The sequence below is a fragment of the Ixodes scapularis genome, unplaced genomic scaffold (assembly GCF_016920785.2).
Source record: "Ixodes scapularis isolate PalLabHiFi unplaced genomic scaffold, ASM1692078v2 PGA_scaffold2__306_contigs__length_199485367, whole genome shotgun sequence".
NCBI classification, from domain to species: domain Eukaryota; kingdom Metazoa; phylum Arthropoda; class Arachnida; order Ixodida; family Ixodidae; genus Ixodes; species Ixodes scapularis.
Genome location: NW_024609857.1, coordinates 3502417 through 3783727, shown reverse-complemented (window position 1 = coordinate 3783727; position 281311 = coordinate 3502417). Strand labels below are relative to the sequence as shown.

At 50.1% G+C, this 281311-nt stretch overlaps 1 protein-coding gene and 1 pseudogene across 1 annotated transcript; both read left to right on the top strand.

Annotated features, from left to right (window-relative positions):
- The first annotated feature begins 44017 nt into the window (after positions 1-44017).
- LOC8052077 (endothelial transcription factor GATA-2) lies at positions 44018-146736 on the top strand. Its single transcript, XM_029974020.3, has 6 exons — positions 44018-44365; positions 73407-73698; positions 100003-100524; positions 115637-115782; positions 123631-123756; positions 146038-146736. Exons 2-6 carry the CDS (start codon positions 73518-73520, stop codon positions 146395-146397), a joined length of 1335 nt encoding a protein of 444 aa, XP_029829880.2. The 5' UTR covers positions 44018-44365; positions 73407-73517; the 3' UTR covers positions 146398-146736.
- A 57381-nt stretch (positions 146737-204117) lies between these two features.
- Positions 204118-206795, top strand: LOC8052078 (annotated as a pseudogene).
- Positions 206796-281311: the final 74516 nt, after the last annotated feature.

Below are 281311 nucleotides of genomic sequence, written 5' to 3'. Positions count from 1 at the left end.
AAAGAAACACAACATTTAATGCCGGTCATCTCCACTTTTAAAAAGTATCTCAACGTGAGATTAATTTGACATTTCGTAGTAAGGGTGATGAATTCCAGACAGGGTGACACAAACCGTTTTGATAAAAACGTAAAAAACGAAATGTAACTACTCCATACAGGTGCCTAATACCTAGTTTACCTAGTTTGATGATTAGGAAACAACACGGAGGACTAGAGAAATGCGATGAATATAAACGAATAAAGCTGGTCATAAATTGAAGCATACTTAGGTATGTGAGCCACACAACTTGCAGCTGCCATCTCAAGAAAAACAAACAAAACCTTTAATGATTTCGAAAATCGGAACAATCCTGGCAGGAGTTTCACAGACTGGCGATTGCACTATGTGATCAGCAATCAGGCTACACTGGCCATAGCTGTGAGTAGATTAGAATAAGACAAAGCCTCTCAAGAAGGCAGCTCGTATTGTACGTCTTCTGGCCATGGGCGAAGCCGAAAAGCCAGTAGGCCGCCATTCGAAAAGCCAAATGGTTCCCTCCTGCATATAAAAGCAGAATTGATTCAGTCAGAGAATAATAAAGGCCCGCACTGATGAGTATGATTTTAAGCATGAAATGCTTTTAGCTCCCGGCCACCAAACTGATGACATATCTTTTTGGGAACTAATGCCAAAAATCACTTCAAAACATCTCAGGTTTCGAAGTTGACTTTTGCGTTGGTTTTCTTATTTGAAACCGGCTTTGAAACCTACTGGGTCTCGAAGTCAGTTTTGGATCAGAAAGGTGTGCACTAGCAGGGTTCAAAATTTGCTGTCAAAATTTTGTTTCCTTGAGACAAGGAAACAAAAAGGAACATACACACCACCGTCTCAAAACCAGCACAGCATACAGCTGTCATTTATTTCCACAAGTCTTCTTCCTTGTCATCCCACACGCTACACATGCTATGGAACCTATTCCTATACACACTGAAACCTATTAATTCCGAACTACAGCTTTAAAAAAATTATCCAACATTCAAATTACTTTTTTGTATGACATCTCACTACCGAATTCTAAACCAAGAGCGCATCATTCGTTTAAACCGTTTGAAGCAATCGCCTGACGAGGAGCCCGTTGTCGTCACGCTTTGACGGCGCACTTTAGTTCACCTTTCTGCCGCCGTCTTGGGGGGGGGTCTCAGGCATCGTCCCTGCGCGAATATTACCACAACTGTTTAATTGATTGGTGCGGCACACAAACTTCTGTTCGGGCTGGAACTTGGTCAACAGTGTCCGAGATGAGCCCGACGCCCATTTCAGACGTCAAATAAACTTTCGAAATTGCTTTTATAATCTCTTTAAGAGTTTGAATGCAGGCGTCTATAATTCGCAAAATTTAGTGGCCGCGATTATGTCCTCTGTGACCGATTTCCAAAAATAAATGGTTTTACAGTAATGATTCAGATTGTGATTTATTGGGAATTAACCAGTGCTGTTAATAACATGCTCTGTATTGTCCGCTCTGCTGGTGTTTTTTCTGCCGTCATTGCATCCACGCAGCTTGAAAGTGCACTGCTTTATGCGACAGGTGGCACGCACACACCGTGGCACTCCACTTCATAGCGTGGCATATGGTGGCAGCAAAAGCCTCTGCCAAAAACATGCTAAGCACAGCATTTGTGGCGGCAGAAAAGATACAAGGCTATTATCTTGTTCCCGAGAGTATAGTATGTTGCAGGTTAAGACGGTACGGTGAGGGGAAGAAGCTCCGTCTACACTCTTTCCACTTTAGCAGAAAGGATGCTATAAAGAAAAGAAGGAAACCGCCAATCGTGGCAAGCAAAGGCAGTGTAAAAAAAGGGGAAGGGGGGGGGGGGGGGGGACTGCAAACGTGTTTACCAAGAATAAAAAGGGGGGAAGAGTGAAAAGAGGTATTCTTCTGTAGATTCCTTTTTCTCCCGGAGCTGTGAATGTGCCATGGCCGGACTGGGCTCAACTCAATGCCCCAAATCATATTTAAAAAAAAAAAATATTGCCGGCAGAGTTTTGCGGACTCCTAAAATGCCTTTACGGAGAGGTTCCACAAACCCTCTTTCCAGAACCGTTGGCCTAGATTGCGGGGCATGGGCATCTGCAGTACGTTTTGCGGGAAAAGGAGGGGGAGGGGGGGCAAACCTTGTTTTCTTTCAAAGTTATAGGTTTGAAAGCTACACCCCTTCAGAATAATCCCCCCTCCCCCCCCCCCCCCCCCCCTTTTCCGCCACTTTGCTGACGCCCATGATTGTGGGCACCTCATCACTTACAAAATGTTTCCTAGGACCCATGTGTAGAAAGTAGGAGCCACCATTCAAGCCCCTGTCATGATTACAGTGCAGACATATCACAATAGCAGGGAAGAACAATAAATAATAATGGACAGTCTGACCGGAAACAATATTGGTACAGTTTCAGACTCGCCGCTCAGCTTGCCAGCTGAGCCAGGCTAGAAAAACGAAATTGGCAAAGTGAATGAGTTGCGAGTATAAAGATGCAACAACAAAACCCTACTGGCATTCTTAAAAAATGTTGGGGCCTTCTTGTCAATGGAAAAGGCACTCAGTAATTAAATCCAATACTCTTTCGGATAGTGAGATTGATATCGTGGTAAGGTGGGTGCTTGTCCCAAGCTCTTGTTTTAGCACCAGTGGGCGTCAAGTTACACACAGCCAGAAAACAAATCAGCATAGCCAAACGAAGCACAGGACAATTGCATCCGTAAAATAGCCGATGTTCCATATTTCAATTAGTTTTTGATCTCACTCTGCGCAGCACACAATTCATAGCAGACGATTGTCCCTTTTTGGCTCTGTTCGCAGATGACTTGCCAGTCTGTTCGTCGTTTTGTTTCTGTCAGAGAATGATACCTACCTAGTAGCAAACAAACTCATTATTATTCCCTCATGTTAGCAGACGATGCGTCTGGTAGCGGTATTTTATAGCGAGTTCGTTTCACACGCACTGGCACCGTTCGAGTTCTCTCCCAGAATGCATCGCACTCGCAGAGTGTTGCACTGAGAACTGGACTCAAACGAATTCGCCAAATGCACCAAGTGCAGAAGACTGATGCTGCCGCCATCTATGTTGTAGAAAGAATACCGACCTCAAACCGAAACTGGCGCCTTGCTGTTCGGAGTGATGGGTGGGAATGCGAGAGTACAGTCGCTACCAACGTTTATCTACAAACGTTGGTCGCTGCAGCCTTTAGTTTATAGTTGCGATGACTTCAAGCAACACGGCTGTCATAGGGATAGTTACAGACGGCGTAAATTTCCACAACCAGCTGTCTACAAAGCAGCTGGTTGCGATCTTTCAATTCTCATAACCGTTTACACTGAAGAAAATGGATGATGCTGTCTGAGCAGAAGCTTGATCCATTTCAGCATGGCATTATGCATGGACCACTGAAAGGATACGCCTTAAAACTAGTCTGCTGGAATACCCAGCAAAACTTTTCAATTTCGATTGTCATTACAGGTGGATCAGATATTAGCTTTGGTGAGGGCGTCGAGAACGAGAGCTTTCTCGAACAAAATATGACGGTGCAAGTTAGCTGAAGTAGGTAAATGTTCAACATGATGATGTTGCCCAAGCCTCGGGTAAAATCACTAAATTTAGCTTTCTTTGATGCTTATTGGGCAGTCAAAGTTTCTGCTGGGGCAGTTTTGTCGACAAATGTTCAATTTTTCACCCGCACACGTTGGTGATAAACATCTCGGGGGCCGCTGATGCATTTGTTCTGAGCATTTCTTTACACACTGGTATATTTCAGCGTTTTTATGACAACAGAGCGACTTAAAACCTCCAAATAAAGCACAGTTTGTCAACTGCTTCCTTCATGAAATAGGATACGCTCACAGTTCAAGCTCGCGTTTGATTCCGTTGCCCGCGGGACGCAATTTCTATCAGAAAATCTACTTTTTTTCCTTTCAGTTCTGCGACACATCGTAGCAGACAAAACTTTCGTCATCTGCTCCAGCACCTTGCCGGCCTAGCCGGAGCGAGGCACGACGGGATTGCATTTTGGCGCAATCTCGATTTCCTCAGTGCAGCGAGTGCATGCACGCGTGGGGTGTCAGCAATGAAACGAACTCGGAGAGTGCAACCACTTGTGGAGTGCCGGCTGAAACGAACCCGCTCCACGCTGCGAGTGGACACGCGTGGGCACGAGTGCCGTGAAACAAACTCGCTAATACTTCTTCAGTGCAAGCCGGTTGAGACCTCAATGACCAAAATCGGGCTCTCGGTGAGATGGAATGGCAAACTGAGAATGATTTCATGACCAGGGGCCAAACAAATAACAGGTGCATTGTATGGTGAGAGTATTAGCACCGAGAAGTTTGGGTGGCGACCTTTTACAGCGAGCCGGGATGACGTCCTGCTGAGGACAAAATTTGACCCCTCACTCGCCCTACAAAGGCCGAGACGGCGTTAGCAATCGGCATATTACATTCGTTTTTTTTTTTTTTTTTTTTTTTTGCGCATTTTACGTAGGAAATGTGAATTATTATATGCGGCCTTATTGAGGTATGGTCTGTAGCTGCAGGCGAAACTTCAACCAACATTCCGAGCATGGTTTCCAGGGCAGACAGTGCATGAATCACAGATGGTATATGAAAAGGAAGAAATGCCACCACACTTGCAGGAGCATTGCAATATATTTACATCCCGCACAATCAACGCTGCTGATGATTTGAATAAATTAAGAGGTTCACTCTGCTCGAGCAACATGTTAAATATATTCTGGGCCATGGGGAGAAAATTACAAGTGAGACCGCCCAAAGGCCTTTGACTTAAATGCCATTTGTATGCCCGCAAAGCGGGGTCTGATGTTCTCCTAAAGCGCGAGACAAATGGACGGCAGAATCGTCCGATCCGACAGTCCGAACGCTGCTCCGAATTGAGACACACGCACACACTTTCGATCTTGCAAGCGACACAACGATCCGTTCGGCTCCGCCCAGGAGATCCAACTTCCAAGCACTCCAGCGGAGGTCCGCGTTCATAGATCTCTGGTCCCAGATTGATGGTTTAGCTCGCACGAGCGAAGCTAGGAGCTCGTTCTTGTTAGCGCGTGCATTCTTTGCCGGGGCCATCTTTCTCGAATGGATCAGCGGGATCCACGCGTCCGGCTTCCCGTCGCCCGTCCCGTTTTCTTATTCGTCCCGACAGACCAAGTATGTCATCATGACGTTCGCGCTAGCTGTGCTGTCATTGGCTGGACGCATCCGACAATCCGTCCGCCGTGCAAAACTATCTGGCGCGTTTGACGCATGTCGGATCGCCGATCTGACACCTGAAGCGACCAAATTTTTCGGATCAGGCAGTCGTACTGTCGGATCGGACGTCGGATCGGATGGATTTTTCGCACATGTGTCTCGTGCTTAACTCATGAATCTGCAAAGAACAGAATTTCAGTGTCTGAAACACTTACACCGCCGCTTCCACAACCCCCTTGCACAACCGCCTTATATCGTGTGGAGGGGGCGGGGGGGGGTTCATCGACGGAGTTGCCTCCACCGATAGCTTTCCATACTTATAAACCAATTATAAGGGTAAACGTGACAAACACGGTTGGAAAAGCTATGAAAATTCTGTCGGCATAAGTCTCACCCAGCGCCTTTTACACTGGGTAAACGAAGCCCCGCTTCTCAACGTGCTTACAGCTCACAACGGCCGATGTTGACGGTGCCATTCCCATCCTTAGTCTGACTGTCCATGCTCTTTTTAATCTCGAAGTTTTCGGGTGGTAGAATATGATACCAGCTTCTTTTTTGGAAATTGCATTGCAGCGCTGAACAGTAGGTCAGCATGATCACAAACCTCCGATCGTGAGGAAACGGGCGCAGGGAAGCCAGCCAGATGCCAGAACGCGAAGCGGAGTCCGTCACCAGACGTCGCGGTACACCTGACCCAATCAAGACGTGGCGACCGCAGCGACACTTGTGTTTGCTCTGAAGACTAATAGTACGCCGTGCAAGCAATACCATTGATCTCCACGACAATTTGCTGGATCGCGTGTCTCCGCTTGGTCGTTGCAGCTCAGGTGCGGCCACCGGATGGCCACCTTGGGACAAAGATTATCAGTCAACCTTTTGGAGCGTTGCGGAGGCTGGGCGGCAGTAAGCTGAAGACGTGTTTTCTGCTCGTTCGTTGTCATTTACCGAAGAAGTTTGTTAAAACCCCGAACGGTGAGAATTGCGTTTGAGAACACGTGGAAATTTTTACGAAAGCTCAGCACCGCAAGAAAAAGGGGCAACTCGTCTAACGCAAGTCTTACTGTTCTGGCGGCATGATAAAAGCTTCCTTGGCATGCCAAACTGCTGCATCTTTGTCTTCGCACGCTTGAATACCGATCAAGAATTAACGCCGTGTGGATTTGTTTCGTGAGTGCAAAGAGCATGAAGATGCATGTGCCTCTGGAGCAGCATTTTACTTTACTCTTACGACTGTATTTGTAACTTGCGGCACTTGCAGTCCAGAAGCGGGCATGATCCAGTGGCGACAAAGGAGGGGTAGGAGGCTATGGCGACGACGACAGATTGCACACAACCATATGGACGGGCCACGTTTGAAAAACTTCAGATATCGCCGCTTCATACTTTTGCCTTCGAAAACCTACCTTCTTCCACGGCATTGCTCTATTTGTGCTGTCATGTGATCCATTTGAGTAGATTTGGAACATAGCCATGGTTAATCCATAATAGCAACCACCGATTTCGTTTCCTATTGATAGCAACTCGCTGGAACAGCTGGGTGATAGAGAAGACGCCTATGTGCGACATACCTTCAAAGCTCTGCCATGGCATCGATTCTTGACAAGTATCCAAGCGTGAAAAGGCACAGAGACGCAGCAGTTTGGCAGGCCAAGGAAGCTTTGATCACGCCGCAAGACCGGCGAGACTCGACGTTCGACAAGTTGTGCCTTTTTCTTGCGGTGCCGCGCTGTTGCAAAAAATTTTATGTGATTTCAAAGGAAATTCTTATTGTTTACACATTGCGAGCGTTTGGCGCTCCTTTCACTGAACAGAGGGGAGCGCCGCCGGAGACTGACACTCGAGCGTGCTCTTCGTGCGCCGAGCATTCCTTGGAGCACAAGTGACTTCTTTGTGCTCCGTGATGTCACGTCCACAAACAAGATGGCTGTGCCATTGTTGAGATTGTTGAAACAAAAGGCGTAGCCGGACAGCTGCTCCTTTTCAGTCCATTAGTGGTTAATCCAGCAGGTAAAAACAATTTGATTTGAAAGCCAAGACAGCAATTGGCATTCCGGAAAAGGTTTGTTCATGTGCCTTGCCTGAGAACAAAGTGATCTATCGAACGAGTGTGCTGATAGCTCGGCGACAGAAAAGTTGCCGAGAAGACAGTGGGACGGCTGCCCTTTTTAAACTGCTTAGTCCAGCTGCACCGAATAAAGATACTTAGATTGGAAAGCCGGAGCATCAGTTAGCATTGCGGGAAAGGTTTGTTCGTGCATCTCGCCTGAAAACGAATTCATCTATTGAACGGAAGGTTGCCGACAGCACAGCGACAGAAAAGTTGTTGAGATGAGAAGACAGTCGGAGCGCTGCCCTTTCTAGGATGCTTTGCCCAGAGAATCAAGATACTTCGAATGGAAAGCCGAAACATCATGTTCATGTCTCGCCTGAAACGAATTGACGTGCTATCTATTGAACGACAGTGTTCCGGTATCGGCATAGCACATCAACAGCTTCCATCGCATTCCGTCTCGCTGCAATACGGAACCACGAAATATCTGGCAAGTGTGAGGGTTTCGTGCGTCGACAAACGGGTTCAAGAATGTTGTCTTTAATTCAAATATAAACAGCTTGCACGGTCAATAAATAGATCAGCCAAGGTGCCTTTCCCCGCACGTGCTCGAAGCGAGTCTCCAAACCTCTCAGAAATACTTAAACGTTCGTAGAAACTTCATAACGTCGCCGTGTCTTTAACTTTGTACCCTGCCGCTCTACACTGGCTTTAATTAATTTACCACCAAAATAATTTTGGCTTCTCCCACCCGTATCCACGGGATGCCAGGTTCGTCATAACCGTGCGGTGGTAAGGAGCTTGTGCGGCTTGTCAATAGATTCGGTGTGTCGCGCTCCTGTACGCCATGCGCCGTTTAGTTGCTGTGCCTGGAGTATGAAACTCGGAGCGTCAGAGTAGGAGTAAAGGAGTGTGGACTTAAAGGGGAGCTGCAATCATACTTAAGCGTCTACCTCTTTTGCGGTTTCCACGTCTCTTTGGGTTCGGGTAAGCCAGCGGGCACGGAGAGAATAACTAAATATCAGTGAGTCATATTTTAACCGGACGGCGCGGAAACCTCCTCCACCTACGAGGGCGACCCGCATTGCCGAAAGCGCGCAAAATGTGACGTCTTTGGTCCTGGGCTTACTACTGGTCAGAGCCGCTAAAAGCTTTTTAGTCGAGATACAAAATATAAGTGTCGCGAACCGTTTCAATTATGTATGAAAGTAGTTTTTGTTCAGTATTTTAGATCAGAAAAGAAACAAATGCAGTTTAGAAAGTACGGAAACAAGAAAAGACCCTTCGACATACCCGCCACCAAGCGGTGAAAAAAACGGCGCATACAGTAAAACCTCGTTATAACAAAGTTGAAGGAGCGGTCATAATTATTTCGTTATAACCATTAGTTTGTTATAGCCAATGTTCATTTCTTCCCACTATTAGCAAGCAAGGGGAATTATGATTGCTTTGTTATATCCATTAGTTTGTTATATCCCGTTTTGTTATAACGAGGTTTTACTGTACTAGAAAGGCGTAGTGGGATGAGGCTCCGACGAACAATGGGCTTAGAAAGGTCCCGGATGTACGCGGTGGCGCTGCGGTCGTATACCGGCTCGAGGATCCGACCAGTTCCGAGCGTTCCCAAGGCTTTCGGCGCGGGCTTGGCTGGCGATTTGACCCTTTGGCGGTATGGCAGCGAGGTGGCTCCCGTTCTGAACTGATCTTTACCCCGTGTTTACCGTCGTTTGTGGCCAATGAAGTGTTATGCCGAATTAGTCTTTAATCGCGCGGCAAATGCAATGCGAGCTGCCCTGGCCGCCCACTTCATACAGCCTAGTCAACACGTGCTTTAGTGGCACCCTCTCGAGCCGTCGACACTGAGTGCGGCAGCCGTGAGCGCTCGATGAGCTCACTACTTCACGGCCACTCGAACCAGGACCTACGACGTCATGAAGGATGTTATTTTTTGCTTGTTTTTGTAAGTCTAATTTGCCTATAACTTTTAAAATAAAGCGAAATTTGAGAAAAGTTTCTTTAAATTACTACGTTCAGTGCGCTCAGGTTCGGTCCAAATTAAAAACCAGTCAAAAAGTTATTGCAGGGCCACTTTAACGCTCCCAATGACGACAAACAAGCAAAAAACATGTCTGCAGCACGCTGCCGGCCAGCCTCTGCAACTCTCCAAAAGGTTAATTTTCCGTGTCCCAAGATGGTCGTCCGGCAGCCGCAATCACGGAGCGGGGAAGCGCAATTTAGCAATTGTTGTAGAGATCAGTAAAAAAATATGAAATGCATACCCTCCTAGCATCCATCAGGTAGGGATAAGCATTCTGTGCAGTCTATATGCCCATCAATATCAACGCATGTAGCCATTTGCAGGCAGTCGCATCCATTCGAAGATCAATCTGGCCTTCGTCAGGCACCAGCTTTCGCTCTCAGCACACAGCCACTGTTGGTGGGCTTCGAGGCTGCTCGCATCTTCACCCTCCACAGGCGGGGCAGCCCCGGTCTGTAAATGTAGAATATGAATATGGCAGGTATTATTTGATAACACGTTATGTTTTGGCCGTGTAAAGAAAATCTGCATTCCATTTTCTAACATATCTGTTATGAAATAACAAGGTCAGGTGGAACGGCTCGAGTTCGCTGACTGAAAGGCAGAGGGCTTAGCCTGAACCAATATCCTAGCAGCCTTCGATATTGGTGTGGGGGGAGAGAAGGCTGAACCTCTAAAGATGTCTTCAAATGATTCTCTAATTGCTTAACTCCAAAGTTTCAGGCTGCTGCACTTCAACGTTCTGAACTTTTTCCAACATATATTTGCGCTGTCGCTAACCATGTTCCATTTGCCAATTTTTTACACGCCCCTTCTCCTCCAATCAGAACAGCACGAGAGTCCGCCGTGAACAGACTTGGCATCATCGTGTGTCATATATCCCCGATGATTGCCTTCCCCACTAAGATGCATTAAAGCCAAGGCTCGAGCACAAGCTCATAGCATCGCTAGATGGTCGCACTGCACGAACCCTCGTGCAGCCTGAGTATCTACTAGTACTGGTAAAAGCGAGCGAGTTGAAAATGAATACTTAAAATCGAAAGAATAAAGCGCGAGGGACAAGCCCAGGACAACCACGTAAAGCCTGGTTCAAACAGTTGCGTTTGACCGCGTTGCGGCTGCGAGAAACCAGGACATCCCTGCTGCTTATATCGCGTGCCAAGATGATTCTTTGAATTGGAATCCACGCTTCATACGAAGCACAGATGTGCCGGTGACTTGTTTTCGGTTCTAAACGCCACGCAGACAAACACACTCAAACGCAAGTGTCGGAACCGACCTTTACGGTACAGGCTCACAGTAAAGCTGTGAGCCCGAACCGTCTCGCACGTCTAGCCTTCGCTTTAGTACATCTCAGGATGAGACGGAATGTATCATAATAGAACCGATGTGGTCTCACCATTCTGAGCAGAAGTGCGTGAGTAACCGATGCTATTTTCGTGGTCGCTTGCACGTAAACAACCAAGGAGCTTGTACACAACGCCGGCATTCATCTGGCTTGAAAACAACTTGAGCGTTGGCTTGGCTTGGACGTCAGCTGCCCATTGTGCTTACTTGAACTTCACGAAATCCTCTAAATTGAGCAGGCTGCTTCTTGACTTCTGCTGTCGGCGCGTATGTCTGCAATTCGGCGGTTTCCGAGTTCGACGATTCGGAAATCATGGGTGTACCACCGCAACACCCTCTTAACACGATTTCGGTAGCCGTAGGGTGTAAAAAGGATGTACGAAGGGTGTAGGCCTTTCCGTACACCCTTGAATATTCAAAAATCATGTAAAAATGGTGTAGGAAGGGTGTGAGCTCGGAAAAACACCCTTTTAACACGAACATGGGTGTTGAAATTTTTAGTGTGCACTCAAGGTTGAAAGATGGCGACTGGACATTTGGCAGAATGGCGCTAGAATTTTTCTGTTCTTGGTCCGCAACTTGTGTTTCCATCGTTATGAGGACGTTGCCGTGCACCGCTCTCTGCTGGCCTCTTTTAGATGGGCTTTGAAGGCATACTTTACATCGAGAGTGACAATTTCTGGAAACAGCTGTCGCAAGCGACGAACGGAACTTGGTAGTGTCGGTTATACCCCTGTTACACGGGCACTATTGACCGCAGTTAACTCACCTTTACCTGCTGTTACGCGGCACCACAGCTACCGCACCATACTCTCGGACAGCCATTTCAGAAGACGCGGAGGGCGCGCCTGCACAGTTTTGGTGGGTGGGTGCTCGAGCGCACGTCCGCCCACAGCTTTGACGGTAGCCGCAAAATGTGGTCCGCAGGTATTGCGTGCCAACTGTGGCTTAGTGTAACTGCAGTTAAGTGTGCCCGTGTAACGGGGGTATTAGAGAGTGAAGATGTTGTAAGGGGACCGTTTCAACGCACGATGACTTTCAACGCTCGAGATTATGTGAGCTCGGAAGCAAGCGGTTGTAGCATGTTGCAGCGCAATATCAGCACCGGACGCTCTCCCTCAGGCACACGCTCTTCTACTTCCGACCTGTTTGTCTTGGCGTGTGTCCAAGTGTTTTTGAAGAAGCTCGCCTCGGAAGTGGAGCACCAACTGCCGATCTTACCGTATTTTCTCGTGTAATTGCCGCACTTGTTACGAACAAGGGCCTCGCGTCTGCTTTCCTGCAGAACAGACGGACAGCCAATCATCGCACAATGCACACAAAAACGCAGCGAATAACGAGATCCAGAACACTATTCCCCGTAAAAATGCGATCCGAGCAGATAGCATTTTCGCTCGAAGACTCTTTCCCGTGAATCGATTCCATTCTTGCGCCGATCGGGGTGATTGACTATCCTCGTGCTGAGCGGGAAAGCAGACCCGCGGGCTTTGTTCATAAACAGGGCGGCTTTTACACGAGCACAGTTGCAACTCAAAGTGACCAAGTAGCGACGGAACACAGTTTTAACTCCCCGCGAGCAGCCCTAAATCAGCAGCTCGCACAGGCTGTTACAGCAGCCACAATACCAAGGAACTCGGTTCGGCATGAGACCTTATGTGGTGCAATACGCAGCTCGATCGGCGGCGGAGCGTGGCCAAAGACCACCGCACGGCAAAGTCCTGTGGTCGATCTATCAAGCCGCCGAGTCGGCTTTGGAAGGTTGTATTTCTGAGCCGCGGTAGTGGCGAGCCAGCCGTTCCTGACGCCGTCGGAGGCGCATGGGCGCGGGTGCGGCGGCAGTCGCTGCATGCCCAACGAGCCGCAGGTGGCGGGCCCGAAAAGGCGCGGCGGCCGCTCGCCCGGCGCGCGACTGACCCACTGCCTCGGGCAGGGGCGGTCCGGCCGTCCTTGCGCTCGCTCTTTCGCTTCACAACTGGACGCACTCCTTTCGGGAGCAGGGGAAAGCGGCTGCCGTCCGGCCACCTTTCTCGGCCACTGCGTGTCGCGGCTCCCGCGCGCTCAAGCGGTCTCAGCGGCGATCATTGCCGCGCAGGCAATCTTGGTCCTAGTCGCTTTGATATGAAATTCCATCGTTTACTAATCTACAGCCCAGCCTGCCATCTGCACAGCCAACCACGCGCCTGATCGATCGCTTCAGGAATCATGAAAATCACGCGCCAAATGCACGAACGCCGAAAATGGCACCGGCTATACTCTGTTTCACCTTGTGTTGTACCGCAGGAAAGGCTACAAGCGCGAGCTCCTTGCTGTAGGGCACATCCCGGCGGCACGAGCTCCCGTGCACTAAGGGCAGCTGCCAACGCCATGAGCTCGCGCTTCTAGCCTTCGCTGCGGTACAACATAAGGTGAAACGGAGTGTAGAAGACCTTTTTTTTAAGGTCTCTACGGCTAGAGATTGGGGGAGGGAATGGGAGCGCGCAAGGACGTCGGAACCCCGAGCTCTGGTTGGAAGGATGAAGACGCAGAGCCTTCTTCTGAACTCGCTGGTTTGAGCAGACGAAGGTGAAGGCAGTCTACCGACTCATCTTTCCAACCAGAGCTCGGCGCTCCGACGTCCCGCGCAGTCTCGTGTCCTCCTCTCCGCCAGTGCCGCTTAGTCACTACTTAGTCACTCACAAGATGACAAAAGCAGAGCACCATTTGAAATGCTCCAGCACGCGCTCGCCGCATTCTGCCGGGTCTTACTCTTTGCTTTTTTTTTTTTTTTCTACGTTTCATACGGACATTTGTGCTGCCTCGTACGTATGGTGCGAGGGAGTGTAAAAACCGCGATCGGACTCCGGCCTCTCAGTTCTAAGCCGCCAGCGTGGTGTGAGAAAACACGCCGCGACACAGAACGAAAATCAGATTCGATCACGAAACACGCAGTGCAGGCTACCGAATCCCCGCTTCAACGATAACTTAAGTTTAGTTGTCGAATAAAGAGATCGTGTGAAACCAAACGCAAAAGCGAGATCGAAGGTGGGAAGCTCGAGACTGGACAACTCCTCCCGGCCACTCTGACGTTCTCAGTGACCTAGACGCTGGTTGTTCGACTCGCCCGTTCGTGGAAGCCGGAAAATGTTGCGCCGGCTGCTTCGAACCTCAACAATGACACTTCGCTCGCTGAGGTGTACGGTGGGAACGCGTCGCACATGCAAAACGACGCTGCCTGCTTTTTCACGGATGGGAGAACGGGCTTCGGAGGCTTCATTCTCGTGCGGGGAAACCGCACATTGAGCATGGGAATGTAGCATGACGCGCACTCAATCTATCGTAGAAACATTCCACGAATGCGCCGAGCACGCGCTTTACCCATGGAAGAAAAGCGACGCACTTTCTCGGGCAACGAGTCGTGCCGAAAGCGTTAATGTCTTCATCAATGGCGTCACCGCCACGTCTCACCACATTCCCCCGGCGGAGTGACGAAGCTCAATCGAGAGGCGGGTGGTCACGCGACGCGGAAGTGTGACCCTGACAGAGCGCCACGACGCGGCTGGACCGAGCGCGAAATGAGCTTGGAATTCGAATTTCTTCGCGATACTTTTCTGCCCCGAAACTCCTACCAGCTCAGGACGCCTTCCTGTTTAGCGTCGTTTGAATCAACTCTCTGTTCATGTTGCGCTGACCGCACCGGCGAATACGTTGGTTTTTGCTGGCGGATAAATGAGACTCTCCACAGCTGGTTGTAGTTCTCCCAGACGTCGATTTGAGGGCGGCATACTCGGCGGCCCGTCGAAGATCCGCTCGAAAAGTGGATCAAAAGCCCGGCACACCCCGCTCTCGGCGGCCTCCCTCGCTAAAGGCCCCGCGATCGCTGCCGGTGCGGGGTCCATCCATCGACGCCACGAGGACCGGTTCCCGGGCGCCGATTACGGGAGGCGGACACGGCGGGCCTAATGAGCCGCGCTCCGGAGACGACGCCGCGCCGGTCGCGGTCGGGCCGGTCTCGTGTCGCGGCCACAGTGCGAGGAACGCGTCTCGCACTGGGTTGTGTAGCGTCCTATCCCGTCCATACATCAAAAGTGGTCTTGACTCCTTGTGCGGGAACTGCTTTGGGTTTCATTAATAGAGACTCGTGGTCGTCAGATTTATTTCTTCGGTTGCAACATGAACGCGGGAACGCCGTCAAGTTTCCCGGACCGTCAGCATGGCCACGTCCCATGCGTCTTCTCGTTCAGACGGCCGTGTGATCGTTGAAACTGTTGTCTGCTCTTTGAAAGTCGTCCACTTTTTCAAAATGTCGTCTGCACGTTCAAACGAAAATGGGCCGTAGACCGCATGTTGACGCGATAATTCCGATAAAAAGTAAGGACAGACCTCGAAAGACTTAAGTTTCGAGGTTTGGGGTAAGTTGGCTCGGTGTAAACACAGAATAAAAGGGAATGTTTATCATTGTTAGCGGTGGCCATCATCGACTCGTTTTGCCTGATTCACATGGTCCGATTTTCCTTTCAACTTTCAGTATGGTCGTTGAGCATCGCAGCTACCGTCCACGCTTCTTTTGTGGCCCGAGCGACGTCGCGACGGAAAATAGCGAGCAGCATCTCATCATGCCAATCAGAGTACACCCTGCGGAGTCCACGCGGAAAGAAACGACATATGTCACATTATTCACGCGAAGATTTTGCGGTGTAACGAGCCGCGTTGATTCCCCTGAGGCCGCTGAAGTATAGTCGGACATTGCCGGGAGGACGTAGAGTCAACAATTCCCACTCGAAAAAGAGCAAGGGGGCTCTCACCGACGGCGACAACATCGCATTTCAATGTTTTGTTTATGGGCGACGGCGAGCTTCTCGCGCACGCGCGGCGCCGGTGGCGTCCGATAGGGGCGCTCCAGTTTGTTTTATAAACATTAGTTGGTAAGTCTTAGCCTAACTAAACCTAACAGCACTGCAACAAAAAAAGAAGAAACGCGAGTGAACCCATTGCGAAGCATTTAAGACCGCTAGACCAGAAAACGTTTATATTTAAACAAAAATCTACGAACAGAAATGATATCTCGTTTATTCTGGCTCTAATTGCAGTTTGAGCTGAATTGAGCTGGCCGCGCAGAAAGCTTCGATCGAGCGAGAACAGGGCAGCACTTGTAGCGAGCCCGTGAGGCGGCAGGGAACCGGCCGCTTTCGTCTTCGGCGTGGAGCACCCGAGGCGACGTCGTCTTTTTTCCTCGGTAGCCGGGGCGAGGTAGCCGCGGATCTGGCGACGTTTTTCCAGACCCGCGTAGCGGCCACCTTGGCGGCAGCGATCGCGCGATCTCATCGCGACGAGACGGCCGCGATACGCGCGCCGCAGATGGCCAGCGCCGATTAGCAACCAGAGCCGGGCTATTTGCGTGCGCGCCGCAACGCAGGAAGCCCCCTGGGCCGTCAACGCGATCGACTCGGGGAAGCGCGAGGGCTCACACTGCAGCCCCAGTGTCCTGGTGCACGCCGGAGTGCGCTGACTTTGGCAGGGCCCTTCCAGGCAGTCGGGGAATGATTCCGGCAACCGGAGACTCGATGCGCAACTACCTGCGCAAAAGCTCCTCGGTTTTGCGCGGGTCGGCAAGCACTTTTTGTCTTCTTGCTTTGCGATTACGTTGTAGTCATAAATCAGAAAGAGAAAGCAGAGCGAATCGCCTGTTGTTCTCCCTCCGTTATTTCGGCGTTTTCGCTTATCGGCACTGACGAGGCAGTCGAACGAATTGCGCAGCTGGCACTGACGCCGGTCTAAAGACGCTTAACGGGTCCTGCAGGAAGAAGAAACAAAATGAAAGGCGGTTTCCCATTAACTCCTTAGCAACGCTGACGACGTTGGTAGAGTGACCACATTGACGTCCGAATACAGGACTGGCTGAGAAGTGGGGCGTGACTCCTGCGATGCCATTGGGCTCGTGATTAGCGCTCACATCTTCGTCCGACGCATCACTGAATTAGCCGTGCGTCCAAATATTCGTGGGAGCATCCAAATTAACGTCGGTGCTGACCGCACGCCCTTGTTATTTCGGGTCTGTCCTCGCCTCTCGCAACTGCGTCATACAGAAAGATGTTCTATATAATGAGGCCAGTTAAATTAAATAACGACATTTCTACGGTGTAATGCGGGTTAAAAATAGTTAGAAACGCATTGCGGGATCCCTTTAAGACCTCTTCTGGCGGAGTTTGAAGCAAGTGGCCCAGCTGAGGATAAAAAGCTCGATCGCGGAAGGCCGTTTCCCTCCGAGGTCCGGAGAGGAAAGAAACAGGAAGCGGGCGTCGAGCAACCCCGGGCCGACGGGGCGCAGCGTGCCCGCGCCGACGACGAGCGCTGCCCCGCCCTCGGGTCCTCACCTCGACCGACTTCGCCCTCGTTTTTTTCCGGCTTCTGAACACGGCCTTTGCCACTAGCCTCAAGAAAACACTGGCCTCAAGAAAACGAAACAACCTGTCCACTGCGCAGCGAGGAAAACATGGTAATAAAACCCCAGACTCAGGAACACAGCCATTCACATGCCCTAGGCGCCACAGACTCGATAAGAACGTCCACGACTCTGACACACCTAGGGCATGTGGATGGCTGTGTGTGCGAGAAGGGCTGCTGACGTGGACTGGACGGGAGGAAGCGGCTTGACCTTCGGGACTGTGGATGTCGGGTGGGGGCATCGGGGAGGCTCGCCTTTTTAAACGAGTGTCTGAAAAATAAACGTTCAGCTGTGTTTGAGACGTTGTGTTGTGTTCGTCCCCTTCTGTGTTCCTGAGTCTCCGGTTTTCTTACCATGAATCATCACCAGCTCGCTTATTTTTTAAGTATTATTAGAGGAAAACATTCTGCCACAGTCACACGCATCGCTCACACATATCGTACAAGAGGCTCCAGACGTGAATACAGACTTATCTGGGCACATTCCACGCATGTTTGCTTTGTACCTGCTTCCACATGTCCGCAGAAAATATCTTTTTGGATGACCAATGGGAAAATCAGACATCGAAAGAGGCAGTAGTTGAAATTTTTTTAAGGGCATCTTAGAATAAGCATAGTAATAGATAACCACTTTCTCGAAGCTGTCCTATAGGCGAAGCCATACCTTCTTGCATCTCCGTATACCTGTGGCCGTTTCAAAGACTGGATCCGTCTCAAGATTATACGAGAACTGCCTTCGAACGATCGCTTTATGCATTTATACCGTCGCCGTCGGTCAAATCGTTCCCTCGCAATTCGACGCACCCGGAAACTTGTGTATGCGCCCGCTAGGTGGAGATAAAAGCTCCCGCTAGACGCCGAGATTCATAGAGGATACGCTCCACCCGTGCTTTTCTTCGGGAGTGTTCTCAGCTGGAATGGGCGAGCTGCTTCCTACAGAAAAGGCAGTGGAGGGAGGCGGTGGCGACGACAGTTGCCGTTGTCCCATCCCGCCGGGTGCCAAGTGCCGCGAGGCGCGTCCTCGTCCGCGGTTTGTTCTCACGCCAAGTGCGCCAGCGCGGACGTCACCAGAGCCCGTTCTTTCCGGAAACTCCTTGGGGCATCCACGATGTCCTTGGTCCACGAGGTACGCGGACAGAGCGCGGCCGGGAGTCCCTCTCCGAGCAAGTCCCGGCAGAAGGGGCCGACAAATGGCACTCGTGTGCGCAGCAATCCCTCTGCTGGGACTTCGTAGATCCGCGTTCGTTGTCGCCCATCGCTCTGCTCTCCCCGTCGCCGATTTTCGGCCCGGCCTCGCCAATGCTCTTCCAGGGCTCTCTCAAATGAACACGAGGCTCGTCTCCTTTCCCGCACAGACCTCCGCGGAACTCCAAAAATGCTTGCGGTCTACGCAAGTTCTTTGTGCGTGTTTTCCGTGAATATTTTTGAGGTGCCAGATCGATAACATTTATTGGCGAGCTGCTACTTCAGACATATTAACGCAGAATCTGTTATATGGCTGGTACCTAACGATATCAGGTTAGGTGCTTAAATGTGCGTTAGAGTGGTCACATTCTGGAGCATCGTCTCCCTTTAACACCTCATAGAAACGTTCTCAATGTTTCGTCACTCTTCAATCCACTCAGAAAACATCTGATGGCGTGTAATTTGTTGCGCGCGTTATTGCCCATTGAAGTTACCACTTTGCTCGAATGAAATGCTTCAGGAAGCTGTGGCTATAACTGTGGTCGTCTTTGTACGGTATTATGTGTATATCTACTTCTCTTTCCTTATCGGAACTTGCGGCACACCGCTACATTTTCCGGGATGTCAACCTGCACCTATAGAATCGGTGACCGAGCGTTATAGCTCACGGCAGCTCCGAGCGGAGTGAAAACTCGCTCTGCAGAACCCAGCGACCCCTGTTTCCTTCGATTTCCATTAGCGTCGTACCGGCGTGCGGTCGTATATCCCTATACTGCCTGATGCACGTTAAAGACCCCAAGCTCGCAGTGGTATTCCGCTGGCGAGATTTCTCATGTGCAGTGTAAACCAATATCGCCACACCTCAAAGGCAGACCGACCTTTCGCAGTATAAACACGAACGTGTTTATAATGTGAAGTCTTTGAGCGGGGAAGCGTTCCTTTGGCTATGTATATAACAGCCAGCCTGTACAGAAGTACAGCCGACATCGACTTCAAAGCTCCGAACATTTTCGCCTCGTGACTTTATTCGGAACATCATCGCACTATACGTATACTAGTCAGTGTAAGATGACAATGAAAGTGGCCGTACTCCTGTATGGGACCCCATATGCTAGGCGACGCGGGACTGGATGACGTGGGGCTGTGGTCCCTGGAAGCTTTCCTCGAATGGTAGATTTTGTTTCTGCCTACTTATTGTGTATTCGTATTCTTTGTGTATATGTCAATTTCAGGTGACTTTTACAATTTTATTTTCTAGTAAAGTGTTTATATTAAGTATTCATGAATGGGCCATATAATATTTTGATGAAATCATCAAATAAAAAAAAACAATTATAAAAATCTATTTCTTTGATTTAATTCCAAATAATTTTATTTAGATTACTACAGGGTGTCACAAAAGAAAATTTACACGGTCTTTTTTGACGCAAAAATAAGCTAGGCATCGCCGAACGCTCATTCTCCGCCCAAAGGTAGCGCTAGAGGTCACAACCAGATGCCAAAGTTTCAGCTCGATCTGATAACTTAATCGAAAGTTATAAGTGATTTTCTGAAACTTTCAATGGGAAAATGTAAATTTTCTTTTGTGACACCCTGTATATCCAGAAAATAGTGACTCCTGATCATTAGACGTATTTTTAAACATGACCAGATTTCTTGACAAATCCTTCCCATCCCTGAAAACAATGGAAGAGTTTCTGCAACTTAAAGTACAGTTTAATTAGCAACCTTTCATTGATATAAACCCAGCCATACTAAAACATAGTTTGATCATAGAGCGGGTTAGTAATGATTTGTTGTTGCTCTTTTGCTTTTTATTTTGCGTTCTGATTTGCTTGCATCAGGCTGTTACGTAACTGACGAAGCGTAAGGGAGCAAGAATGCTGAACACTCTGATCTGCTGAGGAAAGCACTGCTCGTGTTCAGCCTGATATAAATCAGCCTCGCTCGGTGCTTCTTTTATTTGAATACAAAACAAATGCGCGTAGAAAGCACCACGTGACGGGCAAACGCTAAATCAAAATATATTTGCGGGGATTATTTTTGAGGAAAAGCCTCGGTTTAAATCGTCGTAGTAAAACTGGCCGCATTTAAATCACGATTTAAATGATCTTGATTTTTATTATTCAGCCTGGCCGGACGTGCTTTTTTTCTGTGTCTATCTTACTTTTTTTTGTTTTTTTTGTTTTTTGTAACTGTGTGCATTTACAGCGAACTGTGGGCGTTAGAGGCCTCGGTCCGGCAGAGATGTCTTTGGTCTCTTCCCTACCGGACATGGCCCGAGAAAATCCAACTCAACTTCAATTCAGTGCTACTAAGTTACATTGTTTTGCACCACACAGGGCACAACGGTAAATAAAACACTTATTATTATTATTGAGGTTGTGTGTTCGTTGGTTGTGTGTTCGTCGTCGCCGTGCCAGTGATACTTTTGTCAATTAAACTGCTGGGTCTGATCCTACAAGCCCCTGATGGCTTTGATCGGACCCGAAACTGAACTTGGTACTGGGCAATTTGAGAATAAAGATTTATTATTATTATTATTATTATTATTATTATTATTATTATTATTATTATTATTATTATTATTATTATTATTTTTACTATTATTATTATTATTATTAATGTTGAATAGGTGACGTATTCAAATTCGTGGTCAACTTTTCACAGTTACAGTCTACTGTTCAGCGAGAGAATTGAGTTTCCGTTTCCGTTGGCGGTGGGGGTCATGTTTCACGAAGGAAGGAAATTCGGAAAACAGTCGCCGAGTGTTTTCCGAATCTCTGCCACAAAGAAAGCGGGTTCAATAGTTTCATATAAGAAATAAAAAAGAAGAAGAAGTCGCCGGGCTTCGGCGTTCCTTTTGATAGCTCCCAAATATTAACTTTTATTCTAACTATTTCGTCGACTTAAGACCTCTGGCGAAGTCCTACCATCTGGACAAGAAAAGGAGCCTCTATGGGACCGTCGATCGACGTCCTACCATCTACGTAAAGCGGGCAATTCGTCTGAGGCGATCGCTGAACCGCCTGCACGATCGCCGCCATGTCTTCGACGTCCTGCTTGCCCCAGTACCACTGAGGTCCCTTGCGTGCCCGGCATCGGAGTGTTGAATATCGCTCCAAGCCAGCGCTCCACGCCGACTCCGCTGTTGCGCCAAGTGAGGGCCCTTTTCATTCGCCTACTCCTTCAGACCTTATGATCACAGGACACACTGCTTTCACGGTGGGAATCGTGCGCTCATTACGCGCACAGATCTCACGGTGTGCTGTCTTGGTACCGAGTGTTTCACCTTCGCTTCTCAAGTCTCAATAACGGCAATCTAGAAACCAGACGCTGTCTCTACTAAGCAAAGTGAGCGCGTGTGTTAGGATACTTTCTGGTTGGGCTGGTAGACCTATTTGTCGGTATTCACAGCGCCTTTATCTGAAGCTTGTTTCACTCACGTTTGACTTGTGTCATCCGACCATGTCTTCAACAGGATGCTTTAAGTGTCACGAGCCGGTACCGTTGGATGGCAGATATATGACATGCACGAGCTGTTCAAACAGCTTTCACCTTGGAAAGTCTTGTGCTGGTGTTTCTGCCAGTACATTTAATGCAATGAGCTCCGTGAAGCGCGAGCAATGGTGCTGTCACCTCTGCCGCCCGTCTGCAAACAAGTCGAATGCAGGAAGCGCGGGAGCAAATTCGCAGAGTGAATCTGCGTCTTTTTCCTCGCAGTTAGCAGAGGTTAACAACAAATTAGACCTGCTTCTTTCTCTCAAGAGCAGTGTCGACACGCTACTTCAGCTTCCTGCAAAAGTCGAGGAGCTCCTGGCCGTCAAATCCGCTGTAGACACCATGGAAAGGTCCATAGCTGAGGTTTTGGAATCCATTGCTTTTCACTCAGCTCAGTATGACTCTCTTTTAAAGAAAGTGTCTGAGAATGAGGCCACTGTGGCTGAGCTGCAAACGGAGGTTGGGTCTTTAAAATCCACTTTGTCGGCCCAGTCACAGGAGGTTCAGCTCCTTCGTGCTGAGCTCAATAACTCCGAGCAATTTAGTCGGCAGTCTAATTTAGAGATTCATGGGTTTCCATGCAGCCCTAAAGAAGACCTTCCATCCATATTAGGTGGCATAGCCCAGAAGATCGGCATACAAGATTTTCAGATCTCGGAAATTGATACCGTCCATCGCCTGCCCACTACTCGAGGAGCCACCGCGGTTATTCTGGTGAGGTTTCGGGCAGTGCAGACCAGAGAACGCTGGTTAAGCTCTCGTCGTTTACTGGGTCCTCTTGCACGTGAGAAAGAACTGCCAAGACTATTCTTTAACGAGAACCTCACCCATGCGAACAGGGAGCTTTTCTGGAGGGCAAGGTCGAGGGGAAACGAAAAGCAATATAAATACGTCTGGGTGAAAAATGCAAAGATTTATGCAAAAAAGACTCAAAGTTCTACAGTCATTCGCATTAATTCTGTGGGTGATTTGGAACTGATTGTCTAGCGGATATGACCTCATCGTTTTCTAATTTCCAAGACTTTAACTCGCTTCTTGCGGATTTCGACTTGTCTTCAGTTAATGCACTTACCCTTGTTCACATTAATATTCGAAGTGCTCGGAAATACTGGGACCAGTTTTGTGTTACTGTGAATTTTTTGAAATCCCTAGTGGATGTTTGGGTCTTAACGGAGACAAATTTACCAAAAGATTTAATTAGTCAATTTTCACTGACTGGTTACAGAGAATTTATTTTCGTCCGTCCTTGCAGGACAGGAGGTGGTATTTCAATATTCGTCAAAGATTCGTGGGAAGCTTTGAAACTGAATTTTACATTTAATCATGCGGAATGTTTAGCCCTGAATATTTTTAACTCAAGATATTCCTTAACGATGGTCGCCTGCTACCGTCCCCTATCTGAACGCGTCTCCTTATTCCTGGAAGAATTGAGAGCATGTCTGACTGGCTTGCAGGCCACGGAACATATATGTCTGCTTGGAGACTTTAATATTGACACTCTAAATCCTACAAAGGCTGTTGTGTGCGACTATCTCAATATACTTGCTGAATTTGGCCTTGTAAATTCTATCCAAGCCCCTACCAGGGAGGAACATTTCAATGGTAGCTTTGTCACTTCCTGTCTAGATCACATTAATGTACGTGCCCACGGCGTTTCAGTTAAATCTGCGGTTGTCTCACAAAAGCTCGCGGACCACTACTTCACGGCTTGTCAACTGCTCTCAAAGGATTTTGTCAAAACCACCTGTTCTAAAAAGAGACAAGTAAAAATTTTTGATCGCAAAGCGTTTGACAAATTAATCGCATCATATGACTGGGACAATTTCTTGCGGTATTTTAGTCAACAGGAGATTTATTCAAAGTTCATTCAGTTATGGAGAACTTTTACTGACTGCAGTACAAAAGTAATTATCGTTAAAAAGCGTCGACCTGAACTCGCGTGGCTGAATGATGACATTATTGCCGCAATCAAATATAAAGAACTTTTGTGGACGCGCAGTCGACAGTCACCGAAGAACGAGGAATTGCGAATTAAATTTAAAATTGAACGCAATAGAGTAACCGCAATGATTAAATCAGCTAAGCGTATCTATGTCAAAGCAAAGTTGGTTGAATCCCGCTTTGACACCCGGGTAACTTGGTCTCTTGTCAACGAACTCCGTGATGGTCCCCGTGCTAGACGTTCAGTTGACGAAACCGTGGAAAAGTATTTCCCGTGTAGTCCTCTCTCTGCAGCCAATGTTTTCAACACCTATTTCGGAAAAACCTCAACCATATCGCGCGATAATGAAGTAGATCTTTCGCTCTCAATCATTCCAAATGTATCGTCCGCTTTCCTTCCTGAAATAACTGAGCAAGCGCTACAAACTATGTTGCTCAGCTTTAAACCTCGTTTGTCTTCTGGAATTGATGGTGTACGAATGTCCGATCTGTGTAGAAATTACAACTCACTAAAAGATATACTTCTACGGATGTTGAACGGTTTTATAGCTTCAGGCATAATTCCAGACGACCTTAAAATAGCCATTGTAAAGCCTTTATTTAAAAGTGGAGATCACGGTAAGGTCGAATGCTATCGCCCTATCTCGATCTTGCCTTCAATAGCGAAGATTTTGGAGAAACATATTTTTATAACAATGACTGATTTTATGGATAAATTTAATCTTTTTTCCCCACAGCAGTATGGTTTCGTTATTGGAAAAGGCACACAACCTCTTCTTGAGGACTTCTCGGATCTGTTGAACACTGCCTTCGAAAATAATCTTGTTACGTGTGCGCTTTTCTTAGATGTTTCAAAAGCTTTCGACTCTGTGTCACACAAATTTCTTTTGAAAAAACTCCTTAGCTTAGGATTCAGGGGTCCATTTTATTCCCTGCTTAAAAACCTTCTGTCAAACCGAACACAACTAGTTTCGATATCTGGACAATACAGTGCTAAAATATCTTTGAAATCTGGCGTACCTCAGGGGTCTGTGCTCTCGCCTCTTCTTTTTAATATTTATGTCAACGACCTTTCACAGGTAGTGAAATACAGTAAGATATTTCAATATGCAGACGATACCGTTCTAGTATCAAGTCATTTACATTATAGTAAGGCAGTAGAATTACTGCAGTTTGATTCAATTAAGATCATGGATTGGTTTTCGAGAAATGTCATTAGCGTCAACACAAAAAAAAAACGCAACTAATGTGCTTTTCTAGTCCGCTTAAAAGAGTCATTTTAAACAAGCCAATACTTCTGCACGCTTCAGACTGTGCTTCTTGTGAATGTGTGCCAGTAGATTACGTGAGCACTACAAAATAATTAGGAATTTATTTTGACTCTGATTTATCGTGGAACTCCCATCTTTTCTACATCATGAAGAAGCTGCGAGCGGCATCCTGCACCCTCTACAATATAAGAACATTTATCCCCATGTCAACCCGAAGACTCATTGTGCACGCACTCGTTTATAGTGTGCTTCGATATGGAATTACCTTGTTCGGGCAATGCACAAGCCTATTAGAAACTAAAGTAAATTCTCTCCTAAAGGGCATCTTGCGTAGCGTGGCATATGGCTCCAATATTGAAACATCCGACAACATCTTTGATGATCTCTCTTTACCATCCTTTCGAGCCCTATTTCTGCATACCGTTATACTCCGACATTACTGGGATAATACCTTTAAGGTTCCCAACGTGGTTTGTCGTGACCTTCGGAAAGTGGCACCATATGCCACGCCGCGAATTAGTACTCATTTTGGGACATGCATTCGGAATTATTATGTTCCAAACACCTTCAACAAACTCCCACCTGTGCTGAGTGGCATTACTTCTCGTGGAAACTTAAAAAGAAAACTGAAGACTATGTGTTCGCCCATAGGAAAATAGCGTCAACCTTCAAGACTTTTTGTAATGAGTTTGTTCTGTGCAATTCGTCTTTAACGATATTTACCTTGTCGCGTCTCTGAATCTCTGTAACTTCTTTGTTCTGTGTTTTTTTGTTTTCTTTGTGTGTGTGTGTGTGTGTGGTTTTTTTTTTCATTGTTATGCGTGCTTTTGTTGATATTTTGTTGGGATCAGTCCTACAAGTCTTTAGGACTTTGACGGTCCCGAAATTATACTCTGAAGACGTTTAAGCACCTGCAATAAATTTATTATTATTATTATTATTATTATTATTATTATTATTATTATTATTATTATTATTATTATTTTTACTATTATTATTATTATTATTAATGTTGAATAGGTGACGTATTCAAATTCGTGGTCAACTTTTCACAGTTACAGTCTGCTGTTCAGCGAGAGAATTGAGTTTCCGTTTCCGTTGGCGGTGGGGGTCATGTTTCACGAAGGAAGGAAATTCGGAAAACAGTCGCCGAGTGTTTTCCGAATCTCTGCCACAAAGAAAGCGGGTTCAATAGTTTCATATAAGAAATAAAAAAAAACATAAAACATAATAAAAATGCTTTTTTTTTTTTCTTTTACGATTTCTTTTAAGGGTTTTTGGCCTGTGTTTCCGTGGAATCATTCAGGTACGGGGAGCTCGAACTGCTTATAAGCGCGTCTTGAACGGTATTCGCTCTGACCATTCCTTGGTATTCCATGGTGCCAGTTAAAAAATTAAATAAAAACAACAAAACTCTAAATATGAAAAAAGAAAAAAACTTAATTTGAGCACGAGCAAACCAGGTAAGTCCATATCCGGAGGTGAACGGGGCGGTATCGTTGTGTCGTGAGGTTCGTATATTTTCAATCTCGCCAATTAAATCTACGAGTATAAATGACCGCAAAATCCTTTTTTTTATTTTTTTTTTTTATTTTTATTTATTTTTTTTTTTTTTTACCATTTTAGCTGCTTGAGAACCACCCGGAAAGGTATTAGAAGTAAATAAGCTCATTCCCAAGGAGACCAACTGCCGAGGAAACGGTCGAAAAATGAGCGCGCGAGTGGCATTTTTACGTAAATCATTTCGATGTGGAATACTTCTCGCTATTTACCCCACATTTCAAGCCGAGCATTTTTATGCATTCGATTAAATAAACGGGACTTTCGTCTTTAATCGAGTCACGAAGACATTTCTATAAAATACGCTCGTCCGGACAAAAACGTTCCGCAGATCGTTAATTTACAGCCGTGGTACGAATGCACCAGAAAAGCTCGATCTCGTCGCTTCCCTATAGATAGGCGGATTAAGCGACCCATTGATGCGAAACTTTCCAGCTCGAAAGCCAGATGCTCGAGAAAATATTCCTTTCATCTTTCGCGATACTCCGAGGCTTCTTGTCTTCCTTCGTCGAGATGCCACGGAATAGAAAATTGAAGGAATATCTCGAGCTAAGAATAAGGGAGCGCTGGCCTCTTATAGATACTGAAGCGAAAATTGGGTGGCATTCCAATGGCCAACCCACAGAGGGCATCTGGCACGCCACAAGAAGGTCAGGAATCCACTCGGTTTTCAGCCCAGACGCAGCTGAGGCTAGGAACTCACCGGGCCGATCAGGCAGCGTCAAAGGCGCAACTCAGCGGGCATTTTCTTTTTTGTTTCATTTGTTTAAAGACGCGAAGAAACATGGCGAACAGCAGAATGGCGCGCTTTTGACGGAGTCATTATCGTTGCCATCAGCTCATAACATCGGCCCTGTCTGGAGTTCTCGACTTCCATGTGGATCTTTCGGCGTGGAATCCAAATCGCATCGTGACGCCCTCTACATATACGATAGGATTCCGATCATATTGCAGGCGCCGGGAGTTTTCAGCCGCCAGCGGAGGATCGGCGTGGATCGGGGAGCCGCGCAGCCGCCCACATGGGCACGCAATGACGTGGAAACGATCCAGTTTGTGGCTCCAAGACGCTCGCCCCTTCCGATGCCTTATTTTATGTTCCGGCCGGGCGATGTTTGGAGAAGTGGGCCGAGCCGTCCGTAACCCGAGCGGTGTCGCCGTATTTCACGGCTTTGCGGGAGCCACTTCCGCGTCCGATAGCGTCCCCTCTCCGATATTTCTCTCCTCTTGGCGGCTTCTTTTTCGCTGGATGTTGTCGGTTCCGCTCGGAGACTGCCGGGGGGACAGCGTCGGGAGTCGGCCAGTCGATAAAGAAGGGGCTCCGGTGAGCGGCGGATTCCGGCCCGGACATCCCGCCGGCGCGATGCGTGCCTCGCGTGCGTGCCGCGTCTTCTGCCGCGCGACCAGGCCGACCGGGCGGCGCCGCCTGTTGCCAACTCATCCCGCCGTCCCCTGCGCAGCGCATTGTTGGGGGACGATATTCTCATCGTTCGCCTTTTCCCACCGCTATGGCTTTGCGCCTGTTGCGCAAGTTTGGTGCCTCCCCGGGCTTCCCACGGGGTTCGAGTCATTTCGTGGTTTTAGCTGACGCTCAGAAAGTTTCTCATTGGAAAGATATGTTCATTTTCACTCGTTAAGAGATCAACTAAGGAACTTTCGTTGATTGTCCGACTTATCTTGAGGATTAGCCTATTACAGTATGTTCACCTGGCCACGGCCACTCGATTAGGACTCCCCAACAGGGGGGATCGAGTGGCCGTGGCCTGACCGTATAACTCACCAAACCGCGTTAAGGCCGTCTCCAACGTGCAGTAGAGCGCTACGTGCGCGATTGAAAGCGTCGCTGTGGGTCGGCCCTCTACGATTGGCCGAATGCTGACTATGACGTCAGCAAAGGATTTATAATGGACGGAAATAAGAGGAATGTAAGAACTTTAATTTTGACGGTGTTGGCAGTGTTTCTTTGAGAGCACAATGATCTCAAGCTTCCACCATGCTATTTACAAACACCATCGAACTTGTCCCCGAAGTAATGACGTCACGAAAAGGAAAGCATAGGAGGGCGCCACCAAAACTTCTCGCCGCTAATAGGGAGTATTCACTGGGCGCCATATTTGTGGGTGCTGGTTAGAGCGCACGCTCAGAACGAGCTCACATCAATAGGCTGCTAAGACCGGCAGTCTTGACGGTGCGGAATGCACGTTGCAAAAGAACTGTGGAAGCTCGCCATCAGCACGCGCTCAGCATTCGCGAACACAGCTATGGCCGCCAGTGAATACTCCCTAGGGGGGATCGGTGGCCGAGTGGTCTAGCGCACACCAGCTCGGAGCACGTGGACCGAAAGCTCGCGCTGCAGAACCCAGGGATCCTGGGTTCGAGCCCCACCCCTGCCCGTTTCGATCTGGATGAGCATCGTACCGGCGTGCGGTCGTGTGTCACTACTGCGTGATGCACGTTAAAGACCCCAGGCTAGCGGCTGTACCGCACTGGCTAAATTTCTCATCTACAGCTGAGAGACTCGTCGCCCCTGTGAGGCAGACCAAGTTCTAGGCTGTATAAACACACACACAACCCAATTTTTTTTTTTTTTTGAATACTCCCTATAGCGTTGTTCATGTGTCATCAGCTACTTATCGTCCGCCATGAGCACCAGTTTTGACGTTGCGATACAAATCGCGTGAACAATCCCGTCAGTACGCGCTTAGCGAAAAGTCAGCGCTGTGCTTGTATACCACTCCGCTGTATGTGTGAACAGGTCTTTAGTGTACCTTTCGCGGATTGTTTGGAAAAATAATTTGGAACGAATTAAAATTAAATACCCCGTCAATACAGGGGGGTCAGCTTAAACATTAGTCAATCACAAACAGATATGAAACGAACATACAACGGGGTGTATGTTCTCTCTGTGTTTGTTTCAGGTTCAAGCTCGCCTCCCTGTATCGACATGTACCAACCAGCTGAACTTAAGCCTGCTATTCGAACGCCCTTTGCGTAACGTGTCGTCGGAAAGCTGACTCTCGGTGAACGGCCGTGGCGACAATGATGCATCAGGTCGTTCGCAGTAGTCAACCGTGGCGACGGTACTCTTTTTATACACGGGTAGCCCAGGCCCTTTGAAAGAAACACCTGATGGAACAGACACGTTCACCCCAATATACGGGGTATTAAGGTAGCCATTTGGGCCAGTTGGTTCATGATCACTTAAAGAAGCGGAGAAATGCAAGGACGAGGAAGTAAACAGACAAGAGCGCACTCGCAACTGTTGTTTATTTGTGAAAACGATCATATATATAGCTTTGAACTAACGCAAACTCCCTCCTGAGTTCTGTTTAACCCCGTAACAAAAATGAATTTTTGTTTACTTCCTCGTTTTTGTATTTTTATGTGCTTTCTAAGTGCGCGTTCAGGGCTCGTGTCACAGAAAAGCCGGCGTCGGCGTCGGTGGCGTTGTGACGGAAAAATCCTGAATGGTCGATAGCGTCATGACGTCGCATCCACAGGACCTCCGCGCGGGAATTTCAAACAAACCGCAACTCTCCGGAAAACCTGACGTCACGCGTGGAATGAATATGATTAAAAATTTGCGGTGTAATGAGAATTAAGGTTTCTGCACGTCTCAAATTATTTCAGTCTATGAAATAAATCATTTACCCTTAAGGAATTTTAGGCGGGAATCGAACCCACGACCGTTCGGACACGCTACTGACTTGGCCGCGCAAGGCACGCTTCCACGGCTCGAGAACGGGCGGGAGTTTATATGTTTATGTGTTTTGCTATCGCGTTCCACTCTGAAAAGCGAAGCTGAAGCGTCCTCCTGTAATTTTTCAAACTTTACTAATTTGTAAAAAAAAAAAAAAAAATCTACGTTAATGTCGTCTGATTAGAGGAGTTGCAGCCTGGGAAACATATTATTAATTATCCTCACGAATCATCACGATCATTGAACTATTTAACTAAAAATCTGTTATTTTTTTAATATTGCAGTTAAATATTTCGTTTGAATTAGTCACTTTCTGAGCGTTAATGAAACACGCGGATGACGGAAAAAAACCTCGGCGCGAGCACGTTGCGCCTCTCGCTTCAACCCACCGCTGGGCTTTCCACGCGCCCCATAGTTTTCTCCAAATTATTTGGTGGTTTTCGATGACGCTCAGCAGGTTTCGAATTGGAACCATATGTTTCTTTTCACTAATTAAAAAGGCAATCAAGAATTTGCAGTTAGTTATCCGATGTATAGTGACGATGGCCGCATAACTCACACGCACAAACCGCATTAATGTAGCTTTAATTATTTTTTTTTTACCAAATTTGTCGAGCCAATATAAAGAACATTCAGCCTTTCCACTCCGGTGAAGGAGGAAGAGCAGCGGAGCTGTACTTTGTGCCGTCATCTGCGAGCGACGGCGACAACCAGACAACCGGAAATACGATTGTCTAGTTGCCGCCGTCATTCATAGATGGCGGTAGCTGTCCAGAAGGTTGTGTCGAGATTTAATTGTCCACGGACACGGAACTGGGGAAACTAGTCCTTCACTGTAAGAAGACACCCTTTTGAGAAGTGTGAGCCTGGATCAATGTAGCGCAGAAGCGTCTCCGGCGGCGATGGGCCCGCTCTGGCCGCGCCGGGACTCGCGCGAGCAGCCAGAGGCAAAGAACGCGGACTCGAGGGAAGCGGCGAGGCCGTTCCGCGCGCCGGCCTGCGAGAAGCCCGCTGCAACGCGCGGCAGAGAGCGTCGGCCGGGACGACGCGCGCTGATCCATCAGCTTGTCGCGGGCCCGCGCTGCCGGGGCCGGCCGATCCATCCCGCTGCCGGCCTCGGGCTTTGGCGCGACCTTCCCACAAGGCCGGTCCCGTCGACCGCTCCCGCCCCGCCGCCGCAACACGTCCCGCAGAACCAGCGTTGCAAGTCACGCGCTTCGAGTGACGACGCTACCTGGCGACGCGGTACCTCTTTCTAAGGTACTCAAGTACTGGGTAGCTTCCCAAATCACTAAGGAGTAAAGTTATTTCGTACTGGGTAGCTTCCCAAATCACTAAGGAGTAAAGTTATTTCGTTAATATGTTACTTTATCTTCCATCAAATTAGGCTATCTATGCTCGTTACTTCTGACTTATATTATTAACGTTTTCCGTCGCTTCGAAGAGGGTGACCGCCCTGCATTGAACAAATTACATAAATGGAGGATACAAAATTGTAAAATACCTCCGTGAACGCTTAATTTCAATCAAAGTTCGTAACTGCGACTCGTGGCTGTCAAATACGGAAATAACGTTCATTCGTTTTTGTAAGCAACGGGAACCGTATTTGGTTCCTTCGCAGGGCGGTAACAAATCGAAGTAACCCGTCAATCGTTTGACGATCGAACGAGTACCGCTGCTTCGTTACTAATTTTCCGATAGGGGCACAAGACTGCCCAGAATAGAAGAGTGGTATTCGTCTCTCGCTAGTAGCACGCCGAGTATACGTCGCTCGCTTACACTAGTTTGCGGCAAAGATTTTCCACCCGACTATCGACTAGTTTCGCCGAAAAACGAACTTAAAACAGCGTTGCTCACGAGAAGTGGCGTTCCCGACCCATAGTCGTGTCGTTGTGGCGAGACCCAGCGCCGGTGGCGAAACAGCTGTCCGAGGTAATCTGGCGGCCGGCTCACGGGACGTCTCTGTCTTCATCGGCGGCACTCCTTGATCGATGTTATCGCGCTCCAAAGCGCGCGTTACGGTTATTCCCCTCCCGAGCGCTCTCTCGTCGTCCGGGGCGAGAGTCGATGGATCGCCGCGAAGCAACACGCCATGGGAACACACTGCGCTCGGACATTGGGCCCCGTTATCGGGCGGCATATATCCGTCATGCGTCTCAGTTACCGCTGGCACGCGCGAAACTTGTCCTTGCAGAGGGAGCCAGGCATCACGCTTATTCTCTCCGCTGTTTTCCTTCTTCGTATTAAAAATCGTGAGCCCAAATGAACTTCACCGATTGGATTCCTCGGCGTTCGAGCTGCCGACGTGCGGTCCTTTCCTCCCCGCCTTCACCGACACCGCAGCCAGACATGCACGTAACGCGGGACTATAGAAACGAGTTGCTTCTACGTAGTTACTTTTTTGGGTAACGAGTAACGTATTGAGTTACTTTTTAGAAAAGGAAAGAGTTACGTACTTAGTTACTTATTTAAGGCCAGGTAACGAGTAACGGTATCTCGTTACTTTTCAGGGGTAACGTGGACAACACCGCTTAAACGGCCTCGTTTTATTTCCAACGTGAGTATGCGCCTACTGCGGCAAAGGCAGATTGGCAACCGGACAAACAACTCAACAGTATGACAGTATAGCGACGTTTATCACTCACGCCGGTCGAACTCTACAGCTGGGAATGTCCTTCCCCCAGAGAACGCAATAAGGTTCGGTGGTTGAACTTTCTACAATCGGGTGCAGAGCGAATGCAAACCCGGCGGTTGCCAACACCAGAAGGCGCAGACCCCATTGTCAACTTGGAACTTTAGGGAAGAGAGAACAAAAGGAAGAGGGGAATCCCAAAGTCATTAGCTCTTGCAGGCACAACTCTGCCGTTCCTTCGAGCGCGTCAGTCTCTTCAGCGTCGCCGGAGATCTATTCTCAAGGAAGCGGGGAAACATAGCTGATGAAAACTTCGAGAGGCACCTCGTGCTTAAGTGTGCACGATTACTAAAAAGAAAACTATAAACCAAAGCAGTTGTGTAGTTGGTCGTCAAAGTAACGCGAAAAGTAACTATACTTTTAAGGTAAAGTAAAGCGTCTTTTTTGAGAATCGGTAACGAGTAACGTGTTTGGTTACTATTGAGCGAATAACGAGTAACGGTATTTAGTTACTTCTTTGGGGGTAACCTGTGCGTGTCTGAGCGCAGCTTGCAAGTTCAGGGAAGAACACGAAAGCACACGGGAGGAGTCCGGGTAGGAGAACAGAGAGCAGCCAAACGACGCGCAGTACATCGAAAAAGCCGGGAGGCCCGCGTGCCGCCTCGGAGAGTCGCGTTTTCGGGGAATCCTGGAATAAACGCGACGTCTCGAATTTTCTCTATTTGCGAGTACACGAGCGGCTAATGCCCCTTTCAACCCGTCTGCTATAACCCGCTCTTCCAGTAGGTGTCAGCCACCCGCTTTCGGGTGTCGTGGGCTGGCGACAGATCCCCTCGAAGAAGCATTTTCCCCATTGGGGATTCTCCCGGAACGCAAGGTTCACGCCGCGTGTCAGATATTCCGGGCACACGTGGGGAATCATATTTCGCGACTTCGAACAGAACCGCTGTCTAGAGTATCGCGGGTTGAGTGCCGGGTTCGGCGGTTCCGATGTTCGTCGCCTTGCCCCAGTCGGCGAAGGACCGCCGGTTCCAAGGCCGCTGCGGCATGTCCAGCCCCATTTGCATCGGGGGCGCGGCGTTGGGGACGCGCTGTCCGCGGCGGGCGACGCCGTGCGTGGACGCGAGTCCCGCGGTGCCGAGCGACGCCCACGGCTCAATGACACGGCGGGACGCAGGTCGCGCACGCGGCGAGGACGCACGAGATAAGCGGAAGCGTCCGCCCAGCCGGGACCCATAAAACCGACAGCCGGCTGCGGGGCGCCTTTTATCGTGGCCGAAGAGAGCATAAAATAAGAGCGACGATCGAACGAGGACGTCGAATCGAGGACGACCGAGCTGGTGTCCCCGAGCGGGCCGCTGTCGCGCACGTTCCTCGGTGCCCGCGGCGGGCCCCCGAGCCCCGCCGCCTCCCCCCGCGAATAGAGACGCGAAAAGTAGCACGGACCTCGCTCTGGAAACAACAGGAAGAAGTTGCGCCGCTCCATCTCGCGCCTTCTGCCAAACGGGTTCGCCGGGCCTGCCTCGACGGTCGCTCCCTTCGACGTCGCCTTTCGTGTCCGGGACTGCGCCCCAGGCAGCGGGCGCAAAGCGCGGCCAAGTCGGACTGCTCAATGCGCTCCCGCTTATTGCCCAGACAAACAAAAAGAACGACCTTGCTGGGGAAACGGTGCAGGGTCGCTGTTAGCACTGCCGTGCAAAGGCGCCTGCGTGTAAAAATACCGCCTGGTTTGCACTTGTGCGTCCGCGCTTGCGCCCTGCCAAGAGCAGCGCAGAGGCGTGAAGTCAGCAGCGCCGTGTCGCTATATGCGATTGGAATAACACGACAAAGTTGATACAGTTACCAGGGTAGAAAATTAGAAGCGACAACTGATTTTGTTTACAAGACGACCGCTGTGGGCGCTATAGTCGCGTCTGCTCAGTCTCAATGAAGGCTGGTTCACACGCCCGCCTTTTCTTAGGTTACGTTACGAAAGGTTACGCACGAGTGTGCGTCCTATGAGGCGTGGCTGCCAGTTCAGGGAGATAGCCTCTCACGCGACATTCGAGACACCGATGTTTCGGTCACTTAAGAAACAAAACCAACCTTCCTGAAACAGCCTGAGGCAACCTCGCGCCACTTAAGCCAAGGTCACAGTGCTTATACGTTGTTGTAAAGGACAGCCTCCATACAGATTCGAACGCGAGTTAACGCGAGATCCGTGCTTCGAATGCCGCATGGCAATGAGTTCAGGGAGGAAACTTGGCACGCCGCATTCGAGCCACGCGGATATTGCGCTGACTCGTGTTTGCAGAATGTCTTTTGTATGATGCGTGAGCCAAGACACGTAACCAGGGGGGGGCATGGGGCACGCCCCCCCCCCCCCCTCGAAATCTTCCATTTTGCTGCTCCCCCCCCCCCCCCCCCTTCCCGAATCAAAATCCTGGCTACGTGCCTGGTATGAATGAGCCTTGTGGCCCCGGCTTTAGAGGCTGAATTTTGTCTCGTGTAGATTATTGCGATACAATGGAGTTTTAGTAGACCATTCCGATACCCCGATAAAGATCCCCAATAACGATACGATGCACGCTCGAAGGCGTCGGCGGGCAATTGGCGTCCTTATCGGAGTTATCGAAACGATCTACTAAAGCTGCTTATTCACTGGATGCCATATTTGAGGGCGATATTTAAAGCGCATGCTCAGAAGGAGCTTACATTACTAGGCTGTTTGGAGCGGCAATCTTGACGGCGTGGAATAAACGTCGTAAAATAACTGTGGAAGCTTGCCGTCAGTGAGCTCAACAGTCGCGCACACAGCTATGGCCGACAGTGAAAACTTCCTATAGGGTGAATTAACGGGACGCCAATTTGCTGGACGTTGTTCACAAAAAAAAAAAAAAAAAAAAAAGCACAAAAAATGGGTGTAGCCCTTACACCCCTGTCACATATATGACCCCCCCTACACTTCGGTTGGACGTATACAACGCACGGACGTTCAACCGACGCTACCAACTTTTCCGAGCGGCTTGATAACCGAGTTGCGCAACTTAATATAGCTGAAGTGCAAAAGACTGTAAAAAAGTAATCGGTGTTTTCTTGGCTCTACTGCAAAACCTCAGTGTTTTTTTCCCCTTTCTGTACTCCTTGATGCGTACTGTGGCCTCTTAATATCCTATATCGCACCGCCATCAAGCCTCTGGTAAAAGTTGGGCCGCCAGGTTGATGTCAGTGCGCTGTACGGCGACCTGAATTTCTGGGATGTTGTATATGTGACAAGGGGTGTAAGGGTTACAGCCTTCCTTATAGAGTGAGCGCATGCTTAAAACATGCCCGAAGACAACTTTCTCCGGCGTTTCAGAAGGAGCGAGCACCGCGCGAGCGCAGCTTTGATCGGCGCTCAAGGTCTGCAGCCAGCGCGCGGTATACCCGTAGCTTTCTTTTCACTGACTCTATACGAGGAATGCAAGATGATGCGCGTACAACATCCATTTTACACAACCAGAATCGTTGCTCTTGGAAGACGAGAAACGGGTCCTGAGCGTGTGCTACCAGCAACGTCCAACAATAGGGAGTGTTCACTGGACGCCATATTTGTGGGTGCTGTTTAGAGCGCATGCTCAGAACGAGCTCACATTAATAGGCTGATAAGACCGGCAATCTTGATTGTGCGGAATGCACGTTCGAGAAGAACTGCAGAAGCTCGCCGCGAGCACGCGCTCAGCAGTCGCGCACACAAGTATGGCCGCCAGTGAATACTCCCTATAGGGAGTTTTAATAGACCGTGTTTTCCCCTCCGCTAACCCCCCGCTACGAAGAAACCGCCACTGCGCCTGCCCGCCGATGGCCTTGACTGTAGAGTTCCGGGTAGCGGAGGGGCTTAGCGGAGGGAGAAACACGGTCTACTAAAACTCGCTATTATGGTGTCCCGTGAATACGAAAACTTGATGGGCTGTTGTCATACTAGTACCGTGGCCTGGAGAGTTGTAGCTGGGCTCACGAAATGGCTCGGCCCGACGCGTTTCATGCGGACACAGCGGTGGCGCTGTGAGCGTTTCCTCCTGAAACATTCCAGCGCGCATTGGCCAGACCAGGTCGGCTCGGCGGTTCTTTCCAATCGCGGGCAGCGAGCGGGAGAAGTTCCACAAGAAATCTACTGCTGCGCCTCCCGCGTTTTCGACATCGGCCGCTTCAGCGCAATACACGGGGGAGATAGGGCGGTGTGCCCACTACCCAACTTCTAAGGCACTGTAATCCTGGCTGCCAGCATGCCGACACCTACGGGTCTAATGGCGTTCCTTTATTCATCATTATACGTAAAAAAGAACAATTGCGAAAAATAAAAGAGGGCGTACAATTCTTTAACGGCAAACGGCCTGCCACGCATCGATCATTGTCGAAACGCACCTGCCTCTCCGTGAGAGTTACGAGAAAAGGTGCACACAGGAGACCGATACAGCAGTGCCCATAGGATTTCATTAGGCTGTCGTGGTGGCAATAAAACGTGCGCGAATTCGGAGGCCCGCGTTCCCGCCTATGGCGCCTTCCTTCGGGGAAGCTCTTGCCGACTCCCGTGGCTGCCCTCGCTCCCGTCCGACAGCCCAGCCGGTCCCGTGTTGTCTGAGGACGGGCACAGTTGATATACGTCCCGCTTATTTGGAGCACCTGCCAGTCATTAAAGGGGTTAGGACGCGAAAATTAAACGGCTAGATTATTCTTACAATGAAATGCTCCTAGGTTATACTTACAGCATATCCAGCAAGTTTCACAATTTTTAGAAATAGGAGGTGGCTGGGGTGGGAGGAGGTTGGGGGGTGAGGCGGCTACGCAATGAAACCCAAGTGCGAGACGTGAGCAGGAAGTTTTTGCTCTTAGGTAGGCTGTAACTGTTCTCTTCAGTTATAAAATTGAAAGATGTTGCATTCGCATGCAACTTTCAAATCTACCCTTTCCCAGGAGCGCGTGACATTGAATATAATTCCCACCGGTGACGATGCATTTCGGCTACCGATGCCCTGCTCTCTGCATGCCGTCGTAGATGATTGAGGGCGGCGGTTGGCAGCACTAACGGCGCGCTGCATCGGTAACCTCGTCGTCGGACGCCAACCGTGTACCCTTAAGCTGTTCCTTCGTCTCGGAAAATAGCCGATACTCTGATGACCCGATGCCCGGGCTGCAAGGTCAATCAGACGAAACATCTCGAAAGTGCCGCTCTTCCAGCGCGGCGTTGGTCTCGAATGAACAGCCGCCCTTAATCATCTAAGGCGGCATGCGGAGAGGAGTCCACCAACAGCGGGAATCCATCGCCTCCGGTTGGGACTATATTTAAAGACGATGTGCTCCCGAGAAGAAAGCCATTCCAAACTTTTCTTTCGAATGTAACATCTTTCAATTCCATCGCCTAATACAAACGTGACAGCCTAGGAGACAAAACGTATTGATCGCCACTCATATAACGCTAAGCTGTAGGGACAGCCCGGCTTTCTGCATTCTTCGATAGAACAGGACCGCTGTGCAGCCTTTGTCGGTTTTGGAAATATCTCTTTGGACGAGGGTATACAAAGTTGGGCAAGTTGGTGATTCATAATGATTAAAAAGCGCGGCAGGGCAACGGACTTTTATTTCCGCTGCAGCTCGGTATATATTACCGGCAACAACACAAACGAGTTAGGAAGACATACAATACACATCGTAAAAGTCTTAAAAAACAACATAAAAGGCTAAAATTCCTGCATCACTCATCGGCACCCACCCGAAACTAGTCATGCTTGGTCAAGAAACTGCGATTCTTTTTCAGAGAACGATAAAGAGGGTGCGCTGACACATGACAGCCCTAATCTAGCAATTTTTCGAGCCTCGAGTATTTCCCTTGTGGTTTTGTTTCTGTTTTTGCATAGTACTGTACAATCTGTGAAAATCTGAATACAACCACAATCGCGGCAACGAGGTGTCCTGATATGACGGCATCAACGTTGTAACGGCGTTCTCTCAGTCTTTCATTTTGGCAGCGACCAGTCTAATGACGCCCGCACGATAATGGCACGAACCTCTTCTGTACACTCAACAAAGCAAGTTTTGTGCTTTTTCGTGCAGCCGGGTTTGCTTATGATGTTCGAGGTGGAATTTACCTTTTTACATAAACTAGCCAACTCCACAGGTGCTGAAGAAACAACGTTAACCCCCCGTGCAAGCCCACTCTTTTCAGGTAATGGGACACTTTATAGGTATGGTATGCCCACTGGTTTTTCTTTTTTCTTTCTCTGTACTTCCGTTCTCTCCCTATTTTTATTCTTTAACGTCTTGAGAGTGTTCTCTGCTACGGCTGATAGAAGGGAGACTGGATACCCCGCGGTCTTGAGTCTTGACACCTGAGTTTTAAAACTTTCGTTGATCTTGTGAGTGCACGACTTCTTTAGAGCGTTACCTAAGCAGAGATTGATTATCCCCCTTTTCACGAGCTTTGAGTGCGGCGACGCGAATGGCAGGATTGGCTTGTTCCCCCTTGGTTCATGAATCCAACAACTCTTTGGAGCCGACGTCATGCGGCAAAGCCCCAATAACGAAGAAACGCTAGCTCAATTTGAGGGAACGTTTGTCGTCTTTTTTCTCTTTCGAAGATGACGTCACTCATTGTTTTGCCATCACAAGTTAGTTCATGTCATTGAAAATAGTTAAGGAGAGATTAAAATAAATAAAAGGTGAAAGGTGGAGTTCTTAATACATTGACACGCAATCTTTTTTTTTTTTTTTTCAGATTTAGAGAAATTAGTTGCGTTCCTGTATTAATAACTCAACTACAGTAATGGCGAAGCATATTTTTTATGTATTCGTAAAATGCATTTAAACATGCTCATTCTGTTATAATTTGCACCATTTTATCCGAAGTAGCCGGTAAATAATGTGTATCTGTATATAAAACGTACGTGTTTAGTTGACGTGTTTCGTGGCTTTTTTATATATAAAAATATTTAATTATAATTGTAATTTTTGTAAACGTTGCAACCTTTCATAAAATAACCGAAAAAATATTTCTACTTGTCCGCTTCGGTGTGAAATTGACGTGCAAAGTACCGTACTGTGCAAAGTACCATGTCGAAACCTCGGCACTCTCCACGCCTCCAGCTTCGAAATTTTAAATCTCCGGAAACAAAATTAGCTGCGGCGTTCGAATATAGCTCCTCTCAAGAACGTGGCTTTCACGCGTATTTTTTACATACATTTATAAATAAATGAGTCGGACCATCATTGTGCAATCGGATGTGGAAACACCCTATGTTTAAAATATATATAGCGATACATGGTTACGATTTCGTAGAAACAGTGACATAAATCAAATTAGTCTAGTTTAAATAAAATAAAGGCAGTTTAAATAAAATAAATCTGATTCGCGTACCTTTCTGTCATTGAAATGGCGAACTCGCGCACTGTGACGGCATGCCCGCACGTCAGAGACGAGCAAGCGACGAGTCTGTTACGGCGGAAACGCTCTTCATGACGGCTTTTCTTTTTTTTTTTTTTTTTTATAAAGAAGTTCGTTGAACATCCGCGATATTTCGACTCTGTGTCTAGACAGTGCGGATCAATAGCCAGACTCGCCGACTACGCCTACAATTCCTACTTTCAGTCACCTATAAAACGTCTCCGAGTCTTTTACGTACTATTTAAGAAGGGCGCAAGCACACGCACGCATACACGCACAGGCACATTCTCTAACAGTTATTTTTGTAATGTACACGTTGGCAGTCCTGCACCGCCAGGGTGCCAACACGTCAAACTTCCTAAGTGTCGTTGTAAAGGCATACTCTAATCGTTCTACAATATATTGTTTCCTCAAATGTATAGTTTGCGGCACTCGGAGGAGCGAGTGGGACACAACGTAGGCGGGTAACACAATAAGAGGAGCGCCACGCTCTCCGAGCACTCGATCGGACCGAACCCGCAGCGAGGACGAAAGCTCCAGTTAGGGTGCCTCAAATGTCCTTCTGTTTAGGGTGATGCCACCCTTTGAAGTACCCGATGCCGACAGCACGCGCTCACGGGGAAAATACAAAGAAATCGACGAAAACAAAATGTCGCCATGGCGCAGTCAATACTACAAACGCGTGCAGGGACACGCTCTTTCACGCGCTTCTAAACAAAACAGAATAATAAAAGTGTGGGACAAAATGGCCAGGTGTCTCCACCCTAAGCAAAGCGCACATGAAGGAACCCTAGCTCCAGTATTCCGCCAAGGAATGATAGAGAAGACTTATGGGCGCCCGGGAGAAAAGGGGCTTCACTCGCAAGCGCGTGGCCGATGGAGGTGGGGATTTTAGTGCTTCCAAGGAGAGCACCGTATATACTGCTCAATGACATCACTCGGAAATTCATGTGTGCAGCCAAGGGGATCGAACCCAATTTAAAGAAATCTCACGAATCAGATTCGCAAGCTCCAACGCGGTCACTTGTCAAAAAACGCCTGGCTAGATTGAAGCATTCATTTCGGTCAAATACTCGAGTAGAAACCTACCTCAATCGACAGTTGCACATAAACGCCAAAGCGCGTCTTTAGTTCGGTACAAAGTTAAACCATTTTAGCTTTAAAAAAAAAAAAGTACTTGCGAGCATTTGGAGCTTATCTTTGCAAAAACAAAACAGGGATAGAGAGCGAAGCTAGTAATATTTTCTTCAATCCTTTTGTTTTTATTAAATGCAACGTCCCAAGTATTGCGATCGCGTCTCACGTCGATCACTGCGATTGGGGTGGTCTTGTTGCTGAGCAATTTGTCGTTCTTATCAGCAACAAGTAGGAATGACCACCAGCCGTCACGAATAGACGATGACAGTGAGACATTGAGGAAAATGGACTACATTTTCCACTTTCCCAAGTAGACAAACCACAGGTAGGACACTCACGAGCTCTCGGCAGCGAAAGAGGCGAACGATCACGAAGCACGCCTCGCCTCTCATGCCGCGACAAACGCGTAAGAAAAGCACGGCTACCGAGCTTCCTCGCGGCGCCACCAGATGGCGCCACGGGTCGAGGGAGTGCGTGGGGCCGATGGCTGCCCCTTTTGTGACGGCCGCGGCGGTGTGGGAGCAAAAGAGGCGAGAGACATCGAGGAAAGCGACCACTCGAGGGAGAGGGGAGAAGGCTCCGTTGCGACACTGTGTTGGTTCACCTGGCCCACTCTCTAGGAAGTTCCAGCGCCGGTAATAATAGCAGCATGCGGACAGGAAGTATTGGATAATCCGCTCGAGGAAAATCGACGTCCTGCATGCGATAGTCGGGACTTTTTTCGTCCTGCGAGGCAACGCTCGCCACAAGCGAATTACGCGCTTGTTCCGCGACATGCTTATCGACTTTCCACCGACGGACTTCCACTGGGAGAGTTCGGCCCGCTTCCTTTCCATTCATTCCGAGCAGAGCGCTGCCTCCGCCGAATAAAAATAAATAAATAAATAACAACAACACGATTTCGATCTTTGTGGTATCTGTTGCTCGGAATACGAACAGGAATGATCGCTTACTTCGAGACAGTTCGCGTGGGGCTTTCTGCGGTACTTGGCGAGGGATCGACCGCAGCTAGCAGAACTAACATGTTTACCGTTTTTCGGGAAACAAATCCTAACTTACAGGATATCCGAGTCGCTTCAAAACAGAAAGGCGAAAAGGCGAGAGCTCTCGAAAGAGCGGCGGAGGCCTTATAGTGATGCCCTGCAGCTCCTGTTTGGCGCTGAACACACGTAGGCTGTGGCACCGAGTGGACAGTTTGTTTTGTTTCCTGCCATCAAAACACTCAGAGGTGCGCAGAGTGGACGTCGGGTGACCCAGAGAGCCCAAGTGCTTCCTGGGCACTTTGGAAGATTTCATTATCAAACATAGACACGCGAGGCTTCCCCTCTTCACTCAATAGAAGTCATGCACCTGGGGCGAGTCGGGGACCCACTATTGATGACGTCATGCGCAGGACTTGTCTTCTAGGTGGAAAAGCTCCATTTCACTAGGCGGGGCGATTCTCGGGAATATCGAATGGCACTTTTCAGCGCCGAGGCACAAAAGATGCGCAAGCGTAGCCGTCGCACGTACGTTAGCGTACAGCACTTCTCTGTGTCCGGGGAAGCTGCTTTGGTGCGAGTTATCGTTCTTCTCCTCAGACTTTCTATCGAGTATGACAATGAGGCCGGACTCTGCTCACGATTAACTCTCTGCGGTCCGGAGGCTCAGTGTCGGGGGGATAGGAGGTCGGATGGCTGGACGCTGTTCGAATGTTTCAGGGGACCCTGACTGCTGTTTTTCTTCCTATGGCAAAGGCACCGTCACGAGAATTTAACTCTGAAGAAAGGGCCGTTTTGCACGAGCGCTCGGGATGGAGAGACCCTTTGGAAAACTGCGCCCTCGCCTCGGACGTTCGTCAGTGCCGAAGAGGACTCACGAGACAGAGTTACGAGAGCTTTTGGGAGACGTCCTTTTCCCTCGCCCACAATTTGAGAGGGGCACTTTGATCAGGGCCCGCGTGGCAGCGCTCGGTCGAGAGCCGGACGAGGCTTCCGACGTCCCGCTGGTTCGAGAACACGGGGGAAGAAGACCGCCCCGAGTTGGCTTTTCCTCGGCGCACTGCTGCGCTGCGGAGAAGCATCCCGTTTCGGGGCTGCGTCTTGGGGGGAGGCTGCGGAGCGCGCCATCTTTGTCAGCGAATGTTGTGACTGCTCCGTCGACGGCATTCTGTGGGGCGCGAATGCCGCGAGTGCCCCCTCCGAAGATGGCTGACAGGCAGCAGCGGCCCACAAAGGGCCCCGTCCATTTGTCTGACAGCCGCGAGCCCAATTCATTTGGCGGCCGGCTCTCGAGCGCCATCAAAAAGGCTTCCCTCGCACTCGAGGAACAGAACGAGTCGTCTCTTCCTCCGGCATCCGTCAATCAAACCCTCGCCCTCCCGCTTTTGTTAAAGGCCCGCGGCCAATGGGAACACCTGGACGTCAACGGGTTTCCGAGTGGTCGGAAGCTCGCAGCCAAGGGACGAATCCGCGCTCGACGCACGCTTCGTTTTGCACGCTGTTTTCTTTCGCCGCTGGCGGGCTGCGAGCGGCACGGGGGCGGGCAGCACCCGGCGGCCCGCCCCGTTCCGTGACGTGCTCGCTCGGAAGGCCGGACTTGGAGGGTCGGCGGCGGGCGCAGCCTCAGTGCGGGCGCCGACGCTGTGAGACGAGGAGGCCTGCATGCGGCCCGTGCGAGTGCTCTTCGGAGGTTTGTCCTGGCGTCGTGCCCGTGGTGACCCGTTGCCCGAGTGTCCGTGCCGTCCCGTCCGAACCGAGCGTCCCTCCGTGCTCTTCGAAGGCTCGTCCGTGGTGCGGTGTTGGGTTTGGTGCGTGAGGGCGTGCCAGTCCGATTCGCGAGCACGGCGTGTTCCGTGGGCGGCGGCGGGAGCGCGCCGTCGTCGCTCGCTCGCAGCAACCTGCCCGCATGGCTGGCGCCCCCGCACGAACGTTTCTGCTATGAGGATAACCTCGGCTGCGCCCTCAAGCACCAGGTACGAACCCTTGCTCCCTTGGAACCCGTCTCTTGCCTACGCCGGCGAGCGCCCGAGAGACCGCGCTTGCCTCTCGGGCGGGAAACGCACGACACGCAATCTTCCGAAACAGTCCGAAGCACTACGCGTAATGGTGGATCCGGCCGAGGTACCCAATGGCATTTTGGACGCCGTTCTTTCTGGCTCTTGGCGGTCTAATGCGGTGCCGATGACACCATCGAGCTCCCTAGTGCGGATTCGGGCCGCAGATCTTTGGTGGAACCCTTACGGCCCCCAGCATGCACAGAGCGCGACATGTTTAGCCGAACGCGAGATCCTCGGCCTCTCTCCGAACGAAAGGTTGCCGTCAGAACTGCTTGTGCGGCGAGGATCGCGGCGCACCCACCTGGACAGGTGTAGCTCGGTCGATCCTCTAGTGGAAAAACACCATATTCGCTCTAACCGTGTCGCCCACTGTAACTTCGCTCCGCGAACCGGTGAAAGAGGGCCCTTGGTCTTACCTGTCACACTCATAGAGCACGACGGAAAGCGCCCTCAGCGACCATGCGCTTATTTAGCGTGCGTTGCGCTTTGTATTGTACGGTTGCATCGTCACATCCTGCTGTCAGCGATAGGAAACCGGTTCGACGTTAGAGTTTGGTCTGATCTACCGAAGGAAGCGCGTTTGTAACAAAATCTAATTGCCGTTGAAGACGGGAACGACGCTGATTGCATTCGCATTTGGCTTTCCCTGCGTTTGAGCAAAACGTCCGTCACCCTTCGCTCGGGGGAGACGAGACGCACGCAGTATAAGCAATTGCTTATATTTAATATACGGCCGTCACCCAACGCGCTTTCTGACGCCCTCGGACATGGAGCTCGCTCCGGCAAAAACTTGACGAGTCTCCTTCGTGCCTCGCGGCCGATGTTCTCCTGTCACTCGACACGAAGCACCCAAAACATAAAATTGTTCGACGTGGAAGGACGAAGAGCGGCGTTCGAAGCTCTTTGCACGAGCACAGCTTTCCCGCATACGCGACGCCGTGGCTTTGGCTCGGCTCGGGACGTGCCGTGTGCGAGGAGGCCCTCGGTTGCCGGCCGTCTGCGTTCTATTCGAACAGCCAATGGCGTCTGTACACCCCAGAACTATATCTTACTTTTTTTTCCCACGTCCCACCTGGAAACTCTCGAGCAGGGTTTGACGCAACTCGATAAGAGAGCGATTTGCCGTTCTATCTTTAGATATTGATACGCGGTAAAAAAATTACACCCGCGCTACTTTATTGCGAGAAAGTGAGAGAGGCGGGAAAATACGTAAAAGCACGAGCTAAGAAAAACATCGTCAGCGAGCAACGTACATTGCACTTTGCGATGCTACCGAGGTCGCATGTTTGCGCCGTATTCCAAGCACGTATGCGACGAGAAAATCCCGTTCCAAAGGAAAACACTAGGGCGTGTCGGTATTTTTCACTCGCTCGAGTTGTTGACAAGGAAAAGGACCAAAGAACGTCGGGCGTATAGTTCGGACCGCCCTTTTCACCTGGCCAGGTAGGATATTATTATCTCTCTTCAAATGGTTTCAAGTCCCAAGACATAACTTGTTTTTCTTTGACGGTGTTACGAGAATAAATTGACTTGAACCCGAACATCAATTTGTTCTACCTTCTCCAGCTTGGGAAGTTCTCCGAAATCGCGTACAGTCTCGTCTTAGAACTTCCCGCAGCGTGTACGGACTCATGCCCGAGACTCGTTCTATTGAGATGAGAGCCAGCGGTAATCCTTGCGGGGTCCCGCTCCCCTCTGCGACGAGACGAATCGTTGCGCATAAAGAAAGGTCACTAAGATTAGTTTAGAAGCCTCGGCGCAAAAGAAACATCCTGCAATATACTGTTCAGAAGCATCGGTTTGCGATACGTGGTACTTGCAGCCTTGTCATTTTGTGCAAAGACTTTGGATTCACTTTGGGTGTTACTAAACTTGCTCTCATCTTCACGCGGACGAACCGCATACGAGTGCGAGCCGGTAGAACTTTGATCGGCCCTCCGCTGGTTGGTCCGTATTAAGGGGACCAAATGCATTACCGGACTGAATTGTGCTGCGCGCGCGCAGAGAGTTAAGGAGGCCGAAAGCTTATCGAGCTTGGCTCCCACGGCAAGGACCCAGGTTCGATGCCTGGGAGCGGACGAATCTTTTCCTTATGACTCTAAATGTCGCATTCTGGTGTATTCGAGAATTATGTCGCTTATTCTCGAGGTCCGAATGTTCTACGCGTCGAACCTTTTACGCCGATGGTTCCAGAAACCCAGGCGTGTACGGAGCTCCGCGTGGTAAAGCAGGATCAGTCTTTCGCCTGCGTTCGATCCTGCCATGAAGCAGGGAACGCGAGAGCGAAGAAAACGGGCGCCGCGCGATAATCCTCGTAGCAACAGCCCAGGACGCTTTGACTTGGAGCCTAGGCCAAGTCGTTACGTCACCGCGTCCGCGCAAGTTGCTATGCAAACTGGCGCGCGGTGGCAGTTTTTGTCGCTCATGTCGCTTTATGCGCCGTCATCGACGCCTGTTATTCGCCACTCATTCCTACTTTGTTTTGGCACAAGTTTGCCACATTAAACGTTTAGTTTCTATAGTTATTCGCCGACTCATCATTTGTCATTCGTGACAATAGCAACATTGGTTTTTGCTGACGGTCCTTTCGAGGAGAGACTTCTTGACTTGACCCGGGCAAAAAAATTAAACGGTCGTTGCAAAGTTCTTTTTATGGTACGTCTCCTTCGAATGACACGTCGATTATAGAATCAGGTGTGTTCGATGGAGATTCTTTTGTAGCCAGTCCAAAATCAGCGTAGCTTGTAATGATGCGAAATAATGACGACCCACTGCGTTCATCGGGAGCGATCAGATGCTTGTTTGAATAACGCAATTCCTCATTCCATTTCGAGCTGGCGTCGCCAACGAAGTGGTGCGTTCGTCCTTTCGGCTGTCCCTCTGCGATGAAAATTTGACAGCCGAAGGCACTCTGCAGTTCCAACAGCGTGTACGAGGTGGCGGCGACGAAAACCAGTTTTAGGAAATAAAACTCGCTACAAGCTGACGAGAGCGCGACCGCACGAACGACAGTTTCTCCGGTTTTATCTTTCGCTCAAGAATGATTGACTTTCATAAAAAGTGATATTATAGCGCGATATAATGTACGGAGCGCACACTCTGAGGAGTAGATCTGAAGATACAACGGGGGGAAGCCCCGGTGTCATTTTCGCACCAATTCTGTCGTGCAATGCGCGTAATTCTATTATATTGGATTGTCAAGATGCCTCAGCTTCATTAATTTTATTAATTTGCTTAAATCTGCGGTCCTATTCCTAATAGAAAACACAGTCCGCGGCCTCAGGTTTATACCCCAACTGTCTGCAGACGTGTTGGAAGCAAATATAATATGCTTCGAATGTCCGCTGATCCTTCTCTCACCACTTTCGCAGGCGTGTCTTTTCTACGGTGTATGAGCGTGAGTGGGGCTTTAAGCCCGCCAAATGAGGCTAATACCGCGACAGCCGAAATCGGGGAAACGCGGAAAGCGGTTCCAGCAGTGTCATATACACAATGGAGGCGTGCGTCTACGGTGTCCATCGGACTGCGAACAAAGCAGCCGCGGCCACTGCAAAGCGGGAAGGCGCTCCGACCGCCCTCTCCGCTTCGGGACACGATTCGTGGGCGCAGCCGGCTTTTGTCGGGCGCAATGTTCGGCAGAGACGGGCTGCCGTCCAGTTCGTGATCTCTGGGCGCCGCCGCCTCATGTCCGCAGCTCTGTTTACGGCCGAAGAAACAAGCGCATTTCGTGACGCATCCCAAGGAAGTTCCTTGGCCGTCTTCGCGCTTCCAACCTGTCCTTCTGCTCAGTATTCTCTTAATCTCGCGCCTGAGTTCTTTGAGGCTCGGTAAACGAGACCGACGAAGCAAAATCAGCCTTTCGCTGGCCAACCTTCCGCCGTACTTGATGATCGCAAACGCCTTCTTGTGGGCAGTTCGGGACTGCCGAGCGTCAAACGAACGCAGTTGCTGATGCTGAGTATTTGACGCGTCGGCCAGCATCGCTCGTCGTCCCGGTGGTGCGAAGCCTCGAGCCCTCGGCCATACCGTCCTCTTGTTCGCGCTGGATCAGCAGCCCCCGTCCGCACGATTTCTGTTCTTCGAAGGGTCGCGCCTGCGTTGAGTTCGACCGAGTGCGAGGGTTGCTACGGCAACAGCTGCGTCGGTTCCAAAGAAACCGATTTTTACCACGTTTTGTTGGAGTCGACGCAGCTGTTGCCATAGCAACCCTCGCACTCGACGCAAGTGCGTAAATCGCCCTTTAGCTTGTTTCTGACCGTGACAGAGCGATAGTAGGGTTTGCTATGTATGCTTCCGCTAGTGATTCCAGAGGGCACATAGGAGCCTGGCGCAATCTGAGAAAGAGCGTGCTGTTCGCTTTCCATGTTCACGCTGCGGTTGAGGAGGCAAGCTTCGTCCGGGGCTGAAAGGCCTGAATGGAATGGCGCGAGAAAATGCGATCTGAAGCTGCGCTTTCGTCCTAACTTTAGCGTGACTTGACTGAGCTGCTCAGGGCGGCGGCCGTTTCAGCCAGGTGGTAACCACAGAAGTTACTATTGGGATACTTGGGAAGAGATATGACTTGCTTTTGAATTACCTCACATACAGAAATCAAGTCGTACGATTAGGCTCTAAACACAGCGAAGCCTTTGAAGTTCAACTACCTCAAGGTCTCGGACCACTGCTCTTCAATTTATACGTAATGTATACATTGTTTCAATTTGCAGATGAAACGGTAACTGCATATGCACAGAACAATACTGAATTAGCCGTAACTGCTATACAGGAAGACATTTACAAAATTTTGCGTTGCTACTGAAATAATGAAATAATTATAAACGTTCCGATAACGCAAATAATACGCTTTATAGATCAGAAAAGAGAAGAAAAAATAACTCGCTGAACTACCGGGTAAATGCCCGAAGCAAATTCCAACAACAGCCAATGTGCGACATTAGAATGCGTAGATAGCGTCAAATACCTACAGGAATGCAAATTAACAACCATCTGAGATATAATATTCATATCGAGTAAATTCGTAAGAAACTAAGAATAGTATTGGAAACTATGTATCACGTTCAAGACCTTAATTATTCTATATTCAGTAGTTAGAATGATCTATGTATGACTCAATAGGAAGGATCAACGATACAATATGGTATGACAGTTTATGGACACTACACCAAAAAAAGCCCGTGCGTCTACTTTCCCGCTCAACACTCGGAGAGCCAATCAGCGCAGCTTACGAAGGCAGCTCAGCGAATCACGATACCGAAACATATGTTTAGACCGAAAAACGCAGTCTGAGTTGTGACATTAAGCAATGCAAAACGTCACGCTTGCATTGCTTAATGTCACAACTGAGACTGCGTTTTTTGGTCTACACACATGTTTCGGTATCGTTATTCGCTGAGCTTCCTCCGTAAAATGTGGTGATTGGCTCTCCGAGTGTTGTGCGGGAAAGTAGACGCACGGGCTATTTAGAGAGTGTATGCCCGATATCTATAACAGCAAAAATTAGAATCCGTTCGGAAAAGCAATATAAGAAATATTCGCTACAAGTATGGACAGAGTGGTATTGCAGAATATAGCGACAAAGAACTTGGAATGCTTCTGTTTAGAAATCAAACAAAACATGGCATAATTTTACGCAATGTTTTAAAACGACCATAAAACTGAAATTATCGAGGCAAGAGGGATAAGACCAAATACAAAGTATAGGGCCCTCTATAAACCCAAAGTAGGAGGAGGCGACAAAAATATACTACGTGCCAAAGATATTCAGTAGGTTACCCGAAGAGATTATTCAAAGGAAATCTCCTAAAAGCCTCGAAATGTTCACGAAAATATTTATAATAAAAAAGGAGGAAAAAAACTGCAGAGAAAAAATTTTTTAAAGGAAACTTTTCTAAACTGTATCGCTTAGTGGATGAAAGCCAGTATCGATTCAAGCCGATATGGTTCCAACAAAACCTCAGTATGCTCAGGTGGAGGCAACTCTCGTTTCCAGGCTTTGAAAGTATATGTAAAACATACTACCATTGTGCGTTTTCCTTCTCCTTACTTGTCTCCCTGGATCGCTACTACCGTGTCACGCACAAGCCTCCTTGCTTATGTAAGAATTAAATGGTAAAACTTACAAAAACGCAACAAAAATGTATTGCCAAAAAAAAAAAGAAACGAAAGGAAGAAAACAATTTCTGCTTTCATTGACGCGGTCGTTACCGTTTACCCTATGTATTGTGCTTTTTCTGCAGAGTATTGGTCAGTCAATCCTTGTGATGTAGGCAAGGACGTGAACGAGGCCGCTGAAACTCTCGACCGAAAAGAAATAAAAGCCGCGGGGTGACACTTAGCCCGATGTTTTCACACGGCACGCCCTACTGAGAACAGCCATCGCACATTTAAGGCCCCTGCGCACAGTTGCGTTGATGAGCGTTTGACTGTGTTGCGTCGAGAAACGAAAGCGAGTCACCGGCACATCTGCGCTTCGTACGAAGCATGGAATCCAATTCAAGGAACAGCTTGGCACGCGATTTAAAAGCAGGGATGTCAAGGTTACTCGCAGCCGCAACGCAGTCAAACGCACTCTAACCGCTCATTCACACTGGAAGCGGATCCGCGTTCGCAAAGCGGTTGCGAACGCGGTGGTATTAGCCCCGTGCGCGACCGAAAGCGTCGCTGTGGTCGGCCTTCCACGATTGGCCGAACGCTGACTATGACGTAGGAAAGGGGATTTATCATCGACGGAAATAAGAGGAATGAAAGAACTTTAATTTTGACGGTGTTGGCAGTGTTGCTTTAAGAGCTCAATGATTTCAAGCTTCCACCATGCTATTTAAAAACACCATCGAACTTGTTGTTTGCAAGGTAATGACGTCACAAAGGGGAACCATAGGAGGGCGTCACCAAAACATCTCGCCGCTATATTAAGATCCAGTACAATTGCGCGCGCACTTGATGTCATCGAGTGCGCGTGAAATCGTAATGGATCTTTATACAACCGCGTTCGCGACCGCTTTGCGAACGCGGATCCGCTTCCAGTGTGAATGAGCGGTTAAGCCTAGGTGGTTCAGACAGTTGCGTTTGACCGCGTTTGACTGCTTTGCGGCTACGAGAAACCAGGAGATCCCCGCTGCTTATATCGCGTGCCAAGATGATTCCTTGAATTGGATTCCACGCTTCATACGAAACAGAGATGTGCCGGTGACTCGCTTTCGGTTCTCGACGCAACGCAGTCAAACGCACTCAAACGCAAGTGTCTGAACCGGTCTAAACGCTCTCAAACGCAACTGTGCGTAGGGGCTTGCGGGGGTTATCCTGTTTATTCATCATACAAAATACAGTCTGCATGCAGATTGGAACGCGAGTCACCGCGAGATTCGTGCTTCAAATGCCGCATGGCAATGAGTTCAAGGAAAACACTTGGCACGCGGCATTCGAACCACGGATATTGCGTTGACTTATGTTTGCTAATTGTATTTTGTGCGATGTATGAGCAATAATCCCGGCTTATGATCGAAGCGTTCTTCTTTAGGCCTCTTTCAATTAAAGAGCTCTTTGCGTATAATCTCGCAGTGATCGCCTCTGTAACTGCTCTAGTGGACAACAGGATGCCACGTATTTTTAATGTGCATTTATTTTCCCGGCTGGACGTGAATTTCACCGATCCACACATCCTCCGTGTCCAAGGCGAGTCGCCTCTGTGAGTCATGCATGAAAAAAAAAAAGAGTCACTGCAGTATTGGCTCAGTTAAGTTTCTGCAAGATACACAGGTCCTTGCGTTAGCTCAGTGTAATCGGCGAATAGCGCTGATCAAAACTGTCTTCGTATATCACGTTTCATAAACTTTATTTCGGGAAACTAAAAGGCAATTAGGTTTGAAGCGCTAAAACAGCTAATTTTGTAGGCAGAAAAACCATGGACGTCTGTCGCTCTTGTGGCACCCGAATGATAATCAGCCAGGCGGCGTTCATTGCTGTAAGGTGCCTGTTTTAACAATGCGTGGGAACCGAATGCAAAGCTCACGATGTGTTGCAGACATCTCCGTCCCTTGAACCATGTCGCGCCAGCGGGCGCATCGCCATTAGAGACATTCGAACGCCATTTTTGAGGGTCGCCGTTCAACTTATACGGGAGATGGAAAGCCCACGAACGACGGGCTGGCAAACTGCCCGAGCGTTGGCAGACGACGTTGGTCAGCTCGCCGGAGGAACAAATAGCCCTTGGCGATCGATTTCACAGGAGACGCTTTTGGCGAAGCACAGAACAAAGTATCTTGCGTTTGAATACCTTCGTATCGACAACACGACGGACACCGTGCAAAACAGTTTTGATGCAAAGCCGATGGCGGCGCTTTACCCCATTCTATCTCAGATGGGTCATTGGTGAACACCAACGCTTCCTTCATTACATTGATGGTCCGGATGTGCACTTACCGTTTTAATTACAGCGTTTCACTCGTGGTAGAAAATGCGTTTGTAAAGAGTCGTTCGTTCGTGCTTAAAACGATGGATGGTCCTCAGGTTTGCGTCCGTTTGTGGAGTGGGGGCTGCCGTCGACGCAAGACGTGGTTTCCGCAGGCTGACGAACGACGGCGCGTTTATTGACGCCATAAAACAAACAGCGACTGGCACTGACGGCGTTGTTCCGCGCTGATCGATCATAATCCCAACGCCTCGCTTTGTAATCAGTGATGGCGATCGAGACAATCGGGAGATGGACGAGGCGATCCGGAACGGGGCTCGCTTCCCGGGACGGGATCGCCAACAGTCGTACGCTGTTTGCGCAGAGGCGTGGCCGTTCCTGAAGCGCTCGGCGTCAGCGACAGCCAGGCCTCGCGAGGGAAGCCGCGGGGCCATCCTTTGGACGTTCTACGCAAAGCCAGAAAGGCGAGGACGCGCGGTCGCCGATCCATGGAGAGAGGTCCGCGATCGGCGCCTCTTTCCCCCAGCTGGCAGGGATCCCGGTGGCGAATTCCGGAGCCGGCGCGTCTAATGATTGGCCTGCGTGTATGCGAGGCAGCTTTTCTTTTTCCCGCGAGACAACGATCGGGCGGGTCCATTAATCTCGCCGAAAACGATTAGCTCTTCATCGTCGGCTCACGATGACGGCGCGCTCTTCCAGCCGCCTCGGACCCGCAGAAAGGCCTGCCGCTTGATCGGCGCCTCGCTCCTGGCCCCACTCCGCCGGGCGAGCCAAGTCCTCTCTGTTCCGGCGATAAAAAACGACTCGTAAACGCCCCGACCGCGCTTATCGTTACAACGCAGAAATCCCCGAGTGTGTTTTGCTGCCGACAATCGGTGTCATGAGGGCGGTGCAGAACGGCGTCCGAGTCAGATTGACTGGAGGCAGCGTATTTTGCGACCGAAAGAGCGCCCCAAACCAGACGGACAAGATGGACTATGCGGGGAAACATTGAGAGAGAGAGAGGAGGCGACGAGGGCGCGACGGGATATTACAACACCGATCTCTGGTTGAAATGATTAGTGGGTGTTGATAATCTTTGTGAAAATATTTTCTGGAATGCGCTTCTCTGCTCCTCGAATACGGCCACCGGAAGTTCCCAGTCGGCCACCTTGGGCACGTGTAAATCTGCCGGGCAAAGCGTTGCACAGACTGGGCGGCTGCGTGCTGAAAGGCGCGTTTTCTGCCCATCCGCCGTCATTCGCCGAACACATTTTACCTTCTCGCCGAATGTCTTCGTCATTCGCCGAAGACATTTTTTCTCCTACCTGTGCACATATACACGTAGATATATATTTGCTTTCTTTCTTTAACGAAAACCCAGCATTACTGGAAGTTGGCACTATTCGTCTAACGCAAGTCTCGTGGTCAGGCAGAGTGATCAAATGACATGCCGTGGCCCGTCGAAGTGCCGCGTCTTTGTGTCTTCGCGTACTTGGATTCCGATCAAGAATCAACATCGTACGTTGAACCTCTGGGAAAGCTTTGAGGCTGTGTCGCGGTGTCCTGGTTGCAGCTGGTACACTGCAAACAGTTACCAAAGCGGACTGCAGCGACTCTGTGCTAGCCCGTCGACTCCAGCGCCGCGCTTGTTGTCTACACGAGCAGCCTCATAAGTTCCCATCGTCGAGTCGCGCCGGTCCAAACACAACTCGGTATTCTATAGTACACTGTATTTGAACCCCAATGAGTATAGTACACATACTATTAACTCCGAAATACTTGTTGTTGCCTTTAGAGCATATCTTTGCTCTTCTTTGTTCCCAAATATTGGTTTGACAAATATAGACCGTTTAGAAAGGTCTTAAAGGACAGGAATCTCGGAAGCCTCGGACATAAATGTCAGTCAAAATTCCCGTGTCACCGGGTATAACACTAATGATATGAAGTGTGCATCTTATTGGCTAAGCTGACCCAAGTGATACCATTGATTGGTGTTTCGTATGCGTGGCGGGGAAACAGACATTCAGGCACCTCTGCCTTTGGAGCGCTTTCGCCGAGCGGCAAGCAGCGTGGGAGATCCGCCGTCTCCGCATGCAGCAGCACGGGTCGTTGGTGTCGAGGCCCTCACTCATTGGCACAAATCTGAGGATCCATTTGTACATAAGAAATCGAGACTTCTTATGTACATCAGCGTTCTTATTTGCAGCTAATGACAATTCGGAAATGGGATGTACAGAACAGGATGAGGTTAACAACCCGTGGACGTTTCGTCGCATTTGGTGTACTTTGTGCGGGGGAATTAAATAAGGGAATTCAAAGAAGAAGCAGAGGACAAAGAAATCCTTGAGCGGTACAAGTACGGCATCTGTTCGCGGACGCCGAGATTTCCACCCTGCTAGCAGAGACGTCTTTTTTTTAGAAGAGAGGAAAATGTATTTGCAGCCTCCACTCCTTTCTGCCACTTGTCTCGGGCACGAGCACCAGAAGCCTTCATTAGGTAGGCGTGCCAGCGCTACTTTCAGCCCTTCCTGTTGTCGTAGATGACACCTCTCACCAGACCGGATCGTTTCAATGGTGTCACAATCTTGGCACGCTTGAGTTGCAGTTGGTCCAATCAGGTGAACGAATTTGGGTGTACGCCATACATGGATTCTATGTATGACAGTTTCCATCAGTTATAAAACGCCGCATGGGAGATTTAATGAAACATGCAGTGTGATACAATATATATATATATATATATATATATATATATATATATATATATATATATATATATATATATATATATATATATATATATATATATAAAACTGAGAAGAAAAAAACCCTTAGTGAAAACAGCAACAACGGACGATTTAATCTTCGACGTTTCGGCCGGAGTCCGGCCTTCGTCAAGTTTTATATATATATATATAAACCTTTATATGGACGTCACGATTGATGAAATAACGCATGTCGTTCCTACACTACGGCGCCCGTTCCCAGGTATAGAACAATAGGGACGTTTTGCAAACCGCTACCGTGTTGCGCGTACCACACTATCGGGGCCTTTGAAGCATGCTTTGAAGCGTGCGCCCGGCTGATACCGTGACCACTGGGCGCGCGCTAAAAAGCATGCTTCAAAGGCTCCGGCTCGTAGTGCAGTACGCGGAACAGGGTAACGGTTTGCTAAAAGTCCCTAGCGCATGAAACGATCAAATTGATGGGTGGGCACCAGGCCATACGTCGTGGTCGTGCACGAAGTGTCGCTCAATTTACCTGACAAGTCCTTTCATCGCCGACGAGGCAGCTCTTCTGGCTGTCGACGAAGCCGTCGCTGTCTGATTCATTAGTCAAAGTGTATTTAATGAGAACCAAAGGATCGACAAACCAACGTTCACACCACTGTGACGGTTCAAGTTGGTGTCAGCTAAATCTCCGCTTATTCGGCACATAACGCAGTGCCAACGTCGCGTGTCCTAATAAAGCCACAGTTATGAAAACCTGCTTACGCTGTATCGAGGCGTCTAAAAATAACGCTTCTAAATATCTGCTGAAAGTCGCATTTGACTGGATATCTGCGAAAGGCGCTGTCACAGCGAGGAAACGATTAAAAAACTTTGTAAAGACGAGGAACTCAATGTTTCCGATGAGCCTGCCACATTGCAGCAGAACTATATGTCGGGCAAGGCTCGCTGTCACCTGGGATTCAGCTTGGCCGGCTTGTTCCCTAAACATCCTGTCCTAATGCGCGGATTACATGAGAAAAGTACACTATGTATCTTTGTTTTTTTTTTAATCTCCGTCTACGCGCGATGATGCGGCCCTAAAATATGCACCTAGGAAGTGAGCGTCTGCTCGACAATCCGAGGATTACAGCGAGACGACATTGACCAACGATGGAAAGCGTCGACATGAGAGGGATTTTCCGCTCCTCATTTGGTCGCATCGGTTTACCAGCATTCGCTCGCTGGTAAACCGAACGTTTTCTTGCCGCCTTTCTTTTTTTTTTTTTAGCGTATGAAAAGGTTTTGTGTTTTATATTTTTATCCTTGGACAGTACAATACCTTTTAACTAGCACTTCATACCATCTCCCCCCCCCCCCCCCACACACACACACGCACGCATACACACCTTTCGTCGGGTGCTCAGCTGAGATTACTATTTGTTTTTTTCTTCTTTTTTTTAATTTCTGACAGTCTAGTCGTCGATGCTGTCGGGATAGTAAATACTTTCCAACCGTGTTTTTTTTTTTTTTTTTTTTTTTTGCGCGTCAAGAGAGTTTTAGGATTGCTTCAAGCGACGTGTGAAGGATGGCTACGGTCATTTTGACGCTCGTAGCATTAGGCAGCATCCTACAGAGGGCATACGGCAAATATGATCGCAGAATCATCTGCGGCTCAAACATCTTCGAGACATCTTTGCTTGATACAGTTTTTTGTATGAATCGTCATGAAAGGAAGAAACACGCCGCGGGCAATGTTTGCGGATTGTCTTTTGTACGATAGATTAGCTGCGTGACCCCGGCTCGAAATATTACGACGGACTGCGTTTGCACCCACATTTCGATGCTCATGTGCCGTCTTGTATAGCTCGTTTTCTTGCCATAATATTTCTACTTTTGGAACGAGTCAGGAGCCAAGAAACTTTATTTCACTAAGCTATAATAAGCGCCGATTTTGTTCAATCTCTTAGCTCTGAGGCTGAAACATTTCTGACAATCGCGATCGGTCATTACGTAATAAAAGCATTACGAAATTCTCAGCCGATATCTAGGCTCGATTTCCACACAAAATAGTTGGTCGTGCCAGTATTTACGTAAATTGTTGGATGCAACACGTTACTGTGGCCGGCATCAAATTGGCTTAGTCTCTGATTCGGGCAATGCGTGTTTTGTTAAGCTGTCCCATCGGGCGAACATTGTTCTTGTCGTCCGTGGTGCACTGCTGCTCTCGTAATGTGTCAGGGTTGTCTGGCACCAAGACCAACGATCAACGAGTTGACTAACTGCTGTTGATCGTGCTGCGCTGATGTCCCCATCGTAATGCAAGTTATTCTGATCGACTCGTCATACCTAACGTTACCAAAAAGAAAAAAAAAAATCTCAAACCACATACTCAGAAACAAACAGTTCCCAACGTTTCGGGGTCGACTTGACTCCTTCTTTAAGGGGCGACTAAATGGAATTTGCAAAAAACGGACAGATTTCTGTCGAAGATGTTTAGTTTCAAGTCATACCTCACGTTTCATTGATGAGGAGCCTTCTTGAGTCATAAGACTTAATCTAGGGCAGTTCCCGCCCATTTCGTAGCCGTATTTGTGAGCAAACAACGCAGGAAATCGTATGAGCGTGTACGTGCAGAGCGCGAGAGAGACAGCGCAAACAAGTGCTTGTCTTTCCTGTTCTCAAGTTACGGCGGAAACGCATTTGAAGCATCCTGCGAGCTGGAATATGCGCATCGGGCCACCCACTTTGGTAGTAAAAGTTCCCCGGTATTTTGTTGGAAAGCTGAATATGACGTTTAGAGATCATCAAAAAGTATCATTCTCAGAACCAGGCATCCCGGCATCTCGTTCGTCTGCTACCGTCCTCTCCTTTCGCTGTCTCAACCCCAGTTTTCATGTTGCCCGTTCGATATCTTGTGGCATGTTTTGTCTTGTGTGTGTCGGGTCTTTCAGTGCTGCAATTTTTTCGTTCTAATGAACTACCAATCTGACCGACGTTCTGCATACTTGCATCCGCTAGAGTGCACTCGCGTGACACACCTGGATGGTTCATCGAGGCTTTTGCAGCCGGAGTGGAGAGCGGCAAGCCCTCATCGGTGGCTTCTGGAAAGCACGGGCAACGAGCAATATACTCCGTTCACCATGAAGGATAGAATTTCCGAAGAAATTGAACATCGCCTGTAGCACGATCTGGGCACGAGCGCGTCGCTTTGACCAGTGCTTTGGTCGCACAAAGAGCGGCTTTCGAATCGCCATCTTCGATTTCTCCGATCAAAAACAAACAAGAAAATTGTGCTTGTTAATCCCCGCAGCTAAAGCGTACCGCTAGAGGCGTGACTGTTCGATCTCCTCCGTAATAGCAGGCCTCCAGGTGCTTTCAAACTCGTGTCACAATTAAAGAAAAGAAATAGCAACGCATACATTTTTGTTACGGAAAGTGCAGAGCCGGGGCAGAACGGCCTCCTAGCTGAGTGACGAGTGACCATAGACCATTGTTCCGCTATTATTGGTGCTGGCTGCTCGAGTGGACCTCGAGTGATAGTTGGCGATTTTTTACTCAAACAGTAATAGAATTTCACGACGAGTTACACTCTTAGGAAAGTAAAGATTGCAAATCATACTGTAATACCCGAGACCAGGGTGCGGAAAAATTAAGTATCTTTCAAATCGAAGGGGAAAAAAGATAGAGTTTCCATTGAGGATTTCTCCTAGTGTTGTCCTTTCCTCGACTTGGGAATTTCTTAAGTTTTCCGCATCACATTCTGAGGTGTTACGTTATAATTAAATCTCAACAGCTGGCCCGCGCACTCAAGGTTATTTCGTTAGAGAATTAAGGCTCCACTCCGTGGGGCGAATTATGCGACGAATAACTGACGAACTTTTTCCGACGGCACTCTCGCTTTGCGCGCGACATTGCAGCCACTGTGCTGATGTCACGTGCAGAGCAAAAGCCGCCGGGCAAAATTCGTCGATTTTTCGCAGCATATTCGCCCCATCGAGTCCAGTCTTTCCACGTTTATGGCTCAGTTGGGAGTGACACATTCCCTTCACGTTTGCCTTCCGTCAGGTTCCACAGCGCTCGTGCTTCGTATGTGCGTACTACACGAGCGATCGCGCGGAGCACGCATCTTTCAAGTAACACTGAATCGAGAACATGCATCCAAGTGCCGTCTCTGCAGCCTCGCGCAGCGGAAGCGCGACGCGACTCTTGTCGACCGCGCGCCGCTCGTCGCGAGGACAGCGTCGCAGAGGACGTGCGCCGAGGAATGGTCGCCGATTTGGAGGCCACAGGAGCCAGAGCTAGCCATCCGAGAAGAATGGCGGCGGACACGAATGGCTGACAATGCAATGGGCATCGCGACGGCGTTGCTCTTTCGACCATGTCGCCCCTGGGGGCTGAGACGATCTGCGGGCCTCGATCACTCGCTCCCGTCTTTTTCCTCCCTCGACTTTTTCTCGACGGAAGAAGCGAAAGTGTCTGAGAATCTTAAACAGGTTCTCTATGAGGTTCCTCATTGTGCTGTGTTCGAGGATCTCGCCCGCAACCGAAACTTTAAAAGCCGCGTCGGTGTTCCAACGCCAAGTAGCCAGATGGCCCGATTCAACGACCCGCTTCTGGTCGGTGCCATTTCGTACGTTCCTGGCTTTGCTCGGTTCGCAACGCCACGAACAAGGGTTTGCTGGGCGCTCGAGATTGCACCCTACATGCATGCTCTTCATTCGAACCGTCTGCTGTCGAAATTGTGCCAACGGCGAGCTTCCATAGCACGTGTGAAACATGTTTGAGCATTCATCTCTTCAGCTGTGTTTGCAGGTGTTTCTTTCGCCTTCCCGCTTACCTTAACCGCCACTGCCACCGCCCACCGATACTCAGGTTAACAAAAGTCCGATGTGGCAAACGTTCAGTGGGGCCACGTGAGAAACAAGAGTGTTTGGGGACTCGCGTGCATTTCTTTCCCAGATATAGTATTTTCCGTCCCAAATGCAAGGCATCGTTCGGTGAACGAAGCGGAAAGCAAGTTGTAGGTTTTTTCGCCGTTATAGTCGAAGCGACCGCTGTCGGACACAACCAAGTTCTTCACTGCCAACCTGCGGCAGAATACGTCCCGTGACAACTCGAGTGTATTACGCGCCCGTTGCATCGTTACACCCGCAGCCTTTACACTTGAGACACTCGCAGCCTGCACGAGCTCTTCGCGGGTTACGATATCAAAACTACGGGATGTTTCTGCACCCTTCGCTGCAGACGTCGTCAAAAAGCAAAACCATTTTGGCGTTTTTTTAGTTTTCTTTTTTATAAAGGCCATATTTTGTCGATGAAGTGTAGACGGTGCTCGTTCCCTCACTCAGCCCTCGGCCGTAGCTCAAGGAGCGTCCTCTTTTTATTTTCCTCCCGCTCTCGAAGGACGGCGACCCCATGTCCCTCTGCATCCCTTCGTTTGGTGTCGGTGTGTTTCCGGACGCTCCCAGCGACAATCTGTCCACGCCCCTTCGTCGAATTTCCAATCTTTATTGGACTTCTGACCTCATATAGAAGCACCATATTCGATGGTGCAGGTACCGTCACTCCTCTTCATTTGCTCCTTGCCACTTTATACTTCTTCTGATTCCACAGTGCCTCGAGTTTCATAGTACCTGAATTTAATTTTTCCTTTCTGATCATATATTCTTCGCGTTCCTCGAGATATTTCCTTCGCTCATTGAGCCTCCCGATATTTGTTCATTTTTATATGGTCTATTACAATGTCTTCTATTTTTAGGGGTTTCCTGTTTTGAGCGTTCCACACCATTTCTCCAGTCTTGTCACTACTCAAATTCAGGTCCAAGATGTTCTTTTCCTCTTCATATATCACAGTTCCTGGAATCTATTTCGGTTATTTGCCACAAGCGTATACCATGACCCCAAAATGTGCCCTGTGTTAGAAGCTGCCTAATCTCTACGCAATGGCGGACACAAGCCTTAGAAGAATGCTTATTCACCTTCTACGGAATTTTTCTATAGACTTTTTTTTAGATGTTAGTGTATAAATATTGGATGAAAATTTTTTAGAAAAAACGAATAAAAGTTCTAAGCACACTTGTATCTTTTTCCTTACACTTTCTGGACAGTTTTTCTTAAAACAAATAAATCCTGTAAATTCTTTTTTTATAATATCCACATGGAGACATGCACCCTCCACTTGCCGCGTGCACGTACGTAGATATCACGAATACACGCGCAACGGAGAGCTCGTAGCGCTGGCAATTTATTGGTAAAAGGGTGGATTGCTGGGGCTAGATTATTGTTGAACGACATTATTCGAAACAGTGCGAAAGGACGGGGCAAAAGTAGGAGCACGCAGGACGTGAATGTGCGAAACACTGCGCGGGTAGGGACTTTTTAGTAAGCATTTAGTTGTCAGTCAGCGTCTGTCCCGTGTGCTCCTTCTTTATCACTGTCGTTCAATTTATTGGTATTGACTACTCCACCGCCATTAGATAAACTACACTTCAAAGGCAATCATTTGAAAGAGAAGCACCCCAAATGTTAAAAGGATTTCAAGTATGTTGCGTTTTTCTGGGCAAGAATTCATACGAAATATGGTTTCTTCGGGTAGGTGAACTGTATACCTCCAACTATAAAATTGTATGCGAGGCGATAATCATTTGACACAGTAGCAAAAGCAGCCTCCGCAAGGAAGTTCTAACTAGGTGTGATGTTGCTTCTCCGCACTGGATCTTAGTGTTTTATCAATTACATTCTATACCTTATTTTACCTTATGGTGTACCGCAGGAAAGGCTACAAGCGCGAGCTCCTTGCTCTAGGGCACATCCCGGCGGCACGAGCTCCCGTGCACCAAGGGCAGCTGCCAACGCCATGAGCTCGCGCTTCTAGCCTTCGCTGCGGTACAACATAAGTTGAAACGGAGTATAGAAAACTGTAAATACGCCATGACCGAATAACAAGTTGAAAAAGTATTTAATACCCGTGCCACATGGGCAACTGGAATGCCATTTACAACGAATGACATTTGAACGATCGGCCAATCAGCGCGCGACACTCCGAGCGTGGGGCGTTCCACGCGCGACAGATCGTCGATCACACGAATGTCTTTTGTTGTAAATGGCATTCGAGTTGCCCGTGTTGCACGAATGTAAAATGTGGATTCCTCTATAAAATAGACGATTGCAAGAAGGGAATCTGGCCGCCGTTGTGTCTCTGCTCGTGCTGGCAAGTGCGTGCATTTACAATCTTGCCAATGCTACGTTCACGCGCACGCTACCCATGCGTGCACGCATGGGGCACCAGTGCGGCGCCATGCTCGCCATGCTCGCCATTGTCTCTATGTAGACCGCCTGAACTATTTCTTTGAAAGGAAAGCTCGAGCTCCTGGCGTTTGATTGCGCCTCGGCTACCGCTCATTCACACTGGAAGCGGATCCGCGTCCGCAAAGCGGTTGCGAACGCGGTTGTATAAAGATGCAGTGCAATTACACGCACACTTGATGTCATCGAGTGCGCGTGCAATTGCACTGGATCTTTTTATACTGCGTTCACGACCGCTTTGCGAACGCGGATCCACTTCCAGTGTGAATGAGCGGCTAGCGTGCCTTCATACGCACGCGCGCTTTTGCTTGAGTGGTGACATCTCAGCCATTCTTGCGCCCAATCGTTTTTTTCCGCCTTTTGAAGTGCGCGGTATCCGGTTTCACTCAGCTCGAGCGCGTAGCTTTGGCTACTGCATAGACGCCATTTTACCGCCCAAGTCACGCATCGAGTGCTTTAGAGCGTCACGCGCTGGCACATTCAGGGCAACAATGGATGTCTTCACCCTGAGACAGACAAACGTGTAGGCACCCTAGCACCGGCTGCTCGATTTCCCGCCCAGCGGGAGCAAAAGTCTGGCTTACCTTTCTTAACCACGCGGTGTGAGTTGGCGAACGAAATGTCCATAACTACCGCTTCACAGGTCCCACCCCCCGGCACAACGGTTCGCGCTCAATCTTGGGATCCTGGGTTCCCCTTGGGGTACTTTCGGATCCTGTCTTCTCGATTTATCTTCGTTTCGTGTAACGGAGCAGTGATATCGCATTTAAAACTGTCGTGGTAAAAAAAAAAATATGTACGAGTGATGGATGGAGTCGTATGAATCTTCGAAGTCGTTTTTTTATTTTTTATTTATTTGAAGATTTAAATATTTTTTACACGCTAATGAAGATTAGGCCATTTAATCTGTGCTTCATCATCTCATGCCGGATGTGAACAATATTCAGGATGGATTTGTGAGATACAAACCCCAGGATTAACGCGTCTTTGCACAACTCTGTGAACACGCTTTGCGCTCTGTGGCTAACCGTGGGTTTTTCAGAAAATTAATGTCAAGCTTGAACATTCTCGATTTTTACGATTTTGAAGCGGTACTATCGAACTACACAATGTACACAATTGAATAATTATATTACATTTATAAAGAACTTCTTCGGGGCTAAACATGAACATCGAACTTATAAATAGTTAATCACTGTTAGAGAGTGGAGCCCCGCAGTGTTCTTATACACATCGTCTCCGCGTCGTATAGCAATAAGTGCTCTCTCCGCATGTCATCTGAAATTATGTTCGTATGTCTCGTAATCGCGCACGAGTTACAAGGGTTACGCTTTTTCAGTTGAATGCTGGCGGAGTGCCGGAGCTGATGATGGCCACATTCGTTCATATATATGCCCGGTGCATTCCTTGTGTTTCGCGCAAAATCGAAGATCTCGTAACGGAGTCCCGCCATCTGCTTCCAGGCGCCGCCTAAAGAACTGCCCGTGTAGAGGAGACCCGCGCTTGAGTCAGACACCGCCTCCGTTAGACGAATCCTCTGTATATGAGACAAGTGAATGCTTCACTCTCCGAGCAGGCGGTGGCAATGGCTCTTCTACGACCGCGGCAGAAGAAACGGAGCGCATCATGAACAAGCTCGTCATAAGCAGGGTGACAAACCAAACCTGTATTCGAACCGAAAACCGCAGCAAAACCGATATTTTTTACGAAACAGGAACCGAAATGTAGCATTTAGTATTGAACCTGAACCGGAACAAAACCGTAATCTCATGTGGCGGTTACTGGGGGGTTCGAAAACGGTTCGGTGTAACATAGCGCAAGCCGCGTCTGTTATTGTTTTTTTTTTTTTTTCTTTTTTGGTGTCCGCCGCGAGATTAATTAACTATTTTCGAAGGTGGCGTCAGAGGCATGCCTAAATAAACGTCAGCAACACGGCATGGAGACAACTTGATAATATGGAAACAGACAAAATAAACTCTCTGTGCAGCAGAACTTGGCGTCTGCTAGCTGGCGCGCGCAGGCGCGCACTTCTGCGACTATGCATGCCAAGGGGCTAAAGAGCCATTCTTTGTATGCGCCCTTTTACAACTAAACAATAATCATTCTGTTTGTTTCGCGGTGGTAAAAACTGGAGGCGCCAATTAGAGGCTACGCGACAAAAAGCGTGTTGAGCTCTTCGTGCCGACCGTTCGTCCTTCTCTCTTTTTTAGTTGGAATCGTATTAGACTTCCCTTCGTTACTGGATTTGCTCGAAACAGGCAGTTTGCGAATGCGGTGTGTGGTTGTCAGTGTGCATGCTGACTGATTGACATCACGTGGGATAACTCTGGTTGTAGTTTTAAGTGTTTGTACGACCACTAAATTTGCCTTCTTGCACCTAAGGTATCCTGCGAACACGCTACCAAGCAGCGCGGTCGAAAACTACGAAATCCAACGCAAAAATTCTTTGCGGCACTGCTAATCACACCCGCGTGAAAACTTTGGCTATTTTTCAAATTGGCATGGACGCAATAGATTCTTCGATAGCGTCGTCATTTGTATTGGCAATCCGCAGAAAGAAGTAAGCGGATGTCTTCATTGGCGAAAGAACTCGAGGATCAAGATGGGGGGGCGTGCTTGAGACGCTGAACCCAAGATTAGTCCGTTAATTTGTTGATTTTCTTCGGAGCCGTCCGGCGCTGCTTGCCGGGGTCAGTTTGGTCAGCGAGGAGCCGACTTCTCGAGCGCCGGCTCGTCTGAATTCCGAATAAAGACCGGCCTGCGTACATTTCGAGTACCAGCCGAAGCTCCTTTAAGTTTCCGACGTACTCTGGCTGGCGCAGTCAATTACGACGCGGATGAACTCGAGTGATCTGGAAAGCACTGTATCCACGGCGTCTGCGCATAAGAAAACATCGGACGTGGGCGGACGAATGTCGCCGACATAGAATCTGACGGAGATTATGTGTCGAAAGCAGCGTTGCATGCATAGTTTCGTAGGAGGACCCTGAAGAATGGTGCTTGCTATCGAAATTCAAGTTCGGAAAATAAAATTAGGCATATATTTGTTTTGTTGTGTTCGTCTGTACAGCGCAACTCCTGACTAGATTTCTTTTTACTATCTTTTTTTTACCGACTAAGAGGTACGTGCGAACTCTTCCTTTTGTTTAGCGCAGGAATTAGCCGGTTGGTCGCGGTCCTAAGGTGGAGTCAAGAACCGGTTTGAACCGGTCCGTGCTTGGTGGAACCGATAGCCAAACCGATATTTCGAACGCATCACAGAACCGGAACCGAACTGGAACAAAATGCAAAGCAACTCAACACGAACCCGAACCTGCATAATAACGGGTTCGACACCCTGATTTTATAATGTCGTTGCAGGTATACTACGATACACTTGAAAATACATGAAGGTCCTACGAGGTGTTGCAGCTATCTATGTGACTGTACTGTAGACATCTATATATATTTTCTTTCGCTATTACGTCACATTAAATCCCCAAGGAAAGTGATTTGGAGCCCGCTGAGAAATTAAGAAATTATCCTATGTAAGCAGTTTACTTTTGTCTAGACTCTCGAGTTTCTTTTTTTTTTTTCTTTTCCTTTTGTACGACGGTGATGTTGGCGCGTGCCCCATGTCTGCTTTTGTATTTGCCTCGTCTGCACAACATCTGTTTCCCGAGGATATGGCGTCGATGGCTGCCGCGATCGGCGCCTTCCAAAGTTCCCCGAGCAGACAGGGGTAGTTACGAAGACGGTGCGCGCTCTTCTGAGACGTTGGGATTCCCTGGCACGTCGGTGTCTCGGCGCTGGAGGCGTGCCGACGCTTCCCGCCGCTGCCCCGGGAACGCGGCCAAGGCGGTGCGGAAGCCTCTCGGAGCGCTTGGCAAGCCCGTCCCCCTGCCCAGTCGTCGGGATAACGCCGACACACGCGCTGATTTATAGCGCCGGAAGGCCGCTGACAGCTTCCCGGTACCCCGGCAGAGGCCGCGTATTTATGGCCGTGTACTCCGTATCCGACGACATCGATGGGAGCCCTTATCCGTAACCGGGGCCATCAGAAACACGCTGGCTCAGAGGAGAGCCGCCACATACGCTTAAAGTGCACCGCCCCCGACTATCTCGCGTGCCCGGCCATTTCGTCTGTGCAGTTGCGGAGCGGGCGCAACCGCTCCATATTATGATTCGAAAAAGAGACTTCCTCACCTGTGCAGATACGGGAAACTCGGGCGATATCGTTTCGCTCAGTTGCCAACTATTTTCACATTGCTAGAGGGCGGAAAAGTGTTTCCCGTCATTTCACATATCCAGATGACTGGCAACAATGATATTAAGCGTCAGGATGGCTGAAGTGCAGCGCTATTTTGAAGCGTGGCTCGTTGAGTAGTGCTCTATAAGTATAGGACCGCCTAAAGGGATTCGTAGCAAGGTTCAGTGGTGCACGCTGGGCTCGGGTTTAAAATAAAACCGGTGTGAACGTAACGTACGAAACATTCCTTGACACCTTCGGAACCATTTATAAAATACGCCTTCCTCTTTAATCGGTAAAGCGCTCTAGAAATGCTCGGAAACCACGAATAAGAGCGAAACTAATATTAAGAAAATAAGAAGAACTAGCTAAAAGATAACTTCATGAATTAAAAAAATTAAGGGAATGTAACTGTATAAAGACATTTAAAAATAGCCTGGATAAGGAATTGCAAGAATGTAGAAAGCTCTCTACTTTTTTTACTTTTTCACCGCTGCATTCTGCTGGGCTGACGTGATGATGAGAAAGCTGAATTACGTTTATAATCGAAATGAACAACGACACGTCGGTAGTTTTGCCCCGTGTTGCAGTCCAAGAAACTCTGTCACAATTGCGAGATAACACGCACTTCTTGTGTAAGGCTCGTCAAAATAGTAGGCGCTGGAGGAAATCATTCATTTGCGGTAAGTCCTTATTTCGAACTCTTTTTGATCACTTCCAAGTTCCCACCCATGGAAAAGCACGGTGAAAGAGCCCAAGTACTCCCCTGATCTCGCCATCCCGCCGTCTCCTTCCGCACGATAACGTCCGTCTGCTACGGTCAGCCGTCAGCGTCACCATGGCAACGAAGGGTCTTCTTTATGGAGGAACTCGCGAACGCAGGGTCTGAAGCAAGCAAAGCCAGATGACATCTTCCGAATGTCATCTGTTCACATAAAAGCTGCAACCCAAAGTTGAACGCGCCGCATATGGAGGTCGACGCTGAGTACATGAACCGGGGTCGCCTGGCGAATCCTTTGCGGTTCCGACGATGTTTGGCGCACGCACGGGCCTCAGGGTATGATAAAGTTTCCCCGAGCGAAGCGAGGTGTGATCGCACACACCGCACCCTGTTTGGCAGGCTAGCTGGCAACCCAATCTAGCGTCGCCGCGTTAGGGTCTATCGACATTTTTGTGACCATAGCGGACGGACTTTATTGTGCAGGGAGACGGCACTGCAGCGAGATCAGGTGCGTACTTAAGCTCTTTCCCCGTACTTTTCAACGGGCGGAACGTGAACAAAAAGAGATAATGACTTAAGGGGATAATATTTGTGTTCTGCAATGTAAATACAAGTCACAGCTGATACACTGGTTCTTTACAAATGCGTTTAGTCCTGTTATCAAACGGCATAGAAAAAAATATATAAAGTCGCCTGATAATATTTACGCGGAAGCATGACATTAGTACAAAATCCGAAATGAATGCATTTTACGAACTTTTCTGTATAATTATGTTATCCTGGGTATATTTCTTTTGCCCAAAGCGTTTTGCTACATTAACCCCGACTTACTTTTCCAGAAACAATGGATACGGCACATTATAGGGTCATGCTGCGTATCAAGTAGTACGCGTAGATAACCGTAACTGGTATGTTAATATTCAAGGTCACTTTTTAGATCTATGAAGACAATAAAACCTAGAGAGAACTAAAACGTTGGCTTTTAACATGAGCGTGAATCAACGACACGGTTAACATTGAGCTGCGAGTGAAGTTCATTATTTACGCGAATGTCTGCGATTTCTTTGAGTCTTATCTGAACAAATTCACCGATGAAATTTCACGTATATAGCCAAGGCCTGGCTCGAATGAAAAGGCGAGCCTTCCTTCACAATGCGGGGTAGTTTCTCTCTGACAGTGCAGCTGGGTGGGGCCGCTGCGTCCTCGGCCCCTCCTACAGCGCTTCAACTCGTTCTACTAAGACAGCCTGATCTCACCGTGTAGGCCTCTGGGCTCCGGGGTTGAACTGGAGGAATTCGCAGACTAGCTAGAGCTGCAGGCCTTGAGGCCGCCTGCACGCAGGGACTTCGGCAAAACACTTCTTCGTCTTCTAATAATATTAATAATAATAATAATATATATATATATATATATATATATATATATATATATATATATAAAAACTGAGAAGAAAAAAACCCTTAATGAAAAACAGCAACAACGGACGATTTAATCTTCGACGTTTCGGCCGGAGTCCGGCCTTATTCAAGAAGACCTTCGTCAGGAAGTCCGGCCTTCGTCTTCCTGACGAAGGCCGGACTCCGGCCGAAACGTCGAAGATTAAATCGTCCGTTGTTGCTGTTTTTCACTAAGGGTTTTTTTTCTTCTCAGTTTTATACCCACGCCTTTGGCCTCCCGCCACCATGCCCGTTATATATATATATATATATATATATATATATAAGTATATATACATATTATATATATATAAGTATTTCTGTCAGCGCACTACATTAACTGTACATTGGCACACAGTTTCATTCGCGGTGGTCGGGACCATGCTGAACCATCTGTTGTTCAGGATGGCTCAAGCAGAACTCTGAGGGGTTGCGTTGTCGCGCCCCCACGCGGTAAAAAAAATTCCATTGCTTCTAAATCGAAAGCAAAGGCCATAAGGGAATTCCGCTGTCTAGCTCTGCCGTGGCTCAAACAATGTTTTAATAATTAAGCATGAAACTAGAGGTCTCCTTCTTGGCAGTAAACACTATAAATTTGATGTTCCAAGCTGCATCGTTTTAGACTCCATGGTTAGCAGGTTCGCAGTTAAACAGTATGCCACGATTCTGTTTAAATGTGACAATGCCTTCTAATTATTGCTACGCTGAAGTACAAAGAAAATCGGTATCGGAGAAATATATCGCACGCCGTTTAAACACCAGCACAATATGAAAATCACTCGAGGCAATCCTTCGAGTCTCGAATAAAAATCATGATTTGAATCGTGATTTAAGTCACACCGGTTTTGCTACGATGATTTAAATGAACATTTCCCGAAAAATATTAATTAAGATATGATTTTATATTAACCGTTCGTTTATAATAGGCTCTCTCCGTGTGCATTTCCTTTTCATTTAAATAAAAATAAATAATCGTGCTAGAAATATTTCAAATAAGTTGAACACGAGCAAAAAGCGGTGCTCGAGCGTTCAAGATCTTCTACCTTCCACTTCGTACGTGAGTTAGGTAATATCCTATTGCGAGCAAATCAGAACGCGAAAGAAAAGACAAATACAACTTTTCTCGTTAACTAAACAAAGTAAGCTGTTTTTGATCTTGTACGGCTGGATTTGCACGAATAAGAAGTGGCTCATTGAACTGTTAGATTTACGGAGCTGCTTCCGCCTTGTTTTCAGCGATCGAACGGATAGATCAATCAGTCTGCTATGTTCCAAATACGCCTACTGGTAGAGAATTACTACGTTCTAGCTACACTTATATAAATCAAATTAATCTTACATAAATCAAATAACTATATTTATTAAAAGAAGTAGAGATTTTTTCCCCCCACACATGGTCGTGCGTGGCCGAGTTGGCAACGCAGGTGGCTACCACGCGGAGGAACCAGGTTCGCTATACTCCGGTTCTTTTTTTCTTTCGACAACCTTTGCTCTTCTGGAAAGTTCGAGCCCATTCTTGGTTCGCCTCGGGTTTTCTGAACACCCTGACCGTGCCACGTGTATGAAAGCAGCAATTATGGCGGTGCTTGAAACCCTTCCGTCGCGAGATGCTTTTGAACGCAGTCTGTGCTTAAGCGCTCATGTCAGGAAAAAGTGTAACGCGGCTCGACGGTCGCGCTCGACCGTTGACCGTAGGTGTAAAGCAGATAGGGGTCATTATTCAAACACGAATACAAGGATACTTCCGACAAGGATTGGACTTGGGACCAAGTGATTTCTTTCCCAGCTATTATAGCTATTACACTACCGCGTCGCCTAAATTATTCTAGTGAATTGAACATAAACATTATCAGTGGGACTGGAAAAGAGGTGCGTTCTGGTTTCGTTACACGTTTTCCTAAGTATTTCTCTGCATAGTTAGAGCATAAGGCGATTGTACAATTTAGCTTATTTTTTCTTTGCTATCTTTGATACTAATCTTGTTTGGTGGTAATTATGTTAATAATGGTATACATATTATGTGTATGTATGTGTGTTTCTGTGTGCGTGTGTAACAGACACACGCACCGTCTTCGTAACACCTAACACTCACATGGGGCTGCATTTGCCCCGATAGCTCCTAGCATCCTCCGCAGAAGGTCGTAAGGAGAAAGGGAATACGACGTTTTGACAGCGTCAAATCATGAACATAGAATCGTGAGAGCGTGTTGGCTAAACATCTTGGTACGCGAACGCAAAAGGAGGTGAGGGACACACAAAAGCACGTCAGACGCGGACAGCGTTCAACCCCGCTACGAGTTTCTTCTTTCCTCCGGCGTGCAACGCCGGCCTGATCTTGACAGCGCCCCCTCCTGGGTCCCTTGTCTCCTTTTGCGTTCGCGTACCAAGAGGGAAAAATAATGTTTTCGGGACCACACGTGCATCACTGTCTCTTTATTTAGGGGACCTTCATGGTCGGCGGCGAGTCAGTTTGCGATACTTGGCGCGCGTCCGATGTGCTCCAAGAGCGGACCTACGTTCGCGATTCAGGCGCGTCGGCGTCAAACTGACGTCATTTCCTGCGCGCGGGCGCGCGTTTGCGCGGGAGCGCTCTTTTCTAGCCGACCCAGAACAAGCCCAGGCGTCGAAGCGGCTCTCGCCCGATGAGGGTCGGTCGAACTATCACGTGATCCTGCACAGTACGCTGCTTCGTATTGAACCCAATTCAAAGTGTTCAAAAACACTTTTATTTTCCATATAAAAATTTAAAAGGTCTCTCTTTTGACACACAATCCCGCTTTATTTACTTATTTGTTCATTTAATTCTCATTTTGTAGTATTTGCGTCGACATTTACATCGCGTGTTGAGAATTCTGTTATCTGGCAACGCTGATAACGCGCCGCCGGCGGTGCTTGGCTTTGTCTGCATGCGGGTGCCTCCGCCTCAGTTTCCGCGCGAGCGTTCATAGCGCGTCGCGTTTTCGCGTGCAGAAAAACGCACCATGCGGTCTGCGCTTTCTGCTGTCCGGGAAGATCATGACGTCAATTTCGTTGCGTGCGCTCACGCACACGGGCGGCTGCTGGCTCGTGGAAAGATCGTGCGCCACTTATTATGGACATTAAAATGTTTGGTTCAGCATCCTTTTAATGTAGGTTGTTTGGGGAACACGTGGAATAATTATTCCCAATGAGCTTGACTCTAAGATACATTCCTTTAGCGTCGGGATATTAGGTTTTATGCAAAATACTGACGAGAACAGAGTAACCTCCCTGTAACCCTGGGAATTGCAGAGACCCGCGATGGAGAGTTTCGACAGGATCGTGATTCCAGTCTCGCTTCGTTGCGTCAGTATTTCTACATTCAGTGTATGGGACAACTGTTTGTGGTGCGTGTTGCTCGTAAACACTGTGCCGTGTTTGTTTAGCCAGCGGAAAGTGTGTCAGCCCCAATGGGCGACTTGTAGAGGAGACATTTTGCCAGTGCAGTCCCACCGCTAGCCTGGGGTCTTTAACGTGCATCACGCAGTAGCCTCCCACGACCGTACGCCGGTGTACGATGCAGATTGAAACGGGGAGGGCTCAACTTGTAAACCGGCGAACGTCCTATTTTTGGAGTTTTGGCCAGCTCTCGCCCTGAGAATCGTGCGGGGGTTTTAAGTTACATCATGCAGCCTGCAGACATTTAACTGTCTGCAGACATGGATGAAGCGAATTTTGTTTCCGGCATGTCCTTCCTCAGAGAATGCAGTCTTAAGGCTCTAAAAGACTCCGACGTCGAGCGTAGCGAACGCACGCAGATATTGACGCAGATATCGAGCTCCTGCTCGCCGGCCAATCAAGGCCCACGTTCTGCGCTACGTTACGTAATGTCGGAGAATAACAGAGTCTTTAATGTATGAGCCCCGTGACTTTCAAGACTGCTCATACAACGTTGTATTTCAGGTTTAAGCGGTCTAGATGAGCGTTCTTTGTAGAGAGATTTTTTCCTAAGTGTGGTGGTGTGAAATTGAACGATGAGTGGATGGAAATGGGGCAGCTGAAAAGGCAACCCCGGGAGCCTCAGAGCGGCCGTCTCGCCGAGGGTCTTCTTCGGCGCCCTGGGCGGTGTATGGGCTCATTGGGGGAGCAGAACAGTGTCCGGGCATCCTCCTCTGCTCGTGTCTGACTGTGTGCTTCTGTCCTTCGCAGGCGCCGTCGTCAGTGAGCGGCGGCGGCGGCCACGGCTCCTTCGGCGGCGTGAGCGGCCTGTCGCAGGCGTGTGCGCAGCTGTGCGGGCGCGCGGTGCCGACGCGCGACGCCATGGAGGAGCAGGCCGGGCCCTGGTCCGGCTACGAGGGCCCGCCGGGCGGGAGGCCGGACCCCGGGGTGCTCGCCCAGGAGGACATGGACATGTTCTTCCACTCCCTCGACGGCTCCCCGGGATCCTCGTACTACTCCAACCCCGCCGCCAGGGCCGTGCACGGCTACCGGCCTTCGCACCGTGAGTCCCTTCTCTCGGCCGGCCTCGGCGTCTCGCCGGGTTGACGGGCAACCAAGACAGTTCGCGGACACGTCCGGCGCGTCTTAAGGGGTGTCCAAACAGGACACTACAAAACGCACGACTCCGACAAATCGTGAAAATTGAAGCGGGCGCGAAGCGGGCGTGTCCGCTTCCATTTTCACGATTTGTCGGAGTCGTGCGTTTTGTAGTGTCCTGTTTGGACACCCCTTTATTGTTTGCGTTCCCGTACGCTCGGGTAATCAGGCAATCCCTCCTGGCCTCCGAGATTGCCGGGGAGCAAAGCTTCCTCTGAATGCCCCAATATTTGTTAGGAGACACTCTAGCGGAAGAGATTATCTGGCGGTAAATCACTATCTGATTCAGTTCCAGCTTCGCACAGTATCAGCTTTGCGTCTTTGTTGTAACTCCAGTAGCGTCGCAGTATTGACGAAAGTGGGTTTTGGCCGTCGCGCAGTAGCACTCGTCGCTCCATGAAGGGTCGAGCGCTCAGGCTCGATCCCTGAGCGAACGGCCGCCAGGAAGCGGCGCTTTCCTTTTTCTGTTGATGGGCTCGCTACACTAGGACATGACAGCCCAGATTCGCAACAAGTTTTAATTCCTTTCGTCAATGCACGATTCCTTAACGAAGACCCCCTTAAGATTGTCTACACAGGGATGTCCACGGTTTAATTAACCTGCGCGAACGTCTCGTCTCTATGCTATGGGATCCTCATCTCAATATTTCCCGGAATACAGACCTCCAAAGGCCTTTCGATATGTCAATTCGCAGGCTGCTCCCGAATGTCGCCATAAAAAGGCAGTTTCTGACAGCCTCGAACACCATTCCCAGACAGTACCTCTGGTCCAGCGGCCGAAGATGTGGGACACCTTTTTCTTGAGCGTGCTTGTTCCAAGCCGAGAATCATCGCCCTACCGTCAAGTTGGTGGCCACATGGAACGATGCCAATGTAAGAGGGCGCCACAGAAATCCCCCCGAGCTATATATGTCGCAAGTCGCCACCCTGTTTTGAAAGTTGATCTGTATCCATCCATCCATCGCTATTCGCGCCGTGTCGTATGAAGACTCCTTCATCTCCAGACAAAGCGGCGATTATGCGGCCCTGGCCTACCGCGTGCCGGATGGAAGTTCTGGGCTCCGGCGGCGGTGCGTTGCGCAGGGCCCCCGAGGTTTTCCCTTAGCAGTCAAGCGGGCCGGGGCGGCGGGTCAAGCGTCGATCCCCCGGGCCTCGCTCATTCGCCGCTGTTTGGCGCGCATGCAAATGGCCTCCCGCGGAAAGACTGGGGCGTTTCGCGGAAACGGCAAATGGCTCGGGCGCTGCCGCACGGCGGGGCACGTCATTGGTGCAGTCACGTGGTTCCGGAAGCGTTTAATCGCGTCGGGCGGAAGGCGGGAGCGGGGGCCTGCGCCGGTTGCACATCCGTCGGTTCCCGCGCGCGTGTGCACGGGCCTGCTCACGCGTGACCCTCCTTTTGTCTTCCACCTGGCCGGGGCCATTTATGATGCAAATGGCGCCGCGGCACCGCGCCGCAGCCTCCCAAAGCGGAGCTCGCGACCACAAAGCTTCCAAGGAGCTCCTCCATGGGTCGCGCACAAAGTCGCCAGAGGTCCCTGAACCCGGCCTCCCTGGTCGCCCATCCAGGTCGGCCATCGAAGGGCCGATGCAAAAGTCGTCCCTTGGCGCACTGCCGAACCGATTCCGCAAAACGAACAAGGGAAGGACAATTTCTCGTCAGTCTCCTGGAATGTTCCTGCCATTCAACATGTCACTGGTGAACTTCGGCCAATTTCGCGTTTTGAACCTGCTGTAAAACAGCAATATGCAGTTCAAAAGTGTACAGAAGATAGAACTGCGCAAACAAACGATTACGGTTTTACACCATCTGTCAAATCCCCCCCCCCTCCCCTTTCCCAACCTGCGGCTGCATCCTAAGAATTGTCATTCTTAATTTTCCCCCCATCTTTTATGTATATTGTTTTAGGATCGCTTTTTACTTTACTTGCTTTCCGTTCCTGTTCTTCCTGCTTGCCGTAGTTGCCGTCGTTGTACGAAGGCACGTGTCAATTTTGTATGGAACCGGGTCGCTACTGCGCGCTGAGGTCCGTCGGTTTAAAAAAGCAGCGACAACGCGATCCCTGTTCCAACCGCGAGGAAGGTTGTAGAGTCAGGAGGAAGTGTTGCGAGCCGTTTCGCCGGTGCAGCCAAATTGTCCGACACGATGTTCGGGGGCCATTTCAGGGCAGCCCCAGTGGAACCCAGGTCCCCTGATGCTCCAGCCTTTCCAGCGGAACAACGGAGGTCTCGGGTTCCACTGGGGCTGCTCCGATCAAACGCCAGGACGAGCACAGCGTAAGCGTGCTCCGAATCGCTCGTGCTTCCCGTTGTTTTGGTCGTTGGTGTTGTTTGTGGCCCTGTTTCTTGGCCCACGCTGTGGCCCACGATATATTCGTTACACGTCGCCGCCGTCAGTCATCATGAGATTTGATCGAACAGCTGCCTGACTCGGCGGTGAAGCACACCGAACGAGTGCCCGTTTTACCCCAAGATAATCCTCCTCCCAGCGAATCTCCAAACTCTTTTCGGAATACCAACCGTTCGCAAGAATGCCCCCTTCCGAAGTTGACGAGGCGCCGAGAAAGCGTTCAAGTTGTCCTTCATCGCGTACGGCGACTGCCAACGAAAAGCCACGGAGCAGACAAAAGAAATCCCGAAGGCTGTCGGTGCTGCAGCTGCGAAGAACGCCGAAGGGAACAAAACCAATAATGCAGTTCACATTTCACAAAAAAGGAAACTTGGTCGGGATTTTGCCTGCAACGAAACGTCGGCCGCTCTGAGGCTCATGAAGCCGCAGGGACCGCTCATAAATCATACAAAACACACGGAGTTAGCGGAAGACATGACTTCCAGCAGACAGGCCGCACATGTTTGCTTCGTACAGCTTCGAAGACGTCTGCAGATATGTTTTGTATGGCCAATGTGACCGTCCATACCGGGAAGAAACACGCCTCGTACAGGGTTTGGAGGCTGTCTTTCGTATTATCAGCGTGAGCGCGGTTTAAGAGGTTTCTTCGCGACCTGGGGGTGTCGACGAGATGAGATAAGGCCGGTTCGACGCGAGTGCCAGCCCCGCCAGCACCGCTTCCACTCTATAGTGGCGTGAGCCTGCCGCGATGCGGAGCCGTTCGTCGGGCCCGTCTGGCCAACCTCCCGCGTTCCTGGGCGGCGGTTCTCCGAGTCGACGGACGGCGCTTTCGCCGAGACGGGGCCAGCTCTTGGCGCGCGTCGCTGCCAGCGATTACGATCTCCCGCCCGTTACTTAATATAAATTTTCCGCATTTACCTCCGCCACGGGACGCCGCGTCGAGTGCACTGGCTCCGCTCAGCGCGCACGAGGCGGACCGGGCATGCGCACTCGCGCGCACTCGAGACGCCGGCCTCGGCTGTCTTCGCTTCACAAAATGTTTCCAGGACTGATTTGTAGCGGCCCCCGCCAACTCCCAATGGAGCGCCTAAACGTACATTTTAAAAATGACGCCGAAATCGTTGCCGTCACTACGCCAGTTCCCGACGCAATGCGGTTTGCGTAGGGGATTCGGACTCGGCGAAAAATGGGATTTCCAGCCGCGCAACGGTCCACATACTGTCGTCTTCGGAGAGCCAATATTTCCTCCCGGGTGTCGGCGGTTTCGCGCAAACGACGTCGTCGCTGCGCCTCGGATTTTTTACATTTGTCGCGTACGTAGTACCACCGCCACGGCCGCTCGATCCCTCCGCTCCTGCGGCGCGTCATTGGAACGAACGTCCAAGCGAAAGATGCACCGGAACAAATAAAGCCAACGGTATTGCAAAGACGGGCTTTTGAGCTCCCTTCCATAGGGCGTGTCGCGACCTAGAAAACAGTCAGCAAACATCGATGGCTGCGCAGCCGAGCGTGCATATTCACACGTCGTTCGAAAGCCACGCGTCGTTGGGGCCTAAAACGAGATGACAGATGCAAAAGGTTCTTGAATGTTTTGATGATGAGCTGTTTTCGCTCTACGCGTCACGCTCAAAACGTGGCTATCGACAGCTAGAGATGAAGGGAGGGAGGGCGAGCTGGGATGTAGACATCAGTCTGAACAGGAGGACGCCGCGGGCACTTCCGAGAAAAACTTTCACCGTTTTCATATTTCAGTCATCGAACGCGATCTGGGACCTTGGTGTTGTCGGGAAGGAACGGAAGCACACCTCTGCAACATTTAGTACCCGGGCGAAAAATGGCTAGTCAAAGAGGTGTGAACAAGCGCGTCTGATATTCCACGGAGGAGAGCTGTTGCGCATGCTCAGAACGCCTTCTAAACAAAGATGGCTGCGCGCAGGAGAGTCTGCGGCGTTTTCTTCCAGTATGCTATTTTCCTGGTCTATGCACCCATTTGTTTCTACCTCCAGTAAGACCGTGTAGGCAGATTTATTGTCGCCGCAGTAGATGTGATGGTGTCATTGCTAAAAAAGAAAAAAGCGATAAGAAATGGCGAGAACGGGAGCGGGCCGATAGGTAGGTGTCCCAATGGACGCGAGGATCCTGCGCCGACGGAGACAGAATTGGAGGCAAATGTAGTTGACAGTCGTCATGCCGGTCAAGCGTTAATAGAAAATCCAAGTCGACCCGCAAACGAGTCCCGTGATTGCGTTGGATTGCAAGTGGGAGTGGACGTGCTGGCTCTGGGTTTTCGAAAGCGAATGACATATTCATCAATCGTCCAGTAATATTCCTACTTGCTGTTTTTAATATTTTTATTAGGGACGGAATTTGATTTTCAGGTAAAAATTGGCGGGGAATGGAGAAGAGCGAGCCAAAAGCCTGAACTAACGTCTCGTTAAAATCGGAGCAAAATAGACACTCCGATCATTATCACTGCGCAGTGTCTATTTTGAGCGCTAAATAACCAGAACCGAGATCGTTTCGTGTTTCCTCGAGACCCCGAGGGACCCAGAACGCGCACGTCGGCTTCGGGGCGAGGCGACCCCCGAAGACGGATCGGGACTCGGGAGCGCCGGGAGCGCGGGCCTGCGCCGCTTCCCCGCAGGGCCTCGGTGCCCGGCGGGGAAGCCAGGCGGGGAAGCTGCAGGCGGCTGCCGCTTCTCTTCGCTGTCCCGCACTAATTGGGGCCGAGAGGGGCCCGCGGGAAGAAGGCGCATAAACGCGCGCTTCTAACCAGGTTTCCCGCCCTGATTCAATATTCGCTTTTCTAACAAAGTAATAAGGCTAATAGGCAGGGGCGGCCGTAATGGCGCCCGCATCTCGCTTGCTGCTGCCGCCTGCCACGATTGGCGCCGGTTGACGCGCTTCGGAGCGTATAATTGGATTGGGCCGCCGACGTTGCGCCGCTGCGCCGAGGAGCAACAGACGCCGCCCGCACCTGACGTCCGGCCTCGACGTCCGGGACCTCGGAGGCTCTGGCTGCGCACACTCCTTTTCTCCCGCACTCCACGCATTGCACAGCGCTGTCTCGATTAGGGGTTTCGTCGACGACGGTTTTCGGGGTGAACGTGGAAAAGAGCGGCATCGGGACGAAGATCCACGCTCGCTATGTAAAAGCGCCCAGAACGCAGGGACGCGAACAACGCTGTTTTGATCGTTCTGCCTGATGTCTTGTTATGCGTCGTCGTGGCCGTCGGTCCATTCGAAGGAAAACATACTCGCTATTTTTGCGAGATGAATTTCTTCCCGCGGCTCTTTCTTCGGAATTCCAAGGCGCGCTCCGACTTTCGTTCTTTGTTCGGACATGCGTTCCAGCCCTCCTTGGCGTTTCGATCTGCCCTCGCCCAGAGGTGAATCAAATCGCCGCGACAGCTTCGTGCTTCCATGCCCCGACAGGGCCGTCGATTTATCGGAAGTCGCCAGTGGCGCGACCCAAGACGCTGCTCGGCACAATCTGAGCGAGCGTTCGGCGCATGTTCCAGCGATGCTCGCCTCCGGTGCGCGCCAAGCAGATCGCGTCAGTGTAGAAAACAAGGACATGACGTCATCGTATCTCCGATGCGCCCCAAGCGACAAACACGCTGAGGCTCGACAATCCCGTCCGTCTTGGCGTCGCCTCGTGTTAGCGTCGTCGCTGCGAGACGCGCTGCTGGAGGCGTATTTGATGCTCCAGACGGCGCTGCGTAAATCTACTAGTGAGGACGTTCGAGGAGGGGAGACCTCGGTGGTATCGCTCGGTGCCCGGGAGGTTTGTGCGGAAGGCGTCCGGAACCCGGCGCCTACCGTGACGCGTCTAAGGGCCGCCAGTCCGATCGGTCGGTGCGGGGTAGTCCCGGAGCCCGGAGGACGAGCATGCCCCTCGACCTCCTCGTTGCTCGACGCGCGCCAAGACTCCTAGTGGTCGTATACGGCGCGGGCCGCAGTGCGCCAGGGAGGTACGAGGAGTTCCCTGCTCGAACTTCCCGCTTATCGTTGCAGCCGACTTTTGCAGCCTGCTTTTTAATGTGGATGAATCACGTGGAAGAGTCATGATATGCATATATCTCCCCTCTAAATTTAGCGGAGAAACTTAGGTGTCGGACAGGTTCCTTCGAGTCACGCGATGTCGAGTTTCCCTTTGTACTTAGCGGGGAAATGGACTTGGTGCGGAAGTCACGCGACATCAATTTCCCCACGAAACCCAGCGGGGAAATTGAATTCGTGAATAGGTCACGTGATGTCAGGTCACTTGACGGTCAATGTTCACGCTATATGTAGCGGACAGTGCACGGACGGACGATACTTTTTACATTCTGAATGGCAGTCAGTGGCGCTGTCGAAGTAAAAAAGAAGGTCCCGGGAAAGTGTGTAGCTCGGACCGCGAGCAGGCGAAAACTCGCGCTGCACAGTCCTGGGGCACCGGGATTGTGCACCTTCACGCGGCAGCTCAGGGGGCCGAGCGCCGATCGTGAGTTCTGCTCTGGAGTGCCGCAGCCGAGTTCTTTGCGCCGGTAACAGCTCGGTAACGAAGGTGCACCTTCGTTACCGAGCTGTCCGGAACACAGCGGGAGCGCCCTGCTCATTTCGGGAAGAGTGCGAGTGAGCACCTGAGCTGAAAGACCCATTCACGCGGGAGTGCTTGCGTCCTTGCATTACGTTATCCGGAATATCCGTGTTTCGGATGTGCAGAGACACTACATCAATTGGTTGTCATAAAAGGCAGGCGGATCGGTGGCCGAGTGGGCTAGCGCACACCAGCTCGGAGCACGTGGAGCGAACATCGTACCGGCGTGCGGTCGTGTATCACTACCGCGCGGTGCACGCTAAAGACCCCAGCTAGCGGTTGTACTGCACTGACTAAATTGCTCATTTACATCTGGGAGACTCGTCGCCTGTTGAAGCAGACCAAGTTCTATGCCGTATAAACATACACACAACACAATTTTCACACAAAGCACAGATGTCCCGGTGACTTTCAACGTAACCTCTGGTAACATGACGCAACGTGTGCAAAAGGTGCTCTGTGGACGGGCTTTTACAGCCTCGCATAACTCATTCTGTTATTTCCCTAGTGTCCCAGAACAATCTCGCGGTTTTGATGTGTTAGCGAAAGATAGAACATTTAATAAGAGATACAACTCGTATACTCTCACAGAAGGTAGAGATGAAGAAGGTCGAACTCATCACTCCAAAATCATAAATAAATGGCACAAAGCTAGTTCACACTAAAACATGTTCACGCTTTTTAGAGAACTGAAGACGCAAAACAATTCATGAAGAAATTTTCCGAATATAAAATTCCCCGAAAAAGAAAAACAAAATGGTCTATATCAGGGGTCCCGATACCCCGGCCCGCGGGCCAAGTGCGGCCCGTGGTGAGATTCCGGCCGTCCCGCGGATGGCCGCAGCCTTTGCATCGACGTCCGGCTTGAGGCCCGCTGCAACGACACAAAAATCAACGCGTAAAAAAAAAAAAAAAAAAAAAAAACGGCGCGGCGACGCGCGCCAAAAGATATGGAAAAGAATAAGAGAACACTACTCTGAAACCGGGATTCTTTCCTCCTATTATTTATTATGCATTGTCATCACCAACATTAGTATCCGTAGCCCCCTGTTTTATGTTTGTGTACCTAATGGTATGTTAAACGTTTTTTCGCGTTCTCACAAATATTGTGCTTAGCGTCCTGTGTCCTAACTATTGCATATTGTTATTCTTCTACTTTTATCATTATTCTTCTGCCATGTCTGCATATGGAAGCATTTTTAAGTGCTTCGATATACTGCAGGTGAGTTTTTTTGGGCAACAATTTTTTTATGTAATAATTAGCGATATACTGGGAAAAAAAAGTATTTGTATTTCTCCACTTTACATTCTTTTTATATTTTTACTCTAGTTTACGTTTATGTACGTAAATGCCTACTATTTAGGTATATTTATTCGGTATTTTCTTAATTATATTTTTTATTTATTTTCCGGCCCTCCAGACTGCGACAAGTCCCCATCCAACCTCTTAGTTAAAAAGTTTGGAAACCCCTGGTCTCTATCATCAAAAGAGTCTTAAACGTAAAGTTCACATGGTAGTTTACGCTTGGAAGAGTTTATTTCATGGAAAATGTCTAAGCATGGAGACTAAATTGTTAGATGAGAGTTGAATGCGAAAGCATAGCTTGCATGGGACGTCCTTCCCGGCCGTGCAGTACTGTATGCTCCACGAGCGATCGCTAGGTTCGCCTTCTCAGTTGCACACCACGAAAGTTGTAGTTCAAGGAAACCAGTAAGTAGAAATAACCGTCAGTGCCCAGCAATGGCGACACTTGCAAGGTATAAGGAGTATTCACTGGGCGCCATATTTGTGGGTGCTGTTTAGGGCGCATGCTCAGAACGAGCCCACATCAATAGGCTGCTAAGACCGGCACTCTTGATGGTGCGGAATGCACGTTATAGAAGAACTGTGGAAGCTCGCCATCAGCACGCGCTCAGCAGTCGCGACACACCTATGGCCGCCAGTGAATACTTCCTATAGACGCTTTACACACGCGCCAAATTACAGCCGCCATTGCTGACCTTGTCTTACCGAGATGCCGAGCAACTGAAACGGTATAGTTGACGATGCTCTACAAAGGCCGATGCTTTAGAAAATGACACAGTTGAATCTAATGTGGCATTAACCTGGCCTGCTATGGTAATGATGAAGTGAAATAAACGAAATAAGAGGAAACAAAAACTGAAGGTCAGTTATGGCGGCGTTCATGCACAGCTGCTGCAAAGCGTCTATAGGCCGATCTCACAATGCATTTCTTTAGTATTTCTGCACGTGCGGCAACCTCGTTGGAGCTCTGCGTGTGTAGAGCGCGAGACGTCACGTGCCGTCTCGTGCGCCGCCTCCTGCCTCCTGTGAACTAAAGTTATGGCGGCGTCACGCATGCGCCGAAGGCTTAAGGAAATCGGTCTTTCTATCGAAAGAAAGGGTAAAATAGAGAGTGCTGTCTACAAAAGCGAGCAGGTGCATGAAAATGTACAGAGCTTAGGAGGTCAGCATCGAAGTGGCCATGAATTACTCTGCGTAGAAAAAGAATATCACGCGTGAGTCGGCGAGTGGATATATTTTGTAAATGCAACCTTTTGAATAGGGGGTCGTAGTCATAATAACCTCTTCCGTCGAAGTACTTATCACATATCGCACGAATAAAACGCTTCTGTACAGTTTCAATCCGCGGCACATCAAAATACGTCAACGAGTTCCGTGCCACACGACCAAACACAAGTTTTGTTCGTATAAGGCAGGAAAATAGACGTACATTGAAAATAAATAAATAAACAAATATATATATATATATATATATATATATATATATATATAGATTCATAAAGTCACATGACAGGCGAAAAAGTAAACCAATGATTCGTACAGAAGAGTCAACAGTCTGGGTAAAGCACCGTTCACACACTCGCAACCGTGTACGACCGAGAGAGACAAGACCGGTCTTGTCTGTCTCGGTCGTACACGGTTGCGAGTGTGTGAACATCGATTAACATGACCAGAAAAGGAAAGCCTGGCTTCGAACTAGATCCCAAGATCCCAAGGTCACGAATCATGGTACGACGTGTGATAGCGACGAACTAAGAAAGAGAAGGGTAATATATATATATATATATATATATATATATATATATATATATATATATATATATATATATATATATATATATATATATTATACCGGGCATGGTGGCGGGGGGCCGAAGGCGTGGGTGTAACTGAGAAGAAAAGAAAACCCTTGGTAAAAACAGCAACGACGTATGGTTTATTTTTCGACGTTTCGGCCGGACTTCGGCCGGACTCCGGCCGACACGTCGGATAATAAACCGTCCGTTGTTGGTGTTTTCACCAAGGGTTTTGTTTTGTCTGGATTACGCATCAAGTCATTTGCTGAATATCACTCAGGGGCATCATCAATACACTCGTTTAACATACTACAATCAGAGGACGGTCGTATATCTCTAAAATTTTCGATATCATCAGCAAACAATAACAGACCTGACGTGTTTAAGCGCGCTTCAAGATTGTTTACGAATGGAGGAATAGAGATAGGTTAGATTCTCGGGGTACCCCAGATGTGGGTATGAAGGTAGCAGAATATCTATTCGATATCCTAACGCTACTTTGACGATCAGTTAAGTCGGCCTGAAACAAACTGAGAAGATTATGTTGAAAACCATACAAGGACAACTTTTATAATAGCAGATAATCATAATTTCCTCTACTCAATCTACTTAATCTCAAAAAATATTTTTTTTTCTATACTATAACTATAACTATAACTTTTACTATAATTTTCACAACCTCGCATGTTCCGATTATTAAGAAAAAAATTGAGCATTCCCAACCCGACCATATAAAAGCAGTTTTTTTTTTCCTCCTTTTTTTACGAGACCCATTTTAACAACTATTTGTGTTTCATGATGCGTTTTTCTCGCCGATACACGCGATTTATCCGCGTGAATGAAGTGTATCTCTGTGTAAAACGTGTTGGCACACCGGCGATAATTGTTCGAGAAGCGGCGGGCAGAAGTAGCGCCGTGCCCCGGGCGCGAGAAGGGGCGAAGTAGCGCCGGGCGGCGGATCCAGAAACGGGGCGCGCTTGTGTCGACTGGCGGCAGGCCGCTAAATCGGGAGGCTGGTGGCCTGGAGCGACAATGGGGCCGTTTCCTCGTCGATTGTCTCTCGGCCAAAGAGAAGCGAAAAAGGCCACCGAACCACGCAGGCGGAAAAGACAAAAGGCCGCGAGAGAGGAAGAAAAAAGCGGCTGCCGCGACAGCGTCTTTCTCATGCAAATAGGAGCCTTTCGGTTGCCGCTGGGACACAATTAACGTGTGGCCGGACAACCACGCCGCCGAGGAAAAGACGCAAGGGACCCCGGCGGCCGCGGAAACCGTCCAGGTCTACTCGTCGCCGACCCCGCCGACGCACGTCTCAGGGCCCCGTCGAGAGAACGCAGCCAACGCAGCCCTCTTACCAACTCCACGAAGGCGACGGTCCGGAAGGCCTCTCAGTTTGGCTTTAGGAAAGCACGAAATGCTTTTCCAAGAAACGCCCAATCCCAACATTCTCCCTCCGTCCGTGCACTTTGCGCTGAAGTTAGCGATTGACGTCACGTGATCTGATGTCACGTGGCCTCTACATCCCAATCCAGCTTCCCCGCTCAATATAGCGAGAAAATTTTAGTCATGGACTTGGGAGTTTTTCCCAGTCGCAGCTGAAACGCTGTTTCTAGCAAATCGGTTCAGTTTCCACGCTAGATCTGCGGGAAATTGGAGTCTCCTGACCTATGCGCCGCCCGTCTCCGCGCTAAATATAGCGGGACTATTGATAAAAACTATAGCTGTTCCCCTTCACTCCCCGAAGCGACTGTTTAGTGACTTCTAAACAGATTTAAACGATCGCTCCTTAACTGCTATATTTCGTTCATTTTAGAATTCGGTGGTAAATTTCACTTCAAGTTTTCAGAAATTAATAAACCCTAAGTTATGATAAACGTTAAAAAAAAAAAATAAAAAAAGTCAATGCGTTGTTTGTATTCCGGACTACGGAGACGACGCCCACAGGCTGCCTTCAGTCGACCAGTCGAGATCTGCGGAAATAGCGAGGCTAGGGAGGGGTCTCTGACAAACTGTCGAGCCCAAGGATGAACTCGCAGAAACTGTTCCGCGTACGAATCCATATGGACTCGTACGTCTCCTAGTTCATTGAGCCGGATAATTTTTCGCTCCAATGCTCCGCAGAAAGCCATTCGCGTTAAAAAATCAAGTCATCTTATGAAAAAGAAAAAAGAAAAATTGCAAGAACACAATGTGGGACCGTGAGTGGGGTGCCCAGCGAAGCAACGTTTTGTTTGGCAGTTCTTACACGGGGAGTTGACCGCCTTCGGGCGCCCTGGTCTGCTTCAGCCCGACGTCGGGCAGCCCGTGTCCGACTCCCGAGCGCGGGTTCATTTCACGCTGTCGGGCGTGGCGCGAGTGCGTGAGAGCCGAGATCGAAGCGACGGGGGCTGCGAAGCCACCGAGACGTAATTAATCGGCCCGAAATTGGCTCGGATGGGGCCGAGGATGCTCTCTTAATTGGGCCGGGTATTGCTGTTTCCCGCGGTCAATTGCGGCCGGACGAAAAGCAGCGTGCGCCTGGGCCCCTCTCGGCTGTCTAATTGCCGGCTAATGCGTTCTGCCAGCGGGCGTCCCCCGAACACGGATCTCGAGCACGAGCAGCGGTAGCCGCGTCGGCGGCAGCAACAGCGGCCCTGGCTTGTGTCCCGCGCCGTGCCCACTCGGCGGCCATTAGGCTGCCCCCGAACACGGCTCGGGGAAGCGGGAAAGCCCAAGAGGCGACGCCGCGAACACAACACCCGCGGCTGCACAACGGGAACCATGTCGACCCCGCCGCTTGCGCAGTCAGCCAGAAAGCCTTCGTGCGTACACTGCGCGACACAGCGCGAACAGACGCATTTCGTACACTCTACTCAAAGTTAGCGTCGAACAACGAATACTTTCGATGACAACCTCGCATAAACCGGGGATCACTTGGTTCTGTTAAGTGTGTAGTGCGCTGTGCCACCTAGCTTAGTCCTGTGATGTAGCGTTCTCCCCGAGGTTAGTAGATTACCTCAGTTCTAGAACTCGCACGGAGGGGGTTTCCCCACTTTCACTCGCTTCAGACCGCCTCCCGTCGTTTGAAGCGCCGTCTAGATTTTCGCTTCGAAACTGCATCTTCCACAGAGTACGCTGGAACGCCATCTAGACGCTGTGCTTCGAAACGTACGTATCCCATAGAGCACAATGCAGTTACCATAGCAGCCGTCCGGCGCGTCGAACGATGTGCGAGTCGTGGTGAGTGAGAGGGGTGTACTCCTCGTGCATGCAGCGTGTATGAGCAGTGCCGTAACTGAGCTAATCAAATAACGTTTGTTCTCCCTTTCGAGCGTGCCGTCACCGGCTCGGAACGTGCCAAGTGAGAAGTAAACACCAATGTTACAGATGCTTAAAGTTACAAGACGGAACAAAGGTTGAGACAATTCTAGAGCTTTGGGAACATTATTTCCCACGGTATATGTCTACAAACAAGAATTGCGCCAATCTCAAGCCCTGTCGCGAGCGGACGATCAGGTGCCTGCAGGTCAGCACGAGAGAACTTTTCAAAAGGCAGTTTGCTAAACGAATCGGTGCACCTCGGCTCCCTTTTCAAGGGAGTGCTTTCCTATTTTTCTGAAAATGACTTATGTTATTTTTATTATTTTTTTTTTTGTGGCGGCATCCTTTTTACGAATTCCGCAGACTGAAAACAATCACGAGGAATTCGTCGGGCGCCTTGAGGCGCCCATGCATGAGGAGCATTGATCCCTTCACATTCGTGGTCGTGAAATGTTCCTCTCGCGGTATAATCCGGAAAGTGGCATTATAATAAAATATTTGCAAAAAGAAATAGTTAAAAACAATCACAAAATGTAATCACAACCCAATCAAGACGATCAAGGGCATGTATGTATGATGCGTGGGTGTGTATGCTCATTCTGTCTTTTTTGCGCTTTATTTTATTTTTATTTTATGTTGAATTAGTATAATAGCTTAGCTTGAACCCCTTTCAAACTGTCGAATATTCACGAACCTTTCAGACCGCGAGTTAACCGTCGTTTACAGTGTATGTTTTCCCGTGAATTCGCGACTTTGAGATTTCGTTTGTAGAGCGAATTTCCTGCGAACGAGCGACGAATTTCAGCCGGCGGCTTTCGCTCTGCGTTCTGCGCAGCGCTCGACGGGAAGCTGCCGGAGATTATTCGCTTATGCGCTGCATAGCCTCTCTATGGAGTCCGGCATACATTCCTTCTTTAACTTTACATTCTGCCTGTTTCGGAGTTCAGCCCGTTTCGCCATGGGCGGGCAATGTACTTGCCTGCGTTCATGAGAAGGTCAGTACAGGCACTACAAGATGCCTTCTTTTATGGCGGACTAAACTCGCGCCCTCTAAAATTATCTACACAACCGTTTTTCTTCTTTGCCGTTTTTTTTTTTTTTTTTTGCGTTTGGGATTTAAGCTTTCGGCGTCAAACCGATCCCGAACACGATGCAGGAGGCATGCAAGAGACGTAACCCCAGCGAGAGGCGCCCTGCGTGTGCTTATGCATTCGCACTTGGTGCGTCCGCGACGCGCTCCTTCTTTCCGCTAGTGGGCACAACACCGGGGGTGTTCGCTCGATTAGCCAGGCGCTGGTACGCGTGAGCTGTCACTAGATTTCAGCTTGTCTGAACAGCTCCTCTTCCCGCTGGGACCCGCCCCCTCTTCCCCTTCCTCTCTTTTCTATATATTTCTTTGTTTGTTTTTCTTCCTTCCAGTTCGGGGAGTACATCCAGCCACGTCGGTGTGGAAACTGGCTCGCTCGTGATCCATGGGCTCTCTAGGCGGAAACGTTAAACGTGCAACGCGAACTTGGTGGCGGGATAGGACGCGATTACTGCCGAGATGTTACGGTGGCGCCGTGTTATAGTCCATATCCGTGACGTCAGGAGCAGGATTTGGCCATTTGGCTTGCCGTGACGTCACGAGTTGGGATCCTGGCTACCTATTGTGAGTTGTGAACGACAAGTTTGATGTGCGCGTACAATGCACGGTGAAACATTTGAGTTATCGCATTCTCAAACCAACACCGTTAAAGTTGGAAGTCTAGCAATCGCTTTATTTCCGTTCGATGAGGACATAATTTCCTTGAACTCAACTTACCAATGGCAAAAGGCAGAAAATACTTTAGGGAACTGAAGAGGCATATATTTGAAGGCACCACTGCCACTCGTTCAACGAAAAGACTGGCACTCGTTCGAGCTGAGCTAGTTGGTTCAGATTCTTGGGTGGTGCTAGCTGAACGCTAATAAGCACTAATACTAATAAACATTTCTTTGCTGATGAGTGTTCAGCTGGCACCGCCCGAGAAAAGACTGGCGTGAGAAGAATGTGGAGAACCTGCAAGGGCATGTCTGGAAAAAGGAAAAGTAACTGCACGGGGCAAAACTTGGCACTCAAGCATCGCCGAGAAAATCCTCGCCGTCATGGCGGGGGATTCCCGTAATCGATGCCACAACGGCAAGCGACACCGGAAGCAACGCTCCTCGAACGTTCCCCGAGTGACGCCCTCCTCAACATAGGGGAGCTAATGGTGGCACTCAATTCGGCACGGCCGAACACGGCTCCTGGACCTGATAGGATTATTATTACGGCCCTTAGGAACCTTCCTGAAAGTTAGAAGTGGGAACTCCTGACCTGGATTAATAGGATCTGAGAGACAGGAATGCTCTCTAACGAGTGGAAGCTTTCCACCCTAATTTTGATCCCAGAACCGAGAAAGCTCACGGACTCTATTCAGAACTTTCGACCAATTTCCCGCACATCAAATTGTGCGAGACAATGGAAAACATGTTTTTCACTCGAATCACTTGGCTCCTAGAAACGGATAATCAGGCGTACTGCGCGAAGCAGACCGGTTTCCGGCCGAGCCTATTCACTCCGGATAGCCTAGCCCTCATCCACAAAGACATCACTTCGAAACGGTTATGCTCCAATCCCCGAACGCTCTTGCCACCGATATTAAAAATTCCTTGGATTTGGTCCCCCACGTGGCAGTGATACGAGAAGCTGTGTCAGGGTGAAAACCCTCAAGTTCATCTCTTAAAGACCGCCAATTCGAAACGGCCATTCGCGAGACGAAGAGTTAAGGTCACCAACAGGAGAGGGGGTTCGTAAGGTGCAGTAATTTCGCCAGCGCTCTTCCATATACGCGTAGTCATGGCGGACCGGGCACGTTCGCTAGGAAAAATCTACGGATTGGGATATCACAAACTACGCCGACGATATCACCATCGGGATAAAGACTGCCAGCGCCTCGAAACAGAGCGCAATTCTACGGACAGCTCTTAATATTATTTGAGAATTTTCGACGAATATTTAATTGCTGCTCTCTCCGGAAAAGACAGACCAAATTTCCGACAAAAGAGAACGGGACGAAGAAGTCGGCAGCAAGTTTAGGCTCAACGTCAACGGGAAGCTGTTTCAGCAACAACCGACCGGCAAGATACGGGGCAACCGACGAGGATGGGAAGACAGGCGGCAGCTGCAACAAACAGGCAAGAAGTCAGTGGAGGCCAACTCTTAACATCGTAAGGAAAACCTGGGGAGCTTAGGACGACACCCGAAAGACAATTGTCGAGGCTCTTCTTATCACCGAGACAATTTAAGAAATCAATTATCTCAAACTAACCAAATGGCAGAGGAATGGCCTAGAAGTGCTCACCCGTGAGGCCGTGAGTGTTATCACTGGCCTCCCGAAATGCAAGGGGGTGGAAGAGCTTTATCAAATTGTCGGTCTGAACAGACTTGAAGAAATTGCGCGAGAAAACAAAACGAGCCAGATGTTCAGACTGCAAATGACAAGATCAGGAAGGGACATCCTTAAAGAGCTCGGGTATGGAAGATGCGAGTACCCTGTCATGGCGGATCCTCCCCCACCGTGGGAGGATGGAAGTCAGGGTGGATACGAGACTCACACCGCAAAACCCAAAGTGTCAGCCGGCGAAACAGAAGACCGCACGCTGCTGGCAAACATCTTGATGAAGTCTCTGAACTTCTTCAGGATAGCGCGAACGTCAATGTTTACACGGACGCTGCACAGGAGGAAGAACGAACCTCGATGGCGTACGCAAACAACCGCGAGACATTTGCCGTCTCAGTCGGTGAAGACACAAACGGCAAAGGTGCCGACTTGAACCAATAAAAAAAAAGTTAGTTCTCGCAAGGTTCTTCGGCGCCCCAAGAACTCTCTCAGCTCGCACCTCGAGCACTATCGCCCCCTGGCGCACTAGAAAGGCAACTGGGCAATGAAGACGTCTTTCACATCAGAAAAGGAACTTGAAAGAACCCATTATAAGTTTTTCACAAAGAACCCTTTACAGGGACACTAAGACCCCTCCCCCCTCCCCTCCCCAAACAATTTTTTTTTTTAATTTTTTGCCAGGTGATTTATTATGGTGCCAGAAGACTATCCAATCAATATTTTGCTGCAGCGTTACGTATATTTTTAAGAAAGTCCGAAAACGCAACTGCTTGAAACCGAAACTGGACTGGGGAGGAAGAAGAAATATAGAGAAGAAAGTTACCGAAAGTGTGCATTTTTTTTTTTTTTTTTTCACTTAACGTATTTGCAGTTTCTTAGAAGCCACAAAAAATGATTTTGTTTTAGGGTGGGGGGGGGGGGGGGCATGGAGAAATGCTGTATGGAGGGGAGGGGGGAGAGGAGGTCCCAGCAAAATGGAAGATTTCGGAAAGGGGCCCGGGCCCCATGCCCCCCCGCCCTCCCTCCCCCCCCCCCCCCCCCCCCCCCCCCCCCCCCCTGGCTACGTGCCTGGTCTGTGACTTTGATGACCCACGACTTTGATTATATTTGGTCATAGTCGCTAAACCATAAAAAAAAAAACAGCACGTGACCACGGAGAAGAGAGCGAGCGCGATTTAAACCAGAAAGTTCTCAATCGGCGGTTTTCGGGCGGAAAGAAAACGAATTTCGAGCAGCAAATTGTGTTCCGAGTAGTTGTGCTCTCAAATGTCATACAGAAATAAAATCCTTGGCAAGCATAAATACCCTGCTGGGCAAATGAACGGCTGGCCAAGCGGGCAGCGCACGCCCAGTGAGACAAATGGGCGGCAGCCTTCGAAACCGAGAAATCCGAGTCGGAATTAGCGCAGCCTGCCTAGCGTTGCTCGCGCCACAGAACCGTCCGACGATCAGCGGCACCGACCTCGGTCCCGGAGAGCGGCGCCCCGCCGCAACTTGCGCCGAGAGAAGCCGGGCACGACGACCGAGACCACCGAGAAGAAAAGGCCCGCGGATGACGTCATCGTTGGTGGACCTGTCCCAAGCGTTAAACGTGCTCGACAAGAGTCATGGCGGCAGACGCGTTCGTCTTGGGTTCACCGCGTTCTAGCGATGCGCTCGTCGTGCACTTCGGGCGCGACGAGCGCCCGAAGTGCACGCAGCAGGGCGCGCTTGGTGGAGATTATGATGCCTGGAACGCGTCTCCGACTGGTGTGTGCAGCGTCCTATTCTGCCCATACATCAAAAGTGGTCCCGAAGTGGTAACAAATGACGTCACAGAAGCCAGTATCATGCTGTCGGAGGTCTCGATCCTGGCGGTTGGTCGTAGAAATGTTGGCGAAAAGCACGAGCGAACGCGAGTGTCGCTGTCATCACGGCGTCCCAACTTCAGGCTGACTTCCGTGGACACCAGAGAGGTTCCGCTGCAGGAGAACAGGCGTCTGCTACATCCACCACCGCTGCTGGAACACCGCCAGGATCGCGACCGGCGACAGCGCCTGTGTTCCAAATCTTACGCAAATGGATCCGAGTTACTCCGGCGGGTCGTGTCACGGGACAACACAAACTAAAAAAACCGCTAGACGCGTCATTTTTTTTAACGTTAAGATAGGGAACTTTTACCCTGGGGTGAGATGGAGTAAATTTTGGAACAAGGCCAGCATGACACTTGTATGTCGTCATCAGGCGGAAATCCAGGGACCACTTCTTTGGACGCGGTAAACACACCAGTCGGAGACTGGTTCCAGGCACCATAGTGGAGATGCTTACGCAAGCTGCCCCAAAATAATTGGGGTTGTGTGGATATTTATACAGTGTGCAGTTGGTCAGCCATTAAAGTTGCGACGAGTCACTCGCTGTAGATGAGCAATTTATCCAGTGCAGTACAACCGCTAGCCTAAGGTCTCTAACGTGCACCACGCAGTAGCGATACAGATCGAAGCGGGCAGGGGCGGGGATTGAACCCAGGATCCCTGGGTTCTGCAGCGCGAGCTTTTGCTCCACCTGCTCCGAGCTGGTGTGCGCTAGCCCACTCGGCCACCGATCCCCCTGCAAGCTCCGATGGTCCACTAGCGATGGCAATAGACCGTTCCGGAAAATCGCATGAGGCCTTGCAACGAGGGGAATTGTGGGGCTTTTCGGATGTACGCTCGGGTGCCGGCTCGAACGCTTCGTATATTCTGGTAGCGGCACGATTCATGCTTTCTTACCGTCAGGGGCTCAGAACACGCCAAACATTAAGCGAACGCAAAACAACGTAATCACATATACTCTGTTGTGCTTTCATTCCGCCTTCTTTGCGTTCTGAAATCACGTACTGTTAAACCAATGTCAACTTTGTCTTCGCTTTTTGGATAATTTCACGTGCCGTACTTCAGGGGAAGCTCCTCTCACCCCTTCGCTCTTTAGCGGAGCAAACGCTGGAGGCCTCCTCTCCGGCTCTGCTAAAAAGAGGAGCTTTCCCCCGTTATTAGGGAGTTTTAGCAGGTCGTTTCCACACGAACGGTTCGCTCTCGAACGCATCCGCGACGCCACTGCGCATGCGCGCGCGAGTTGTTCGGGGAGTCGGGAAGCTCTTCTCGTTCGTTTCTCGCATTCCGGCCGCTGGAGTCGTCACCGCAACGCAGCCAGCACCGTTCACGACTCGGGTAAAAAAAAAATGGCGGTCGGTTCGGCGACCGCCTTCGCCGACCCAGCCGAGCGTTAGGCTTAGGACAGCGGGAGGCGATGCCGTCCTGTTAGTCTGCTTCATCTGAGAGGTTAAGCCAAACCATTTCGAAGGCTGCTCATTATGGTAAGCGATCGTGAATGCTGTAAACTGCGCATGCTAGTAAAGTTTTGCGATCTGCGGGTAGACTAGCTGACGTGGCGACTGCGAGCAGACGAGATGGTTTGGTTCGACGGCACACAACGTGAACGATCGTTCAAGTTCAAGATGACGGAGACACACCACATACCTTTACCGTGGTTCAGACACTTTTTTACTCTACCTAGCTTCGCAGTTACCGGCAAATGTTACGTCGGCCGTCTTGTTTACATCAGTCGTACGCCGGAAACACGAGGTGCCACCACGTTGCCCGCCACCGTCGCCACGAATTTACACGTTGCAAAATGTTTCACATGCTTACTAGAAGATGGCGCCACCGTTAAGCACTATCATCATCATCGTTTACACGGTCGCGCTACTTTCACGATTCGCTAAAGTATGTCAAATTTGGCGTACGGTTTCACGGAACGGATCAGCTGTACCGTTCGTGATTTCGGAACCGTGCGCTTGAAAAACGACTCGCTAAAACTCCCTATTGACTTTGCACGACGGGAGCCGACGACGTGTTCGTTTCCCCAGCTGGTCCAGCCGGCGCCCAATCGCTGCTGGGATTCGAGACGTGTTCTGGCGAAGCGTTTGCCGAGGAGTACGCAGACGCCTGTTTTTGGAAGGACTCTGCCCACGCTCCGTTCGACAAACAGCGCCGCCGCTTTGCTCGGACGTCACAAGAAGGGGTTGGCGCGACGCAAGAACGCCGAAAAGGGGGCGTCGGAAGAATACGCAAAACTGAAAACAAAGCAATGTAAACGTTACGTCAGACGACCCGAAGGACGGAGACACATTCGAGTCCCCCCCATACCCCTGTTTTATATTCCCGTTTTACGGCTGCGCCAAAGGCCTTCAGAAAGAAACTGCTCGAAAGGAATGGCAACGAGCGCACACCCAGCGCAGGAAGAGTCGAGATCGCCAGCTGATTCGCCGACTTTTTCCAAGGAGTTCTTTTTGAAGGCCTTTTAAGTGCCCGGGTGCACTAGTCGCAGCTGAACTCCCATAAGTGCATTAGTTTTTGTGTTTTTTTTTTTACTTTAAAATTGAATGTTTATTTTCGCGACAAAACATTGTCCTATGGATGGGTTAGTGCGACAATAACAGTCACCAAGCGTACCCCGCGACTTTCACGAGAAAACTTATTTGAAAGAAAGCAATGGCGTTCGTAATAGAGGACTATTGGCAGTAAACAGATTAATAATATAAGAGAGACAAGTACGGCTTCTTCATCTAACGAATAACCTTTGCTGCATCCAATCTGTGGGCCTCTGATTCGTTCCATCACACTCTTCTCTTAACTGATAACCCGCAAAGACCCCCCTCGCTGGCTTCCTCAAAACGTTTGAAGGGTGCGTGTGGAACGTTCGTTTTACTACCAAAGACCCTTTTGGAAAACACACCCCTTTTGGTAAAGGAGCAAATACTGCGCGTCAAAGACGTAATCGAATTGGCAGATTCCAAACTTAAAATTGCACTTGGCGCGGCCACTGCTCCCTGTCTTCAAGAATGCCACAAGAAGTGCGCTGCCTCCGAGCGACTGCATGGCCCTGAGTGTCAGATTGAAGAGAAACGCGTTTTTGTTTGTCTCTAGTTTTCTATGGGCAATGCGTTTATTCTCTTCCGTACCTACAGATCATATGTGGAAAGCAAATATCCACACTAACGATGTCGAACACTCTACAGATGATATGAAACAGCGCTAATTAACACAGGGACAAGGAGAAGGAGGACACAGTCTACCAGGCACCTCCAAACTCCGGACTGCGGGTCAGATCCGGCCCGCAGTTGGCCGGGGTTCCTCCATTGAGACCCGGCCCGCGGCCCGCTTTTAGCAGGCCCGCTGCTATCGCCGCAAAAATGAACGCACCACGCGAGAAAAACGGCGGCGCGACGTCCAGCCAACGAATCGTATCTGTTCGGATTGATATCCCACTGATAGTTTTGTGTGATATTTATTGCATATTGTCATCACTACGATCACCAATGTTAGTAATTTGTGCTATGTCACATTAACTGCGTTAAAATTAATTTTCGTCTTATCTACACGTCCTGCTTAGTGTCGTAACTGTTGCATATTATTATCGTGGCATCTACAATTCTAATTTAGTCTTCTGCCCTTTCTGATTATTGCATATTTTCTATCTGCTTTTATTTATTTCTGATATGTTCCGGGTCATTTTCTGAATGTCATAATTAGCAAAATGTGTAATATTAAAATAAAGTATATGTATTTATTCACCTTGGATATATTTAAATTTTTATAATAATTTGAACAAAAAAATGCAAATGGTCATCGACTTATTTATTTAGTTTTTCGTCGTTTATTACTAATTTTCCTGCCCTCGAGGCCGCGACAAATCCGGCCCCTCAACCAAAGCGTTCGGACAGCCCCGGCTTTGGGCGCCATGGATCTGGGGCAGTCTTTCTGGACGCGGGACAACCCCGCTGAGGGTCCGTGCGAGCGGAGCACGAGGCAGCACGAGCTGTCAACTGACTGTGGCAGCGTCACGCATGCCTGGAACACCTAGTGAGATGGGCGCATTACCCGAACAATGAAAGGACACTGCAGCGTCTCCGGAGGGGTACGCGGACCGGCTGTTCGGGCGCCCTCCGACCGCGGTCCCTCGGCGCGAGCCCGGGTGGGTAACGAGCCGCTGTCAGCGAGCGGCCGCGCCCCCGAGCCGCTCAGAGCCGCGGCATCCCCGCGGGCAGCGGCGCCCCGCTTTGCCGGGCTGCTGCCGCTTCACCTGCGCGCCGTGATTTAGCGCGGGCCTCTCCTTCGTTTCGGGCCCTGATTTACGCCGCCTTTTTGTTTCTGCACGCCCCGAGAGGGGTATCGGGGCGAGGGGAAGCCGCGCACGCCCTTTCCCGGCGAGCGAACGTTCCTGGCCCTGGCCAAATAATGGCAAATTGAGGGCCGTAAATCTCGCGCCGAGAGAGCGCGCGGGAAACGTGCGTCCCATGGCGAAGAGCGGCTCTCGGACCGCTTCGTCGGGACCGCCTGCGCGAGCACGAGCGCCTGCACGACGACCGATCGGCCATCTCGGCCGCATCCATCTCGGGCTCGCCGAGGTGCGCGGACGGAAGGCGAGCACAAGCACGCGCGCGGCAACCACGCTATCGGCGAGCCGGCGCAGTCTGCAAGGAGTGCGTGGGAGGGGATTCTTGAGGCGAGCAGTCCGTGGAATTCACCCTCGGAACCCCCGCGTGAATCCTCCGACGCAGCACCGCACCGATCCTTGTGTTTGGTCCAACTGCAAAACAGCCGGCGCTCCGAGTGCACGCCGCGCTTTTGTAGACACACACTAGCTTCCGCGAGCGTCTCGAAATCGGCCTTTCGTACCGGACAGGACTCGCCCGACGCAGAATGGCGCGGATTCGCGCAACCGAGCAGCGTCCGGGCAGGATCGTGGCGAATGCCTCGGAGTAAGAATCTGTAATAGAATCGAAGAACCAATTTCAAGAATCGTGTACGTGAATCTGCTCTGTTCATATCTCTCAATCGTCAACGGAAGAGAAAGAAGAGTCGAATTTGGGGGCATTTAGACGGCCTAAACGTAATTTGTCCCGAATGAGTCGACGTCCTCTGCGTTTGTGAGCAGTGGGAGTCTCGAACGCGCAACGAGCGGCATTCATTGTTCGACCACGCGTCCCTAGGATTCTGGATCTCGGGGATTCTGGGATTGAGCGATTTAAAAAGATAACGTATTAAAGATGCATGCGCGGGGGCAGGAAGACTGGGCGGGTGAAACGCCACGAAGCGACGCCGACGGGTCTTACCAAAGAGGCGAGCTCCCGTGCCCTCGAACACACTCGGCACTCCGCCGGAGTTGGCCGTGCGACGCTCAAAGCTAACGACGGGCCGAAAAACGACCGCAATGTGCGAGAAGGCATACTTTTAAACGCATTGTCCTAATTTATATATCTAAACTTGCGTGTCATGCGTGCAAAAGAAGAGGAAGTAAGAAAACGTGCGGTTTGTCATTGATGTTTGCTAAACGGCTTTCCCGTCTTCTGCGCAGCACGGGCGTAATCTCAATTCTCGTTGGGCAATTATGACGGTGCCATACTCTTCTTGGCCTTGCCACGTACCGCAAAGGACGAGCCTTATGTTAGCCGATCGAGCGATTCACAGCTCCGTCCAACCAGAGGGTCGTGTGACGCGCACCGATGATAGACTCTCGTGCGCCGTCCGTGCGATACATCCTCACCTGATACGCAGTGCAGTGTCGAAAGCGACTATTCGCGAAACGCTCTCTCCACGCGGACCAGCCCTGTACATTGACTGTTGAAACGACCGACAAATAGGTGGAAAACTGCTATTATTTTTATTTATTTTTTTTTTTTTTTTTTGCGCGCGCGGTAAATGGTTTTTTTGCCTGACACCATACATGAAAAGCTAGCTGCCTCTCTTCTAATTCATCCCAAGGGCCAGGTGTCCTCGAGAACGGGTGAGACGGCTATTTGAACGACGTCTTTCCCCCTTTGCCCTTTTCGACGGCTGCGTGTACGATGCGCGATCCCACATTCCGCGGTGGTCCTCGCGACGGTGCTTTTGCCCGGCGCTCGGGAAGGAGCGGGAGGCAAGGCGCCAACTCCCCTGGGAGCGCAGGAGTGCGGCGGGGCCGCGGGGCTCCGATGATTGCGGCTCGGCCGTGTCGCTAAGCGTGATGGATCAGGCGGTTGCGAGCGATACACGTGTCTCGGCTAATTGAAAGCGGCCGGGCGCTGCGTGCGCCTCGCTCGACGCCCATCGGGTCCGCATTCTCCGTTCCCGGACGAGGCCAGCTCGGAGTCCGCGGCGCCGTCGCCATTCGCCGCCCCCCCTCCCTAACCAGCTGCCCGGAACACATCGAGGCGCCTCCCGAGATAGGGCTCGGGCCCGTGGGCTTACCACGATCCTTCGCGACCGCAGCGGTCGCGCATTGAGGCAGCTTTCGCGGAACGCCTTCGCGACTGCAGGTCGCACATCAGATTTCTATCGACAGGCCAGACGCTCTCAACGGCGGAGTGTCTTTCTAAAGCTGAGGTAGCACTGCTATCGTACAAGAGACAGTGACATCGTCTGAGGCCTTCCTTGTATCACGTCGGCCATACAAGGCCTGAAGAGATCTTACGAGCATGTACGAAGCACACCTTCGAACGTGCGTGAGGCGGAGACAATTCTGCGATGATGTCTGTTTGCCGTGTCTTTTCTATAGTGCATTTGCACAGTTTGAGTTCGGATGGTTAAAAAAAATGATAAAACAATATAGAGTTACCCTGTCTGCTCCTGCGTTAGCACCGCAGACTTCCAGCCCATTCAAAACAAACGAATAAAGTAAAAGTACCAACTAAAAAAAAATATAAGTTAATTGTAAAATTTTTAATGTTCGCGAGCCCTTAATTTTCGCAAATTTCGCGAGTTGGAAAATTAGTGAAATTTAAGGCACACGTAAATTTCGATCCTTAAGAATTTCAATCAGGGCTTCTGAAATTTGCGAAATTTAGCGGCCGCGAGTATGTCCTCTGTGACTGATTTGCGAAAAATAGTGGCCGCTAAAATAAAAAGTTTTACAGTAATGTATTTTTTTTAGATGAAATTTAGGAGAGAAAGAAATATAGCTTTAAAAACCCAAGCCAAAGAATAGGCATCAGCGTGACAGGCGATATAGGTGATTGAAATAGTTACCTTGGGAACCCCAGCATTGTCACCCCAGGACGCACTTTGCGCAGCCCCATTTATCCAGAACAGAACTCAGCTTTCTTTTCTTTTGTCGGAGAATGAACGCACGTCACACGACAAGCACGAGCCGTTGCTCGTTTTTGATATTTCCCTTATACGGGTAAAATACTGTTGTTCATACTTGTGCATAAAAGAGCTCATTAAACTTAGGTCAGACAAACGTCATAGAAAAGACTCACTGTCTGCTTCTTCCATGGCAACTGCAGACAGCTTCTCGTATGGGCAGTGTGACAGGGCAAGCAGTGTCTGAAAGCTGCATTTTGTATGATTTCCTATAGAAGTGTGACAGCGCCTTGATGCTGTACGGCGTGGTGCTTGTCAATGTTCGAGTGAGAGGCGCAGACGTTCGCGGTAGCGGTGTCCTATAGGTGGGTCTCTCTAAGCTTGGGTCCCGTTGCAGCGCGCGTGCCGGGCGGCCAGGTGTGTCGGCCGCACTTCCACAGCGCCCTGCACCCGTGGATCTCGGACCCGGCCAAGGCGGCGGCGGCGGCGGCGGCAGCCATGGTGCCGCACCACGGGCCCGCGTCCTGGTGTTCCCCGTTCGCGGGCAAGCCGCAGCCGAGTCCCCCGACGGCGCCGTCGCACTCTAGTCCCCACCTGTTCAGCTTCCCGCCGACGCCGCCCAAGGACGCGACGCCGGACCCGGCTGCGGCCGAGGCCCCGGGCTACGCCTGCGACGGCGACCACAAGCCCGGCGGCATGCTGACCCCGCTGGCCGCGTCGTCGGCCTGCGGCAAGCGAGAAGGTACCTTCCCCGCCTCCTCCCCTCCCTACCCGCACTACGTGCCCCACCCGGGCTCCGAGCTGGCCGGCTACCACGGCTTTCACGCGGGCCCGCTGCAGCTGGCCAAGGCTCCGCTCCCGCCTCCCGCGGGCTACGGACAGGCCGCCAAGCCGCGCACCAAGGGCCGCTCCAGCGCCGGTAAGACGACCCGGGTCCAGGCCGCCGCTGCACGAGCGTCGACGCTAACCACTAACGCACCGCGGCTCTTCCTCCTTTCCTCCGCGCACGCACCCCCGCGCTGTCGCGAGCACCCAGAGCGTGGGCACGTTGGTTCGCAGGCGGCGGGACCAGTTCGAGTGGCGGCGGTTCGCGGCGCGAACTGCCCCTGCCTTTCCTCGACCAGACGACGGCGCCGTACTTCTGGAACGGCGGCCAGGCGCTCGCATCGGGGCCGCGGTCTGACATCTCGGCGTTCGGAGGTGAGCGCGCCCCCGCGCCCCGAGACAGACCCAGGGTCCGGAGTGCCCCGTGCGGCTCTTGGACCCCTCGCTTCCATCGCGCGGTCACTGCCCGTCCGGTGGGAGGCACCGCGCTCGTCGCTTCGTGAATGGAAGCGGTCCACGGCGATCTTATCTCCCGAGACAAGTGCCAAGATGGTCCCTTCACGCTTTCCGCCCTCCCCCGGCGGCGCCCCCTCGCGAGTCTCCGTGTTGCCACCGTGCTCGCGGCTCGTTCCGCCGTCTTCGGCCGTCCACTCCCCGAGAGCTCCGTGCGCCGGATTCGGCCCGAGTCACGCCTTCGAGCCGTCCAACGACGTCCACTCGGTAACGAGCTGCCGCTTGCACGCGAGCACACGGACGGAGCATGCCCACTCACGTCTAACACGCTTACTAACACGCTCGCATGTTGCGCTTGCCTGCCACTCACGTCGCTGGGCTCCATTCGGTGCTTTTGGTCCTGGTTGTTCGCGCGATCCACTTAGGCTGAAGAAACCGCGCTCTGACATTGGTCATACAATCTGCTTCCATGTTCGAAGCTGTGCAACGCAATCGAGGCGTCTTCATTCTCTCATCGTGTCTGCAGGGAACAGAGTGCCACGACGTACGGGCAGAGACTGCGGCTTTTCAGGGGGACAAACTTCATCCGATCGCACTGCGTCACGACGGTCCGAAGTTGGGCCCTCGCGCAACTGCTTGGCGCGTTCAACTGTCCCGCAGATTTCCTCGAAGCGCGTGGCATTTCCGCGCCTTCCCCGCTGTTCGTTCACCGCTCACGCGAGACCCCTTCTGGTGGGAGTAAATCCTGTCGAGCAACCTATTTCCGGCAGCCGTGCCGTGCACGGGCGTTTAGCGACGCGGGGCGTTCGTCCGTCGGTGAGGGTTGAAGGTCGGGCCGGGCGCCCTTCGACCTTCTCCGCATCGGCCTTGAGCGAAAGAACGGGCCTTCCCAGAAATCAGCTCGTTCCAATCGCGGACCAGGAGCGGTGCGAGTTGCCGGATCGCACGCTAACAAAACTGGCCGAGAGTCTTCTGCTGGTGGGGTCGGCGAAACGGTGACGCGAGGCGGCTCGAGCCTTCGCGCGGTTGCGCGTTTATCAGGCGTGTGAAAATTGCTAGAATCGCTGTGACGTATTGTTCTGTCGAAAAGTGAATGAAATAAATTTGTTCGCTAAAGCTAATCGAGTTCTCACTTTGGTGGTGACAAATGCAACGCGTTATTTCTGACGCGCTCCTCACAGCCCTGGTGTATTTTCAGCGTCCGTGCATTCGACGGCGCTCCATGCAACTTTTGACATAAAATCCTGCACATTAGGTGTATGCCGCAAATATATATCCAATCGCATTACGTGCAAAATCGTGGCATTTTCCCACTATTGCTCTAATCATACAGCCTTTGAAGACACGAAGTGACCACCCAGCATGAATTTAGCTTCATCTCATTGGGCGCTCTACTAGTAGCTCGAAAGATACACTCTCGGCAGGCCCTGAATTTACGCTGCACTGCATTCCAAGCGCCAATCGCAAGTCTTTTTAATGAACTCATAATTAGCATTCCGTGTGTACGAAGACGCAATGAACACACATGCCGGAGTTCCTGAGAGATCGCATGGAGGATATTTTCAAACGACAGACACCGAGATAGACGATACGTGGGTCATTCTTTCGTGTTCCCTGCTTGGTCTACGCATCACGGAAACACATACCAAACTACGTAGAAAGAACCTGGAGATCATGTTCGTTAAACTTTTTTTGTTTTGTTTCTTGATCGGAAAGGGGTAACAGCGAACAAACAGACAACACGACAGACACGGACGGCGTGTGTTCAAAGTCAAACGCAAAGTCGAACGCCGTCTGTGTCTGTCGTGTTTTCACTTTTTCCGTTGGTGCCCCTTTGCGTTCAAGAAACCGAGCTTAACCAAACTACGGCATCGAAGAGCCAACGGGTCGCCGTGCCGGAGCCTCGGCCCCTCAGCTCTGGCTGCGTCGGTGTGTCGAAGGTCCCGACTCCGGACGAAAGCCCGATGCATGACCGACGAACGGACGCCCGGCACGGTTGGCCCTTCCCTGGTCCAGAAACCGGTTCACGAGACTGGTTCCCACTGCGCCCGTCCTGCTCCCGACGGCCCATCCGGGCGCTGCGCCGTTTGTGGGCGAGCAGCGCGCTGCTCTCGATCCCGCAGCTGGAGGCTTCCACGACGGCTGCCGGGATCTTCCGCAGCCATGGCATAAGCACCGCGACGGGAAGACGCGGGACGATGTTTGCCCTCTCGAAGGTCGTGATCTCCCGACCGCCTGTCGAATATTGCTTCCAATCGGCTCACGCGTAGAGCAGCGAGTCGAGCCTCCATCCACGTGTCAACGCACACCCTCACAGAAAGGACTGAATGCACCGCGATACATTCGAAACGCCCTTCGGGATCCTTATAATCCAATGAGCGATACGTTTCCAGGCTCAATAGCGACGCGCTCTTTTTCTGAAAGGTGCACTCTACGAATACTTGAAAGGATAAAACAAGGTACGGACAGGAAAGAAACCCTGTTGCCGTACCCGTCCTCTGTGTTTTTATCCTTTCAAGCATTCGTACCCATTCACCAACGTGCTCGTTTTCAATTACGATAGGTGCACTCTCTTTTTCCGCGGAGGCGAGTTGGATGGTCATCGGAATGTAATCCCTATCCCCTTTGCCTAATTGATTGAGAAAACGGTGTTCCGAGAACATCGTGATGCGGTACAGACTCGCTCGCTTCTGAACGTGCGGTCTTCATATTTGTGTGTATCACCAGGGGCGCTTCGGTGCCGCGTTACCGGTGCATGAAGGTACGTGCCCGAAGGCCGCATCGACTGTGTCTACCTGACTCGGGGTGAAGACATCTTCCCCGAGGCAGACGGAGGCCGGCTGTAAGCGGTGTAACGGCAACAAGGCACCATGCGGAAGCTAGCTGCTGGCCCCAAGAGGCACAGGGAGCCCGCGCGCACACGGCCAAGTCCGGCAAAACGTGATGGAGCGGCGGCAAAACGGCCGAGGTGTCATCGCTCTGCGCAGTGTGCGTGAAAGTCCGCTGCGTAGGAAAGCCGCGGGGGCCGGCGCGGACGCCCGGGGGTTCTCCGGGCGTCGTGGCGGCATCCTCGTTGCGTGTGAAGACGAGGGCGTCTCCGGCCGGGCAGCGAGAGTCGAGCAGGCGATGATGGGGCCCCTGGGCGACCCTGGCTTAGCCTGACCCCGTAATTGCAGGCCGCTCGTGGGCCGCTCCGGCGCGTGAGCCTCGTTGGCCGCCGATCGCTCGTGACGGGGGACGCAGGGGGGGCAGGGAGGGCGCGATCCGGTCGCTTCGGCGGCGCCCGATCTCCGGGGGCCGTCCAGACAAGTGCCCGCTTGCCGCCGCTCGGAAACGCGCTTTCTTTTACCTCCCGAGACAATTGCCAAAACAAAAAGGGAGGAGGGAACCCCTCGGAAGGCATGGGCAAAGAAATCAGCGTACCTTCGAGTAGATAATGATACGTATTCAAAACACACACGTTTCACGTACGCAAAGAGGGTTCACTACGCGGAGACACGCCACTGCCGTTCTCTCCTTAGATTAGCGTCGCAAGCTGGGTTTTCAAAGCCGAAAAAGCGTTAAATATTGCGTAAACACGGAGCTAGCGAAAAGAGCGGCACTTGAGCGTGGTCCGATAAAGAGGGAGCGCACCGGCGGCCCGTGTGGCGGGCACCGCTCGGGAGCGGCCGTTTAGCAAGCTCCGGTTTCAGCGTGGCTCAGCCCGCAATCAGGGCCTGATAAATGGCGCTTCCCGGCAGTCTCCCCGGCTGGACGGTGGAGCGCCCTCGCGCTCCCTCGGGCTCGGTACACGACGCAGCGATATTGCCGTCCAGTTGGCCCGTACTACGTTGACGCCACGTTGAATTAACCTGCGGCTGGTTAGAAGGGAAACATCAGAACGTAGAAGGGACAGAAAATAGACAGGGCGACGTCTCCAGCTAAGCTACCTCGTTTAGTTAGTTTACTTCTTTATATAGTATCAAACTCAAGCTCATCTCCGCCAACAGAGAAGGACGAGGTCTATACAGTTCAAGCGCCACAACGTGCACCCTCTCACAATGTAACATGGGGGACAACCTTACAGGTTATGTCAGCTCACCGTAGCTGACATACGCTGGGCCACCGTGGCTCTTCTGATGGCGAGCCTTTAGCTCGCGTCTGTGACAAGAACCGCGGTGCGATGAATCACAGTGAGCGGGCTGTCTGGTTATCGTGCGGTGCAGCGCACACTCGAGGACGTCTGAGGACGCCGGGGACCCCCTGTAGATCGACCGTCCGGCGGTAAGGAGAAATGCCATCTAGAGGACAAGGCCCGCTCATGACGTCATCTTTAGTGGATCCCCGCCCCAAGACACGCTGAAGCTGGACCAGAGACAAAGTGGCGTCCGTCTTGGCGAGGTGTGCTAGCCTCGCGCTCTTTGTGAGACGCTGCAAGAGGCGGCGATGCTGACGCAAGGTAGCCGGCTCTGCGTGGCTGCACTGGCGATGACGGTTGGGGGAGCCTTCTAGCTGCTCCAAGTGGGCTCCCTTCGAAGACTACGTGGCCGTGCTCCGGCGGCCGGGGCGGCAGCTGTGCCGGTCGGCCCCGAGGCGTCTCGGTTGCAGGAGGCGTCGTCGTCGAGTGCCGCGAGGACGGCGTCCCGAGAGGCGTTCCGCTTCGGCGTTGGGTTCGGCGCTGCGGCGGGATGCTCGCCGGGACGAGATTAATAGCGTCGGGGAGCAGCTCACGGCGTCAGGAATTCCCCTTTGTTCCGAGGCCCGAAACCTGTTCGGGCTGCCCCGAGAAGGGCTCCGCCGCCGCTGGGTAGCCACTGGGTCGACCTCAGGCTCCCGGAGGGAAGGCGCCCGCCGCGCTTCTTGCAGCGGCGGTCTTTGGGACGCTGCCGGAACGAGCCAGTGTTTCGGCAAGAAGATGGCGGCGCAGAGAAGCAGAATGAAGTTTGCAAGACGACGTGGATACCCTCACGCAGTCGGTATACTTCGTAGACAGTCTAATGGGACTCGAGGAGAGACTAGGGGACCGCACCGTGGCTGGAGATGCCGGCGAGGCTCAGCCCCGCGAAGGATGCAGCGGGGCACACGAGCGGCCGACCTGCGCGGTTAGTCGGCAGGACACCTTCGAATGGATCAGCTTGCAACGGAGACCTTCCGCCGTACTGCACAAGCTTCTGCACTGCTCCGCCATACTCCCGTTTTACCAGTGAGTTGTTAGTCCGTTGAACCAATGAGAAGGGCGATCGGTGTCAGGCTTGAACAGCAAGACGATTCAAGTAACACAGAGGCGATTTCGGCCATTTGGACTGCACAATCATAAAAATGCGACACACCTAAAAAAAAAAAAATCCAAGATTGATGGATTCAGTGGTAATGGACGAGCCGGTATCGATCCAAGCACTGTGTAGATAGCACCGAAACTCCGCTATAAAAGCCCCAGTGTCTCCGAGCCAGTGAACGTGGACCGACGTACGGATTTCATGGATAACGTCTTTGTAGCTGCCAATTTGCAACCCCGCACGCCCCTGCGCGTGCAGATTTTCATGGGCTACGGAAGTATACGCTCGGGGACAACGTTGTGTTGCGTTGAAGCCGAAGCTATGGGCCACCGTGGGCTTCAAGCTCCGTTCCACGCAAGAGCCATCTCTGGTGCGAATGCGTCTGCCCAAAGGAGAGGCCGGGAGCGAGCGCCGGAGCGGCCGTTGCAGCTCCCCAGGCGCCCGCGCCGGGGGATCCGCGGCGGGGCTCCCCGAGGCACCCGGCCGACGACGCTGGATGCGCATTCCGAGCGCCGAGGGGACCGACGGCCGCATTCCCGGAGTCTGTTGGGCGCGCGCCCGCTCCCCCGGGACGCTTCCCTACAACGCTCACGGCGCTCCTGCCTGCGCCGTCGGGAAATGGACCCGGTATGCCGCCGGAACATAACGATTAAGAAGGACACTCGCCACACTGACACGACCGATACGACGACCATAGAAGTAAGAATAACAACGAAACTACGAGGAGAAGCGCACCAAGTTCTTTGTTTTGCACTTCCCGAATGCTGATTGTTTTTCCTCTCTAACGCTGGATTTGCGCCCAAAGCACGGCCTGTCGTGGCTATTGTTTCTGCACCGTGCTCGCTGATGTGAGCGACTGTTCCCCTCCCCTGCTGCGTGAGGTTGGCACCCCGGCCGCCTTGCACTTCGGATATGCGGGACTGGCCTTTCCGTTTTGTCGAGAACTTCTCATCGCTGTTACTTCCTTTTTTTTTTTCATCGCACGACTGATTTTTGCCGCTGGCGTCACGTGACGTAACCTGGCTCTTCAGGCGTTATCCTCGCCTCGCTCTTCTCGAGTGGAGGCGCGCCTTTCCCGTAGAGAGCCTAGATGCAGAGAGAGCAATTTAATGGCGAACGTCTTCCACGCAGATTGGTCGCGCGTGCGTTGGCTGGACGAAACTACGTTGAAGACGCTTCCAAACGACCGACGCTTTGAATGCCTCCTTAAAGTTGGTATTGCAAACGCCGTACCACGGGATCCCGAACGAGCAATCGGAAACGATTTGTAACGCTACTTTTGGCCCAATCGCCTCCGGCTTCGTGACACTTGCTGTTTTAACGGGTCGCACGAGAAATAGAACATGGAAAGGACCGCGCGCCACCGGCGAGGGCAACAGTCGTGGACAATCTCCGCGACAGAATCGGCTCGAGCATCTACTGCGCGATTTAAAAGAAGCGGCACTAAACACCCTCGCAGTATAACCAAACTATGCCATCGGAACGAGCGAATTAATCTGGAATCCGAGAAAAAAACGAGACAGGAAAACGAAAGGACAAACACAACGAAGTCTTTGAGACTTGGTTGTGTTTGGCCCTTCCTTTTCCCCTGTCTCGTGGTTCACCAGCTAGCCTGCGCCACAAGTCTCCGGAAGCTTCGGCGATCAGTCATCTCGCGGAAATTATCCGTGGACCGATATTCGCGGACTCGTGAAAGGAGGCGATGTGCGGTGGGGCCGGCAGAACTCTCTCGGCGGAACGCCATGCGACGTCGCTGGGGGAATATGAGATGCTCGCCGGGTTCTCCGAGGAGTGTCCGGGCGTTCCGCGCCATCGAGCTCCGCTTATCCGGCACTCTCCGGTCACTCGGCAGTCCGGCCGTGGCCACGCTCCAGCGGACGCCAATTAGGCGAGCGCGAGCGCAACGGCCCCGGTCGCCGACAGGAACGGCCGCCCCAACGGAAGCGGACCCTTTGTTCGGACCGCCAACGCGGAAAGCAGAGAAGCCGTGTCGCGCGATGCGTCCCCCAACGAGTGTCGCGTCGGTGATCCACGCTAGTGTCGAGTCCCATGGGGCCTGGAGCGCATCCTCGTCTGTTTACCGCGTCCTAAAACCCTCGATTTCCGCTACTTGGCGAATGTCATGCTGTCGCCAGCCGCGATATCCTGGAGGTGTCCGCGAGCAGCGGTTCCGGATGTGGCCGACGACTGTTCTGCTGCTCATCGATCTCCAGTTTCAAAGTTCACGGAAGCTTTGACGACCACGACCCTGGCCTTCTCTCCTGCTTTTTACAGTGATAGCTGTCATGGGCCTCTTCCCACCACTGAAAGTTACGACTTTCGTTGGTGCTTTAGTTGTACAAGTTGACGATTTTGTAGTTGGCGATTCAGGGCGTCCATCGTCGGATGTTGCAAAATGCTCGAAAAAGATCGCCTGCCGCCCGCGGGAATCGAACCTGTGTCCGCTTCGTGCGAAGCGGAGGCGTTAGCACTAAACTACGCCACAGCTTTTTGTTTCCTTTTTCTCGATGATTAACGCCGCAGCAGGGTTCTCCGGCGTTCTCTTCCTAGTCCCCGATTTGCCTGAAAATGTGCATAACACACCAACAAATATCGCTGACATAATAAGCAGAGTATTGTGCCAAAGAAATTTTTTTTTTTTCGCGAAGTTATTGAACTTACACTTTTGGTCCTCAACGTGTTATTTAAAGTGAAAGTCTCTACTGGCAACAATAAAAAAGTGACGAGAGCGGAAGGCAGGGCCTCACACTTTGGACTGCAGACTTTCTTCCCAGCTGGTTACTTTTGCGTGAGTTTTCACGCGCTCTTGCACGATGGCGTAGCAGCTAAGGAGGCGAGGCGCTCTGTCGTGCACTGGCTGAATCTGCAGCGGCTGGCTTTTGGACTCGCGACAGGTGTGCGTGTCACACTGGGAACGTCCGGAATGGAGAAACGAAGGCCTTTCATTCGAAAACTAAAACTTCTGAAAATAGCGATAGTCGCCTGACTCGCGTCATTCATCTCTCGAAAGCGATCGATCAAAGGGTATCTGGCTATTCATAGTATTAGAGCTTCAACGCCTCAAAAACGCTGACTTTGGTCGCGTGTTTAGTCACAGTGCCTGAAGCAAACCAAACGGCATTCGGACTGTTCTGCGATTCGGTCTGACTTGGTCCGTTTCTCCTAGCAAGTGAGCGACTCGAGCGAAAAGCGCGTCGGGTGACCTGTCGGCACCCCGCTATCTTAGACCAGGTTTCGGAGTCCTTTTAGTGCAAACCTGGACGATCCGATCGCTCGCGTCACGGCGGCTTTTGCGAGCCGCCGAAGCGCGAGCGTTCGTGTGGCTCTGCGCACGCCCTTGGCGTCCAGGTCGTCTTGTGGGAAAGCGGTTGGCGAGCGTGCCGGCGACATCCGGCTCGGAAGTCGTCTCCACGGCCCAAAGACGCTCGCTCGTTCGACGTCGTTCGACCAGACATGCCCGAAATGTCGATGCGCCGCTGTAAATTTCTCGAAGCCGTCGTAAAGTCGCTTCCCCGGTGGTTGCGGGCGCCGAGTGCGGCGACCTGCGTCCTCCCAGCCCTCGCTGCGTGTCGCTGCGTCCAGCGCGCGCAGGTCCAACACGGCTGCGCGCAGTCGCGGGACCGGCGCCTGGTGGCACTGCCTTTTACGACTGGCGACGACGCGGCCGCTTTACTGCCGGCGATAAACGGACAGGGACAGGTGAGGGGCCCCCTTCTGCGCACTCGCGGGTCGCTCGGCACCGGGGGGCCCGGGTCCCGCGCCCATTGGCTCTCGCGAGGCGCCGGCACCGGCGGGGCCGCCGCACCGGTCCGCTCTGCTCTGCGCCTTTCACACGCGGCTGTTCTGCGGCCAAAATCGCTACCGCTAGCGGCGCCGCGGCACAAGTCGCGAGGCTTCATTTCACGTGCGTCGTCCGTCAGTGTTTTCTGCCGCGGCAATGCCTAAGGTTGCTTGCAGCAGGTGGACGCGCGCAATGCATTTCATCGGTGTCCAATAACATTCTGAATGCCTTAGATTTCGGTTTTATTCTTATTTTTCTTTTATTAAAACAAAATAACCATTTAAACGCAAAAAATATCGGTATTATTCGTTTCTTTATTTTTGAAAGTTCGTTGACGCGGAGGGTGAAACCTCGGTTTGAAAGTTTCCAACAAATACGCCCGCCTCCGACTTGGAGACATGGTGTTCATGAGAAAGCGAAGCACGACGACGCAAGAAACTCTCAAACACTAAACACGGAAGACTCAAGAAGGCCAATATGAGCAGGTTCAGACACAAAAGGAGAAAGGAAAGGGGAACTTGGCCTTGCAAGCACACTTTTAAGACGAGCAGCGTCGGAACAGTGGGGGCAGGGGGGCAAGCGGCCCCAGAGCGCAGCCAAAGGTGGGGGGACGGTTCACCACTTGGAAAAGAGCGTTCGTACGCATCGCCAAGTAGGTCGCGAAAGTAAAATTTTAGGAATACTTTGTGTGCATACATTCCACAACTTTCCAGTGGTGTCCTGCCTAAGAAGTAATTATCAAAAAAATAATGAAATAAATGACGTTCCAGGTTTTTCCTATATAATAATGAATATGCTTCGACGAAAAACGCCGCTGGCAACATTGATATGACTACTACACTTCTTTTTCTTTTCTTTTTTTTTTAATTTTGTGTTTTCAACGGCCGAATCGTGGGCTTCCGGTTCGACGCTTTCCTCGCCAAGTTGCTGGACACCCTTTAGTTTTCTCTTTTCCTCATTTCCACCGACAACGCCAGATAAGAAGAAAGGCACGTTTGGGCGTCAGCGTGAGGAGTCTCAAGCCGCGTCGTACGGCGAACTTTTTCAACGAGCATCGGAGCTAACAGATGTTGGGAAATCAACGAAAAGTTGATCTGCCGACGGCGAGAAACGCTCTCCGATGATAAACGGGTCAAAATCGGGTGTCGAGGTGGCGATCAGAGGCAAATCCACGCGATGTCGGTGGAGCGCCGAGAAAACGCGTACTGCAGCGCGACCGGAGGGACGCGGTACGCTCTTGTTGCTCTTATGCGTTTGCGGAGATAGCGCTGCTTTGTTCGACATGGGCGACTTGGTAGCAGTCTACCCAGAGAGATCGCCCGGCCCGCTTTTTCCGAGAGTTGCGGACATCTCCGCGGCAGAGAGGAAGAGCCCTCTGGGCACTGAACGTTGCCAACTTCCGTGTTCCCGTCCCGGCCTTCCTGCCGGCAGTGCGACGGCTCTCCGCGAAAGCCCAGTAGCCGCCGCACTGAACCGGAATTTTATTCCAGTATGCGCAATGGCATTTCAATTATGTAGCAGCCGATGCCGTCGATATTCCCGTAGCAGAGGAAATGTCTCTCTTCGACTCCTCTGCACCTCTGCGCAGATTCCGCGCGGGGTGATGTACGAAGTGCATGCGAGGTCGCATCCTATGTCCGGCTTTTGATTGACCCCGGCCACCCGTAGCTTTGGCCATGCTCGGAGTTAAGCTGAAAAAAAACTATAGGATATGCCCGAACGTTTCAGGCATTTCTCGCAAAATATTCGGAGGAAAGTAAGAACAATCCCCTCCCCAATTTCCCGAACAGTTCCGACCCGACCGCCGAAGCCAAAAGGATAAAGAATAACCCCCCAATGAAAATACAAAAGGGGAACCGCAAACCAGTCGCTTGCCTACTTTCTCGGTATGTCGTCTGCTTGAAAAGCACAAAAACGCCATCCTCTGCGAAGCTTTGCAGCCGTGCTTCTCTTGTCACACGGTTCTCGGCCGCGCTGTGAAAGGCCAGCGCGGGTGGCCAGAGCGCAGCGGCGCCGGGAATCGAGCCGCTCTAGGAGCGAAATCGCTGCTCATGAAACGCGCATTCGATCACGAGTGTCTGGGTTCCAGGTGCACTCTCGTTCAATGCAGCTTCCGGTTATAATCGAAACGGTTTTGGAAATATGTCCCGTTTAATTAGGAGTCAGCGTGTTCCCCACATTTTGTAGTTTATACAGAGCAGGATCTTGAAAAAGGGCTTTCTGACGTTTTGACTGGAGCAGTGTGGCTCTTCCAAGGGACCATAAAATGAACTTTCGGCTGGGATAAATTGGTATTTCACTAATCGCATATCGTTTCGTGCGCCAAAATAAAATTAGTGCAGGGGCGCTGAAAACCTAAACCCTAGTTTTCGACCCCTTTCCCACCGTCAAACGATAACGACGATGATGATGATGCTTGCGCAGCGTCTCCCGCGCGACCTGGCGCAAAATCGCCGAGTGGTTCGAGATGCCGCCTCGTGCCCGCAGTCGTCACCGCCCAAGAAGCGACTGCGCGGCGACCGGCGCCGATGTCTGCCTCGGCCGCCATTGTTTCGTGCCTCGGTGCGCGTACATCTGTGAGCCACGCGCTCACGTGTAGTGCGGCCTCGCTCGACGTCGGTCGCGTCGGCCCTTTGTTCTGCGCGAAACAAAAAGGACGCGCGTGGGAGAGACACGCGCAACGCTTCCGCGTCGCGAACAAAGGCTCGCGGGAGCCCTCGGGAGCTGCTTGTTGTTCGGCTCGTATGTCGTGTCGCGAACACGGGTGGCCACCGTTTTGGCTCGTGTGCACAAAGACCTCGCGCGCGCGTCGTTTGAAAACATACGGGACAACCTCGTTGATTTGACTCCTTTACCGAAGCTGCCGGGCCTTTCACCAGCTAGAAGACAAGGCCTGCCCATGACGTCATCGTTAGTGGATCCCTGCCTCATGCGGCAAACAGGCTGAAGGCTGACGAGAGTAGCCGTAAAGACGCGTCCATCGTGGGGTCGCCGCGTATTTGGCGCGGTCGAGAGAGCGCGCGGCGACGCCATGACGGAAGTCTGCCGCTTGGCGGCGATTCGATCGTGAAGCTTCAGCACGGCTTGGGGCCGGTTGGGTACCTACCAACAACGACGTTTTGGGTGAGGCCTTGCCTTCTATATCTCCTATTAGTTCCATCCGCTTGCAACATCCGACCCCGTCAGCGACTGCGGGAGTTCGTAAGGATCTCGTGACAGAGTATGCATTGCAGCCAAGTGGAATCGCTTCATCGAGTCGTTGTTCCATCGAGGCTTTCGTCCGGTACCACGGCGATTTTTGCTGAAACTTGGGCGAAGAATTGTCCAGCGAGCGATTGACGTCAAAGTGGTAATCGACCAAGTAATAGACGAGTCATCGGTGGAGTACGTCGCCTGTCGCCGAAGTGCGGCGACTTCGCGCGGTCGTCATCGCCCAGCTGGAGTGGTCCCACGAAGTCCCCAGGCGTTTCCGTGGGGCCCTGAGAGCTGTCGACTTGCGCCGCCGCGAACAACGCGAGGTCGGCGGCGACACAAAAGGAACCGTCGCCGGTACAACCCAAAGACATCTCGACTGACAGCGGAAACAGTCGCCGGGAAACGCAGACACTCGGCCGCCGGGAGCGAGATTGGCGGCGTCTGCGGTTCGTCCCGGCACAAGACGCCACCGGCTGAAGGGCTGCCCCAGCAGGGCAGATGCGTCTCGTCGTCTTCTGCGCCCTGTGGCCGCTCGAGGGCGTCGCTTTCTCCGCGGTCTGTCCCTCCCTGTCCGCGGCACGCACGGCTCCTGGCCCTTGGTCTGTCTCTGCACCGCTGCACTCCGGACGGGATTCTTTCCCGCGCACTCCGCCTCTGGCGGGGCCTGCCTTCTTCTGCCTGCACCCCTCCTTTATCTCCGACTAACGGCGCTCAACTGCTCGCTCCTGACCGAATCTTTGATGTGCTCAATAGACCCTTTTCAAAAGTCAGTCTGCCCACCCTGTAGACATCCAAACCGCAGCTCCTAAACTCCTGGAAAAGCGAACATCTTCGAGGGCATAGAGCAGAAAGCGGAGAACTGATCATGATGTGTAAGTCCCTGTAGGTCGCCTTCGATTTACGAAGTCGACAATGCTTGAAACTAGGCGATGTTTTTCCTATCGCCACCATCAGTCTCAAATATTGGTGATTTCGAGACTGCCACTAGGTGCTTCCGACTTTTGAAGATGATCTATTTTTCTTGTTTGTCCTCTTAAAAAGGCCCGTAAGTTTGACTCTGGTTCACAGAAGGCAATGTATAAAGCAGGAGAAAAACAAACGAAGGCCTTAGCCGAGTCCGCTCGTCTCCGTCCACTTGTCTGACTCGGAGAAGGGTAGAGGGAAAACGCAAGGAGGAGACAAGCAAAAGGATACTAATCCTTTTGACTCAATTCCTCGACCTAACTTTGCAGGTCGGTTCATGCTTTCTGTTACACAGCCGAGCTTCCGAGTCAGAACCTTCCCTCTGCTTTGTCGTACTAAACGCCATCCGCTGCCTCTGTGTCAGCCCGGCAGACTCGCGGGCCTTTTGAGAATGTACCCAGAAGGTGCAATCGTTATATGTTCAAATGTGCTTCAGGCAGTTGCGTCTTGATTATCCGAAATCTTTGTGCAGCATGTGTGTCAAGGTGTCTCAGTGTGTGTATGTCTGATTGTGCGCTCTCATTCAAAATTTGCCCATCAGGGATCGGAGAGACCAGCGCAGGAGATGGACAATGCTTTCTGACGTCGCATTATCTCGCACTTGACACTCCAAATTTTAATTTACCCGCGTAATTACGGAAACGATTAAAGTGATTCTTCGAATTCTTCGTAACACTCCGTACGCTCAAACAACTTCCGCAAGATCGGCGGAGAAACATTTCCCGAATTATTATTCTCGTAACGACCGCGTTTCTACCCTAATGCGTACGATTATCACGAACCGAGCGGTGTCCTTCCCTTCGGGTTGAATCGGACGCCCTCAGATTCGGCGTGCCTCTCGTGCACGCCAGTCAAGCCCCAGGAGGCCGAGAAGGGAATTGGACAGCCGGTCTTTGTTGAAAGGATCAAAACGTCTCCGTTCAAAGCGGTTCGTGCGCCCACCCTTTACGTGGGAAATGAACCAGCATTGTAGAAGACACCGGAGCGATCAACGTCGCGCTCCAAACGTTGAACGGCAAACTTCGCCGGATATGATGTCTTTCAACATTCAACTCTCAGCCACATCCGTATGTTTTGGTGCCTTTTCGGTAGCCCTTCGAGCCGCCAAAATCCGCTGACCGACGTGCTGAGGGGTTTCCACAGGGACAGACGTACGCGGCATAACTTTAAGCTCTCGACGAGCGCTAATTGGTGTTCTAAAACGACCGGAAGCTGTTGAAGCATCCTATCCGGCCGTATGCCTTGTCTGGTGTACAATTGTGTAGCGCGTCCGCGTGAACAGCACTTTAGTCGATAGCGCCTAGAGGCCTGCGCATGACGTCATCGTTAGTGGATCTTCGAGCGAGCGGCAAACACGCTCAAGCTTCACATAGAACCAGCGCAAAGAGACGGACGCGTCCGTCTTGGCGTCGCGCTCGTTGATGCACGCTAAGTGGCGATGGGAAGATCCACTAGCGATGACGCTTGCGGGGAGGCCTCCAGCCGGTCTTGAGCAGTGTGTGGCGCGGAGGTCCGTTCACTGACGTCCCTGTGTCCTTCCCTCCCCGTGGTCCGAGCAGAGGGCAGAGAGTGCGTGAACTGCGGTGCGACGTCGACGCCGCTGTGGCGACGGGACGGCACCGGGCACTACCTGTGCAACGCATGCGGTCTCTACCACAAAATGAACGGCCAGAACAGGCCGCTCATCAAGCCCAAGCGCAGGCTCGTGAGTACACCTTCCCCCTCCTCGTCCGCAACCTGTCCAAAGCTCGGGCGGGCGTGCGCTTCTACGCGACGCACTCGGAACACAGATCGCTGGTCTTCTTTCGATCGGGTTCAGCCCATACGAAGGCCGATCGCACTTCCGTTGCCACGTGTAATCTCGGGGGCAAAAAGGGTTGCGCCGTTTGGTCACGGAGGTGCCACAACCATTGGAAGATGACACCGATCGATCTTGTGAAATAGGGTGAACTAGGGTGCCTTCATGTGCGAAGGCACCCTTCTGCTGGTTTGTCGGCGAGTGGTATTACAAAGGATGGCATCACCCTAGCAAAGCGCACATGAAGGGTGAACTAATTAGGATCAGTGACTGGTGGTCCTGCAAAAAACCTTTCCACGTATTTTTTTTTTTTTTTACGGGAAGTATCAGTTTAGCTGTTTGGGCAGGTGAGGGAAGCTCGCCCAAAACTCGTGAACCTTTAAAGCGGCTGCCGCCAAAAGCCATTTTTTGTTCCACCAAAGGTCTTCTGGCCGGTGCCGTTTTCAGCATTGCCCGTGCTTTGCTGGATTTAGAAAGCGTCTAAACATGTGCCTGCTGGTAGCCTAAAAGAGCCCCAGCACCTGCAGGGGCACCCGGAGGGCGTTGCGGAAAAGCAGACGCGCGGGCCTTTCTCAAAGCGTGTCGTGTAAATAGCAGTCTCAGTTGTGGGTTTCTAAGCATTGACACGGCATAAACACTCAGGGACTTCTGAAAGTGCAGACGACATCCCAAGAACACTCACAGTTGTTGGTTTGGGCTCATCCGTTTCGATAGACGTTCTGATTCCGGGGTCGCAAGGATCAAAGTTTCAGGAAACAAATATTATTGAGAAGTATCACTCCTTCGAGTAGACATCGTTCAATTCGGTTGAGCGATGTCTGCCAAGCTAGTTTAGGTTGTCTTTATGCCTCCCGTGTACGCTGTCTTTGTTTACGTTTGACGTAACACGCGGGTGTTAATTAGCTCGGGACGCAAGTCGCATTCCCCCAAAGCAATGCCTCGAAACGGGACGAGGGAAGCAAGCGCCAAAAAGGAAATTTCCCGGAGAGGCCGCGAGGAAGAATCGTCTCCCGCTCGGGCCTCTTCTCGAAACGCCCTGACAGAGCTGTGCGGTTCGCGCGGCACGAGACCCACAAACGTGGCGGCTGGGCACAGCGCTGAAGAGACTCCGCCACGAGCAAGAAGCGTGAGTCGCTGATGAGCTTCATTAGTCGGCAGGGAGGAAGCGCGACGTGCCGTTTGTCACTGAGAGCGCGCGATAAGCGCAGCGGGCCGCAGCCAGCGCGCCCACAAACAGCGTGTCCTCGCAGGCGCGAAAAATGACACCAGCCATCCCGGCGAATCCCTTATCGGTGCCGGAGTAAAAAATAGGCGAGCTCATTTCCTGACGCGCGCTCGCCCCCGCGCGTGTGGCGGGCCGCGCGTTGGCTCGGCGTCACCTGGCCCTGCGCGGTCGGAAACGATCAAAAAGCGGCGCCTTGCTTCGCTGCTTCCGGGCCGGCAGGAAAGGAAAACTTTTGGCGCCGCAACAACCAGCGACGGGAAACGTCGATAAGAGTCGAGGGAGGGTCTCCCGTCCGCCCTGGCTTTTCCTCCGCCATTCGCTGCCGGAGACAATGGAGCCAGATAGCGCCGCCACGTGCCTGGCGTCACGCCGACGTCTTCCCCCGGAGCGTCTGCGGAGGCTTTCCCCGTTTGCACCCTCGTTCGGTGCGGTGACAGCGCACGGGAGAGCCTTTCTGTTTTGCTACGAAGGGCTTGGCGACTCAGACCGGTGGATTTCTAACGACCTTAGCCCGCTGCTTTCTTCCCCGGAACAAAGTGAGGCTTTTGTCTACGCGGTCTCCTGCGGCCAGTCGGTGAGGGCCATAAGAAACGTGGACGAGCGCAGCGTCTGGAACGTGTCGACGAATATTAGTCGCTCTAGCGGGGCACTCAACAGAGTGCGTCTCTCACGGAGCGCCGTTGATAGAGAAAGCGAAGAACAAAAGCTCGAGCGTTCTTCATCGTAGCGTGCCGGTCACCCTCGCGAGAAAGCGAATCCTCTACTGCGGAAAGCCGGAGGGGGAGGCGGCCCCAGCCAACAAGCACACGGAGAAGTCACGCAAGTTTCCCTCCGGGCCCCGTTCGCTTCGGGAGCCATCGGCGATCGGTACGTGCGGAGTGGGGGATCGCAGCGTCGGCGGAACCAGCGACGGCGACCCGATCGTCACGAATGCCTGGTCGATGAGAACCCGACTCCGAGTTGCGCGCGCGACTAGAACAGAGCGTGACAAATTGCGACCGCGTCGGACAGCTGCAGCGACAAGTACACAGAACGGCGACCGAAGTCCCAAGCCTGGCACAGAGTGATCATCGGTGTTCTCGCCACATGAGCCTGATATCCGCACTCGTCAAGGAGACCGCCACATCCAGGCGCCCATCGATTTGCCGAGGATTGATCCAAATATGCGCGCAACCGTCAAGGGGTGGTGTGGCAATTTTTGTACTGTCAGAAAGCACCGCTCGGAATGTGCCTTGTTGTTCATGACCCACGTATGAAACACATGTTAGACTTTCTCTACATTCGAAAGCAGTTGCAGAAAGAAACAAGATAAAAAAAGAGCAGCGTTCACGTTCTCAACTCGCAGACAGCGGAATTGGCACCGCGTGATCTGGTGCCAATGTTCATCAATGTTCGTTCATCTTAGCCGCCAAAGTTCAGAATAGCTATGGCTTGGCAAAGTACACGACACGCGCTGAGTTCCAGACAATTATTAGGGTACGGCTCTTCCCGTCATTGCTGCGGTTGGGCACGCGAATGCCTCGTCAATTGTTTGTTACGAGCCCGATTCGAGCTCTCGCGTAATGCTCACGCATTTAAATATAGTCATTGTGGCTTCATCTCCGTAACTCCGACAACACTGCAATGCCTGTGACCATGTCATAAAGTTTTGCAAAAAGGACGCTGAAAGAAAAGTTCGTTTTTATCCTCGAAATTACACTGAAACAGAGAAGCTTGTAGCGCCAGTAGGCTTGTGTTATGTAACATTACAATCTAATATTCTTGAACGGGTCTTTTAATTACTAATATTATGGACAGTAGAAACAAAATAAAACAAACTCATCACAATATTGACTTCAAGAAAAAAAGTAAAAGAGCGCAGAAGTAAAGAACACGCAGAGTCGCAAGCAGGGGCGTAGCCAGAGGGGGCTTATGGCGCTTCAGCCCTCCCCTCCTCCCCCGAAATTCAGCCGACCCTATAATATACACATGATTTTGACTCCCGCTGCCCCCCCCCCCCCCCCCCCCCCCCCTACCCCCCGAAAACAAATTCCTGGCTACGCCACGGGTCGCAAGTAACGTCCAAGAAAAGGCACTAAAACTATCGTCTACATTTCGATGCCAAGAGGAAAATTCGAAGAAATATACGAATTTCGAGAATCTATTTTTGCAAACTCACACTTTGAAATTATAAGGTCATTTCAATCAGATCGCGTGAACATAAATGTTCAAGAAACAACATCCTTTATTAAAGAATACACAAATAATAGGTTTGTGCGATGAAAATGTTTTGGAACGTCCTAACGAGCACCTTGTATCGTTGGACACGTGTCGTCCTCGAATTTTTCTTCAATATTTTCATGGAATCAAATCAACGAGCTGGCCCAATGAAACGCTTGGCGACTCACAGAGCCTAGAATGGCGAAATTCACCGGTAGATGTAGTCGTTTCGAAACGGCTTTCCCGTTCTTTGCAACTCCACACGCAAGCAAGAACGTGCGTCCGCTGGCCTCGAAGCGCCATGCATGGAGCATTTTCGGATCGAGTCTCAATGACGTGGGGCTTGCGGCGGAGCTCCGTGGGCAGGCCCGGGTCCCGCGAGGCCGCCGCTCTCCCGACCCGAAGGGCGCTAAAGAGAACAGGATCCGGGCCGGATGGGAGGACGGCTCGGCCAAGATCGATAACGGCCGCTCAAACAGGCCGCCTGAGCGAGCGGCGGGCGGGGCGGCCGCAAGGGACTCCACCACGCCCCGCCGCTGCACCAACGCCGGCTCCCCCCGTGCACGCGCAGCTCAGGAGGAGCCGTGACTCTAGGGACCCGGGCACCCCCCCGAGGGGGGTTCGGGGCCCCCGGCCCGGTGTCTGGTCGGCGTCTGCTCGGCACCTCGGCCGAGGCCGGTCGGCCGCCATGCATCATGTTGTCGGCGCTCGCAGCCTCGCGCCCGGCGTGCCATTAATTACTCGGCCGGGGCAGCGGGCGATGGCCGACGTCTCTTGCTGGCCGCCTGCCGGCCGCTCGGTCGAGGCGGCTGTTGCTCTGCCCCTCGCGGGGCCGCCAGCAAACGCTCCTTTCTCTCGGATAGAGACGCCTCTGCAGCGCCGGACGTAGCTAAGCCCTGCAACACCCTGAGCGCGAAAGACAAACTGCGCCTTTCTTTCTTGTTTCCTTCGAAAATTGAATCCCGGTCGTCCAAACTAATACATCCAGTGACAGGCTATACAAATGGCAGCTCCACCACGCGCTCCTTGCCTTCCGCCGGGCTTTGACTGCGCGTGCGACCGAGCGTTAGAATGCTCGCACATGGAGGCGGAGCGTCTTCTTAGCTGGTCAGGTGTTGTCCAAAGAGCTCATTCGAGGTACCAAGTGGAGCGGCAAAGTCTTTTCGATAGCTTGTCTGGCTCACACGCGAAACAGCCACGATGTCCTGTTCGCAACAATTGGGCCGGGCAGTGCACATCACCCATTCGTTCGGGTATTTCTTAACAGAGCTTACATCAACGATTCGCGCTGCACTCTCAGAAGCTACTGCGTATGCATTGCTCCGGGATGTACGCAGAGTGCCAATCAATTTCGCATTGATCAGTTCACCCAATCACGTGGGCATAGTGCTCCAATTATCACCGTGACTGCACACCGGTGCAGTGCCCATCCTGCCCCGTCAGCGTGCATGCGTAGCAACGACGCATGGCAAGACGGAAAGCATCCGCTGAAATGCCCAGTTAGCGGGGGGGAAATGGTAATCTATTAAACAATAATTAGACACTCCGCGGTTGATTACATTGCTTAAAGGAGCAGTGCAACGACACTGAGTTTGAATGTTTTCCACTTTACACAAGCTTACCGCTGCTAAGCTTACTGCCACTACAATGTCGTATTCATAAAGCTCAAACGCAACTCTATTCAGCATGAGCGTGTCTCGGAAGTAATGTTACCAGGCACATCGTCATCTCCAAAATAAATCGAGGCGTTTTTGATTGAGAAGAGCAACAAAACAATAGCGAATTATAATTAATTGGATACCATAAAAACAATGGCGAGGGTTTAGTTACATGGCTGCTTTTTGAGCCCCGATAATAATATTAGAAATTGAAGTGGCACGATCCTGACTGACCTTCAAGTCTGTCGTATCGTGGCATATTTTTCCGACACGTACGGTACATCTTCCTGGTGGTGGCTCCTCGGAGTTTTCAAAATTATAAAATAGCGAAGTGGACAGAAGTACCAGTTTCCTAAAACATCTTAGAAAAAAAGAGTCGGGTCATAAGATGCTGTTGCGATACCCCAAGTTCTCGCACCGAATAGCCTGGATCGGCGCTGAAGGCGCGCGAGTGCAGCGGTGCCCACGGCTTGGACGCCACTGCCAGAAAAAGTTGCCCTCGAGTGAATGCGAACCGCTTTCATCCGAGTCAATATCCTATCGGAGCGTGAAGGCGACCCGTTCAAACTGTCTAATGACGCCATTACCTGGGCGGATGAATGGCTCGTCCGCCAGGCCCGAGCTTGTCGGCTTGGTGCTTCCGGACCGGGGCTCGTGTGGGGCCCGGCGTATGCAGATGGGTCGGCGGACGCAGCCCCCCTTCGGAGGGCCGGGCGCAAGCGCGCATTCCTGCGCCCAAGGGTGCCAATTGTCGGCGGCCCGGTAATTAATCGCCGCGCCTGACTCGGGGGTCAGGAGACGCCATCTTTTCAAGCGCGCCCAGCTCTCTTTGGCCCTCCTCGGTTGGGGGGCGGTCGACCGGCACCCGGGGGAGCGCTTGTCGGCCGCTCGCTGCCTGCCCGCCAGTCTCACGGTCCCAGGCCGCGCCGTGTCCAGCTCGCTGTGCCACCGTCCCGTTTAATACGATCCAAGAATCGCGCTCGTGTCGCCTGGCTTCGCCGCAGTACGCGCCGGACGTGCGTGGAAGCTCTTAATGGCCAAGCCTGGATGATGTCTGCCCCGCCCGCGATAGAGTTTTAATGCATCGTTCCGATAGCTTCGATAACGATGTCGAATAACAATAGGATATATGCACAAAGGCGTCGGCGGAAGATCGTTATTGGACGTATCGGAACGATCTTGTAAAGCTTCCCATAAACTCGAGACGATGGAATGAGACGAAAATGTATTAGAAGCCGGGCGATTCGAATATGAAACATTGTATATATATTAGCAGATCTAAGAAGCTGCGATCGGCGATTTGAACAGGGTCGGTAAGTGGCCTGGCGTGGGCAGGAAACGGGCGCGCCCTCCCAATTTTTAAACTGCCGCATCCAAACTTGGGAAGTAATTCAATTACAGTAATCGAATCACTGGTATTGAATCATTTTCTTTGTAATTTGTATTTGTCATTTAATTACTTTTTAGCGTTAGTAGTTGCAGAATTTCAGGCACAATTACAATTACGTTTGCGAGACTTTGCGGCGCCGACGGAACCTCTCTGAAAGCCTCACCGTTCGCGCAAGCGGCATCGCGCTCGGTGACACACTCGGACACATAGACACGCACTCACACACACACGCAAAACAAAAATAGCGTCGCATTGTTCGTTGTTTTGTTGCTTACAACACGGGTTGAGAGACAATCCTCTTTGAAGCCTACCTCAACGGCGCCATGTGGCGCAGTCTGCGATGCGAGCAGAAAACAATAAATAGCTTAAACATGTCAAAATATAGGAAGGAACAAAATTGAGCTTCAGCTTTCAGCGGAGGTTTGGAACTTTAATTGTTTTTAAAAATACTTTTCTTTTTTGCGAGTTATTTTTTTTTAATGTTTGTCTTCCAGTACTGCCGCATATTTGTTTCTTCGTATTATTTGCAAGTTAATTTCCTGTTCATTTTACTTCGAATATTATTTGAATATGCACTTTGGAGATTGACGTCGCACCTATGAAAATTGTCGCTATTGATTCGAGAGCCCCGATTTGGTCCTTTTATATTCCTGAGCCAGTATAATTCCAACTCAATGTTAGTAAGTTTCAATAACGAAACGTTTTTTGAGTGAATGTGGTTGTATTAGCGCGTGTGGATTTTAATTTTAAATTAACACTTCAAATATTCAGATACGACTAATTGTCGCATTTTATTTGCCTGACTAACTAAAGTGTGTCATCCCAGCTTTACTTTAGCGATCTGGCGTCTCGGAGTAGTTATTATTATTTATTGAAAATATAAGAGCGTAGGATTTCATTACCCGAAACTATCAAGTTGTATCATTAATTTGTAACAAAATTCACAAAAGGAAAGTTGAATACGTGGCATTTATACAGCGATCTTTAAAACGCCGCAAACATTGGGGCGAGGAATGAACAAATAGGTTGCATTCTAAACAACTCGTTTAAGGTTTTATACCCTAGATGGGTCGCTCTCAGAAATAAGTCACTGTAAAGTAATTGCATCACCTTGGAAAAGTAATTTGTTATTGTAATCAATTACTTTTCATGAAGTAGTAATTGTAGTTAAATTTTGGAAGTATGGCACGCCCAAGTATGGCTGTATCCCCGCTCCCGTGTCGCTGATGGCCTCTCGATCCTGGGAGGCTTTTAAAAGCGTGCTCGCTCGCTTCCGTGCGCAGTCGGCCGCCCGGCGCGCTGGGACGAGTTGTGCCAACTGCAAGACGACCACGACGACCCTGTGGAGGCGCAACCAGAACGGAGAGCCCGTCTGCAACGCCTGCGGACTCTACTTCAAGCTCCACAACGTGAGTTTCTTCTTGTCGCCTGAAGAACGATCCGCTCCCTATAGGGTGCCTGCTCTCGCCCTTCCGCAGAGATCTTTCTCTGCTCCCTCCTTCCGTTACTTTGTTTTCAACTTTAAACTTTTTTTTAGGAACTAGCCAAAAAAGGCAGTAATACAAGTAATACGAAAGATCGCTAGCTATACGGCACGAAGGCGCTGTCGCCGTCTTTTCCCATAAAAACACTCAGAACGAATGCTTCAAATTATAGGGTAGTGGAATGTGCGCGTGCGTTGGGCACGATTAAGTGGTAGAACTCGGAGCTTGATGTCCCATTTCCCCAACCTAGGAAAATGCGAGCCGCTGTGGCATTTCCCTGCATCGCGCAGTACGAATGAATGTCGAACATGGAGAGTACTTGAGAGCCTCGGTCACACTGCATCATACAAAAGGCAGTCCGCAGGCTCTGTGTGCGGCGTGTTTCTTTATTCTGTGACAGACACATCGGTCATACAAAAGCTGACATGTTTGAAGCATAGACGTCAATAATAATAATAGTAATAATAATAACTATAATATTAACATCTTTATTAAACCCTGGAGGGGCACCTCAGAAAGTCCGTTAGCTCATAGCTGAGGCCTGTGGTGCCGCGCTACTCTGTACACAATTTCACTTTAAAGGCTGGTTCCCACATCTGCGTTGGTTGCTTTGGGATGCGACTGAAAAGACCGTAACGCGTAACGACAATTGGTCACCAAGACTAGTGCTCGCCGTAGACAGCACGGCAACCAAGCGATGCAAGGAGTAGCTTCGCCAGACAATCCACGAGTCACGGTTGTTGCGGTGGTTTGGTCGTTTCGGTTGCATATGAACGCAACCGTTGCAAATGTGTGAACCAGGCTTACGTGGGAGCGTAGCAGAAGCTACGAGAGCGATGCAAGGACAGAACGAGCGGGTTATTAGGGAGTTTTAGTAGATCGTTTTCAAAGTCCCGCTACCGCTACGAGCGCGCGCTTCAGAGCATGCATCGAAGTGGCAGCGCGAGCTCCCGCTACGGCTAGCGTGGCCTGAAAACACGATCTACTAAAACTCTCTATAATGGATTATTAAACTTGAGGAAGTAAACGAGAAGGGACGGACAAAAACAAACTTCCAATGGAAGTTCGTGTTTGTCCGTCCCTTCTCGTTTTCTTCCTCAAGTTGAAATACGAGAGGGAGCTCCTGTCTTTTAGCGTCCCTGCCAAGCACGCGCCCTCGTGCATCGCAAGCACTGTTCAGGGCCACAGGTCCGAGCTTGTATGGAAAAAAAAAAATAAAAAGAAAGGATGAAGATGAAGCACGCGAGGATCGCAGGGGGAGATCTTGAAGGAAGCCCGTTGTCTCCCCGCAGCCTCTTTATGAAGCAAAGCTGCTCCGAACATGCGTGAAGGTAGTCCTGCATCATGGCCGTCAACAATGAACACCGGGATGTTGCATGAGCATTTGGGGCTAAAGCGTTGTGCATACGCGGCTCTGTCGATTGAAATCAGCAGCGCACTTGACGCGGCTTCAATGAACGCGGGGGGACGAGAGAGGAGGCTGGTCGGGAAGCCCGGGAGCCGACGGGGGCTTCCGTCCACGGCCCATTAGTCCGGGCGCTCAGTCGGGCCGATCGCCGGCGGCTAAGCGGCGCTTAGGCCGCCGTCCATCAGCCCCGGAGCCTGCCCGCGCCAGCGATGCGCGCTGCCACCCGACGGGGGCCGCCCGCTCCGCCGCACGACCGGGACGCCCGGTTCGGACCGCGGCGATGCCGGTCCCTCGTTCCGCAGCGATCGACTCCAACTGGGAGGGGAACAAGGAACCATAGCTTTTCTTCTTCTTAAGGCGCATTCCCACCGGCGATGTAAGCAGTCGCGCGATGCGACTAGATCGCATCGCAAAAAAAGTTAGACGGCGTGCGCGATGGGCGAGTCCAACGCCTTCGTTGGCGAGTCGTTTCTCGAAAACTCTCGCTCCGAACGCCGTTGATTGGCTCAGCCTCCCCGCGACTAGATCGCAATGCAAAAAAGTCGGGTCGAGTAGCGACTGCTCAAATCGCGTCGCTTTTTGCCCGCGATGGTCCCTTTTGCGATGAAAGTTATCGCGCGACTAGATCGCATCGCCGGTGGGAACGCGGCTTTACAGCTGGGCTTTTCCTACAGCCGTAGTTGATGTAGTTGATGTCGTTGTCGATGATGCACTGGCTGATGATGTTGTAGTTGTTGATGATGTTGCAGTTGGCATAGTAATGCGTAGGGTGTCCCTTGTCGATCTTGCCGAATCCTCGGAAAAGATTCCCGCCTCCCGCAGGAATCCAACCCGGGTCCGCCTCATGCGAAGCGGGGGCGTTGCCACAAAGCTACGTCACGTCTTTTTTTTTTTCTTTATTCAGTGCATAAAATCAGAGTACCCAGATCTTGTGCGCAGATACTGAATTAAAATTCCTTCATACACAACCGGTCCGCCCAGTCTGGCGTATTGCCGGTGAACCCCTCCGCTTCGCACGCAGCGCACCCAGGTTCGATTCCCGCTGGTGGCGGGAGATGCTTTTCGAGGATTTAGCAGCGTGGACAACGGACCCCCTGAGCCCCACCACGCCAACAACAACTCCAACCTCAACAGGGACGTCATTTCCAGTGGTGGGAACAGTCCGTAACGGCGCTGTAAAGCAAAAGTGTTCGGAACAAAATGCTCAGATGAGTATTTTGTTCCGAACGCTCGGTTCCCGCACCCCATGCTACGCGAACGCGACGCCGACGTCCAACGACTTCGCCCTGACATGTCGAGGCTAACGCGGGGACTCTACTGGGGATTAGCGCAAGTATGCAGAATTTTTATACAACGATAGCTCTAAGCATCATGGTCGTGGAAAAAAAAAAATATTTTGCTGTTTACAAAACAAAATTAAAAAAAAAAAGTACACAAAAAAGGCCAATGGTTTTGCGATTGGTGTGCGAATACAAAAACAGTCCAGTTGGACGAGCCTGCCGTTTCCGCTATCGAGGGAATAATAATAATATTAATAATAATAATAATAATAATAATAATAGTGATAATGATATTAATTTTATTATTATTATTATTATTCAATATTTTATTATAAACATTCTTGCACGCGAAAGCACGTGGGGGGTTCTATGCGGCATCTGGCGACCAAAAGGCTGGTATGGCAGGCAACATTTTTGGAGCATGTATGCTATCATACAACTAATGAAAGCAAACCAGGGAAAGGAACAACAATATCAGAAACCAATCGACATTGTGAATGAAAATATTATTTGTGTTATTGTCCTTCATGCAACTATGATAAACCAAACTCATCATTCTCTCAGCTCATATTTCACTATAATTAAAAACGAAAGAGTGGAAAGACGAGGACAAAGTAAAAGGCCACCAACGGGACAGCGCGCCGACTCTCAACTGAAGATTTCTTCCCGGTAGCATGAAATAGCGATAATGCGACACCAAATAAATCGAGGAAAAGCAGAAAAATTGCATATCACGTGGTCCATACAACACCGTCCCATGTTCGTCCTCCTCGCTCCAAGTACTGTCGCTCTTTATCGGAAAGGGCAAACCAGTGACGGTGTTCTATTGAACACCTGGTACGCATTTTTTTTTGTGTTTTTCCTCGATTTATTTATTGTGGCATGTTTGCTGTTACTGCTGGATGCTAACATGAATAAATCTTCAGTTGAGAGTCAGCGCTGTGTCCTCGTCTTTGCACTGTTTCCTTTTTAATTATGTCTGCGCACCAACTATCCCAAACTTTTACGCTAATCATATTTCAGTTTAATGGTTCCAAGGATTGAAACCTTTCCGGTAATCGATCAAAAATAAAGCGAAGCATAATATACCCAGGTTCTTTTCGTCGGTTCGTGTGGGCCTTTGGAATAAGGAAGGCCGCCAGGGGAAGCAGGCGGCCGACATTGGTCGTGTGCATACTTGCGCGTCCAGACAAACGATGTCCGTGCGTCTACATTTATACCGAACGGTCGGAGCCAACCTAAAAGAACTTCCGTCAATGCAAAGACGATTACCTCGACAGCCTGATCTTAGGAAGCGCACGCGAAAACGAAAAGTTTAAAATGTTCTAGAGCTGAGACGTCGAACCAATATTGAAGCGTACCAAAAAAGAAAAGGGGTTACGAAGATGGTTGGCGGTCGATACGACGCTTTATTCGCTCGAGACGTTGACCGTACCTCGCCCGCGCCCACTCTCGTTCGGACGACCCTTCGATTTCCAACGAACAACTTTGTCCAGGTGCAGCGAATCAACCAGAGCGCTCGATGAACCGTTTCACGGTAGAGTCACGTGTGGGAATCAGACATCGGGGCGAATATAGCCGGCTCCATTTCGCCCGGTCTCCTTTAATTCCCTGGGGCGAAACTCGGGATCTTGAATGGCCACCGTTTGCTGGGAGAGCCGCTCTTCGAGGATAGCGTCCCGGAGGACAATTACAGCCAATTTGAGAGGAGAGCCGCCGCGTAATGGCCTCATTACGGTCGGCCAGAAACGGTACTCCCGAAACTTTTCGTCCTTCGAACTAATCGGTCGGTCGGCAGGACGACGTTTGCGGCCGATTCGCGGAGCCCGGCGAGCCCCGCGTGCGGCCGGCGCTCCCGCCCACCGCTCGAAGGGCTCGGCGGCTGCTTGTGCCGACGGACTCCGCCAGCGGCCAATCGCGAGCTCGCATCTCGCGTGCAGTCACTTAGCGGAGCGCCTGCTCCACTTTGATTTCTTCCATGAATCTTCGACAAGCGCCCAAAACGAGGGGAATCGCGCGTGTTCGCTTCCAAGCCAAGGCAGCGGGGCGTCCCCGCACCATTAGGAGGGACGGAGCGTGGCTTCCAGCGCCCAAATGCCCAAAATTGCAGGCGCGACTATTTTTTGTCCATTTCAGAACGATCACCTGGCGCGTTTCGTATTTGACTAAAAGACGCATGTTTTTTTGTTCTTTTTCTTTCGGAAGATTTACGTAGCCCCTGTCGCCTTGTTGCCCACATTTGTTTGTGGACAAATATCTCAATCCATGTGATTGTCTCTCTTCACTGTTTCGCCGACGGACACCCGAGGACGCGGAATTAGATCCGCGGACAGGGCGCACCGACGGAAGTGCGGAGGCATCGAGCTTCAGTAAGCGATCCAAGTAGCAGTGCCCAGCTTAAGCGTGCTTGTTGCGAGTCACGCAGGAACGGGTAACGTGTTTCAGTTATTTTTTTTTCTTTTTTAATGCTATAGCATTAGAACCCTCGTGTTCGCGAAAATCCGCCGGTGTCAGTCCGTCAGTTTGTCAGCGTCATGCATGACATGGCGAGGAGAGTGGGCATGGTGAGGAGGAGTATCGTGTCTAGAGATTCAACGTCTCGCCACGGCGGCGGGGGGAGGAGGTGACGCGTGCTGACGTAAGCGCTTCGCACCCAATGAACACGATTGAAGTTGTTTTTGTCCCAATAGAGAACCGCTTCAAGTTTCTCTCGAGTAACGCGTCCATGTCGGCGTTTCAGGCAGGGGCTTCTCCTCGAAGGCGCAACGGTCTTCTGTAGCGAGACCTGGCGTTCGGTGCAGCGCCGAGCGAGGCACGGGAGCAGCGCCGTCCTCGCTCGGACGGTCCTGTTGGCCGACGCGGTGCTGGGTGGCGTGGGTCGAAGCTTGTCACGAAGCCCGCAATCTGGCTCGGACGAGGGCTTCCCGGTCGATGCGGCTCGCGCTCTGCCCGGAGAGATAAGGGCGCGATCGAAGTTCCCTCGATCAAAAGGGGCCTCCGCCAAGCATCCGGCGCCGCACGCCGACAGCGGAGTCGTCGCTGTCTCGCACGGCAGTACGGGCGCTCGCGGCCCGACACCGTCTGTTCGGTTTGCTGCCGACGACTTCCTATACTTCACAAGGAGGCCAGGCGCTGGCCTTCGCACCGTTCACCAATCACCGGAGCTTTGCGGCAATCCGGACGGCTCTTTCTGAGCACGGGAAAGGCGCCGACATTTCAGCGGGTGCTCGCTTTTCAACCAACAGACCAAGCAGTCTCTAATTGTCGCGACATCACGGCAAGGTGGCGCTGGCTGTAGAACGTGCGCCGACTATCGTCGAGAGCAGCCTTATTATAAGCGATAATTTCATCATTTATCATAAACGTTCGATGGGCCCCTGGCAGGCAGCGAACGCTGCATGCTTCCCGCGCAATTCCCCCGCAAGGGCATACTGCATGTGTTGGAACAAAAGCACACGCGCTGTTGAAAGGGAAGATGCGTTTGCATCCGCGGTAACTGACCAGAAAGAATTCGGTGCACGCCCTCTGTTCCTGCCTCTTTTGCAACGAGCTCATAGTGCCTAAAAATAGTATAATTGACTGGGTGACTTCGGTCGGGCGCTGTATCCCCGCTGCAAAAATGCTGCGACGAAATGCACGCACACCGGCATGCTCGGAGCGCCTCTCCTCGGATTACCACTAACTTTGGTAGGGGAACTTCGCAACGACACATTCAGTTCCCCGATTACCTTAGAAAGTGAACCATTGTAATGCAATTTATTACCCGCTACAGTTCGAACGTTCAATGTCCTTCTTGGGCGGACAGGTAACCAACCCGAACCGAATGAAACAAACGCTTCACCTGGCAGAGAGACCCGACAGGCAGGACGATCTTTCGTCGGAATCGTTGCTTCGTTAGTCTCGCATGCTCGAAATGCGGTGCCCGCCCTGAGACGCGACCGAGCGCGCCGAGCTGGTCGCCGGTTCCCCGCGGGCGGCGGCAGACGAGCGGGCTGCCTGCTCGGCACACAAGGCTCGCCCGTGTCGCCGAGCGCGGGTCTCGGAGCCGGCGGGTCTCCTCGGGCGGAAGCGCACACATGCCTGGCTCGGGGGGAGTCGCCGGTGGCGCCCGAGCGGCGTGCGCCCCGCAGACTGCGCGTCGAGGGCTCCGGGCTCGGCGCCGTCGGAAACCCGACACGGCCCGCCTGTGGGACACCTGAAACCGGAGCCGGCTTCTCGGGAACAAGAGCACGCCGCGACGGGAACTAATGGTCACCCGCGCCTTCCGAGAAGCACGGGACGCGCGCCCCCGGCGGAACCTCCGGAGGCGGAGCGGCGCCGAGGCAGGAAGAAGAGCGACGTCGGCGCGACGGCTCGATGCGCCCTGATCCTCAGACGTCGCGTCGCCGGGCGCGAGGGAAGACGACCGGTCGGGAGCAACAACCAAATGGTCCTCCAAATCCCGGCTGCGCGGGACGGACGGCAATCAAAGACGCGGCTTAACCGAGCGTGCGCTCCCTGCAGCGACGCCGAGCCGTCCCAGTGAGGATCCTAATCCGCGGCTCGCTTTTACTGCGCTCCAAATCCCAGCGAGCGGCGGGAGCCCCCGACGGAACGGGAACCCCGGGGCTCGAGGCGCCGCTCTCGCAATTAGTCTGCCGTGTCCGGCTCATCGGCTCCACGTCGGCCCGATCGCCGCTCGGAGGGATCCGAGCCGCGCTTGATCCGCCCGGGACAGGCGGTCGTTGGACGAGCCTTTATCGCGGGGAACACGCGCGCCGGGTCGCTCGCTGGATCCGGCCTCCGTCGCTTCCTTCCGGTCCACCCGACACGCGATGCGTCGGCAACAAAAATCACGGAGACCACGCCGCATAAGACGGAAGCCCGAAGGCAAAGCCCACGTTTCTCCGTTTGGTGAACGGGTACAGCGAGGGCGGACACGATGGCGCATGCTTAACTGCCCTGCGCCGAGACGTTCTCAACGCTCGAACCAGCGCAGTTGATCCGTGCAAAAGTTTCGAGAGTTCCGATGACTTTTTAGAACGATCGAGAAATAAGGTGACCTGGAGGGTAAAGTCCCTCGATGTTTTTTCACTGCGTTTTACAAGTACCGTCATTCTTTGCCGCGCCGACATCCGTTTCTATTGGAGGAGAGCGATGTCACGTGATTTCCGGAATTTTCGCCACTTCCGTCCGCCATTTGCTTCCAAGCTGCTCGGCTGCTCCGTCCGCTCGCGTGTTTCGTGATACTCGCCGACGACTTTAGCTCGACGACCTGGTGTTTCTCGACCGTAATGAGGCAAGTCAAGTAGTAAGCGTTTGTGTTAAGTGACGGGGTGTTGCGCTTTTGGGTGCAGCCAGAGTTCTGGTTGTGGAAAAACGTCGTTCGCCGTTCCGCTTCGGTAAGCCGATCTGAAGAGGCAGAAGGCATGGCTCCACATGATTGGGAGGAAAAACTTTGTCCCTACCAGAATCAGCAAGCTTTGTGAGATAAGCATATCTGAGCTAGTTACCTCTTCCACACACGTTCACGTATATAGGTACACATGCAATGTTTTTCCTGACGCGCCTGACTGCCGCACTCGGTCTCAGCTGAAATGCGGCATCGGTGCTCTGCCGTTTTAGCCTGTTGTTTTTCACTGGAAAACCCGGTTGTTCACCGGCAAAATTTTTTGCGTAAGCTGAGTTTTTAAGGGACACGATATGAATGGATGAAGCCGCCGATTGGCCGCTTCAGCTGTGAGTGTCTCGCAGTGAACCTCTACGAAACACGAAAAGCTACGACCGAGGACAATATGAGCCGAAAACGCCTTTCATGCTTCTTTGGCTTACCACCTGTTCTTGAGAGAGCTGTGGTCCGAACTAGGAATAGAAAGCGAAGTTGAGGAATAATGGAACTTGTGGGAGTAGAACACTTATCTTTTGAGATATATATATAATCGCACGACAAGAGCTGAAATAAACAAAAATGTCTGCACAATGCATGTGCTTCGTGTTGTGTTGTCCTTCCTTCCCCTCAGTCTCGGGGGTTTTGTCTAAAAAAATATCTAAGTGGATGTTACAGTGGAAGCTAGGCAGAAAAAAGTAGACAGAGATATTAAACACGTTAATAACGAATTCCTTGAACGCGATCTAATAAAATTGGTCTTGGATTCACCGTTTAATGCAGCAAAATAATAAAAGTTGTACGCAACATTTCTTCACTGCACGCTGAAGGTATGCTTTCCAGCAATCAAAAACAGTGAAAGTTGGCAGCTAGAATCCTTCACAGAGTTATTTGAGACCAAACACGACTCCGCAGTAGAGGTTCGAGGGCGAGATTGCCCGTTATAGTATGTGGGGATAACACGTGCGATGGTGTAACTTCACCCCAAATATTGTTTGGGACTGGTGAGTTAAGTGCTGTAAATTCATCCGCACGGATCTCGCACCGTCCAAACTCGTCAAGGTCATTACTTTGCACGACGTTTGTTTTCCATCCAAACACTGCTACTAGTACTTATAACAAAATGCGTGTTGAAGTCATGTAGATGCACCCCAAAATAATGAGTTCCAGACGCGTTTGCGTCTACACCGTGCACACGTTTGCGTAGCATTACCAACGCTCGCCACGAGGGAGAATGGTTGCAAACAAAATAGAGTTCTCACAGTAGCTTAACCATGCGGCTCTATCGACGACGGAATGAAATTTTCACAAGGCATTTGTTTTTATTACAAACATAAATAGTTTATTGTAACGCAGGCGCGCGCATATCTAGCATCGCCGAGAGCATTGCTCGTGAAAGCTCTCGCTGCGGTATGATAGGGATTGCGGCAAAATATTGATATAAATATATGTGCTTCTGCGGAAATAACAGCTTACCTTCGATTCACGTAAGTAACTCGATGATATCCAAATTAATTTCACGCGCTGGAAATTACAAAAACAAGGAAGACTACGCAACTGCTAACCACATAACAACACAGCGGAACCGCCCTCCCGTCTGACGTTAGGAAGCGAATGGCGGCGCTAGAGAGGGAGAGGGGAAAATTTTGGGGGGAAAGAGGAATCGCAGATGGAAAGGAGGAAAGTTGTCGCTACCTGTAAAAACGAAAAAATATCCAGGGACGTTACTGGAGGGAAGCTGCGCGCGCCGCCGGTGGTCGTCACCGCCGGTTGTTTCTTCCGGCGTAACCGTGTGTTCGGCAGGGCCAGCAAGGCGGCGACAGTCCTCGACCGGAAATCGAACTCGCGCCACGGAAGAAAACAGGAATCCAACACGCGATACACCGTTCCGCCGAAAACTCGTCGAGGGCTCGTCGCGTCCTCGGAGCGGGCACTCCACCCGCGTGGCCGGAACGGCTGGCGTCGCACGCGAACGAGGCGACGATATTTGCGAGCGAAGAGCAGCAGAGATGGCTTCGACCGCAACTATAATAATAATAATAAGAATAATAATAATAATAATAATAATAATAATAATAATAATAAAGTTTATTTCCCAATCGATACAGGAATCGAGGAAACAGAGGGAAAAAGCTGTTCAACAGATTGACAGAGCCCCTGCTCCCTTACAGTTCCCCATGACAGATTCAAATACGAAGCAACAGCAAAAATATCAACATTGTATACAAAAACAGATTATAACCTATCGCAGAAAACTAATATATGCAATTCAAATAAGAAAATAAATCTTGCATTGTGACAGACAATATATCAACGTTTTTGTTTAAGAGGAAATTTACTAAAGTAGGGGACGAAGGATTTGCACTATCGCGAGGTTTCAAAGTGGATTTGATAGGAGACAAAGGATTCGATGGTTGGATCGTTAAAGAATAACTTCCGATAGCCTAACCACTTTCATCAAAGCTGTCACCAAATGATAGTCAATAACATAGAGCCTCCAAGAAAAAGGGAGGAAGGCAGCCTCTTGTTCCCTGAGAAACGTGTGATGAAGAAAAGTGGAAGGTCAGGAAAGGATACCGCACCCGTTGCGGAAGCACTCTCGAACAGGCAGGGAAGTCAGTTGTGCGATCTAATTTACTTGCAGACAGTTGAAGCTATCCTAACTGAACGTGGCGTATTGTACGAATCATTACTGTTATCTCTAAGAGAAATACACTTCAATCAACATTCGGTTGGTCATTTGGTCCGTTGCCTGAGAATTGTGTCAGATTGCGGGAACAGCAGCACAACCCTTACAAAAATGATCAATGAGTTTCAATTGAGTTTCTATTCAGTTGAATGACTTTCAATTGAAACTCATTTCATATTTTTGTAAGGGAACACGGACGACAGCCACAAGATTGCCTCGCTGGGGCAGCTTTTGACACCCGAAACAGGAAAACCTTGTGTTTGGACCACCCGATTTCCCTGTTCAGTGAATCCGTGAAATTTGGGCCGGCCGCACGACAACACTGCGTCCTATGGCAAGCAGTAACGTGTTGTTTTGATCCCCAGAGATTTACCCATACAGACCAGACGCCTTATCAATCAATCAATCATTTTATTTTTCTTTCACAGGATAGAAGGTTGCTGGGGCAAAAAGCTGCAACATGTGCAGCTTTTTGTGTGAGCAGCGATGATAATATTTAATGTTTAAGCAATTACAGAAAGCCATTGTTGAAGAGCTCACAACTGTGGTACTTCTTTTCTGAAATTCAGAAACTGTTGTTGAAATTCTAATGGGCGGTTATGATCACTCCGCATTATCACCAAGCCCATAAAATAACCTGATTACTGTCTCGCTAAAGTACAAAAAGAACAACAACAAAAAGAAAACTTAAAATTAATTTCAGAAAACGAGCTTGAAAACGACCACTGCCGGATATGTAAAATTGTTTCGAAACCTCGGGAGTTTTTCTGGAATGAAGTGATCATGGAGCAAACGGAAAAGGTGAAAAAAAAAAAAAACAGCGTTAAAAATATTTATTATATTTATCAGCGTGTTGGCTGAGCCGCCAGTCGCAATTTCTAAACAATGTCGGCTCAATAGTGCGCCGCGCTAAACCATACGCAAACATGAGAACTGAAACACAGAACCATGCCATAAACTAATGAAAATCACACACAAAAAAAAGAAGAAAGTTTTATTGAACTGTTTCAGCAACGAATTAAAAGCATTTCAATATTATGAGAAGCGGGAACATACTTCTCGTGTCAAATTTTTGCAATCATTACCATTTGGGGATGAGTGATGTTTGCCCTCTGAACACTCGAGCACAATGGAGAACACGTTGCAGGGACGCCGCATAGCGCACGAACGCATGTCAACAAAATACATGGCGGACTAGTCTTCGCCGCGCAGTCAGCCCGGTGTGACAGGTATGAGGTGAGGCCAGCAAAATAATGTGCCCAAGTCTGAGCCAGCGCTAGCATTGCAGGCTGAAGCCTGTTGAGAATAAATAAAAACGGTGGAAGCGAGCCCGGTGCACAGTCCCGACTGTCGGAGAACCAACCGGCCAAGTCCTGGCGACAGCAACGTGAGTTGGCGCAGTGTTCCCCAGTGGCCGCAAACACGTCTTGTCCGTGTTGACGGATAAAGTCGTCCAGCTGTTTCCTCCGTGTGACAGCGGCCTGTCCGACCTGCGAAGGCGCGACCCGACAGGTTGGAGAGTCGAGCGAGGCTCTGAGCGAAGGGTTGTCCGAGAGACCGGGGCGTCCCGGCGACGGGACGCCGGCCGTCCCGCCGAGGGGCGGACACCCGGCGGCAGGCCGCGCAAGACAAACAGCGGCCGCCCCGGCTGTCAAGTCTGGCGGCGTCAGGACCTGGAAGGCCGCCACCGCGCTCAGCGCGCCGCTAAGTGCGGCAGCGGCGACGCGCTTTGTTTGGCCGCCGATAGCGATCAGGAGTTGGGCGATGGCGCCGCTGGATGCGGCTGTCGAGGCCTTATCGGGGCCCTTATCGGACGCCATCAGCGCGCCTCCCCCGCCGCCCGGGCAAGAAAAGCGGCAAAATGCCTTCGTGGAACGTTCAATTTGAACTCGGGGCTCGCTCAACAACAGAGTGTTCCTCCGCTGTCCCAGATTTGCGCAGCGCGATAAGCATCGCCCTGCCGCGGCTCCCGAAGCACCAGCAGCAGTCTCGGGTTGCGCGCCGCGTGCGAGCCGGGGCCTCCTGACGGGGCCCTGCTGTCGCTTCCCGGCGCGTGTACAATGCGTCCGGTCTGGCTCCCGCGCTGGGGCGCCCCAGTTGGAGCTCCACATTTTGTGCCGTAATACTGGACCAAGTTTTCCAGGATACAAATTCTACCAGTGGCACGAGGAAACAAAAAGGCTCTCGCCTCGGAATTCTTACAGCGTTGGAGATCCGCGAGCCGGTGCCTTTAGGAAGTGCTTTGCTCGAGCGAGTGCTCATACCCAAGATTGTCGAACCAGCAGTTCGAAAAATGGTGGGTTGTTACAATATCCGGGCTGCACTTAGTTGTCTATGGTGTACAACGCTGTCAAATCTGCCGGTTCGAGAGTGTCGCTCAGTCACTCCCGCCACGCTATCCGCTAGGAACTCCGCCAGATGTAGTGTAGCAGAATCGCTATTTCAAGTTTTAGTATAACGTGCGCAACACGAATTACAGCGTTATGAGGGCTAAAGCAGTGCCACTAGCGGCTGTTTCACATACTAAGGTTCGCGTAAAACGAACGTTCGTAAAGCAATTCTTTGCGATTTTTTTAATTGACGTCGCTATCTTGTTTTAATATCAAATAAAGTGCCAGTCTTTCCATCTTTTTTGAGTAAATGATATTATGTTTGTAATCGAATACAACTGACGGCTAGCTGTCCACGCCATTCGGATATCAGTCAAGCCCCCAGCGCCCCCCCCCCCCCCCCCCCCCCCCCCATCGAGAGAAATCTTCAAACATAAATGACAACGACCGTAGCTCTTCTGTTGTGTTGTTGCGATCGGTCTTTCATCTTTCTCACTGTTCACTCAGATCCGCCTGCCCGCTCGCTTCCTTGGTCGGTTCCGAGCAAAAGGCCGAGCAGGAGGCCGCACCTTTCGCTCTCAGCACCACAGATTGCGAAGCTCCTTTTTAATAAATAAATAAATGATACATTTTATTTCTCCATCACATCCATGATGGAAGGAGGCCGAAGAAAAAAGCTGCATAAATGCAGCTTGACGAGTCCTTCCATCATGGCGGGCACGTTAGACACGACGTGGCCGTTTTTAACATGCCCGCCTAAAATCGCTACCTGTTGCAGTCCTGGAACGGCTTTGTCGCGGCGTGGCGGCCATCTTGAATTCAAGATGGCCGCCATCGCTGGCTCTCCCCAGTCTCGCCAAGACTCGTTCTCGCGAGACCCCGGCGCTCGACACCCCGCTGCGAGCGGTACGTTTCTCGTGAATTCGGTAAAATAGCGCGCCTCCGCTAGCCTCCGCAGCTCCGCTAATTCTCCGCTAGCATCGCACTTGCGCAGTAGTGTCATCGCTCTAGCGTATAGCGTAGGGGGTGCCAAAACGATCTACTAACGCTTTTTTCGTTCGCGAGAGTTTCAGCGTAGCGTTACCGTACAATCACTGCCGTTCCTGGCATGTCTCAACTGGAACGAGAACGTACTGCGAAAAAAACGTTTCAGCAAACAATCCTTTCTTACCGCGCCTTTAAAAAAAAATGTGATGGAGAATGTTAAAATCACCGCGGTTCGTTTGCTGTAGTACGCACCCAGCACCGTTTTGACATGGCGGTAACAGTAACTGTGTTATGGATGCACTAGAAGATTCTAGTGGTCATCCGGACGGCATCTTCTTTTTCTTATTCTTTGTCAATAGCGTATAGCGTGTCGGTTACAGTTTGAAGATATTTACCGTCTTAAGGTTGCATCGTTGGGTGTGGCCAATATCTTATACGCACGCCTTGTCTCTTAATGCAGAGAGAAGGCGTTTACTGTGTCAAAGTGCAGTTGGTGCACTCATCCCGCGGCCTCTTGGACTACACCGAAAAGAACGTAGAAATAAAAGAGCACTGCGAGTCCCACGAAGAGCCCTAAAAACGGGTCTCCGTTATCCGAAGCAGCGACGGCGCGGCTGCCCGGTCCCCAGCGGGGGCGATCCGAGCAGCACGCGCGGGGGCACGACCATGTCTCCCAAGAAAGGGTTGCAAATATTTGCTTCGCACTCGGCCACGAGAGCGGGAACCCGCGGGGCCCTGTTTGTGTTTACCCTGGGCCGTGCCCCCCGCGGAGCCAGGACAGCAGCCCCCCCCCCGACGCAGCGGTGGCCCCGGGCGGGGAGGGGCGCCGCTGCCGGAGATGGATGGACGCCCGGCTGACGTCTGGAGGGGCGACACCGCTCGTCTTCCAGCCGACTCTCGCGAGCACAACCCCGCGGCAAGTGGCCAAGCCCCGGGACGAGCGAAATTGCTTTCCATTCCTGCGTGCCGGACTGCCCGCACTGCGGCGTTCGCACGCGGCGGGTATTTTTTGGCGGGCAGAGACGGTCCTTCCCGTTCGGTGGTCAAGGAGAGTGCGCAACAACGACGGAGCGGTCGGTCGCTGTTTGCCCACGGCGCCACTGCGGGGAAGGCGCAACGAGTATCGCGAACAACGCACGCGTTCGGCTCGTTGCGGTCCGGCAGAGCGGAGAGCGTACACAGCGAACCACTTTGACCGGAGTGTCCGGGAGCGGTAGGCGCCGCGGGGAGGGCGCCTCGAATTACGCGGAGGGAGCGCGACGTGCATGCGCAATGCGCGAGAACAAATAAGCGGCGTCCGAAGGTCGAGCGGGGCTCGGGGCGTGCGCTGCGCATGTGGCCCGAACATGCCGAGGGGCTCCGTGGCGCCTCGAGGTGTCCTCCCGACAACCGCGAATTACGGTGTCACGCAACCTCCACGCGCACCTTGGCGCGAAATTGGGCCGAATGCCCCCGAGTCCCCCCAGTGAGCGTGTGGCGTTAAGGGCGTTCGCCTGAGCAGCGGTGCCCCGTCCGATGCGCCCCGGCCAAGGACCCCTCGGATCCGCACGCGGGCGAAACGCGCCCCTCCTCGCGGTAGCTTCGTCACTGCCAGATAGCGTTTGCGACAGCTAGCTAAGATTTCCGTTACCGACCGAGTGCGGGGGTTGCTATGGCAACAGCTGCGTCGGCTCCAACGAAACCAATTTTTACCACGTTTTGTGGGAGCCGACCCAGCTGTTGCCATAGCAACCCTCGCATTCTGACGGACTCAATGCAAGTGTGTGAATCGCCTTTAAAGGCCGACGACCAGAGTCGAGGTTCTGCCAGGCAGAAGATCCTCCTCACCATGGGGGAGGAGGAAGCACGCAACGGAGGACAGGGTAGAAGGGGAGAGAGGAGGATGGAGGGAACAGTGGAAAGCGCGAACCGGTCACCTAGGTTGGTTCACACACTTGCATTGAATCCGACCGAGTGCAACTGCAACGGCTTGCGACGACGGGTTGCTATGGCAACAGCTGCGTCGCTTCCAACAAAAAGGGATAAATCCGGTTTTGTTGGAGCAAACGCTGCTGGTGCCATAGCAACCCGTCGTTGCAAACCGTTGGAGTTGCACTCGGTCGGATTCAATGCAAGTCTGTGAATCGCCTTTTAGTGCTGCCAGCTTCGCTCGAGGAACGCGTTTCGCTTTTTGTCAGGTTTGCCGCTGAACAAGCCGCCAGTACCGCGATGTTCGAACCTTCGTGCCTCGGATGGGAGCAGCCTTGCCGGCGTTGCATTCTAACCAATCGAAAAGCGAGAGTCCAAGACACGAAAGGGCGTTTGGACCGCTTTCTTCGCGCTCATGCCGTGGAGAAATTAAAGGCGCCGTGGCGACGGCTGCGGGTCTCTCGAGCTTGTCCCGGCAGCCTCGACGGAACCCCAGCTGGGCGGCGTGCGCGGCGGGGAGGGGCTCTGCCGCGCTGTCTGGGCGTCCTGCGTCGCGAGTGTCTGGTGTCGAGAGTCAGCCAGGAAAAGACGCGCTGCCGGCCAAGTCGTGGGAATCGGGCGGAACAAGGACGGAGTCTTGTGCGGGCGACGGCCGAGACCGCCGGCGCCATCTCTCGGAAATTAGGGGAAGCGGGCCCAATTAGCCGCGCGGCCTACTCCAAGGAGAATGACCCGCGCGGAACCGGCTGGCTGAAGCTGGCTTGTAGGCGGGCGTGGACGTGGTACGCGTCTTAGTTTGGTCGCCCAAGGGACCACTTGGTTTCTCTGCCGTAGCGGAGCGCGTCCCCGTTTGCGATGCGAGTTCCCGTCCCGTGTTCAGCTCCACGCGGCGTTCGATGACGTCTTTTTATGTGCTCGCCAAAACAAAGTGCGTAAATCGGGGCGTTCGTGTATCTGTTGACCCACGAGGCGTTGATGCACCGAGTTTCGAAAGTGCACGGCCAGCGCGAAGAGGGGGATGCCGGAGCTGCCAAAGGAGACAACGCAGGAGACAAAGCACCCCGTGTCATTTCTTGCTTCTTTGGCCACTCGTTCGGTCACGAGATACGCTGTTAAATGACATCGAATAAGGTCGGCCGCCAACACCACCTCTCTGCAACAGGGAAGCGGTGAAGAATATCGAACAGAGAGTCTCTATATCCCTGGGTCCGTCAAGTGTTGCCATCTGCAACTTCCCGGTTCCAATTGATCTGCTCGTGAGCCCCTCCCCAACAGCTCCGACTTCCATAGGCAGCAGGCTTCTTCTTCTCTCCTGTTACAACACCCCGCCCGTCGCCTTTCTGCAGACTGTTGGTTTCAACGCGTGCGCGCGGGCACGAACTGCTAAAATTAGGATTCCCTTTTTGCTTTTTTTTTTTTTTTGGGGGGGGGGGGGTGGGTGGAAGGGGGGTTATGGTTGTTCGATTGCTTTCGATTCGCTCGGTTCCGTGCTGTCGATGATAGCGGCGTATCGAAGCTCACAAGGACTCCGTTACAGCTTTCGTGGCTAAACGTCGATCGTCGCTCCGGGGTATTCTCGGAGATCTTCCATCGTTCACAGTCCTTACGGTGTGCGCACGAGAGAGCGTCGCGGCGACGCAGTGTCCGCTTTCGACAGGTCCCGGCGAGGTAGTGCAATGCTAACATAAGGCTCGAGCGTGACGTCATTTGGATCCCCGCCCCAGCGCCAACCTCGCTGAAGCTGGCGCAAAGCAATAGACCCGTGCGTCTTAGCGTCGCCACCCGCTAGCATGTGGCTCGTGGGACGCTGCGAGACGCGCTGTGGCGATGCTGCCGTGAGGTAGGCGGCGCTGCTTGGGCCCACTAGCGATGACGTCGGGGGGAAAAGGCCTTCTCGGTGCTATTGCCAGGGTGGTCTTAACTCGGCAACACTCGGTATTCGACAGGAATGTCCTCCTTCTCGTGAGAAAGGGACCGCGCTGCTCGGCGGCGCCCAAGAAAGGCCGGGGCAGCGGTCCGTGCCCAAAGGCAGGGCCGCCCCTCATCTGCATGCAGCCGCGCTGTGTCGGCGACGAGAACAAAGCGGGCGCAATGTCGCGTTCCGGTCCGGAGAGGCAGGCGCCGCCAGGTAGCGCCGAGGGCCGCGGTTTGCCGTTGTCCCACGACCGCCGATCCCCGACAAGCGCCGGCCGGCACTTTATTGGGCTCCACGCATCCGTTCCCAGCGCGAGCGGCTTCGTGGAAAACGCGCACGGGCCGGCCTTGGAGCGGGCCGATGCCGCGCATTCCCTCACGGACGCGGCTTCGACGCGGCCGGGCGCCCCTTCCAGGTGCGCCAAGAAACCTCACCATTAGTGGAGCCAGCCAACGCAGCCTAGCTCGCGTTAGCCGCTTGAGCCTTGGGAAGCCACCAACGATGACGTCATGGCCAGGCCTTCTCTTCTAGCTGGGCCGAGGCCCTCGACGACAAACGTGGCGCACTTGTATCGATTCCGGTCAATGACGCGGGCTGCGGTCGCCCACTGATGATGCCCACGGGGTAGCGACACCAAGGCCAAGATCTGTCGGGGCTTCAAGCTGCGCAGGTCGGAACGCGTTCGCGGTAATGCATCGAGCGCTTTTACTTCGCGTCATTTCGGCGGCGAGAGCAAAAGCTCTCGACAGCGGGAGAGTGATGGGTGAACGATATGAGCGAACATTGAAAACCCTCAAATTTAAAAGGGGCATTTCATTTGACGCACAAAGCGTCGAATGCCCATTATGCACTGCCCTTAAGGTTACTTTAATATGAAATAAACGAATGGATGAATGAATTTAACTATATTCCGACTATAGACGATTGCGAGTAGGGCCGCCATGGTTCCGCTCGTGCGGGCAAGTATATGTGCAATTGCAAGCTTGCTAAAGCTACGTTCGCACGCACGCTGTGTATAGGCTTGCACGCATGGGGCACCAGGAAGACAGCTTTTCCGCTTACTCTTGTCTTCAACCACGTAGTTGACAGACCTGGAATGGGCAAAAAAAAAAAAGGAAAACATCACAATTCGCATTAAAGACCGACGTACTCTTCGCGCTTTTCCCTTTTGCCCGCCTCTTTCTATCCTGTATCCTCTCCACTTTTTACCTCACCCCAACTTGACTTCCCTGGCGGCTTAGGAGAGGGGAGAGCTAAGAGGATTACCTTAAAGGCAGAAAACCGAGGTTGTACGTCGTCCTTCGAAGTGTTTCTTGGCTGAACGAAAAGACACCCGATGGCCTGAGGCAACCAAAAGGCACAAGCGCGTACACCGAGTGCTAGCTGCCTCTTCGAGTGTGAGAAAACAGAGGGTGAATCATGATAGCGAGGGTGTGAAAATATGTGCAGGTGAATCGTGTGAATTATGACGATGATGATGGGATGATGAAGACAGTAAAGAGGAGCGTCAAAATATTTTTTTTCTTATAATTTGTGCTTGAATCAAAAAATGTTTGAAGAAATTTTTGAGAGAGCCTAGATTAGAGAGGGTTCATTTCAAACCGTGGGAGCGTTTGCAATTTAATGGCGGACGCCAACGGTGAAGGTTGGTCGCAGGTGCGCATGCGCTGCGTTTTCGAGTGGCGAGAAGGAAAGCAGACGGAAAGGCTGATACGCTCGCAGACGACCAAGGCGTTCGTTACCTCCTCGCCGCTCGTATTGCAGACGCAGCCCGTACACCACGTGACCCCGACCGTGCAGCTGGAAACTCTCTGTAATGAAGGATCTCTCGATTGTTTTGGGGACCGCTGACTCGCCTGCTGGCAGCGGCACCCTTAGCGGTCCTCAAAAATTTCTTCGCGGAATTTTCATCGCGGAATTCAGGCGCACGACCCATTTAACGGGTGAAACGTGCGCAATTCATGTAGTTGCACGAACCCGAGTCAAAATATAAAGAAGCTATGAGACCTTTCAACGCACGCGCTGCGGGCAGCGCGCGTGTTTCGATGAAAATCTTTGCCGCCGCGAGGGGTGCAGCAGTCTGCAGGCGAGTAAAGCCTCTCTCCTGGGAGAAGTGGCGCCATTCATTGTTGTGGGAATGCTCGAGATACGTGCAGCGCGCCACTGCTGAAAAATTCACGGCGTCTGAAATCTAGTTCAGTGCTGCGCTGTGCCGCCATGATCTTCCCAAGGTCTGCACGCTGCATGTGCCTCGTGCATCGACGAACCTTGCGCTACTTTTAAAGCATGAAGGAACTTTGCAGTCGAGTCGTTTTCATCGCAACTTTGTGCAGCCCTTGGCTTCAGCCCGTCACACTTCCCCTCCCAGCCACCATAGATGCGCACTTATCGCACCCCAACTTTGCGTAAACATTACGCGGCGCGTGCATCGCTGAAAGTGGCAGCGCACAGGAGCCTTTCTTGCAAATGTGTATAGTCGGTGACAGGTTGAGAAGCCAGCGGATGCTCCGCCTCGAGCGCGAGCTTACTGCCTTTGATAACATATCGTCGCACGGGCGGCGAAAGCCAGGCGGAGAGCAACGAGCGAGTGCTAGCCTTACACCCTTGGCTAGCCTGACTGCCTTGACTGGAGCACTCACTGCACGAGTGCTCGTGCAGCCGCTGACGCTTCACCCAAAGCAACTAGCTCGCGCTTTTAGCATGCGCGGCTAGACCCAGCATTGAGCTTCTACTGTGTTCTTATCCACCATGTGTGCATTGCGCCGAATAAGAGGTTTGAGGTTTTCCCGCGATGTTTTCAAATGTGTGCTGCTGTGGCTGAGTACAGGGCCGATTCGCTTCGAGGCAGATGAGTGGGTCTTATCCAAAGCAGACTGAAGCAGGGAAGCCTTCGTAACGGGCTTCGTCAGCCTGAAACACGCCTGAAACACGTGCAGCATGCACGCGAATGGATCTCTTGTGCTTCCTTCTCGACCACCGAGAAACTGCAAGCTTGCCCAAGGTACCTTCGCGAGCCTGCCGCACGGGTCTTAGGATTGCCGTTTTCGGTTGTTTCTGTTCGACATCCTGGTGAGACTCGGGCGGAAGGGGTTGTCAGGCGGATAGGAAAACGAATGGTTTTCGTGTCGTCCATTTGCCTATGGGATTCGTTGCACTGTGGTTGTGATGGCGCATTTAGGGAAGTCACGTTTTCCGATTAACAGCTGTGAAAGCGGACTTTGAGTGATTATAATTTGACGCATGCTCCAGCTGAGCGAAGAAAAATGCTGAATACACGTGCTGCCTCCTTGCTATATCATCGAGCGAGTGTCGTTGAAGAACATACATGAAAGGTGGCGCCACTCTCGCATCGTATGCAACGTCAAAGAGCGCTTCGTGTTTGCCCCTTTCCCCCGTTCTCCCTACAAACTCATACCTTTGATGTCACGTCACAGCGGTGGCGCTTTTCTGACGTCTCGCGCGTAAATTGTGGGCATTTAGTGTGTCACTAAACAGTGAAGCAGAACTCTACTCCCCGATATTGTTGTGGGCGCCGCCATCTTGATGCACGCGTGTGCAGAGCAGACGCGACTGCCGATCGTCATGATTCAAAGGTGCGAATCTTCAGGATTAGATTCGGTGCTAGGAAGCTCATGTAATATTGCTTTTCTCTGTCACGAACTGTTTAAACATTTGTGGAGGAAAGCGTTTCCTATGATTTCAGATAAAGCTTCAGATAACTGGCAGCCATAATTTTAACCAGAAGGTGGGCGAGGGTCGTTACCCTGAAGCGTAACTCATTTACTGGCACTAGTCTGAACGTTGCTGAAGCTACAATAGCGAGGTTGGTGCATTGAACGGGCCTTCCTGTTCAATCCTGTCATCCTGGCAGACCGACCTTACGCTGTATAAATCACTAAAACGTCCAGTTTGACTTTTGGGCCTTCCTAACACGCGTGCTCGTGCGGCGCAAGAGTAATCTGTGCTCCATCTCACAAATGTCTGGAGTAAAGACAAAGGCGCACGCGCGTGAGTTAGCTCAGCAGAATGCTTCTGGTTATACGAGAACTCGTGCATAGGAGGCACTTTCCAAAGCTGCGCGCTCGTGCTCATGCCTTTGTCAGTAGTGCAGATGCTTGTGAGAGGGAGTATACAGCACGATTGCACTTGCAAGTTTGGCTGCAGTCGTTCTTGAGGTGAAGCAAAGTGTCCATTTGTGCAGTGCCCAGAATTTTCGCGTGATCACAGGCTCGCTTATGGACAATGAGTGGGTGTGTAGATCTCTGCTTGGGGCCATGCCGAGCGTGAGAGTTTGCTTGAATGACCCGTGTGCTTCTGCGCGCAGGTGAACCGGCCGCTGACGATGAAGAAGGAGGGCATCCAGACGCGCAACCGCAAGCTGTCCTCCAAGAGCAAGAAGAAGAAGGGCCTGACCATGTCGCTGCCCGACTGCATCAAGCCCCTGGACAAGGGCTTCTCGAGCTTCTCGCCCGCGGGACACCAGTTCGCCTCGTCCATGTCCATGACCATGAACCACTACATGCACCAGGGCAACATGAACATGCCCATCTCCATGGGCGGCACCTTCGTCACCTCGCAGCACATGGGCTCGGCCGCGGGACTCTCGGGCCTCGGGCTTGGGCCATCGGCGTCGGCGGGCCTCGGGCTGGCCGCCTCCAACAGCATGGTGGGCGCCATGGCCTAGCCCGTGCCCGCGTTGCCTGTACATAGACCCTCTCATCACGGACCGGCGGCGCGCGCGCGGCCGGCATGCAGACGCACTCTCCGCGCCCCGATCACCCGTCACCCTCCCCTTACTCTTGTGTTCAACGATCTCCTAGGTCACGGCGTAGAAGTGTCATTATTTAAGTTGGCCGATCAGCCGCTCTTTTCTCCCGTGCGTGTGCGTGCGCGCGTGTGTGTGTGTGTGCGTGTGAGTGTACATAGTTGTTTACGACGGACTCCGCCAAGTGGCGCGACGGACGCACCAGCGAGTTGGCCTGCACCGCGTGACTGGAAATAAAAGAACCGGGTGCGCAAAGCAGACTCCGCCTCTGGCTTTCTGCCTGCGGGCCACGAACCACGCCCACCTCATCTTGCCTCCCACTTGCCCAAGTGGTATCTCCACTTCGACTCTTCGAACGTCCGAGAGCCGAGTTCAGACTTGGCTGATAATTATATTTCACCTGTTTGCGACCAAAATGCAGCACTCTACATCTCTTATGTGAACGTTATGATCATATAGAGTGGTTTACTCCACGTCTTAAATGGCTGGGTGGGTATACGGCGACGAAGAGAGGGCTACGATTACCCCTGTGATGCTTCGAACAACGACAAAGAAGGACACGATCTACGCGAGTTTGGACGGCGGCTAAGCGACGCCACAGCTTTTCGTGGTGAGCGCCAAACAAAAATCAAAAGGCGTCCTCGTCCGCCCACAAGGCACGAAGTTGCGCGTACTCTTTACAAACGTTGTTTCGTGGTCGCCACATTTTTACACCCTTCAACCAAAGACGTCTTCGGTGCACACACGCTTTACGTTCGGATGCTAAACAGCTATTTCAAGCTAATTCGGCCTACATATTTTAGCAACGTTATTGGGGGAGCACTAGAGCGTGTAGGAAATCCTATTTACACCTGCCGGCAAACCGGATTTCACGTGGTCTGCAGTCAAGCTGACCGGACTGGTTCAGTCCGTTGACTACGTTTTCAACACAAATGCATGGCGCAACCGAGGAGTGGAGTCCCCCTTCTGTTTATTGAACATTCAGTAAACGCATGGCCAGTTAGGTCTATCGATAACGCGTGGGCTAACTACGGCAGTGGTAGAATCGTCCCACACAAAGAGCTAGGCCTGATATACAGGTCGACACATGTCGTACCGATGACGTCATTCATGAAAACACCGCTTTTTTTTATAGTGCGCCTTCTTTTATAATTGATCGGCCGGGAGGTTTCTCCCAGCCCCCGCCACAGGGCGCCGAAGCGGCCTCTACTGGTAACGCATGGGCTATTTACACGCGAGAAGCGCCGATACGAAATGGAGAAGGTGTAACTTCGATCTAAACATATGAGCAATAGCAGGGATGCGAATGAGGAAACAAAGGAAACTGAAAGCAAATATAAGAAGCAGGCATAGAGACTAAATATGCCTTGCAAATTTACAGATCGTTTAAGGAGTACATTAGAAAACAACCTATTTTCGACACTTCTAGGGGCAGCGCCTTCTTGTTCGAGGAGAGGACGGGGGTGTGGCAGACTAAGACATATATAGCTGGATATCAGGAAGTAGATGCGTTGTGTGCAGCTCGAGGAGAGGAAAACTAGACGGCTGAGCACTTTACTGTAAGGGGCTTCACCCTGTAGTACCTGAGGACGAGGCTAATTTATCAAAGCACTGGAATTTAGGGATATTGAGGAGAAAATAGACATATGGGAAGGTGGAGATAACCAAGAAGAGATTGGCCTAGGTCGAGGGAAGGATAAATATTTTCTTATTTCCTTCCGGGCGACCCGTAGGGCGGAAGGTGTCTGCACCCGGTAGGGGTCCATATCACATGAGCGAATGACATTTTAGCGAACAGCGACATTTGAGCGAATCGAAGTTTTAGCGAATAACGGAGGCGCGCGTTAACCCATTCGCCGCGCTGCGCTTTACGCCGCTTCGCGGCGACAGTCTGCGGCGGCTCAATACAAAAATGTGAATCCATTTCTCCCACCCGAAAACGCCGCTTCGCGGCGTCCGACTATTCGCTAAAGTGTCATTCGGTGAAACGTGGGCGTTCGCTAAAACGTCATTCGATCAAGTGAGTGCCTCCCACCCGGTAGCATAGAGGCGCCTCCGTCGTACGGATCGTAGCCTTTAAGAATAAATATCTAGATATATCACTCTATGTGAAATAAATGTCAGAAAAAAAAAGAAGAAAAAAAAAAACTGACTAGGTGGCCCAAGCCGCCGCCCGATTCACAAGGTTCAGCCTCATCCATTCATCCATTGGTCAGAAGGGCAAATTGAGGTCAAGGGTCGCCACAAGCAAGGGCACTGAGCGTGAGCATATCAAGCCCGCCTCGGCTGCACGAACACTCGTGCAACCTAAGCATTAAAAAACTGCCGGTGATATAGAGCGAATTCGCGTCATCGGCATGAAGGGGGTTTTAGTGGATCGCTTTGATAAGTCCCGTAACAACGCCCGCAACTCCCCGGGTCGACGCATGTCGTACACGTGGCTTTGCCGAAATGGACTACTAAAACTCCGCAGTAAGGATTAATAAAAACACGATGTCTACGAAGCAAGAACAGGAGGACAGATATTACTTATGGTCTAAGGTGAGGCCGTTAAGCTATTCCCCAGTCACAAATATAAATTGCCCGTCAGATGTCTTTGCGTCCAATATATAAAACAGAGTGGAAGGTGAAATTACCGCAGAGAAAAGGCTTCCACCCAGCATATCCCAAAGGCACCCAGACCATTGGATTGTCAACGTCACCTGTTCCGGAGGGCATCGCGGTGCAGGGAATGGACAGCAGTTTTCTGCGAGCGTTCGATAGCTTTTGTAGAGCTTTCTCTTGGGTGTTGACTAAGCCAGTGTTTCGAGAACGCCGCGGCTGGGGACTGACCAGCCCTTCCAGATTGAAACCTTCATCTCTGATAGTACCCCACTACGTAAAACTGCCCTCGCTATATCCACGGTGAGTATCAACTTAGTTGTCAGTTTTATACATCTTCGTTCTTATCCTCCCCCCGAACTTAAACCATGTCCCTCCGTAAGTTATTACGAGGGTCTTATCGCAGGTAATGTGCAAGAATCTTTTGAGTCTGCCAAATAGCACGAGGATGAACGTTTGGTGCGTGACACCATCTCCAGTGCAATCACTGATTGCCATTTGGCGTCAACAGGTTGCATCATTTAACCACCAACACACGAAACAAAATGATCGCCTATCAAGTCTCGTTTTGTCAGCGTCCGATATAAAATTAATCGTAAGAGAAATCTTCTCGCCGTTGAAATTTATCACAGGCTTCAGCGTGCAAATTTGTGATGCGTTCATGAGTGCGAGCTTAGAGATAAATAAGACGTTTGAAAAACTGTCAGACAGGCATTGAAGGTCAGCCTCGGAGTCGTCGCAGTCGGACAGCCGCAGTGGAATGGCCAACAAAAAGATTGTTGATGAATTCGTCAAAGAAGACGGGAGAGCTACATTCGACGAATTGGCGAGAATACTTGATAAAGGACGCAACGCAGTTCAGGAGATGATTCAAAGCTTAGGTTATCGCAAAATGTGTGCCCGTTGGGCAACACGATAATGCGCATCCTCTCAGTGCTCGCTCAACAGTGAAGGAAATCAATAAAATGGTGTGGGAAGTTCTTCCGAACCCCTGGCTCCCTCGTACTTTCCTCTGTTTGGATAGCTCAAGGATCAGATGTAAGGTTCAACGCTACGAGCCACCAGAGGTTATCCAAGCAGCAGTGCACCACTGTCTTTGCAAAGTCTGAACGAAGTTTTACAAAATAATAATAATAATAATAATAATAATAATAATAATTTTTAGACTGGTGGGATAAGCGTGCGCAAACAACTTAGAGGAGCAATGTGAAAACATGAACAGATGTCGACAAAGTAAAACGACACAACTTTGTTCTCAGTAACGCAACGCAATAATTTGTAAAAACAAAATGTTGCTCATTACTTTTCGTATGACGCTCGTATAAGACTAAATTGATCTCTTTTCAACATTGTCGAGTTGTCACTTAGGAGCTGCGAAATTGTTTTAGGGGCATTTTCTCGGAATTCTTCCGGTTACTGCCTAATGCAATTTATGCCTGAGAAATCACGTCGCTCGGCATGTTAGCAAGGCGGTCACTTGTGCTACCTCTCTAAATCGACATCTTGATGAATTTGTGTACGCTGGTCGCTGGCAGAGACACGTACTCCGTGAATAATGTGTGAACCTATGGAAGAGAGTTTCTATGAACGTACTCAACGTCGTTAACGGAGATTCTTCAGTTTACTCTAAACTCGCGGTTCTTAACGTCCAAACATATGCGAGTTCATTATGAAGCAGACCAATGATCGACACTTGTCGATATTAAATGCGATAGCGTTTCGAGTTGCACCGCCTCCTTTGGGACTGCGGAGAGCGGATCATCGTAGCTCTGCGATGAGCAGAAGCGCAAACACGACGAGGAAGTCGAAGTAGTGGACTGAGCACTGCAATCTCCTTCGCAAGAAGAGCAAAAAGGAAAGCGGGAGAAAAATATTGGACCTGCGCCCCTTGTTCTTCGTATCCTGGGGGGCTCTGTTCGACAAATGTTTCGTTTTTCCTAAAAAGGAACGGAAATGACGATAAACGCGTCTGATTGGCTAGAGGCTCAAATGACGAAAGAGGGAACTTTCCGTCACTTGAGCCTATAACCAATCAGACGCGATATCGTCGCTTCCACGACTTCCGTTTCTTTTTAGGAGAAACGAAACGTTTGTCGAACATAGGTTGTCTCGTAAATAAAGGTTTTCCGACTTTTTTTTTTTTTTTTTTCTGGGTGGTGGTGGGGGAGGCCGGGGGGGGGGGGGGGGGGGGAGTTGCGCACTTTTTTGCATGATATTTTCTATTATACGAACGATACAAAAAATGATTGCAACGAAACTTTGCCGCGACAGAGTTCCTCGAAAATAGAGAACTACAAGAAATTCGTTGCATTTAATGAAAGTCTCCCCAATTCGGATTCATGTAACACATTCAACCCTTCACTTTCTTTTTAGTTTTTGCCTTTATTAAACTCTTCTGCGGGTGACTTTTTTAAGAGTTACGAGAGTTTCTTACCCTGTTCGTCTACGAAACAAGGACAATTCCTAGCAATATCGGAAACGATTTTTTTCCTCAGATAATGCGACTCTGTACACTAGGTTTCTTGAAGAAGGAGCCTTGTATTGTTAAGAAAACAAAAACTCTACATTTGATTTATGTGTGTTTGTATTTAAGCCCAACAGAGCTGTTCAACTATATTAACCAATGCATCACGCACACTTGAAAACCTCGCGTATCTCGGAGAAAACTGTGTTCTTCGAAATTCGCGGTGTTTTTCTGAATCAATATTTGGTCCCGAACAAAAACTCCGTGTTTATTGAGGCGATGAAAACGGGAGATTTCCGAAGCTCCGGGGAACATCCGTGTGCCCCGAGCTTGGGTTCTTTACATTCGAAGGCAGCTGGCTCCAATTCGCTCGTTGTTTTTTCTCGTTTATTTTTTTCCGATTTTGATCAGACTTGCGGGGTTACCTTTCGGTGTTTATTGGTGTTTACCGGAAACAGAAAGTCTTAATTTTGACGGATTGTCATTCGTTAGTTCTGTAAGCAATTCTGTAAATACCACGTTACATTTTCGTTTCAGTAATTTGTAATGCAATTTATTTATAAATATATGTCAATTTCTGAACTAACTCAATCCTTTTATAACGCAATGCTCCGGGCGAAGGCCCTTGGCGACATCAAACCAGAGGTTGAAGCGACATTAAACCAGAGGTTGCAGACACTATGTTAATAAGAAAAATAACGGTACGAGATGCTTAGTTACACCGTAATATTGCTCTGCTTCCTTTTCTGTTTTGTACTTTTGCCCGGAAAGACTCGATGAGTTGTTTCTGCGCAACTCTCCCGCCGTTTCCACCACTCAACACGTTGTGAAACACTGAACTGCGCGTTTTCATTTCTGATTTTTGTTCTCTTTTGTTTTGTCGATACTCCTCTTGAGAATGCACGCGTAGCTCGGGACGAGACCCGGGAACGAGCGTTCGGCGCTCTCCAGATCACGCTCGGGTCGCTTGGAGCCGGGCTTCACATGGAGTGTGCCGAGGCGTCGCGTGCGCCCGTCCCATCGACCGCGAGGTGGTGCTGCGCGCCGTCCATCACCTCTGCGGCCCGGCGTCCGTGCTGGCATCGATCGACGCCAGAGACGGGCGCGTGTCACGCCGCCGACGTTCGCGCAAATGGTATGCGTGGCAAACACCGGCCGAGACGGCAAACACGCGCCGGCACGATCTGGTCCCGACTTCGATTCCGACAGAAGCGGCCACGAGAGCGGACATCTGTCCCAGCATCCGCGGTTCGATAACGGAGCGACCGAGAATCGACGGGAAATGGACGCGGCGGCGTCCCAGGCCCGCGTAATAATGCAAATGTGGTCTTTGGTACACCCGAAGCCGTCGGACGTGCATCCTATACGGCTGCTGCTTGGCAAACAAGCGATCTTATATGTATACGACGAGACGTGTACGACATTGACGAGGCCACCTTTCGATTCGGGCTTCCCGCGCGCTGGACAGAACCGCCGTACTCCTATTGGCAAGCGGCGAGAACGCGGAGCTGGTGAAAACGTAGACGAGCGCCAGGTAGCGAAAAGCAAGACAGCGTCGGAATTCCTTGGCTCCCAACAAAGGAAACGCTTCGACCTATGTTGGCGATAATCCACGGGTAGCTATCCGCATGGAACAAGAAACCCGGCCAAACTCTAAGCAGGGAGCCGCAATCAATCGAGTGATGAGAGGCCAAATTCGCCGATCAGCGAGTTTTCGACACGAGGGAAAGGCTCCTGGGGATCTGAGGGAGTCGTCGTGATTCGGGCCTCCGCGAGAAAGACTCACGCATCGTTCTTTACTTGAACCCGCTGTCGACAATCATTGTTTCGTTTGATTCCCTTTTCCGATTCGGATGTGACGATACCGGAAACAGTCTGGCAGGGAAACTGCCCGACCTCTTGGAGCTCGGGCAAACATTGTGCCTGTGAATTGCCGGCGCACGCCTGAGAAGCGTCACCCGAACGACGCGCACTCCCCAGGCTTTGGCGACGCAAACGCCCTTGCCGAAGATATATGGTAACATATTTTGCCGGGAAGTGACCACCTGAATTAGCCATGACAAACATGCGTCTCACAATCAAAGAAACGTGAAGGAAGTCAGACGCGTCACCATGGCAGCCAAAAGAGCGCTACCGAACCTGCAGCGCGTTTGAATTTTTGAACACGGGCACGTCGACTTTGTAAACCTCTGATGAGTCTTCCATGCACCGTTAAGCTTCGTTTGGCCTCCTTTTTGCAACATCCAACTCACTATTCCCCCTTTATTGGCGCTGTACAATAGGTGGTGCGCTGCAATCTGTAAGTCCCGTGTTGTTGTTTTTTTTTTTTCTTTTCTTGTTTTTTTTTTTTTTTTGTGTGTGTGTGAGGTTTTGTCGCAGGTTAATTTTTGTTCTTCAACGCGCTATGAAATACGATTCAAAATCTCCGCTATTGTGTCCTGTAACTTGTGGCCGAAGTAGTTTCACTTCCTCCCTGACAAAGTTGGAGACGGGGTGCTAACACGGTGGACTGAGCTTCAAACTCGTCCACATTGAAATCTTAAATTTTACTCGGTCAGTGCTCAGACATGTATTACCAGCTAATACATTTCGCGTTTTCCCTTAACTTTCAAGACAGTTCAAGACGCCTTCGTACCAACTACGACTAGGTGTGACGTGCGCCTCAAATTGTCAATTAAGCACATTGCGGTTGCGAGGAGTGCAACTCCTCGCAACCGCAATTAAGTCAATTAAGCCACCTGGGCGTAAGACGTGTCTTTTCGATCGTCAGAGAACCAGCCGAACCAGTGCCACAGACCATGTCTTCGATCGACAGAGGGTTCTCACGCTGCCCAGTTACAAGCTGGACCGCAAGCTGGGAGACTCCAAGGCCCGCTTTCGTAAAGACCGCCGCCTGGCCAACACCGGCGCCAACCCCTGCGGGGGTGCTGGACTCCCTGCGCCGCCGGTAATTCGGCCGGCTCGTATGCAAGTATGGCACGCGAAGAACCCTCTCCAGGCGCTTGAGACCGGCCTGCCAGAAGTAAGCAGCCCATGGCAGCACCGCGAAGACCATCACCGCGAAGATTGCTGCTAGGCCTAACACACCATATCATAATCACCATCACTTTCATCTGTACATTACATCATCACATAATCACCATCACTAGACACGGCACCGCGGGCCTCCTTGGTACGGGCTTTTGCCTTTCTGCGGTGCCGCGCTCTCCTGAGCAAATAAAACATTAAACATTAAACTAAGAACGATAAGTGCGGCAACAAATACTACTGAGAAGAAATTCAGGTTCGTTCAGCGCATCTCAGATGCTGGCGGCTTACGCATCCCAGGCCAGCAGTGAGCAAACGATACCTGTCAGGCGTGACTTTTTGCCGTAGCCTAGTAATCAATCAATCAATCAATCGTTTGTTCTCTTTCACAAGAAAGATGGCAGCTGGGACAAAAAGCTGCAGCAAGTGCAGCTTGACGAGGCATACTCGTTCCCTATAATTAAACAGTTCCCTATTTTGAATAACGTGGTTACGTTACTTCTTACTTCTTTCTGAGACTTCAAAACAATTGAATTTCATTTTACGTTTGCTTCTAGGCGCCATGACATATGAATTCTTGCACTCATCCTATTCAAAATTCGGGCTCTCTTTTTCCCGCGCAGAAGCTCCCACTCTCTGCATAGACATAATGCTCCTCGATATGTGGCTCTTACGCATACCTGTACCGTAAAAACCATAAAACCTTTTCAATCACAAATAAAAAGTAATATGCGTTATTTCTTATCAACAACGGTAATACTTTTTTTTTTTTTTAGGTAACGTAGGTCTGTCACGCGTTCCTTTCATTTTCGAGTAGCGACTAAGACATTTCGTTACATTTTCTTTTTTGGTAACTCCGACAGGGCACTGGTGATTCTGACGAGCTCGGGACCGTCGTCGAATTCGTAAGTGTCCGAGATTACATCTGCGGGACTTTTAACACGGCCCCGTTAGTGTATCGCATTGAGATTGATACAGACATTTTTTTACTTGGTTCTTCTTTCTCGTCGCCCTGCTTTCTCTCCCCTCGCCCTCACGCCCATCACGGAGCGGCCAACTAGGACGAACGTTCAGGTTAACACGCCTATCTATCCTTCGTGTAAGGCCTGGGAATGTATTCGAGTAACCTGCCCCTTCGAAGCCTGTAGTGCCACTAACGAAGATACTGCTCTTTCTATAGTCTTTCGAAGGTCTCAAAAAAATTAAAAACATCAAAAGCGGATTACGGCACTTTAAACCTCGACCGAGTCCTCGCGCTTTAAAACAGGAACATATATTATTAACTTCTCGTTTTTCGAAGTTCGCGATAATTCACGTGTTCGGAAACCATGTGTAGCGGCAACGCTGCATATGGTTTGCTGCCGTTTACAGCTTGCTTCAAAAACTCATGAATAGTTTCCAATTATGGACAGAGTGTAACCGCGAAGAGCTCGAGCGCTCGTGGACAGAGCTCGTTCCCGGATCCGTATCGCGTGCCCCGTGGGCTCGTACGATCCACGCAAGGGCGACTGACGCGTTCCAGGGACGTTTCTGGGTTTCGGATCGGTCTGCTCCGGAGCCGAGGAACGGCTCGGTCCGTGTCGCCTCCTGCGGGCGCTCCGGCACGCCGTCGGCCCCGAGCGGGCGAGTGGCGGCGCCCTCGGGCCCGCCGCTAATGAGCGCCGGCCAGCTCGTAAATCACGCCGGTCCGAATGCGTCCGGCCTTCCCCGGGCAGCCTTTTTTAATGGCAGGCCTGGTGGGCTGGCCAGCGAGGGCGCGCTTTCTCTTCCAGACGGACTGCCGTCGCCCGTGCCGCACTAATGGACCTTTTACGCAAAGTTTGCGCGGGGCCCCCTCCCCGCTCGGAGCGCGGGCGAGGACGGCCCGTCCGCGAGGGTTCGGTCTGCGGGCCGGCGGACGGCCCGAGCGGCAGGTGGCGACCGCGGCCGACCTCAGAAACCCGAGAGGAGGTTCCCCTAACGAGGCCCTAATGAAATCTAATAAGAGCGCCGTCCATTAGCGACAGCCGCAGAAGAACTCGCACTCGACCCCGGGACCACACGCACGGCGGAACGACCATTTGTCAGCGAGGGCCTCGGCGGAGCACAGCACGAACCAGCCCGGACCTCCGTCAATCCTGCCTCGGGTCTCTGTCGGGACTCGCCGTCTCGGGAGCAGCTCGCGGGAGCTGTGCGCGGATGAAGGCCTCCCGCTAGGCGCGTAACGCCTTCACCGCCACTCTCCCGCAGGACACGCTGTGAGAATCGCTTCCATAGTTCCACACCCCTCGGAGAAGTTATACTTTTGTCCACACGGGTCACGGTGCGCGCTTCGATGGCAAACAGAATGCAAGAATAATATTCTAGTTTTCTGTACTTTTCGTTCTGTTTCATCCCCATTCCCGACATCCCCATTCCCTGTCGGGAATGGGGATCAAACACATATTCCTTTACAGAGCACTCTTCCGAGGTTAACGGCTATAACCGAAAAACGAAGGACAAAAAAACTGAAATAACGTTTTGCCGGTAGCGACCGATGTTGCTTTGTCCGAAGGCTATAGTTAGATATACCTCTGCGCATTTATCTGTGGGTGGAACGCTTCGTGCGTGAGACAGACTTGCCGATTGTGCTAACGAAGTAAAACTCGGCAGGTGCCACGGCTGCGACGAGTGATACCTCTTTGTTCCTGGATTTCTTCTGATGACGGGAGATTTGTTTTGAAGCGAAATTTGCCACAGTGGGTCGCCATGCATGTGTCACTGTGTATGGTTTCATTTAAATTACCGGATGACGATATTTCAAGCTGGTTCACTCGGTAGTATTAAACAAATTACACGGCGCAGCGGGTAATAACAGCCACCAAAACCATAGCACGACAAGTGAGATTGCAATGAACGCACCACAGGCTCGTTGTTTGCAAATTGCAATCTCTGCGTTCAAGACTCGATATAAATCGTCTTGTCATAAAACGGCTTTTCTATCGTTTTTGTGATGAACTGTTCAGGCTAAAAGGACCCCGGATGAGGTGAGTATGCCCTGAAACGGTTCTAGATACGGCTTTAACGCAACTGATATGAAATGGCGTGGTATAAAGCGTTCCTGGGTATTGAGACAAATCATGTAGGAATATAATGTTTTTGGCACGAAGTGTCCGAAATACGAATTCAAAAAAGCTTGCGAAGTAAGTCAACGGAAAAACGTAAGCACTCAATTGGCGCATTCAGTTTTTTTCATTTTTTTTTCTAAATATATTCATCTTGCACTGCTATATACTCACCCTCGTGTGTTGTTCATTTGTGTATATTCCGTGTATTTTGACATGTGGGTACTGTTTAATGTATTTCATGTGTTGCTTTGTGTTCCGAGCATTCGTTTTGTCGTTTATTCCCCCCAGATGGATGGATCTGCCCCCTCAGAGGAAGTGCATAAGCCGCGACTGAATATCCTTGAGAGTACTCAAGTTGAAAATGATCTTGATACGCTTACGGGAGGATACGTCCTGGAACGGAGTGACCAAAGATAAGCTCTGGTCTAGTGCCATTTTCAGCTACGTTAGTATAAGTACCTTTTTTATAATTTTGTCCCGAAAACTTGATTTTGTGACGCACTTGTCTGAACGGTGTTGGGTACTCCTATGGGAGCGGAGGTACGATTTACTAAAATCAGAGTTGCAAAATATACTCGACCCAAATATTTAAAATGGGACACTAAATATCTGCTTCGGGAAATATTTAGAGTATTGTGCAAGTTACTTTCGGGAGAAAGTACACTGAGTACAATTACTCTAATGTGCGTATCAATTGATTCGATAACGCTATCATTTTAAAAGGTGGAGTCGAGTATCGAAAAAGTAGTCAGAGTGCAGGCGAGCTGGTGTAAGTTGAACATGATTGTAAACCTGAGACTGGGGCAGGAAGAGAGTACAACAGAAGGTAGTAAAAGAGGAGGCAACGTCTCAAACTCAGCTGCAAAGTTTATTTCGAACACGCTTTATATACCCCATCTCCAACGTCGTCTCTACAAAAAAAAAAAAAAAAAAAAAAAGAGACGACGTTGGAGATGGGGTATATAAAGCGTGTTCGAAATAAACTTTGCAGCTGAGTTTGAGACGTTGCCTCCTCTTTTACTACCTTCTGTTGTACTCTCTTCCTGCCCCAGTCTCAGGTTTACAATCATGTACGAGTCGAGTATGTTTTACGACTCTGATTTTAGTATATCGTTTCTTCGCTCCCATACCGTGCAAGCGTCATTTCCCGAGAGCAGCACTAGCGACATTTCTGGGCGAACTACGTCCCGCGAGTATCGTCTCGTGATAGCGGGCCTTTAGACTTTAGCGGAGTGCAAAACCGGTCTGCCTGAAATGTATCTGGGCTGCTGGCTCGCACCGCGTCTCAGGCAGGGAGACGGAGGACACGACGGGTGACGGAGGCCGAGCTCGCTGGCGGAGTGGCGTCCCGCCGCAGCCCCGGGGCCCGAGAGAGCGTCCCGAACGTCTGCTATGCGGGCACCGGGGGGTCGTCTGCCCCGTCAGAGGTGGCGTCGCGGGGCACAAAGGACGGCGGGCGACGGGCCGTTCGAGGCGTCCGGGACGCGCGGGATTTACAGCTCTCCTGGGCAAACAGCCAGGGGCTCCCCGATCGGTAATTGCCCCGAAAACTGGGCACCAGCGCCCCCCTTTGTGATCTGTCCCCCTCCGAGACGTCTCTTGTCGTCAGCCGTGCACTCGGATGCGCCGTCCGGCACCAGAGGTCTGGCGCCAGCCGCTGACCCCCACGCCGCCGCCTCGGGGCTTCCGAGAAGGGCAGACGCCACTTGGGGCTTTCCGCGAAAGCGCCTCAAAATACGCGGGCTTCGACGACAACCCAAATCGTCGTCCGAAAAGAAAGGAAGGCCGAGACAGGGAGACGCATTCGAGCGACGCAGGTTCTTTTTTCTTTTCCGAACAAACATTTCCGAGCTCACTCGTTTGGTTCACGATCTTCACATCCCTGCCAGTGGCGTCAAGCGGACTCGTTCGTATTGGAATGTTCAATTGCTCGTCCTCATTGTGCGTTTCAGACTCCCACGTTACAACCTACCCACTAAATAGATGACGGCGTCGCGTGCTCAGCGTGACGGCTCCCGTTTAGCTTGGGGCGCAGCGAAGACCGCGCGTTCAACGCCGAGAGGTCTACCCCGTGCCTGCGGCAGGAAGAAATAAGTTCAGACTCAGTCCTCGCTGCAGGATTGAACGCCGCAAGTTCAGAGACCGGCGGCCTGTTCATTATGACGTCAAGGTGACGTAACACGGATTTTTTTTTTTTTTGGTAGTATCTCTGAGACGTCTGTGCCCTCCATCTTGGAGTGTTCATAGCTTGCAGGCTGTCGCCGTGTTGTGCACGGCGGCAGGCTGCAACCGTAAAATCTCTTAAAATATCTTACGACTCTCTCGCCATATGACGAATATCCGTGGAAAACTTTGCATTTTAGTTTTTTACGCGTTTATCGCGATATTGTTGGAGATATGAACCTCTGTAAAACATAATCAGTCGTTTGTCTCAACGTGCGTCCCAGACTAGAGTGTCTAGCATGAGCACCCTCGTACATTTGCCGAAGCAATAAAACGTCCGAGATTTGAACGCATCACGTGTTTTAGGGCGGCGTTTGAAGCATTTCGAGCGCCACAAAATGTTGTAACGAAAATATTATAACAAGGCTAGATGTCTTTACAAAAAGGTGTGCTCAAATCTGTACATAACGCTTTACAAGTAACGAGTTACTTTTACCTAGTTACTATTTTCGGTAACAAGTAACCGATTTCGTTACTTTGTTTAGAAAAGGAACGAGTAACGTATGTATAGTTACTTTTAAGGCCAAGTAATGAGTGACGGTATCTCGTTACTTTTAACGAGTAGCGTGTGAACACCGCTTAAACGGCCTTGTTTTTATTCCAACCTGAGAGTATGCGTCTATGAGAGAACGGTAGGTGGGCAACCCGAAAAACAACTAAACAGTATGACAGTATACAGCAACTTATATCGCTGGACACGTCAGTCGAGCAGTTCGACTGACGTATCCAGGGATAAACGTTGCTGCTATGAACTCTGCAGCTGGGAATATCCTTCACCCAGCGAACACAATAAGGTTCGTTGGTTGAACCTTCTACAACCGAGTATGCACCGAATGTAAGCCCAAAGATACCGAACACGGGAAGGTAAATAATTCATTCTCCGCTGTCTTCAATAAAGGCGCAGTTCCCGAAGATCCATCAGCTCTTGCTGAAGCAAAACACTGCCGTTCCTTCGAGCGCGTCGGTAGAACGACTCTTCAGCGTCGCCGGAGATGTATTTTCGAGGAAGCGGGGGAACATAACAGATGAAAACTTCGAGAGGCAGCTCCTGCAATGACTACTGAAAAGAAAACAAGAAGCCATGAAACAAAACCAGTTGTGCATTTGGTCGTCAAAGTAACGTGAAAAGTAACTCGTTACTATTGAGGTAACTCACGCGTTCCTTTTCGAGCGCAGCTCTTAGGCGCCCGTTTCCGGCTTGAGCGGCGTCGCCGTCGGCGTAACCAAGGTCACCCCAAGGTCACGTGACCCCCAAGGTCAACCCAAGGTCACGCGACACCCAGGTCATGTGACCCCCAAGGTCACCCAAGGTCACCTGACCCCTCCCAAGATCACGTGACCCTCCAAAGTCACCTGACCCCCGAGGTCACGTGACCCCCCGAGGTCACGTGACCCCCCCCCCCCCGCCGAGGTCCCCTGAGGTCACGTGACCCCCCGCCGAGGTCCGATGACGTCATCGTCACTGATGACGTCACCGGCATCCGCATCGTCATCGTCATCATTACTGATGACGTCATCGTCACTGATGACGTCACCGGCATCCACATTGTCATCGGCATCATCACTGATGACGTCGCCGGCATCCGCATCGTCATCATCACTGATGACGTCACCGACATCCGCATCGTCATCGTCATCATCACTGGGGACGTCATCAGTGACGTCACTGATGTCGTCACCGGCATCCGCATCGTCATCGTCACTGGTGACGTCACTAATGACGTCATCGGTATCCGCATTGACATCGTCACTGATGACGTCATCAGTGACGTCACTAATGACATCATCGGCATTGTCATCGTCACGTGACACCGAGGGTCACGTGACCCCCCCCCCCCCCCCCCCCGAGGTCACGTGACCCCCTAAGGTCTCGTTACCCCCCTCCGGTCAGTTGACCCCCCCCCTCAGCACCCTTCCCTCCTCCTCCTCAAGAGCTGCGCTCGACGTTACTAAAACACTCAGTTGGGAAACTCGCCGTCGAAACCTGGGCGCTGGCGTCCACCGAGACCGAGCTAAATGCGACAACAGCGCCACCTTTATCGTTTATCTGTACTGTGGTCACCTTGAGCTTTTTGAAAGCCTGTTTTTGCGTAAAAACAAACGGAAAAGACTCTTTTTGTATGAAATTTATTGAAGTTTAGTACCAAATGATGAGCGCGTAATGTTTTTATCATCTTTAGTTCGCAAGGTTTTGCGGAACAATTAATATTATTTTTATGCAACTATGCCTCAGTGGGCCTTTCAGGTAGCGCGTCCCGACCTAGGTGCATTTTAGCTTGGGCAGTTCAACGCGGCGCGTCCGCTGGGGAGACGGGGGTGGCACCCCTGTAACTTTTACCGCTGTATGTGTTCTTAGAGCCAAAATAGAAGTCACGTGCAGTTCCTCGAGTGGCCGTTGCGGGAGAAATGGTGGCGTTGTGTTCGTCATTAGCTCGGTGCTCGGAGACAGGTTGGGGCCACTTTTTTAAAGCTGTCTCTATGGGAGTTTCCCAACTGAGTGTTTTAGTAACGTTGGCTGCGCTCTACTTCGGCGTTACAGGGAGTTGTAAACGGCTTTCACTTTTTTACAATCGGGAACGAGTAACGTATTTAGTTACTTTTTCAGCGATTAACGAGTAACGGTGCTTAGTTACTTTTTTTGGGCAACGTGTACATGTCTGGCTGTGCTAATCAGTAGGAGTCCAATCGCTGATGTCTGTTTCGGTAATCCGCTACTCTTGCGCTGGTTTTGACTGATTATAGTTGCTATGTGCTCGTGTAGCTGCAACTGTTTGTCGCGCCAATAGTGGGAGGAGTCACGTTATCATGTATCTCCATATATTACTTCGTTATGTAATAACTATAGGTTACGTGATCACATAATTTCAATATATTAAGTCATCGTGTAATTACAATAGGTTTCGATCGGAATAGGTCACGTGATCAGGTAATCAGAATGGGTTACGGAATGAAGTAATCACAATCGGTTACTAAGTAATTACAAAAGGTTGCGTAGTGTGTAATCCCAAAAAGTTAGTTGATCACAATAGAGTACGCAATCAAAACCGATTTGAAACGTTCTATAGGACGTATGTACTGCCGACACTGCTGTTGCACATTACGAGATCTCATTTCAGGAAGATCATAGGTGAGCAGGCAGGCATGGTTCATCGACTAATTTTAATGAGAGAAAGACAGAGAGGTTAGTTTGGGCGTTTGTCCTAGCGGGCTACTTCTATGCACTGTGGTTAGAGGAAGAGGGTTAAAGAAAAATATTGGCAGAACACAATAAAACAATGCTTATGATAATGTTGCAATTCGCTTATGCACACACACACACACACACACACACACCACACACACACACACACACACACACCACACACACACACACGTACATAAAAAATAAAGACGTTTTGACAGTCCGGTACTAGGAAGAAGCAGTATATAAGGCTTAGTTGCCTTTGCCGATTGGACTATTGTGTGCTTGGCGTCGAGTACTTTGGAAACAGTCAAGTCCTCCTAACAGATTAGCCCGCATTAGTCTTCTTAAGTATATCGTTGCTTGAGAAGAGCAAACCCCAAAAAGGAAGATGCATAAAACATTAAAGATGTGTTGACATCCTGGTACTAGTAAGAAAGAGTATCAAAGTCGTGGATGCCTTTGCAGATTGGACCATAGTGTTCTAGGCGCCGAGTACCCGGAATTGGGTTCATGCCCACGGAGGGTTCAGTCTCCACGGGAAGTGGCCCTGGTCCTTCTGAATGTCCCAGGAGCCATTCAAACACTTTTGAAGTTCAAGAAGAAGCCTCAAAAGAGCTTAGCACTACAGTTTGTTGCAATATGAGAAACGCAGGACAGCTCCTCCCCGAGGCCTCCAATCTTCTTAATTTAGCCCAGCGAGCGCTGGAGAGGAAGCGAGTGGAAAGGAGAATACCACTAACCGCGGTGACCAGAGAGCCTTGTGGAAGCGCCTTGCATAAACCGCTTTTCTTCACTTGCGATTGACCATTATAGACCACCTTTTCTGGTGGTCTATAATGTTTCATATTTTATAATTCCCCCATCATGAATAACTTCATTTCTGTGTAGAGCCATACGGTAGTGTCACCTTTGCTTAATCGTAGCAAAATTTACAAAAAGGACCCCTGTTAGCACTGATTCCAGGGGCGATTCCATACCTGCCGACGTAATCCCCATGTTTTGCAGAAAATTCTATTTTAGAATAACGGCATATTCGTGTTATTCGTGTCTGATGACACGAATGACTTTTAGTAACCAAGTCCCAAAGTTCTGGGATCTATAGCCCCTTTTTTTCTGAAGTGGCTATGGTACCCAAAACTTGAAGACATGACCTCTGGAAGCAAGGTTGCCAACCCGAGGGAAATTTCCTAGATTAAGGTAATATTGATGTGGGGAAAAAGGGAAGTCTTGCTGGTTTGAGGGAAATATTTGGGCACCGTATATATGTGGAAATTTATGGGTCAATTATGATTTGTTTTTTCTGATATAACATCGAATTGAAGTGACTTTTGCTACATCCGGGTTATTCCCTTCATCCGTTTTGCGGTTTGTTGTGCGATAATTTGGCAACACCGAGGAGCACTCGGACAACATTTTTCGCCAAAATCAGTTTTCATCGCCCTCGTGAAAACTATAAAGGCAGGGACCAGACAACTCTAAGCTTCTGAGAACGCTACTGCGCCTTCTCGAAATAGAGAGCTTGAGTACGCGAAGAAATACTGCGATGTCTGGAGATACACACTTACCATGTCCAAGACACAGACTTATCATGACTAATAGTGTTTCGTTAAGTCTCGTGCACGGAATAGTGCTTACTGTGTGTCGTGTTCTGTATGTTCGAGTTTGAAAACTCTAGCTTGTGTTACATCTTTCGTTTCTTTTACTGACTATTATAAAAAGCGCTAAAAAAGTCATTAAAGCGGTTCCATGTTCTGATGACATGCAGAACATCTGAAGCGAAGATAGTGTTTAATTTGTCAGTTTGAATGTCCCGGTAACACTTCCCCTTGCCAGATTCGCTTTGACCACTGTTTTTGCCCGATAAACTCATTATTGCGAAACTTATACCGGGAAGCGGTATAAGTTTCGCAATAATCATCGTAAAAATGGAACGGATGCAGAAAACAACGAATATTTATTATTTTAGAGTTATTTGGGCAAGCGAGGAAAATTTCGTCACAAATAGGAAAATTTCAGGCGTCCTCTAGGGAAATTCTGCCTTTCCGTGTTGGCAGCCCTGACTGAAAGTTACAAGTGCTGTCAGACGACCCAGATACTACTATTGCAGAACGGAACTATGCGTAAAACATGCAAATAACGTCGGGACGGTATGACACCCCACCTAGAATTGGCAATAACAGATCACTCGGATGTGTATTGCTCACATCAAATCGTGATGAAGCAGGGGATATCTTTCTGCGAAGAGATAGGGACTAACAAAAAGATGGAGCATGCGGGCGAGCTGGTGACAGTTAATCATTCTGTGTAACAGCCGAGACTGTGGTATGGAAAAAAGCAGAAAGTGACACAAAGGGGAACGTCTCAGTAGAAGAAAAAGAAGCAGGAAGAGTTATTCGTGACTCGGGTGACCAAAAGCGTCGTTTTGGTCGGCATTCAAAGGTTGGCAAAAGGCTCACTATGATGTCTTTATTTTGGATAATTCTGCGTTCATCAACGGAGATAAGATCAATGCTAAACAGTCAACTTTCATGGTGCTATTTTAAGAATGGAATGACTCCAACCTCCCATCTCGCTTTTACACGCAACATCGAAATTATTAACTGATAATAAGTAGCCAAGATTACAACTCGTGATGCCACAATGAGGCAAATCCTGGTTGTGACGTCACGAACGGAAGCCATAAGACGACGGAACAAGCATTTCGGCTCTAATAATCTGACAAAGAACAATATGAAAGGCGTTTACAAATATCTGTGATGCGAAACTAGAGCGAAGCTATTGAGCGAAACTAGAGCGAAGCTACCCTCCTCCTCTCCCCTCGTCGCCCTCTCCTCCTTTTCCTCCCCTCCTCCTCCTTTCCTTCTCCTCTCCTCCTGACACTGAATTTGTTCATGGGTGACGTGACACGAAGTCGTGACGTCATTTTCCCCGCTAAATTTAGCGGGAAAACTGAATTGGTATTGAGGTCACGTGACGTCAATTTTCCCGCTAAATTTAGCGGAAAATTACCCACTAAATTTAGCGGGAAAACTTCCCTGCTAACTTTAGCGGGGAAACGTCCCTTAATGCAACGAGCGCGGTTGTGCCGAAACCGACAGCGACGTCGACGCCGCTCAACCCGAAAACGGGCGCCTAGGAGCTGCGCTCTAAAATGAAATACTTTCACAAATCTCTGTAATACGAAGTTCGCCGCTTGGGGGTCACGGGACCCCCAAGGGGTCACGTGACCTTGAGGGGGGGGGGTCACGTGACCTCGCGGTTACGCCGACGGCGACGCCGCTCAAGCCGGAAACGGGCCCCTAAGAACTGCGCTCTAAAACATTACCTTGACTTACAAACGACGCACTTCCAACCGCCCGTTCTACCGGCATGTCTTTTTGTTAATAGCGATAGCGATGCGGTTTAGAGTTCCAAACCCAAACTGTGAGAAATGGCAGTCACTTCTAATTTTCTGCCTAATCCTCCCTTTTTTTTTCTCGTTAAATTCACAACCCCCCCCCCCCCTCCCCGCCAATCTCCCCCAACGTTCCCAAAAACCTGCGTTATACGCAGAGCCCAGTATAATCCCGGACTGTTATTTGAGTGAAGTTATATCCCGGCAAACTCGAAAAAAGGTGTTTTCAGCCGGAAACACCTTCTATGTAAAAAGTGTAATATTTGTTAAACTCCTTTCTGAAGTCGCCAAAAGGAGTAAGGACACCTCTTTCATACGCTCGGTAGTTGTACCAAAGATATTACACCTATTATGTGTTTTCAGCCGGAAACACCTTCTATGTAAAAGGTGTAATATTTGTTAAACTCCTTTCCGAAGTCGCCAAAAGGAGTAAGAACACCTCTTTCATACGCTCGGTAGTTGTACCAAAGATATTACACCTATTATGTGTTTTCAGCCGGAAACACCTTCTATGTAAAAGGTGTAATATTTGTTAAACTCCTTTCTGAAGTCGCCAAAAGGAGTAAGGACACCTCTTTCATACGCTCGGTAGTTGTACCAAAGATATTACACCTATTATGTGTTTTCAGCCGGAAACACCTTCTATGTAAAAAGTGTAATATTTGTTAAACTCCTTTCTGAAGTCGCCAAAAGGAGTAAGGACACCTCTTTCATACGCTCGGTAGTTGTACCAAAGATATTACACCTATTATGTGTTTTCAGCCGGAAACACCTTCTATGTAAAAGGTGTAATATTTGTTAAACTCCTTTCCGAAGTCGCCAAAAGGAGTAAGAACACCTCTTTCATACGCTCGGTAGTTGTACCAAAGATATTACACCTATTATGTGTTTTCAGCCGGAAACACCTTCTATGTAAAAGGTGTAATATTTGTTAAACTCCTTTCTGAAGTCGCCAAAAGGAGTAAGGACACCTCTTTCATACGCTCGGTAGTTGTACCAAAGATATTACACCTATTATGTGTTTTCAGCCGGAAACACCTTCTATGTAAAAGGTGTAATATTTGTTAAACTCCTTTCTGAAGTCGCCAAAAGAAGTAAGAACACCTCTTTCATACGCTCGGTAGTTGTACCAAAGATATTACACCTATTATGTGTTTTCAGCCGGAAACACCTTCTATGTAAAAGGTGTAATATTTGTTAAACTCCTTTCTGAAGTCGCCAAAAGGAGTAAGAACACCTCTTTCATACGCTCGGTAGTTGTACCAAAGATATTACACCTATTATTAAAAAGAAAAAAGGGGTATAGCGCTTTGAAAGGGTGCATTCGGTATGAAACATTTTCCAAACACCTTTATATGTGTTTTGAAGTTTACTGTGTCCTGTCGTTGAGCTGCACCGTGCTTGCCGCTTGAACATTGAACATTGAACATTGTTTTTATTTGTCACGTAACTTTACAAAAACACAGTAACGAGCCGGGTCTTGTGTGCCTGCTTCGGGCGGGTCGGGTATTCACTAAGGATAACGCCACGCGCAGGCCTTTGCTTCTAGGTGGCACTTCCTGGGCATGAGCGTACACAAGGGACGCTGGAAACCCAAGTTCCGACGCCAAACTCGTGGGTCCTCGGCGAGCCAGCCTGCAGGTGGAAGTGTCCGGCGTCTGCCCGCTCCGGCTGTTCCCGGCGGGAGGCTCTTCTGGGCGCCAAAGCGGAGCGTGGCCGTTGTGGCTCGACGTTCGGTCGACGGATGCTCGCCCGTGTGATTAACGACGCAGTGACGGAGACTCCCTAATTGAGCTGCGTGACGGCGTCGGAGAGCCGTCGAGCCCCGCGGCGAAGCCCTCTCTCCCGGCGCCTCCGCCATCGTGGCCACTTCTTCACGCGGCATGGGGAGGCTTTTCGTGCTCTTCCGTCCTTTTCTTACTACACCCCGCTCCACATTTAGCGTGCAGCGCAGCCATAGCCACTGCCACGAGCGGCTGGCTTCATCTAGCGTCTGAATGGCACGATAGCGCGCGCAAAGCAAACGCCAAAATCGAGACGCAGGCTCAAGACAGCAGCTTTGACAGCGAGGCATGCGAAGTATAATAGCAACTACAAAAATACAACGTCCGCCATGGCTGCAATGGCCCGTGGCCGTACCAATGGTCGCCGCGAAATGACCGTCCTCCAATTTGAGCTCGTCGGACACCCACGCTCTGGCCACAGCGACGCTACGCCGGCCGCGAGGTTCGACGGCCCGCCCGCGCTGGTGTGAAGAGGGCAACTCTACGCAGGGGTTGCGGACGCGATGTCAAAGCATCGGAAGTCACTGGTCCTGCGTGGTTGCCCAAGAGGAAGGAGCGAACGAACGGAGGCAAAACTTGCTCGTACTTCCCCATGTCACACGTCCGAGCATTTCGGAGGTGGTGAAGGTTTTTTTCGGCGTTGACAAAACTTGGGAGTCGTCGACATTATATGCGAGGATGGCACTGTTATCATCGTCAAACTTGGTTTCCGAGAAGAATTTGTAAGGTAGTTCTCACGCGAGGTCGCGGTACTTCCTTCTGCGGGGAAGCCCTTGACTACTCTCTCCGGGATGGACTCGCCGAGTCCTGCCGACAGCGCCCGTGGTTCGCCGTCGATCTCCCCGCTGCAGAAGTGCCCGATGCAACGCCTCGGCCTGCGCAGGGCAGGACAGAGCTCCCGGGGCCGTGCCTGGGGCCCCAGGGCGGCCGGGGCCGACGCTCGATGACGGACGGTCGAGACGGATGGCGACGCACCGGTACGGCCCGGCCTAATGACACGTCCGCGGCCGGCCATTATGCTAAGCGGCCCGAGACCGGCTCACGCCCCTCTCCGCGCCTCGAGCTGTTCGGACGCGCCCACGGCCACGCAAGGGTGCCGCTTCTTCGCCGCTGTTTCTTGCCCCCGACAGTCCCCGATCCTCGGGAACACGCCAATTCTGAAAGGCGAGCACCGCGTCCCGTTATCCCGACGCGTCGTCACGGAGGGGCTAATGAAGGTGTCCCGCGGCGGCCACGCAGCTCCGCGAGGAATGTCAGACACACGCGAGGAGGCCAATCGCGCATATGCACGCCCCGGTGCTGCGTCGATACGGAGCCGTGCGTTCCGCGCACACCCGGCATTAGGCGAGGGAGCAGCGGGACTCGGCCAGCGGTCGGCTACCGGCAGCTGGCCTCGTCCTGCGAGCGCACCTAGTCCCCCGATGCGTGCCCAGCCGGAGCTCATCTCCATACGGGCGCTGCATCTGTCCCGGCGGCAAACCACTCGATGCATGCGCAGCCCAGACGCCCGTTCTGACAGTGCCGACGTTTCTCACCACGCACGTCGTGGCCGTTCCACCTCCCCACCCGAGCTCCGAGCTCGAGTATTGCGTCCGTGGCCAAGGAATAATAAATGAATGAATGGACTCACGAGACAAGGTCCGTTCCTATTGCGCCAAGTTGTTGCCCCCCAAAGAAAAGCTTTTATAATCTTGCACTCGCGATGACACCAACACCGACATTTTGTCGACAGCTCTGGCCCGCAAAGAGCTGTGTTGTCATATCCAGCGACAGAAAATGCTTCTGCTCTGGCCACGGACCAAAAGCAGACTATATGTTGCACATTGTACCCGACGGACTTCAGCAAAGCTTATCAACAAAATGCTTTATGGTGATCGCTTCTGCCTTCCCTGTGCCTCCACTTTTTTCTTTTTTTCGTGCACGCTCTATTTACAAAGAAAATGTGGTCATTTGAGCCGGTTCTCGTTTACACCTTCTCAAAACGTCATCGGTTAGACCCACCACATTTGGCTCGTTCTCGTTATGTTTTATACAGTATGCATGACAGGGGGAGAGAAATACTTCCGATTCTCCTCCTTGTGTTTGGGTGGGTGCCCGGCGACTTTTGATTCACGAGCGAGCACCTGGGAGAGAGCTAAGCTCGAGTAATGCGTCGTGCTTTGGAGTGGCCATTGGGTACCGGCATGAACGAAATGTCGAGCGTTCTACCGATTTTCTCGAAGCGAAAAACGCCACCGACGCCGCCGAGCTTGGGTGATCGCTGGACGGTAGCGTAAAGCGGTCGGTGCTCGCCTACTTCGATGTGCTGCCTACAGATGGTGCAACGTTAGAAACGAGACACTCAGGGCGCCTCGACCGTCGGCCACCTGCGTACAACGATAAATGCCAATTGGGCCATCACGACCGTTAGAAATGCGAGGCGACGCGGAGTCCGGGGTTGTTGTTGTTGTTGAAAACTTTACTGGACGTAACAGGAAAGATTGGGAAGGGAAGGGGGAGTTAAAGAGATAGAGAGTGAGTGTATGCCCTCATTCCAGGGCTCCGATTGCGGTTTGGGCATGCAGCGCGCGGGTCACCAGCAGCTTTTGCACATCGATGACTTCACTCTGCAGCCCCGCTTCCCACTCTTGAGTAGAAGGCTCCATCAGTGGAGCCAGTCCAGGGATCTTCTTACACTTCCAAGTAATGTGATGCACGTCCGCCCAGGGGTCACCACAGAAGGGGCAGGCTCCCGTAGTGTACCGGTCAGGGTACCACTGGTGCAACTTGGCGGGGGTCACAAGAGTGCCCGTCTGGAGCCTTCTCCAAGTCCATTCTTCTTCCTTTCCAAGCCCCCCGCACGGGCTCGGGAATACGCGCCTGTCGAGTTTCTTCATTTTGAGTGCCTCGTTAAACGAGAGGTCCGTGTCCACTTGACCACCCGACTGGGACGAGTCCCGGAGAATACAGCCTCGGGCCGCAGCATTTGCTGCCTCATTCCCAGTGTTCCCCATGTGGCCAGGGGACCAGATCAGATGCACCCCCTGCACTTCCGTCTTACGTAGTATTCTATCAGCGACTGCGCACACCATCCCGCGAGCGAAATTTCCACATGCTTTCTGGGAGTCAGAGATGACAGTCGCCCTGGGGTTGCAAACAACCGCCAACGCAATCGCCGCTTCCTCAGCCTGCCCAGCCGACTCTACTCTGACCGAAGCTAATCTTAACACCCGACCCTGGGCGTTGGCCACTGCGATTGTGGCAACTCCGTTTACTGGGCCGCCACAGTCAACATATATAGCGTTCCCTCTCTGTGATCCCATGTCTTAGACAGGGCCCCAGATCTGGCCTTTCTTCTGCCGTCGTCCTTTCCTGGTTGCATATTCCTAGGGATACGACTCACCACTATTTTCTTCCGTATTTCTGCTGACAGCTCGTGGTCGGGGACAGTACCCGTATGCGTTCCTCCCGGAACCGCCATCCCGAGTTTGTCCATGAGCCACGCCCCGTTCTTCGTGGACGCCAACCTCTTTAGCTGAGCCACGAGATGTGCTTCGTGATGCTCATCTATCGTGTTGTGGACCCCTAACTTTAGTAATTTGTCGGTCGCTGTCCTCTCGGGAAGCCCTAGCGCACTTTTGTAAGCTCTTCTTATCAAAACATCAATTTTTTGCCGTTCCGCTTTACTCAAGACCAAGTACGGTGTGGCGTAAGTGATTCTGGAGATAATAAAGGCCTGAACGAGTTGCATTGCTTCTTTCTCTTTTATGCCCCTCCTACGATTTCTTATCCTTCGAAGCATGCCACAGACCTGGGTGGTCATGGTGTCAAGTTTATCGATAGTCGACTTGTTGCCCCTGCCTTGTCGAATGAGCTGGCCGAGGATACGAATCTCCGTGGGTTTAGAGACCCGTTTCCCGCTCACCCAAACATCAATCTGTTCCGACACACGTTCATAAGGGTTCCTCGAGACAAGTAATTCAGACTTCTCCGGTGCACACTTTAGACCGCACTCCTCAGCGTAGTCTTCTACAATTTTGGCAGCCGCCTGTAGTCTTTCTTCAATCTCCGCGTCGTTTCCCTCCCGACACCACAGGGTAATGTCGTCGGCGTAGATGGCGTGTTCCACACCGGGAACCACCCCCAGCGCCTCCGGCAAACCCCGCAGAGCCAGATTGAAAAGAAGCGGAGATAAAACAGCCCCTTGAGGCGTCCCCTTTGAGCCGAGCTCGAAGCTATTGGATTTCATGCTCCCTAAGGTTAGAGTAGCCTTCCTGTCCGTTAAGAAACTCCGTACGTATTCGAACGTTCTCTGTCCGCAGTGGATCTCGTTCAGGCCTCTGCGTACGCTGGCATGCGAAACGTTATCAAAAGCCCCCTTTAAATCAAGAGCGAGAATACACCGTGTTTATCCCTGGAAGGGTTCTCCAAAAGATCTTTGTATATCCACAGGAGGATGTCCTGTGTTGAGGTACGAGGTCTAAACCCAAATTGAGTAGGGGGCATGAGATTTTCCTTCTCCAAGTACCTCATGAGCCTAGTGTTTAGTACCCTCTCAAAAGCTTTACCCACGCATGAGGTAAGTGAGATGGGTCTAAGATTTTCTAGATTTAAGTTCTTTTTGGGCTTGGGAATAAAGCGAATGTCAGCGGTTTTCCAGCAAGCTGGCGTCACCCCCTAGCCCAGTAGTGCTTGTTAAAATGATTAACTAGCTTCCCGAGTTCGCCTTCTTCCAAGTTATAAAGGAGTTTTGCCGTGATGGTGTCGGGCCCCGGCGCGGTGCCCTTTTTCATGGCCCCGAGCTCGTACTCGAATTCTGCCACCGATACCGGCCTATCCAGTTCGGAGTTTTCGCGTCCTAGATATTCTAGAGTTTCCTCCGCGCGTTCAAGACACAAATATCTGCGCGCGAGTTGGTCCATGATTTGCTCTGTATCGTTGGGTAACTCGTATATGAGTTCAGCTATTCTACTGTCCGTAACCGACTTAGTCTTAGTTGGATCTATGAGTGCCCTAAGGAGACGCCAGGACCGTGCCGTACCGAGGCTTCCGCGTATAGAGTCACAAATCCCATACCAGTTGTTCCTAGCGAGGTCGACCGCATGGTCCTCCGCGTCCTTAGTTAGTTCTTGGATCTTAGTACGAATCTTCTTGTTGTGTCGCTGACGTTTCCACCTCTTGGTCAGACCACGCCGGGCCTCCCAAAGGTGGAGGAGTCTTGCATCCACAGCCGGGGTCTTCTCCGAAAGCTCAACCTCCGTGACAAAAGGGCGCAGGCTCGTGGTCACGTCCGCAGCCCACTCCTCAATGTCCGCCAGGTGCACTTCTGTCTTTTCTCTTTTCTTCCTCCATTTGTCCCAGGCGGCAAAAACTGGAATCTTTGCGGTTCCAGTTTTTCTCTTGTATCCTGCCTCTCTTAGTGTCGTTTCAAGGATACAGTGGTCGCTTCCAAGTTGTTCTGCCAGGTTCTTCCAGTCGGCGCTCCCCACGTTCTTCACCAGCGTGAGGTCCGGGCACGTATCTCTGCACGTGCTAGTCCCCGTCCTGGTAGGCTGGTCAGGTTCCGTGAGGAGCGTGAGGCGTTCCTGGTTGATTCCTTCGAAAAGTTTGCGTCCTTTCGGCGTGACGTATTTGTAACTTCATCCCGGGTGCGGGGCATTAAAGTCCCCCGCGATGACGAGAGGTTCCTTGCCGGCCGCCCTCACCGCGTTTCCCAGGAGAGTTCTGTAGTCAACCTTGTGAAGCTTGGGGTTCCCGTACAGATTCACTATGTGGACACCCCGGTCCCCCTTCTTCACCGGGACGATCACCACATACCCACACTCCACTCCGCCCCCGTCCAGGTGCCTCTCCGTGGCCGCGAATGTCCTGTGGACGAGGGTCGAGAAGTATTGGGTTCCGCCGACCGTCCGGTAGTCCTTAATCTTTACGGGCTTCTTTCCAGGTTCCTGCAGAAGTATTACCGCAGGGGGATCGGTTTCAAGCGACAACCGAAGGCTGAGACTGGCCTGCTTCCGACCTATCCCCCTGCAGTTCCATTGCCATATTTTCAGATATGATTGTTTTAGACGACACATGGTTATTCGTGTCTTCTACTGATTCCACTTCACGTCGTGCATCAGTCGGCGATCTTCTCTTCGCCCCTAGCTCCTGGAGCAGGGAACTTCTTTTTCGTTCCAAGAATGTCGATTTTTTCCCGCTTGACCCAAGTTGCTTGAGCATGGACTCCCGGTTTCGCTCCAACGCTACCACTTTGTTGGAAAGCTGCGTGATTTTTTCCATTAAAAGCTGCGTGGCAGACTGCACCGCCTGTTTCACCGCAGCCTCCACGATTTCTCGAAATTGGTCCGTAGTGATCCCGGGGGTCCCAGAGCAAATGCTCTTCATTTCCACATCTTCCACTCCTTTACTCGGGGCATCCTGCCTGAGGACTTGTGTATGCTGGCTACTCCCGCTTGACCTCGGTGGCGGGTTATTCTTGGTCACATTGATATGGTTATCATTTTTCTGCAGCTCGGGCCATTTCTCCTGGTCCCCCAGGTCCAAGTTCTTCCCGTCCCGCGACATAGATCTTTGATTCCAATTTTGCTTCTTCCCGCCTTTACGACTTTTCCTCTTCCTTTTCTTTTCGGAAAGAGGCGCCGGGCGTGACGAGTTTCTCTTGCAGCTTGCTGATCTGCTGCGAGACCGAGCACGCGGCCTTGAGCCACTCCGCTCCTTCGACAGCCAGCGCACCTGCTGTTCTCCGTTGCGGTGCCTCGAGCGGCTCCGTTCGGTTCTCTCAATTTGTCTCTTCTCCTTGAAAAACTTCTCAGGACAGTGACTGTCGTATGTTTTGTGCGCCCCTCCGCACAGTGCGCACTTCGGGACACATGGGTGTCCCTCCATCGCTTGCGGGGCCCCGCACATCGCACACGCGTAACCCGTCGGTTTGCTGCACACATCCGTCCGATGGCCGGCCTCTCCGCAGTTAAGGCAGGCTGCCTTTGTCTTCTTGTATAGAAAGCAGGGCGTTTCCAGCCAGTTGAAAGTGACCGTGAACGGAACTTTGGTCCCGGCGAAAGTGATGAGCGCCGATTTGGACCTTCCGAGCCTCCTAGCGTCGAGTATTTCGTGTCCTGGGGCCCTGATTTTCTCTCTGATCTGTGCATTGGACAGCTCCGGCCGAACCCCATGAATGACGCCACGGCATGCCTCTTCCCTCGGGGAGACGTGGTAGGCCTCAACGTCGAGTTGTCCGGACGGGAATATCAAACTTCTAAGCTTCGCCAACGCTTCGGCTTCGTCCCATATGTCCGTGCAGATCATAATGGTGTTTTGCTCTTCTAGCAACCGGACGATTGAATTCTCCGCAAGACACCTCGGGAGCGAGTTCTGCACCGCTTCGCCGATCTGGTCCTGGCAGCTTTTCAAGTCGACCGCCGTCTTCCGTGGCTTCACAATGATCTTGTGCTTGAATTCCTTGAGGCTGGGAAGCCGAAACGGTCTCTTCGTCTCTTTCTTCTTGACCTCCGTTGCTCTACCGGTAGGTCCTCGGTCTTCCTTCCGCTGGTCATGGACTTCTTTCTTCTGGGTCTTCTTTCTATGCAGAACTTGTACCCAGCTATTGCCGGGTAGCGTGCCTACTTGCTCCTCCGAGGCGGTTTTCTGAATTCCATCCGTATAAAGGGGCCGCGCCGCTGGATTTATGGAGTCAAAAGCCACCTTGTCCGGATCGTATCCGGTCCTGGGGCTGAGCACGAGAGCTTCCGTCGATATTACTTCCATCTTGCGTTTTCCACCGCCGCCTCGGCGGTTCCACGTGGTGACGCTTAGCTGGTTAGGGCCAGTAGGGCGGCCGCACCGAGCGAACTCGGCTCATCGCCCTAGTCGAGCAAGGCCCAACGAGGCTTAGCGAGGTTCCTCGTGGGTTCGAAACAAAATGCCTCTAAAATCAAAATATTCCGCTCACCAGCTTGAGGAAGGTATCCACGTGAACTGGGTCACTAACGCTGTCTATCCAAGACTTCTTCTCGCTCGGAAATCAAGAATTTCAGCACGAAACATCGGTTTTTCGCGGAGCCTTAATGAGCATGCGTCCGCTCGCCGCAACCTTCTTCTTCTTCCTGTCGAGTCCGGGGAAAGAAACCTTGTCTATAACAGCAAGTTAAAGCATTAGCTTATTGTACATTACAGAGGCTCGCATCTCGCTGCATGCGTAATAAAAACTTTCCGAAGACCGTTTGCTAGAACCAAGTACGTTACATAACGTGTCGGCATCTTCGGCGCCTGGGTGAGGTATACGTACCCATCGCCGATGCCTTGGCGTTCTCAAAGTTGGTTCAAGGACTAGTAAGTTGTAAGCCGTTCTCAGGTGCATCAGCCAGGTGGCTCGAGTAGGTAATCGTGAAGATGCGCCCACAATACCGTTTACTGATTAGTCATTTTGTTATAGAACAAGGGCCCATTCATTTCATCCAAGACATCAGGATGGAGTGTCGATCTAGTATATAACTTATAAGTAAACTTTTAAAGGTACTGCAGATGGTCCTTGATGGTAAGACTTTGTGAAGTACGCGCTACTTATGGCGGGTTCTCGAAAACAAGCAAGATTAATGGCCAACCGAAAGCAACATACTCCCCCGGAAATTCGGTCATGTTTGTTTTGGTTTACCTTTGATTATTCTGTATAACAAGTTTATACGAAATGACCATGGTTAGTCCCTGATCATTTATCTTTGTCTTTCTTCAAATGCAATAGGTTAGCGAATGCCGTTAACTCGGTCAATAATAAAAAGGAAGCTTTTACTATAAGCCAAGAAACGACCCTGCTGGAATCTACGGCATTTATTTCCATCATAAAGCTTGGGAGCAGGAAAGAGAACAAAAGTATATATTTCTCCCGATCTCTTTGGCCGAAACGGAACAATTATCTTTTCATTTTAAGAGTACACTATCGGTTCTTAACTGCCCACTGTTTACAATTTCTCAACATCATTTGTACAGATTTTCTGTAGATGCCCAATTTTCAGATTGGTCGGGAATTATTAGCGAGCTTTCCTAATTTTAATTGCGTTTTCCTCTGAGATGGAAGAGGTTTTGGTGGACTCTTCACGTTGCTTGTCGCCTAAGCAAAAATACAGTCTATATTAATATAGCCAACAATTACAGAACTATACTCATAGCTTAACGGCTGTCAGCTATCAATAGCTTTACAATAGTCTCCTAGTCCCACAGCCCACACAGGCACCGGAAGACACACCCAGCGCTATCCCAAAGACTACACCCGGGGGGAATGGTTTGCTCCCCACAGCGCCCCCCCCCCCCCCCCCCCCCCCGCTAAGTCCCAGTGGACCCCATTAGAAGCTGCTAGCACTATCGATACAGTTCTGCCCCATTAGTTGGTCTAAGATCGGGCTTACTCGAACAGTTTCCACCGCTGGAAACGACGCAATCCAAACTCTCAAGTTGTTAGCAGACGGAGAACACGGTGACGAAACAGCATCAACAAAAGCTCTGTTTTGTGTCCTTTCTGCCTTCTTTGGGGTGAAAATACGCAAAAATGCCACCCTATCGTAGTATTCCCGTTCGCTCCACGCTCTTCATCCTAAAGCCCCAGGGTAGAACAGGAGGTGCCTCGGTCTGCTGCTAGTCAGCGCGGCTGGTAGCCAAAAAGGGCAATTTTTGGAAGGCCATGTCACCGAGCGAATGGACATGAGCGCTACGTCACTGTTCGGAACGGCGCGCGGAGATTCGAGCTTGAGATCGGGTCGAACGATCGCGGCCGCGGGCCGTCTCAGAGTTGCAAAAACTCCCCATAAGATGACGCCACTTGTCAAACCGAGCTTCCTCGCCCGGTGAATGTCTAGGCTTAAAAAGCCGCGCTCACGCTGCTATTACATCGTACAAAACACTCTTTGCAGACACTGTTGAGTCTTGTATGACGGTCTCTTAATACAAAAAAACTGTCTGCAAACAAGGTCGAAGCATACATGAGGCGCCTCGACCGCCGGAGGACATGTCTGGAGCGAAGCATTTTCTATGAGCAGCGCGACTGGGCCTTTCGAGCTGACTTGGGCCCTTTGATCAGAGCACCCGCGAAAAAGAAAGCAGACCGATCCTCGGCTGTTGGAGGCCCGTCGTCTGCAGTGGCGTACCGAGCGGCAGCGACCGGCGTAAATCAGCCGGGGCAGCGCGGCGACGCACTTCCTAACCGGCGTGGTAAATCACTCTAATGGCGTCCCAGTCGATTTGGCCGACCTCGATTCCGAGAGCGAGCGCGCCGAGCTGCACCCAGTGCAGAGATTAGCTCCGATCTCGTTTTCCCAGACACCGGAAGTGGGCGACCGCCGATACAGCCCTCGCGCTTCGACGTACCACTCCGGTAGTTTCTGGCTCCCGCGTTCGGTTCGGAGCTCATCAATCTCGAAGATAAGTTATTGTTTTAAAATGAGAACAGGGAAGCTCACCCATCGTTTTGCAGATTCCACCACTCTCCTTTTTTTCTTTTTTCTTTTTGCCGCACGAGCAACTTTGCGGCTCTGAAAGCGCGAGTAAAATCCTACCATGAGAGTCGGGCGTTAGCTGTGGCGGCTTATGCCTGATTCACGTGGTGCGATATTACTTTCACGGTTAAAACACTGTTCAATCGTGTAAAAAATTCCGGTGGCAGAGTCGGTGTTTAACGTCGCAACTGAGAAATCGCGAGGTCACACCGTGTGAATCGGGCATAACTAGAGCGGCATAACGACCGATTGACATGGCAGGATTTACCTAGCAATTTTGCAACTGCAACGCCGCTCGTGTGAGAAAAAGGATGATGGAACATAAAATCTGCGAAATCGCAAGGGAAATAACAACAAGAGAATCTGCCTGGCGTGACTCGAATCACCACCTCCAATGCGGGTGTCATAAAAATTGGCTAATACAAGGACTCTGCTTCTACTCATGGCCGAATGTGCACGGAGGCTTCTATACTCTTGGCGAAGATATTCATGTATCTGCTCCCCGAGAAACCTACTTTCTTACTTATTTCCGTTCGGCTTTCTATTCTGATTTTTTTTTTTGTCAAATTTTCCTAACGGAGATTTGCAAAGGAAGAGGAAACTTAGCGCACGTTTCTTTTTTCTAACTTGGTTGAGTTTGGCGTATTTTTGCTATGCCACTGTAGAAATATCGCGACGTTCTTCGATGCCTACAGTGCACTGAACGCGTCTTGGACAAACAATAGCCCCGAAGGATCCTTCAACTAATGTGCAAGTAGTCTCCTATGCCGCCCATCCATCAAAAAGTAGTCTCGATGAGGCGACAAATCAATAGCGAGTTAGTTTCAGTGCAGTGGTTTGTGCCCAAACGCAAACTTGGGTGTCTGCTGCCTGCACTCTCCGAGTTCGTTTCGGTGCCACTTCAGGCGAGCTTTATTCGCTTGCACCGAGAGAAATTAGCGGCAACGGCGCTGCCGGGCGGCACCGCCGTCCGGCGTCCCAACGCGAGGGGTCCTCCGTTTTGCCGGCTTTCGACGTCCGCTCTTGGATAAGTTCTTCCGTTTCGGCTCCAATTTCCCCACAAATGAGCGTAGAGACCGTACTCGTTGCCTACATGGCGGCTGTTGATGTTGACCCCGTGATCAGCGTGAATGCGATCATCCTAGACTGCTCATTCATCTTGCGACGTCGCCGCGCTCTAAAGTGTGTTCTGGTTCCGGCCGCGTTGGCGCTATACCGAATCACAGAGAAAGAGGCCAGTGCTTTGCTTTCTATTCTGCGCACCAGAGATGAAGGCTTCTTTCGAGAATGAGTGATAGAACTAGTTGCGACATGTGTCTACCATTTATACTGTCTCACAGTTTCGAAGTACCGCTCCGCTGGGAAAGGCAAGCGGGGAAATAGGGATCCCAAACGAAATCAGGCTACGCTCCTTTGCAACGTGAAAAACGCGCGGCGAAGCGGCTTGCGCTTTGCCATGACATCGGAACGTCAGAATCTTCGCCACCTCTCATCGACTCCTTCCTTCTGCGGCAAAAAACGCCGAGCCCTCATCCGCGCGCGGGCCGGTTGCTCGGAGTCGGGCGGCGCCGTTCGGCAAGCTGCTGAGGGCGAAAAATGGGTTTGGACAGCAGCCCGCGGCAGCCGACGGCGCGCGGCAAGCCTTCGCGACGCTAGTGCGGTCGGGCCTCTGAAAACAGCACGACTGGAATTCCTCACGAGTCACGACATCGAAGCTACAGGTCTCCTTCAAATGACAATTGGAACCACAGAAGGCTAAAGCCGGGGTCACACTGTTCATACATCACACAAAAGACAGTCTGCAAACACGAGTAGTAACAACAATATCCGTGGTTCGAACGCCGCGTGCCAAGATGCTCCTTGAACGCATTGCCATGCGCGCCTATCGAAGCACTGATCGCACTGCAGAACCCAGGGATCCTAGGTTCAATCCCCACCTCTGTCTGTTTCGATCTTGATGAGCTTCGTATCGGCGTGCGGTCGTGTATCACTACTTTAAGTGATGCACGTTAAAGTCCCCAGGCTAGCGGTTGTACTGCACTGGATAAATTGCTCATCTACGGCTGGGAGACAAACCTCCCGTTGAGGCAGACTAAGTCCTAGGCTGTATAAACATACCCCCCCCCCCCCCCCCCCCCCCCAATTCTCGCTGTGACTCGCGTTTGAATCTGTATGCAGTCTGACTATTGTATGATATATGAGCAGTGTGACCCCGAATTAGGATGTCAATTTCAACGATGTTTTGAACAGTTACGACGGTGAGGAGAACGACGCTTACATATGCAATGCGTTTTATGATGTTTCGCTCGCGGGATTGCTCGATGGACGGTTTCGGGTGCAGGACCACAAAATGAGCTGAATCGAAATTGCGATATCAGCGTACATTCTATTTTATAAGGGTTATATGACAAAAATCATTAAATTGCAAGCCATATTCTTAGGATGCTTCACGTTTAATTTTGACAAACATTAATTCTTGCAGCTCTTTTGTAGTCAGCTTATGGCGGAGACCTACGTCGTCTGTGAAAATGTCGACACTTAAGTCATTCGCGGAGTTTCCGTCGCAAACGGAATCCTCCCACTGTACTGTGGCGTTCCCTCCTCGTCGCTCTGCTGTCACTGCTGCGGGCCTGTTTCGGTTCGCGGTTGTGCCCGAGTCCCACTTAAATTGCCCCTAGAGTCTCAAGCAGGCGGCCCGCGACCCTCTGGTACGCGGCCCGCAAGTGTCCCGTGGCTGCGAGTTCTTGTCTCTATGCCGCGAGCGTTCTATAAATAATGACCTTTGGTCGTCCTTTTATTTCCTCTAGAAACGTATACTCTGCTCTTAGAACGTTTTGACATATTTGGCACTAATCTGTTTTGTCTTATTTTTTTCAGATCGAGAAATCATTTGTCTTGCGGACAGCGTTAAGACACAAGTATTTTCTTATAATTCTGTCATAAAAAGCGTCATTAAAGCAAAAACTACTGACGAAAAACAATTTATTTCGAGACATAGTAAACTTATTTGATACTTCCCGAGTTAATTAAGCGACATAGTAACGACCGTGTGCTTGGTTCTATAGTTGTTTTGACAAATCCCCGCGCGTTGACTGGATGGTGGTATTTCAAATCTTGTAATCACACTAGGTACAAACCCGAAGTAGCTGTATGGATAAATCAAAGCTAAAGACGGCAGTGAAAAAACGAAAAGCAAATAGCACGAGATCCCTTCTTTAGGACATCTCTGGGTGTCGCTTAAAAACTCACCTGCTTTGCAACGTAAAACACCATCACTTTTTTTTGTAATTGTAATTATTAATTTTTAATATAATTTCTGACCTACGTTGGCCTTCGTCATTTTGAGAATGGGCTATCTGGCCCCCACACTCAAATGAGTTTGAGACCCTTGAACTAGAGTGACGAACAAAAACAACGAACACCGACAAGCGTCAAACACGTGCAGCATGCACAAAAGGGTATCTTTGGCGGGCTTGTACTCCCTCGTGCCCAGTGTTGGCGGTAACGCGTTACAAGTAACGGCGTTACCGGTAACGCGTTACTTTTTTTTGGTAACGTGGTAACGTACTCGTTCCTTTTCCGAAAACGTAACGGGTAACGTACTTACGTTACTTATTTTTAGTAACGTGTAACAAAATTACGTTACGTTACTTTACTTCCTAGAGCTTAAAAAATTAAATTTTAATTTTTTTCTTTGTGTGTTTTTAAGTGCCCAGTCATAAATTCCTTAGTCAAAAAAGGCCGCTGTCCTCCACTTTCGTCGGTGGTCGTCAGATTTGACGTCACACGCAACCTGCCACTGGCTTTCTCCCGCGGCTCGTTGACCTCGCTCCCGCGTCGCATCGGCTGGAAGGCCAAAGAGGTCCGGCTTCGGGTGGATTTGGGAGATTCCTGCGTCGAAGCCTGCGTTTCGCTTCCCGCTGGGAAAGAGAATGTTCCCTTTCCCGTTTTCCATGTTATAAATCAGTTTCATATATGTTTCCGCGTATTTTCTTGTAAGCATTCGGGTGAAACCCTAAAAAAGAGAGGGTAATTAAGTTTCCGCATGGACATATTTTAGGTATGGCGCTTACGCACATATCAAACGTCGAAACGGCAAATGTTTTAGTTCGGGAATAAAAAGTAACGCAACAGTAACGTGCGTTACTTTTTATCAGTAACGGTAACGGTATCGCGTTCCTTTTATTTTGAGGTAATGTATGTCGGTAACGCGTTACATTTTTTTGCATGTAACGAGTAACGTATTTAGTTACTTTTTTTCGGTAACGCATACAACACTGCTCGTGCCTACTCCACAAGCACCGAGAAACAGCAAGACTGCCAAAGGTACCATCACGTGCAGGCTGCACGTGTTTAAGGCTTGTCGGTGTCGGTTGTTTCCGTTTGTCGCTCTGGGGCTCGGGCATAAGTGCCACACTTACTAGAACATATTGTGAATTCCGCTTGCAGACCTGAACGTGCCAAAGGCACCCTTTTTGGAGAACGCATCTTCCTCGGGCGGGTCGATTTGGTCATCTTCCGCTCGAAGACTTGTGGCGGCGCCCGCCTCGTGGAGCGCTTCGACCTCCGCCGAACGTGGTTCATCGAGATCAACGGAAATTGCCGGAAGTCAACTGAGACGATCCGTTCCTTTCACTCGGCGATGCGCATGCGCGGTGGAGTCGTCATACCGACGAGTCAGGCCAGTTCGGTCGCGTCGGTTGTTTACGCGGGGTTCTGATGGCTCCAATGCTACTACCTCACGTGGACCAGGGCTGCAGAGGCGGCACTGGATCGTTGCAAATCGTAAGCAGATGACATCTGTGATCCTGAGAGAAACAACGATAAAGGGAACGATGGAAAACACACACGCGCAAGGTCATAGGCGTGTTAATTTTGCCGCAAAGGATTGTTTATCTTTATACCCGGATGCCGCCGGTGCTCTCTTCCGCAATAAAGCAAGAACAGACTAGGCAATGACCGTGCAAGTAACACTTCGCTACCTGTTAGTGCTTTTTTTTTTTTTAAGTTTTACCAACAATCTTATATCCGGCTATGGCAACGCTGTGCCTGGCCCGCCGCTCCGAGTCAGCCTAAATGTATTATTGTAAAATGGCAAACGCGGATTTATTATTTGTTACGCAGACTCCGTGGTACGAATAACGCACCCGACCTGTGTCGTGTATTGTCTCTGCTGCTGGAGGGCGATGGTCGTTGGCGAGCTCAATCAGCCCATCATGTCCTAGCTCAGCAAGTTCGAGCAGCGGCCATTTTGAATAACACTCTTTCCGATGGGTTGCTCCGAAAATGCGGAGCCGCTCGCCGATTTGGAGCGTGCGTCACGGGGTGGGTTTTCTCCTGCCTCGTGGATTTTAGAAACGTATACGGTTCTACGAGCGGGTATTCAATATTCACTGCTACATATACCGGGCTTGTTTCACTGTTTTCTGACTGTGAGGCCCGCCTCGAACGCGTGACTGCATTCATCCGCAGCTCCGGGAGCTTTCGCTCCACGTGCTCCGAGTTCGCGCACTGCAGCTGGAAGCACGTGCAGCAAAAGCTCGCGCTGCAGAACCCAGGAATCTTTGCCGTTTCGATCGGGATGAGCATCTTAAAGGGGTACGGAAACCAAATTCTGGAGCTCATTTCTTTGTTTCAACACGACGCAGGTAGCAGCACAACCACAAAAACATAAATATTGCGCTAGAAAACGCAAGAAAACATATTTTAAAGTGAATTAAACGATAATCAAAAACCACCTGGTAGTTGGTTATGAAGCTTCAATGGAATGTCGTGACGACAACATGCCTCTGAAAGCAGCGCCGCAGCGGTATGTCCGCTCACTGGTATAGATTGCCTAGGCCTGAACGCAATACCGAGGCGTCTTGGTGGAAAGAGCCAAAACGAAGTGAGCCACCTTGGTTTCAGCTCTCGCGCGACGTGCAAACGCGTGCTTCGGTTGTTCTCAGGTTTGGTGCGCGTGCTGGCCCCGCGATCTCTACAGCCCTTGGGTACTTCGACAAAGCGAGATTGTAACGCGTTGACGCCTCCAAGTGGCAAAACTCGTCACTAGGCTACGCTTGGTCGTCCGAGGCATGATGACGTCAAGACGTCTGCCGGATCTCCCGAGATGCATCGCGCTCCTCCATGGCTGATTTTGAAGCGCTCGCCAAAATCGCGGCATTTAGAGCATAAAATATAGCCATCTGCTCAAAATACGACCGTGCGATTATTCATTACAGGCTTAGCTGATCATATTGAACTCATTTCTTGATGTTTTCTCTATATTTCAAGTTTCGATTCCGTATCCCTTTAACGGCGTGCGGTCATGTATAAGTATGCTGCGTGATGCACGTTAAAGACCCCATGGTAATGCACGGGATAAATTTCTCCATTTACAGGGTACACCAGTGTCACAACTCCTCAAAGACAGACCTACGTACTTACGCTGTATAAACACGAACGCAATTTATTGTGTGTGTGTGTGTGTGCGTGTGGGAAAGGGGAGGGGTGTGATAATATTGACTAAACTTTTGATAATACTAATTATATGTCCTTCACTTTCCAACAAATCAACAATGTCGACGGAAGATACCGGGAAAGAGTCCGAATTAGTCGTCCATCGCAAACCGCGAAGTGCAAGTCCTTCGTCGTCCCTTGAACCTCGAGGCCAGCTCGGAAAGGCTCCCACCTCACGAGCCCGGGCCCCGTCGGCGCTTCTCTGGCGGCGGCTCGTGCTGGGCGTCCGCCCGTGGGAGAAAAGGACGCGGCGGAGGCTGCCGTGATGGACAGAGAGCACGCGAAGCCGCTCTTCCAGCGCCTCTAATGACCGCAGACGGACGCTTAACATTCCGGCCGGGCTGGCTCCGGGATCCGCCAAGGAGGGCTGCGTGCGCATAGCGCTCGCCCAGCCGTCTCAACAGCTTAGCATCGAGGCAGGGCCGGTCGGCAGGCGGATTGCGCCGAGGTAGCTCTCACTGCCAACATGCATCTTCTAAAGGCGCCTTCACACCGGTGATGTGCAGCAGTCGCGCGATAACTTTCATCGCAAAAGCGACCGTCGCGGAAAAAAAGCGACGCGTTTCGAGCAGTAGCTAGCCGACCCGACTTTTTGCGACGCGGTCTAGTCGCCTAGCGGCTGAGCCTATCACCGGCGTTCGGAACGACAGTTTTTGAGAAGCGACTCGCTCATCGCGCACGCTAGTGTGACCATCTGACTTTTTTTGCCATGCGATCTAGTCGCATCGCGGGAGTGCTTTACATCGCCGCTGTGAACGCACCTTCAAGGGACACTGACACCCTCAGATATGAATTTTTTTTTCTTGCCATCCGATTCAATATGGTGTCAGAACACTACCCAATCAATATTTTGCTCCAGCGTCATATATATATATATATATATATATATATATTATAAAGTCAAAAAAAGATACTGCAGAAAACCGAAACTTGATTTGGGATGAAGAGGACATAGAGGAGGAGGGAGTTTGCGAAAGTAGCGCGACTGTGCAACAATTTTTTTTTCTTCCAAACATTGTATTTGCAGTTTCTTAGAAGCCGCAAAAAATGGGTATCATAATTCTTTTCTATTTTTATTATTGTGTGTCTGTGCCTTCGATGACCCACGACTTTGACTATAATTTGTGGTTGTGTCTAAACCATGGAAAGCGGCACGTGACCACGGAGAAGAGAGCGAGCGCGACTCAAAAAGGTCAATTCTCGATCGCCGGTCTACGGGTGGAAAGAAAACGAAATTAGAGCCAGAATGTTTCCTGGGTAGTTGGGCTCTCGTATGTCATGTACGAATAAAAACCTTGGCGAGCATTAATACAAAGTCAGCATCTCTCCAAGATGGCTGCTCTCCAGCCGAGGGCATAGGACACTGATCGCGGCCAGGCTTTTCAGTGCCAAGTCACCAAACCTTCACCCTGGGTGCTACATCGAGGAAGCTATGACCCGACCTTAAAATCACATTTACGCTCAGGATGCTCACAAACTGGAGTCGGCTAAATTATTGCAAAGATGTATTCGAAGACAGATACAAAATACTTCGACAAAAGTATACCCAGTTACAAATTCAATTATACTTTCGGGAAACCTGTTTAAAAACAAAATACAAATACAACGAGGGTTTTTCGATCACCTCCAAATGTTTGTACAAATACATTTTGCTCTCATAGGCTGACGTCTTAGACTTAAATTTAGCCCAGGTAAAAAAGAAAAAAAGAAAATGAGAAAGACCTTGCTTAAATAAGGAGTGCGACTGCTGGACGTTAATGCGTGGTGCTTAAAAATTGAATCACTCGTCATAAAAGTCCATAATTCTACACATACCGTTAATTCCTTGATACATATTTCTTTTTTTTCTTCGATATTAAGGCACACAATTATTCCATGAAATGTCTCACAGTTTTCAATACGGATTTTCATTCTTATTTGAAGTTTTCGACAAAACCCTGTATAATCAACTGATTGAATTTAGTTTCTGCAAAAAATAAGGATTTGTATTCAGCTGTGTCAAAACACCTGATCTAATCGAATAATCGTGTGCCTTTATGGAAAGAAACCCTATTGAAATAGCTTTTACCAAATGTAATGACCCCAGGCGTACTGACGGAATCAATAACAATGATGAAACATAGAAATATGTTGAATAAGCCGTCCCTGTTGTTTTTTTACTTCAAGTGGAAGAAGCTCCTTGACCTATATTTATTTTCGAAACAGGTGTGATGTCCATGTGGTTTTGAAATATTGACGTTTTGCATGATATTTCTGTATTTAGGTCGAAAGCTGAAGGGCCTGTTCTTTTTTAATCAGATTTACCCAGACGTCAGTAGGTTGCTTCTTTGCGTTCACTCTATTTGAGTATGTTAGGGGCTGAGTACAGTAGAAGTCTGTAAGGACCAGGATGAAATTTTCTTTGCAGAGTGGGGGTACACAGAAGAGCACTCGCAAAGAGTGTCTTCGTGTCTTCCCCTATGATTACTCTTTTGGGGCGCCTATTAATTTTTTTCTGTCCATTAAAACTCAGCTGTGTTTGACACTTATATCTGTGTTCGCGTCATGCTTCAGAGAAGCCATCGTAGGTAAATTCGTCGTGTTTATCCTGCACTAGCTACCTTGCACCCTAGTTTTTTATGTGTGTTTTTTTAGGTTTCTTAATAAATTATTTTAGGATTCAACTGTAAGCACAGTATTAATGCGTGGTAATGAATGGCAGCAGACTTTTGTTGACTCGTGCTAATTATTTGACCAGTTGGTAGACCATGAATTAAGAGAAATCAAGACGAATATACGAACAGAGGATACGAATACAACACAGTGCTGTGTTCATCTCCTCCTTCTTGCCCGTGTTTTTGTTTTAATAATCCACGTGTTAATCAATTTTTGTTTGGGGTTCACTACAATGACCCACCGGCAATTATGCACTTTAAGGGCAGTTCCAACTACCCCATGGTGCCATGCTTGGGGAAGTGCCGGGTGGACGTCACTGTCGCACTCTCGCGGTGCAGTTCCCTGCAGGCTCCCATAGGTTGCAAGCCGCCAGCCAAACTGAGTCAGGCCTGTCAGCCCTGCGGGAAGTGTCGATGCGACTCTTTTAGACGTAGACACCCATGTTTTACGTGTACCTGAACCAAGCTATAACAGAGAGCAAAGAAAATAATTGGCCCTTTTTTAATGCATCCTTTTCCTTTGCTGAGAACATACAGATCACAGGCTACTCTGCATTCAGTGGTGTTGCTTAATTTAGGATGAGCACTTCCTTATAAAACTTAGGGCTTGTAGAGAGAACATTCAATATAATGGGTCAGAACTAAATGGTTGCTATAAACTATACTATATATTTACACAGTACGTGATATCGCACAAACAGTAGTGCAGGGTAGATCTGTACTGCATCAATTCCGACGACGAAGGAAAAACGAGGGAGACAGGAGAGAACGCTAACTGACGTCTACTCCCTAAAGAGGAGGAGGACACCACCCTGAACATCTTTCTTCTCTTTAGAAAGTGTGAAACGCCAGTTGTCAGTTAGCGCTCTTTCCCGTCTCCCTCGTTTTTCCTTCGTCGTCGTTTTGCTCTTTAATATATCAACAGTTGGGTGTTTGCACGTCAGATCGTACAATTCGATATTTCTATAATAAATATATGTGAAAGCCATGTTCTAGGAAAGGACATTCAGCCATCTAAAACGCCGTGGCTTAAAGTTTTCCCACAGGTATAAAATGGAGAAGCTCGAGGCGTGGACAATGCCGAGATTTCACATGCCAATCTGCGCAGCCGGCAATACCACACTAAACAGGGGCGTAGTTAAAAAAAAAAAGAAAAAACGAAATCACCTATTTTTTGAGACAATTCACAACATATACACCAAATATTGAAAACTGCAATTATATATTTCAGTGCAAAAAAAGACATACGTAAAAAAAACACATATTAGAGACACATTTACAAAGTATTTACAAGCAAACAACTTTGTACGAAACATCGCAAAATATATCAAACTGAGCGTCTTCAAATGCAGCTTGTGAATATATAAAAAAGTATTTGTTTAGCCGTTATTGTAGTTTTGTTATTAAATCAGAAACGCGAGTAATTTCTCTAAAAGTAACAAAAGTAAAAGTCAATATTAGAAAGAAAAAAAACTCAATCTTGCAATTATTCTTACTCTTAACTTCAAGCAGTAACATGAACTAACTTGTGATTGAAAAAAGGTTGAATAGCATATGACCTCCAGTTTAGAAAAGCGACCATAAACCTTCTTCTAAATTAAGCTAGCTTGTACTGTTTCTTCTACTTTTGGTTGTTTCAAGGTTTTTTCATGCCCAGTCTCAGGTGTTTTAACATAAAGGTGAGCTGGCTTTTCCAAAAAGATATTAGAGAGTTTTAATAGATCATTCCGATGACTCCGATAGCGATAACCGGTAATTCGCCAACACCTTTGAGCATGCATCGTATCGTTATCGAAGGAATAGGAGGTGTCGGAACGATCTACTAAAACTCTTTAGTCCCTAGAACTGTCAAATAGTGTACAACGGTGCTGCTCTATTGCAGACCGAAGAAAGTCGTCATAACTTAAAACCATGGGACAAGAATAATAAGAGAATAAAAAACACACACACAAAATCTCAAGAACAGCAGAGACAACAACGACGAACAGGCACTGTTTTTTTTTTTTTTTCTCCTAGCGGGGGTAGACGCTGCTACTGAACATGCGCGCCGTTGGCTTGTGTGGTACACACAATTTTTGTAAAAAAAAAAAAAAAAGAAAAACGATTTTTACAGTATTTGCTAACACGGCTAAAACGTAGAAAGGAAGGCGATACTCGAAGCCTCCGGAACCCAAATTGCCAACCAACCGCAGGCAGATGGATGGATGCTGACGGCTGTACCCTTTATAACGGGTGGTATCTTGCGCCACCTAGCCTAGAAATTAAGAACCAAAATTATTATTTCTTTCCTTCGCTAATTTGCTTACCCTATGCAATTTCCTAACTACCACCAAACAATAAAAGATCGGACAAAAAAAAAAAGGCGACTTCCCGCCTCTTCCCTCCCGGCGAGGGAATCGTCAATTTTCCTCTAGTCCAACCCAGTCGGCGTTACCCCGGCACCAGGCCCACTGGGAAATGGGGTGGCGACTGGGCCGGAGCCACTCAGGGGGAAGTCACAATTTCCCTCTCGCTTGTCGCCAGCTGTATCAATTGGTTGTACGTCATTCATTCTCCCTAGGTGATTTCCACCAGTCTTCGAATCTCCTTTCTGTTACTAAAATGCACTTATCGTCCGTTCTGTCATTCTCGTCTGCAAACCTCAGTGCTCCTGCTAAATCCGTCGCCCCCTCCGGGAGGGCAGGAGCAAGCCCCGTACACCTCAATACCGCATGTTCTATTGTATCGCATTCCTCTTAGCATACGGCACAGCATATCCATATCATCATACCTTGTCCTATATGTCCCAGTCCTCAATACTCCCGTTCTAGCCTCGAATAACAACGAAACAAGATCCCTCGCGAATTATCGTACCAATATTCCTTCCTTATTTCTTGTTTTCGTCCCTTATACATAGTTATGGCTGATTTTTCTTCCATTTTTTCCTCCCGCATCTTCCTCTCGGCTTCTTTTGCATCCTTTTTCACGTCTGCTGTGCACTAGCACTTGACTGTTGCTATTTGAATTTCAGTTTCCAGGATCGGTTTGTCCATTTGGTGTTCATGCTATTCCATAACGGAAGTTGATGGCAATTGCAAAGGTGTTCCGCAATCTTCGAGAGTCTTGGTGTTGTTTTATTGTTAAAACTGAAACCAAGCAAATTACTATTATAATGCTAATGTCACTCCAATAATAATGTAAAAAAATTTAAAAAAGGTTCATTTTAAGTTTTATTCAAACTTTGAATTAAAACTTTTCAAGTCTTCTTTTTCTGTGTAAAACCGAAACTATCTGAAGCTACGTTTCCTTGTCGTATTTGCGTGCGTGCTTGTTTGCGTTCATGCGGGTGTGTGTGTGTGTGGTGTGCGCGTGTGGATACGTCGGCGTGCGTGTGTGTTTTTGTGTGCGTGTGCGTGTGCGTCTGTGCATGTACGCGTGCGTGCGTGCGTTTGCGCGGACGCGCGAGCGTGCGTACGCGCGCGCACCTGCGAGCGCGTGGATGTGCGTGCGTGTGCGTACGCAAGCTTGTGTGTTTGTGCGTTTTATTTAACTGCACTAGCAGGCCAATCGTAAGTTTCTGGACAACAATAGACGCTAATAGATTTATTATTATTGTTGTTTTTGTTGTTGTGGTTGTTTTTATTTTTCAAGTTCTCGTTTAAACATGGCAGCGTGAAGTCCGTTGTTCTTCCTAAAACTCTGCAATAAACACTGGTTCGTTGATTGATTGATTGATTGAGTTTTATTTATGTTTGTCATGAAAATGCGACAACTGCCAATCAACCCGTAAACAGGACGAACATTCGCTGCTCTTCTAAATATCACACTTCGAACGGACCTCGAGAAGTCCGACGCCGTCCCGAAAAAGACTTCGTGTTAACTGACAGTGCGATCAGTTTAGCCACCAGCTTGGCAAGTTAATATTGTTCCCTTTGCCCAGTTTGTTTTTCATTTGAGCAGTTTCGACAGTGAGGCCCCCAGTTTGGCAAATTCCCTTTCTTAGTCCGCAAATTTCGTTTTCTTTTTTGAAAGGTTTCAGCAGTTTGATTTCCAATTGTTCAATAACAACATGTACAGTTCAAATCCTGCTATCCCCAATTAAGGTTCTTTATATATATATATATAAGGTATGACGACGATTTGCGCAAGAATTCTAGCACGGAATAGCGTAATCGACAGTTCGTATAGCGGGGAGCATAAAAAATGCGCAATTTTCGATGGAAAACTTTTGCATTCAAATTGGAGAGCTCAAAATTATTGTTTTAGACGCACGAGAGACTCGTACACGATGTCCAAGTCCGTAACGAAGTGGTCAATTTTGAAAAATGAGCGCTTCCTTCTTATGATTATAATGCAATTAAATGCAAAGGTGCAATCGATCGAGCTGGACGAGAATGACGAAAATAATCCCTGGAGAAGGGGAACAAGAGGGACGAAGGACAAACACAAAACTCCCGACACAGCTAGGTGACTGGTGCGTGACCGAAAAAAATCGCCCGGTTCGGGTATTTTCTCGGTCGCGCAACAGTCACCTAGCTGTGTCTGGAGATCTATGTTTGCCCTTTGTCCCTCTTGTTCCCCTTCTCCAGGGATTATTTTCGTCGGCTTCCTTCTTTTCTGACGTGTTTCTCCGCAACACATCACATAAGTGTAACGGAGTCGCATAAAGTTCGCTCGCCTTTCGCTTTTTCCTGAGCTATATTACAACGTGTCATCGCCCATGCTCATTCGCTGTCAGCCTGTTTCATGCAATTCTTTGCGACATGATCATTCGTTAAAAATTGAACCCCCATATTCGGTCGCACTAATATATAAAAATACTCTCCTCTTGCTCTGCCCATTAAAATTTGGAATTCTCTCGCAAAGGACACAGTCTTGGAACAAAACAAAATCACATCCCGCGAAACATCTTTGGCTTTGGTGCTCTGATATGTTTTCTATGGCATGTATTCTTGTGTTTGCTAGAAATTTGGGCCTGTGCTCGCAGTTCTGTTCTGCTCGGTTGTATAAACTTTGTTCTAGTTTCCGTATAGTTTTGTTCATTAATTGTTTCACCTATGTTACTTCTTTGATTTCTCTTTGATCTTTGCATTTGTATGTATTTTTCTACCTCTCCCCCCCCCCCCCCCCCCTAATGTAATACGTTCGAACGAACGTCTTTGTGGCGAATAGAACTTGAGCTTGAACTTAAAGGTAAAACAACTTATCAGCCTGCTCCAAATTCACGTGTTCCATAAAAAAGTTATAAAAAAAAAGTTCCACTTAAAACCGTCTTATCTCCGAAAAATTCCCTTCGGTTCATTCGAAGTTAGTGGCACACCAGTTTTATGCGGAACTTAACTGGTACTTAAGTGGAACCGGATTAAGAGTGTCCGAACAAGTAACCTCCTTGAGAGCGAACATGACACCAGGGCACAAGTTTGCTTCATAAAACGCCAACCTGCTGAATGAGTGCTGAGAAGTGGGTGGAAGCCTTTTTTAATATTGGTTTTAGAGCGGATCGCGGTTTGCCATTAGTGTAACATCGTCTTGGCGCTCGTATTTAGCAATTGATGTTAGTAATTTATTGGGGTTCGACCTTTGCTGGTACTGCCGACGTTGTCAATCCTCCCAAAACAGCCGACTTTCACAACTCCAGTCGCTCGTCGTGCCGCTCAATAGGGATTTTTAGTAGATGGTTCCGACCTCCCATAACGACTCCCGATAACGATACGATGCGTGCGCGAAGGTGCCGGCGGAGCACGCTGGTATCCCTGTCGGAGGTATCAGACGATCTTCTCTTACTGGCGACGGCACACGGTGTCCAAGGGTCAAGAAAAAAACCTGGGTGTGCTGCTGTGTCGTTCACCAGCAGACGTGACGAACGGTGAGCTGCGGTGGCGATCGCAGTGCTTCCTCCTTCCTCAGATAGTGTCGATCACGAGAAAAGTAATACCTCTTTAGTTAAAACGTCTCTCGAACTCCTGTATAGGTGTAGCGAGGAACCCCGTCATGCCCAAGAATACCGCCGCAAGAAAGCCGCAAGAAACTCCGTCATGCCCAAGATACCAGAAAACTCCTATGCATTCGCAGCTAAAATAATGTTTTGTTTCTTATTTTATTTTATTTTAGAGCGCAGCTCTTAGGCGTTCGTTTCCGGCTTGAGCGGCGTCGCCGTCGCAGTCGGCGTAACCGCGAGTTGCATTATGGGACGTTTCAAATAATGACGCCACACGTGACGTCATGTGTGACGTCACGAGAGTCACTAGGGTTATGAATGACGTCACGAAGGCCACTCGTGAAGGTCACGACCTTCATAGACCTTCACGAGGTTTTCAGGAAGGTCACTCGTGAAGGCCTCGATGAAGGGCACGAGTGACATCACGAGGGTCATAAGTTACGTCACGAGGGTCACTAGGGTTACAAGTGGCCTGACGAGGGAGGAGGGGGGGGGGAGAAGGGGGGAGGAGGATGGAGGAGAGGAGGAGTGTGCGGAGGAGGAGAGGAGACCCTCCTCTTCCTCAAGAGCTGCGCTCTAGTTCGGCATTACAGGGAATTGTAAACATCTTTCATATTTTACCTTACTGAATTGCCGGTATTTATTCTAGTATTTTACGGAACGGCGTTCCAAGGAGCGGCGTTCCTGAAACGCGTTCCTTTTAGGAGGAACGTAGGAACGCCGCCGTTCCATTTTTTATTGGTGGAATTGGAACGGGAACTCGTTGCATTTTTACTAAAACGGAAAGAGGAACGGCGTTCCTTTTTTTTTTTGTCCAGTGTGGTAAGTTTTTATTTTATAGACAGAAATTATGAAAGTAAGAAAACAATATCTTTATGAAAAGCAGGATCTCGTTAATTTTTTTTTTTTTTTTTTTACTGAGGGTTTATTTTGTGTGGCCCTCGCTTGGAAACGGTCGGGTGCAGGAGAGCTAGCGAACACCGATTCTTTTTTCAGTGCCCGAGACTGCGGTACGAAAATCAAAACCTTTAGTCAAAGGAAAAGACACGGAAGAAGAGACATTTCAAACTCAGCTTCTTAATTTGCTCCCACGAAACCTCATACACTCAGAAATTTAAGGCCGACTACAGCCATCACTGAACTTCCACAGAGAGACCTACAGCTACGACAAAAGAACAGGTTACCACACATCGAACGCATACTTGTATGCTCTATCGGTTAGACCATCGCCAGCCGGCAACTTGGCAGTACACTGTGATAGGTGCGGTTGTAAACCCGTTCTTGTCAAAATGAGCATCTTAGGACGACACAGTCAACAGATGGCAAGAGAAATTTTAGAGGCATTTTATATTTCGAAGTAAATAGATAGGTGCGTCAGTTCGACTCCCATCGTATTATTTGACAAAGAGTTGGCATTATTGAGCAAATTTGACACGTGCGGGGGAGGGGGGGGGGCAGTGATTAGATGTGCTTTATGATCCGTGCACGATGCTTGTCGATTTGTGTTTCCTTAAAATTAATCAGTTGAGAGTCAGCGCTCGGTTTCTACACTTCGTCTTCTTGTCCTCCGTTGGTTTGGCGCTGTTTTACTTTTCGTTAATCAAGCCCGCTTGTATCCCGAACATCGGTCACTTAAGACATACACAAAAATTAACCTTCATTATTCCCCCTCCCTCCCTCCCCCCCCCCCCCCCCCCCCCCCCGCCTTCAAACTGGACAACGAACCCGACCTTCATGAGAAGGACTAGAGGTTTTCAAGTCTGACCTTCCAAAAGCCCTCTCCTTCACTTGCTCGCCTTGCGGACAGGAACATCGAGAAGCAACTGTTGTTAGGTTCAAACAAGGGACTTCGTTAGATTGAGACGTGTGAGGATGTTGTATAACGATCGTGCAATTTGAGGTAACATTAGATTTGGCTCGTCTGAATCGCCCACCACAAACGTGAAATATACCAACAAATGAGACTCTGCTTGATCTTGTTTTCTTCTCCTGGTGCCCTTCCGTCAGGGCGTTCAAATTCGTATGTTGCCATTTAATGGGATAGATTAAAATATATAAAAAAACTTCGCTCGATTTAGCCAAATATGGTAATTTTCAAATACAAAAGTAACGTATATGTAATGATACGTTCCAATTTTTTATTGTAACAGGAACGAGTTCCTCCTTCACATATGGAACTTGTAACGGGAACGCGTTCCAAAAAGCAGAAGGAACGAGGAACGAGCTTTCGTTCCTTTTTTTGAGGAACGTGTACAACACTGGTTTATTCAGAGCAAGAAATGGACATTCCGGCATTAATCACACACAAAACAAGATATTATTAATAAATGATTACTATTTTTAGCGATATCATATCTGAAAACAAGACGCCAACGATTAATCGATTAATTAAATTGATAGCAACTAATCGGGTTAAAACACTTACCGTAGTTAAAATCGAAAGAATAAAATGGACAGGCACAGGACAACCACGTTCTTTCTGTCCTGTGCCTGTCCTGCGTGTTTTAATATTTCGATTTTAAGTATTCATTTTCCACTCGCTCCTTTTTACCAGTACTTAGTTAATCGACGCCCAGCCCTTGTCGGTACTTGAAAGAAACGTGAAGCGTGAATTTAATGATAAAAGAGCTTTATAGAAGCTCACATCAGCATGCATGCCCCATACCGATCAGAAAAATCAGAATTCACGTTACATAGATAGATATTATTAATTTGAGTGCCTGCCCGCAGTCATTAGGCCTGGGCAGCAGTGCACTGTCCTGTAAAATAATAAAAAGAGCAAGTGAAAAAAAGAGTCCACTTGAACGAACCAAGTGTTGTGTGTCTGTCGTAGACGTGTCATGGGAAAAATGGCTCGCACATCAGGATAAAAGCTGTCACGGCACCTGGAAGTTGGCCACAATGGTACACGAAAGTTAACCGCCGTCAACAACTCTGCGCAGTCAACACAGCCGGGTACAACTTGGAGCAGTCAATACATATCTCTTTCAATCCTTCGATCGTGCGGTGACAAGAGATGGAGGCCCACCAAAAAGATTGTCGTAGCCGTAAATGCGACGGCGTACAAAAATCGTAGAAATTTACGTTGAACATTTTTCATTAAATTACTGCGTGACCAGACGACAGAGTTTCATACCACCGACGAGAACTCAGGGTGCGATCTAACAAGTACACAATACAGGCTTAAAGGGAAACTGAAGCGGTTCTCTATTTGAGAAAAAACATTTCAATGGCCTTCATTCTACCTCCAGGATCAGGAATATCAAGATTATTTTTCAATTTGGTGCACGGAGGCTTCAGAAATTAATTTTTAAAGTACCGCCGAAGCCCCTCCTTCCCGGGGCGTGACGTCACACTAGGAGCGTTCGGAATATCTGCTCTCGCGCATCTTCAGCGCCTGTCAAAGCTATGCACGCGCACTCTTGCTATTTTCAGAAAGGTCAGAAAGAGACGTCACGACTGGTGTCAGTGCGGGGAAATATACCTGGCAAGCTTGCGGTTGCACGCGCTGAACACACGAGCGACACGCGCTTGGAGGCCCAAAGATCCTAGTATGACGTCACGACTGGTCGAATGTTTTTTCGCTTTTTCTCGCTTTTAGTTGCATCTTCGGCGAAAACAAAAGTGATATTCAGATTCACGGGATAAAAATACGCCAGAATTCACCTCTAACTCGTTTTTTTCAAGAAGTGTTTCAGCTTCCCTTTAAGGAGCTGTGCAACGATATTCAATTGGAATGTTTTTCTCTCTACACGAGCTTACTGGCACACTTGGGACTCAAGGATACTCATACGCAACGCCATTGGCCAAGAAACTCCTTTGTTGCGGTGTAATTTCATGGACAAAAGCGATCATTTTCATTCAATCTCTCCTTTGCGAAATTTGATGACGTAACTCGGGGATCGCAGTACACCCAAGTGACGATATTTGAATGCGATTCATAGATTGGACCCGAGCATTGCGTGGGCACTCGACTTGGGCTCGTGACAATTGCTAGCTCGAGAAGCATTCGGGTAGTGACCCGTGTCCAATCGCTGCAACGACGACAACAGCCGAGCCATAACAATGCCTGGAACTCAGCGCGTGTCCTGCGCTTTGCCAACCCCAGCGCGTGGCTATGATCAACATTGGCGGCATATAATCGGCTCCAGATCACGTGGCCGCTTGTTCTGGCTGCGAGTTGAGGGGGTGAACGCTGCTCATTTTCCTTTAATTTTTTTCTGGGACTTCTATTGCGTGGGGTGAAAAACGAACGCGTGTTTTATAGGTCATTAACGTTAGGGATCCGTTTTAAGCGGTATTTGTGCACAGTACAAAAATTGTTGCATTGCTCCTTTAAAAGACATCTGGAATCTCGAAATTTTCTCGTAAGCCGCGAAATGACGCCGGGTTCCGTACTCCCTGATTAACAATTCGCGAAATATGTAGACGAAAATATATAATCCAGAATCTACAGAAATGCCAAGATCACGCACGTAAAGTATTCGCCTTATTTGCTTATAAAAAAGGAATAGTCGAAAGGTATACTTTCTTTTTTCTAGTAAGATATATTAACATCGTCTTTTTTGGGTTCAGTTGCAGCCTATTAATCAAACACCACTTCTCACCACAGCGGATGCCATTTTGTAGCAATAAACAGTCATTCTCATTGTCTACCTTGCGGAACAGTTTTAAGTCATCGGCGAACATTAGCATTTTTGAGTTTCTAATACATGACGGTAAATTGTTTACAAGCACCAAAAACAAAGGCTTTCCTAGTTTACAACCTTGTGGTATGCCAGATAAGGATGCAAAAGGCTCGGACACGCAGTTTGAAAATCTAACGCCTCTCAGCTCGGAGCGTCACCGAAAGCTTGCGCTGGGAACGTCCTGGGTTCGATCCCCGCCGCCCCCGCCCGTTTCGATCTGGATGAGTTTCGTACCGACACGCCTTCGTGCAATCACTACTGCGTGTTGCACGTTAAAAACCCCAGGTTAGCGGTTGTACCGCACTGGCTAAATTTCTCATCTACAGCTAAGAGACCGATTACCCGTTGAGCCGCATCTCCATCAAGGCTGTATAAACATGAAGAGCAAACCATTTTTTTTTTGTTTGAAAATCTAACCCAATTTTCGCAACTGTCAATGTAGCTCTTAAACCAAGCGCAATACGACAGGCCTAATCTATATTCTTTCAATTTCATCAAAAGTATCTGATTGTCGACCTTATCAAATGCCTTTGTCATGTCAAAGTAAATTGTTTTCACCTGACTGCGGTTACGTACGGCGGGTTCGGTGAGACCAAGGGAAGCAGTTAAGTTTGCTTCTACATATCTGCCTTGCGAAACCCATGTTGTACACGTGAATGTTTTTTTTTTGTTTGTTTTTGTTTTTTGGATAGGAATACAAACGTTTGTAAAGCACAATTTCAAAACCTATGAAAATCCACAAAGAATGGACACAGGGCGGAAGTTATTGCTATCACAAGAATGCCCCGACTTAAGAACAGGTATTACAACTGACATTTTCCAAAGAAAAGGGTAAACTTCATTTTTCAAAGACAAATCAAATAGATATGTCGAGATACAGACAAGTATTTCAGCACAGCCTTCGATGATAAAACTAGGAATGCCATCCCAACCAGTTGAGAGTTTCGGTTTGAGTTTACGAACAGAGCACATCACTCCATCCTCTGTTACACTTTGGTATGCCAGACAGTCAGAACAACTTTCAAATATGACAACAGGGGGCGCACTATGAGGTTTCGAAAGACATGTGCTAAAGGGCTCAACGAATGCCTGACACATTTCCTGGGGTTCGAAACAGATCCTATCATCAAATGTCAAAACGTCAGCGCTGGCATTGTTTTTGGTTTGTGACAGTGCATAACGGCAAAAGCGGCTTGGTTCTTTTCTGAAGTCCTTCTCCAGGTGACCATGATAGCACGTTTCATCTCTGGTATAAAACCTCTTGACTACATTCTGCACATTGAAAATCTTTGATACCAATACTCACTTTTTTTTTTTTTATACAGCCTGAGGTACTGCTGCCTTGTTATCATGCATCATGTCATGTAGTCAAACGAAAACCAACTAAGAAATTTGGACTTCTTTAAACGCTGTTTGGTATAAATTCTTTCATAGCCTGCTGGACAGGTTAATGTCAACAACTCAACACAGGATTCAACGTCTTTAAGGCAAAACAGATTAGACCAATCACAGTCATGAAGACGATTGTACAGGCCCAAATCGTCGCCATGCGCGTACGTGAGCTTTGGTGTGGCTTTGCAGTGTTTGAAAAGACAAAAAGAAAAATAAACTAAATGGTGGATGAAAATTGTCAACTAGAACAAGCGCGTCACGTAACTCCTTCACTTAGAAAACGGACACGTTTAATATGATTAAATCTAAAATGTTTCCAGCACAATTATTAATCTAATTGTGCTGATAAAGTCCGTTAAAATTGATAAAATGCGTCAGGCACTGTGCTTTCTCTCGTATTGCCGCACAGTTACTCTCGATAAGGCCTGAAAGCCATTCTACTTTTGGAAGACTAAAATCGCCAGAAATGTGCATTTGTATATTGATAAATCAATTCGGTCCTCAAGGTCTGCAGAATGGTCTACAAAAGTGCTAGCATCAGAATTCGGAGGAAAATAGTAACAGCCAATAAGATAGTTCAAGCCGGCTGACATCGGTATTTCTAACCAAGCGCACTCCTCATACGTCTCAAGGTCGTTTCGCCTAAATGGATAAAATGTAAACTTGCACTATAAGAACACCATCTCGATATTTGACAGATTCATTGTAAATTCTGTCTGTTCTAAAAAGAGAGAGTTGACCTGAAAAATAGGAACTGCTTCTCCAAGCTTCATTGAGCTACGTTTCCGCTAGACAAATGACATCATAGTCACAGGAAGTGAATTAGCAAAAATATTCTTCACTTTTGGTCCTGAGACCTCTCAGTTGGCCGTAGAAATGCTAGCGAGAAGCTGCGAGTGGCACAACCGAACGCGAGTGTCGCTGTCCTCCCGGCGTCCCAACTTCTGGCTGCCAAAGTTTCCGTGGACTGCCACACTGGGGAGCGACCTGCAGAAAAACAGGCGTCTGTCACGTACACCCCAGCTGTTGGGACGCCGCCAGGATCGCGACAACCGCGACTGCATGACACTTCTACGAGGTCATCAGGCGGAAATCGAGGGACCGCTCTTTTCGGACGCGGTAAACACAGCAGTCGGAGATGCGTTCCAGGAACCATAGCTTTACGTACACAACGTTTAGATTAGATTAGATTAGATTGGATTGTTATGGCTAAAGCGAAACTACTCTATGTCAGTGTTGCCTGCGTGCTTTCCAACTTCTCCAAACAGTTGACATGTTTACGAAATATGTCATGAATGTTTATGAATCTAAATACCATGTGCCTATATACTTCACCAATATAAAATAGCGCACTATCACAACAGAGATCCATATGCGTGAGATTAGTGCTCTTCATACTCTTCGTATCGAAATTTCTCTGGCGCACTCTTTCGCAATGCGGATGTAAGATTTTCTGAGGCAGTGCTCCACCCGTCAAACTTCAGGCCCTAGTCCTAGTGCTCAAGAGATCGCGCTTGTATGGAATTCTCACGGTGACGAACTTCACATGAAAACATTGTATCAGATGCTATGAAGTGCGTGGTCTCAAAGAAGATTTCGTCTCCCGCAGCGCAGGAAGAGTTCTGATCGGGTTTGTGCGCTTAGCTGACGCTTCGACAGACTACTTCGAACGCCTTGGCACGGCATACTTATACGCCTTATATCGGTTGTGAAGAGTGTTTCTCGGCGAGAAGTTGTTTCTGCGAAAAGTACTCAGTTTAATGTCGTATTCTTCTATGCCAAAAGGCCAGTTTGGGAAACTATTTACATTCGGCATAATTAGTTTAGGACTTACCATCGATTAATCAGCTTCTACGTGCTAAATTTAAGGCTATTATTTCAAAGAAGAACCGTACCATTAAATTTACAAATTAAAAAGTAAATTACTCAAAAACTAATTACTAATCCAAATCTCGCGATCGTTATTAATTTCCCCGAATAGGCCCTTTGACGCAGACCAATACATCAGCTACTTTCTGTGCGATCCATATATTTTTTGAAGAAACGATTTGGTCGTTGTTCAGTAAAGCCACCTCGTAAAATTCGTTTACGATTGACGAAAGGCGTTCGAAGGATAATTCTACTTTGCTACGAGATACAAAACCCGCGAACCAGTTATTAGGTCGAGTGAACGTGGGGCTTCATGGACGAAACCGCCTTGAATTTAGGTTCCACTTGGGCTCAGGCCCGACATAACCAATTCATCCGCGAGACGCGGTGCCAGCCATCGGCATATAAAGCGACTAAAGATGATGGATTGCGGAAAGCGTTCAGTTCGGCATCGACGCCCGCGCTCGACCCGCGGGTTGCGGTCTGCTTTGCACGCTGTTCCCACGCACTCCGCCGCAGCATGCGGGGCGGCCACCGGTGCATTCCGTCGGCACGCATTGCCGAAGATTCGTAAACGTCAGCAGCCGCCCTCCAACGAAGCGCTACGATCACGTATTCTGGCATCATTAGTTACCGTTTTCCCCGCAGGACGCCGACTCGCTTTCGTTAGGGCGGTGGGGAACGAGCGGGCCTTTTTGGCGACACTGGCGCCGGCCGAAGAGAGACCGGCGCGCCAGCTGACGAATGAAGCGGCCGCAGTCTCGACGGGCCGTGGAAGCTGCGCATGACGGAGTGGGCGCCGGCGACCGTCCCGAGCTGACCTAATTGATGGCCGCTGACGAAAGCCCACCGCGAGCGCGTCTTTCTTGCGCAGAGCCTTCGGAGCTTCGTCCCGCGGGCTGGAATGCGGCGGTTTACGGCCGGGGGCACCTGCCGGTCCCGACCGCACTCGTCGCGAGGGGCAGAAACAAACGACTGGCAGACGCTGTCGTGGCGGCCCCCAAACGGCGCATGCGCAGTAGGCCACCGCGCGAGTGCCGGCACATATGAGTCCAGCGGGACGTCGTCTTCGGGGGGCGGGAATGGCGTCGGGGAGGACCGTCCCGCGCAGGGGCGGTGCGATGTCCGGGCGGGCTCGACGCCTCGACAGCGTGCTCCCGGAGATATCCGGGGACCCCTCGGGGCCCCCGGGGGACGAGCGACGTCGCCGCGTTGACAAGTGTCGCGGTGCGCCCGCCAGGGAGCGGCGCACCGCGGGCACGACGCGGCCGCGCCGAGTGGCGCAGTAAACATCGGCGACCGATGGGCGGTTCGTATCGGCCGGGCAATCTGGGGGCGCGCGTCCAGGAGGCCATAATTTGGAAGGTCCCCGTCCGCGGCGAGGAGGTGTGCGGCCGGCCCAAGTTGTCGTGGAGAGATGCACGCTGGCTGCGCCGTCTCGTCGCGGGGGAATCCGAGATCACCGCTGGTTGTTGCTCTGGCACTCCAAGGATCCCCATTTGCCACCCGTGATTTCCCTGCCAAGCCCCCCCCCCCCCCCTTTCTTTTTTCTGACGGCACCCCCTTAATTCGTAACGACTCCTCTATTCTTAATGCCCCCCCCCCCCCCCCCCCCCCAATCCTTCTAAAACTTTAGACACCCCCCCTCATTTCAATTCCTGGGGAAACCCCTGTTTGCCACGCTTGAGGTCCCAGCTCGAGGCACGCGTTCCGTTGCACCGCGAAGCGGTAATGCGAGACCATTTTTGCAAGTGGTTCGTAAGCTTTCTCGCGACCGTATTAATATCATTAGGGGAGTTTCGTACATCCAACGCTGCGGATTAAGGGCCCTCAAACGTATGCTCCGTACGCGCTGGAAGTGAAGGCACGAGCTCCCGCTAGAGGCCTAAAGCTCTTCCGAACGACCTACGAAAAAACACAAAAAAATGTCATTGACACAACATTTTCTTCTCCTTTCCTAGGGCCTTTGCCCGTGCGAGTCATAAAACTGCTAGAAAAAGAACGGTTCACGTAGGAATTATTTATTTTTTTTCTCGTGCAACACATCCTCCGTTTCCCACCTCCCTCTAAGCCTTACCACCCTGTTTCTGTGCAAAAAAAAACCCCAAAAACCACTACGCCAAAAAAAAAAAAAGTAATAAATAAATAATAATAAAAAAATAACGCGCACACAAGCAAATTTTGTGCAGCTCGGCCCGACAGCGGCCCGTCGTCCGTTCTTTTCATGGAGTTGGGCCCTTCAACAATAAGCGTGACAGATGCCAAAATGTGGCTTGCGGAGTAACGTTGCGTTTGTTCACGCGTTTGTGACGCGTGCACTTGTTTACAAACAACCTCTTGTGTACCCCAAAGTACAGGATATCATTTCAAACGAAAATCTGGAACCAAGGCTGATATGAAGGACGTGAGTGGGAATCTCACGAAAGTAGAAGTTTGCTCCAAAAGGCCCAACTAAAGCTCTCGAAATGCCGACTCCCACTTGACGCTTGCAGTGGATGCCTTTTCGGGCGGTGCAATTTCCTTCCAGGTTCCACTGCACTGCGCAGATGCGCTGGCCATTGGAAACACTTGGTGTCATTCTCACCGAGGCGCTCGAGCCATGGGTTTTGTCAAACTTAAAGATATGTAAAGTATTACAGTGTATGAGCAAATGTCTCGGTAATATCTTGTCTCCTTATTTAAACACTTTAAGTGCGCAGATGTTCCGTGTGGTGCCTGCACTTTCGATTTTATTTTTTCTTTTTTATTTTACTGCACCAGAGTTTCATTTGTTAAACGGCATGATCCTTATTAAAACAATTTACGACACATTATTGCGTAAATTAAAGAACGTTCGATGACTATGATGAAGCATCGCAACCCGAGACCAAAAGCAGACCAAACTTATAGACGATAGGTATCATCGGCCATGTGGAAGTTATACTTAAACATTTCTAAGACACACTCAAATGTGCTCATCCTTTCTTAACCGAATTTTCCAGCGAGCTTTTGAGTGTGCCACAGTCCCAAAAAATGGAAAAATTCAAAGGTGGTTCCCTTGCATAAGTCCGATAACAAGCATTTTCCAATAAATGATCGACCCATTTCACTAACAAGTATTCCCTGTAAAATCATGGAGCACATGCTGTACTCTCATATTTTTAATTACCTAGAATCAAATTCTTTTTTCGCCTCTGGTCAACATGGTTTCCGTCGCTCATTCTCTTGTGAAACACAGCTGCTTCATTTCACCCATTCTTCGCATGCTATCTATATAGACAAACAGTACCAGGCTGACTGCATTTTTCTCGATTTTTCTAAATCATCTGACAAGATTAATTATAAGTTACTAATGCTTAAACTTGCATCATTGAACGTTGATTCTAATTGGTTAACCTGACTGGAATGCTTTCTTACCAATCGCTCTCAATAGGTAACTCTAAATGAAAATAATTCTTCCCTGACTAATGTGGTGTCGGGCGTCAAGGTTCGGTTTTAGGCCCGCGCCTTTTACTAATCTTCAACAATGATTTACCAAGTTGTGTTTTTTCCTACATGCATTTATACGCGGATGACTGTGTAATTTACAGCGACGTTTATGATGATGACGATGAACGCATTTTTATAAATCAAAATATAAAAAAAAATATTACTATTTGGTGCAAAAAAGCGCCGGGTGGAACTAAACCTTAACAAACGCAAAAAATTCGGCTGTGCCGGATCCCATGATTCGGCGCCCAATTTTCGATTCGGCGAAAGTTCGGCCCATCACTAGCTATCTTTCTCGCTATATGACTTTGGTGCACAAGACAAAGATCGTATATTCATGTTTGCGACTAACGAGGACCTTCGATTCCTCAGCCAGTATGCTGACTGGTTTGCCCATGGCACTTTCAACGTATCGCCGTCGCTCTTTCATCAGGTGCGACGCATGGCTATGCCGCATATTTGGCGGTTTTGCTGATTTCTTTTAGATTTAACGTTGCGACAGCGCGACACTTCCATCTCACCACGCCGCTTCGAATGCAGTGCGTTCTTACGTTGCAGGTGTATACCATCCAAGGGCTAGTTTGTGGCCAGGTGTTGCCTCTAGTCTACTGCCTCATGACCAAACAAAGCGGGGAAGCCTACGGGCGCGTCCACAGGACACTCGAGGATCTTTGCCCCCGACTGGCACTTTAGACGTTGATGAGTGATTTGGAAGAGGCGGCGAAGCGAGCTTTTCAGTTGGTGTTTCCGACAGCCAGAGTGGCCGAGTGTTTCTTTCACTTAAAACAGTCGCTCATTCGCCGGATGCAGGAGGGGAACCGCATCGTCGGGTAAATAAGTCAAAAGAACGAGTAAATATTAGGAGCTCTCAACTCTGAATTTTTTTACCCAGATATCGTGAGGACGGTGACTTCCGCAGTAGAGTGAGCATGATACCGGCACTGGCGTTTGCTCACCCTGGGGACGCTGCGCGAGGGAAAATGAACTCTTAGTACTGGCGGGCAAGGACACTTGCTTTTTAGATCAGCATCGTGCAAGACTGATTCCCGTTGCTTGTCTGGCTTGGTTCTCGTTAAACTTAGTGTTAGCATTGGAATTTGTATATTATTTTTGTAATTAACCGCATTTAGCGTTTGTTTTTGTCCAAGACTGCGGAGCTTCGAGACGACGCTCCCTTAGCAGACGGAGGCCTCAACCAAATAATCGAGTACTTCGAGAGGGTGTGCGTTGGTTAAGGCATCGGAAGGAGTCTCTCGCGTAGGCCAGCACTTTCCCCGCGTGGCTGGTACCAACAGATCTCCGAAGGGCTGCCGAGGACCAACGATTATGTCGAGTCCTGGCGCAATGCGTTCCAGACGTCATTGGGGCAGCAGCATACGGACGCGTCCAAGCCAGTGGCCGCCTCCCAAAGAGAGCAGAGCTCGACAGAGCAGCCTCTGGCGGATGTACTTCGTTTATGGAGAGCCTAAAAAGAGTATCAGGGCCACCTACGTACGAGTAGCAAAACATTCGAGGAAGCCAGTTGAAGAGCACTACCAAGGGTGCATGCTAGACTATCTCCGCGATGTTTTGCAGTTATTCATTAATTTAATGTTTTTTTTTTAAATATATTATAAAATGGAGATCAATAAACAACTATATCTCCGAAACTCCCCTGTATCTTGATTCTTCATTTCAAGTTTGCGACAATTGTATTTTTTACACTTCCCACAGGTCCGCGTACTCGGCCACGCAAAAGTGTATAAGAAAGAAACGTGGTTCCTCATAGCTAAACCAGCGAGGCAGGCGAGATGGCTTCGGTTCTCTCTCGACTCTGGACAATCGCGATGGAGAAGAACGGCCAACGACAGCTTCCTTGGCCGGACTCGAAGGAAGCTTGGTCTCTGCGCCTCTTTGGCCAGCACAGAGCGGACGCATGTGGCTTGCCCGCCGAGGTCGCGGGTGCAGCGAGGCATCCCCGCGACTCGTCGGGAAGGCGAGCGTAAATCAATCGCTCGCGACAGGTCGTTCCTGGGCGCCCCCTCGGCGGCGGCCGAATAAATTCCGGCCCTGGGACGACAGGTTGACGACGAGCGGGCCCCGAAGACTGCCCGAGGCCAGTTCACCTGAACCGAGCGAGTCCCCCTCTCGGCCAAGACGCCGTCCGCTGGAGGCTCGACCTTCGCTGGCCCCCTCCGGTCGGCACAGGCGCCACGAGCCCCGATTCCGGAGAATCGCGGAGCTGTAAAAACTTGCACACAGAACCAACTCCGTGCTTAGAAAGAGGCAGCCGCAGGAGCTGGCCGGTTATGCATGCGCAGGAACGCGGTCTTGGTAGGGCCCAGCGAGCGCCCAGTTTCACAGCCAGCGCCAGCGTCTTGGCTTTCAAAACCTGAGTTGGTGTATGCGAACTACTCTGAATTAGACGTAGTTTTGAGTAACCGAAATGCCCCCTAGTGCAAATTTGATAACAGCATAAGTGCAACTTGGTTACGTTTAAAGGGATACTAACAGGGTATTTATGCTCGCCAAGGCTTATAGTTCTACATGACATGTGAGAACCCAACTACCCAGAACACAGCTTGCGGCTCGAAATTCGTTTTCTTTCCGCTCAAAAACCGCCGATCGAGAACTGGCCGGTTTGAGTCACGCTCACTCTCTTCCCCGTGGTCACGTGCCGTTTTCTATGGTTTAGACACAACCACTAAAGATAATCTAAGTCGTGGGTCCCGTCGAAGGCACACACTGAATACTATAAATAGACAAAAAAGATGATACTCATGTTTTGTGGCTTCTAAAAAACTGCAAATACGTTGATTGAAAAGAAAAATAGCACAGCCACGCGACTTCCGGTATCTTTCTCCTCCACTATATTTATTCTTCCTCCCGAGTCCAGTTTCGGTTCTGGTTTCGAGCAGTAAAATATACGTGACACTTGAGCAAAATATTGATTGGGTATAGTCTTCTGACACCAAAAATAAATCAAGTAACAAAAAATAAAAAAAACATTTTTTTGGGTGTTAGTGTTCTTTTAAGAGTAACTTGAAACTACAGCTACTTCTCATGAATTCTGTCAACGAATATACAAATTCGTTTTGATTGCGTAGTCTTTTGCTGCTTTAGTTTTGGGGGGCTTGGGACCAGTGAAGCTGTTTGTAAAGAGCTTTTTCCCCACAACTTTTTGTTTGTTAGAAAATAAAGGAAAATATTATTTAGTCACACCATGGGCTCTACGTGTTGACTTGCCACTGCGTCACACTCAGCCGTGAGAAAAGTACAGCTAAATCGAAACAGAACTGCCAACCTTTTTTTTTTTTTTTCTTTTTAGTTTTGATGAAATTTGGTGACTTTACGTGATATTTTAAAAGTAACGCTTCGAAGCGCGCACTGAGGCCTGAAAGAACTTTCCAAAACTCCCTGTCCAGCTTCCGTAGCATTTCCAAAAGGAAGAGTGCGCGAGCGTAACTTCGATGGGCGCTAAGGTTCGCGAGCGAGCACACGGATATTGATAGCCTCATCGTTAAAGTGCCACAAGGAGACGCTTTTGCATTGCACCCCCGCGAATTTCCTATAAATGAGAAGAGAAACCATTCCCCCTGTAGCACCGCTGCTTGCAACGACCATAAATATTTCATCAGTCATTCTCCAGGTGCTTATGTAAAGGATCGGTAAGTGAGAGATTTGTTGCCTATATATATTTATATTTTTATATTCCCGTAAGACTTCTCATCACCTCTCATATGCTGAATAGCGTAGTGTAAACACCTTCGCTAAATATCCAACTTCGCCTTTTCTGTAGCGCTTCAGCGTCCTAGGCGACCAGCAATTGTGACCCAAACAAGCTCGGAAGGCCCGCCGAAACGATGCGACCGGAAGCATATCGGTGGGCAAGAGTCAGCGAAAGGGTGTAATCATAATGCAATTAAATGCGAAGGTGCAAGCGAGCTGGACAAGAGTGATGAAAATAATCCCTGGAGAAGGGGAACAAGAAGGACAAAGGACAAACATAACTGTGTTTGGAGATTTATGTTTGTCCTTTGTCCCTCTTGTTCCCCTTCTCCAGGTTTTATTTTCATCAGCAAAAGGGTCTGTAAACTCGGGGACACCCCTCAGTGGAAGCACACGGGGGAGCACGGGTGCATGTTCTTTAAAGCTGCGCGCGCGCACCGCTCCTCTTTTCAGTTCGGTGCTGCTAAGAAGGTTAGCGATATACAATTAGTCAAAACGATGTTCCGGCTCCTCAGCAACAGTGAGCCCATCAACTTCGCTACGACGCTTGATTGGGACATCGAGCACAGAGCAAACGTTGGACCAAGACATCGTCCGGGACCTGTGGTTTGTCAGGTGAATCGCAGCGACGTTCAGCCATAATGTCCTGCTCGGAAAGTTTGTTATTCTTCGCAGCGTAGCCGTGTCACCATTTTGTCGAAAGGGACTTTCAGGTCCCTCTAAACTGCGTAAAACTTCCCGTAAAGGTTCTACTACGACATCGGCCCAGTCATTGGCGAAGTTCTAGTAGGCAGAGCGTACGCCAGCCATTTGGCGCGTCGCTCGCTTCCAGGGCGCGCACGACAGCGAGTGGGCCCAGCCTGAACGGTGCAGGAATAGGCCGGAAGGGAACCCGGCGCACGCGCTCATTTGCCGGCTGCGGTGCCAGCGAGCACGTCGATAACGGCGTCCCATTAGGAAATTGCCAGCGTGGCGACCGCTCGCGAGAGGCTCACGTCTGCATACGCGGTGCAGCCGGCCGCGGAGCGCGCAACTCGCGGCTTTATCGCGAGGCTTCGCTTCCTACTCGGGCCCTCATTTTTTTACCGCTGCGGAGGAACCCCGCTGCCGCCACCGACCGCACGCCCGTGCGGGCGAGAAGCCGAGTTTTTGTTCCAAATTTCGGGGGAAATTGGAATTTGGAAGGGAAAGCGGCTAAAAGTGATCGAACGACGGAGCCTGCGCGAATGCCGGCCAGGCCCCCGTGAGCAGCTCTCGCGTAACGACTGGCACCGCAGCAAAAAAAGGGGGACCTGATTCAATTTGGGAAGTGATACGCACAACCCCTTCTGCCCGAGTCAGCTTAGGCGGGGCAATTTCTTTTTCCCGGCCAGAACATCTTCTTCCTGCCACTTTGATGCGGCCGTCCATCAGTTCTGGGAACCCTACGCGGCGTCGGGTTTCGAGGCCGCAAAGCAAAACGCTTTCTCGACGTTGCCTACAATGTACCGCTTTCGGTCCCTGGCTGCTTCTTATCGAAGCCCACGGAAGAGCGCTCGACTTGGGCGGCTGACGGACGAAGCCCCGTGCTGCCGAGTCGGCCAGGTACGTCGTCCTTATCGGAGGGGAAGGCAGCGCGAGAACGCTGCCGGCCGCCGGGAACACTCCGTGCGCGGGAGATAACAGTGGCGGGCTCTGGCACGCGCCTGCGGGCGGCACCGCTCGACTCCACCTGCGCCAAGGGAGCCAACTCCGGCTTTTCGAGGTCCTCCCGCGAATACACCCATAGCAAATCGGACTGGAGACCAGATTCCTGAAAGAATTGCTACATATCTGCACGTGTGAAAAAACAAAAAAAAAACAGTGAAGTTGTGGTTGTTTTTTTTTTAAGTAGAAATTATTAAATTACCGTTGAAACGCCTCGTTTCCCGACTTCCCGATAGGCGAACGTAAAAATCCGGCCATGCGCGATTGGACGCAGGTTCCTCGGGCGAGGAAAGTGTCGAATAAGTGGCGGTAAAAGCCCCCCATGTGTGCCGCCGTGTGTTGATTTCTGGAATATCATCGAGATTTCTCCGTAAGCACATTCGGGAGGATTGTCGTTTCGGCCCTAACATGTCCCCACCGATCGCCTGAGCGGATTTGTTCGCTTCTCTCCCCCTATTTTACAGCATTACGAAACCACCTGCCCAAAAATTCAACTAAAATCTATGAAAAGACGCTTATACTGTGAATTGAATAAATTAAGCCACCGATTAATCGACAAACGCATTAATCATGGACTGACTTCTTAACCGATGATTCGGTTAAGAGCTGGTCACTTCTTTGAGCTTGCCACTGGAACCATCTGCGTCGCTGTGGAACTCAATATAAACAATTGGAACGCTGGCGGGACTCGTTTGCAAGTGCGAAAATGTCATCCCCTTCCCCTCGCAACTTGACGATGCCGACAGCAACTAAAACGGCCATGTTAGACTAAATGGGTGGTTATCACCTGAGCCCGCCTTCGTTTCGCTCTTTTCATTTGGACCTTCTCGAAGCAACCATTTTGAAAAACACCCTTCCCGCTTGCACGCGCCAAATTTTAAGAATCCCCCCCCCCCCCCCCCCCCCCCCCCCCCCGGAGAAAAAAGAGTGCACTTTGAGGTATCGGGTTTTCAACTTGTGACAGAACTCCGACAGCGCCGCTGCAGTGACGGCAGGAATGAGAGGTGGGGCTTTCCCTCTCGACGCGCGTGCTCGGCGCACGGCCGACACTCGATCCCAGGGGCCGCACTGAAGGGTTCATGGCGCGATGCCAGCTCCAAACGAGGCTGACTCCGAGTCCTTCTCGACGAGCTCGTATTCTTCATGGACGAACTCACTTCTGGGGCCCCGTCGATGTTTTCCCCGAAGCAGCCACGGAGGGGACTGGGCGTCCACGTTCTTGTCCCCGGACTTCTTGGCGGGCCCAGCGGTGCCTCGGAGAGACTGTTTGCGAGAGATCGCAGGACACCAGACTCACTTCGAGCCAAATAATAAAATAGGAAGACGACGCTGCTCAGGTGAGGTCACCTATAAAAGTAGTTCGACGTTAGGAGCTCTTTTTTTTATTTTTTTTATTAGAGCGACAGATTTTATCTTCCCTCCGAGCCCTCTGTCCTCCTTCCACTTTCTCCTCAAAAAGATGCGTCCGTCGTTGATGTCGCCAAATGCCTGAAAAAGAAAAAAAGAACCAATTCTCTCCAAGTCGGGCGGTTTTTTCAGCCATTGATCCCAGGTGCGCTGATTGTGAAGCGAGAGCGCTACCGCGGATCCGCACCAGCCGCTTCAACGCGCCGCCTGAGAAACCGCGTGTGTCGAGAGGACAGCCGAGCATCGGAGTCTCGCGCAGTGGTCGCCAAATGTCGCAGTTGCGGTGACGTTTTATCGCCCCTGTCTTTCGCCGCGTACGTTAGAGGTCTTCTCCGTGAATAAAAACAAATTCGGGTGTTACTCTCCGAGCAGACGTTGGCGGTAGTTCCTTCACGTAAGGTACAAGATACATTGGAGACATTAAGGTCCGATAGGGTACCGCAGCTATCGATGCGTCTCAACCGTGGATTCAGGCGACACTGATCATTTTAATGGTCACGAAGAAAGTTATTATTCCGAACCTAGAATACGTCGTCGCTTAATTTCCGAGCACCGCACCGTAACCAAGAGCCGTGGGAGATTCTCCCCAAGGATGGGAGCGACCTTGTTGGAAGCCTCGCTCTGGCGATGAGTGCTCAAAACAGAAGGGCCCATCTCGAAGCGTTCATTCACGTCGGGTCGCTCGCTCGAATGCAGTGCGTATCAATGGAGAGCCGCCGATTGAATGCGCTTCCAGGCCCCAACAAATGCTCCATTCCCAAGACGATGACTGGGAGCTTCCGCTCTGCGTACGCGCATCCCGCGGGGGAAATGGTCGGCGTCGTAAAGCCCCAACGAGGAGCCGACTGATCGGTTCTGGGCCGAGATGACTTTCCAGAGGGGCTCCCAAGAGCGCGCCGGGCTCCCCCGGGCCGCCCCACGAGAGCCTCCGCGACGGGACGCGCTCGTGCTCGGGCAATCACGCGCGCATCCCTCGTGCACGCCGGTGCATCGCGCGCCCCACCACCGGCGGCAACGTCGATGGCGGAAATCGGCGCCCAAACGAGCCGCCGCAGCGAAGTGGCGAGAGGCGCCAAGCGGGCATCGGCTAATGGCGCTGTCAGCGCCCCAGCAGCGCCGGCTTTGCTATGCCTTTTCGCGCCCAGACAGTGCGGCCGAATCTGCGTTCCGGCCGATCGACCGTCGGCTCTCGGTCACGTGATAGTGCTCTTCCCAACCGGGCGGCGAGCAGAAGTTGCACGGCCGACCGTTGATTGGTGGGACCGGCGCCTCAGTTTGGTTCCCATTTCGCCTTGGCCGCGCGAGGGAGCACCATCCCCGTCGGGCCTGCGTGTCGGTTCCCGCCTGTGGGCGCGCTGCCGCGGCGAGTTGAGAGGCACCTGGCCTTCGGTCGTGACCCGCCGCTTCCCTGAACCCGCGACGACCTCTTCCCCCGCCGGCCCTCCGATGCCGGCCCCCGCTGCAGGAACGGGCCTCGTTCCGCGGAATCTGGCCCAAAACGCAGACCCCAATTACCGGGAGAGCGGCCGCGCACGGCCCAGTTGACGCCGGCAGCTCTCTCGGTCGTCGCTTTCGATTCCATCTCCCAACTCGCAATCTGCCCAGACCCAGGCGTAAGCCGCCCGAGAGCGGGCCGTCGCTATCTCCGCAGCGGACGAAACTAGCGCGTCGTTGAGAAGCCTGAGCCATTCGTCTTCGTCAGCCAATTGGCGTGCCGTCAGTGTTTCAGCAAATATGCCGCTTTCTTCCTTAAGACGGAGGCCCTTCCCGGACGCCCTCTGGTAGGTTCGGGCGTACACCTAGTCAGCCCGCACGAAGGCGTCGAGGACGACTCGAAGCAGACAGTCCGTCGGCTGCTTTCCGCCGAGTGCTGCCTGATTAATGAAGAAGCGCGCTAATGGCCGGCTAATGGCCGAGCCCGCATCGTCTCTTGCTCCCTACCCCGCGGGTCGGCGGTGACAGCTCGAGTGGGGACCCCGCAGCCCGCTTAGCGAGTCCGCTAATCGCATTTGTTCCCTGTCGGCCAGGTGCTGGTATTGATGACAGCCGCCCCGAAATGCTACCGCCATAGCTGACGGACTCCGGCGCCCGCCCGTCCGGGGCCCGCCGCAGCACGCGGCCGTTCGCTGCGCGAGCCGGATGCTCGACGCGGCCCTTTCTCCCTGCCACTCCGTCAGCCCCGAGCTGACGAACATTTCGACGAATTTCATTGACGTTTGATTGCCTCAGCTACCGACGCCATCGATCCCAGATGTTTGTCATCAGCTGACTGCCCGCCACCCACTTTACCCGCTGCGACGCCTCTCCTCCGCCTCAGACCGTTCGGGAGTGGCCGCTACGTGCAAAAATGGCGGGGTTACAATCAATCAATCAATCAATCAATGAGAGCTTTATTTTTCCAGAAACACTGGAGGAGTCCCCGGACAAAAACCTGCCAGAAAAAGCTTCACTGGACTCCCCTTTACACTGGCATACATCAGCTCTGATAATACAACCACAAAAACTTTTCCTAAAAAAAAAATAACAATAATAATAAGAAGAATACAAAATATTGAAAATATCGGAAAAATCAATCAATTAGCAAAACGGCCTCTCCAGTCTAAATTGGGGGTCGTTAGTTTCATATAAAATCCTTTTGGCAGGTACCAGGGCCTTCTCGTGGAAGTATCCAGAAAATCGCTGCTCGCGATTTGAAGAACAAAGCGTATACAACGCCTCTGGAAATTCCCATATTGCAACTCACTGGATAAACGAGCCGTGACGTAACATGATCAGAATGCCGTCTCCTTAGGGCTCTCCTTCCTCCGCCCTCCTTGGACGCTCCTGTTGTCATCCCGTCGGCCGCGTCGTTCAACGCATCACATATTAGAAGCTACGTTCTAAACAAGAAAGAACAGAGAGGAAACACGGAAAGGACTCCCAAGTTACGTTTTTTATTCTATTTTGTGCAAGCAACAACACCATGCCGCAAAGAAAGAGAAACACCATTGAAATCTGCGCTCATCACATTGACTGCTTGGCCAAGAAGCATAATTATTTGGAGTACAAAGAAGCGGAAGGGGCGCTGATACACTCTTCGTCCGGACACGGGATCTTTTCAGTATCAATAATTTCTCTAATTAGAAGGTCGCCACTCCGTGCCAATAGACCGATCTCAGCAGCCAGTTTGACTACACCACCGCTGCCTTAATGCATCGAGGGAACATAGTCTTTCTGGACGCGCAATAACCTCGCTGGAGGTCTGCGCGTGAAGAGCCAGAGACGGAACGAGCCCTCTCGTGCACTGCCTCCAGTAAACTAAAGTTAAGGCGGCGTCACGCATGCGCCGAACGCTTAGGGAGATCGGTCTATAACAACCACAGAATCGGCAGTTAATTGGCCATAGACAGTCTTGTTCGAGCAGTTAGGATGCTCTCGGAGCCGACCGTAGAAACATTTGTCAGTTTGTACGGTTTGTATGACCAGAGCCTCCTATATAATTTGTACAAGGGGTTCTGGTACGAAATACATCTCGGGTGTCTCGGGGGAGCAACTCGGTGTTGGTAAGAAGGGGAACCGGGAAAGGCCCGACGTCACGATTAGTGGCTTTAGCATCTTGTTTTTACGTCACAGGTTTTGTCCAGTGACGAAACGAAAATGTGTGCATCAAAATATGAGAATCTCGAATTTCCCGATGAAATTTTAGTTTTTTTGGTCAGATAATTTAGCGGCGTAATTGAATGTACGTAAACTTGCGCGAGGCATAAAGACCAATGATCGCTATTTTTAGGCTGGGGAGGCCCTTTAAGGTAATAGGTATGTACGTAGGTCTTTTTTTGCCGTTGTCGCCAATAAACAAGCGACTTTATCAGAGAATAAGGGAAGGTTTATGTCCCTCTCACTGGCGTAGCCAGAAATTCTCTTTCTTTTTCTTAGGGGGGAGGGGGGGAGGGGGGGAGGGGGGGGGGCGAAGCCTTTAAGAACTTCTCTGGCTACGCCACTGGTCCTGCTAGCGGCAATGGGACCGAGCTAGCTGACAGTTTCAATGAACATTGCCTCGAGCCAAGCATCCGCCGAACCCGTGAGAGCTTGTCAGATTCGTGCGTCCTCCATACTGTCGCGAAGTGTTGCTCGCGTGAGTATTTAGTCTAGCTTCAATTTATGTTTTTGCTTCTCCGAGAGTTCTTTCCGTCTACACGGCACGGCTCATGGCCTCTGCCGGGGTCGGGGGACCCCCAAAAGGGGGAGAACGGGAACGCTGTAACGCTACACTAATAGTTTACAGAACCCCGCGTTGGAAATGTTTTGTCCTGTGTATGTTTGCTTTTGAGATCTCTACTTCGGAGGTGGTTATGCTCTGTGTATGTATAACTTCTCTGTCTACGTACGTATGTGCTTTCTGTTGTTTATGGCTGCTCTTGTAAGCTTCGTTTGGAATGTGTTCTGTCTCGTATATACGCGTGTTTTTGGAATGTTCGTATTTGCTTTGGGCGCCGAGCCTTTTGATTGGTGCAAAGAAAACCCCCTCTTGATTGGTCCTTCCAAAACTTTCTCATTGGTGAACTGGAGGACCCCAGAATGCTGGTGAACTGAATATAAGCGGCCACCAGAGGGGCCGTAAGGGACTTGGCTCCCGGATACCATGCCGTGAAGATCATCCTGCCTCTGGAAACTAACCTGCACGTCCGACCCCCCTTCGGCTGTGGAGTCGTCCGCCCGCTAGCTCGCAAACTTGGGACCCCTTACGGCTGTGGAGGAGTTCGGCTCGCCCACCTTTTGTGTGGATCCTTGTTTGTCGAGTTTGGCTGTGGTCGGGGCCCCCGCTGGGGGTGTGTGTGGTCAGGGAGGACGGCAGGGAAAGTTTCCTTAGGTTAGAATTATTTCCCCCCAGAGTCTAATTTCTTAGGTGTGTATTTAATGTTTAACTTTATGCCAGTTGTTTAATAAATCTTTATTGGGACTAACCGAACGAAGTCTAAGAAGGCCCCATTCTTATGTGACAATACAATGTAGGACACGCAGGCAAACGATAAGTGAGGTGGCAAAACGAGATAGGAGAGAATTTGCGCATAGTCCCAGTGAAAGATCCGGTGCGCAAGATGGTGTGGAACTCAAATAGATATATTTCGACGACCGACGACAAACCTCCCACTGAATTGTGCCAGCTAAGATGAACAGTACGATGTACTACTCATTAAAATTACGTTATTCCGCTATCCTCGTGCCAATAGGGAGTTTTCGTAGGCCGCGTTTCCCCCCTCCGCTAAGCCCTCCGCAACGAAGCAGCCGGTACTGCGCCGGCGCGCCGATGGCCTTGACTGTAGAGTTCCGGCTAGCGTAGCTGGTTGCGGAGGGCGTTGCGGGACAGCGGAAACGATCTACGAAAACTCCCTAATGAGGGACGCCGCTACCCCTAATAGTATCTCCAGGGAATAATTCGCGTATTTAAATAGCCCTATCTATTCGTTCGTAAATCCTTTCACTGTCTGAGAAGAAAACGTCTGTTCGGCTGATGACGGAATCGGAACACGCTCCATCGATCACTGGCGGAGGTAACTGTCGGAAGCATTGCGGACAACAAAGTCGTGGCACGGAGGCGACTCCTCGCGCGTAAATCGGGCGCCCAGCTGTCCCCTGATGCAGATAGGCCGAGGGCGGCCGAGTGCGAAGGTCGCTCGCAGCTCGACGCAGCGTTCCGGGCGCCCGGCGTCTTGCTTTGAGTCTCGAAGCGAGCTGCACGCTGACGGACAGCGACAGGTGACGGCGCGCCTCGTGCGTCGTCAGTGACGGACCATTTGCGCGCAATGCGAGGTCCCTCCGGCCCGCCTACCCGCCGGCGCCGACTTATCGGCGCTCGCATCGAGGGCTTCGAGGAAGTCCGCCGGGGCTACCCGTCACCTGTTGGCCCACGGAGACGAATGGCGGCGCCGCCGACCTCCGCCCGATTTACGCGCGGCGTGCCAAACTGCAGCGCGCTTCGCACATCGAGGGGGTGGAGACTGTCGCTTTGCGAGTGCGGAGAAAGCGGGGCAAGGTGCTCAAAAGTCTAGAAGAACATGGGAGAAACCTTCTAGAAACCCAGGGGCTGATCTAACGGGAAGAAGAAAGGGGGGGGGGGCGGGGGGGGGGGGGGGGGGAAAGAGGGGGGACAATAATAATTTTATTAAAAAACACGACAATTACTATCTTCTTTTCTTAGAAAGAGTGAATGTTTAGTTTTTAATGAAATGGCAAATATTAGGTCAACAAGATAGCTCTTGGCAACGCATCGCCAGTGACGTCAGACCTCTCTGTAGAACGACGTCCCCCCCCCCCCCCCCCCCAAACCCTCACTCATAAATCCGCTCCTGGAAAAACATCAGCCGGTGGAAATCGTAGGAAGATTCTCCGACGGACGACACTTAATCGAAAGCGCCATTTGTAAGAGCCACAATATGTTCTGTGTTTGCTCCAATGTCATAAAACAGAAGAGGAACACGTAAAGAAATATCACGGTGTGGATTGAAGATAACTTAATGAGGCAAGCGAGCTGGTTAAAGTTAAACATTTCTAAAAGCCATGACGGAGGTTACAAAGACGACAAAAAGAAGATGTCTCTTTTGAGATGTCTTGTGTTTGTCCCCTCTTTGTAGACTCCGTCTTGGGATTTAGAAATGTATCACAGTATGTTTTTGTTTTTTTGGTTTTTTCTTAAGAAGTAGGCAAAGATTTTTTGCGTTTCCCCAGTAAATATTGGCTCGCTCTTGTCGTCCCATGAGCGCCCGTTGCGTCGATGCTGAGCTCGTACCTTGTGCAGCGTCGCATCGCAGTATTTTTTTTTTTTTTTTCTAAGGACAAATACCACGGACATAATCTGATGACGTCGCGTGCAAGCCAAGCGCTTAAGTGTTCATGCTCGAGACAACAGTCGCGCGTCTCCTTGCGTCAAAGGCACACGGGAGAGCCCTCGCGATGCCCATTATCGAATGGATGACGAGAGAGCGGTACAATTTCGTACATTCAGCCTGGCGGCGTTCCGAGCGCGACTTCACACGTCCTGGCGAACGAGGATCTTCGAGTGCTCCGCAGGGAGGTTGCGCGCGGGCTCTCGGCGTGGCGGCGCGTAGCTCCGCCGGTTCCGGCCTCATGCAGCGGCGCTGCCGGCGTGCCCGCTGACCCCCGCGGCACCTAGGCGCGTCGGGCGCCGGGGGCCCACATTTGTCGACGCTCTGAGATATCCATTAGGGGCGTGGGGGACGCGGTAGGCGCTCAGGCTGACCGGTCCCGGGCCGGCCGGACTCGGCCCGGGCGCCGCGACGAGGCTTCCCGCTAATGTGTGCTCAGGGCTGGCAAATATTGGATGAAAGGGGGGCCGCCGATCACGACTCCCCGCGGCTCCGCTGCCGCTCGCAGCCGGCCGATGGCGAGGCGATAGCGTCGACCGGCGTCACGACCGCCGGCCACCATTCATCAACGCCTCGAGTGGCCGCGCCCCGAGAAAGCCGATAGGAGCGCGCCGCCGCCAAGAACGCCGGCCCAGGCCGCGAGACTTGGGCGCGTCCGCCGACTGCTCGCGGGGCACGGCACGAGCTCGCCCCCCGCACGCCCCTCGCGCGGGTTCGACGCTCGCCTTAGCGCGCCCGGGGGCACGGCGGAGGGCTCTCGCCCACTACACCCGCGGTGCCTGATCGCACCTTCGACCCGTGCTAGGCCAAATAAGTCCCTCGTGTCCGTCACCCGTTTAGTGCACCCGAAACGGTTTTCTTCAAACGTCATGTCTCGAAGAAAGAAGAGTTGGGGCACAGGCGAGCGGGTGAATATTAAGCAACATAATAAAACCGGAGACTCGGAAACACGAAGCACACACACAACACCGTCTCAATCGAAGCTAAAAAGTTTTAATCTCAACACCTTTCCTTTATTCGCAACGTTCAGCGATGGTTGTACCGCGGTGTGAGAATCGCGCTCCCTAGCTCCTGGATGATCGGCTTTAAAACAAGCTCTTAGCCAACACCTTCCTCACGTGACGAAATAAAGTAAGGCTCTAATACAAGCTGGTATATAGAAAAGCTAGAATTCCTTACGCTTCGCAGACCCATCATCGTACTCCTGTTCTACGGCGATCATCCAGATGACAGCCATTTTGAAGGGCACCGGTGTGTCGCCTACAGGTCGTGAGAGTTGCGAAAAGCAAACAAACCTCAGCCGACCTGGAAGTGGAAAAACAACAAATGTTTCAACAAATCAACCATGTATCAAATGTGTCAACAAAAGGGGCGGACCGCCCATCACCGGATATCTAAACACTTACAACCTACGATATCAACCACAACAAAAAATTGACAGAACAAAATCTAAAAACTACAACAGCAAGAACGTCCGTACGTGTTTATCAAGAACAAGAGAAGGAATGCTAACACAATTCCCCGCTGACGTATTCCTAATGGGTTTTTTCATAACGCGTTTAAACTTTAAACGGATCCAATTCTTCGCGAACTAGGCCAGTCTGCCCACCATAAAAAAAGCCACACGTCAAAGGAATATCATAGACATCTTTTTTGCATGCTATGGATGTGTGGCAAAAAGCTCTGTGCTTTTTGCCACGCTCTTTATGTACTCCTAAGAGGGGAGTCAACCGACTTAGAAAAAGTCATTTTTGAAAACTCCTCTAACACCAAACGGCGCTGCCAAACCTTCCAAATTGTGAGAGATGGCGCGAAAAAATGTAAGGCCAACCCACTTCTCTGACTTCTTTAATATTTCTTCTTCCGTCACATCGAGATCACTCAAAAGTGCCCTTGCGACACTCCAAATTAGGCCTGGGTGATACCCTGACCGAACCAACCGCGAGAACTGGACCGCAAAGGCGATACCCAAAAAATGACCACGAGACTTTCCTATGGCATTTCGAAAGGAGCGATGACACAACACCCCTCTCGACAGGGAAGACGATCGATGGTTCCTCCAAACCTACGGTATTTTGCATTTTTACTTGGACCACCTCAGGGTGAAATAAACGGCTGTTTATGCGTCAAAACGCCCATTCTTTTTGCAAATTCGGTATTTTGTTTTACTGCAAGATGTTTCATTGAACGGTTTTAAGCATTTGTTTGTAGATTATATACCTACAGGACAGCCAGTAAAAAGGTTTATTAAGTCTCGGGAGCAATTAAATATATCTTTAAGAAAATAACAAAAATGGTAAAATTTTCAAGACAGTTGTGTATTTAAAGATATATATATATATTTAAATTAAACAGAATTGCACAAACCCAACCACGCTGTAAAGGCCCGTTCTCACACTTGCGACCGACTTCGACCGAGAGAGACCAGACCGGTTTTTAAGCCTTTTGCGACTTCTTAGGACCGGATGCGATGCAGCGGAGCTGGTCCTAAGAAGTCGCAAGAAGCTTAAAAACCGGTCTGGTCTCTCTCGGTCGAACTCGGTCGCAAAAGTGTGAACGGACCTTAAGTCGAAATCCGTAAACATTTTAGAAAAATAGACATTGTCGGGTGTTTTATACATAAGCTGATTTTTCATAAATTATTGAGTGATGCCTAGTTTCCCTCTGTTTTTAAAGGCGCTCACGTCATCAAAAATTTGTTTCGTCGAAAATATTTTAGAACAGGGCTACGGATATTGCAGCAAAAGGCCATGCATTTTTCTTTAGAAATCGGAGGTGGTCGGGCGCGACGTCTGGGTCGTTTGACACGGAATGACCTTTCAATGGACACTGACACCTCCCAAAAAAATGTTTTTTTCATTTTTTTGCCAGGCGCTTTATTATGGTGTCGGAGGACTACCCAATTAATGTTTTGCAACAAAGTCGCGTATATTTTTAATAAAGCCAAAAGACGCAACTGCTCGAAATTGAAACTGAAACCCGCGCATGGAGGTCGAAGAAATGGAGAGGAGAAAGTGAGTGGCGGAAGTGACGTGGCTACACCCGACCGTGCGCTTTCTTTTCTTTTTTTTCTCCTCTGCGTAGCAGACGACATGCCTGGCGGTGTAGCGGGAACTGTTTGCCGTGCGATTCTTTTGCAGTTATGTTTGTTCCGCTCGCTGTTCTGTAGTTCAAGATGAGTTATTTCGTACATTGAGGAGTTAGAGATGAATAGTGAGTGCCCGTGGTGAATTTCCGTGATTGGCTCCTGCGTCCGTGATCGGCTCCTCCGTCCGAAAAAAAAGTGGCATTGTGCGACAGAGTTTCCGAAAGATGAACAGGATCGGGACCAATGGCTGGCTGTAATTCTTGTAAAACATTTACGGGCACCTGGGAAAGCGGACGCTACCTGATTTATATGCTCCTTGCATTTTGTGGAAAGTGATTACATTGAGTTCGCAGGTGTCAAAAAGGAAATCCCATACCATTTAGCTCAGCGACGTTTCGTCCACAATATTTTTTTTTTTTGTTTCTTCACTGATAATTGTAAAAAAAAAAAAAAGAAATGTAAACATCGCAAAATGTTTGAAAAAGGAAAAACGTTACGCTTTCGCTGGGGATCGAACCCGGTCATGCCGCGTGTGAAGGGGACGTCTTTCCACTGAGCCACGGGGGGAATTCTTTCCTCAGTAATAAAGAAGCCGGTAAACTGTAAGTCGGAAAGTTTGCTGCCGATTTTCTTCCAGAAAAAGCATTCCCGGGTCGAAGTCAGGAAGCACCACGCATTGGCGGCATTCGCACCTAATACAGAAATTTGAAGGCGTGCATATTCAACTCGAAGTACACACTTCGTGCTGGACGCTTGCGTGAGCCATGTCTTCAGCCACGAGAAGGGAGCGACGGCTCGGCGACGTCTTCGTGCAAATCGGCTTGGTGGCCGGGCGTGTCCTACGGGATGAACACGAGTTCTTTTGATCAGTCCCAAATTTCTCTTTTAAAGGCGGACAGAATTCACCGGTACCGCTAGCGACAGTTCTGACGTAGAGGTCTCACGCCCGTCGTCCGCTGCCATCGCCGTCCCCGCGAATCCCACGATACGCGAAACGACGCACGCACAGAATGCTTCGGCACGCACAGAATGCTTCGGCTTCTCTGTGGAACTTTGTTTTTCAATAAACGTATTTGCAGCTTTTTAGAAGCCACAAAAAATGGGTTTCATATTTTTTTTTCTATTTTTAATATTGAGTGTGTGCCTTCAGTGACCAACGACTTTGATTAAATTCGGTGGTCGCGTCGAAACCTTAGAAAACGGCCCGTGACCGCGAAAAAGAGAGTGAGTGAGACTCAAACCGGCCAGTTCTCGATCGGCGGTTTTCGGGCGGAAAGAAACCGAATTTCGAGCCGCAAATGGCGTTCTGGGTGGGTTCTCTCATGTGTCATGTACAACTAAAAACCTCGGCCAGCATAAATACCCTGTCAGTGTCCCTTTAAGCAAAATTGTCACAGTGATTATAGTTACTTCCGATTTGTTTTTACAGGTGAGAATAGGATCGTTCCCCCATTATCGGATACACACATTATTAAATGCAGATATTGGTGATAACTGAACTGATAAAAAGGATTGCGTTTTTTTTTTTATTGGCCTCTACTCACATGTCGAAAAGTTACCTGGCGTTGATGGAATCCCAGACATATTCTTTAAAAAAAAAATACGTGGAATGGTGTTCTCTTTACTTAGCCGCTATGAAAAACCACTATCTTGTGGCAGTCTTTCACGTGACTGGAAGTAAGGAAAACTATTTCCGATACCAAAGTCAAGAGAAAGAACCATTTTACAAAATTATCGTCCAATCTCACTGACAAGTACCAGTTGCAAAATCCTTGAACGGGTTATCGCCAAACACATCATTATAACTCATGTTGAGAGAAATAACTTTCTAAGAAATTATGAATGTGATTTTTGGCGCCGGCGCTCAACAGTCTCACAACTAAGAGAAGTAACCCACGACCTAAGTTGATGCGTCGGGAAAACAAAGAGATGCGATATTCTTGAATTTTGCCAAGGCATTTATTTGAACGTGCTTCTCCTCCAAAGCTATTTCATACATTTGGGCCTTAACAACGATCAAATTCTCACCTTAAGCTTATCTTTTTGGTAGAGAGCGGTCTGTGAAGTTGAATAGTACGATGCCAGAAAATGCATCCATTATATCAAACAGTTGCACAACAAACAGAAGTCACCCACAACCTAAGTTCGTGCGTCGGGAGGAAAGGTAAATGTTGTTTTCTTGGATTTGGCCAAGGTATTTTATCGTTCTTCTAATCCGAATCTACTTCACGAATTCAGGCCTTAACAATGACCAAATTCTGACCTGAAGCTTATCGTGTTGGTAGAGCGGTTTGTGAAGTTGAATAGTACGACGCCAGAAAGGTTATCCGTATTTTTAAAGGCATTTGATTGTGATTCTCATCCTAAGCTACTTCATAAACTCGTGTCTTAACAATGATCAAATTCTGACCTGAAGACTGAAGCTTATCTTGTTGGTTGAAAGCGGTTTGTGAAGTTGAATAGTAAGATGTCGGAAAAAGTATCCGTTATATCAAACAGTCGCACAACTAACCCTCCACCTAAGGTCATACGCCGGGGGGAAAAAAAGATGTGGAATTCTGGGATTTTGCCAAAGTATTTGATCCTGCTTCTCATTCAAAGACACTTCATGAACTGAAACCTTAAAAATGATCAAATTCTGACCTGAAGGTTATCTTGTTGGTAGAGAGCGGTTCGAGACGTTGAATAGCACGAGGCCAGAAAGGTTATCTGCTCTATCAGGAGTGTCTCAGCTAGGGGTTTGTTCTTGGGCCGCTGATATTCCTCCTTCGTATCATTCACATGACCCGAGGACTTCGAGCGAGCATGAAAATCTTTCTACATTTTGTCGAGGATACAAGTTTTTATTCATACATAGGAAACATTCGACGATTAGAAGGAATTAAATGAGCATTGACAGAAATAGACAAGCTGGAGTAACTAATGGCAAATGCAAATACGCAGAAACAAAACTGTATGCAGGAGCATAACGTGAATGAATGTACCAGCACATTTCATCTAGTGTTGGGGCGATGCCTTTAAAATGCGTACAGCAGTCCAAAGACCTAGGCAAATTTTAATCGGATCTTAACTGGAATGCACGCATATCAATTGTAATAAAGTGCTAAGAACGCTTTGGACACATAGACGCAAGTTTGAATCTGCCGGCCCAGAGGTTAAATTAACAGCGTATAAGTCACTGGTGTTACCAACAATTGAATATACATGCCCAGTTTGGTAACCAGCCACACAACAAAGCATTTACAAAATATAAGTCATACAAACATACTTTTGATGTGTGCAGTGAGTAAAGATATTCAGTTAACTTATTTCAGTAAGGTGTACTTAATATCTGCACCCAGCCCTCTGGATTCGCCCTTCGACAAACCGCGGGGTTGACGGCGGTGTCCCGCGTGTGCGCGACTGGACTCCGGTCGACGCACTCGACGCCGTGACTCTCTCGCCGGCACGTCGTCGGCTCCAACTCATTAGGCCGATGGCCGCCGACAGGCCGTCCGGCCGAGGACCGCCGGACACCCGGCGAGGACTCCGAGGGGCACGTCGCCTCGATCTGCCCCGGGGGAGCCAGATAAGCGCGGATTCGGGCGGCGTTTTGGCGTCGCGGGGAAACCGCGGGAAAAGCCAACATCCCAAGAAACAAAACCAAAAACAAAAAAGAACATCTTTTTTTGCTTTCTCGCGAAAGAGATGGCCCAAAGGTGACTGAATCGGTTCCATTAAGCTAACCGTATACAAGTCAATCCTTCCGATATTCCCGACAGCCCCCGCGATACCATGAAGCTCGCTGAATGCATCGTTTGCCCGAGAAGCCCAGCATGGGAAGCTCGTCATGACGCTGCTAAAGTCTTCTTGCGCCTGTATTTGACGGCCTGCCTCGCTTCCCCGGTCGAGTCAAGCGTGGAGAATTCATTGAGGCACCCGGCGGATGATAAACCCACGAGACCACTTGGTCTATCGCCAGCAGCACTAACCATCCTGTCCCAATCGTGCGAGACGCCATCTGCACCGGACCTTTATGTGGGGAAGTGAGGGAAAACACTTTAGGATGCAAACGCTTTCAATTACTTGTGGGCGAACGATGTATGTACAAAGCGTTGGTCGACCCTTGTAGTTGGGATGTTTCTACAGGGTGTTCTACTGGGTGTGCGCAAGCGCTATTCAGACGGGGGAAAAATCGTATAAATAAGCTAATGAACCGTGTGCCATTCAACTTCTCAAAGGTGTCTCGAGGTGATGCATTTATCGCACTCCAATCTCCTAACTCTATAGTTTTCTGGGAAAAAATATTGAAGCCAAAAACTATCTTGTTCATTTTATGTAGAGAGACGAAAGCAGAAGCAGACCTTCTGGTTGACGCTGCTGCTACATATAACACCACTTGGAACAAGAAAAAATATTTTTTTAAAGCTTTTTTTAGATAAATATTTGGAAGCAGATCTAGGAGATCCAAGAGTGTGGGGCTCTGAGGAGCAGTGGCAATCAGCCGTTTCTCTCCCACTGCATAGCAATAACGTATTTTCTTATCATATTTCCTAAAAACTACGTTAACAAAATTTGAGGATAATAATTGCGCAGTTGTGAAAACTTTCATAGCGCTCCGTCAATGGCTGATTTATACCGTTTAGGTTTGCTCCTAAATAGCCTTCAAACAGAGTTCTTTGCGTGCTAAGAAAACTCACCGATTCCCCGTGTGTTCTTATGGGCGCAGAAATTATCCCCGTCCGCAGCCTTGTTTCTTTTGCACGGAGACGTGAAGGAAACTACTGCTGCACGTAGCAACAACAACCAAGTCGGTGGCATTCTCCGCCAGTCCAAGCAAAAACGCCTTGAGGTTGCGGGAAACGACCACAACATTCTAAATGTTCGTAAAGCGGCTGCTTTCTAATTGTGCCGAGAAAGTATTTAAATAAAACGTTTGTTCTAACTAATTAAAAGGATAATTACGCGAAACTAGTTAAAAAAGTAATTACTAATTACCCCACACGCTATTCAATAAATAGGGCCCTCGGGCTTTGATGGTGACTAAAACAGTTCAAAACATATTTCTGTATATTAGCTTGGTTCGACTGCTTTCCTTATCTAACCAATCCCCCTCCGTAAATACAAGAAACTCAACGATGTTCCCCGTCAAACCCGGTGTACCACGAGGCGCTCTCCATTATTATTTTTAATGAATTCTGTTATGTGAACCGCTTATTGTAAATGCCACTCCTAGATCCAGATCGGTTTCCAAAATACACGAGGGGGAAGAAAACCCGCTCTCTGGCATCCGTTTCATATCGACGAGCGGAAGATGGAGTCGCATCTTTAGAGCGACCCGCCGAAGACGGTCTACCATTGAGAATGGCCGCTGCTTAAACTTGCCTGAGCTCGAACTTGGCGAGTTGACTGAAATCTCCGACGTCCAATCACTACTGTAGCTGTCCACCAGCAGAAGAAAAAAAAATCCTACACAGGACCACGGAGTCCATGTTGGAAACAGAGAGGAAAAGATCCATGTTCGCCACCCTCCTCCAGGTCTTGGATCTGCCAACCCCGGCCCGCGGTTTAGACCCGGCCCGCGGAGGCCTCTCGACCGGCCTGAGGCTGGCCACTGTCCTCGCAGTAACCTCCAGTCAGTGGCCCGTTTCCAGCAGGCCCCTTGCTGCTGGCGCAAAAATAGGCGCGTGTAAACAAGCGGCGCCGCGACGATCAAAAAAGCTTCGTATTCGTGCCGATTCTCAGCCCGCTGATAGGAGTGTGTCATGTGTATTGCGCATTATTAGTCCCCTGCATCCTGTGTACCAGACTATGTCAAATTACTTGGCGATCTCATCTATACTTTGCTCAGTTCATGTCTGCGTAACTACGTAAAACATTTTGCTTAGTGTCCTGTGTCATAAGTATCGCATGATCGCCAGTCCTACCGTCCTCATTAGTCTTCTGCTCTGTGCGAACGCGCCAACGTTCTTATCCGCTTTGATTTGTGCCTGGTGAGTTTTCTGCGCAACACTCGATGTATTGTATCTTAATTATCTCAAAATTGAACTATAATGTGGTGGTGGTGATGTTTGCCTGACGTGAGGTTTTTCTGGTCAGGGCAAACACCACCACCACGGCCTCCACTACGGTATAATTCATTATTTAGCTAATAATGACTAATTGACAATTATACTGTAAGGTATATTGACATGTATTACTGACGAGTCTCCTTATTTCCATGTATGTTTTATTTTAATACACCTTGAATTCTCTTTTTTTAAACTTTAACTTGAACTTTTGTATTTGAATTATTTTCTGGGTTGATCTATTTAGTGATTATTTTTTGTACTTTCTATTTACTCGTTTATATTGTGGCCCTCGAGACACTCCTAATCCGCCCCCTTGGCCATAAAACTGGGAGACCCCTGCTGTAGGTCAAGCTCCGCCTGCGTACCGTACTCTTCCCATGTCTTTTTCAGACATGTTACTATAGTTAAACACGATACACGATCCACAGTTTCTCTTTAAAAAAATATAGATGAGAGTGGCACCATTTCCCATTCACCCGGACAAGTTCCAACTGTGCCTGCTTATCGCTGCTCCTGGCAGGACTCGTTTCTTGTCGTCTGCTTGTCGCACAGTCAGCGTCAGCAATGGAGCTGGAAAGAGAGCACTTTCGCGGCATGATCTTGTATGATTGCATAAGGGATTCAAAATAGTATGGAAGCGTTGAGCGTTTACAGCGGGTTTTAAGGACCTTGCTCCTTCCCGAGCGACACTCTTTCGGTGGTTTCAAGAATTTAGAGGAGGCGGAACTTAATTGAAAGACCAGAAGAGGAGCGGGTGAAGTGAAGAAAACATCGCCACTGTGAAAAGAAAAGAAAATATATGTGAAAAGAATCGGATGGCATTTAGGGACATCAAAGCGGCACTACAGATTGGATCGCCGGCAGTGTAAAGCATTCCGCACGAGTATCTCCGATAGTTTGCATCCCTATGGGTGCTTCACGCTTTGACAAATGACCAAAAACGCACCCGTATTGAATGAGTGCGAAAAATGCTTCTCAGATTCGGTGGAAGCAACACGAGACGTGTTTCTTACGTCGTTACAGGCAATGCGATTCGGATTTCGCAGTTTGATTTGGAAAATAAGCATGAGTCGAGAGTATGCATTTTTCCATTTTATTATAATACACCAACAAAAGTGGAGCTTTCCCGAAGTGTCGCGTATAAAATGGTGGCGGCATTTCTCGGCGAAAGCAGTCACGAGTCATGACACAACTATTCCTCTGGAAGACACGGTGGGTGTAACAGCTTCAAAAAACGAGGACGACAAAAGGAATAGACACGACAGGACAACAGCTTCTGGAAGAACAAAAGACTCACCGCTCGGGGATATCCTCCCCCCCCCCCCCCCCCCTCCACACACACACACACACACAGTATGCCTACCCAACGTTTTCGGCAAGCTACAAAAAGGGCGGCCAAGGACAGGACTGAGAGGGATCCTCTTACACAAGAACAACGCGTCCGCGCACATAGCCAACACCACCATTCAGTTCCTGGAGTCCACAGGGGTTAAACTCATGGCTCCTCCACCTTATGGTGGGAAATTGTTATCTCCTTATTTCTAGTATTTTGTTTTCGTTTGTTGTTCAATACTGATATATACCCGCTGTGTTCCCCTCCTGTAATGACCTCACTTGACGTCGCAGTATGTACAAATAAATTAATAAAAATTAATGGAACTGTCCTGACCTCTTCCCGAGTGATTATTTCCTGTTTCCTGCTGTAAAATATCGCATGCGCGCTAAGAGACTCTGAAGCCCTGAAGAAGCTGCCTATCGAGAATGAGCCTGCAGTACTAAAAGCACGGAGGCACTCACTTGATCGAATGACGTTTTAGCGAACGCCCACGTTTCACCGAATGACACTTAAGCGAATAGTCGGACGCCGCGAAGCGGCGTTTTCGGGTGGGCCAAAAGGGTTCACATTTTTGTAATGAGCCGCCGCAGACTGTCGCCGCGAAACGGCGTAAGCGCAGCGCGGAGGATGGCTTAACTCGCGCCCCCGTTATTCGCTGAAACGTCGATTCGCTGAAATGTCGCCGTTCGCTCATGTGATATGGACCCCTAAAAGGAAATGAGTGCAAACAGTGTTTCCAGAATTGCTTCACTAGAATCCACAAGTGAATAGGATGTCATGGTGAGTATTTTTAAGAAAATGTAATAATCAAAAAGATCGTGCACTTCCTAATTTTTGTGCTTGTCCAAAAATGTTGCTAGTGACCCGCCCTCGTAGTATGGAAGTGTGGCGCACGTGCGTTGCGCGCCTCGGAGAGTGGCGCAAAGATGCGCTCCGTTAGGAAACCGAAGCCTATAGAAACTGTCACGCCATTCATTGCTTTCTTTTTTATATTATTATTATAGTAGTGTAACTTGTGCTGCTTTTCTTGTTTCTTGTTACCGCCCGTGTATATTTTTCTCGGGGAACTCACCGGATGGAACCCCTTTTATGTATCTCTGTCAATCGTCCCTCCCCTTTCGGGTTTATCTTTGGCGAACGGAACTCGATCGCTGCTGGTTTGCGGCGATAAGGCCGCTTTGCCGCTCCTTCCCAGAGGGTAGACTTTGTGAACATTGATTAGTCAAGACTGCTCGTTATGAGCCTTTTTGTGTGTATCCCCATGTAACTCCCTGACCTCGCTTTACGCTGGGGGTTGACGCGGAGACCCGGGCGGCGGCTTCTGAGAGTTGGTTTGGGCCTCTGGGTGTCGCAATGTTTCTGCGCGGTAGTCTAAAAAAGGAATAGACGGAAGAGCTCGGCGAGATTGGCCGGTCGAGCGGTTGAGCGGGGTCTTGCCGGGATTTGATCTTCGAATTTCTTTTTCGTTCTTCGCGGCCGCAGTGCCCGAAGATTCGTTGGATTTGCTTTTGTGTGCTGAACGCTTCTTAGCGCTTCGTTGTAGAGAACTGTTTCTGTCGCACTGCGCTGCTTTTTATCGGCCCAGTAAATTTCCTGTTTTTATTCTTTACCTCTCCGTGTCGTCCTCACGTGAACCAATCGCCTGTCACCGGTCCGAATTTAGCATTTCATTCTTTTACGACATCTTTGGTTTTTTAATTGCGGAGTGTTTTTTTTTTTTCTTTTTTAGTGCATTTCATTTTCCCCATGTTGTCTCAGAACGTCATAAAATGCAACAACCGCCTTATCTTTTTCTTTAATAAGTTGATTTGTTTTTTTCTTTATTGTTCGCAACATGTTTGTAATTGTGTAACCATATGTTAATCTTCCCGAATCAAAAAGTGGATTAGCAAATATTAGCTAATTATAGTCAAGCTGTTTTTTGTTGTTGTTGTTGTTGTTTTTGTTGCAATCCTCGACGTTTGTTGGGGCCAATAATCTGTTCCACAATAGTTTTTTTCTTTTTTTACATTTTTATTTTTAAGGATTTTTTGAAGTCTTCACTGAAAAACCCGCCATTTAGGAGTAAACATTAGTTCAGTCCTATCATGACAAATAGACGCACTTCCTTTTCGCCCCCCATTCGTTAAAATTACTGCTTTACAATTAAGCCGTAAGCTGGACTACTCCTAATCAGCTTCTGATTATTCTAAAGAAATGTCAATCCCAGCACTCTAAGCCACGCAAAACCGTTCTGCGGGATTTATACTCTCCAGCTACCATTAAATTTCGTCGCTTTCTCTTTCCATCCGGCTCCATGCTCAGCCGTCTCTGTTTTTCATTGTTTTATTTTTCATAAAAGGTAATACAATATCTTTCGTGCAAAATATTAACAACATACTCCCTCTACATTATGCTCTCGCCTCAACCAAGGTTCTAAACCTGGCATACCAAAATGTCACACAAACTCTTTTTATTCATTGTTGCGTTGACTGCACTCAAAATTTATTTTCATCGAAAAATATTACACCGCTTTTCTCTTTTACGCCTAAAAGGTCTCGTAATTTGAACCACCCTCCCTAATTATTACCACCATTCGCGACTTCGTTGGACTAAAAGTAGTGACGAGGTAATATCCTCATCTTGGGCTCTTCCCAATCTTTTATGCTCCGTTTGTTATAGACCGCCCCTCATACCTTCTGTTTCGCCCCGAAGGAATACTGTCAAAAAAAAAAATTAAAAATATGTAAAGTGTGCGCGTGGGCATTGACGGCTTCGCAGTAGCGGGAATCGTTATCGGAATCCAAGAACGCTCGACTAAAACTTCCTGACGACGACTGATCAGGTGGACATTTCTCAAACAAGAACTGCACTCAGCCGGGACAATTCATGACCTCGCGATGGAACCGATACCACGAAACGAAACTTGAGGGAACTATCGTTTGCCCGAAGCACCCAGAAATTCTGCGCATGCGCAATGGTGCCTGCGCATTTACGGGCACCGCGATCGGAATGCAAAAGGGGGTCCAGTGCCGCGGACCTGGCGGAGCGACGCCGTCAGCGGGGCCACAGGAGCCCCGCACCGATGGCGAGGCGTCCCGGCGAAAGAGCTCAAGTGCCCCGAAAACGGGCGGCGAGAAATGAGCAAGCCGACAGGACAGAGCGCCATCGCCGCGGAGGTCAGTCGGATGGAATACATAAATCGGCGGCGCGACTCAAAGGACCCGGCCTCCGAAGAACGGGAGAAAAGCGCCGCTCACGAGAGAGAAAAAAAAGTTCTGGAAATTAATGTCTCGCTTCGTGACGGGCACCGATGGAGACATTCCTGGACGGCTGTCATTAATTTCTCGGGTTAAAGAAAGGCGGCCTCGAGTTGCCCCGGCCCCGTCGGACCGGTGCTATCGGCTCTGACGCGTTGCCCGCTCCTCCGCCGCACCAGAAACAGAAGCCAAGGAAGCAAACTGTCGCGACCGCAGCGAGCTGCCTGCATAGCCAGGAACCCCGAGTGCGGGAGAGAGGAAGTGGTCGAGGACAGCTTCGGTCGTGGTCAAGCCTTTTCTAACCGCGACACTTTTGGTGGAGGTACGGGGTAAAGGGGAAAGCGTTCCTTCTCGGCCATATAAATATATGTATATGTATCGTAAAAAGTTGATAAATGTTTTAAAACATATTCATAAGACGATGTTCCAAGTGGGTACCGCTCTTCTTCAGGTCCTAATGTTGCAGTGAAAGATAAAAGCTCGTTACTTCAAAAAAAAAAAAAAAAAAACGAGGAAAGGCAAATTAGTTTTTCAAACTAACCATGGGTTGGACCAAATACTTTGGTCCAACCACGAAGCCCGCGGCCAGGAAAGGGGCAATGTGTGCGTCCCAAACCCACTTGGTGCTAGGCGCTGTTGGAGGTCGGCAGCGTCCAGAACGAAACAAGGCAACAAAACAAACACAAAATTGGCACAACATTGCGCCCCGGGTGGCCAAGAGGAGCCGGCAGAGACATTTCCATACAAGCAGCACACTGCTTTTTTTTACTCATTTCAGTCAGAGTTCGGAGGCGTCCCATCCTCCACCCGCATAGCGAAGATGCGAGTGATGACCACAGCGTCCAATCGACGCCAATTTCGGAGGCCATGGCCCGATGCGTCGGAAGAACTTGCGTGCCTTTTTTCTACCCGTCCTGCTTCGGATTTTGAAAGTTACGCCAGGCTGCCTGCCAACGCCGTCGCCATGCCGTCACCCAACGCTCTTGTTTTCTCCTTAATCAAGTTGCGTCTCGCTAGTCATTACTCGGCTCTGACTATACATTCGTGTTTTGGTTATACTTGAGAAAAGTTAAATCTGAACCGCTTCCAAAGTGCGTTGCGGTAATATTGCGAGGCAAAATTCTCAAGATTACCAGAATACCTTGTAATTAGAGCGGGCTCTTTTAACCAAACTGTAAACATAGCGTGGTGTCCGACCGGCTATAGAAAGTGGGAGCCCGTACTGCCTACTCGTCTGATACGGACGAATGGCCGAGCACATACGGTCCTGCGGCTACAACGTCGACTGCTCTGGGAACCCGTGAGACGTCGCCATCAGTGTCTCGCCGCCGATCCCGACGCTGACGAAGCGTCCACCTTTCGCTCCCGCCCCCAGACCGCAACGGGCGGCCGTCCATCGGCTGTCCAAAGTTGGCCACGCGCGAGGGGACACTTCCCGAAGAGCGCTTTATGCGCCCTGAGTCCAGCGAAGGAGGAAGAAAGCGTTGAGCCCAGGTTTCTTGGCGTATGGAGGCCGAAGATTGCGGCCCGACAAAAGAAGGCGCTAAATGCGGACCCCTCCGAAGTCCCGCCGTCGGAATGGCCACGTGGCTCGTGAAGCTGCCGGTGGGCGTGAGTGTGGAGAGCGCACAAAGAGCGCCACGGGCCGTGTGCCGAACTTGCCAATCTGCCGCCTCATCTGGAGCGCCGTAGACGCGATATCGAGGTGCGAATAAATGAGCGCGCTGGGGGGGAGGGGACGCCTTGCTGCGGCTTTTGTGGCTGCACAAAGCGAGGCCTGGGCCCGCCGCTGCGGGCGTGCCTCGACGGGATCGTTAGCCCGCGTCTCGGCCGGAAGTGGCGCCCGGGAAGTGGCGCCGCGCTCTCTTCACGACTCGCTCCTCGCGTCCGAGAAAGCGCCCCATCCCCGGCGTAGTTACGCCCGCTGGTCACCGGCTCGTTGGGCAAAAAGCGCCTTTACCCACTGAGCCCTTTTTCCGAGACCGCCGTGCCACAATCAAGGCCCACCGCATTAGCCTGACGTCAGGAACGTTGAATGTAGTACACAGCTGCCGGGAAAGGAATTAGAGACGATCCCTTTACATCGGGGATTACTCTGTTTCTACCGGCAGGCACATCATCAGCATTACGCGAAGCATCGAAACTAGGCCGGGCTTGCTAGAAACAGCGTCTCAGCTACGACTGTCTGATTGTGAGTTCGTTTCACACGCACTGGCACCGTTCGAGCCCTCTCCCAGAATGCATCGCATTCGCGCAGTGTCGCTCGGACGGAGAACTGGTCTTAAACAAACTTGCCTCAGACAGACTTAGCAAATGCACTGAGTGCAGACTGATGCTGTCGCCATCTATGTCGTAGAAAAGAAAGAGTACTCACTTTTAACTGAAACGAGCGTGATGGGTGGGTATGCGAGAGTGCTGTCGCTGCCAAAGTTTTCTCTATACACGAACTCATCTCTGTTACGTCACGCCGCGGTGGTGGCGCGTCGGACGCACTTCCGGTCCGGGGCTGTGGGCGGAAGTGCCCATGTGAGACGTGTATTCCTGCGTTGTTTTGAAAGGAACCAGACAAAACCTGCTTTCTCGTCAAAATGCTGCGACTGGGGCTGTACCAGAAGTGTCGAGAAAGATTTGAAGGTCAGTTTTCATGCGCTCGATTCGTCCGAGAACGCGGATATGTGCCGTGAAAAAGGAAAACCAGACGCCGTCGGACCACGATTGCTTGGGCGGGAAGCATCTTGGGTTGAATTCACACATACTTCTGGTCATCAAATTTATTTGTTTTGTTCCATAATGAGCGCCGGAAAATCGTCAAGTTGTACGGACCACCTGCAGACTACGTTCAGTGCGTCTTCAAGTTCAAACGGCCGCCTGACTGTTCGAACTGTCGTCTGCTCTTTCAAACGTTTCTGCTTGTCGTCTGTTCTTTTAGAGCACACCGGCCCGTAGACCAAACGTGGGCCTGGTACTTGCGATAAGAAGTAAGTGCAGGCCTCAAAAGACTGAAGTTTGAAGGTTGGTAAGCAGGCTGGACGTAAAGAGTAGATACAAGGAGATGTTGATAATTGTTACCGCAGTGGCCATCCCCGACTTGTTATGCCTGATTCACTTGGTTAGATTCTGCTTGCGATTTTCAGTATCGACGTCGACATCTCAGCTACGGTTCACGCTTTTCGCTCGCTACTGAAAATTGCGAGCGAAATCTCATCATGTGAATCAGGCTTTAGCGTACATTCTGCGGCGTCCACGCGGAATGAATCACCGCATGTCAGATGATTCACGCGAAGTTATGCGGTGTAACGAGCTTCGGTAATTTCGCTGACGCCGCTCAAGTAGTCAGACATCGTTAGGAGGACGTAGAATCAACCATTTCAACGCCAAAAAGAGCGCGGGGACTCACACCGACGCCGACAACATCGCATTTCAATGGTTTGTTTTTGGGCGACGGCGAGCTTCTTGCCCACACCCCCATCGCGCATGCGCAGCACCGGTGGCGTCCGCTTGGGGCGCTTCGGACGCTCCGGTTTGTTTGTAAACATGAGTTGGTGTATAAACGTTAGTCACGGCAACCTGTAGTTTACATTTGCGATTACTTCAAGCAACTCGGCCGTCGTAGAGTCAGAAATGTAGAGACGGCGTAAACTTCCGCATCCAGGTGTCTACAAAGCAGCTGGTTGCGATCTTTCAATTCTTATAACCTTTTACACTTGAGAAAACTGAGGATGCTCTCCGCGCAGAAGCTTGATCCATTTGAGCATGGTATTATGCTTGAACCACTGAAAGGGTACGACTTAAAACTAGTATGTTGGAACATCCAGCAAAGCTTTTCATGGGACTTTCGATTTCGATCGTCGTTAGAGCTGGATCAGACTTTAGCCTCGGTGGGGGCGTCGAGAACGAGAGCTTCCTCAAACAAAATATGACGGGGCAAGATAGCTGACGTAAGTAAATATTAAACATGAAGAGGTTGCTTAAGTCTCGGGTAACGTCACTGCGCCTAGCTTTCTCGGATGCGTATTGGGCAGCCACGGGTTCCTGCTGGGAGAGCTTTGTCGACAAATGATAAATTTTTCACCCGCGCGCGGATGGTGATAAAGACCTCGGGGGCCGCTGATGCGCTTGTTCTGAGCATTTTTTTTTTTTTTACACACTGGTATATTTCAGCGTCTGTACGGCAACAGAACAACTTGCAAATAAAGCACCGGTTGTCAATAGACCTATTGCTATTCGCGACTCCAGTAAAACGAACGGCACCTAGAGGGAAAACACTGAACTGGCCGGAACAGGTCCCTTCGCGATTTCTGCTCGTCTCTCCTGGCTTCCGTGTTTCCATGTTGTCGGTGGTTTGCGCCACAGAACAGTTCTACCGGTGACTGTGTCGTAACCGTAGTATCGCCTTGTGACCCAGCTTGCTCTGCACGCGACCTACGTAACCGCGTGAGCCAGACATTCTGCGTTTCTCGACGTTCATCAGCACCGTGGAAGAACAGTAGGCAGTCCTTTCCTCCTTTCCTCGAAGAAAGTCAAGCCTCTGGAAGTTCGCTTACCCCAACACATGGCCGCAGGTTCGAAACGTGGAAGATAAAAAGTGGGAGAACCAATTTTGAGTCCAATGCTTACCTGCTGGTGCCCCAGCGTTGTGCGTTGAGCTGGCACATGGCACGGCACGACCTGGATTTGACCGCCATATTTTCCCGATAGTGGCGTCCCCTATAGGTCGCTGGAGTCGCGAATTAGCGGCGAGATGTTTTGGTTGCTCCCTCGTATGGTTACCTTTCGTGACGCCATTACCTCGCGGACAACAAGTTCGATGGTGTTTGTAATGGGCATGGTGGAAGCTCGAAATCATAGCGCTCTAAAACCAGCATGGCCAACACCGTCAAAATTAAAGTTCTTACATTTCACTTTTTTTTTTTTTTTGATTCGAAATCCTTTGCTGGCGTCATAGTGAACATTCGGCCGATCGTGGAAAGCCGACCGCGGCGACGCTTTTGGTAGCGAACGTCGCCAATATTACCCAAGCATCAAGGAGAATGCAGGGAATGGTGTTCCACGCGCCGCACGTGCTGGCCTCGGCAATAGTAAACTTTCCAAAGCAAAAACCTGAAACAAAGTATCTTGCACGCGCCTTGGTCAGCGCTTTATTTTGGTTATTTACTTCGAATCTTTATTACGGGAAAGGCGTGCGCGAGTGGCGCGTGGAACACCGATTCCTGCATTCTCCTTGATGCTTGGGTAATATAGCAATAGGTCTATTGACAACCCGTGCTTTATTTGCAAGCTGTTCTTTTAAATGATCTAATGCTTCCTTCATGATATAGCAGACGCTCACAATTCAAGCTCGCGTTTGAGTCCGTTGTCCGCGGGGCGCAATTTCTATCAGAAAATCGAGTGTTTTTCCTTTCGGTTCCGCTGTTCGAGCGACACATCGTAGCAGACGAGCGCTCGTTGTCCGCTCCCGCTCCTCTCCGGCTCGAGGCACCACGGGATTGCATTTTGACGCACGCTCGATTTTACCGGTGCAGCGAGTGCATGCACTCGTGGGGTGCCGCTGCTGAAACGAACCCGCTCCACGCTGCGAGTGGGCACGCGCGGGCACGAGTGACGTGCAACGAACTCGCTTTGAATTAAAGCCAAGTCTTGGGTGCGCGAGCCCTTGAGACTCGACTTTAAGTGCCACTTAAGTGACAGTGCTTTGTTTCACACAGTCTTAGCCGAAACTTTCAAGCAGGCGGCCCAGGCAGACTCGAGGAGAAGACGGACGAGCCGAGACCGCGTCGTCCCATCCAGCCTGATCGGAACCTCGAAGGAGCGATTAAGTTGGAGAAGGATGTCTCTGCCGCGGAATAATACGCAGCGTGGCCTCTCGCCAGGCCGTAATCGACCCCGCGGCGCGGCTGTTGTTGCTTCGGAGGCAGAGAGGGGAAAAGCGACCCACGCAGGCGGTGCAGTCCGAGCATAACAAGGGTCGCGGTCGATCCGCATTCTCAGCGCTTCTCGGCGGCACCTCGTTGTCCCTGCGCCTCGTGATCTGCCCCGATGTCTATCTGGCAAATGGCCCCCGCCTCATCGAGGCCGCCTGATGGCGTGGCCCTCGCTGATTGCCGCGACCGGCCGATGGTCGGCGGCCTGCCCATCACGGGCGCCGCCGCTCTCGATGGCTCGTCGCCTGAACGCAGCGAGCGCCGTTTAGCGCCCGGCGGCCGACCGCACGCCCCGCAGTGCGGCCGCTACCCGCAGCGTCGCCTCTCGCGCGCGCCGCGCCAGTGTCACCAACAGTAGGGCCTTTTATACATTCTTTTGGCTCATTAAGGACGTATACAGACGCCCTGCAGTTTTCACTGGAAAACGTAAACTTCTCAAAGTTCAGATTTTTTTATTATTATTTATGAAATATTTTTGAGACAAGATTGACTGCGTTTTTTATTTTTTTTTAATGAAACGTTGCTTTATTTTGTTTAGCCCTAAGATGAGAATGTGCAGTGGGAGCTGCGCGCTCGTTGGAGCGGTCAACCACCTCCTCTTCGTTACCTCACCTCACCGCCAGTTCGTGGGTAGAGCAACTATAGGTATCCTCGTTGCTTAGTATAAGCTTGGATCGTGATCACGTGTCTTCAACCACACTCTCAGCTGAGGAGTGAACGGAGTTTAGTACGTGTTCACGATTAAGTTACGCTGCAGCGGCTTGAATGGTGTGCTGCTCGACGAAGATGAGAGGGATAAAAACGCCATTCTAGCTCCGCTTCGGAATAATACCCACGGGTGTATTACTTTTTTTTTTTTTTTAGGTTGCGTACGAATCCTAGTTGTTTTAAAGGCTGTGAGATGTGAGACCTTAACGCCGGTATTATTTTTAAATCATAGATTTCTGAATACTGTAAGCTCACTAGGAAGTTTGAGCATTGAGTAACGCGCCCACCGTCACCGCAAGCTCCCGTGGGCGCGTTACGGATCCTGGTGCGCTCTGAAAATCATGGTTAGAAGACATAGCGCAAGTTCGCTGTAGCAATACACTTCGTACGGCAGCCTAATGTACCTATACTCCATTTCCGGAAGGGCGCAGCCATCTTGAATTTCGTCACTTCTGGTGTGCGTGCAAATATCGTTTTGATCTCTCCACGCCGCTAGAATGCGTTCAAGAAAACTGCGTTATTGTCACATATTCTTGTTTTGCCTCATGTATATTTTCTCGCATCTTCCAGGTTGAAATGTTTTATTATTTTTTTCGTCCCGCATACCAGACATCAACGTTACTAAAACACTCAGTTGGGAAACTCACCGTTGAAACCTGGGCCGCTGGCGTCCACCGAGACCGAGCTAAATGCGACAACAGTGCCACTCTTTATCGTTTGTCTGTACTCTGGTCACCTTGAGCTTTTTGAAAGCCTGTTTTTGCGTAACAACAAACGGAAAAGACTCTTTTTGTGTGAAATTGATTGGAGTTTAGTACAAAAAGAGGGGCGCGTTATGTTTTTAAAATCTTTAGTTTGCAGGGTTTTGCGGCACAATTAATAATATTTTTATAAAACCATGTATCAGCGGTAATTTCAGGTAGCGCGTCCCGACCTAGGTGCATTTTAATTTCAGTAGTTTGACGCGGCGCGTCCGCCGGGGAGATGGGGGTGGCACCTCTGCAACCTCTTCCGCTGTATCTGTTCTTTGAGCCAAAATAGAAGTCACGTGCAGTTCCTCGAGTGGCCACTGCGGGAGAAATGGTGGCGTTGTGCTCGTCATTAGCTCGGTGCTCGGAGACAGATTGGGGCCACTTTTTCAAAGCTGTCTCTATAGGAGTTTCCCAACTGAGTGTTTTAGTAGCGTTGCCAGACATCTAACCCGCGTGACTGAGAACGAAAGGAAACGGAACACGTCTACTGAAAACGCGGTGCAGAATTGTTAAACGCAAAAATGACAAATAAAACCAAAAGCGGTACCACGATGTGTAAAAAATTAACGGTACAACTTGCGTTACATCCATCATATGAATGCAATTCCAAAGTACGACTGTGCGTGGAAATATATATACTTTTTTAACAGGTAATGAAATGGAACATGTTTCAGAAGTATTTAACACCACAATCAAAGCTAAACAATAGTGTTCCCGCATAAAACCGCACTGTAAAAAAAAAAAAAAAAAAAAAAAAGAAGCATTTAAGTACTGGACATATCCCTTCGAGCCATGTTGCGCCAACATGTTCCATATCACCGAATTACGGAACCGTGTGCCAGAATTCCTTACTACGGGACGTGTTGTGGAAACAAGGTTAGCACGCATTTTTTCCCGTAGACGCGCTGTTTGCTGCTAGGTACACGGGAACGAAAGTGTGCCATCATGTTCAAAAACAGCACACATTCTGTTGGAAACAATGTCACTACATGTTTCATTTCTGCACCTGACAGCACACTCATCATTTTGTACAAGGAGACACCCGCCCCCCACACACGCATAAAAGATGTGCTATTTTTACCGTAAAAATGAGCTACGCATTGCAGGACACTCAGTTTGCACCCAAATTTAGCGCGAGCAGTCTGGACCATATTATACAATTTCCGTTTTTTATTATTTGATTTAAACGTTGTAAGTTGCTTTTGGAAATAGTTATATGCTGCAATGGCTGCCCACGACTACATGGAAATGAATGGCATGAGTTTACAAGATCGGGCCTTACTTTCCCACTGAAAATTTCCGAAAATCATTATTAATTATCGAATAAGATTGCAAGTTCTGAAACATTGGCATCTGGTCCGCAGTGCTACATTGGAGTTAAGACTGAACGTTTAACCATGCATAGTTTTTTTTTTTTTTTTGTGGTGAAAAAACACTTAATTTTTTTAGGATACACGCTGTATTATTAGACAGGCTTTGTAAGTGGAGTTCTCCAACATGTACAGGGTGTCACAAATGAAAATTTACACGATCTTTTTTTTACGCAAAAATAAACTAGGCATCCCCGAACGCTCATTTTCCGCCCAAAGGTAGAGCTATAGGTCACAACCAGATGCCAAAGTTTCAGCCCGATCCGATAACTTAAACAAAAGTTATAAATGATTTTCTGAAAATTTCAATGGGAAAATGGAGCCCATTTTCGCTCGTTTTCGGTTTCTGGTGCCATAGAGCCCCATGTGTTTCAAAACTCCATCGGCCGCCATTTTCCCATTGAAATTTTCAGAAAATCATTTATAACTTTTGATTAAGTTATCGGATCGGGCTGAAACTTTGGCATCTGGTTGTGACCTCTAGCTCTACCTTTGGGCGGAGAGTGAGCGTTCGGCGATGCCTAGTTTATTTTTGCGGTAAAAAAGACCGTGTAAATTTTCTTTTGTGACACCCTGTATATTTTAGTGAAGGAATTCGCGTGCTCCTGTAGTGTCACATATACATGCACATATAGCAGATGAAGCCGAAGCACCTCGTAGTGTGGATGCGCCGCATCCTTTGTGCGAGGAACTTCGGTGATTGCCTGCAATATGAGCATGCACCAAGGAGAAGATATACTTCTAAATTCACAAAGATTCGAAGAAAGTTGAAATACACATTATTCGGTTAACACATTGTAAGGGAAGAGCGAGTGTTTATTGCCTCGAAATAAATTCTTAACATTTATTTCTAAAATGTATAGTACAAGCTGACAAGGTAAAATTTTCTGTTTACCGACTTACAACTTTCCTCGGAAAAAAAAAATTGCGATAGAATATGTAATAGTAAATGAACGAACAAAGCCTCTTGACTCAATACTGAAACTTCCATATGGGGAGAAGTAGCGTTGATAAACAAAAATAAATAGATCAATGCAAAAAATAATCTAGCCTACAGTCTGTCGCAGGTTAAGAAACGAGGCCCAAGGCAGGGGCTGTCTGGCTTCCATGATTTTTCCCCTCGCCCCGTTTCCAGCGTTCACTTTGCTTCAGTGGAAAGGGTGTAGGGCTTTGTGGGCGGAGCCTATCCCACGTTGCTTATGTTGCAACAACCTGTTCAACTGTCCTGCCCCTTCCTGAACTTGGAAACTTCTTGGAGAGCTCCATGGACCTTCGGGTGCAGCACAGCCAACCTTCCATGAAGACCACCGGGACCTTTCCTCCGAGTTCATGCCCACGAGTCGTCTGCGAGAAATGTCACGTTAAAATGTGAGATGGGTTTAGTTACAAGTTACCTCTTTTTTGGTTACCTCTTTTAACTTAATGCTCGTTCAAGCAGTCGCGTCGACCCCGTTGCGCTGCATCGCGTCGTGCAGCACGGCGCGACCCTTTGGCTAGTGGTAAGGGTCGCCATAGCAACAGCTCGACGTAAGCTAGTCAAACGCGGCTGTTTGAACTGATCTTTACGCTTGTTTAGTTAGTGCTCCCACCTGGACAAACTTATAGGAGTTTTATTGATTCATTTAAGAAACTGGCGGCGCGTTGCAACGGGTTGAACCAATACCACCCAAAAGAGAAAAACAACAACCTCATTACTACCCAGCTTGCGTCAGCGTCGTCGATAGCGCGTCCTCCGGCGCCTCGCTATATCGAGCGCGACATTAGCGCGCGGCGACGCCAAGACAGACGCGTCAGTCTCGCTTTAAGGTCGTCAACATTCAGAGTGCCTCGGGTGTCCGCTACCGACGACGTCACGGGATGTGCTTCGTCAGGCCTGTTGGTTGTCGTTACTTGCGCCCAGCGTGTGCACACGGCGCGGGGGGAGGCTCGCTGCCCGTGACACGGCCCCGTGCTTGCCAGAAACGGGTTCGGCGGCCATCGTCTTTCGCGCACCCGAATCGAAGGTGAAAAATGCCCGCAGTCACGTCGGCGGCCGCATCGCGATTAGCGCAGAGCGGTATTTCACGGCCGGGCCCCTCTGCCGGCGACCGCGCGCGGCAGCAGCGATGCCCGATGTCGAAAGGCAAACACGGGCGTGTGTGTTGCCCAAATTAGGGCCCGGGATGCGGAGCCGGCGTGCACGCGCGACGCTGGGGCCGGCCATTTGGCCGACTGCAAACACTGCGCCGGGGACTAACGATACCTAATGACGGGTTGCATTCCATAATTGACGCGTCGTTTGCGCCGAGATTAATGCGTCCCGGAATCGTGCGCCGCGTCCCCGCCTGGCCGCTGGCAGATCGAGCTGTTGGCGCGGCCCGCCACTGCCCGCATCTTCTGCCCCGGGAATCCGCACCCGAACGGACGGCGCTGCGAGCGCCTCGGCCGGATTACCGGGCCGTCCTGGTTCGGGAGGGGCACCTCGCCGCTTCTGCTAACGATCACATCACACTGCGTTAGCGAAACAATTGTCTCACTGCAGGATGTTGAAACTTTGAGACAGAGAAGGAAGACAAAATGGAAGGGACAGAACGTATGCCCTAGTTACACTAGCTCTCTCAACCGTCGTTAAGGCAACGATCGTTGACATCTCCCAACTGTTATTAAGCTCTACCAAGTTGCCCCATGTTACACCGTGCATAGGCCTAACAAACCTAGCAGAGATGCGCGTCACGGGACACAGATGAAACCGAAACATGACCAAAACTGATACATTACATTTTTTAAAGTAAATAAAATATATGCACACTTTTTATTCATTATAAACGTTTAAAACAGAATAAATGAGCTTATTTTTGTTCTTAGAGTAAAGAAACGATAATCAGAAACAAACAAAAACAAATTAGTAAGGAGTTTGTACCTGCCGTAGTTTAGTCTGCCAGAACATGGCGACATTGTTACCCACTGTAGATGAGCAATTTAGCTAGTGCAGTACGACTGCTAGCCTGGGGTCTTTGACGTGCATCACGCAGTAGTGGTACACGACCGCACGCCGGTACGATGCTCATCCAGATCGAAACGGGCAGGGGTGGGAAGGGAACCCTGGATCCCTGGGTTCTGCAGCGCGAGCTTTCGCTCCACGTGCTCCGAGCTGCGGCCCTAACCTGGGCACTTGGCGAAAAAGTCGGCGAGAAATCTAGCGGCTGTGATTTGCCAACAGCGCACTTGACCTTCGCACCAGCCAATCATTGCCGCCAGATTTATCGCCGACTTTTCGCCAAGTGTCCAGATTAGGAGGGACCCTGGTGTGAGCTATTAGCGGCGAGATGTTTCGGTGGCGCCCTCCTACGGTTCCCTCTCGTGACGTCATTTGTTCGCGAACAATAAGTTCGATGGTGTTATTAATGAGCATGGTGGAAGCTTGAAATCATTGCGCTCTGAAAACAACGCTGCCAACACTGCGGTAATATAAGTTCTTCCATTCCTCTTCCGTCGAAGAGAAATCATTTGCTGTCAGCATTCGGCCAATCGTGGAAGGCCGATCAAAGCGACGCTTTCGATCGCTCACGTCAGGCTATGCCATTGCAATACTTCGTATAACCTTACCAATGCCTATTGTTAGCCGTGCATGCCTAAAGCGCGAGCTAGTTGCTTTGAACCCACGTTACTAAAACACTCAGTTGGGAAACTCACCCTTGAAACCCGGGCCGCTCGCGACCACCGAAACTAAATTAAACTAAATACGGTAACAGTGCCGCCCTTTAGCGACCAGTGAAATGAAAGTTGATATATCGCCACCGGCCCTTCCGCGACTCAACCTGAACTTGAGTCAATGTACCGAAACTACAAGGCTCAATTGTGCCAAGATTGCAGCTCCATTTTTACAGCGGGGCTGTTAAGGAGTAGTTTCCCCAGTTTCGTGTCCGAGCACAAATATATCTCGACACAACCCTCTGGATAGCTACCGCCATCTATGAGCGACCGCGGCAACCAGACGACCGACTTTTCGGTTGTCTGTTTGCCGCCGTCGCTCATAGATGGCGGCACATAGTACCAGCTCCGCTGCTCTTCCTTCTTCACCAGAGTGGAACAGCTGAAACTTTTGCTTTTTGTTATTGTGGTCATTGTAAGGCGTTTCCAGAGATTTTTTTTTTTTTTTTTTTTTATTTATTATTTTTTTTTTTTGCGTAAAAACAAACAGGAAAAGTTCTTTTCGTAGGAACTTTTGTTGGAGGTTACTGCAGAATGACAGGCGCTTAACGTTTTCTACAATCTTTAGCTTGCAAGGTTTTTTGGCACAATTATTATGGTTTTTATACAACCACGTCTCACCGGTGATTTCAGCTAGCGCGTCCTAACTTCGCTAATAAATCGCGGCGCGTCCGATTGGGACACAGGGGTTGGGAGCCTTGAAATCCCTTCCACCATGTATGTTGCAATGCCAAAATGGCAGATTGAAACCAAATTAGAACAGTTACATCGGACGATAGCAAATGCGATACTCCCGAACAAATACAAGCAGCCGTACAGTTCCCCGAGTGAGCGTTGCGGGAGAAATGGCGGCGGCGCGATCACCATTAGTTCAGTTCTTTACTACGCATCGAGGCTACTTTTTCAGAGCAGACTCTATTAGCCCCGAGGGCGAACACAAGCGTCGCTGCGGTCGCCGCGCCCGGATTGGGTGAGGTGTACCGTGACGTCAGGGGGAGTACTCCGCTCCGCGATCTCGCATCGGCTCGCTTCCCAGCACCGGTTTCCTGGTTTGGCGTTGCGTGCGGCAAGCTCTTCGAGGAGCTGGACTTCGTTTACCCGGTGTACAAGACGTTGAGTTGGGCCGATATTGACGTGCTTCCGTACATTCTATAAGCCTGCTTGTCCCTTTTAACTTTAAAATTGGGTTAAAAATCCCGAAAGCTATCGGCGGAGGCAATTCCGCCGATGAACCTCCCCGTCCGTCCACACGACACAAGGCAATCTTGCGAGGGGTCGGTGAAGCGGTGGCGCGAGTGTTTCAGACGCTGGAATTCTGTTCCTTGCACGTTCATGATTTAAGACGATATTACATCCCGCTTTCAAAGCATTTGAAGTGGCATTTATATCATGGGCCTTTGGGTGGTCGGCAAATTAGCTCGCGACCCTGACTCTGCGCTGCCACTCTGCATGCGCTGGTTCGCAGATGTTTTAAAGGCCCTGCGTCTGATGATCTTAAAAGTGCTCGTGGAACAGGGTTGTTTTAAATAAATGTAGCTTCTTCGTGAATTAATTATATAGTTTACACACGCATGCAGGCATATTTCTTAGAAGCTGCACAATTACTGGAAATTAGTTTGTATAGTAGCAGCAAAAACGGCCGAATTGCCCCCAGTTGTCTGTATATGTATTGAACTGACAAACTACACACGGCAATAGTGCCGTAATATGGAATGTTTATGCTTTTTCCTGACATTCTTTATTCCAGCCTTGGGTATTCCGAAAATACACCGTTTAGTCTCAATTGTCATTTCCAATTAAAAGGGACACTGCTGCAGGTCCTCAAAAGCTTCCTCAGCCTCCAAACTCCCTAGAGCTGGACTCTCTAACATCAGAGGAAAACAGGAGTAAAAGCAAGCATTCGAACGTCTGTCCAGTGGTAGATGCAACACTAGCAGCAGAAGATGTGGAACCTGTGAAGGGCGACAGTCTGCGGGAGAAAAGCTTCCCGTATTTTAGCTTCAGGACAATTCGATTTAAGTAAAATTTCAATTTTAGGGCTCAAGGGGCTAAAAATGAGCTAGACACCTTCGCTTACGTTTGTTATGCATTACTTGAGGGTTGATATAAACAAGTCCACAGATACCACCCGTGTAGTCCATTGAAATACTATCCGAATCCAGCAAAGGTCAAATGCGAGCAATGTATATAATAAATGTTCCTTGTTTGTTTGTTTTTTTGTTTTTTTTACTTTGCCCCTGCACTTGGGCTGTCTTACTTGTAATTCTCTCTTCATTGCCCAGGCTGTATTTAACATGTTGCTCGAGCAGCATGCAGCTTTTCTGCTTCGGCGATCTTGTTTAAAAACAGAGATACAAAAAAAATAATATACATAACCTGCCAATTCATTCAGACCATCAGCAGCATTTATTGTGCAAAATGTAAATCTATAGTGATGCTCCTGCAATTGTGGCCATATTTCTTTATTTTCATATACCAGCTGTGATTCATGCGTTGCCTGCCCTGTCAACCATGCTTAAAATGTTGGTTGAATGAAGTTTCGCCTGTAGCTACAGGCCATACCTCAATAAAGGCACATATAAAAATTTACACTTCCTACGAAAAACACGCCAAAAAGATTGAATAAAAACGAGCGCGCCGTCAGCTAGCATCGTCACAGCCTCCACAGGGCGAGCGGGCCGAGTCGGGGAAAAATTCTCTCCTCGCCGTGACGTCACCCCGGTTCGCCGTAAGGGGGCGCCACGCGAACTTCTCGGGGCTAATAGCAGTTTCCGAACTGAGTTGTTCTCGTAACGTTGCTTTGAACGGATGGAGCTAGTTGCTTTGGATGGAGCCTCGGCGGCTGCAGTGAAGCACTTCTCGGTGCAGCGAGTGCTCCAGCATAGCCTCCTCTATACGGAGAAAGCCTGGCACATCGACGGCAGAGCCATAGGGAGCCCGGCCGCAGAAGAAAGGAGAGGAGGAGCGCGCGAAGCGACCACCAATATGGTAGCGCAGAGCAGAAAGGGCAGAGATAGTCCGCGAGCGCTTGGGGCGTGAGCGGCCGCTCCCCGAACCACGTTTGTTTTCGTGTTTTCGTCACCGTCGTTTTCGTGCTCCGGGAGAAACGGCTGCGACGCAGCGACGGCAAAGGGAAAGGGTTGACGTCGAGTTTCTCTTCTCCGCGATTCCGAAAAAAAAAAAAAAAAACTGTTTCTGCGTTTGTCCGCTCGCTCTTGTGTGGCGCTAGCAAAGAAGGTTCCCTCCGCTCCCGATTCCCCGCCCCTCCTCTCCTACTCTCGGCGGCCACTTTTTTTAGCGACGTGCCAGGCTTTCTCCGTATAGAGGAGGCTATGGCTCCAGTCAAGGCAGTCAATGACAGCCGCTCGCGCTTGCGCAGCCTTCGTAGTTAGTCCATGCTAAGATAAGACGAAGTATAGCGATAATCAGAACGTTTCACACGAATTCCGGCAAGGGAGAGTTTTACGATGTCAGGAAGCAACACCAAGTGACCCCGGCGCTACGTTCTAGCCCTGGACGTCAATGCATCGGGGATGGCAGCCGTCTAATTCGACTTGGCCACCACCTGGAGCCGCTGCCTTCAACGAAGCGAGCGACCGCACCATCAACCACCAGGGGCCCTATGTTGCGCTTTTTGGACTCCCACGGCGACTAGGGAGAAGGAAGTGACGTCAACAACGCAGCAAACGCAGATTGGATGTTGATTTGTGAAAGTCGCTGATGACGAACTTCCGCAGAAGAAAACAAAGCTCTCTTTTTCTTTTTTTTTTTCTTTTTTTTTTGAAATTTGTCATTAGCGACTCTCACCAATCAACATCCAATCTGCGGTTGCTGCGTTGTTGACGTCACTTCTTTCTCCCTATACTCTGTTTCACTTTGTGTTGTACCGTAGGAAAGGCTACATGCGCGAGCTCCTTGCTCTAGGCCACAGGCTCCCGTGCACCAAGGGCAGCTGCCAACGCTCTGAGGTAGCGCTTCTAGCCTTCGCTGCGGTACAGCATAAGGTGAAACGGATAGTCACCGTGGGAGTCCAAAAAGCGCAATATAGCGCTCCAGGACTTTACCATGCAGAACGTGCATTGAACAGCCTGCCGAATGTCACCTTGGCTCGCTGGCTATACTCGCCTGAATCTTCGCCGAACCTCCAGGATTCGTGCGGCAGTTCAGAAGAGAAGGTCATCCCCATCACCACCAAACTGCCAGAGCGTTCCCAGCCCCAACGCACGGTGAAGCCTCCGGACACCACGCTTTGGCAAGACATCAGCTGGACAGAAACATCAACCCGCACCCTCGACTACAAGCTGCATTTCAACATCGTCATGCATCTTGTATATTATATCAGCCCATAATCACCCTTATTAGACGCAGCACCGCGGGCCTTCAGGGTACGGGCTGTCGCCTTTCCGCTGTACCAGTTTTGTACACGTTCCTCAAAAAGAGGAACGGAAGCTCGTTCCTCGTTCCTCTTGATTTTTGGAACGCGTTCCCGTCACAAGTTCCATGTGCGAGAAAGGAACTCGTTCCCGTTACAGTTTAAAAAATGGAACGTGTCGTTACATATACGTTACATTTGTATCTTGCTGATTAAAATATTTAGTTAGATTAAACGAACATTTTTTATCTATCCCATTAAATAGCAACATGCGTATTTGAATGCCGTGATTGAAGGACGCTAGGAGAAGAAAACAAGCGGAAGCAAGGTTTCATTTGTTCATATATTCACTTTTAGAAAAATCTCAGCGTTTTTCCATACTCACGTTTGTGGTGGATAATTCAGACGAACCAAATATACAGTTACCCCCCTTGCACGATCGTTTTACAACAATCTCACACGTTTCAATCTAACAAAGTCCAGTGTTCAAACTTAACAGTTGCTTCTCTATGCTGCTGTCAGCAAGACGAGCAAATGGAGAAGAAGGTAGGGCTTTTTGAAGGTCAGTCTTGAAAACTACCAGTCCTTCTCCGTGAAGGTTGGACTCGTTGTTCAGTTTGAAGGTGGGAGAAGAGGACTGAGAATGAAGGTTGATTTCTGTGCATCTGGCCAATGTTTGGGATACAAGGCTGCGTTTGATATATAGTAATTCCTGTTATTTTGTTGTAACCGTATTGGTCTTTGTAGAACTTCAGTGATGGCTGCAGTCTGCCTCAGATTTCTGGGTGTACGAGGATTCGTGGAAACAAAGAAAGTAGCTGAGTTCGAGACGTCCCTTTTTCTGTCTCTCCCTTCGACCAAATGTTCTGATTTTTGTGCCGCAGTTTCGATCACTGAAAAAATAATCAATGGTCACTAGCTCTCCTACACCCTACTTTTACCAAGCGAGGGCCCCACACACACACAAAAAAAACAAAAAAAAAAAACAGAACGAGATCCTCCTCTTCGTAAATATAATGTTTTTATACTTTTTTTCGAAAATTCTCCTTTTACAAATAAAATAAAAATGACCCCACCGGACGAAGAAAAAGGAACGCCGTTCCTTCTTCCGTCCCCGTAAAAATGAAACAAGTTCCCGTTTCAGTTCTATGGATGCAAAATAGAACGGCGGCGTTCCTTCGTTCCTCCTAAAAGGAACGCGTTCCAGGAACGCCGTTCCTTGAAACGCCGTTCCGTACAACACTGCGCTGTACCGTGGCTAACGATTAAACATTATCGGCACCGACGTCACAATGGCCGCCCTCACCGGGTTTTGACTTCCGTTACGTGCCGTGATCGTTCTAGCCGCAGCTATGGCCCTGAATCATAGCTCTTCCGAGAATATTTGCTGCTACGGTACTTTCTAGATACCTACCCCAATCCTGCTGGCCATGGGCGGCGATGCGGTGGACGCCGCCATCTTTAGCTCTATTGGGGCGAACCCCCTCTAGTTAAAGGGACACTGACCGGATATTTATGCTGGCCAAGGTTTTTATTTGTACAGTACACATGAGAGCTCAACTACCCAGAACACAATTTGCGGCTTGAAATTCGTTTTCTTTCCGCCCGAAAACTGCCGATCGAGAACTGGCCGGTTTGAGTCGCGCTCACACTCTTCCCCGAGGTCACGTGCCGTTTTCTATGGTTTAGACAAAACCACCAAAGATAGTCAAAGTCGTGGGTCATCGAAGGCACTCACTTAACTTAATATTAAAGATAAAAAAGAAATATGATACCGATTTTTTGTGGATTCTAAAAATTAAAATACGTTAATTGAAAAAAGAAAGTTGCACAGCCACGTGACTTCCGGTATCTTTCTCCTTCTCTATATGTCTTCTTCCTCCCCAGTCCAGTTTCGGTTTCGGCTAGAAGCAGTTGCGTTTTTTTTTTGTTTTTTTTACTTTAATAAAACTATATGTGACTTTGTGTAGCAAAACATCGATTGGGTAGTATTCTGGCACCAAATAAAATTACCTAACAAAAAATTAAAAAAAAAAAAACATTTTAAGGAATGTTAGTGTTTTTTTAACTGAGGTAGGTAAACTCAGTTGAACTCTGTGATCGTTAGCGGCTCAATGACAGTTGGCGCCGCATTGTAACTCCGGCCTATCGCGATTGAGTCAACGGTTAGTGCACAGGCAGCGTCTGTCAACTGCGTTGGGTTGGACGAAGGACTCAAAACTCGCTCGAATGTTAGTTGTGGAGAACCGCATTTGTCCACGGCATTGGAAGGGTCGCGGCACCGGCTCACGAGTCCTCGCGCAGAAGTTGAAGCTACCCGCTTCCACGTTCAGCCGTGTCGGTTGTTCCATCATTGTGCAGCGGAGCCGAGTGGTTTCCAGTCCGCACGTGACTTTCGAAAGACGAGTATTCGGCAAGCAAGCGTTCCAAAATGCGTCTTTGGCGCATTTTGGATCCCAGAAAGGAGCATCTCGCACACTCCGACTGGCCCCCACAACCGGATTCCCGAATGAGCGAGGCACTAGCGCGAGGGCTTCTGGGATAGCCTCCGTCGTCGCCGTCGACGTCCAACGTTGAACGTAGTGCATATGTCCAAGTCCGTCGCAAGCTGCGATGGCACGCGTCGAGCTGCTCAGGGCGGCGCCGCGTTGAACTTGACGTTGGAGTGTAGACAGCCCGTTCGCAGACAGCGTCAGCGAGCGCGGACGAACGCGCGCGCTCGTTGACGTTACGACGGAGTAAAAAGATAACGGGGCGAGGCGATCGCCTCAGCCCCAGGCCAAATCCTCCTATATTCGCGACTCCAGCAAAACGGACGCCGCCAAGCGGGAAAACCGGGAACCAGCCGGTCCAGGTCGCTCCGCGCCCCTCCGCGTCTCTGGTGGCTTTCGCGGACACGTGTTGTCGGCGCGATGGTGAACAGTGTAATTTGACGAAGGTCCGGGAATTTCTTAAGTTTGCCTGAGTGTTCATTAGTGTGGTGAAGCCTGAGTAAATTGTTTTCTTTTATTACGTGTTTGAAAGCCCGTTTACTCCACAGCACACGGTCGCGTGCTTTCGATTTCTTGGATGGGGAGGAATCATGGAAAAAACTTTTTGATTTCTTGTCTATCTCGAATCACATTCAAAGTGACGACTGCTTGGTAACTGATACTGGAGGGAACATCAATGGTGCAGTCAAGTGAATGGGAAGGTTCGATAGCCGCTTTTCTTGAGTTTGGTTGTGTTCGGTTAGCTTCAAGTTTGAGCCACCCACGCCGGTCGGTGCGTTGGCTATTCATCTTGGCTGCTTTTCGCCGAAAAAGCCTCTGGACCACACTGAAGGAGTTGGGCTGATTTCGCAATTACTTGATTCAGGAAAACTTGCTCGCTGCAAATGATGAATGAGGGATATTATCTGTTTTCAAAAGGTGGGAGACAAGTCTCGCAACGTTAGATGCTGGCACGGCATTTTGACCTATCGCGCTTCCAATATTTATATTACCAGGACGTCGAAGCCAGCAGTAATATACGTCTACATTGATCAGGTTGACCGGCCACAAAAAAAATACTAATTTTCTCCGTTCAGGATTTGAAGCAAAGTTCAATGCAGAGAGGTTCTGCGTGGATCTTCAATGAAGACTCTCTTCAGTTTGTCTCCGTGCTGCCGGCTATAGAACCATTTGGCTAAATTTAAGTAGTGTGTCTTCGTCTGTCAAATATACTTTTATTCAGCAGCTCACCTAATAGCTAGTCAACTAATCTCATATTTCAACCCGAAGGATATACTAATATCGCTTTAGTGGGACCATAGTACGTAATATAATACATAACCCGTTCGTCAAAATGACTTCTCGATTGCTACTAAAACCTGAATTGAAGTACGAGTATCAGCTGCTTAGCGGGGCGCCGGCGGGTTAACATGGTCCTTGGCTCAAAAAGCGGTTGCTTAATTTTCGTAATTTTCCTGCAGCCTGTGTTGATGGCCGAGCAGACGACTGGAGCTGTTTCGTAAACGCGGATACGCACAAAAGCTCAATTCCGCGGACAGATAAGTCGCATGGTCGAGGCACGCGAGTTAGCTGAAAAGTTACTATCTGTGGAACAATTCTATAGTCATCGCCGCTTTCCTTAGATGATCAAAACTGATTAGTATATTACCGTCTCTCCGGAGTCAATAGTTTCGGTTTTGAACGAAATCTCCGAAACGAAAGTTTGACACGAAAATAACAAAAAAAACACCGGCAAAACAAAACTATGCTTTGCAAGTTTATCTGCACCGGCTACACTTCACCGTCTCAGTTCAAATACCTATAAAATTGGGCATTAAACAAAAGAAAATCTGTTAAATTGAACGCGCCACCCATTCAGGCGGCCCGGCCGAGCCGCCGCGACCTGGACTCAGCCGCCATGTTTGTTTGGTGGTGGCGCCCCCTATAGGTCGCTGGAGTCGCGAATAGTGCCCAGATATTTTAGAAAGGTATGATAAAGTATCTAGAGCCCTTCCACTACAGGTGAAGATGGAGGACCAGCGAAGCGGTTATATTCACGACGTCTAGGACGATGCCTAGACTAGGACAACCTCAAGGACGACTTCTAGGACGACTTCTAGGACGACCTCGAGGGCGACGCCTAGAGGACGACTTCTAGAATGGCCTCGAGGACGACGCCTAGAGCACGACTTTTAGGATGACCTCGAGGCCAAGGTCTAGGACCACCTCAAGGACGACTTCTAGGACGACCTCGAGGGCGACGTCTAGGACGACTTCAAGAACGACTTCAAGGACGACGCCTAGGACGAGCTCTCGACGACCTCAGGGACGACTTCTAGAACGACCTCGAGGACGATGCTTTGATATGATAACAAGGGGTCAGGGCCTCACCATCTAATAATGCCAAGGAAGGCTGACTCACGCTGGTTGCCCCTTTTTTTATTTATTCGTACTTCCTTGGCCGCGACCAATGGGGAGCTTTCTGTCAACATCCGCGGGCGTATTTTTTCCCAGATCCTAGCGCATAACAGCTTCGCTGTAAAAGTTCGGGACAAAGTCATGTCGCTGCTTGTGTGAGCAGACCTACCAAGACTACCTTCACGCGCCTACTGCACGTGGTTGCCCCATCGAGTTTTCACATTCGCACATACACAGTCGAAGGGAGTCGGCTGGTTGGGGGGATCGGTGGTCGACAATAAATAAAAAAAAGGGATCGGTGGTTGAGTGGGCCTAGCACACACCAGCTCGGAGCCCGTGGAGCGAAAGCTCGCGCTGCAATCCCCACCCCTGCCCGTTGCGATCTGAATGAGCATCGTACCGGTGTGCGGTCGTGTATCCCTACTGCGTAATGCACGTTAAAGGCCCCAGGCTAGCGGTTGTACGCCACTGGCTAAATTGCTCATCTACAGCAAGTGACTCGTCGCAACTTTGAAATGGCTGATCAACTACACGCTGTATAAATATCCACACAACTCCTATTAATATGGCGTCGGCTGGTTTCTGCGATGTCGTCCGGTTACTGCTCGTTTCCAGTCCGCAACATGTGCACCTTCAAGTCCGATTACACACTTGCGTTTGGCTACAACCGACTTCGACACGACCCGTTCTTAAGCCTATTGACGGGTTGCGACCGGCGGTGCTGCTGCGAAGCGGGTCGTAAGCCGTCACGAAAGGCCTAAAAAGTGGTTTTCTAGCTTCCCCGGCCCTAACAAGTCACAAGTGTGTGAAAGGACCGTCACGTAAGCGCGTCTGACAGCGAGCGTGCACATGGTTCCCGCCGTCAAAGCTGTGTCAAAGCTGCTTCTGTTCACGGCAGGCGGCAAGTTGTTTCAGCCACCGCACGTGCTGATGACGACGTGTGAATGGCTCCTCTCCAACCAGACACGATCTCGCTCACGCAGTCGCCGCCTGCGAGAGTCTTCTTCGCACTACCTCGAGTACAGCGCCCTCGGGCTGCGATGGTCGGAGCACGGCCGCTCGGAACGAGCGTCGAAACCCGAGGAAGACGCTCGCCTCCTTGCCGTGCCCGGGGGCTTGCAGGGACCGGGCGGGCGCAGTGGACGGCCAACGAGGGGCCTCCTCCTTTAACCGCCCCCTGTAAATCATCGGCGCTCTGGGATCGCAGAGTGGCGACTTTTACGAGGCCCGCTCGAGCAGATCTCTCCCGCGCGTACACCTCCGCAGCCGGTTCTTCCTGAAGCACGGGCAGCGCGCGAGCCGGCGCTTTCAGAGCGCGGAGAGAAACGCTGAACGCCCGACGCTCCGGGGCCGCGAAGAAAAACCTTCAACGACCAACTACGTTTCAGCCGGCCCTTTCTGGACGGTTTCCTACGACCGTCGAGCGGCTCATCTTCGCTGGCCCCCGTCAACTTCCACTCCCTAAAAAAAAAAAAAAAAAAAAAAATATATATATATATATATATATATAGAATTGAGAAGGGAAAAACCCTCAGTGAAAACTACAACAACGGACGATTTAATCTTCGACGTTTCGGACGGAGTCCGGCCTTCGTCCTGACAAAGGCCGGACTCCGGCCGAAACGTCGAAGATTAAATCGTCCGTTAATTGTTGCTGTTTTCACTGAGGGTTTTTTCTTAGTTATATACCCACGCCTTCGGCCTCCCGCCACCATGTTCGTTGTATATATATATATATATATATATATATAGGCCTTTTTTTTGTTGTATAAAATCCTCAATATAAGTGCCCCCCCCCCCCCCCCCCCCCCGGGAACCTTCCCTTCTTTCTCCAAATTGTATAAAACTTTCGACACAAAAGCAAATTTGCGGTTTTAAACGCCATTTTCTTTTTCTTTACAAACAAGAGGAAACAAGCGAAAGAGCGTTTCTTGGTTATGTAGCTCCTTCTCGATCCCTTCTTTTATTTGGCGAAGCGAGAAACAAAAAAGACGCGAGAAAAATAAGTAAAATACTATGCGAAACCTGTTAGTGCCGTCCTTCACTTCGTGTGTGACCAGCCTCTGCCCTTTCCGAGATGGTCTGCTCTGGCATGCACGGTCGGGACTTGCCAAGAGCTCGCTCGGGGAAGGCGTGATGTTTGCAAAGTTTCACTTTCTCTCTCGTTCTCGCGTGTAATGTCTAACAATAAAACCACTCGAAGGACCGTGAAAAAATTTCTAAACGGCGATTTATACGTGCGCAGCTCGGAGTATACGGCTCCTGCATGGAACGCATTTTTTGTTATACAACAGCCGCGGAATCCTACCAAAGTAACGGCGACGTTGAAGGAAAAGAAAAAGTTTCCGGCGACCTAAACGCCGGGGACCAGCGGCACTATGTGACGCACGTTGCATAGCAGCCGCGGTCGTACAGTTCGGAGAGAAGCCAGCAATCCACCCTCCTTCCATAAATTCGAGCAATGGTCCCCAAAACGGAGGAGGGCGGCGCCATTGTGGCCTGCCCTTTGTCCCTAAACGACATGAGACGCAATTTTACGGCATGCCCGATGCACCCGACACGGGTTCTTCGGTTTCTCCCAATAAAACGAAAAAAAAAAAAAAGGGTCCTTCGACGCTCCGGGACCCATTATACGCGTCGCAACTCGCAACTTGGTCACCGATATTGTGACAGCCCTAAACTAAGCGAGTTGCACGGCACGGCCTCTGCGAGCGGCCGGCGAGGCGTCTTGTGGGGGGGCTCTCCGCGGAGCAGCCAACGGCTCGGACCCCCGGCGGAGGTGAGAGCGAGGTCCCCCACGCCCTGGAGGGGAGAGTGGGGCGGGAGCCCCTCGCCTGCCCACCGGGGCCGGGGTGCGCGCGATGGGCGCGCCGATAGCATTGAGACGCTCGCCTCCGCGGCACAATGGCCCCGGCCGAAGCCCCGCTGGGCTTCACGAGCCCGAGGGTCTCGGACGACGGCCCCGGTGTCAAAATCTCGAAGCGACACGAACATATTTTTCTTCCCGGGGGTGCGCGCCGTGCTTAGGCACACGGAGAGGGCTCGACTGCTTCCGAACTGTCAGTGGCCGGGTATGGGCCCCTGAACGCGTCTTCGGAATGATGAGCACCACAATCATGGGTAAAGCGCTGTTAGGGCCCCTCTACCCCATTCCCAATAAATCAGTCTCCGAAATTTGCGTCATTTAAAAAATTACAACTTATACTCAAAAAAAAAAAAAAAAAAAGAAAGACGAGCAAGGATTTGTTTGTATGATGTTTCTGGCTTTAAGAAATCAAACAGCAAACTCGGACGCGTGAACCCTACACTCAGAGAGGGGTTCGAAAACTCGGGGTCATGGGAGAAAGAAACCGAAAAAGCAAGCGAGTGTGCAGACGGCGACATAGTGGCACGAACCAGACACCGCGAGTGTTTTCTGTCCTTCCCTCACGGGTGAAATGAGGGCCACCCCTCTCGCTGTCATTAAGATTCGGAGGAAGATGTGCACAAATTGCGAAATTGCCCATGCCACAGTGCTCATCTCGCCGATGTTGGCTGCACTAAAGAATGTTCGTGTCTTTGCTCAAGCTTCACGCATTCTCACTAATGAGCTTTCCAGTATATTTATATTTTCCAATCTGTTTCCAAACCTGCCATTGTTGTATTCAGCTTTTCAAAGTCACGGTACATCATCGGGAATTGGCTCTAGGAAGAATGTGCATCATCAGAACGTCCATATATGATTTCGGAGCGCGAATATACGTCGACTTATCTTTTGTGACGGTTCAACCGCTTTAGATAGCAGAAAGTTACTGCTCACACAAATAATGCGCATCTCACACCGCGCAAATCCAATGGCCTTGGTGCGGGCATACTCTAGGTTGATGGAACGGCTGCATCTATCGTCGGGGCTCTTCTTTGAATTGGGAACGGCGGCTGCATCTACCTTTGTTCGAGCGCCACTCGAGACATCATACTGTCTGGGCGAACTTCCATGCGCGGTCGGTAGCCCTCGACGCCGCGCAACAGCGCAACAGCGTGGACTGCGCAATGCGCATACTTTTTTTCCGACGCCCTGCCCACACCGTAAGGGGAGAATTGGGCGCTTTACAGGAGCGCTGGCTGGGGTGCCTCGCTGTCTAATGCAAAAGTAGCGGAGTAGAATGTATTCACCCCAGTAAAGTAGTTCCTTCACTCTTTCAAACACAACTCGGAACACAACTTCCACCGCAGCCGATCTAACCAGGATTCGTGAAGCTCTGCAACTCATTGTTCAACAAGTTGCAACGAACGGGACGATATTCGCAGATTCAGGGGGATCGCTACAAAGTGTTCTCCAAACATAAATATTCGAAACAAATGCGTCATTTTCATCGTGAGGCACGGCCTGCTCGAGACACTGTCTTCTTAGGAATTCTCAGCCACTGCGGAGTCGCCGATAATGAGTCTGCAGACATTGCAACAAATAACGCAATAAAGAATCCATAAATGATATCGTCTACCGAAGAAGAGATGCGGTTCACATAACTCATCGGAAACCGGGTCTTCCCTTGGGTTTAATCCCCAAGGTCCCGACAGACAGCACCGTGATATTGAGCCCCGGCTTAAGTTTTCTGTACCGCCGCGAGGACTATACCGTCGTGCTCGAACCTCACACTGTACCACATGTGCCTTCATGTTGCTTCATGTTGCTCAAGATGTTCCGGAAGGACATCATCACCATTCCGCCAAACGTGAATGCGAATATCATCTATTATGTCGGTGCACACTATTCATTGGTATGAAATCTTTCCTGACAAGCAATATGGCTACGACGTCTCCTCGGCCCATAGCAAACCTGCCAAGAAGCCGAAGTGGCCACCAATGCACTGTCCAGATCTCTGAAAAAAAGACCAAACGAAACTAAACGCTCGAGACATAAAAGAAAAAGGACAAAGAAAGGGGGAGTTATGTTTTTCGAGTTGTTTTCATTGTGTTCTCTTCATTTCTTTTTTTTTAATTTAGGTGTGGCTCATTTTATTTTACTCATTTGTTTGCCTTCTGTATTTAGTTATTCCGCCCTTCTCTTTTACACGTCACAAAAGTCTCTTCGCTGTTGTGAATTCTGTTTCGTATTCAATGTTGACGGCAGAAAATGTGTTAAGGAACTATCTACGCTAAGAAATTTTTGCGTTAAGTTTAATTCAGTGGCTGTATTGTGTGTACGGTTTGACATGGCGACTTCTCCTAGTGATGCCAGAAGGGAGATGGTAGCCTGTGTAGCAGTTTCCTACCGATTTCTTTTCATATCTTCCTTCTGTTCGATAGAAGAAACTTGAAACTTGACCAGGAAAGGGAGAGGGAGTATTTTGACAGATCAATCAAGACTTACCTTTCGCCGAATGATTGGAGCACCACGCTGGGTTGTACTTAAACTTGTGGCACGGAATTGCTGCCAGTCTTGGACGGCAGTCTTTACAAGCAATCAAATTATTCTAGTTAGGAGGTCAGTTGGGCGACTTGTAACTCATTAAACATGCTTAAAGATGCGCACAAAAAAGCAGAGAAGAGAAACCCGTAGAAAGCAGACGCACTCCCAACGCACATGTATTTGAAGGAAGAAGGATAGAAAGAAGTACACCCGGCGGAATCAGCTCGAGCGAAGGCCACCCAAGAACAGGGGCACACGAGCTCGAAGGTGCACCACCTGAATTTAGCCACGCGAAAAATATCGTAGAAATTTCTTTCTTTCTCCGTTAAAGGGGTACTCCGCCGATTTCTTCATGGTCCCCGATTTGCTTGAAATTTTGCTAAACTCGCCAAACAACATCGCCAAAATAGTATCCCAAATATTAAGTCAAAATATATATTTTTTTTTTCACGAAGTTATTGAATTTACAATTTTGGTCTTCATCGTGTTTTTCAAACTGAAAGTCTCTATTGGCAACAATGAAAAAGTGACGTCATTGGAAGTGCAGAGGTTCACTCTTTGGACTGTAGAATTTGTTCCCAACTGATTTGAAGCAGTTTCATGGTGTCAAATGAATGCCTTGGAAGCTCGCTCCAGTCCCCGCGCTCCAGCACGGAACAAATAATTGGCATATTCTATTTTTTAGACTGCTCGCCCGACTGGCAAGCTGAACTTCCACTGACGTCACGGCCCTGAAAAGGGCGGGTATATTTGAATGTTTGTTTTTGCATCATTTTCATTTGCCGATTTCGCAATAACTATTATGAATTTCACGATATTAAATAGCATTCCAGAAAGGGTAAAGGCCTGGGAGTCAGAAAATATAGTTAGTTGAGGTAGCTCAAAAATCGGCGGAGTACCCCTTTAAAGACCCAGAAGGCTGGCTGGCACATGGCTCGCCCGTGCTACCGACGTTAAATGCCTTAAAAATTTCCCCGGTGTCCTTGTCACGATATTTTCCTATTATCTTGTTTTCTTTTTTTTTTTTTCTTTGAGTATGGTGTAGAGTACACGAGCAGTCTCGACAGTGCAGGTAATCCCCCACTGCAGAGTTTAGAGAGAGAGATTGTGTTCTCGTAGCCGGTCCTTTACACACCATGCCGTCTGTCCTACGTAGCATCTACCACAAGAAAGCGGGATACTATGAAGGACATTCACCAAGGAGAATATATATAGGCGTGGACACGATTTTGGTGACGATTATGTTCTCTGATATTTTGCGCATTAGGTTGATCCTCTGCACAAATCTGACCCACTTTATTTTTGGAGGTGGGGGGGGGGGGGGGGGGGAAGGGGGAAGGGCTGACATCACTAAGGAGATACCATACCTATGAATATAATGCAATTAAATGCAAAGGTGCAAGCGAGCTGGACAAGAATGACGAATGGTGTTAGACTGGTGGCAGCTGATAAAACCCGTTTGCTCCACTGACGTCTAACCCCTGGTTAGCTCAGTTGGTAGAGCGCTCCACCTGTAATGGAGAGGTCCCGGGTTCGATACCCGGACCAGGCGGATTTTTTCGGTTGCTCACCAGTCACCTAGCTGTGTTTGGAGATTTGTGTTTGTCCTTTGTCCCTCTTGTTCCCCTTCTCCAGGGATTATTTTCGTCAACCATACCTATTAGCTACCTTTTGAAGATCAAGAGGAAGTCTGTCTATTGGCTCTTTCTGGCGTGAGTTTCGCCACTTCCGGCTCTGAACCAAACGGGGGGTTTCGCAATATATGCGAGATCAAACATACGCGCTATCTTCCCAGAAATGGCCACTTATAGCACTGTCAGACTTACTTCGTTTTTACGATAAAATAATGAAGAGTAAAAAATTAGAAAGTAAACGTGAACCGCAATTGTGTCGGGGCTACCCAATAGATGGCGCCACTGAGTTTGTTGCCAAACAAACAAAGGCGAATATACATCCTTTTTTTTTATCAATAGTGCGTTCTTTTTTTTTTCTTTTTTTTTCATATGAGTTTTTCTTACGAGCTCGTGTGGCTTTCGCTCGAGCTGATTCCGCCGGTTGTACTCCTTTATTTCCTTTTTCCTCGAAATACACGCGAGTGAGCGCTCGTCAGTTGCCTACGTGTTTTTCTTCCCTGTTTGGAATTAAAAACAGCGCGAAAAGACGAGGACCAGACAAAGAAGTAACACGGACGACTTTTCCCGGTCTTTTTGTGCGCTTTTCTAACTACGTTTAATCAAATGACTGTTTTGAGTAAGTTTTTTTATAGTTTGAATACATTTATTTGGAAGTAAACGCGAAAGTAATCTGATTACTTTTTGAAGCACTAAATTACTCGCATTCGTTACTTTTCATTCTTCCTCTTTCTAATGGCGCCCTTTGCACAAGTTTCCTACCAAGGAATCCTCGAAATAACTCTCCGGCAAAGTTTATCAAAATCGGTGGTTAATAGTTTGGTGATTCTAATACAATAATGGACACTTACGAACGACCCTTTTTCAAACCAGCAGAACAATCTGACGTTTTGAAAATCTGAAGAATAACGGTTACTTTTCAAGTAACGGGCAAGTGCTTTTCTTTTCAAGTAATCGAGCAAACTAATTGAAAACTTGCGAACCAAGAGTAATTGCCATCGATTACTTTTTCCAAGTAAAGTATACAAGACCGATTGCTCTCACCTGCAGCAGTAACATTTGGAGGAAAAAAAAAGTCAAATCCAGCGAAATTAAATGTTTGTCCTCGCAGTTTATTAGTCGTTTACTTCGAATCTTTTTTTTACAGACAAGGCATGCGCGAGCAGAACTTGCGCATACAAACCCAGCATGCTTCCGGATATTTTAGTTATTTAGCGAAATAACTCTACTGACGGTTCATGGGGCGTGTCTTCCCACACCTTCTCCCAGTCCTGTTAGCACTCGATGCGAAGGTCGTCGATCCAGTCACGGCCATGTAAGCTTGTTTCTGTCCTTTGCGGAACATGATACCCAAATCCAGCAAATGTGACGCGATGGAGCACCCGAGGGAAACCTCCTCCCATACCTGCCAAAAATCAAATTAGACATTAAGTGTTTAGAGGGCGCATTTTGACAGAGCATGCGATACTGCGGGCTACGTTGCCTGAGGTCCACCACGCAGCAGTAGAATACACGACCGCACGCCGCCTACCGCGGGAGCGCCGTTGCTTGTCAAAATAGACGCGTTCGGAAAGAAACCCCAAAGAAAGCAAACGCATTTCTCGGGTCCAGTTTGGTGTTTTGGGGCATTCCAGTGGCGCGACAGAGCCGAACAAGGGCCTGGCGGAGACGACAACAGAGAAGACGTCCCGCCGCAGTTAAACAAACAGCGCGGGGGAGCCTGGGCGGCGGACATTCCGCGGGCGGTGGCGCCACTCGCATGTCCCCGTGGCGAGGGACACTGGCCATTGTCCCCGCAGCCCCACTCGGGGCAGGCAGCGAGACGACGGGTAAAAAGTCATTCCGGCCGGGAGCCGCCGAAGCCTGCGATTGCCGGGCCCCCGCGGTCCGGCCACAAAGGGGGACCTGTCCAAAAGGCGGTCCGACAGGTTTGCGGGGGCCCCGAGCCGTGTCCGTGCCCCGTGGGTGTCCGGACCCACAAAGAGACCACTCGGCGACGCTTTGACCCCCGGAGTCAGTCCCTCGGCGAGTCTCTTAAAACGTCCCCCCGACGCGCCCCCGACACGAGCTGAGCACTGGCGCCATTGTCCGGCCCGCGCCGAGAGTCCCGCTTGTTTGCTCGCCGCCGCGCGCCGTCTCGGCGGCCCAGGACGACGCTCCTTCGAGTCGGACCCACCGAGGAGGCAAGGCCCCCTCGAACGTCATCACTAGTGAATCCGTGTCGCTTACATTCCGTCAGCACCTCCGCGTCTCGCAGCGTCTCACAAAGAGCGCAGCAGGCGCCGCTTTGTCTCTGGTCGAGATTCAGCGTGTCTTGGGGCGGGGATCCACTAACGATGACGTCATACGCAGGCCTAGGCGCTATTGGTCGGACGCACTCCGAGTCTCGGGTCTCAATCGGCCCACCGACGATCAACTCTGGGGTGGGGCATCTATATGCACCGAGGTTTTCGGCGCGGTCGCTAACGAGCCCTTGTGTGTGTCTTCCTATTTTGGTATATGTGACTCAAGATGGACGACTCGCACCATTCGCCCGCGAACTTGCAAACGTTTCCGCGGTAGGATCGATTAATTCTCCCACATCAGACCGAGCATCAGATGCAGGGGTTTCCCCAGGAAGTGAAAGTAGGGGGGGGGGGGGGGGGGGGGTGGGGGGGGGGGCATTGAAAATTGAGGAGTCGTTGCGAATTAAGGGGGTGTCTTCAAAAAAACAGCGGGGGTTTTTACACCCCCCCCCCCCCCCCCAGGGGATGTGCAGGGAAATCACTGATCAGATAAATTCTATGTCACGCGTGCGACCCACGACCAGTCCACTCGTTAAGAAACACCTTTTTACGCAGCAGGTGTTTGCAATGCGCACGCGCGGGTACCTGTTTCGCTCTAAGCCCCTGGATGTGTTTTCCTCGCAAGTAGCGTCAAATACACCGATGCAAGACGTCCGTGCCTCGTGCAGCCCCTGGAAGTAAATGGCGGCACAGAACCCAAATAAGCTGCCCCTGGAAGCGAATGGCAGCGGAGCACTCGCTCGTGGCGCCTGTTTCGGGCACACGGAAAACATTGGTTGGTAGATGCTTCTAAGGAACGAGAGGTGTGAATTTCGTCAATGGGCTTTGCATAGATTTACTAATCATCTTCTCGCGCTCCGTTTTCAAGCCCGCACCACCGCCTCGACGTGACTAGCAAAAGCGGAACAAAGTCGTCATCCTGAATGTTTATACAACAAGAGGGAAAGCTAGGTGGGAAACTGACGATACTCGTTCGGTGCTGCAGAAAAGCAATTGAGGTGTATCGGTCTTGTAAGCAGGGATCTTTACCGTGTAGCAAGTTAGTGATAAAAAGATTCCGGCGATTTATTAATTGCCGCAATGACATCGACCTTTGCATGCGGAGTATATTTCATATTCGGATGTTGCGGGGCTTTTACAAATATCTTCGAATTTGAGACGATCATGTTTTCCAGTTGTAATGGTGGTTGGTGGCTTCTGCATGTTCACCGGACCAATCAATTGCCTGTCTTCCATCGCCTTTCCTCGTAATCACGGAGGCAGCTTGATCGAGTGCTGCACGACCACCTGTCCAGAGTGCATACCTAGTCAAAGAGTTGATAATTGGGCTAGTTGGCATTTAAACATCCAAACGGTATTAGCGTACACGTAGAGAAAAAAGAGCACACAAGCGTTCTTTCCTGTCTCTTTTCTCTTCACTCTACGTGTTCGCTAATACCGTTTAGCATACGTAGTTTTCATCGCAAAACCAAGTAAGCTACGGTTAGAGCATCGGCAATCTATTCCCCGATTTTCTCGCGAGCGTTTCCGTGTTTCGTACAGAGAGGGCGCAATTTGCTCGAGGCACGATCGAAAAATGCGTGACTTACCGAGGTTCTGACACTGTGTCAGAAGTCTATATCGTGCGTGTCGTGTAAACAGTCTATATCGATTCCGCGGACTATTTTAAAAATACTCTAGAGGACGGAAAAGCGTTTCCTGTGATTCCGGAGGAGGCTTCCGATAGCTGCCAGCAACAATGCCCCGAGATGGCTGAACTGTCTCCGAAGCGTAGTTTAGTTAGGGACTCTGCCCCATTGAATGGTAAACGAAGCGGCCCAACTTCAAAGCATGCCTGAAAGAGCGTGCCTGGAGCGGGCCTTCTTAACCGATCGGTGAACACTCAAAACGTCGAGCACGTCCCCGATGTCGTCGAGCCAGAAAACAGAGGAGCGCTTCGACGCTGAGCGCGGGCGCTGTGCAGGAAAGCGCCGCTCACGACGAGCGCGGAATGCCGCCCGAGATTACAGGTGTGCCGCCCGGGGAAGCCCCCAGGGTGCAGCCCCGACACGTCCTGGGCGAAGACAGACACTGTGGGAAGCCGCACGGGGAGGCGGCGTGTTTCTCTCGACGCAGGCGTCTCCAGCCGGATCTCGGGCCCCCTTAGCGCGGCGCTCGGTCGCGGCGGCACGGCATTTCTTTTAGGGCGCTTCGTGCAGTTTACCGGACCGGGTAGGGGCGTGGCGGGACACGGGGGAGACGTGGCTGCGTAATAAGAGCGGCGAGAAATCGCGCCGCTCCGTCGCTAACAATGGCCCTTGGGCGGCCTGAAAGGTGCCGCTGACGACGTGCGAAGACCGCCGCGTGGACACAGCGGGCGGGTCAGTGCGCCCATCCAGTTAGCCGGCGCGGCGGGGCGCCCTTGTTCGCCCTCGCGTACGCCGACGGAACGTCTCGTTGCCCGGCGCGCGCCGGCCTCCGAGGCTCGCCCGATGAAGCCGTGGCGGGGCTGCGGAGAGCCGCTTTCTTTTTTCGCGGAATGCGACGGACGTTTGAACTGCACTTGGTTTCGCCTCGCGATGGACCGCAGCGGATGACATACGCGGGGTATCCGAGCCAATCCAGCGCTGGCAACGTGTCACGTCACGTGTCCCGAAGGTCACGTGGCGCTTATTCGGTATTGGATTGGCTCCGCCGGCTTGTAGCGCCTTTCGTAACGGTTGTTGACTTGACCTGACATTTCTGAGGAAAGGTCCGTTGCCAGTCACGACCGTCCCAAAAAATATTCCTGATGATCCGCGCGATATAAGGTATCTCGTGATCTGGGCTACCAGGGGCGAATCCAGAACTCCGTTCTAAGGGGGGAAAGGGGGGGGGGGGGCGGAAAAATTGTAAGGATACTATTCTCCCATTCGGCGGAGTGGTTCTCCAAGTTCAGCTTACAAGTGTCCCTGTTAGGGTGCGACCTACCCTAGTTTGAACCCTCGTCCTTGAGTACCGAGCCTTCTACCACCTGGCAGGCTGGTAAACGGTTTTGTTATTATTATTATTTTTTTTGCGGGGGGGGGGGGGGGCCGGGGGGGGGTCTACTTATGTCAAATTGCCCTTCGAGAAGGGGTGAGGGGGGCCGACTTTGTTTGCGGGGGGGGGGGGGGAAGAACGGCCTCCCCCCCCCCCCCCCCCCCCCCCCCGTCGTCCCCCCCCCGCCCCCTTGGATCTGCCCCTGACTGCTACCGAACATGACTAGTGGTTTTATAGAGAGTTCCCGTCTCGCGGTGGTCTCGGATGCATCTTCCCGAAGCCTCCGCGAGGCGATCGCGGGGCGCGCGGGCCTGTCAGTTCCAGTCTTCCGGGGGCGTGCGCGGAGACCGCCGTGCATCGCCGAGCTGGGTTCCGTCCGGGCAGGATCCCCGACGTCCCCGGAGGAGCCCGTCGGCTCGCTAACCCGGCCCGAGTGGACAACCAGCGGGCGTCCCGCGAAATTATACCGATGCCGCGTCGGAGACCGGCGACCGCTGACCCCCCACCGTCCGTCAAGCGCGAATTCGTCGCTCGGGACAGGCCGTGTAATTGAAACGGCCCGGGAGCAGACGTCCGGCTGACGGAATCGGACGTCGGACGGACCAGCCCGGACATTAGGCAGGCCGACGTGAGGCGTGCCGCCCACCGGGGGCCCAGACGCGGCGCAACACGAGAAAAAGCGGGTTGCCCAACAAATTAGTACGTTGTGCCAGGCCCCTAAAGCTAGCGCGCGCGCTGGAGAGCGGACGGACGACTTCATCGGACACACCCGCCGGTGACAGGGCCCGTGGTTGCGGTCTCGGCGCCACCGTTTACGTCCGGACTGATCCCGGATGGGCCGTTGCGCGAGTGGAGGCGAAGGACGTCTGCTGCCGATTTCTGGCAGGCAGGCTGAGTGATCGCCTGCTTTCTTTAGCTGCGTGCCAACGAACCCGAGTTGTTCTCAAGTGCTTCCGAGGAATTGCGACGACTAGCGATCCGCCAGAGTGGTTTTCAACGAGAACGAGTCGACACAGAAGCTGGAGCGACAACGTGCAAATGATGCCGCACGAGGCAGATGAGGGGAATGCACCTTATCTGCTGAACAACGCGTGGTTTAGGTCATCGCTCATGGTCGCGTACTCCCGAAGTTCCGATAACAATAAATCAGCGCGGATAGCCTCGTAGTCTTCCGGTACCCGTATCATCCGTCCGGAGAAACTCGTTTTGGGCGAAGGGACGACCCGGCAAATGTCGTCGGAGCAACGCGACCACTCGGGGAAAGGCCAGGAAAAAGATGAAGATTCCATCAAGCGCGCGGCCTAAGACAAATCGACGAGGTCTTCTCCCGAAGAAGCCAAAACGTCGCGGGCAGGGTCGACGAGTCTGTCTCGATCCTCGGAAACGGTGCCGCGCAGAGACACGGCTCAAAAGGAGCCGCCGCCGGTTCGGCATTCCGCGGCATTAGCCGCCCCAGAAACCCGACGTCCAAAGCCTCGAAATCTTCGTGGGAAACGTACTTGCAGCGTCGGCGGCTGAGACAATGATTCCGCCGCATGCGCCGGAGACCCGACCGACTGCCGCCAACGAGCCAAGGAGGGGGGCTGCTAAAAGGCCGTCCATTCGAGCGCGGACGAGACGTCGCCCTGAGCCGACGGAGCCGCAATTAATCGCGGTCGAGGGCAGGAGGCCGGACCACCGGGCTCGTCCCGGGGCTCATTACCGCGGCGCGGAAAGCGCGTCCTTTGTTCGTGTCGCCCCTCCCCTGCCGGCAAACGATGCCACGGATCGCCCTTTTGTGCACTCCGGCCGTCCATATCCCAAGTTCAGGCGCCCCGTGGAAGAGATGAATGCACCAAGTTCTAATGGGACGGCCGAGGGCCGACCGAGCGATCGAGGGTCGACTCGACATCGTTTCCTCGGATCGAGTGAAGCTGCCTTCCATGGGTTCGTATACGCGTACATTCGCGCATCGGGACCGCTACACCGCGTCAGTTGCGCTCGTCGGTGTCGAGTGCCTCTCCCTGAGCGGCTGACGCGGCCAAGGCGATGAACGACTCACCGAGTTAATCGCGGGACGAACCTTTTATCGAATAATTTCTAAAAATTAAATATATTTTAAGCGCATGTTTTCTGATTAGCTACACTTCTTTACTCAAAATATAAACTTTTTTTTTTCTCGGTGGCCCGGTGAATGTAACCGTATTTTGTCAGGACTGTCCTGGTCTTGGACTGGACTGAACTTGACTGGTTTCGTGAGGACGAGGCGCGGTTCCCGTCGTGCTCTTTCGCACCGTTCGTTCGCTCCTTACGTCCCCTTTCCCTCTTATGAGAGGGAAAGAATCTTCTGGCACTTTTCCAATGGCGCGCCGCGGGAGCGGGAGAGGAGGGGATCGAGCGGCCGTGGCGGCGGCACGACATACGCGACAACAGAAACTCCAGGCGCAGCGACGACGTCGTTTGCGCGAAACCGCCGACACCCGGGAGGAAAAATCGGCTCCTCGAAGACAACAGTGTGCGGAGCGTAGGCGGCAATCGGGAGAAGCTGCGGCGACCGCGTCGTAAACCGCCGACGCCCGGGAGAACAGACTGGCTCTCCGAACACAGAAATATGCGGACCGTTGCGAGGTTGGTCTTTTCGAAAAGACCACCGAGCAACGTTGGCGGTCGCCATTGCTCGGACACGTGGCGTATGATTGGATCCGAGTCCTAGCCGACCGATGACGCGGCGCTCGTGTCGAATACACGCTCAGAGTACGTCATCAAGCAATGGCGGAGAGACGGTGGACTTTTGGAAAGGATCTATTCCCGTCCTTCGCTAACTCCCAACCCTTGCGCTAAATCCTCACGCATTTCGTCGAGAATCAACGTAAAGACAACAGCGATTTCGGCATGGTCTTCTTTTGTCTTGTTTTCTAGCAGAGAATATACAAGGCGTTTTTCGGAAGTCCGGGCACCAAAACATAATTTAACTCCGCGGCTGCTCCGAAATTATCGGGAAACTTTTTATTCGCCACACAAAACTCACACGGGTTAACTTCTGCACCTTTCCAGATGATCGCCAGCCTCCTCGAGGTACGTTTTGCTTTCGATGACTCCAACGGTCAAAACAATGCTGTAAACAATCCGATTTCAGTAGAAAATGTTGCTCCTCAACTGCTGAAATCATGTCTTCTCTTGATTCCATCAATTTTCCCACCGAAGGGTTCCTTCAATGTGGGAAATAAAGAATCAAAATTCACAATGTGCCAGGTTAGGGAAATAGGTGGGTGGAGCCGGCGGATGAATTCCAGAGTCAGCGATGAAGTTCAACTTTCTGCCAGACCTGTGACGATGCAGTTCCTTTTGGTGCGACCAGTCCGAGTAGTCTTTCGAAAACTTTCGGCAGGCGCACTTCCGTGTATCACTCAGAGTTGACCGTTCGACTGTCCTCATGGGGGGACGGAGGCCGCAGCTTCCTTGAGTCCGAGGGAAATGGCAAACACTGTTCTGCCGGCTGATCTGACGCGGCAAAAGTTGTCCGGTGGCGGCGCTCCTTTTTTCGACAACACCATGGACTGAAACTTTGGTTTCAAGGTCACTTTTGTAAAACCGGGGCCGGCTTGCGAGAAACAGCGTCTCAGCTGAGACTGGGACAAAGAGAGCACTGCCAAAGCCAGCGCGGGAGCAGGACGCTCACGCGCCCCACCCAGCCTTTGCAGTGCTTTCTTTCACCCAGTCTCAGCTGAGACGCTGTTCTAGCACGGCCACTCGATTAGGACTCCCCGATCGAGTGGCCGTGGTTCTAGTAAGCCGGCCCAGGTCTCAGCACCAGTCACAATTTGTTTCCTATTAGCAAATTCGCCTTCCTTGAATACTTGGAGGCACTGGTGTCAAAAGATCGCACAGGATGCCTTGTGCTCAGCAGTTTTAGCTAACAAAAAACCGCCAATTTCTTGTTTTTTTTTCCCCTGTAACAAGCTTTTTTGTCGGAATTTTCTAAATTGACGTGTCATCTATGCCAGGTGGTTTCTTCATTTATTCCAGCGAAACTCGACCATTTTCCTCAACCGTCGCCTTTACAGCCGACAGATTTTCATAGTGGGTTCCCGTTTCTGGGCTCCCTTTAAGGCAGGTGTCCTCCACAGAAGAGTCTCCCGTTCGAAGCGATTGAACCACCTGGCAATCATAAAGAATAGGGGCTTCGTCGCCTATAATAATTTTGAATTTCTCAAAGCGCTCTGTAGGTTTTACAGAACACAGGAGGTCGTAAAGAATGAACGACATCACAAGCTCCTTCGCGAATTCTGATTTTTCCATCCCGTCGCAAGTACTCAGATTTTATTTCTCGTCTCCATAGCTTCCTAACGTAAAAGAGGCTTTTTTAAATTAATTTCAAAGGATCGAGGAAGATAGAAGAATGTATCCAAGCACCTCTTAAACGCATCTTTCAAATATTCTGCATAGTCCAAAATTCGTCATCCGGTCAACGTCTTCTCCACAGCGCTCTTTCCCAATCGTCCTTCCCGAAATATTTCGCTTCATTTCTGGGTTACGGGCCAAAAAGCCACGAAGGTAAAGGAAGGAAATAACAGTTTCCTTAGAGAATCAAGCAGCCAAAGCGCCCACCCGAGCAGAAAATAAACTTCCAGAAAGGAGCACCAATTCGCGTTTCATGGTGTGCACCAGCACACTTTCGAGGCAGCTGGGACCGCGTACAAGCACCTTCCAAGCCCCGTGGCAGGTTCCAAAAAGGACAGGACAGGCTTCTCTCGCAAAGCCTCTCTCCAACTTTCGTAGAGCAAACGCTTCCGAGGAGGCGAGAGAGGAGGAGATCCCACTCGCCTCGTGCCCAGCGTTCGCTCTCTTTAAGTGGAAAGAGCGGAGAAAGGCTCTGCAAGTGCTCAGCCGTGGCCCAGAGAGGCGCCGCGCTGGTGTCGCACTCAGCCCGGCTGTGTTCGCGGGGCTGGTAAAGTGCCGCTAAGCCGTCGTCCACGACAGAGGGCATCGTGGGAGTGAGCGCTGTCCCTGTGAGATCTGCGAATCCTTTGTCAACCGCCCCCGCGCGAATGCGGAGGCCGCGCCGGACTGCGGTACCTTCGGACGACGCTGACTCCGACACGAAGCGGCCCAACCGCGGATTAGAGAATCCAATCTCGACTCCAGAGAGTAGTCCCTTTGTGACCCTCCGCGACCCCCGAGGGGGACGCGTTTCCTGGTAGAGGGCCACAAACGATCGCGGCCACTCTCCCCTTACCGAGACAGCGCCGCGTATATTTTACTTATCCCGCGCGATTTGGTGCACGTGAACGAGAAGGGGGCATCGAAGGGATCACCCGTTCTATAGAAGACTGAAGCCGGGTTTAGAGAAATAGAGAAATAGCGCTCTTGGGGCTACAAAACCGGAGTAGCCGGCAAACAAGCTGCAAAGCTCTGTAATCCTGCGATATAAAAATTTATGGTGCAAAGAACCTCCCCCATCCTCTGTCTTCGCGCGCTGTTGCAAGCTCTACCGCGCTTGCGACCGCGCACGTCGAACCCTAGCGATGGCGACGTGGCGGCGACGGCCGGCTCTACACGGAGAGGTCGGAGGACCTTGTCGGGCAGCTGCTTCCCTCGTCTCGGACCACACTGCGGAGGAGAAATTGGCTCACACAAATGAATTACGGCCGTATTTCGATCTTTCCATCAAACCGTCCTACGCAAAACTGCGAGCTGCGAGGGACGCAGCCGACGCAGTCTCGGACTTCTTTGCACGCATCGCCGCGTTTGTTTCAAGCGTCGCCTCGTCGTTCTCTCATACCCCTTTCTTGGGATGACACGAGCGATACGCACACTGAAACAGCGTCGTGCGGGTTTTTTTTTTTTTTTTTCGGTACAGGTGTTTAGCGAGTGGTCGACTACGCTACATTCTGTTAAAGTCTCCCGTTGCGGGTGTGTTTTTGCGAGTGAAATGCTCCACTGTTCGAGACGCAGGCCTCGTGCAGCCCATGGAAGCGAACGACGGCGACGCACTGAAATGAGAGACCCTTGGAAGGGAATGGCGGCGGAGCACTCGCTCGGGTCACCTGGATTGCGCATTTCCACAACAACGTTTGGCGGTACTTGTAAGAAAGCGTCAATTCTATCCAGGGGCTTTAGCCTTCTACCCTTGCGCGACGCCACACCACGCACAAACGCGTCTAGGTTAGTTTTCGATAGAATGCAAGTCCGCATTAAAATTCGCCACTTTCCCGCACTATCGTAACCACATGTGGTTGTAATTCAATTTCGCTAATTCAATTACTGTGGCGTTTTAGCTTTTTAAGTAACTGACTTACCGTAATTTATTAATTTTTTTAGTAATTTGTACTGGGAATTTGATTTCTCTCGATAAAAATTAATTTTAGTTGCAATATTTTATAAGGGCTAATTAACTTCCGGCTGTATGAACATACACACGATGAGATTCTTATTTATCGTCAGGCTGATCCCTGGTTTTAGAGTGAGTGATCGACAGGCGGAAATCCACTGAACATCTTCCTGATGGCCCTTCTGCCGGATCGTGGGCTTTTGAGAGGGCCGAGGCTGCGCAAGGGCGCCTACGGTCGGCACACAGTTCAGCACCCACCCAAGACAGAAAGAGGCGCGGGGGATGGCCTCATCAAGCCCCTTGAAGTTTTAGAGCGCAGCTCTTAGGGGCCCGTTCTCGGCTTAAGCGGCGTCGGCGTCGCTCTCGGCGTCGGCGTAACCAAGGTCAACCCAAGGTCACGTGACCCCCCAAGCTCATCCCAAGGTCACGTGACCCCTCCCCCCGAGGTCACGTGACCCCCCTCCTTCAAAGGTCACGTGACCCCCCCCCCCCCAAAGTCATGTGACACCCCCCGAGGTCACGTGACACCCTCCGAGGTCACGTGACACCCTCCGAGGTCACGTGACCCCCCGCCGAGGTCACGTGACCTCCCCGATGACGTCATCGTCACTGATGACGTCACCGGCATCCGCATCGTCATCATCACGGATGACGTCATCACTGACTTCACTGATGACGTCATCGGAATCCGCATCGGCATCGTCACTGATGGCAACATCGGCATCGTCACGTGACCACCCAAGGTCACGTGAACCCCCCCCAGGTCACTTGACCCCCCCCCCCCCCCCCACCAGTACCCTTCCCTCCTCCTCCCCAAGAGCTGCGCTCTAATTCGGTGTTACAGGGAGTTGTAAACGGCTTTCACTTTTTTTTGAGTAAGAGGATGAACCAAAACGATGGGATTGTGAGGTTACGTTGAATACTTCATCATGTCGGGCATCCGCGGAACATTTAGAAGCTTGAGACTCCACTCAGTTGCTTCAAAGCCTACTGACATTAATCGGTCACTTTTATCTTAAACTGCACTGATCGAAGGAACATTAACAATTTTGGCTAGCATGCCTAAATTCAGTTGCTGTAGGGGATGCAAGCCGTGGCGAATGTAAACAATGAGGTATAATAAATGGCGATAAGTACGGAAAAATAGCTATCTCATTAACATCCTTCAAATCTAAAATCTCCCAAAGGAAAGCTAAGGAATGCAAATTTAATCCATTACTTATGCAGTAGCGCATAATTGTAATGAATTACTTTTTGTTCGGGAGCAATTTTATATTACTTCTCTCGGTGCTAAGTAATTTAAATTTAAATTGAATTACATTTCAGAAGTAACCTATGCCTGATCGTGGCACAAGCAGTGCTAAAAGAGAATCGATGGCGTGTTGCTCGGCAATGATGTTGCACAGATCAAGTTGGTACGCCTTTGCTGCCTCGAATGCCTTCGTGCGTCGAGGTGGCGGGGCGTTCTACGGAAAGAAGTTCTGCCAAAGCTCCAGAGGGAAGGGAATGCGAAGTTTGCGTTTCTTGCGGTCACATAGCTTTGTCCCCCCGCCGCTGTCCCGCACGTGTGCCTTGCACACGTGCGGGACAACGTATACCTATCAACCTGGCTATCCGGACGCCATCGCGGGGCTCAAATTGAGCTGCGTCAGCTTTTGGTCGAAACTCGGTCACTAAAGACGCGAGTTTAGTTCAGCCGCACGTGGACGTAACAGAAGTGTGGAGGGCGATTCACACAGTTGCCTTGAGTTCGACCGAGTGCGAGGGTTGCTATGGCAACAGCTGCGTGGTCTCCAACAACACTAGTTTTTACCCCGTTTTGTTGGAGCCGACCCAGCTGTTGCATAGCAACCCTCGTACTCGGTCGGACTCAACGCAAGTGTGTGAATCGCCTTTGACGCTCTTTTGTTACACGAGTGCGTTACAGGAACCGTGCTACATAAAAATGATCGGAGCCAGCAATAGAACGCGAATAAATCTACTTCCTAATAATGAATAACGTTTCTTGTACATGCACCTGAAAGTTCCTAACCCCTATAGGAGGAACGTTTGTGTCCAGCAAATGGCACGCGTTTTCGGGGGGGTTGCGTGTGTGCTTCTGCGCCTCCAGTGTTATGGCGAGAAGTCTATAATTTTTTTTTTTACTTTTCCACTTTTTATTTATTTATTTTACTTTGCCTCGATCTTACCCCCCCCCCCCCCCCCCCCCTCCCTCTCCCTCATAGCCTTCCCCCGCTCAGAGTGGTCACCCGAGGCAAGCCGACTCGGCACACTCCGTTTCCTCCTCCTCTTGTTTCACGCTGAAATCAGAGCGGCACCCCCAAATGTAAACAACACGTCGTAGAGGCTGCACCAAGGTTGGTTCAGACACCCGCATTTGAGCGCGACCGAACGCGTCGGGAATAGTTGCGTCTGACTGCGACCGACTGCGTTACGGACGCTTGCGACCGCTTACGATGAGTGAACTCACCCTATCAGGTAGTCCCGATAGTAGCTAGACTCGAGCTTTCGTTGAGACCAAATCTACGCCCTATCAATGAGACATTCTAACTTGCAACGTTGTCAAAATTATTTCGAGCCCATGGTGGAAGTAGGAGGAAGGAGATCGGAAGTGGGGGATAGATAGCTCCAGTGTGTTACCTCGACGTAAACAAGCTCTCGTGACGCCATCAGTCACAGTCAAACGCAAATGTGTGAAACGGCTCTTTGCGCTGCACCGCGACGCGTTGCGCTGACCTCGGTTCCCCCATCTCTTTTCGGAAGCAGTGACAAGCGGCCGTAACGTCGTCGGTGCAACTCAAACGCGGATGTCTGAACGAGACGTAAGAAGCGTCTCGACAGTCCTCCTAGACGACTTGTGAAAGCGCAGTGAGGGATGACCGGCGGCGCCGTCGCCGATCGGATTTGGAAAGGCAGGAAGCGCCCGTTCTCACGGTCCCCGAGACAGCGGATGGCCGCTGAAATCCGCCCAGGTATCCGTGCCGCACGACTCGCTGTCGACCGGCGGCAGGGCCGAGCGAGACCGGCCACATGCGCTCGACGATTCATCAGCCCTGCCGCGAGCGGGACCGGGCTCACTATGCAGCTCACGTACGAGCCGCGCACAGACCTGGCTGCCGGGGACCGTTCTCGGAAAGGGCCAGGCCGGACGGTAGCCACCAGTTGTGAACTCAGCGCTTCTCGCCGAGTTCTTCTGCAGCGGGGGAGCTCAGGCAGCGCTTCGGAAAGATCCCCGAGCAGACTGGTGAACTGGAGACATATCCAAGTCGTCGTCTCGTTGCAGCGAGCCCTACGCAGACACGACTTATCGGCGAATCTTCTCGTGGCTATGAGTACCTACCTAGATCTGTAGTATCCGTCTAGGGTAGTGACATCGGGTAATTTTGAGGCGGGCCATTGTTTCACGCGGGAGTACTTAAAAAAGCTTCTTTCTGCTCGAGCTCATCTGCGCTTTGGCCAGTGCCCCTCCACCATTTTGAATCACGCTATTTTTTTAATCTATTTTCCGTGCTGCCCACCCTAAGAAGAAGAACGTCGAGATTCTCCGGGACGTTCCTCCGAGCAGCCTTCATCCATCGTCTTCCGGCCAGGGGCGTTCTTCTCGATGCTGGCGAGTCTTGCTGGAAAGCCCAGAGCGGCTTCCGGAATAGGAGTCTCGGTTCGGTGGCCACGGCGACGGCCCCCGACCAGCTAGACCAATACTTTTTCAGCGAGGTACCGTAGCTTTTGCGTTCTTCTTTGGAACATTAAATAGTGTCACTTTTAACGCCTCTAGACCCGTGACATGAATGAGAATGGCTGACGTTTGCTTTCCAAAGCGCGGTTTCTCGGGTTCAGTTGCTTCCAGTGACAATTTTAAACGCTGACCGAACTGACGCTTATTCTGGGCGATGTTGCCTGTCAACTGAAGCCCGTCCGAAGGTCGAGGCCATTTCATCGTCGAGTTGAGGTGTCACCACCCCACTTGAGTCCTGGCACCACGTTGGGACGAATAAGAGAGGTCTGATCAGTTGTGTTTCGAAAGGATGAAGACAAACGTTTATCGCAGAGCCTTATAAAGAGTGTTTAATCTTATTTCTAATAGATTATTTTTCCCAAAATAGGGGCTGAGATTTGCACCAGTCCTTTCTTCACCGTGCGCTTATCAGGTTCGGCGGACATTAGAAGAGGGAATAATCGTCACGGTAAGCTAAATAATTAACTGAAATCTCTTCATCAATTTTTTTTTACTTATTTGTTTTGAGGGGTCATGTTGAAACTGCAGTATTGTCGGCAATTACTATCGAGACCAGACAAATTTTAAAAAAAATTGCAAAAAGGTAATAGGTATTTTTTAGATATTTACCGGTCAGTTTTCGCGTGTTTCTCTTCGCGCGATTTAAAAATTGCGCTCAGAAAGAGCGTCACAAGCCTCGCCCGCAATGACGCTCGAAAGAGTGACGTCGTCGTTTCAATGATGACGTCACTATTTCGATAGCGCCTCCTTTGTGGGTGCGTCAACGACACAGGTGACGACGTGGCCTCAACGACTACGTCACTTTTCCAAGCGTCATCGTAGGCAAAGCGTAACGCACTCTTTTTGCGCACAATTTTTTAATCGGGCGAAGAAACGCGAAAATTGATCAATTAATATCTCGAAAGCTATTAAATTTTTGCAAATTCTGTCAATTCGTCTGGCCTCTAAAAGCAATTGCCGTCAATACTGCAATTGCAACATGACTCCTAAAGGCAATCATTAAAAACGTTTATTACCTGATTTTGAATTAATTAGCCAACTTACCGTTATGATTATTAATTCCTCTAATATCCACCGAGCCTGATAAAGGCATAGTGAAGACGGAACTTGTCTAACCCTAACCACTTTCCTTTTTTAAAGAAATCTGTTCGAATTCCAATTTCCTGTCGTATTCAGTCACGTGGGTTCCGTACCTGGTATGTGGGACGAAAAAAATAATAAAACATTTCAACCTGGAATATGCGACAAATAATAGGTGAGGCAAAACAAGAACGTGTGACAATCACGCATTTCTCGTAACCTTCCAGCGGCGTCGAGAAATCAGAACGATGTTTTACCGCATACCAGAAGTGACGAAATTCAAGATGGCTGCGCCTTTGTGGAAAATGTGTGTATACTCGAGTCATGGTGATTTCGTACAGAATTGCTGCGTAAGGGCGTTACAACCGTGCACGACGGACTGTTGCCAACTTGAAACCAACGTGAAAATAGCCTGCTTGAAGCTGATCGATGGAACAGGTCCTCTTGTCTCATTAAATAGCTCTCCTTTTTTTTTCATTTCTTCGTTTTATTTCTTGTAGTGGTACGATTTCTAGGATTTTAGGTTTGTCCTAATTCATCTTCCGAGCGTTTCGTTCGAGCGAGTGTTTAGAAAAGGGGGCGGTATACACGTATCAAATGCTAAGAATTCGGTGCGCTGTCATATGCGGATTTCAGTTGACGGAGTGGTTTTGCTCCGGATGCTAAAGGATTAAAGTGGCCTATGTGAACCTCTCACTCGTATACGGCAAAGGAATTGCAAGTGCTTGTGTTATGTTTTTTTTTTATTATTATTATTGCCATATTATATGCACTACATTGACTACACGGACAAGCCTTGTAAGTTGGAATGCTTGACGCAAAACTGAATGAATAAAAAAAATTGTGTCATTAATCTGCATATATGGTAAATGTGTGTTCAAATATTTCAATCTATATGCGTATTCCATAGTATAGTTGCGATGCATATAAATATCGCAGTACATATACAGTGTGATTTTCCAAAGACGAGAAATAGTCGCTAAAACTTATAGTGGAAAGAGAGATAACATTCCTTCGGAATAACATTATCCACTGCGGCGGACGTCAGGTAAAGAGTGTAAATTGATAATTAGCAAATGAAATGTGACTTAATACCTTTGTTAAACATTCCATTACATAGCACGTTACAATTGGAAATTTGTTGGCCGTGTTGTCAAAGTATATGCTATAGCAATTGTCAAAATTTAAACAACTAGTTTCTGCTCCCTGATATTCCCATCCCTGGCGAAATTAGGCTACCTCGTGTCCGCCATTAAAAAAAAAAAAAAAATTAGCAGGACGTTGGAAGTTGAGCGCCTGAGAAGTCAGCAGATTATGGATGTTTTTTTTGTTTGCTTGCGTTCTCAGTGACGCGGGTTCCACATATGGCATGCGAGACGAAAAATCATAAGACAATTCAACCTGGAACGTAAGAGAAAATATAGGTTAGGCAAAGCGAGAATGTGTGCCAATCACGCATTTTTCGTGAACATCTCCCAGTGGCGTGGAGAGAACAAAACGATGTTTTAACGCGTGCCAGAATTGCGACGAAATTCAAGATGGCTGCGCCCTTCTGGGAAAGATGTATGCGGCAAGTTTCTTTCATTGCACCGGTACACACGCGTGCCCACTCATTGTGAAGTGCGTTCGCTTCGGCCGGCACTCCATGAGTAGCTGCACTTTCCGAGTTCGTACCGTGGCCGGCACTCCACACATGCATGCACTCGCTGCACCGAGAAAATCGAGCGTGCGCCAGAATGCAATCCCGTCATGCATCGCTCAGGTTAGGTGCGAGAACAGACGACGGGGATTCGTCTGCTACGAGACGCCTTTTTTACACAAAAATGAACCGGAAAAGAAAAGTAGATTTTCTGCTATAACTCGCGTCCTGCTAGAGACGGGATCGAACGCGAGCTCGAATTCTGACCTTCTGCTATTTTATGAGGGGAGCAATCGACAACCCATACTTGTGCAAGTTTCGTTGCCATACAGTCACTGGAATTTACGGATTGAGTAAAGAAAGGCTCGGGACAAACGCACCAGCGGCCACGAGATCTCTCTCGCGGGTGTACGGGTGAAAAGTCATTGCCAGATAACGGCCGTTTGTGGACTCACGAGTCACGAGTGGACATTTGTCCATAAAGCGAGTCGTATTTGTAGCCGCGAAAGCTCAACATTGTGATTTTAACCGTTGTCTTAGATAAAATCACTATGTTCAACAATTACCCAAACCAATTATTTCACACCCTCGTTTTTTGCTGGAAAAAGCTCTCAATCTCGCCGCTCGCATCAGGAATAAAAGCTGAATCTGATGTATGCGACAAAGCGTCGAAGTCGAAGGCGCCGCGAAACGTAGGACCGGAGATTCTGATGGACGAGTTTCAAATCGTATCCTTTTAGTGAAACGGTGTTTTCTCCAGTGTAGACAGTTATACGAATTGAAAGAGTGCTCACTAATTAATACTAATGACAGTTGCTTTGTTGCCAGCAGGGATGGGCAGTATTTCAAATACATGTATTTAAAATATGTATTTCAAATACTTTGTGTATTTTGCATTTGTATTTAATTACACATTGGATAATGTATTTGACATGTGTATTTAAATACTAAAACGTGGGTATTTCAAATACAATTCTAATTAAATACAGTTTTGTGGGCGAAAATACATCCGTCAAATTTATTGCCACTGTCCAGAGCAGGAAGAAAACTACGTTCTGCACCGATTGCAGTGTCTCCCAATCAAGCACAAGCGTTTAGTGACTTTTTGATTACCGTGCTAGTCTAAGGCAAGAATAGTGACGAAATCGACGTTCACAGGCAGCCTGGCTAAATATAAATAAGTGCCTGTGACAACTTGTGATGCTTTCCAGCCTGATTTTCATCCATAGTTTTGCCTGGAACATTTTAGATGCGTGGGTCGTACAGACTTTCGTAACTGGTGCGAGTTGCAACAATAAAAAATCCTCTAGCTAGTGCTGCGCGTCTTGGTCGTGTCAGTTCTTTATTGGTCTATACCAAAATGTAAGCGACAAAAAAAGCTGCATGAAGCGCTGTACTTTTTTCACCTACTACGTCCAAGCTGATTACATTTTTTGTGATTATATTTCTATTACGTTACTAAAGCCTCGCACACTAACTCCCGAGTGTGCGATGCAAAATTAAAATGAGATACCCAGAAACCTGTTGCAGGTGCCCTGAAGTCGCTGACATAAATTTTGAGGAATGTATTTGGAAAAGTATTTGAAGGAGACCAAATACATTTGGTTGTATTTGTATCTTGTACTTAAATTCTTTTTTGGAAATGTAATTAGATTCGTAATTAAACACGTTTTTGACGAAGTATTTTGTATTTGTGTTTAGATACATATTTGCATGTATTTTGTCCATCCCTGGTTGCCAGCTTGTGGCGGAAACAGGCGTCATCTGTAAACATCGCCACGATTAAACCAATCAGGTGGTTTAATCGACCCAAATATAAATGTTGCGGCGACCGCATTGTGTAGCGTTCCCACCTGATGTCGAACATTAGGGCGTTAGTTTCGGTTCGATGTCCTTCCTACAACATAGTTGGCAGCAGCATCAGTTTGCAAGAAGGTAGTGCGATTCCCCCTACCCGCGTTTTCCTTCTTTC

Excerpts from the sequence above, each read along its gene's own strand:
- LOC8052077 (XM_029974020.3), top strand. The coding sequence starts at position 73,518 with ATGGAGGAGCAGGCCGGGCCCTGGTCCGGCTACGAGGGCCCGCCGGGC. Across the intron at positions 115,783-123,630 it reads TCAAGCCCAAGCGCAGGCTC|TCGGCCGCCCGGCGCGCTGG; the intron begins GTGAGTACACCT and ends TTCCGTGCGCAG. Across the intron at positions 123,757-146,037 it reads TCTACTTCAAGCTCCACAAC|GTGAACCGGCCGCTGACGAT; the intron begins GTGAGTTTCTTC and ends TTCTGCGCGCAG.